Below are 288,358 nucleotides of genomic sequence, written 5' to 3'. Positions count from 1 at the left end.
TTGCTTAATGAGATTCCTTGTATTGCAATGATCACCTGACTATGATAGATAAACCTTTGTTGTCCCTTATAGTGCTTTTAGCCTTCCTTAATTCACATGTATCCACTTCTCATTGATACACTTGGATATGATACAAATGAGTTACCTATATATCAATCCAATTCATTACCTTCTAGAGTCTACTACAATACCAAATTCATCATAATTCACAAAGTTAGCCAAACTATTATAACTCGAGTTCTAAAGACAAACTCGATGGTGTTTTGATACACGAAAAATACTATCAATGCTCAAAAAACTCTAGCACTCAATTAAAATTGAAGTTCCATCCATACTAATCACTCTTCAAGTACCTCAAACTTGGTCAACACTATGTGACTTAGTGAACAATGAGAAGCTCAGTAGGGTTGAATCCCTTGGTTGACACCGCATGACTCGGTCAACACTAGATTCACTAAGTTAACACTGTGAGCTCGGTAGACACTATAAACCTTGGTTAACACTATAGAACTCAGTTAGTATTGGAGTCTCCATCACTTCCACTGGATAACATCATAGAAACTACTAGACTTGGGCTATACTACAAATTATCTTTGATGCTCGACAGATACTATGTAGCTCGGCATGAATTGCAAATTGTCGGTTTAGCTTGGTAGTAATTGAGACACTTAGTTAACACTGTTGGATGAATGATAAGCTTTGTAGCAATTGTAAAGCTTAGTAGCAATGTAACCATTTGACTAAGTGTTGAGTCATTGATAGACAAATTGACCTTAATGTCACCAATCTCCCCCTTTGGCATTAGTGACAAAAACACTTACCAAACCAAAAATATGAATACTCAAAAATACAAGTCAAAAATTTCTTTATCACCATACTATTTCTTCAACTTGATTTTTAATTCCAATTAATTTAGCTTGGTAAAATACTACATTTTTCTAATTTTTCAAAATTGCTTTTGTAAAGATATTTTCTATTTATCTGTACATGTATCTGCATAATACTATACTACTACCCCATACATATATCTCTCTTATACACATATAGTATTATCCTTCTTTATTAGAATATTCATACAGATAATCTTAACATATTTACTTCTCTCCCTTTTTGACATAAATGCCAAATGTGTATAATATCTACAAGTTAATACCAAGATGTGAAAAGAAATCATAATGTAACTTAAGAATTAGTACCATAGTCTTGTCCCAATGCTGTTGTAATACCATACTTGCATGCAAGGCTATCTGAGCTTTTGTTGATAATTCCATCATGTGGTTAGCTATGGAGAAGTTATTATCATGGATGAAAGTCTTTAAATGTGCAATGTGATTCTGCAGTGCATCCATGTTTGGAAGAATCATAGCCTAAATTTCTACAAGTGTGGCCCTGATTTTGACTTCTTCCTTTAATAATTATGCCTTTAGATTTGTCAAATATTTGATCCTTGTGTAAAGTGCAGAACTATAACTTGGATCAAGTGATAGCTGGTGTGCACTTGCCTTCATATCCTCATCTATCTTGGACAATTTATCCTTGATCTCCTTTGTGAATATAGATGTGTCACTTTGTTTAACAAACAATGAAAAAACATTACTGACAGATGTTTCTAGTGAAGCAAGTATGTTAGATAGTTTTACTTGATCTATTACAATCTTTAGTGTAACTTGATCCAACACTTTATTTTCAAACTTTCTTTTAGCTCTTTGCAACAATTTTTCATGTCCATTCAAATCTTCATTATACTTGTCGACAATTTCAGCTAATTGATCTAGAATAAGTTATTTTCTATCAACCTTAATCTCAAAGCATCAACAAATATGCTCTTTATGTCCTTCAGGACTTGATTTTTCTTCTTCTTCTTCTCTTCTCTAAGCTTATGTTGCTTAGCCCTTTTCTTCAATAATTCACCCAAAGTATCCATTTGATCAAGAGTGAGGATAGGGATATCACAATTTGGAATACGAATGTCCTCATCCAAATCCATTAATTCCTCTTGTTCTTTACCCTTAACCTTTAGAATAGTAGAAATAATTTATTTACCCTTATTAAGAACTTCAGTGATCAGTTGAGAGTGATTCTATTGTCATTGCACTAGCTATGGATATACTTGGAATAAAAACAATTATAGAAATAGATGGAATAAAAATAAATGTAGAAATAGCACAGACAATAGGAATACCTTGATATTGCTCAGTCAAGCCTAATGAGGGAGGAGCTTGTTGTTTAAAACATGAAGTGTTGGGGACTTCAGTCAATGAAATACTTGGTAGTATGGATCTAGAGATTAGTTAGGTGCTTGATGTAGTAGTGGTAATTGCAAAAAACTCGATAGGAGCCTTCTCTGAGCCTGATTGCACTAAGGCTTTTTTTGGACAGTGAGGAAATGAACTCATGACCAATGCTGCAATCTTCTCTGCATCGGTTTTCTCAATGCTCTGTATTTCTGGAAGACTTTCCTCAATGGCTTCTTGTCCTTCCTCCTCATCAAGATCAACATCATCTATTTCATCATCCTTTATTTCTACTTCTTCTTCAGCATCCTCATCTTTAGCATCCTTCAACATGCACTACAAAGTCACTGGGTTTGTGCAACCCATAGATATTCTTCCATGTGGTAGAAGTAGACTATGCCATAGATTCAATTTCCTTAAGCAATATCATACATGTATAGAATTTGAGAGTGAGCTTGTTCTCATTCTGCTTCAAGGATTCCTTAACCTCTTTTTCATTGAGACTCGGCATAAGCTATCTCAAAGTTTGTTCATAGATGTCCTTAGCAATCTTCATTACACTTTCCCATATAGGTTTAACTACATTCAAAAGTTCATCTGAAATTTGTTGTGAAAGCTCATAAGGTGAGCATTTCCATTTTCCCAATTTTGTTACAAGAGTATATTCTATCTACTTTTTCTCTTCTTCACTTCTAGTCTCATACTTAAGAGACTTAAAACATGTCATGCCAGATCCTTCTTCCATCTTCTTCAATTTTTCTTGAAGTGTAGGTATAGACCTTTTAAAGATGATATGTTTGGCTTCATCTTCACCTAACTTCAGATTCTTCTTGGATTTGGTTGTTCTTCTTATAAATATTGCAGGGGAGGACTTAGTAGGCTTGGTTATAATAACCTTCCCCTTCTTCTTGGGAGCCTCTTCCTTCTTAGATTCAGTTTCCTCTACTTCATCCTCTTCATCCTCTACATTATATCCTTTGCCCTTGGTAATCATAAGAGGGATGATTTTTCATTCTTGATTATCTTTTTTATCCTCTTTCTTCCTCTACTTATTGCTTGAGTTAGCTTGCTCTCAAGCTTAAGTCTTGCCTTGGCTTCATCATAGGTTCCAAAATAGGTAGCTTTAGGATCCATAGGCTCTTTTAGTATAGCTCCAATGATATCCTTAGTGTCATCAATGTTAACCTCATATTTCAAAGGCTTAACCCATCCCACTCTAGGTCTGACTACTTGAATATATACTTTGTCATAGTCAACCATGAAACATATTTTCTTGCTCATAGTCTTCTACAAGATTCTTGGATATCCTAAATCTACTTTGTATCTTTTCCTTCATGAATCAAAGTAATTATTCATAATACTACTAAAATTTTCACTCATTTTTGCTCTGTACTCATTGATTTGGTATAAAACTGGAACATCCTTTCTCTATAAAATAGATCCTTTGGAAGGGAAAAACTTTTGAACAAAGAAAAATAGACATGTCAAAAGAGAACCAAACTTACATAGGTTATACTTTGACACTCTGATGATCTCCATATTCTTGTTGAATTGTATCAGTAGTAGCTCAACAAGGTCAAAAGACAAGTTGTTCTTCACCACCTTGTATGCTAGATCAACAGTTTCACATGACATGTTGTTCAATCCACTAGAGTTGTATATCTTGTGATCAATCACATGGATTCCAAACCTCAACTCCATGTCTATCACACCACTAAGATTCATGCCTCTTCCATCCCACTCAACAAGAGCCCACTTTGTCAGTTCTGCCCAACCTAGGGTTTTAGTGGTCTTAGCTTTGTTCAAAATTGGCAATCAAGTGATTCTATGTATCATTTGTTTGTTATCAAGATATGGTGATCTAGCCATAACTACCCATTGTGAATTTTGCTCAAAATAAATTTGATCCATCTGACTTGAAAGTCCTTTGGCATATGAAGAATATGCGTTAAGCCCTTCATTTCCAAATAATTATGCTCGGGCTTGAGAATGCCATCCACACATAACTCATTGAATGCTTCATTAATTTCTAGGGTTCCAAGTTCTTGAATTGAACAATGATAGAATGAATGGATATCATGGAAAAGAAGTACCTTGGGCAGAATTTGCAATTGCGCACCAGCAGGGTCTAATGCCTCTACAATTACTGGACTCAGTTTTAATGCGGGAGCCTTGCAATCCATTCCATTAGCCAACATTTCTAGTCCTTTCTTCGCTTTTTTGCTCGAAGGTGCCATCACTCGATAGGGTTTCAAAAATGGGAAAATCTTCAATAACAATTGCTCAAATCACTCAAAAACTCTAAATTCTCTCTTCACTCTATGCTTTGAAAATTTGTGTTGAAACAATGCATTTGATTTCTTCCCTTTTAACAAATTTCCTCTTTTCAATCATTATCAATGCTTCATATGTATACTCTCTCAATGACAGGCTATACTCCACTTAGTTTAGTCTTTAATGCTTTGAAGACACATTCAACTTGGTAATGTCTCCTATCTCAGTAGGAACTACTAACTCAGAGAGATTCAAAACTTGGTAACATTACCATCATTCAGTCTGACCTTGGTATATAGTAGAGTCACCAATTCAGTATCTACATAATGAAATGATATGTAACCTGACCTTTTTTGGTAAGGTCTTGCAACCTAACCTTGCTCAGTGATCCTTGTGCATCTTGAATGTTGATATGGATCTTTCTACTTGCTAGCTAGAACTGATGTTAGATGGCTTCTTTTGAATCATAGTTCTAGTGATCTCCATAGGGAAATAGGTTGAAATGATTGTGCCACCCAACTCATTGACTTGGGTGTCAACCACTTCATGATTTTGGCTTGCATTCTCTAGAGATTTTGGTACTCATTGTTGCCTCATTTATTTTTTGATATTGTCAGCTTTGGCTTTCTTTTCATCTTCAATTCTTCCAGTGTTCATACAATTCTTGGAAAGATGTCCAAGTTATGTATAAATAAAACATCTCTTTGCAGTATCTATTTTCCTCATGTAATGTTTCACAGAGTTTGCTCGTATGTGTCCAAATTCACCATAGTAGTAACATCTACACCATGTGTTGTAATTCCATCCAAATATTGCTTTGACAATTTGTTCTTCTGGGTTCCACTTCTTGGTTTTGCACTATGAAGATTTGTGTCCTTGCTTCTTGCAATTATTACACTTTCCTTCAAAGTTAGGTTTCTCTATGCATTCACTTGCTCTATGAACATTCTTGTTTCAACTATAACAATTTCCATTGAATCTTTACCATTGCTCCAACATTTTTTTGATGTATGACCTATCTTACCTCAATGATTGCAAGTAGGCATTCTATTTTTTTGAGCTTCTTGTTGAGATGATTCACCTTCTTTTGTATATCTTAATCCAACTTTTCCTTTGTGTCTATACTGACTTTTCTCATTTAATTGATTCATGCTTTCCTAAGATTACATCACTCTTTCATTGGTTAGCTTTTCAATGTTGAGATCATTCTGCGATCTTTCAATCTCTGTCCTTAGATTGATAAGCTCTTGATTTTCATAATTGAGTTGATCAATAAATTCTGCTCATTGAAGGGACAGTTGTTTAATTTCATTATCTTTTTCTTCTATCACTTATTTGGCTTTGTCTTTTTCTTCTATGAATTCACATAATCTAACTGATTGGATTTCTTTCTCTCTTTTCACCTTTCTGACTTCTTATTGAAGATCGGAATTCTTCTCCAATAGGTCTTTGATTGATGCATCAGTTTCATCTGAATTTCTTTCTGGACATAAGTCTTCAATACTTCTTTTAGTGTAGAGATTTTCATCCATTTGTACTACAAGATCTTTCATTCTTTTCAATGATTGAGAGAGTTTCTCCTTTTCTTTCTTGAGTTGTCCAATGGCCAATTCCATATCCAACTTTTCATTCTCAATAGCCTCATCTAGCTTCTATACCTCCCTTTAATTTTATCTCAAGTTGTCAAACTTCTTTAGTGAGAACCAATATCTCTGATACCAATTTGTAAAAAGTCTGCATTACTAAGAGGGGAGGGGTGAATTAGGAACCAATAAAACTATATCTTACTATGCCGATTAATCCTTCATATATTATCCTGATCTAATTGCATGCATGAAAGAATGAAAGCAAATAAAAAATTCATAACACTTTGATATAAGATATGGTGACCCAAAAACTTTCCAATTAGAAAGTAAAACTGGGGTGGGGATGATACCCACAAGCTTTAGTATTGCAGTATAAATGTAACCTATTAAGGCTTACTATTGCCACTTCTAATGATCTTCCCTATTAGGAGCAATAAGGACTGTGAGCTCCACCTTGTTAAAGGACTTACAAACATACAATGAAGTATGCACTCAGTTAAGAAATTTTGCAAAAGACTGTTAATTCTATCATGTTAAAGGATTTGACTAATGCACCTGTTAGGATGAATCAGTGGCTGAACTATGATTTGCAACTCTAATTTTCTAAATGAGATTCCTTGTATTGCAATGATCACCTAACTATGATAGATAAATCTTTGTTGTCCCTTATACTGCTTGTAGCCTTCCTTAATTCACATTTATCTACTGCTCATTGATACACTTGGATATAATACAAATGAGTTACATATATATCAATCGAATTCATTACCTTCTAGAGTTGGCTACAATACCAAATTCATCATAATTCACAAAGTTGGCCCAACTATTGTAACTCAGGTTCTAAAGAAAAACTTGATAGTGTTCTGATACATGACAAACATTATCAATGCTCAAAAAACTCTGGTACTCAGTTGAAATTGAAGCTCGGTCCATAATAATCACTCTTCAAGTAGCTCAAACTTGGTCAACATTGTGTGACTTGGTGAACACTGAGAAATTCAGTAGTTGCTAAATCACTTGGTTGACATTGTATGACTCAGTCAACACTAGATTCAATGAGTTAACACTGTGAGCTCGGTAGATACTGTAGAGCTTGGTTAACACTACATAGCCTAGTTAACACTAAAATCTACATCACTTCCACTAGATAGCATGATAGACACTACTATGCTTAGGCTATACTATAAATTTTCTCTGATGCTTGGTAGATACTGTGTAGCTTGGCATAAACTACACATTGTCTATTTAGCTTGGTAGTGAATGAGACACTTGGTTAATACTATTGGATGAATGATAATCTTGGTAGTAACTATAGAGCTCAGTAGCAATGTAACCATTTGACTAAGTGTTGATTCATTGATAGATAAATTGACCTTAATGTCAACATGTATGTATATGTATGTATGTATGTATGTATGTATCATGTGCAAATCTAGTATTTTGTTGTCGTACCCTTGTGATCATTGTATTTCATTATCATGCCCTTGTGATCTCTGCATCTCATTGTCATGCCCTTGTGATCTCTACATCTTGTTCATTTTATTGTACCTAATATAATGACAGTTCTATAGGAATTTGTTGTCATGCCCTTGTGATCTCTACATCCCAAGTATGTACTATTGTTGTTAATTTGGGCATCACTATATGATCTAGAATGTTATGAAGTGTTGAAGCCGGTAGAAACTTCTCCCATGTCTCCAAAAAATGTAGCATAGGTTCAGGGTCCCTTGGCTCCCAAGAATTTGTAGCAGTTATTCTCACTACTAGAAGAATAACTTTAGTGAAGAGTTGAGTGTAAGGAGTTGAAGAAGAAAATTTTGCTTCTGTGTATAATCACGAGGCTCATTCCCTTCCAAAAGTCATAACCTAGTTAAATACATGTATATATCAATCCAACTAATCAACAAATAGACCCATTTAACTGGGTTATGGCTTGTTTCTTTCTAAAAATATCTATTATGATATGTTTTTGTAAAATTTCTAGTGAACTCTGCCCATTTTTCCTTGTCTACATTATTTTTGTGGAGGATCTTGAGGTAATTCACTTAGCACCTTAAAAAAAAAAAATTGTATACATGTATGCATGTATGTAGATATGTATGTATGTATGTATGTATGTACGTATGTATGTATATATATGTATGTATGTATATATATATATATATATATATATATATATATATATATATATATATATATGTATGTATGCATGCATGCATGTATGTATGTTCCCTTGTGATTGTTGTGTTACGTTGTTGTGCCCTTGTGATCTCTGCATCTCATTATTCTGTCCTTGTGATCTCTATATATGTATGTATGTATCCATGCATATACAAATATAAACATATGTATATGTATATATATACATATGTATATGTACATTTATGTGTATATGAATGCATTTATGTATGCATGTATCTATGTATGTATATAAACAAAGAGATCTTGCCACAACAAAATAATAATAAAACTCACTCAATGGTTAGTAGCTCAAACTCGATCAACGATGTGTGACTCGGTCAACACTGAGAAACTTAGTAGCTATTGAATACTTGGTTGACACTACATGACTCATTCAACACTAGATTCACTGAGTTAATACTATGAGCTCCGAAGACACTGCAAATCTTGGTTAACACTACATAGCTTTTTTAACACTAAAATCTCCATCAAGTCCATTGGATAACACGCTAGACACTGCTATGCTTAGACTATAATACAAACTATCTCTGATGCTTGGTAGATACTGTATAGCTCGGCATAAACTACAAAATTTCTATTTAGCTCGATAGCAAATGAGACACTTAGTTAACACTATTGGATGAATGATAATCTTGGTAGCAACTGTAGAGCTTGATAGCAATGTAACCATTTGACTAAGTGTTGAGTCATTGATAGAAAAATTGACCTTAATTCAACATGTATGTATATGTATGTATATGCATGTATGTATGTAGGTATCATGTGGAGATCTAGGATTTCATTGTCATACCCTTGTGATCATTGCATTTCATTATCATGCCCTTGTGATAAGTGCATCTCCTTGTTGTGCCCTTGTGATCTCTACATCCCAAGTATGTACTATTGTTGTTAATTTGTGCATCACTATATGATCTAGAATGTTATGAAGTGTTGAAGCTCATAGTAACTTTTCCCATGTCTTTGGAAAACATAGCATAGGTTCAAGGTCCCTTGGCTCCTAGGAATTTGTAGCAGCTATTCTCACTGTTGGGTTGAGTGTAAGGAGTTGAATAAGCAAGTTCTACTTTTGTGTAAATGCCATAATCACAAGGCTCATTCCCTTATAGAAGCTATAAACTAGTTAAATATATGTATATATCAACCCAACCAATCAACAACTAGACCTATTTAACTGGGTTATGGCTTGTTTCTTTCTAAAAATATCTCCTATGATATGTTTTTGTAAAATTTCTTGTGAACTTTGCCCATTTTTTCCGGTCTGCATTATTTATGTGGAGGATCTTGAGGTAATTCACTTAGCACCTTAAAAAGGATCTCTTTGTATACACATCAGGCAGAGCTAAAAAAACACAACATGAGGTTTGCATTTTTGTTAGAGGTCTTTAATTAGGTATTTTAAGTTATAGCCCATCACAAACATTGTTCGTGATGGTCTATAATTTTAAAAACTTAATAGACCTGTCAAATAAATGTAATCATGTTGTGTTTTATCAGCTCTTCCTGTTGTCCATGCATTCTCAATTCAGAGTGGCAAAATCTTATTTTGGATGTGATGGAAAAATGACATGCACCAAAAGATGGGAAAATGATGTCACTTTTGTAGGTAGGGAACCTTTTTTAGTACTTTAAACATTGATCCTTTTTAAAAGATTTTAGATGTTAATGGGGAATTTAGATGTTAGGGAGGCAGGTGGGGCCAAATGAGCTTCCACCTTTACATGGTTGGCCCTGATTAGTAGATAATATTAAACTATTCTCAAAACCAAGTAAAGCTCAATATTAACCTATGATTGCATGACAACTAACTATGTGAATCTACTGTGAGCTATGAGAGCATCATAGTTATTCAACATTTGCCACCAATTTTTATTTATTAATACAACATGTAATCATAATTGCAACGACCACTTTTGAAGGCTAGCCATCGGTCCCACAACATTTCTACCATATGACCGTCTCTATTGTGATGATCATTTTCAATGTCGTGCTATGGGACCCATAGCATTTTTGTCGCAATTGCAACGGTGTCTTTGACAACTTTCCATCACAATTGGGATGGTGAAAATAAACTCTTTGCCAATGACTTAGCTCAACTTATGATACTTATGTCCATCCTAATTGTGATGGTCGCCCCTTCCATCACAAATTGCAATGGTAAAATTTTGACGGAAGCCAATTTCTCATGATGTCGATTGGGCAATGACTGTCTATCGTAATTTGGGCCCAAATGTAGTAGTGAACTTAGAAGATTTGATATTCAAAGGGAGTTCAAAAAATTGTATGAGTGACTACATAATTTTAATAGACCTACCTTTTGTGTACATCATGAGAAAGTGACGACTTCCAAATGATTATCACTTGTATTTGTAGAAGTTATTGAAAGGTGGAAATATTTCAATAACTTAATCTTCTACTATGATGGACATCTTATGATGCCTAGAAAGATCATGATAGATTATAACTTGTGTGATGGATTAAGTTCCTTAAATAAACCATGGCCTTCTATTTTCATGGGCATCTTATGATGTCTAAGAAGATCATGATAGATGGTAACTTTCATGGTGGATTACATTCCTTAAATAGACCATGACCTTCTATTTTGATGGGCTTCTTATGATGTCCAAGAAGATCATGAAAAATGATAGTTTGCATGTGGATTAAGTTCCTTAAATAGACCATGGCCTTCTATTGTGATGGACATCTTATGATGTCTATGATAGATCATGTGATAGATTATCTCTTTCATGGTGGATTAAGTTCTTTAAATAGACCATGAATGCTTCTATGGTATGTATTATTAAGGGTATATTATCTATGAGCATTGTTGAGTACTTTTCAAATATCACACAACTTGATATTCTAAGGCCATTACTCTTGATATCATTAGATGATATCTAACAGTGGATATCTTGAGATTAAAGATATCTTTAAAAAAATTCATTCTTATTTTTTTACATTGAGGTAATATTGTCTTTATCCCCCCTAGCTAAGAGGGAGTGTTGATGTTTGGTAGCTTCAATTAGATGAATCGACGAGACTAAACTATTGACAAGAAATCAATATAATAATGAGTCATGAAAATTACACACACATACGTGTGTGTGAGAGAGAGAGGGGGGGAGGGAAGGGGAGAGAGAGAGAGAGAGAGAGAGAGAGAGAGAGAGAGAGAGAGAGAGAGAGAGAGAGAGAGAGAGATTGTTTTCTTTGGAAAACACATATGTACAAATAGTGCATTGGCAAAAATCCTCCTCTAATTTCTAATTTGAACAATAAGTTATATAGCTATTAGCTAAAAACTTAAACTATATCAAAATAAGTCTATATAATAACAAAATACAACTACAAGAAAAGTAAAACTATTATCTATAATTATAATTGATTATATACCTAGTATGAAGCATGTGACATTCTCTTAATAAATTATCCATAAGTTTAGCAAGGCTATTAGATAAATTGACAAATATTATTCAATTTTAGTCTAAGAAACTAATGTGATTAATTACTTAAGTTGAAATAGAAGAAAAGTAAAATTACAAATAATAATCATCTTACTCATTGGTATAATTGATTTTAAATTTTTGTATCTAATACATTTAGTAAAGGAGTTCCTATAATTTTTTAATATATAATAATTTAAAAATATATATAAAATAAATGACTCTACAATGGTCGAGAATGGGAGACGACAACTAGGGTTTGCAGCTAGGAGGAAGGATTATCTATCACAGGGATGGGATAATGGAAATAGGTAGTATGCACAGGTTTGGGACAACTGCTATGGAAAAACCTAGGTTTGATGGCCCTTTAGTCAAAGAAATATGCAAATATTTGACACAAGAGGTGGTTTTCAAAACCCTAGATTAAGAAATGTGCCTCCATCAAATCCAGATCGAGTGAGTAGGAATGGGTGGGGAAGGGGAAAATAAGAAGCAAATTGCTTCCAAGGATTTGATTCAATGACAACTAAGAATGGCTTCCACTTCAATCAAATCACTCATAAGTTTCGAACACTTAAAATGCAGATCTAGGAAATCATGACAACTGCTACAACTACAATAAGTGATAATGTTGTAGTTATGAAGGCATCATCATTATTGGTAAACAACAAAACCTAAGAAAAGTTATTTGGTAGTTTTTTTTATTAAAAGATTCATTTTATGAAGTGGAGATGGCTTTGGTCATGTGTGAGTAAAATATAGGCATGGTGTTCTCTTAACTAGGGAAGGGATTTTGAGTTTAAAACCCTTTCGAATGGTTTTTTTCTAGTTGTGTCCTACAAAAGAAGATAAATAGTGGATTTTGAATGGAGTGCCATATGTGATAGATGGTCAAGGTCTATATGTCAGGGATTGGCCGACTCATAATTTTGACCTAGAAAAAGAGAAAATAAAGGAGATTAGGGTGTACTTTTGATTGTGAAATATACCAATTGAATACCAGAATAAAGGTACTCTAAAGCTAATATGGGATTCTTTTGGACCCTTCATTAAATATGAAGAAATGGTGGATCCTATAGACTTCTCTATCTATTTGAGGATCCTTATTAAAGTTTAGGATTGCAATTGACTTCTTGATCATGTGGTGCTAGGTTCCACTAAGGGTGAATGGAGACAATCGATCATGGTTGACCTACCTACCTAGAAAGTTTTGTCTACAATAGTAGATTCTAAAGGAAAAGGCCTTGAATTAGATGTAGGGTTAGACTTTGTTAGGAGCTTAAATGAAACACATTATCAAAGGGATATTTTTTTAGTTCAAGATGAATATGGTATGATTTTGAATAGATCAAATGAAGGGTCTAATTTTGTAGAGGATTATGTAAGGGATTTCCAATTTTTTCCTCTAAAGTTTCAATCAGAAGAAGAAAGGTCCTTGTCCACACAGGTTGTGAAGGAGACACCTGCTGAGTTGTTTGAGATGCTACAACATGAGTCTAATCCACAAGACCAAAATAATTGTATTGATACAGGTGAAAATATGTTTCAAGATCATCTAGTGGATAATCTAGAGGGTCAACCCTTGATCATTCCTAATACTCTAGAGAATACAAAGATTAAGGGTAGCAACTATCTATAGGTAAGTAGAGGATGATGAGTCCTGATGGAGAAATGTGTAACCCTTTGGTTTCCTTTCCATAGTAATCTAGGTCATATTAGAGAAGGGGAGTTTGCATTTAAGGACATTCAAATCTCACCTATCAGAAATCTTGATTTTTCTATAGGATTTCGAGATAGTGGGGGTAATATTATGAAATCAAATTTAGAATTTTGCGTCACAGATGAAGATGGAGATCATGATCCTTTCATTTGTGGAGATTAAGTAGATGTGGTGGATCAAAGATCTATTTCTAAAACTCCTCTAGAAATATCAAAACCTAAGTTGGCGGAAAAGAAGAAGAGAGGTCATAATTCAACCAAGATGAAGCTAGAAATGACAAGTAGTGCAACAGACCAGACAACATTGTTGAGATCAGGACCTTTTCTTGAAAGCAATGAAGGCTATGTCTTTTCCTAAAAGTAATGAAGTCCCTTTCATGAAATGTCAGGGGTTGCAATACCCTTGATAAAGTTTTCCTCATCAAGAGATGTCTTTATCAAGCAAGGCCCAATATAGTTTTTTTTACAAGAAACAAATTTGGATGGTGTAAGTTGTGAGATTTTTGGTAGGTAATTCCCTAAATGGAAAGTCTCTTTGGTAGAGGTAGTAGGAGTGTCTGGTGGTTTAGTTGTGATTTGGATGGATTCAACGGTGAGTCTTAATGTGATTTCTCAAGGTGATAATTGCTAACTTTTTAAAGTTTTCTTTTTTCCATTAAGACATAACTTCTATGGTTTGAATGTGTATGACAAAAATAACCCTACCTAGAAATGGTTGTTATGGGAAACCCTATCGTATTTTTTGTCCCAATAATTTAATGACCTATTTATGCTAAGCGGATTCCAATGCTATCCTATCACCAAATGAGAAAAAAGATGAGAAAAAAGTGGTAAAGGATGGATGGGGTATAGCCAAAGGAATTCTTCAAATTTTGTTCAAATGAATGGTTTGGTGAACGTGGATTTTTATAATAGGAAATTTACTTGGACTAACAAAAGGAATGGATTCTTAAGCATTGCAAAAAAGTTAAATAGGTTCTTATTGTGCGGTGACTAGAGTAGAGTGAATTAGAAATGTCATGTTGAGATCTTACCAATTACGGGATCTGACCACTTCCCAATTTATTTTTTCATTAATAAGGATTCTTCTCCAGAAAGAGCCCCTTTCAGATTTGAACTAATGTGGATGAGGGTAGAAAATTTTTGGGATCTTGTTGAACAATGGTGGAAGAATGTTCCTACTTGGGAAGGTAATAAAGCTTTCATTTTCTTCAAGAAACTTCAATTCCTTAAAGACCAACTCAAGGGTTTGAATAGACTAGAATTCAAAAATATGTTTTCAAAAAAATTTAGGTTAGAAGTTGAGTTGAAAGATTTGAATAAGAAAGTAATCGCAGATGGAATGAGGGAGGAGGATTACTTTAAAGAATTGGATTTATAGGAATAATACAATTAGATCCTTGCTAGGGAGGAAGCTCTTTTGAGACAAAAGTCTAAAGAAATGTGGTTGTAGTTGGACGATTGAAACACTAAATTTTTCCATAAATCAGTCAAGGTCTAAAAAGCTAGGGATAAGATTTATGCTATGAAGGATGACTAGGGAAACCTACCTGGTAAGATGGAAAATGTCAATAAGGAAGGAGTTAATTTTATTTTTTCTATCTTTGCAAAATAATTTCCCACCAAGGGGCTTGATAGTGAAGTATTAGATGTTATCCCAAGATGTATAATGGAAGGTGAAAATTCTCTTTTGATGTGTCCAATATACAAATCAGAGATGAAAAATAATTTGTATAGCTAGGGGGGTGAAAAGGCACCAAGTCCAAATGGTTTTACTACTAGCTTCTATCAACAAGCCTGACATTTTTTGGGGGATGAGCTCTGGGAAGCGATGAAAGAAGCTAGAGTTGAGGGGTTTATTAACAAGGATTTTAATAAGATCTTCTTATCTCTTATTCCCAAGAAATATGCAATGGAATCATTTGATGATTATTGCCCAATTGCACTTTGCAATATAGTTCATAAAGTAATTTCTAGCTCAAACATGTACTTTCTTCCATTATTTCTGAGAAGCAGAGTGAATTTGCATTGAATAGATCTATCTTTGAAAGGGGAATTATGGTGCATGAGGCTATCCATACTATAAAGGCCTTAAGAATCAATAAAATGATGATAAAACTTGACATCGAAAAATGCTATGAAAATGTTGATAGAGTCTTTCTCTTAGCTATTTTAGAAAGGTTTGTTTTCTCTCAAAAGTGGATAAAATGGATTAATGGTTGCATCTCTACTCCTAGATTATCCATCCTTATAAATGGCAGCCCCCAAGGTTTTTTGAAACTACAACAGGGATTCGTCACGGGGACCCCTTATCCCCTTATCTTTTTATTATTTTGGCTAAAGTTGTGGGTAGATTAATAAAAAGGAGGGCCTAATAAGTTGAATTGAAAGGGATAAAGATCACAAATAATGTTGATTCAGCCACACATTTACAATTTTTTTATGACACATATATATTGGGCAAAGCCTCAACTTGTGAGGCTACAACTATCAAACATGTTCTGGATAAATATTTGGCACTTTTAGGACAACACATCAACTAGGAAAAGTATGAGATCTCTTTGTTTAATACTAATATGGTGATGTAGAGATGAATTCATCAAATACTAGGCATGAAGGCAGGCAAGTTGTCAGGAAAATATCTGGGCATGCCTTTATTTGTAGGGGCATATCTTTGGAAGGATCTAATTGATAAGTGCACTAAGAGGTTGGAAGGATGGAAAGGTAAGTGGCTAACCTTTGTAGGGAGTTTTTTACTTCTTCAATCTGTTATATCAGCAGTGTTTGTCTATTCTATGAGTTGTTTGAAGATTCCTTTGAAAGTTCTAAGATATATTGAAGGCATAATGAAAAAATTCCTTTGGAATGAAAATCATGAAGAAGATAAAATACCCTATGTGGCATGGAATCAATATGTAAACATAAGGTTGCAAGGGGTTCAGGCACTAGGAGCTGGCAGCTTATGAATCAAGATTTAGGAGTAAAATTAGTTTGGGTGATCTTCACACACCCATATAGGTTTTGGGTTATAATCGTAAAGGCTAAATATCTTGAATCCATGAATGGCTTAAGGATTTTCATGGTGCAAATTCATCTAAGAGGTCTAGTAATAAAGAATTTTATTCTTGAGTGTAGGTTGGTTATTACTGATCATCTCTCTTAGTGTGTGGGAAATGGATAGGATGTATCCTTTTGGAAAGACTCGTGGAATGAGCTTCCCAAGTTGGTTGATAATGAACTTTTAAATGTGGCAAGGGCTATTTAGGAAGTATAATGGGGAGAGAATTTGTTAGGTTATGTTGAGGATGTTCCATATCCACTTGGTTTTCTAAAAAAGATGGAAAGATCTAAGCTCTACAAGTTTAAATGTGGAGCAAAAAGAAGGCTTAGAACAAATTCTTAGAGACAGATGAATTTTGTTGTGCAACAAACTTGATAGATTGATTTGGCATGTCTTGAAGAGTGGGAAGTATTTTGTTAAAATGGGGTACTCCTTGTTAATCAATGAACAAAATATAACCTCTTGGCCTTGTCGTCTATGCTGGAATAGACACTACTTGCAAAAGGTAGGGGCCTTTGTTTGGTTGACTATTCAAGGTAGAATTTTGATAGGGGAAAGAAGGAAGAAATATGGTTTTATAGGCTTGACTATGTGTGTTCTTTGTAAGAAGGCTTGTGAAGATGTTGATCATCTATTAGTTAGATGTGAATTTGTACAAGATTGTTGAAACTAGGTCAATCAAAAATTGGGATGGTACAACCCCTTTCAAAATAAGGTTTCTAATTTGTTTAATGAATGACCCATCTTGGAAAAGGACTCTACCTTTGCAAAGTTATGGATACTTATTCCCTCAATTGTGATCTAGGAGATGTGGAAAGAGATAAACATGAGACTTTTCCAGGGAAAGGCAGATGAGTTAAGGTATGTTTGTTGGAGACTAGATAAGGCTATCATTGAGACTCAAATGTTGCAAATAAGGTGATAAATGCTAGAGTAAATAACTATTTATTAATTATTTATTCTTTTACTTAAGTTTACTTAGATAAATGTATTTAGATATTAGTTGTCATCTAGTTGTTGTTGATGAGTTGTTGACAACATGAGAGTTTGTTTCTATCTAAGTCATACTTATCCTCTCACCTTGATCGAGGATATCCCACCTTTTGTGGATGTATGCTTAGTTGTCACACTTATATCCTAATGCTTTCTAGCTTGCTCTAGAAGCTTCCTTGAGGCCTTTATTTTTGGGCTCTCACATTATACTTCATAACTCATTTTTTCAAGGCATATTGTATAGCAATACATTTTCATTATCGCAATATCTTCTCTCAGTCCATTTAGTGTTTTTCCAAGCTCCACCTCATCCTTCTGTAGTTTCCCTTTAGAAGGTTATTTGCATGTAGGTGATCTTGGAAAGCTATGAAGTTGGCTTTCATCAACTTCTACATCGTATCAGAGCCTCCCTGCTGCTTCCAAGCTAAATGATTTTTGAAGCCTCGATTCAAAGACACAAGCCCTAGTTTGTTTGTGATTTTTTTCTTCAATTGGGGGGAAGAGCATTTTTTTAGAGCACCTTGGGCTTAAAAAAATGCTGCCATTGAGTTTAGAAGGCTCATTAAAGTCAGGATCCATTTAAAATTTGTCCATTTTGGACATAGTCGATCTGGGAGGCAAATTTTTTTGGTTGGAGGTCATATGGACACACCTTTTTGCATTTATTGCAAAAAAATTAAAAATTCATAGGGCCACCCAATGGCCACTGCCATGCCATCGTGGCCCCACCAGCGCACTGTCACCGCCTATAGCGCAGCCATAGTGTGGCTGCCACTGCCGTGCCATCGGCCCTCAACCCTCCAAGTGGCACCACTAGTGACAGTCGCCCCTGCGACCACCACCGCCAATGGCGATCACCCTACCGCCGCCCACCTGTGGCTCGCTAGCATCAGTCCACATGGACTTTTTTCCAGAACACTTGCCATTGTTCTATGGGTGCCACGTTGGCACTTGCCACGTGGCCTGTGCCACGTTAGTACCCCGTAGCCATATTTCCATGTGGTAGTCTTTTTTTGCTACAATGACCCCTTGGCCATCAATTATAAACCAATGATATGCTGACATCAGCACTGCATCAACACCTTCCTGCAAGCACTCTAGGTCCTTTTTTGGCCTACTCACAATTTTTTGGCCATATCTTGAGCATATGGAGGTATTTTTCCAATCCAAAAGAAGTGTCAAAAAGTTGGTTCTAAGAAAGAGACATTGGTGTAGGTATTTTTAGGTTTTGATGTAGTTTTATTGCCCGTTTCTGTAGTTAAAGTTAGATATTCTATTTTTCACTCCGACGAACTTTTCTTGTGCATCCCATCTTTATTTTTTGTAAATGTTATATTTTTGGAAAGCTAGTTCTGTCATCTTTTCAGAAATGCTATCATTTCCTTTAGATTCTACCCCATGCTCTTTCTATCATATTTTTGACATTTTTTCTCTATGGTGGATATCTTGGGTGTTCCAGGTCCGAGGATCATTTTCATGACATGGAATTTTTTGTTTTGAATTATACTATCTTTTGTATCAACTTTTTTCCCTTTCTGATAATTGTTGATGTCATTTGTAAGCATCTTTATGCAAATGCACTGAGATAAAGTGCCACTCTTTCATTTTGAGTTCATGAACGTTGTTTGGAAAAATTTGTACTTGCACTATTTTATAAAGCACCATGGGGGGGTTAGTTGTTGCCATTTTTGTGCCCTCTTCCTTTGTCAAGTGAGTATCCCTTCCATGACATTAGCCCCATGAAAGTGTCAATGACACGTGCCTTTATAGGTGTTTTACCTCTTCCTATCTCTCATTGTTCTTGGTTCTTTCTGCATAGGATTTTGGCCCACTTTTTCAATTGCCTGTCATCTCACCCTATCTGCATTAAGGGGGGGTTATTCTATTGTTTCTAGTGCTTCCTTGATTTGATGGTTTGATAGTATGAGCTATTTATTTAGTATTTGATCCTATATACTAGGCAACTGTAGTGGCTGACTACCTATGCATTTCAGTGAGATGGATCATCTACCAGATAGACACACTCGGTTCGTACCTTCTATTTTCCATTGAGGTTCTTCAGATTAGCAATTTCTTTCTGAAAGATTTTGTGGCTACTTCATGATTCAGTGATGCTCTTCATGATCTTTACTTGTCTCTATTTTCTGGGACATTCCTCTAGTTAGAGGCTTCTTTAGTCCTTCACTGGATTTTCAGCTATCTCTTTTTGGAGAGGGGTTTTTCCCACTGGGTTTTCTCCTTTGTCTCCACTTTATAGAGATTTCCTTGTTCATGGGTACCTAACATGGCCTTGTTGTCGAGACCCATTTTGCATTTCATCTTAGCTATTGTGAGCTTAAGGCATTTCCCTAAGTTGCACTTAAGGGGGGGGTGTTAGAGTAAATAATTATTTATTCTTTTACTTAAGTTTACTTAGATAAATGCATTTAGATATTAGTTGTCATCTAGTTGTTGATGAGTTTTTGACAACATGGGAGTTTTTTCCTATCTAAGTCATACTTATCCTCTCACCTTGATCGAGGATGTCCCACCTTTTGTGGACATATGCTTAGTTGTCACACTTATCTCCTAGTGCTTTCTAGCTTGCTCCAGAAGTTTCCTTGAGGCCTTTATATTCAGGCTCTCACATTGTATTTCATAACTCATTTTTTCAAGGCATATTGTATATCAATACATTTTCATTGTTGTAATATCTTCTCTCAGTCTATTTAGTGTTTTTCCAAGCTCCACCTCTTCCTTCTTTGGTTTCCCTTCAGCAGGTTATTTGCATGTAGGTGATCTTGGTGAGCTATGAAATTGGATTTCATCAACTTCTACATTAAAACCATTGAAAACATTTTCATCTTGGGATAGGAAGGTGCAAAGATGATGACTAGAGTTAAGCTTCAAGCATAAGAAGATGGACACCACAAGTAATTAACAACAAGAGAGATCCATGGTGAAATGGTGCCCCTCAGAGAATGGATGGTTTAAAGTAAGCTTTGATGGGGCCACAAGTGGAAACTCAAGGCCTTCGAGAGATGGAGCTATAGAGAGAAATAGAGATGGGTTACAAAAGCCACAGTAAGAATAAAATTGCAGGATGAAACCAATAATTTGGATGAGGTAAAGGCTACTCTTATAGCAGTCAAATTATGCAGATCTTTAAATTTGAAGAAAGTTCATTTAGAAGGAGATTTAAAAATCTTGATCAATGGAATTATCTTGGGTGTGACACGGGCTTAGCATTTAAAACATTTCATTGATGATGTAAATGAGTTTTTAGATGGTTTTGTTTGTTCAAAGTCTCCCATATTTTTTGCGAAGATAATAGTGATGTTGATAGTTTAGCCAAGAATTCATTATCATTTGCTAATATTGGCGATATGGTTTATCATTTTAAAGATTAAAGTTGCATTTTTTGACTAATTTTTACATGAGATATGGAGACACAGATGCTAACATGGGAAACATATATGAGGTAGGTTTTTGTTTGACCCAACGAAAGTGGAAGATAGCTTGTTGCGATGGAGGAAACTTTTTTGTGGAAATCAGCATATCTGTAGGAGCAATTTGGTTTAGAATGGTAGTTGGAGATTTTTAGGCTTTAATGTTTCTTTAGTTTGTAATTGGCTTGTGAGTAGTGGCCATAGTAGTTTATAATGATTTAATGTTTTTACACCAGAAATGTTTTGATGATAGTAACTAATTGTAATGTATAGATAGGGATTAGCTAGGTACAAAAGTGATAATTTAGATGATTCAGATATTTAGCTTCAGCCCTACACTTTTTTATAATGTAAATCCTTTATATTATTAATAAAATATTCATATTTTTATTGATAATATATATATATATATATATATATATAATGTTTTTAATCATTTTTTTTGTTTGTTTTTTAAATCATTATATTATTCATTTTAGGGGAAAAAAAAGTTTACTATTTTTCAAAATTGTAATAGAAAGATGCACATAAACATTTAGGTCATATTCTTTGAATTTTGAGTTTTTTGCATCTTGTCATTAAAATTCTTTTCTACTTCAAGTAGTTATGGATATGGGCTATGTCTATAATTTACAATGATACATGTTGAATGTTTTAAAAAAATGTTATTTATTTATTTGTTAAAAATGGTAATTTAAACAATGAGCAAACAATTAATAATACAATAATACAAATTTTAATGTTATATTATTTTATTCTAAGATTTTTTAGTCCAATATTTAATATCTTAAAATACTAAAAGTGAAAAAAAATTCACAAGGCAAAGTAGACATGTCCCAAATCTAATTTCATACCTTTAGTTTATATTATTTCATTGTATACCTCTCATACTCCCAACCTATGCTAAAATAAAATGTATGTACAAGGTATGGACATTCTTCAAAGCAATGCAAATAAATCCAAACTAATAAATGACAAGTCATCTTCAAAAGATGGACATCAATCATGTCTATTGTAAATAATTGTGATTATAGAGTTTAATAGTTACTGTCTCAGGCATGGAAATTATGGAATGGTTGCAATTTTCTTTTTTGACTGGTATGGTCAACCGGTACTAATTTTCCTTCTACCAAAACATTATAGCTAGAATTTAACATTTATTTTCAATAATATATAAATATATTTTTTCTAATTTATCAAGGAAAAAATATTTTTTCAACTAAAATTATATAATTTTTAACATTACAGCTATTAAGAAAATTAGAAGATTTTCTAGAAGCTTCTCTAAAGCTCGACGATTTAGCTTTTGGTGCAAGGCATAAAGAAAGAGATGTTGTCTTGGAGTCCCCTATTTCGCTCTCCTTCAAATCTTCATCTAAGTGTTGGTCGCATGTGCAATTGACATCTCTCAACACTTTTTCTAGAAAAAGAGTTGTGTAAATGAGTGGCCTCCTTTGACCTATGTAGTGGAGATTGGGACATCATCAAGTTTACCATCTGCAATCAAAAAAATAATAATAAATAAAGAGAAATGCATATTGAATAATAGATACTTTCACATAAAAATATTTAGAATCAAGAACAATATGTACTATAGTTCTTCAAATTTTAATATCGTAGGAAAAAATTGAAACTAAAAAAGTTGAGTCTACTTCAATATTAAAAAAATACTATTTAACATACTCTAATTGTTTTTAGTATGACTCAAATAGTGATTTTTACATCTATAATACTCCTACATTCTCTATGAAAGCATACACATGCTTAAATGCCTCACCATGCATTATAGTGTTAAGAAGTCGCGCACCTCTAACAACAACACCAAAGCTTTCTTTGCGATGATTTTCTCCACAATTCATTAGTATCCCAAAAAGCGTATGCATTGGAATGACACCATCATTTTCAGTGGTAGTTGGAGCATAAAATCTTCAAACACCTATCCATAAATTTCTAGGAAACATTGGTCTCCTACAAAATTGGTTGTTCTTTGGCAATGACATTATTCAAGGGCTTGAACTAGCCCAAGAAAAGCATTTTCATGTAGGTCAAAGAAGTTGATTCCTTTTAACACATCGCATGCATAAAATCCTTGAGTTGAGAACTAAAGTCTTAGAATGTTAAGCCATGTCCCTAATTACATCATTAATTCACTATTTTCAGGTTTCCTCAAATAATGTTGGCATAGGATTTGACTTACACTTGCCAAATGCTTTTTCTTGAGAGTTTCTAAGTCTTATCAACAAATTGTTCTTTGCATATTCTGCATCATTGCATTCCATGGAATACCATCTATCTGAGGCATTATGTCAAACATTCTGCATGCCTTGTTTGTGCTTCTATGTTTTTATATCTACTAGATAAAAATCTACCCTCCACAATCCATATATACCAACTATCTATTGAAAGGCTAAGTTTAATCCAAAAGCAATATGACCTTCCCACTATAGAGGAGAGGGGTCAAGCTATTATCTTTCCTTGTTGGTTCAATATTACACTTGCCAATTGAATTTTCTTGGAAGTCCTTAAAGCTTTCTCAAAAATTTCATTGTAGCTTCAACATTATAGTTTATATCATGCATACACTATAAAGGGGATGCACTCTAATAAAAAATATATGAATCTCCACAATCATTCAATCTTACATTGATTTTCTAGAACATAAGGAATTGAGAAAAATAACTTATGCACTGTCAACAATATTTGATTTTTGTCGGAGTCTAGCCTCTTTGGAACACTAGCAAGTTCAAATATTTCAGTCCTAGGAGGTAGGGAAATAGTTCAAGTAAATAACTATCTAGAATTCCAACATAAATCCTAACTACACAATTCTATGGAATGACATCTCTTTGAGGTAGTATGTCGAATAGTCCACAAGCCTTGTCTATTCTTCCACATTTTGCAATCAAAGTATCAAAATTATTTATATTTTTAAAATTAGAATTAACTAAGGCAATCTCAAAACAAGAAGCTACACATAAATGTCTTTTTTCTACAGGGTTTATTATATTCTACCTTTTTAGTGCTAAGTGTTGTGCATGTCAATGGTTTGCAGTCGCAAAGAATGTAAACAATAGTCATTTTCATTGATTAACATTAAAATTATAAGACTGTCTTTTAGATCAAGTTAGGTTCTCTACAATGGAATGTGTGTTGCTAGCATTTTTTTTCTTTCCTTTTGGGATTGTTTTATGGCATTGTAGAAATTAGCTCTTTTAGATTTTTCCCAGTGAGGATACCATGCTTTAGGGGATTCAGATATCCGTGGTGGTTGGTGCCTTTGGCTTACATATGCAATCACTATGGCAAAATCAAGTGGGACCAACCCTAGACATTATGATAACTGATTAATGAGAAAATCATGTGTTGCTAATTGTGGTACGGGTTTCAAATTCAAGTTTGCCAGTATGGAAAAAGTAAGTAGGTATGAATGATAATATAGGCTAAAGGAATCTTTTTTAAAAAAATTAATTTATAATAAATCATTAGTGAGAAAATTTTGACAACATTTTATATTCATTTCCTTTACCATTAACATTCAAAATATCTTATATTCCTTTTATGTAAAATGTAAATAAAGTCATTAATTTTTTAGAAGTTATAAAAATAATTAATCTAATGTTTTCCCTCAATCACTAGTTTCTATATTTCCTATCTACACAAATATAATATTTTTAATTATCTATTAATTCTTATTCAAAATTTCTTAAAATTTCAATTTTAGTGATACTTCGAATTTTAGCGAATATTATTTTTGAACTTCTAACTTATATCTAGTTGGAGAATCTTTTTTTATTTTAAATTTATGGACTTTCAAATTTATTATATTGAAGATTATCCTACTATTTGTATAAAGATGAAGAGCACTATCAAGTAATAATTCCTTTCTATGAATATAGAAGGGGGTATACTATTATTCGTAAACAATGATGCAATGGATACATTGGCCTCCAAGAGAAAAATAAAAGAATTTATGAGATGTTACAAAGAAGGTATATGGCTTTGTAGAGATAAAATTAACTTAGAATTAGAATTCATATAATATAATTTAATGATTTTATAATTACTTAATTCAAAGGTTTACTATTAAAAATGATTTTATAAGATTATTCATTGATTAAAATTTAAAATAATTATAATATGTTTATAAATATTTTAATAAATAATATTATGATTCTATTTTAAAAAAATACAAGCTACAAAATTATTTCAATTACTTTAAAATGATATTTTTCATATTCCTCCTATTTCAAAATCATTATCTATTCCTCTCTCTTTTTAACTATTCAAATTTGAGGGAGGAACTTTGAGGCTTTGAATCTCTTGTTAGTATTTGTACTATTGTAATCACTATTTGGTAACTAGTGATTAACAATTCTCATTTCTACCAATCAAAATCAATTATTTTATAATTCTATTCTACAAATATCATTTTGTATAGTATAGATGCATATTTGTTAAATTTCTAAATTATAAAAAATAATTTAGAGTGCTCTTATTGACTAAAAGGATTGGGGCCTTATACACACATTTTCCGCAATCACTCCAATGCAACTTTTAGGAGCACAATAAGGAACATTTTTACATATTAAATTAATTGTCACAATATTTCACCCCTTTTTTCTTTTTCTTTTTTAAAAAGAAATATTTTTTATAGTAATAAAATACCATAGTATTTTACCCCTTTTTCTTTTTTCAAACTGAAATTAATGTTAATTTTAATATTACATTCAAATTAAAAAAATTAATGTTTGTGTATTTATGATTATTTCACATTAAAATTTTGAACTATCATTAAATTATATTATATTATTCTATTTGAAATATAGTATGATCTGTAGCACAAGTCAATTAGCACTAAACGATGATTTCTAGTTTAAAAAATTTGTTTTTAAAATAACAAACTAATTTACTCTATCAATGTTAGTAAACAGATTTGTCACTGTAGAATTTTCCCAACGGAGTGTGTGTGGCAAACCGTTCACAACAGTTGGATAGACCCTTGGTATGCGGCCTTCCTCTGCGTTTAGAGGGGCAGCTCCCTCGTATGATATAATTTTTAAAGGATTTTCAAATTAAGAATCTAAAAAAACTTCAAAGATCAGGAGAAAGTTGTTCAGGACGAATGCACCACGCGCCCTTACAACCTTCTTCGATAAACAAGATTGGTAACAAAAGTGATCAAGGACTACGCTTGAAAACAACCAATATTACCAAGCACATTCATTAACATTTATAAACATTCGCACAGTACCATGAGAATGTTTACTACAATAGATAACAATTTTGATTTTAGAATAAGAAACCCAAAGCATATCTCATTCCATTTCCTTGCACCAAGAAGATAAAAGAGATTTTCAATTTCAGAGATAAAAAGTGTACATACTTTCCAAAATTTATCTCTCAATCAAATTTTAGCATAGTGTTCCCTTATTTTAAAAATCAAAAAGTCCCCTTTACAAAGCCAAAAGATGTCCTTATATATACATAGAGGTTAATAACTACCTCTTCGTGGTTAATAACCACCTCCCAAATATGTGATTTGGGTGAGGTTAATTAACCTCAACAAAATTAACCCAAAATGATCCAAGTCATAATTTACAATGTATGACTTGGAATTTATATCTTCTGGGATCTAAGTTAGATAATTCATGTTGATGAAGAAACTAGAGAATCTTTTTGATCCCAATCAAAGTAGTCAGTCAATCCCTCTAAAAGTAAACTGAAGCCACTTTCAAATGCATTAGGAGATACAAACAAATGTGAGGAAAGCAAGGAAGCCTGTGTTTTTCAAACATATATAGAGATCACTCCTTGTCTAGCAATATAGGTGGCGAGGATATCCAATTCGTCGAGAATGATCCCAATTGGGTGTTCCTTGAGGGAAATCCAAAGCTCATTGGAAAAATCATAGTTCAACATCCTATCCTTTGTATATGCTAGCCCGATGCATGCCATTATGAATTCCCAAAATTTTCTCTGTATGTTTGAATGATGCATGTTGTGTGAAGCATTTGGTGTATTTCTTCTATAAATCATCACAAACCTTATTCTCCATGATATGTTTCACTTACAATTTGGCTCTCCAATCATTCCAAATGTTTCCTCAAGACAATATCGCTCTGAGGCATTTAGCAACGTAATTGGCGCTCCTTTGTATTACCATGCATACACCTTACCCATTTGCACCCATGCTTTCTTCATGACACAATGCAAATAATTTGCTGTAGTTGATTTGCCTTGCCCAAAAAAAGGCCTGGTAGGATATCTAAAACAGCACCATAATGGCTTGCAGATCTAGCAATCTCAAATTGTGGTCAAAAATCAATATCAACAATTAGCCTCTTTGACTTTCCCATCGGTCCCACTCCTTCCAGGATAACATTAATGTATTCATACTCTCTGGTAGGATACCCGCAGGCCATGTCCCATTTTGATTTGCACACAGTAGCATTGTATCCCATAGATCTGAGACGACTCATCACAATCCTCCTAAGGCAACCATTTGCGCATTCTTCCTTGTCCTTGCAGATGTTATTGGCATCCTAGTTCGTTGCTTCTAAATTCTTGAATGTATCTACCAAAATATTCCTCTCCCATGCACTAGAACATTGAACAAGACTCTCATTCATTTTCTTTGTCAGTTTGATCCATCATTAGTTGCTTTGTCAATTTGATAATCTTCCTCCGCTTGCTGGTTTGATCTATCTTCTGCAAGAAATTCATATACCACACCTGGCATACATGCTAATAAGAGAATTTCCCATGGAGACATTTCGTCAAATAGTTTACATGCATCCAAATCACTCCTACTTCTTATAATGTGAGCATGCAATTCCCTGCCATGTTTAAAAGCTGACAGGGCCATGCATGCCTTAACAATGCTACTTGCAGTAAAATGTGTTATTTTTATCATCTTCATCTGTATTAGAAGAAAGAGTTTTAGTGCCTCCTCTGCTTCTCCACATTGATCATAAACTCCAATCATAACATTCCATGTCACTACAATTTGCTGAGACATTTCATCAAATTTGTATCGCGCATCTCTAATATTTCCAGAGTTCCCGTACGTCTGAACCTATTTAGTTGTGAGAAGGACATTGGAGTGTTTCCCAATTTTGGATGAATTGGGTGTGAAGCTTCTTGGCGTCGTACTGCTCTATAGAAGATTATCGTGGCTTCCAACTTGAACTATCTCTCCATCCTGCATCACGATTTGTACTGCGGGTGTGAGGCTGGGTGGTATACTGCATATCATCAAGCTGGAGTGATGATAGCATAAGCATTAGCATATTGACCTTCATAGACACCACAACTCCACATGCTTACAAAATTTGAATTATTTCCCATTGTGTATGTAGCTGGCAAACAAGGAAAACTGCAGGTTGAGAATTATTTTAGTATGGCAAGCATTGGTATCAGGTAGATCTAATTTCTCATGGAGAAATTTCAAAGAGGTTAATAATAGTCTCAAAGAGGTTAATGAATACGCATTTTTGGAGAGGTTAATTAACCTACTCTAAAATGTGTGTTTTAAAGGTTATCATTAACCTTTTGAGAGGTTAAGAAAAATACACTTTTGGAGAGGTTAATTAACCTACTCCAAAATGCGCAATTTAACAGTTATCATTAACCCTTTGAGAGGTTAATGGTTAATGATGGACTTGAAAACATGTATTTTGGGTCTCAACATTAACCTGCAATATCTTGAGGCTCAAAAGTCAGATTTTAAAAATTCAAAGTGATGTGCGGAGCTAGTAATGAGCTGGAGACATGGAGATTTAGAAACTCACAAAATTTCAGAGATAAAATGGCCATTTTAAAGCTTAAAACTAGGAAAATTTCAAAATATTAACCATGGCTTATAGCATTGGAACAATTCTATAACCAGGCAACAGTTGGCTCTAACTGGGGACAAGGGCTAACAATGATGAAGGTACGCTCTAATACCACTTGGTGAAGTATTGCTCTGATACCACTGACAAAGGGCCTACTCTGATACCACTAATGGAGGTATGCACTGATACCATTGATGAAGGCCCACACCACCCTTACCAACTCACAATCAAGAATGCAACAATATGAAGACAACGATATAAAATGCTTCCCAAGTAACCTCCTTGTTTCTAAACTGCAGCCACTAGCTCTTCTCTAACCTTATCCAAGATCCAAGTGTAAACTGCCTCACATTCGGCGCTCTGTCCACAGACTCAGGAAAATTCACTCTTCACTTCCTCCTTCTCTTTCACACTTTCCAGCCTTCCAAGCTTTCCAAGCTTCACCTTCCACAACTTTCACCTTTCCAAGCTTTCCTTCCAAAGCTTCTACTTCCCAAGCTTCTCCTTCTCAAGCTTCCACTTCTCAAGCTTCTCCTTCTCAAGCTTTCACTTCTCAAGCTTCCACTTCTCAAGCTTCTACTCCTCAAGCTTTCACTTCTCAAGCTTCTCCTTGAGCTTGATTAGAAATGCTCATATGCCTTGCTTAAATAGGCACTTACCACCCAATGCATGACTTATCCACAACCTTCTAGAATTCCTCCACAACCTTCTACAACTTCCATAACCTTCATAACTTTCTAGAATTCTACCCATACCTCGATAAATGGAATGACAACCATTTATTTTTTATTTTTTTCTATTATGCCACTTATGCACCTTGAAAATAAAAATACCCTTTTCCTTTCTTTTATCCTTTTTTTCCCCCTTTTTATTTATTTTTTATTATTTCTCCTCTAATTTTCGTCACTTTCTCTCTCCTCTAGATTTTATTTTATTTTTTTACAATTTTTTTTTTCAATAATTTTCCCATGCAAGATGCTCTTGCATCAAACAAGGACATAGCTCAAATCAAGAATAATTAAAATAGTGCCTTATCCATTGGGGCTATAGAGTCACTTGAGGGATCACTTTGCGAAAGGGAGAAAACTAGCACCAAAAACTAGATAACTGAAAGCAAACCAGGCACAACAAAAACTCCTAACTAGAATATATACAAGGTAGGTTTCCCTACCTCCAGTGACTCAAGGTATAATCATGCAAATCCATTCACTGGTTGGGTAAAATAAATACCATGGCATGCTAACATGTGGAAACTGCTAGATTCTTGTGGTTTCAAATATAAGTTGGCTCCTGGAATTCCAATTCTAATATTCATATCATGTTCCACCTCTCTAGATAAAGGGACACATCCAAATAACCAAGATTCATCAAAAATCTCAGACTTCAAAATCAACTCTTCTTCGTGTTGCATGGAATTGATAACTTCATTTTCAAAGAGTTGAATTATAAAATTCTCCTTTTAAAGATCCTTCTGGTGATTAAGACTCAAAGATATCAAACCTCGTATTGGATTGCCTTCATATAATATGTGACGTGAAGCAACTTGTGGAGTTATGGCCATAAAACCTTGTCTTCAAATCCCAACTTGAGAATCATCAATAGAAATGCCTTTCTCTATGAATAAAGGATTTAAGTAAACATTTTATTCATAGAGAAATTTACCATCCAAATATTTTGAGCACAATCTTGGAGTAAATACATCATAAGAGTTTTCCTCACTGGATTCCTCCATGAGATCCCCTACTAACTCATTACTTTCTTCACCATGGTTATTCTTCTCATAGAAGTTCTTTGACATAGAATTTCCTATTTGTTGAGAAGACTCAAAAAGAGGATTTCTTTGAACTTTGAATGATCTATAGGAATTTAATTTCACTTCTATTGGAATAGAGGAAATTGTCTTCATATTCATATAGCTTTCATCTTCGATATGTTCAATGATATCTATCCCCTCTTGAATCATCATTTCTTCTCCAAGACAACTTACATGAAATGTGAAAGTTGGCATGCATGATAAAGAATTAAGGTTACATGGTTCATCTTCTTCTCCTAGAAACTGATTTTTAACATTTTCATCAACCGATCGTTTAATCACAAGTTCATTAATATCATCAAATGTAAAGGTCTCCATTTCCTCAGGAAAAGCAAATATTTGTTGAAGTTCATGACTACTTTTACCTCCATCAATGGTAGTGATTTCAGATTGTCCCATAACATCTAAAGTGTGGATGTCATCAATAGATTCATCATCTTGAATGATCATTGAAGTATGATTAGGAATATTTTCTCCACATAGGAAGTCATCATCTGAAGCATCCAGGCACCAAGTAGGAATAAAAGCAGTACAAAATTCACTTTGATCCACATTTTCTTCATCTTCAAAATTCACTTTTGATACTTCTTTTTCTTTCTCATTAGGATCGAGATGATTGAATAGTTTCTCTTGGGTTTGAAAATTTTCACAATGATACCTTGATACATTAATAGACTATTTTTCTTCTATAGGCACCATCTCTCGATCATCTCCTTGATTAAACATAGAACCTTTGTCTTCTTTCATGCAAGTAGATTTAGATGAAACCTTTTTGACATTTGGATTAGGTGATGTTCTTTTATCAAGAAAATAATTCTTGCATGGGTCTTCTTTCTCAAGTTCTCACAATGTTTGAAGTAAAGAAGGATGTACTTCATTAGGATCTAGGCATGCATTGCCATAGAAGCTTTTTAAAATTTCAACCTGATTGGGATCAATGGAAGTATGACTTTGATGAGTAATAGGTGCAAGCATTGGAACACCTTTTTGACCACCACTATCAATATTTGATTGACATGAATCACTTTTCTTATCAAGTTCTTCCTTATTGTTGCATGTGGAACTTCCTTCTGAAAATGATTTGGGTCTGTAAGAGAAAAATTGATTATCTTTACCATCTTCTTCATTTATCTTTTGCAAAGTTCGAAGCGAAGATGGATGAATACCTCCTAGATCTAGTTTTTGTCCACTATAGAAACTCGTCAAGAAGCTTGCTTACTTAGGATCAATCTGATTTTGTTGAGATACAGGTTCATGAGAGACATTTTTAATATTCTTCATTGCTGGTTTAGATGAAGCACATTCTTCAGCAAAGACTTATTTATCTTTATATGCTGAATCTTTTTCCAAAAAGAATTCTTGATCATGAAAAAGAAATCCATAATTCTTTCCATCCTCTTCTTCAATCCTTTGAAAAACTTGAAGTAAGTGGGGATGAACCATTTTAGGATCCAGCCTCCTGCCGCCATAGAAATTCTTCAAGAATTCAACTTGCAGAGGCTCATAAGAAATCTATTTCTTAGGATATGAAAGGTATTCATCATCACTATCACTATCACTGTCACTTTCAACTTTTCCCTTGTACCAAACCATGATTTTGAATTACCACCTTCAAATAGAGTCATCGATAATCAATCTTTAAAATAGAGTTGCCAACCTTCATTCCAGGGAAGGTACCTTTCATCAACCATGTTATTGATTATTGTTTACTTGGTTTTGGATCTGACCAAGATTTTTCCTGTTTCTTCTTGCGATAACTACTATTCTTTCAATGACCACAATGTTATGACCAATAGGAGCTCTCCGTAAGATTTCTCCAAACTCTTCTTCTTCTTCAAGAACTTGATTTACTTGATGATATTGTTGAGCACTTCGTCTACACCTCCAAGCTAGCGTGTTCAAATTAGAGATGATATCTTCCTGGGTGTCTTGGAAGCCAAGGTTCGGTTGGAGAACAGGAAAAATGTTCTCATGTGAAAGCACCATTGTACTTCATTACAGGCGACTGTCAATCTTTCTTGTTCAATCTCCCCAGCAGAGTTGCCAAAAATCTGTTAGTAAATAGATTTGTCACTGTAGAATTTGCCCAACGGAGTGTGTGTGGCAAACCATTCACAATAGTTGGATAGGCCCTTAGTATGCGGCCTTCCTCTGCGTTTAGAGGGGCAGCTCCCTCGTATGATATAATTTTTAAAGGATTTTCAAATAAATAATCTAAAAAAACTTCAAAGATCAAGAGAAAGTTGTTCAGGACGAATGCACCACGCGCCCTTACAACCTTCTTCGGTAAACAAGATTGATAACAAAAGTGATCAAGGACTACGCTTGAAAACAACTAGTATCACCAAGCACATTCATTAACATTTATAAACATTTGCACAGTACCATGAGAATGTTTACTACAACAGATAACAATTTTGATTTTAGAATAAGAAACCTAAAGCATATCTCATTCCATTTCCTTGCACCAAGAAGATAAAAGAGATTTTCAATTTCAGAGATAAAAAGTGTACATACTTTCCAAAATTTATCTCTCAATCAAAATTTCAGCATAGTGTTCCCTTATTTTAAAAACCAAAAAGTCCCTTTACAAAGCCAAAAGATGTCCTTATATAGACATAGAGGTTAATAACTACCTCTTCGTGGTTAATGACCACCTCCCAAATACGTGATTTGGGTGAGGTTAATTAACCTCAACAAAATTAACCCAAAATGATCCAAGTCATAATTTACAATGTATGACTTGGAATTTATATCTTCTGGGATCTAAGTAAGATAATTCGTCTTGATGAAGAAAATAGAGAATCTTTTTGATCCCAATCAAAGTAGTCAGTCAATCCCTCTAAAAGTAAACTGAAGCCACTTTCAAATGCATTAGGAGATACAAACAAATGTGAAGAAACCAAGGAAGTCTATTTTTTTCTAGCATATATAGAGATCACTCCTTGTATAGCAATATAGGTGGCGAGGATATCCAATGCACCGAGAATGATCCCAATTGGGTGTTCCTTGAGGGAAATACAAAGCTCATTGGGAAAAGCATAGTGCAACATCCTATCCTTTGTATATGCTACCTGATGCATGCCATTATGAATTCCCAAACTTTTCTCTATATGTTTGAATGATGCATGTTGTGTGAAGCATTTGGTGTATTTCTTCTATAAATCATCACAAACCTTATTCTCCATGATATGTTTCACTTACAATTTGGCTCTCCAATCATTCCAAATGTTTCCTCAAGACAATATCGCTCTGAGGCATTTAGCAACATAATTGGCACTCCTTTGTATTACCATGCATACACCTTACCCATTTTCACCCATGGTTTCTTCATGACACAATGCAAATAATTTGCTGTAGTCGATTTGCCTTGCCCACAAAAAGGGCTGGTAGGATACGTAAAATAGCACCATAATGGCTTGCGGATCTAGCAATCTCAAATTGTGGTCGAAAATCAATATCAACAATTAGCCTCTTTAACTTTCCCATCGGTCCCACTCCTTCCAAGATAACATTAATGTATTCATACTCTCTGGTAGGATACTCGTAGGCTGTGTCCCATTTTGATTTGCACACAATAGCATTGTATCCCATAGATCTGAGACGGCTCATCACAGTCCTCCTAAGGCAACCATTTGCGCATTCTTCCTTGTCCTTGCAGATGTTATTGGCATCCTGGTTCGCTGCTTCTAAATTCTTGAATGTATCTGCCAAAGATTCCTCTCCCACGCATTAGAACATTGAACAAGACTCTCATTCATTTTCTTTGTCAGTTTGATCCATCGTTAGTTGCTTTGTCAATTTGATAATCTTCCTCTGCTTGTTGGTTTGATCTATCTTCTGCAAGAAATTCATATACCACACTTGGCATACATGCTAATAAGAGAATTGCCCATGGAGACATTTCGTCAAATAGTTTACATGCATCCAGATCACTCCTACTTCTTATAATGCGAGCATGCAATTACCTACCATGTTTAAAAGCTGACAAGGCAATGCATGCCTTAACAATGCTGCTTGCAGTAAAATGTGTTATTTTTATCATCTTCATCTGCATTAGAAGAAAGAGTTTCAGTGCCTCCTCTGCTTCTCCACATTGATCATAAACTCCAATCATAACATTCCATGTCACTACAATTTTCTGAGACATTTCATCAAATTTGTATCGTGCATCTCTAATATTTCTAGAGTTCCCATACATCTGAACCTATTTAGTTGTTAGAAGGACATTGGAGTGTTTCCCAGTTTTGGATGAATTGGGTGTGAAGCTTCTTGGCATCGTACTGCTCTATAGAAGATTATTGTGGCTTCTAACTTGAACTATCTCTCCATCCTACATCATGATTTGTATTTTTGGTGTGAGGCTGGGTGGTATACTGCGTATCATCAAGCTAGAGTGATGACAGCATAAGCATTAGCATATTGACCTTCATAAATACCGCCGCTCCACATGCTTACAAAATTTGAATTATTTCCCATTGTGTATGTAGCTAGCAAACAAGGAAAACTACAGGTTGAGAATTATTTTAGTATGGCAAGCATCAGCATCAGGCAGATCTAATTTCTCATGGAGAAATTTCAAAGAGGTTAATAATAGTCTCAAAGAGGTTAATGAATATGCATTTTTGGAGAGGTTAATTAACCTACTCTAAAATGCGTGTTTTGAAGGTTATCATTAACCTTTTGAGAGGTTAAGAAAAATGCATTTTTGGAGAGGTTAATTAACCTACTCCAAAATGTGCAATTTAAAAGTTATCATTAACCCTTTGAGAGGTTAATGGTTAATGATGGACTTGAAAACATGTATTTTGGGTCTCAACATTAACCTGCAATATCTTGAGGCTCAGAAGTCGGATTTTAAAAATTCCAAGTGCTGTGCGGAGCTGGTAACAAGCCAGAGACATGGAGATTTAAAAACTCACAAAATTTCAGAGATAAAATGGCCATTTTAAAGCTTAAAACTAGGCAAATTTCAAAATATTAACCATGGCTTATAGCATTGGAACAATTCTATAACCAGGCAACAATCAATAACTAAGCCTAATCTTTACCAGTTTACTATTATCTTGTTATATTATATTTGTAACTTTACACATTCCAAATAATAATATATTACATATAATTTAATTATTCGTATTTAATTAATAAAATAAAATAAAATATATATTATAATTTAAAAGTATAGCAACTAAATTTATCTATATAATTAAATTATAATTAACTACTAGCTATATATATTTATATGTTATATAATATATATAGAGAAAGCCGAGAGATATCAAGGATTTAATTTTTAAATATGAAAGATTTTTTTAAGTAAATTAAAGCCTCGATATGTACTCTCTCTCTCTCTCTCTCTCGATATATATATATATATATATATATATATATATATATATATATATATATATATATATAGTAGCACTACTAGAATGGTTCAATCCCAATAATTTTTTTTAAAAAAAATGTATAGAATATAAGTTTATTATATTATATAACATCGATCTCTCAATCAATTAAAATCATAATGAGATTAGGTTTATAGTTAGGGTACAATATGATAGTTTTGATGTTATATTTGGGTTGATGGTTAGGGTTAGGTTATAATTTTCCTTAATATTCAATTATGAAAACAGTTAGACTTCATTTTTATTTATAGTTATGATTTTAAGTCTTCATGCAGAACTATGTTTCAAAATTATTTAATATTAGGGACTCTTATTGAATTTGGTGTAGTAATAATGTCAAGACTAATAATTTTTCTAGAGAGTTAGGATTTATATGTTTTATTAATAGGGTTTAGTTATGTTTTCTTTATGATTTTTTTTTGTTTTATTAGGGTTGGAATTCAATAGAGTCTAGAGAAACCTTTCATTTTAGTGCTTAAGAGTAATTTGATTTTTATATTTAAGAGTGCATTGGGTTCAATTTGATTCAATATTATGGTTAAAATTAGGCTTTAATTATTATATATATTTCCCCTCTTAAGGTTATGGTTCTATTTGGATCAAAAGCATGGTTTCAATAAGCCAACCATAGAAGTTATCATACCATCTCACCATCTATTCTCCCTTCCCCCCCCCCCCCACCCCCCCCCCTCTCTCTCTCTCTCTCTCTCTCTCTCTCTCTCTCTCTCTATATATATATATATATATATATATATATATATATATATGTCCCTCCATCCCTCCCTCCCTCTTACATCCCCCATTAATATTGTCACCTTAAATTACCTCATATCCCCCTACCTCTTGTCTTCCCCTCTCTTCCTTCCCAAATCACCATTCCTATCTATTCCAAGCCCTAATTACCAGCATTTTAAAGCTCTATATCATCTCTTTCCCCCTTTATCTTATCTCACTCCCTCTCCATTCTATGTTTGTCCCTTTGATCCTCCTCTCACTATCACTTCCCCCTACTAAATATCTATTAACATTTCTCCCCCTAATTACTCCCATCCTCTCTCTCTCTCTCTCTCTCTCTCACACACACACACACACACACACACACACACACACACACACACACACACACACACACACACTCACACTCACACAATATAAATAATATATTTTATTCCCTAATTACCCTCTTTCTCTCTTCACCTCATATCTTTCCTCATCATCCCTCTCACTCTCAATCTCATTTCTTGCCTTCTCATTCTCTCCTCATATATCCCTACCCCCTGTAATTCTCTCTCTCTCTCTCTCTCTCTCTCTCTCTCTCTCTCTCTCTCTCTCTCTCTCTCTCTCTCTCTCTCTCTCTCTCTCTCCTCTCTCTCTCTCTCATGCGTGCGCACACGCACACACACATCCTCCTTAAAAAAATTATCCCCTTTAATTACCTCATATCTCTACCTCATGTCCTCTCCTATCTTCCTTCCCCAATCATCATTCGTATCTATTCCAAGCCCTAATTAGGTCAGCATTTTAAAGCTCTATCTCATAGCTTTCCCACTTTTTCTTATTTTTGTCCCTCTCCGTTCTATATTTGTCCCTTTCATTCCCCTCTCACTATCACTTCCACCTACTAAATATCTATTAACATCTCTCTCATCCTAATTACTCTCATTCACTTTCCCTCCTTTCCCCTACTCTCTCTCTCTCTCTCTCTCTCTCTCTCTCTCTCTCTCTCTCTCTCTCTCTCTCTCTCTCCCCCCACCCCCCCCCCAACCTCCCTCTCTCCCCCTCCCTCCCTCCCTCTCTCTCTATCCTCCTCCTTTTCACATCACCATATGCATATATTCTATGACCTAATTATCCTATTTCTCTCTACATCTCTCTTTCAGTACAAATAATCTATTTTATGCTTTAATTACCCTCTTTCTCTCATCACCTCATATCTTTCTCGTTGTCCCTCTCAATCTCTACCTCATTTCTCCCCATCCCCTTCTCTCCTTCTCCTATAACATTTATTCCCTTACCTTTATCTCCTTCTCCTATCTCCCTACCCTCTAATTATTTCTTTCCACCTCTCTCTCTCTCTCTCTCTCTCTCTCTCTCTCTCTCTCTCTCCCCCCCCCCTAATTACCTCCTATATATATGCCTCTCCTCTCTTCCTTCCCCAATTTCCAGGCCAATCTATTTCAAGCCCTAAATACCCTCATTTTAAATATCTATCTCATCACATTCCCCCTTCCCTGTATCTCTCTTAGCCTCATCTTTCTCTCCCTCTCCCTTCTATATTTATCCATTTCATCCCCCTTCTCCTTCACCATCTCTTCCCTTTACTAACTAGCTATTAACATCCCTCTTCCCCTAATTACTCTCTTTGACTCTCTCTTCTTTCTCCTACTACCATGTATTACCCCTCTCTCTCTCTCTCACACACACACACACACACACTACAAATAATATATATTATGCCCTAATTACCATCTTTCTCTCTTCACCTCATATCTTTCCTGATCATCCCTCTGACTCTCAACCTCACTTCTTGCCTTCCCCTTCTCTCCTTCTCCTATATCCCTACCCCTACAATTCTCTCTCTCTCTCTCTCTCTCTCTCTCTCTCTCTCTCTCTCTCTCTCTCTCTCTCTCTCTCTCTCTCTCTCTCTCTCTCTCTCTCTCTCTCGCACGTGCACACACACACACACATCACCCTTTAAAAAATTATCCCCTTTAATTACCTCATATCTATACATCATGTGTACTCTCCTCTCTTCCTTCCCCAATCACCATTCCTATCTATTCCAAGCCCTAATTAGGTCGACATTTTAAAGCTCCATCTCATAGCTTTCCCATTTTCTTCTTATTTTTGTCCCTCTCTATTCTATATTTGTCCCTTTCATCCCCCTCTCACTATCACTTCCACCTACTAAATATCTATTAACATCTCTCTCATCCTTGTTACTCTCGTTCACTTTTCACTCCTTTCCCCTACCTCTCTCTCTCTCTCTCTCCTCTCTCTCTCTCTCTCTCTCTCTCTCTCTCTCTCTCTCTCTCTCTCTCCCTCTCTCTCTCTCTCTCCCTCCCTCCCTCTCTCCCTCTCCTAGTGCAAATAATCTATTTTATTACCCTCTTTCCCTCGTCACCTCATATCTTTCCTTATCATCCCTCTCAATCTCTACCTCATTTCTACCCTTCCCCTTCTCTCTTTCTCCTATAACATTTATCCCCTTCCCCCCCCCCCTCTCTCTCTCTCCCTCCCTCCCTCCCCCCCCCCCCCCACATTAACATTTGTCCCCTCTAGTTACCTCCTATATCTACTTTTTTGTCCTCCCCTCTCTTCCCCAATTTTCATGCCAATCTATTCCAATCCTTAATTACCCTCATTTTAAATATCTATCTCATCACATTCCCCCTTCCCTGTATCTCTCCCTCTCCCTTCTATATTTATCCATTTCACCCCCCTTCTCCTTCACCATCTCTTGCCCTAATTACTCTCTTTGACTCTGTCTCCTTTCTCCATTAACATATTTCACCTTTAATTATCTCCTTTCTCTACCTCATGTTCTTCCCTCTCTTCCTTCCCCAATCACTATTCATATCTATTCCAAGCCCTAATTACCCTCATTTTAAAGCTTTGTCTCATCTTTCCCCCTTCCCCTTATCTCTCTCCCTCCCCTTTCTAAATTTCTCCCTACTAAATATCTATTAACATATCTCTCCCCTTTATCCTTCTATCTGTTACCCCCCACCTCTCTCTCTCAGCACAAATAATCTAATTTATGCCCTAATTACCCTCTTTCTTTGTTCACCTCATATGTTTCCTCATCATCCCTCTCACTCTCTATATCATTCCTCTGATTCCCCTTCTCTCCTTCTCTTATCTCCCTACCCCTCCAATTATCTCTTTCCACTAATTACTATCTTTTACCCTCCCCTTATTCTTTCACCCTCTCTCTCTCTCTCTCTCTCACACACACACACACACACACACACACACACACACACACACACACACACACACACATTTCCCCCCTTTAATTATCTCTTTTCCTCCCCTCTCTTCCTTCTCCAATCACCATGTCTATCTATTCCAAGCCCTAATTATGCTCATTTTAAATTTATATATCACTTCTTTCCCCCTTCCCATTATCTCTCTCTTTCTCATCTCTCTCTCTCTCTCCCTCTACATTTCTCCCTTTCACCCCCCTTCACAATATCTTCCTCCTCCTAAATATCTTTTAATATCTCTCTTCCCATAATTAATCTCTTTCACTCTCTCTCGTTTTTTCTACTACCATCTTTTACCTCCCCACCCCACACCCTCTCTCTCTCTCACTACCCCCATTAACATTTGTCCCATTTATTTACCTCCTTTTTCTACCTCATGTCCTCCCCTCTCTTCCTTCCCCAATCACCACACCTATCTATTCCAAGCCCTATTTAACCTCATTTTAAAGCTCTGTCTCATCTTTCCCCCTTCCCCCTTCCTCCTTCCCCCTTCCCCTAATCTCTCTCTTTCTCACTTCTCTCCATTTCCTTTCTACATTAACATATCTCTCCCCCTAATTACTCTATTTCTCTCTCTCCCCTTTCTCCTACCATATGTTACCCCCCCTCTTTCTCTCTCCATGCTAACTCTCCTGGAATCCTACCCTTATTTGATAAAGTCTATTACAATATAATTATATAAGAATTAGGATCATATATGGTTTACTATAAAATCAACCCTAATTCTATAATTATATATATATATATATATATATATATATATATATATATATATATATATATATAGTTTAATAGTAAAATTAGTGTGTATAATTGTGTATAATATTTTATTTTATTTTAAAGGTAGATATAATCATATAAACTTTTGTTTGACTTTTTAATACATAATTCTACAAAATAAAATTATACAAATAAAACATATAATCTCTTAGGAAAGTTAACTAAGTTTTCTAAGTGATATTTTAATTGCATTATTTTAACTATATAACTAAGCATTTTTGCATCTTGTAATGATAGCAAAGATGAGGTGTAATTGTCTTAAGATCTACCAAAGTAAATGTAGATTTAAATATTTCAAATAATTATCTTTATTAAGCATAATCCCAACTAAATTTGATTTTAATACCATGTATGACCACAATCCTAATATTAAAAATGTCTTAGTATTTTTTTCTAAGTCAATAAATAGTTACGATATCCATTTTAAACAATTCAAACATAAATATTCTAATAATATGACCTTTTCATTATTTTAATTTAATAAATTTTTGCAATTAGATATTTATTTTAAAATAATCAGACTATTACAATATTAAAAATTAATAATCTTTTTTTTTTTTTTGGATCGATAAATGACTGGAACCTTGATTATATTAATTGAAAATAAATAACATACATCAGAGTACCTTCGTTCAAATGATCTATTTCTAATTTTTTAATCATAATGATTTTAGTTTCTAAATTATATTAACATGTTTTTACATTTTAAAATAGTTTATATATGACTTCTATTTTAAATATTTAACTCAATAATTTAATGAAAGATCACACTAATATAATTTTTATAAAAAAAATATTATGATGACATTTTTCACTTAGTAATTTTTTATTAAATTGTAAAATCAATTTTAAATAAATTGGACAAACACATCACAATAGAATTTTAATTTTCTTATAATTAATTACATAGACACAATATAATATATTTTTTAATCTAAAAAATTTCACCTCATAAATTTGAGCACTTCAACTAAAAAATTGACAATCCAAAGACCAGCTAAAAATAAATTCTTATATTAATGAGATACTATCAAATTTATGGTGATAACACTGATATGATGCAATTTGATATAAATGATATCATTAAAGGATTTGAGAATACAAATCCACAAAACCCGAAGAACATCTACATGCAAGAACTTGTTACAAAGAAGAAAAGACTGAGAAGAGGCAAGGGTTTTGCTCTGAGAATATGCAAATTCTATTATCAAACTAAAAGAATGAGAGATATTTACAAAAGATCAATCCTTATAGAAGAAGATCAAAAAACCTAAAAGGGAAACCCTAAGAGGTAAATGACATATAATAATTACTAATTAATTATTAAATGGAAATGCAAAGTGCATAAAATTAAATCTTTAGAAAACGTTAAAGATAATTTGATAAATTAAATTAAATTAATGTTTTACTCTAACAATCTCTATACAAACTCTACAAAACTTGACGTGAGAATGACGACAAATATTTTGCAACATATATTTACTATTTTAATCATAAGGAAAGACCTTTTATCACTATATTGATTAAAAAAGCCCTAGCAACAAAAGAGAATCAAATCATTCTAAAAAAAATTAAAACATATATTACCTATAGAGATTTCATGCACTCATCATCCTTGCACGTATTATTATTATTCACATAATAAGAGTCGTCCTCAAACAACAGAGTTAAAGAGAAGGAACAGAGACCCATTATCAGTTTCATTGCCAGTCTGATCATGCAACTTAGAGATAAAATAGTGCAAAGTTCCAAGGTCTGTCATCTCAAACTGCTCTCTCAAGGCTTGTTGAACACTTCGTATCATGGAGGATGAGCTACTTGTAATGATGAGATCATCTAAATAAAGTACAAGTATCAATAAGTCAACCTCATGAGATTGAATGTAAACTGTAGGCTCAGAATGACACCGAGTGAACTGTGAAGCAAGCAAGAAGGAATTCATCTTCTAGTACCAAGCTTGAGGGGCTTGTTTGAGACCGTATAAAGGCCTCTGAAGCCTGCATACTAATGAAGAGTCCTGCACAAAACCATGAGGTTGCTCCATAAAGATCTCCTCATGAAGGTCTCCATGAAAAAGGCACTCTTCATGTCCATTTGAAAAACTGTCCATCCTTGTGAAGCTGCAAGGGATAGTACAAGGCAAATAGAATTCATCTTTCCAATAGGAGCAAAGGTCTCAAAGTAATCAATACCCTCAACTAGTGAAAATCCCTTTGCAACAAGACATGCCTTGTACTTGTCAATAGAACTATCTGCAACATACTTGGTATGGTACACCCACCAACACCAAACCAACTTTCTTCCTTTCAGAAGAGGACAAAGGTCCCATGTATGGTTCTTCATCAAAGAAGAGTACTCCTCATCTGTAACTCTATCCCACTCTAATTGTCCTATTGCTTGTGAAAAACTCTGTGGATCATCTCAAATGAAATGACTCAAGAGTCCAGTATCGAAAGTCTGAGCATGAGGGTGACGAGAATCTGAAGGATCACTTGCCATAGGTCCTGCTACATCAATAGTAGTACGAGCCCACTTGGGAACTCGCTAAAAAACTAGTGGAGGTGGTGAAAGGGGATCAATATCAAGATCTTCCTTAGAGGATGCATAATCCTGTGGAGGAGTAGAGAAAGTATTGGGTAGTGAGGGAGAAGCTTGTGATGAAGGCTCCATCTAAGGATAACACTCATCAAACTAAACATCTCACTGAAACAAGACATCTCTAGAATTAGGATCAAACAACCTGTATGCCTTCACTTCCTCATAGTATCCAACAAAGATGAGTGGTCAAATCTTCCTCTCCATGGCTTTCCATTAAGCATCTGGAATAAATGCCCAAGCCTCACTACCAAAAATGTAGAAAGTAGAAACATCAAACTTGACATGAGTCCAAGCCTCCTCAGGAGTCAAGTTTCGTAATGCCTTGTGAGGCATTTGATTCTAAATAATAATTGCCATAGTTGATAGCCTCAGCCCAAAATGAAGAACTCATAGCTCGAGATTGTATCATACACTTGGCCATCTCCCATAATGTCTTGTTCTTTCTCTCTGCAACCCCATTTTGTTGAGGGGTATGGGGAACTATGAATTGATGTTGTCAACCATGCTTAGTGCAAAAATATCTGAAAGAATGATTCACATATTACCCCCATTTTCAGTGTGTATATGCTTGACAAAAAGACCAGACTACTTCTCCACAAATGTCTTAAAGATTCTAAATGAATCAAAGACATCAAACTTGTACTTCAAAAAGTACACCCATGTGCATCTAGAGAAGTCATCTATGAAGGTAAACACATATCGAGCACCTAAAAAAGATGGAGTGGGGAATGACATAAGATCATTGTGTATCAACTCCAATGATGCCTTAGTATGTGTGGATCTATCTAACAAAAATGAATCTATGTGATGTTTTCCAAGGGCACAACCTTGACAAACACCATCAGTACAAGAGATTTAAGGTAGCCCAATCATTAGCTCCTGTGTACTCATTTGTTGTAGATATATGTAGTTGACATGGCCAAAATGCTCATGCTTAAGCTTGCTCATTGTGTCTGCATGAGCAATAAGAGAAACACTAGTAGAATCAAAGCTCCCAAGGCCATCAAACTTAAATAAGTAAGATTGAAGATCAACACTCCCAGTAGCAAAAACTAAGTTAGGCTCATGGAGGTCTTGAATAACCACATCATGTGGTGAGAACTCAACTATCTTACTAGAGCCAAAATGACAAATCTGAAAGACAAACATGAGGTTCATAGAAATGACCGAAACCAAGAGAACATCCTGTAGTGAACTACCCTCTAAAGAGATAGTTCCTGAACTTGTGACTGAAAGTTGTTTAGAGTCACCAACTACAATTTGTGTAATAAAACTCTAAGCAAGTGAAGTAACCAAATCAAGTTAGTGTGTCACATGGTGGGAAGCACCTGAACCAAGAATCCAAGTAGTCGTAGAAGATAATGCTCGTACAAAAAGAACATGTCCTTTCCCTAAAGGAGGAGGTGGTGGCTTCAATGAAGCAATACTATGCTGTTGCATGGCCTCCTCTAAAAACTCAAGATGTTTCCAACACCTAGAAACTGGATGTCCTTCCTTGCCACAAAAATTGCAAGGATCATCTGTGTACTTCTTAGTCTTAGAGGAAGACTCGCCAGACTTGGAAGATTTACCCTTCAAAGTGGGTTTCTGAGCATCTAATTTAGGAGTAAGCTGGGAGGAACTCTCACTTCCTGCTAGATTTGTCTTAGGGTTCGGTTTTTACTTTGACTTCCCTATAGATATCTACGCAACCAATGCCTATGTCTTTGAACTTGTGACAGTATCCAATTGTGTAAGCTTGGGCTACTCTCTAGTCAATCGATCACAAAAGACCTCAAAAGTGGGCATGGTAAATATGGAACCCAAGGCATCCATAGTAGAATGGAAGGTAGAAGAGAAAATATGAAAGTTTCCTCAAAGCTTTGATAGAATCATATAGATGCACTCCTTATTTGTCTTCTCTTTCCCACATCCTTGTAACAAAGTTTTCTGCTATTTAAACCTCATGAGAAATTCCTCAATAGAGGGAAAATCATCTGGCACAAGAGAAACTTTGCCTCAATCTGAAGTGCTCTAAACTCATTGATGGTACCAAACAAGTCCTTGAACTTGTCCCACATTTCTCGAGTAGAACACTCATCAAGATGAAACTGTAAGCTGTTCAAAACACTCAAAGAAATCAGACCCATGGTTTCATCCATCTTATTCCTGTGCTACAAATGCTAATATTGACTTTGAAATACTAGTTGCATTGTATCTAAACAAGACCACAAACCCTTTGAATAGAGAAGCCATTGCATATGACATTTCCATGTGTGATAGTTATGTGAGTTTAGAAGTACTAGACGAAAAGAGGTCCTAGCCATTGTTTTAAGAAAGTGTTTTGAATTTTTCTGACATATTGATACTGTAACATAAAATAATGAAAACATATCCCCCACAATGCAACGAAAATGAACCCAACTTGTAGAAGGAATGTGTATACAATAATAGAGAAAAAAGACTTTAGTTGTGTATCTAGTATAAAGTACTGGTGAAATGATAGAGAATTTGGAAAGTGCTTGAGAAGAGCTTTCTGGCGCTTCTTTCAAATAAAAATGGAGCTATAATGAGCAAGTTACACCCCCTAGAATATAGAAGATATCATATGACTTCAAATGAAAAATAGGTACTAAACTAATTAAAAAAAAAAAAAAACCTTCACCATCATCTCTGTCTCTAAATCATCTTTCCAACGCTTCTTTCATATCGAAAAAACACCTTTGTATGCTCAAGTTAGAGCAAAAATATTGTCAGGGCCTCCAGATGGCTAATTTTTAATTTTTAATTTTTTTCTAAATAAAAAAATTGAGTGGAGCTTAGGCAATGTAGCTAGTGGTGGTGGCTTGCAAGATGAGTGGAGGTGTGGTGGTGGACATCAATGGCAGTGGTGGCACAATGACACAAAGCTAGTGGTGATGGGGTTGCGACGACACGTTTGAGCTGCGGTGAGCAGACTGACCCCTAGCGGTGCTCGTTGCGGTTAGTTGACCGCAACAGTGTTAAAGAACCATTTTATTTATTTTTTTATAGTAAAAGTCGTACTCGCTTGCATCAGTTTACGTGCCAAAGGTCATATGACCTCAGTATACAAAAACAATTTGCCTCCCTAGTCAATGTTGTCTAAAATTGATAAATTTTATATGAAAAATGAGGGTTTTGATGCCATTTGAATCCAATCTGTGAGGTCTATTTGGCCTCAAAATGCTCCAAAAATTAGAGACCCAAAAAAAGTCATGTATGTTCTATCAAACCCCCGTTCTTCTTTTTCTCCAGATAAGAACAAACTACAAGAAGTTAGGTTTTGATACCATGAAGGATTTGAGCAATACAAATCCATAAAACTTGAAGAACACCTGCATGCAAGAACCTGTTACAGAGAAGAAAATACAAAAAAGAGGCAAGGTTTCACTTTGAGAATATGCAAATTATATTATCAGACTTAAAAGATGAGAGATGTTTAGAAAAGATCAATCCTTATAGAAGGAGATCAAAAAAGCTAAAAAGGAAACCCTTAAGAGGTAAATGACATTTAATAATTACTAATTAATTATTAGATAAAAATGCAAAGTGCATAAAGTGAAATCTTAACAAGAGAGTAAAGTTAATTTAATAAATAAAATAAAATTAATGCTTTACTCTAACAATAACTATACAAAATCTACAAAACTTGATGCTAGAATGGTAACAAATATTTTGCAATATATATTCAATATTTAAATCATAAGGAAGGCCTTCTTTTATCACTATATTGATAAGGAAAGCACTCGTAACAAAAGAGAATAAAATCATTCTAAGAAAAATTAAAACATATATCACCAATGGAGATTTCATGCACTCATCATCCTTGCACGTATTATTATTATTCACATAATAAGAGTCATCCTCAAATATAGAGTTGAAGAGAACGAACAGAGACCCATTGTCAGTCTCATTGCCAATCCGGTCATGCAACATAGAGATAAAATAAATGATGTAAATTAAGATAGGGAGAGGAAGAGAGATAAACCCTTCCATTATGCATACCACCAATGAATAATAACTAAGAAATTTTAAGCACAAAGTTAACATCTCCTCCAAAAAACTCCTGCTAACAAATTTCTCCAGATAAACTCTCATATCTCATACATCTGTTGCAAGCCATTATGTTATAAAAGTAGATCTTTTGATTCCTAATTCCTAATACATTTTCCTATTAGTTTTGTTGTGAAGCAAAACAAAGAGCTTGAGGGTCGTTATAAATTTTCAATTACCAACAACAATGCCACTGATTTAAGGGCCCAACGACTAAATTAGAGTTGTGGTTGATTATGCCTTAATGTTTTTACTTGTGAGTTAAATTTTAAATTTGAATAGTTTGGCTAAAATTTAAAGTGTAAATCACAAGATTCATAGTGTCTTTTCCTCTGTCCATAATAAACACCTTTTGCAATGACTGTTTTGGCCATATTTGGATTACCTTCGTTTCTAAATTTTAATATTTTTCTATGTACATAGACATAATACAATATAAATTTTAATCTAAAAAATTTCAGCTCATAAATTTGAACACTTTAACTAAAAAATTGTCAATCCAAAGACTAGTTGAAAAAAAACATCTTATATTGATGAGAAACTATCAAATTTATCAAAATTTATTGACAAATACTTTGCAACATATATTCAATATTTAAATGCTTAAATGAAGTTGCTATTTCTGCAATTAAATTTTATTGACTTTTTTTGGGTTAAATGCAATTTCACAACGAATTTTAAATCAACCATTTACAATCAAAAAGGGATTTTGAATGAATGTGTTTTTATTCATATAATGCAAATAAAATGGTATTAAAAAGTGGCCATCAACAATTGTGAAGAACATTAAAAGTAAAGGACATCAAAACATCACATATAAGAACTTCAACGATTATGTAAACTAAACTTTAACAAATTTATTTAGAATAGAATCTTGTACATTTGATTAGATCGATTGATAATATTATGAGAATAACTACATATAGCTCTACAAAAAATTGAGATTGCTTAAAATGAAGTTGAAAATTGGACTTTAGATTCACCTAAAAATAAAACTGTTAAATAATGAATACAATAGAAAAGGTAGCATGCTACCAAAAAACATTATCTTCACAAATGCCAAAAGTGACTTTATCCAACAAATGTCATATGGAATATTTTTTTTTCAACAACTATTCCAACTTTAGGTCTCGTGGCATTGCCATCTATATATAAGAACAAATATTTCTCACCATTGTGATGTCACGAATTTTCACATTAGACAACTTACAAAATTGCAAATCTTCAAGAAATAAAAGACCGGATTTAGGAGAGACAATTTTCTAGACTTCAACATGCTTCTGCAGTGTTTAGTTCCTTTAAACGACCCATTCCATCATACAAAAAGATGTGTTGATTTAAAAATTTTGCTAGATGCAAATTTGGGAAACAACAATATTTTTTATAATGTAACCTTCAATAGTCAAATTTTAATAATCTCTTATGCTATCTCTAAAATTAAACCCAAAAATCAATTAGCTAGCCACACATTTTAGTTAGCATTTGTTTTAAAATGAAAATCTCATAGGAGCATTCATGACAAATAACTTACCTATCTTCCTCCAAAAAAAAAGCACCCAATCAAACCCTTTAAAGAGACAATCTTCAACATTGGTTGAGTCCTCCGAACATTAGAACTTATTGAGAGCGATTGTTTCTACTTCAAATTCGTCAAAAATGATCTTTCTATTTCATTCAAATATCTCAGTGCAAAGGTGAAGAAACAATGTCAATGGCTCAAGAGAATATATTAAAAACAGTCAGGAAATAATTTCGTTGCAATTGACGCTCAAAAACTTTGCAACAGAATCCCTGTCTAGAACATTGCATAAACTACGGCCACAACAATGAAGGGCTTTATGTAGGTGCTGCAAGATTGCTTGAACTCGACAGTAAAACTCAATGACTTTAAGAGCAACCAGTTCAATATGCCCGTGCCATCGCAGTCCATCTTTTCTGCCGACCACAACGTATAAAAATGCGGTACTGTAGAGGACAATTTGGTTTTGTTTTTAACTTTATACTGCACCACTAACTGAGCTATGTACATATCTGCTATTATACCCTTCAACGTGCTGCAAGTATATTACCCAACTTTATTATGTTAATCACCCCAAATTGTTTAATAGCTTTGTTACAAAGACAGTATGTTTTTAAAACTCATGCCAAATGAGCCTACAATTGAGCTCTGGTGGGTGCTCATGTTATCCTCAAAGCATTTAATTTACCCCTTCCAGTAGTACAAGTCTACATGATTACAGGAATAATTTTAGTGGTTTGTTATCGCTTTTGGTATTTGATTTGCCTTTCCATGAATTTGAGGCGTGGTTCTGCAGGTAGCGGTTTTCACATTGTTTGTTGGAATTTTTTTGTATGATATTGAAGCAGGCACTGGAAATCTGCACAGTAGCCGTTGGAAAAATGTGGCAGAAAATTTCAAGAAGAGTGTATTCATCTACATTGCAATTACTTTGTTTTTCAAGAAAACACATTTATTTACCTTTCAAATCATTGATGTAATTATTTTTCTTCGACAATTTATTTTATTGATTATAATGTATTTTCATCTATAAAACTAATGTTTTTATTAAATCTTATTTACAATTTTTTTTTAACATTCTAAAGTCGTATTACTTCATACTAATTTTTACAATTAATTGATTTTTAAAATTATATTTAATAGAATAATATCTAATTTCCTATTACTTTATATTATTGGTTAGTCCCCACAAAAATTAACAAAAATGCATTAGAAAATTTGTTTAGAATTTACTTGAACAAGCTATTAATTATTTATTAATATTTTTCTTTACATTAAATAATTTTTTATGATATCTTATTTTTTTAATTTCGTAAGCTATTTTAAATAATTTATAAAACTTTGCAATGAGAAAGTATGTTTGAATATTATTTAAAATCATATTTATGTATTTTAATTTTTTTTAAAAATTGATTATAAATTTATAATAATTGCAATAATTATGATATTGTAAATTTAGATTTACAATAACATTAGAGTTATATATTGTTATATTTAATAATATAAATTATTAAGACAATTTATAGATAAATATTTATTTCATTGATTATAACATTTATTTATAATTTACAATCTTCACTTCCAATATATTAGAATTTACTTATTCTTTTAGCAATTACTTTTAAGATTTAATAGGTATATTTGTTGTTTTGATTTTAGTAATTTTACTATTTCACTTTTACTCTATTTTAATTTTTAGAACTAATTAATATGAAGGAATTTTTAATTTCAATTAATTAAAAGACAACTTAATTATAAATACTCATATATTTAAACTATTTAATTTATTTTCACAAATTCTTTGAAAAAGTCCTAGTGAAAATTTTATAAATATTTCAAAATCACATATTAGAAATAGCATAATTTCTTGTTTAAGAAAGGAAATTTAGGTTATTAAAGATGCTAAAGATGCAAAGAAACTGTGTCATATAAAGTTTTTATTACATTTTAATCTTGACAATTTAACTATTGCAAAGAATTATTATGATTCCACATTTATGCTTCTAGTGTTTATTTACCATATCATGTAATATGTCTTGTCTAGCTCCTTTTGAAAAAGACAGGGACTACAGCTCACCAAGAGCTCTTGTTTTAAGTGAATTTGAAAATAAATTTATCGTGATCTAATTAATCAATGTTTTGAGAAGTAAATATCAAACAAATTTAGTTCGCTCGTCGCAATGAAACTTTCCACGGTACAGATGCTGATAGTATTGACGTAGGCTGCATGCGATCATGTGCAAAGATGGGAGAAAATCCGTATCTAACGTTCATCTATTCCCAAGCTCACAAGGGAAGGTATTCCAGGTCGGGAGTATTGGTGCTATTTTATTCAGCACTCTTGAGGCGTTAGCGGATCCCAAGCGACTTGTGAAAGGATGGAAGAGCGCATCACAGTCTGCGATGCAGTTGATGGGTTTCGAACGCAGACCGGTGAATCTCACCGTCTCAAATTGGAAACCTGTACAGGGAGAGACCTTGGCGATCGTGGTTTCAATTCCTCATGCAGAAAATTTTATCGATAGCATAAATTTGGCTTTCAGGTAGATACGGTTTCAAAATAATTAAGAAAACATTCTTTTAATCTTTTGCAATCCTCAACCTGAAATTTATTGTGGCACGTGCATCTCGGTTTGGGTTCTTTGTGCGTGTGTGTGTCTGTGTTTTGCGTTTTTTTATATTTGTGACATTTGAATTTCACGCGATGGCATTCAGGATGAGCTTTTGCAAGAATTCACTAGTTGAGGTTACTTGCGGAGAAGAAAGATTTTCTGCATTTTCAACTTCATTTTCCCCAAGAACATGGAGAACCCTAATTCCATTGAGCCCTTTTGACACAGCTGGACAGCGCTCGCTAATTGTAAGTCATTTATAATATCATTCGATGATCATTTCGTTGGGCTCTAAGGCTATTACTTTTATCAGCCTAATATAGAAACATAAAATATAACGCATCGATGTTTTTTGAGTAGCTGGAGTCTAGACTAATGGTAAAGCACTTCCCGCTTAGGTCAGGATTAATGAACAAGACAGAATGGTGGAAACTTTAGTCATAAAAAAATGAAGATTACAGCCATGAAACAGTTGAACTGGCAAATCAGAAAACTATCAAAACTTTGAAAACAAACTAGAATGTGTTACCTAGAAGATTAGCACATTAACATCCCCCACTTAATATGATGGGGTCATGGTTAAACCAATCATTTTTTGGAACCTCTCGAACTCCTCTCTTTCAAGTGCTTTTGTAAGAATATCTGCTGGCTGATCTGCAGTGGAACAACAGTCAAGTTTTACACTACCATCTTTTGCATGGTGTTGAATCAAATAAAACATTGCAATGATGTGTTTGGTTTGTTTGTGAAAGATTGGATTTTTGGCCAGTTTGATTGTAAATTGATTGTCAGCTAGGAGAGGTGTGCATAAATCCTGATGTTCCTACATATATTCAAGAAACCTTCAGAGCCATAATATTTTCGTATTTGCCTCAAAAGCTGCCGTATATGCTGCTTTTGCAAAGGATAGAGGTGACACTGATTGTCTCTAAGATTTCCAAGATACGTCTGCAGACCATAGATGCTTTGGGAAAATTGAAGCAAAATTGTTAGCAAGAAAAAGGGGGAACACAGACCAACGTACAAGCGTCAAGTAATTTCTGTATGTTGTATTTATACCACAGATCCAGTAAACTAAGGTAAATTGTGAATATTAATTGCCATATACTGAACACATATCAAATGTAATTCCAGATGTGTTTATATTAGTTCTCATACATCATGTATGTATGCTAGTGGATTTTCCTTTTACTTTGCTACTTCTACTACAAATACCTCTGCTGTATTTCGTCTATTATTCCCACTACTCCTCTATTGCTACTTTGTTACATTGTATCTGCTTTATGCAAACATCCAAAGGATAGGACACATCCCTTATATTCTGGAGGGTACATCTTCAGCCAGGAGCTTCACGATCTCTTTGCAGTAGGGATTTCATTGCTGCTTTGGCTCTGGCTGACCCCCTTCTAACATCATCTCCCCTTCCAAAACTTTGAGCTTGTTTTCAAGACAACTAGCTCTATTATGGTTTTGTATGATAGTGCCTGAGTTTGACTTCATTGTAATATTGTATGGTCCAATCTTCTTAAACTGATTGCCCAAAGACTAGGATGTCAACAAATTGGTAGAGGCCTAGCCACCGGACCTTGAGTTTCCATTGTTTCTTAAATATTCTATCATATAGTAAAACTGCGCCATATTTCTCAAAGTGTTCAAATTTAATTTTTTGGACATGCCATGCTTTTTGTCTCCTTTCTGTAAGCTTATGATGTGCTTCAAGTTGTTTGTCTTCATCTAATTTCTTCGGATCTTTCAACCTCTGTTTTAGTGAATCTTCATTTGTTAGCCTTTGGTGAGTGTTGTATGTATAGTGCATAGTAACGTGAATCGGAATCGGCACGGCCGAATCGAATCGTGAATCAGGGGTGAATCACCGGTGAATTGGCAAATTTGAAAAAACCCTTTAAATGTAAAGATTTTAACAATTTAAGACTTATTTCATGCACCCTTTATTGAATATAACTTAAAAACACTATAACATCATCAAATAGAATCTAACATACATAAACATGAAACATAAAATCCATCACATACGTAACTATGTTATCATTATGTACTAAAATGTAAACTGTATGCTAGCTGAAGTAAATAAAAATCAAATGATCATAATGATTCAAATCATAGAATCAGTAAGATGAAATCATGAAGATCTATAAGACATCAAATCATAAATGTATGTATAAATCTAAGATGAAGATCCATGAAAGTTTGAAACATATGTCTATCAGTGATTCAGTATCACTATCAATATCTATACAGTGTAAACAAAATATAAAAACAAGGCTCCAGCTCAAGCCTCATCATCCTCATCATCATCCTCTAGCTCTGCTGCAGCCTCAACCTCAACCTCTGAGTATCCAGTTTGCCTATGAGAAAGGCGTGTAAGGTAGGTCCTAGAGGACCGCCGAGCCATGTCCCCTGCATGGGCAATGGGCTCACGAATAACGTCGCTAGGGCCTGCGTCTATGTGTCTACCAATGCCTGAATGTGCTCTAGCTGCCTCCTCTGCCCTGGCCACAGCCTCAGCATCTACATCCACCTGGTCAACCCACGCGTGGTCTTCCTTAGTGAACACTGGGTCCACGGTCTCTATGATCCACTCTGATTCTGGATCAATCTCCTCCAGAATGATCGGAGAGGAGTCAGCGCCCAAAATCTGTCTGATCCTAAGATGAAGGTTGTAATGAACAAAGACAAGATCATTCAACCTCTGCACTGTCACCGTGTTTCTCCTCTTCGAGTGGATGTGCTCGAACATGGACCAACTGCGCTCACATCCAGAAGCGTTGCTCGGCTGACTCAAAACGCGGATGGCAATTTTTTGAAGGTTTGGGGTTGTGGCCCCAAACATTTGCCACCATCTATCTGAAATAAGGAAAAAACAAAAACAATTAGTCTCATTTACAAATTACAACTCTAAAATTAATGCATTATATAACCATTTTTAAGTTTAGAATCTAGATTCATGAACATTGAATATATTATTTAATTTTTACTTGGCTGTAGTGTTGTCTGAGCATTTATGGCCATCCTGCCAAAGACAAGTGGCCCCTCCTTATTGTTGAACTGGTCTAGCTCAACAATCGCAGCAACACTATTTTCATCGCTACTCAATCTCTGAATCACTGTGTATAAGCCAATGAGAACCTCTGCAATCCGCCTTGAACTCAGGATGGAAACAAAATGCCGGATTCTGATAGTAAGCTGCTGCGTGGATGGGTCGATGGAGCTGATTCTACCATCTCCTATCGATGATGTCCCAAATAGGGCCATACCTGTCCTGCACTCCTGCATATTGGGCTCTGATGGCCTCCTTGGCCCTATCCATGCCCTCATAAATGTAGCCCATAGAGGGCTTCTCCCCATCAGTAGTTCGTAGCAAAGCTACAAGGGGCTCAGTGACCTACATATAAAGTAAAACGAAAAATTTGAGTCAAAACTTACATATAAAATAATATAACTTAAAGTAAAAGCAAAATATTAAATGTTAAATTGCAATAAATTTATCTTAAGGATTTCTCTAGCTGGTTTCCAAAAACCATCCTCATCAAATATGCAATCCGCCACATCTAACCCTACAGTGGTCGTAGCATAGGAAGAGCAAATCCACTCCTGCCCAACAAACATGCTCCTCAATCCATCCCTTGATGTCAACAAGGACTGCAAGGTGATGAAATTTGAGGCAAACCTCCTGATACTTGGGCGAGCTAACTCCTTGCCTTCTGTGTACTTCCTCATTGTGCTAAGGACAAATGCATGATTATGAATGAATATGCTTATGTTTTTTGCCCTTTCCACACATGACTTGACAAACTCAAGTTTGCCAATTTCCTCCAACATGAGGTCAATGTAGTGTGCCGCACAAGGGGACCAAAATATGGTGGGGTACCTCTCCATCGAAAGTTTACCTACAACAATTTTAAGTCAATTAGAAACTCAAATTTCAAAATTCAAATAAATTTATTTTCAAAACTTGAAAAGTTAAAAGTTTACCTACTGCAACATAATTTGCTGCATTATCCGTCACCACTTGGATCACATTTTGTTTCCCCACCTCTGCTATAACTTCCTCAATAGCCTCACATAAATATGTGGCATTTTTCACATGTGCGGAAGCATCAATGGATTTTATGAACATGGTATATTCTACAAGTAACAAAACAACGAATTATAATATTAAATGGATCATTAACGAATTAGCATTCAACAAATCAAAATTTACAATTATGTATGTAGGAAAGTAAAATGATCAATCACCTCCACAGGATATAAGAAAATTGAGGAGTGTTCTATTCCTCCTATCGGTCCAACCATTAGTCATGATGGTGCAACCCTTTGCAATCCATTCCTTTCGGTTCTCCTCGAGGTCAACCCTCATGTCCTCTACCATCTCATCCACGAGGTATCCGCTCAACTCAGCCTCAGTTGGGGCTTTAAACTCCGGACCACAAATAGCAACCGCATCTATCATATTCTACCAAAAAGGAGCCCTGTCACAAATAAAAGTTTAGATGTCAAAGACGCAAATTATGAAACAAGTAGATATAATTAAAGTTTTACTTTTACTTTTAATTTTAACTTTAAAGAAAACAAGAAAAAAGAATCAATTACCTGGCTGCAATAAATGGAATGTTGCAAAAGTACCAAAATTTGCATATCTCCTTTCTGGCAGCATCGTGAATCTCCTTATTCAAACCCATGCCCTCAAGCGTAGGTTGGGAACCAGGAGTAGTGCGGGGCACAAAGTAACTATCCATTCTGTTTTTCCGCACTCTAGGCTACAATAGGTTGGTGTAGGACTTTGTCTCAGTATGTGACCCACTAGCACTAGCACTAGCACTAGCACGAGCACGAGCAGAAGAACTAGGATAAAAAGGAGGCCTAAAAGAACCCTCTCCAACACAACCTATGGATGCGGAAGTTGATGCAGATGCAGATGTGGATGTGGCTGCGGATGCGGGAACATGGGAGCTAGTACCCCTTAACCCTTCAACTTGCATTTTCCTATTTGCTTTGTCTTTTTCAATTTTTTCTAATGCCATTAAGCAAGTGCGTTTTGCCTCAGGAGTTTGGTGAGTGCAAACTGTAACATCGTGTCCAGGTATAGCAGCAATGTGGAATTTCAATCTATAAATACCCCCGGAAGTAATTTTTTCTTTACAAAACATGCATTTTGTTTGATATTTGGTTCTTCCAGGAAACTCTTCATTATATTTCCAACATTCGTCTTTTTTACCCATTGGAATTTGCGAAAAATGAGAGCAAAGGCTGCTGCAATAAATTTTTTTATGTAAAATATCAAAGTTTGAAGCTAATAAAAGTTAGAAAACAACAAACCCTAGCTTGCAACTTAGTAAAAATAAAAAACATTCAAGATTTACACTAAAATTCTTGAAAACTATAGAAATTTAACAAAAAATGCATAATACACTAAAAATTTAACAAAAAATGCATAATACACTAACATGCAAGAAAAAAATAAGCACTTACCTCTTGCAAATGAGTTGAGGAGTGTTGATATTGGCTCCTTAATGCTCCCAAAGCAATTGATGGGCTCCCCAAATGGCCTACTAATCTCTTTGGTGCTCTTCCTTCTTGCTAGTTGGAAACCTATGGCTTTTGTTTTCTATTCTTCTCTCACTTTTCCTCTCTTCTACTCATGCTTAACAAATAGAAGGCCCTTTAGGGTTATAACAAAGAGAATAGGTCAAAAACAAAGTAAAAAAAACAAGTGATTTAAAAAATAATTTCAACTTCCCTTTTTACATGCTGCAGGCGATTTATACCCTATTTTTAAAGGCGATTTTGGCGATTTTTCCATGAATCACCTGAATCGGCGATTCAGGCAATTCATGACCCAGAAATTGGCAATACTGATATACGATGCAAAAAAAATCGCACAGCATGAATCTGGTCGCGGAATCGCCGATTCAGGCGATTTTTGGGCGATTCTCATTACTATACTATAGTGTGAACAATGAAGTTTATGGGTACACTTATGTCCATTAGACTATTTTGAGAGGGGTAATCTGATAGATCTTTTGTATGTCATTCTGTATGCCTAGAGTGCTGGTAGTATCCTGATATCCCAATCTGTTCTGTTCGTGTTACATGTCTTTTGTTAGGATGGTTCCTATAATCTTATTCAGCACTTCACTTGCTCCAGTAGCTTGCGGGTGATATGGTGTGCTCCTATTATGGGTATCAGTGAATCATAATTTTTTGAATAAGCTTGTGATAGACTTATTTACAAAAATGTTTCTCTTAATTGCCAACGATTGCTTAGTGGATACCCAAATCTTGTGATAATATGTTGATCTTTAAAATTTGCAATAGTTTGAGCAGTATAGTCTTGGTTTTGTTTCAACCCATTTTGTCTAGTAATCTATCGTATTGTCTCTAAAACTTAACCAACATTCCCGAGTCAACATCCTTATACATCTCCCACAGAATCTTAAGGGGAAGATAAAATGATTAAATGTTATTGTCGAATAAGACAAACCTCATTAGCCACACTAGAAAACGAAGAATTATAAGGGATACACATTTTATTAAAGAGAGAAAATATCGATTGGTTTTGAAGGGGCAGAGTATTACTTAAGAGTTTTACTTTTATTACACTGATTAATGAAGGGATTTCCAAGGAAGCAATTATTTGTGAAGAGGTGTGTGTATCCCTTGCAAAACAGTAGTGTTAATAAAGCTTGTGATCCTTTATCACTTGATGATATAAGAGGGAAACAAATGCTTTGGGAAAGGACATGGAATAATCAAGTGGGAAATCAAACAAGAAATTTGACTGAGTTTAAATTCATAAAAACTGCAGTCACTTATAAAATTTTGAAGAGCAATTGGTATGCAATATGGCTGTATTTATTTATGTATAAATCTGTTAAGTAGCTGTAATTTATTTATTAAATTAAATAATGGATCAATCCCATAGAGATTCTGAGATCTGAATTGAATCCAAAAAGGGCTGCAATTTGACATTTTGAAAGTAATTGGTATGCAATTTGGTTAAGTCTATTATTTACTGTGAATCCTTTTATTAATTTTGTTTTATGTAATTTGCCAATCCATTAAGGATTCAGTATTCTTAATTATAAATTGATTTTAATAAATCAATCTCTTTAGAAACTGTCAAGGTAGCCCAATAGGTAGAGGTGGGAGTATGACTCCCCCTAATTAAGTGGATATACATCGTGTTGGTTGCTTGTAGGGCAAGGGATCAAATTGACTTTGTTGGTTGTTAGATGCTCTTCGACTTAATTGCAGAGGATAGTCTCCTGGCATCCCTATGGAGCTTTCCTCTAAAGCTTCTAATACGGTTGATGCTATAGCATGCATGTTTACAGTACAAAACTTCATAATTATTTGTTTGATTATTGATATCAAATTAATTTTTCCTAAATTCAATTACTATTGTGTAAGCTTGTGAAAGATAATCTTAAAATATATTGTATATTTTGGTTTTTATGATATCAAAATCCCACAATCCGTAGGATATTGCACAATGAGATTTTCAGGATATATTGTGTGAGAATCTTTTTCATCAACTTTTGGAATCACACTCAGGGATCCATCCAAGTTTCTCCTCTTGCTTTCATATCATCTTGATGATGGACCATAGAGCGTGATTCAAAACGCTGATGAAAAAAAATCTCACACAATCTACCCTGCAAATCTCATGGTGCAATAATTTGGGATTTTCACTTATGGGCAAAATTAGGCGTATCCAAATGTGGAGAGTGCAATTGGTATGAGAGCATTGATCTTTCCAGCCTGCAAGACAAACCTATAGCTGCCATCCAATTAGGATTAAATACTGAGTCCTCTCTTTAAGTAAAGAAAAACTAAAATTAAGTAGGGCAACCTTGCACCTCTATATGTGTGTGCCTTTTACCTGTATTTATGCTTCATGTGTTACGTGTATTGCTTCATGCCTTACCTATCTTATGTGGCTGCTTCATGCCTTGCATGTTTTTATGTGTATTTCTTCATGCCTTATGTGCATTGCTTCATGACATCCATGCCTTTCATGCATATTCCATATTTTACGTGTATCTATGTATGCTTCACATGGATTTATGGATATGCTTATAACTTATTCCTATTTATGTGCTTGCTTGATGTCTGATGTGTTTTCAGCATGTATGTGTACCTTTCTTATACACGCATTGTGTCTTTTGCACATATGCTTCATATCTCATGTGTATTTATCATATCTCATGTGTATTTATGTGTTTGATCCATGTCTATCACAATGTCACCATGATTACTTTATGCATGTGTGCCTTCCTAATGCATGCCTTATGTCTTGAGTATGCTTTGCATCATGTTGGATGTGTTTTAAGCAAGTTTATTCCTAGCGTGTTTTATGAGTGCTTAAACTGTGTCTCTTCACTTGCTAATTGATCTCCTTAGTAACCACTGTTCCAATTGTTTTAAGTAATCACATGGATTAGCAATTCTTAGCTCTGTTCGATTTATTTGGTTAACTAGCCAAACTTGATGGCCTCTGCACTCTTATTCAGTACAAGTCTGTGACCATATGATTGTATTATTTTTCCACTATACTAGCATAATTGCTGCTGATAGTTATGATTTGTGATGCTGTTAAGAATAAGGCTCAATTAGGGTGTTAGGTGTGTTGTGATCCATATGTGGGTGCTTCAGTCTCCAACTCACAGGATAGGAATGGTATGGGAATGGAAAAACCTCCAATGACCAACACTATGATCTGTGTAACAAGAGTGGGAGATGTCCGCCTACTGTTTGATACCACCAATATTGATAAGTGTTACCAATTACATGAAACATCAACATGATGAAATAAGGGATATCAAACATGAGTGCTGGAGGTAATACGCGCTCTAATCATTTCACCCAATTTATTCAGTATTGGTTTAATGTATCACGGTTGTATTGGCCCACTGTTGACTAGAAAGGACTTGCTAATTCATACAGTCTACCGTCGTCAAGAACTTTGGAGTATTTGATTTTGTTCTGAAAGTAGCCAATGATCTTCACTAAGGTGTGATGCAAGACTGTACTCTGCTGGTTTTAAAGATAGCTAAAAACCTCTTCCTTCCTTTATTGTATATGCTTATATTAATAAATTTCAATATTCAATTAAAACTTATAAATCGATTTTTAGGTTCTGAATTGGGGATATTAGAAACATCTGCTCTAATAAAATTTAATAGTTATCATATCTAGTCTCAATTAGGGAGGGATGGCCTGCCTAATTATGTTCCGACTTACGAGACTACCTGGGGGATGGATATGGAGAATCATTTCTTTGAATAGGACCAGAATAGTGCAAGTGATGTGTAATGGTTACATACAAACATTTGTATGTCTCTAGCCTCTACCAGTGTTACCTTCACCCAATATATTTTGCCAATGTCTTTCAAAGCATGTACACTACATGGATTCTAAAAAATATGTTTATAAGCTCTCTCAATCATTGAATTGGCTAACTTGCAAACACGAGTTGAATCTATCACATCTTGCACAACATCAAAAGGCCCAACCTCCTCTAAGACCTCCTTCAAAATGGCGATTTGGAAGTCAACATCCTTAAGGTTGACATAACAATTAATAGCTCTAAGAAAGTATGCATTGACAGGGCATGTAACAATAACATCAATGAGTGGTCTATGTTGAATATCTATCCACCCATCCATGACAATGGAATAGCCAATCTTAATTCATGTTTGCCTTATCTCTTCCCCCATCATTGTCATGTTTGAATAATCTTTGTCAAGGAGGCAGGTACACAATCTATGTTCTTCGGGGGGGAGGGTTACCTAATGATATAGAAGAGCATCTGCACACAAAATATGGCAACTGAATCAGTTGTCTTCTCACATTTTTGCATATTCATCAACTCTTTCAGTGAATTTATTCCACCTATAGTGGCCTTCCTCTTGCCTCTGTTACCACTCTCTCCAAATGATACATTGAAAGAGGCATGCAAATCGGTATATGACAATTTCTTATCTTGATTTGTGCAAATGATTTTATCCTCACTCGCTCCAATCATCTTTGCCATTTTAACCTGCTATTCCAACATTACTGACTCACAAACTCTAACACCATGTTGGCTCTCACCCACGAGATGGTTAGTAACCTTAGTCTAGGTCCCGTGGTAACAAGTATGGCAAACATGACAAAGCCACTTCTTGCTGCCTCCTATATTTTTGCCCTTGTTTAGCGGTCACACTTGTGGCGACCTGAAGCAATGGTTTCTTGAGGTTGAAATGGCCTTTTGCAAATTTTGAAGAGAGCATGGCGGGCATGCACAATGGCATAAATATTAGCTGAGGTTGGATTCTAGAACTTGAAGATGGGTCTACAAGTACAAATATTGTGTTCCCTTCATTTTCACTTTCACTACCCTTGTGACTGTCACTACTTCTGCTGCTCTTATCTGGTGTTTTTGCTTATTGCTGAAACTTGAAAATCTGAAACCAAATCAATGAAATTATTTTTCAATTTACAAACTTACTAACAAGCTTACGAAACTGAAAAAATTGATAATAACTTGACACGCAACAGATAGGTTGTTTCAGACTTGAAGCAAAAGAAAAATCAGCCCAATATATCCTCTACTTAGTCAAATCTCTCCTCCAAGAATGAAACCCGCAGAGCAAAGAGTAAATTTCAAGTCCACAAACCAAAACTTAGTGTTGAAAAATGAAACAATAAAGTTTTGGTTTGCTCAGTTACTGTTTTTAACTTTTTGTTTTTACCTTTTAGGTTGATTTAGGGTTTTAGAATGGCTTTGGAGGGCTTATGGAACCCCCACAACTTATAGGAATGGGTTTTTATCAATATTTTTTATTTTATTAATAGACTTGACATGCTCAGCTGTGGGGTATGCTTAGCTGTTCCCACGTGGTCTGGGGTTGTTTCCTATGTTTCCAAGCATTTTGTAGGCAAAGGGATGTCCCTGTACTGTCCTACCATCCCTGAAGCAGGAGTGGGAACAGGAACACCTGTTTGAGGGGTGGGGATGCATTTTTTTGGCCTAGTATATACTAATGTGATCAATCTATACTGTTTATGTGATCAAAGTAGCTTCTATTTGATGCAATTATAGTGTCCTTAAATTTTATTTATTAAAGGGTGCACAAAACAAGTTTTAAATCTTTAAAAATCTTGACTTCTTTGGTTTTTCAATTTTTTGACTCTTTGCCGAGTCTAGGTGCCAATGTTAAGACATGATAGCGCTGGTCAGAATTTAAGGACAAATCAACTGGCACATTGTATGCGTATGTGTGTGCATGTATGTATACCAGTTGAACTGATACACACACACACACACACACATACATAGACATTAAATTATCCTGCCATAAACTTCTTTTGAGATCATCCTTGTATTAACTTGATCAAGCCAAGTATGAAAATCTGATTATATCTTTCTCTTAGATCGAGCTCCTTATCCCTGATCATTATCGATCTTGTTTGCTCCAGTATGGATTGAGTGAATGATCCACTTCACATAACAGATTGGAGGCTTATTATAAATTCAGTTGGTGTCTAATCACACCCGATAAACACTCGGGTCTTTTGATTAATTAAGTAAAGTCGTCGTGCCTCTTCAATGAGACTTATAACAGAACATACACGTCTGCCCTTAACACGCCTCTTGGTTACCATACTTATAATGACCGATCACAAGAGAAAAGACATTGAAATCTATGAATGTTCTGCCTTGTTGGGGATCGAATAAACATTGGTTGAGATTCAGACCTGTGAAGTCTATATTCAGTATTTGTAAATACTAAACTTGGATCATTTAACTTGGTATCAGAGCAGTTTGGTCCTAGTAAGGCCTAATGAATAAAGAAAGTGGAATCTACAGTCAGCACATGCTCCCTCAACAGACCCAGATGACTGATTAAAATATCCATGATCTTGGATGGAGCCGCGATCGATCTCCATTGAAGGGTTAAGGCAGCTACTGGAAAATGAGCAGATTTGGTCAAGCATAGAGTAGGGTGGCCACAAAAAGAAGGGGTTGCTGGTCAATGAAATGAAATGAGTTTTACTAACGTCCACGAGACCAAAGGTCTATGGGACCAAAAAGGGGGATCCACTAAATATGATGCAGGAGCACCCTGGGTGTAAGAGCAATCTTGCGTCACCTAAAAATATTTTTCATTTCAGTCTTTTCTATTTTAATAAGGACTAGTAGATAGGGTGGTTACTATTTATGGGAACTTGCTCAGCTTGGAATGTTCTCATTTTCTACATGAAGGTTCATTTTAGAGTTGTAAGCCTACCATAAAAATCTCATTGCTCTAGCTTAAGTTTCAGAGAAGCTATTGCGGATTTTCGATGGAAAAATTTGCAGAAAAATCTTTAGGGTCACCGTTGGAGGCCTTAGAGTGCTCGGATGAGGTTTGAAAACTCGATAGAAGGGTGCATGCGCTATTTTAAGCCTGTAGATCAAGAGTTGATGTTTTCGAAAAATGGTTATAATAGTCAATCAGAGCAACGGTTTGAGAGTTATGGCCTTGCGAAGTTGGGCTACCCGAAATATCTAAAATAATTGTCAAAGATGTATTTGGCTAACTCTATATGTATTGTTAGGGTCTGTCGGCCCTAGGTATTAAGTTTCATTGTCTAGCACCTTCCCGGGCAGCATGAATTGCCTATTTAAGGAAGACCTGAACATTGTCTAGGGCAACTCTGGGTGCTAGTTCGCAGCTTGTCTTGTAGATTACGGTAATGAAGGCACCCATGTGGGTTAGCATTTTGTACTTGTGAATTTTGTAATTCCACATTTGTGGCGCAAATAAGAAGTCCATATTTTGTTCTTGCATTTGTTGTTGTTTTTTTGTTTCTGTTATGTGTTTATGGTATTAAGGGGAGCACCCTTCATCAAAATATCCACTAAATATCCTGCTGGGATTTTTCCAAGTTGTCCTTTCTTTTGTGGAGCTGCATTAGCAAGGTGGCCACCTTGTGAAGTCTTGGTCCCTCAAAAAACTTTTTTATACTGTTTACTTGTATTGTGTTCATAAATTGGACCCGGATGTCTTCATATGCCGTACACTCCTTGATGGCCTTGTTACAAAACCTACAAATTCTCTCCTCCCACCTTTCTTTAGGGATCTTCCATCTGCCGGTTTCGCACCTCAAGTGATGTGAACCGGACCTCAGTTGAGCTATCAAGATTCTTGCCTTTCCTTTGATGTCAGCTCCTAGGTACTCTGTCACCGTGCTCGCAAGTGTGGTTAAATTTGTTGACATGGTAAGCCTTTTTCCTACCTATCTGATTTGTCCACATGGCAGTCCTAACTTTTTCTAATACCCACTTTTTTATCTTTGTGTTGGTTTTCGGGCACTCTTGATAATCAATGTTTCATTTGTTGAGCCATTTATTATTTTGTTTCCTCCATGTCTTCTTTCAATGGTCTAGCTTCTCCCCAACCATTAACTTAGGCCAGCGGTATGCATTCATCTTTTCTACTTTTTTAGATAGCCGAGCAAGCGAATAACTGTATAGGCTTCCATCGGGAACATGTTTGCTTTAGCCAAAAGAATCTCATAGGGAACTGTTGATTTGACTTTGAGGTTGGTGGTGATGAAATGTTTTTGAATTCTTTCAATGACATCTCACTGGATTGTTTGCCCTGCGTTGAGGAAGAAGCCATCGTGCACTGTGAATGTGCCAAACAATAGATCACAAAAGAATATGCAGGGCCCTGCATGTGCTGTGTGTACTTGAGCAACAAACTTTGGAGATTGCTTGAATTCCAATATGTGTGAGCAGATGTGGTTGATGGCTTTGGAATTTCTTGCAAGGAGCTGCTGATGTGGAAACTCTATTTGCAATCGATGGGATTGGATATCTTTGCTTAAGATTTGGGATTGAGCTGTGATTTGCACTGTGTTGGGGAGGTAGCGGATATGATATGTGGTGCGGTGAACCGAAGCTACAATGTTTGATAGGAACCACATTGAATGTCAGAGGTCAAGGGTATGCCGTGGAGGACAGATCTTTTGCTGATCGGAGCTGGGATCAACGTCGTTTTTTGTGGGCTGACCTCGTCAACTCTTCAATTGCCTGTGGATTGGGTGTTGAGGCAACATTTCTTTGGTCAACAATGATTCTACGTATTGCAGAATATGTCTTCATTAATATGTCCTCGAGTTAGCGTCGTGAGCGACCAAGGATGAAACTGTTGTACAGTATCACAATAATAAGAAAAGAAGACATTAAACATTAAAGGGCAACTTATCAAATGTTGTAGAAGAGACTTAGAGACTATTTGGCGGAACAAATAACTAGTCAGCACCGAAATTGAGACATATGATTGGCATCCAAAGGCACTGAGATGTAGATATTAGGAGGAACACTCGATTGCACAAACTTACCCACCGAGGAGTCATCTACCTCTAGTGTTTATAGAGAGGAGTATTGGCTATCGATGTGCTACTAATAAAATTCAAAGATTTGTGCTATGATTAGCACAAAGGGCGCTTTTTAGGGAAGAATATGGATCTTGAGAATATGCCTACAACACAAGTTACAAATGCAACTTTCAGATGGAAAGTGCTTATACACAATGTCAAATAATGTTATATGTTTGTATACCCAGTAATGCAGAGATTGAGGTAGAAATTATAATTTGAAATAAAACCACTGCATCCAGCATGCTTCGTCACTGTAGATGTTTCTTGCATTTCTTTTAGTATGGCTTCATTGGTGCTTCCATCAGAAAAGACAATCATTGATGACACCGGTCCATAATAGTTTTGAACTTCCGAAGCACAGTAAATACATTAAAGTTTCCTCAGTGCAAACATAACAAGTGCCACTCAAATATCATTGACAATTAACATAATCAGATTTCCACAATCCATTAGTATGTGAGAAATGTTTCTGGATTAGATTGTGTGAGTTTTTTTAGCATCAACGTTTCGGATCATACTACATGATCCATCATCAGGACAAGAGAACATCAGAATATGGAATGAGCAGACCAGGACATCATAAGCAGTCCTAAAAGGAGAGGGGGGGGGGGAAGGGCACACAAACCAAGGGGACCCAACAAATAAAGACATAACCACCAAGAGAACTGGTACAGAATAACCACTCATATGAAAAAATGCAGAGAATGAGCATATGTGCAAAGGAATTTTGAATATGCATTAAGAAATGATAAAAATAAAAAACTCAATAAAACTTAAAAAATAAAAAATAAGAAGATAAATAAAAAATTAAAAAATTAAGGATCAGCGTGAGAAAGGGAGGAAGCACACGATTGCGAAAAAAATAAAAAACTATAAGAGGTTGAAAATACAAAGATTAGGACTTACAAAAAATTAAGAATTAAATAAATAAAAAAGAAGGCTCAAACCCTAGCTTGAATAAATAAAAGGACAAAAATTAATAAATAAAAGCAAGCGCAAAAAATTAAGAACTTATATACAACTAAATCTAAAAAATCGAACAAGCCAAAAAATATTTGTAACCCCCAAGAGAAAGAACAAGAGGAGAAATATAAGAAAGGCCCTGATGCCAAAATAAAGAAGCTATACACACGATAAAAAACTCAGGAGCAAAAGACTAAGTAAGTAGATCGAACCTAAAAACCACACATGCTACTGAAAGAAATTGCGTAAATAAGCCAAGTGTGAAACAACCATAACACTGGAACCAACCCAGATTAAAGAAGATAAGTACAAGGAGATAAAAAGTAAAACATGAACGAATAAATGAGGAAAATAATAAGAAACAAAACATCAAGATGGCAGACCCAAGGCTGAAACCACCGGCACGGGGAAGAGCTCTAGGGTTAGAGCGACACAGACGACTAAGACGGAATGCAAAAAGAGAGACAACAGGAAGCAACCTGAGAAAAGAACACAGAGAATATGAGGAGCTCGGAGACCACAAGGTGGGGGCAGGAGACTGGAGACGTAAGGAGGGGGGGGGGGGGGGGGGGGGCTCCCCCACAAACCGGACGGGCCAAAATGAGGGAGTGACAGGGGAAGGCTAGGGGACAAACCCGGGGGGGCAGGATAGCTCGAGAAGCATCAGGGGTGATGCTGAGTCTTAAGCGAGCCTAGGAGAGGTTGCCACGACAAGCTGATGGACCATCCATCATCTCGATTGAGGTTGATGGGATGATAGTTAATTTCAATAGCTTCCTTAAGTTTTCTTTTGAAGAAGTTATCCTCCTTGGAAAGAATTTTGGCAGCCTCCAGACAAATGTGATGCTTGGTGGCCGCAGAATGTTCAGCCAGGGCAGATTTATGGGTTCTATCATGTCTGATATCTGCACCATGCTCCCGAATTCTGGTACGAAAAGAACGGCCTGTTTCCCCTATGTAAGGGGCCCCACAAGAGCACTCAATCTTGTAGACTCCCGAGTCGAGGAAAGAGTCTTTGGTGTCCTTGAGGGGAGGAATCCGATGACGTAACTGCGAAAGGGGTTTGAAAGCAGTATGAAGACCCTTTTTAGATAAGATCTTGGCCAACTTCTGAGAGATGCCATCAACAAAAGGAAGGGTGGCAAACCGGGGAGGCTGGTTGGGCGGAGGACTGAGGGTACACCTAGAAAGAAAGAAGGACTTGGCTCGGTTGATAGCCTTAGAGATCTGCCTGTGAGAATATCCATTTAACATGAATACTTGACGAAGATGAGTGAGCTCTTCATGCAAGTTGTCATCATCACAAATTCTGAAAGCTCTGAGGGCGAGGGTCTTAAGGATGCCAACCTTCTGGCTGGGGTGATGGTGGGAGGATGCGTGCAAGTACAAGTCAGTGTGGGTGGTTTTTCGGTGAACCTTGCGACCGAATGACCCATCTGCCTTTCGGATAAGAAGGACATCTAGGAAAGGCAACTGATGGTCCGATTCGAGCTCTTTGGTGAAGGAAATGTTGGTGACCAAACTGTTGATGTGAGAGTGAAATAGTTCCAGGTTCTCAAGCCCATGCGGCCAACAAACATTAGTGTCATCAACGTATCGTTTCCACCATTTGGGTTTGAGGGGGAAGGACTGGATAGCCATCTCCTCAAAATACTCCATGAAGAGGTTGGCGATGACTGGGGAGAGGGGCGAGCCCATGGCTACTCCATCGACTTGTTCATAGAAGACATTTTGGAAAGAGAAGAAGGTGGATCTTAGACAAAGCTCAACCAACTCTGCGATCTCATCCCCGACCTTGCGTTTGACAAGATTGATGGAGTCAAGAATGGGGACCTTGGTGAAGAGGGAAACCACATCAAAACTAACCAAGATATCGCTAGGTTCCAACTTGGTGTCCTGAATGAATTGGACAAAATGGTTGGAGTCTTTGATGAAAGAGTCAGACTTTCCTAGCAGAGGCGAGATGATCTTGGCAAGGTGGGAGGCCAACAAGTATGTGGGAGAGCCAATGGTATCCACAATTGGTCTTAAAGGGATGCCACGTTTGTGAATTTTCGGAACCCCATAGATGCGAGGGGTCACCTCTTTAGAAGGCAGCAGTTTTTTCTTTGTTGACTCATCAAACGAGGACTTGGCCAAACTGGACTTGACTCTCGAAAGGATCAAAGAGCAAGGGTTGCGAGAAAGGATCTTGTAGCTATTCGGATCTGAGAGTAAGTCCAGAACTTTAGACACGTAGTCCTGCCTGTTCATCACAACAGTGGCATTACCTTTGTCCGCTTTGGTAATAACAATGTTATTACTGCGAATTAAGTCAAGGAAGGCGCGCATCTCAGAATTGGGGATATTGCGCTTAGGAAGCTTGGCATGCCTCAGGGCCACCGCACAGTCTTGCCTTATTTCTTCGGCGACATCCGTAGGTAGGCCACTAATGGCATGCTCAATCTCAATCAAAAAATTGACATGAGGGATGGCTATAGGGGTGCAAGCAAAATTAAGACCACGCTTAAGAAAGTTAAAGGACAGCGGGTCAATGTTGGCACTAGATAAATTGACCACGATTTTATTCTCCCAATCGTGAACCAAAGAGGTGGAAAGAGGAGAGCTCGGGGGTGCCGACAGAGTAGGGGGAGTGTCCAACGAGACCGAGGAGGGCGAGACATCCCGAAAGGTGGAAAGAGAGGAGGTCTCACCGGGAAGGGAAGGCACGGAGGACAAGGGGATAGGATGAGATGATGCAGGCAAGGACGAACTAAGGCCTAAGGTAGTGGCTGCGGGGGCTATGGACAAAAGGTCGGCACACCTTTGGTTGACATGACCTGAACCAAAAAGTGGAGGTGGTAGGTGCGAGGGGCATCTCAATTCAACAAAGCTACGTTCTGTAAAATTAATGCAAGACTTATCAAGCACGAAAGAGGAGGACGCGTGAACAGGAGGCGTACCTGTGATAGAACCCATAAATCTGCCTTGGCTGAACATTCTGCGGCCACCAAGCATCACATTTGTCTGGAGGCTGCCAAAATTCTTTCCAAGGAGGATAACTTCTTCAAAAGAAAACTTAAGGAAGCTATTGAAATTAACTATCATCCCATCAACCTCAATCGAGATGATGGATGGTCCATCAGCTTGTCGTGGCAACCTCTCCTAGGCTCGCTTAAGACTCAGCATCACCCCTGATGCTTCTCGAGCTATCCTGCCCCCCCGGGTTTGTCCCCTAGCCTTCCCCTGTCACTCCCTCATTTTGGCCCGTCCGGTTTGTGGGGGAGCCCCCCCCCCCCCCCCCCCCCCTCCCCTCCTTACGTCTCCAGTCTCCTGCCCCCACCTTGTGGTCTCCGAGCTCCTCATATTCTCTGTGTTCTTTTCTCAGGTTGCTTCCTGTTGTCTCTCTTTTTGCATTCCGTCTTAGTCGTCTGTGTCGCTCTAACCCTAGAGCTCTTCCCCGTGCCGGTGGTTTCAGCCTTGGGTCTGCCATCTTGATGTTTTGTTTCTTATTATTTTCCTCATTTATTCGTTCATGTTTTACTTTTTATCTCCTTGTACATATCTTCTTTAATCTGGGTTGGTTCCAGTGTTATGGTTGTTTCACACTTGGCTTATTTACGCAATTTCTTTCAGTAGCATGTGTGGTTTTTAGGTTCGATCTACTTACTTAGTCTTTTGCTCCTGAGTTTTTTATCGTGTGTATAGCTTCTTTATTTTGGCATCAGGGCCTTTCTTATATTTCTCCTCTTGTTCTTTCTCTTGGGGGTTACAAATATTTTTTGGCTTGTTCGATTTTTTAGATTTAGTTGTATATAAGTTCTTAATTTTTTGCGCTTGCTTTTATTTATTAATTTTTGTCCTTTTATTTATTCAAGCTAGGGTTTGAGCCTTCTTTTTTATTTATTTAATTCTTAATTTTTTGTAAGTCCTAATCTTTGTATTTTCAACCTCTTATAGTTTTTTATTTTTTTCGCAATCGTGTGCTTCCTCCCTTTCTCACGCTGATCCTTAATTTTTTAATTTTTTATTTATCTTCTTATTTTTTATTTTTTAAGTTTTATTGAGTTTTTTATTTTTATCATTTCTTAATGCATATTCAAAATTCCTTTGCACATATGCTCATTCTCTGCATTTTTTCATATGAGTGGTTATTCTGTACCAGTTCTCTTGGTGGTTATGTCTTTATTTGTTGGGTCCCCTTGGTTTGTGTGCCCTTCCCCCCCCCCCCTCTCCTTTTAGGACTGCTTATGATGTCCTGGTCTGCTCATTCCATATTCTGATGTTCTCTTGTCCTGATGATGGATCATGTAGTATGATCCGAAACGTTGATGCTAAAAAAACTCACACAATCTAATCCAGAAACATTTCTCACATACTAATGGATTGTGGAAATCTGATTATGTTAATTGATACCCTTCATGGGAGGGAAATGTGTTTCAAATCCAAGCAGCTAGAGATACTCAGAATCAAGCTGATGAAGAAAATTGCAGACCTGGCCTTCCTCAAGCGTTGCAGAGACTCGAATGTTCTTCCTTGTTTCGTCAAAGTCACGCACCATCTTTGGAGCGTATTCAATCAACATATCTTCCATCGTGCTGGTCTCTCCCTCCTCAAATCGGTCATTCAATCAACAAGGCGGGACATCCACCACCTCAATGCCAAGTTATTTCACCTTCACCTTGAACTGGCTGCAGCTCTCCGTCCAGACCTATGGATCAGGCTAGACACCGCTTCCTATGCCAGAGCAGTGGGGCGGCAGGCACAAAGTAGCATCAGACAAAAAGCCAAGTTTTGGCGCCTGCTCCAACGTTCACGCAACTGCTTTGCTTCCGCTTCGCTCAACACTTCTCGGCTCTCTCCTGCCTGTGCCTCCTCTCTTCGTTCAGCCTCCTCTTTGGCTGATGCCCCCAATGCAGTGGTTGACCACGCTGGCGGGTCTACTCCTGGGATTGACAATCCCGTGGCACCTCTTGCACCTGCGGGTCCTCTTCACTCGCATGATCCAGTCCGGTTATCTTCAACCCGGCGCGCTCCTTCCTCGCGAGTCTTGCATTATCCCTCACTGATGGCTTCTTCACCCAGACGCTTGGCTCCAGATCCGCAGAGCTTCACTCCAGCGCCTGCTCCCGTCTTGAACCCGTGTGTCTCTCCTAGGTGCGCTTCCAGCCCGGATTCTCTCCACTCGTTGGCAGGAAACATACGCAGGCAGCACAGTGACCCCTTGGTCATTCCTAACGCGATGTCCTCCAGTAATCGGTTGCAGCAGTCTCCCATCCTTGGCGCGCTCGACCAGAGGTCCTCCCCTTCTCAACGGTCATCTTTGCTCAACGGATCTCTTCCAGCTTGCACAGGTACGCCTCCTGTTCACGCGTCCTCCTCTTTCGTGCTTGATAAGTCTTGCATTAATTTTACAGAACGTAGCTTTGTTGAATTGAGATGCCCCTCGCACCTACCACCTCCACTTTTTGGTTCAGGTCATGTCAACCAAAGGTGTGCCGACCTTTTGTCCATAGCCCCCGCAGCCACTACCTTAGGCCTTAGTTCGTCCTTGCCTGCGTCATCTCATCCTATCCCCTTGTCCTCCGTGCCTTCCCTTCCCGGTGAGACCTCCTCTCTTTCCACCTTTCGGGATGTCTCGCCCTCCTCGGTCTCGTTGGACACTCCCCCTACTCTGCCGGCACCCCCGAGCTCTCCTCTTTCCACCTCTTTGGTTCACGATTGGGAGAATAAAATCGTGGTCAATTTATCTAGTGCCAACATTGACCCGCTGTCCTTTAACTTTCTTAAGCGTGGTCTTAATTTTGCTCGCACCCCTATGGCCATCCCTCATGTCAATTTTTTGATTGAGATTGAGCATGCCATTAGTGGCCTACCTACGGATGTCGCCGAAGAAATAAGGCAAGACTGTGCGGTGGCCCTGAGGCATGCCAAGCTTCCTAAGCGCAATATCCCCAATTCTGAGATGCGCGCCTTCCTTGACTTAATTCGCAGTAATAACATTGTTATTACCAAAGCGGACAAAGGTAATGCCACTGTTGTGATGAACAGGCAGGACTACGTGTCTAAAGTTCTGGACTTACTCTCAGATCCGAATAGCTACAAGATCCTTTCTCGCAACCCTTGCTCTTTGATCCTTTCGAGAGTCAAGTCCAGTTTGGCCAAGTCCTCGTTTGATGAGTCAACAAAGAAAAAACTGCTGCCTTCTAAAGAGGTGACCCCTCGCATCTATGGGGTTCCGAAAATTCACAAACGTGGCATCCCTTTAAGACCAATTGTGGATACCATTGGCTCTCCCACATACTTGTTGGCCTCCCACCTTGCCAAGATCATCTCGCCTCTGCTAGGAAAGTCTGACTCTTTCATCAAAGACTCCAACCATTTTGTCCAATTCATTCAGGACACCAAGTTGGAACCTAGCGATATCTTGGTTAGTTTTGATGTGGTTTCCCTCTTCACCAAGGTCCCCATTCTTGACTCCATCAATCTTGTCAAACGCAAGGTCGGGGATGAGATCGCAGAGTTGGTTGAGCTTTGTCTAAGATCCACCTTCTTCTCTTTCCAAAATGTCTTCTATGAACAAGTCGATGGAGTAGCCATGGGCTCGCCCCTCTCCCCAGTCATCGCCAACCTCTTCATGGAGTATTTTGAGGAGATGGCTATCCAGTCCTTCCCCCTCAAACCCAAATGGTGGAAACGATACGTTGATGACACTAATGTTTGTTGGCCGCATGGGCTTGAGAACCTGGAACTATTTCACTCTCACATCAACAGTTTGGTCACCAACATTTCCTTCACCAAAGAGCTCGAATCGGACCATCAGTTGCCTTTCCTAGATGTCCTTCTTATCCGAAAGGCAGATGGGTCATTCGGTCGCAAGGTTCACCGAAAAACCACCCACACTGACTTGTACTTGCACGCATCCTCCCACCATCACCCCAGCCAGAAGGTTGGCATCCTTAAGACCCTCGCCCTCAGAGCTTTCAGAATTTGTGATGATGACAACTTGCATGAAGAGCTCACTCATCTTCGTCAAGTATTCATGTTAAATGGATATTCTCACAGGCAGATCTCTAAGGCTATCAACCGAGCCAAGTCCTTCTTTCTTTCTAGGTGTACCCTCAGTCCTCCGCCCAACCAGCCTCCCCGATTTGCCACCCTTCCTTTTGTTGATGGCATCTCTCAGAAGTTGGCCAAGATCTTATCTAAAAAGGGTCTTCATACTGCTTTCAAACCCCTTTCGCAGTTACGTCATCGGATTCCTCCCCTCAAGGACACCAAAGACTCTTTCCTCGACTCGGGAGTCTACAAGATTGAGTGCTCTTGTGGGGCCCCTTACATAGGGGAAACAGGCCGTTCTTTTCGTACCAGAATTCGGGAGCATGGTGCAGATATCAGACATGATAGAACCCATAAATCTGCCCTGGCTGAACATTCTGCGGCCACCAAGCATCACATTTGTCTGGAGGCTGCCAAAATTCTTTCCAAGGAGGATAACTTCTTCAAAAGAAAACTTAAGGAAGCTATTGAAATTAACTATCATCCCATCAACCTCAATCGAGATGATGGATGGTCCATTAGCTTGTCGTGGCAACCTCTCCTAGGCTCGCTTAAGACTCAGCATCACCCCTGATGCTTCTCGAGCTATCCTGCCCCCCCGGGTTTGTCCCCTAGCCTTCCCCTGTCACTCCCTCATTTTGGCCCGTCCGGTTTGTGGGGGAGCCCCCCCCCCCCTCCTTACGTCTCCAGTCTCCTGCCCCCACCTTGTGGTCTCCGAGCTCCTCATATTCTCTGTGTTCTTTTCTCAGGTTGCTTCCTGTTGTCTCTCTTTTTGCATTCCGTCTTAGTCGTCTGTGTCGCTCTAACCCTAGAGCTCTTCCCCGTGCCGGTGGTTTCAGCCTTGGGTCTGCCATCTTGATGTTTTGTTTCTTATTATTTTCCTCATTTATTCGTTCATGTTTTACTTTTTATCTCCTTGTACTTATCTTCTTTAATCTGGGTTGGTTCCAGTGTTATGGTTGTTTCACACTTGGCTTATTTACGCAATTTCTTTCAGTAGCATGTGTGGTTTTTAGGTTCGATCTACTTACTTAGTCTTTTGCTCCTGAGTTTTTTATCGTGTGTATAGCTTCTTTATTTTGGCATCAGGGCCTTTCTTATATTTCTCCTCTTGTTCTTTCTCTTGGGGGTTACAAATATTTTTTGGCTTGTTCGATTTTTTAGATTTAGTTGTATATAAGTTCTTAATTTTTTGCGCTTGCTTTTATTTATTAATTTTTGTCCTTTTATTTATTCAAGCTAGGGTTTGAGCCTTCTTTTTTATTTATTTAATTCTTAATTTTTTGTAAGTCCTAATCTTTGTATTTTCAACCTCTTATAGTTTTTTATTTTTTTCGCAATCGTGTGCTTCCTCCCTTTCTCACGCTGATCCTTAATTTTTTAATTTTTTATTTATCTTCTTATTTTTTATTTTTTAAGTTTTATTGAGTTTTTTATTTTTATCATTTCTTAATGCATATTCAAAATTCCTTTGCACATATGCTCATTCTCTGCATTTTTTCATATGAGTGGTTATTCTGTACCAGTTCTCTTGGTGGTTATGTCTTTATTTGTTGGGTCCCCTTGGTTTGTGTGCCCTTCCCCCCCCCCCTCTCCTTTTAGGACTGCTTATGATGTCCTGGTCTGCTCATTCCATATTCTGATGTTCTCTTGTCCTGATGATGGATCATGTAGTATGATCCGAAACGTTGATGCTAAAAAAACTCACACAATCTAATCCAGAAACATTTCTCACATATCATTGACAATGTTTATATGGAAATCAAATATAGTTTTAGCACTTAAATATTAGCTGGAGATGTCCAAATGTTTGGTATTTGATGCAAATAGCCCAAAAAGCCCAAAAATATTACCATCCGTTGGTGAAGTGACAAATATTCAAAAGGGCATCAGTTTCTACCCAAGTCAACATCAATTCTGAAATCTCAGCCTGTGAACATTTGCGCAACCATCAATGTATTAAAATGACGGTGTTTGAATTATACATGGGTGAATGCAAGAGCATCTAGGGTTGAAATGATGACTCATCATTTACGTGGAGGAGTATCAAGCTCAGCAACATTCACTTCCATACATAATGAAACTCCTATGCCAGTGTCGCGGGGTAGCATATGTTTGACATAGCATACAATGGTTCTCATTATAACAGTCTGCAACTACAGTAGAACCATGGGAACTTTTGTCTGCAATAAGCAACTGTTTTAAAGGAATGACAAAATCTGTCCTGGAGTCTGATGCCTGATACTGTTACCTTATTTGTGAAGTTTGTTGGGAAATGTTACCTAAATTTTTGCCTCTGGCTAAATTTAGGTAGAACTATTGTTATGGCAATCAAAGGTGCATTTTTCTGTCCAACAGCTTTGATTTTATGTAAAACAATAAGTTGAGACATTACATTTGATGAAGAAAAAACATCACATAAAACTGATTTTTTTTATGCTCTTCTGAAAATGTAATGCTTTATTGATCAATATGTTCAAATGTTACACAAAAGCTGTGAAACTAGCTAAAGAGCAAATCATAGCTTGAATTTCAAAGCATGAACATGTGTGAAAAGAAGAACAAGGTATAAGAGTCATGGGGGCTAGTCATTGCCTGCTTGAACGACTAGCAATGTTGTTCTTCTCTTTAACCATATATGCCCTCATTCTCCGTTGTTCCCGCATCCTTACGTCCTCACTGCCTTGTACCTTGGAGAGAGTGAAAAACAAGAATGGGGTTAGATCCAATGGATCCAAGCAATGCCTAGCCTATCTCATCATTATACCCCACACATGCATCCACATTGCCAAACCCAAACCTTGATTTGCTCTCTAACTAGTTTATCTCATATGCTGTAACAGATGTCTCAGCTTGTTAACAAGAGACAAAAATACATTTTGAAATGATCAAGTATGCCAACTTAAATCAGCAAGTAAGCATCTTTGTGTTACATCAGTATTCAACAGTATTCAGTGATGCCTTGAAAACATCATATATGGATAAAATTGTTACAATCAATAGTGATAACCGGATCAACATGTAATCAACAGCATAAGTGAATTTTAGAAAAAGAAAGCAAGCAGCTATGGAAGCCTTCCACAAACAATGAGGAGATAGGGAGCGTCTACCGATATCAAAAGAAAAGTGTTTTCAGTTTTCAAAGCAGCAATGTGTCCTCGAAATAGAGCAATAGTTTCAAGTGCAAAGGCACATAGCATGATCAAGGTTACAATACTATGTTGCTAAAAGGTACAAAAGCTAGAGGGTCAGAATCAACTATTCTGCTATGAAAAAGAGCACAAGGACAAGTGCATCAGCATACACATACAAAGATATCAACGTCATCAATATGTTTCCAAAAGTCATGTACACGTTTATAGGCATCAAACCTAGATGGAAGAACATCATGACCAATACAAGTCTGAAGTAACCAAGGTATTGAAATCTGATAACAAATTGAAATATAGAGAAAATGTAACAGCCAAATCCATTTGAAGGCATTTGCAATTTATCAAGTTGTTTATGATCATGCACAAATATTAAGGTTAATCCAAAAAAGTCAAGTATGAAGTGTGCTACAGAAGCTCTAACAGTGCTGATGCAAATAAACATTCAATGTCATCAAAGGTATGATTCATTATTTAAAGCATGAAGTGCAACATTTTGTCAGTAATAGAGATATCTTTTCCAAAGCAAAACTTTTGCTGCTTGTCCTGCATTTTGTCACCACAAAATGTTGGTAATAGCACGAAACTTTTTCAAGTTAGTTTTGCGTATCTCTAAGTTTGAATTTGATATTCAATTGCTTAGTGTTGATCGATCGACCAATTTCAATTTGTATATCAAATCATTTTACTAAAGACTTTCGTCAAGTCTTTTTCGTTTTGCTTTCTGTCGAGCCTTTGCTTGATTTTTGAAGCCTTCATCGTCCTTTTCTTTGCTTTTGAGTTTGTGTTTGTTGGTTTTTAGTCCTTTGGTTTTGCTCATGTCATGGCTTTCAGTTTCCCCTTTGTTTTGGTCTAACCTAAAGCTCAATCGAAGTTGTTAGTCAAGAGATATGCCCGCTTTAGTGCCTCAAAAGTTGACCTTTTTGGTGCAACAACACAAATTAAAAATATCATGTTTTATTTTCAATTTGACATTCACTTTTTGAAAAATATAACTTAAATTTACTTTATGTTATGTTTTTAAGTTACTTTATCATTTAAATTTTTACTTAAAGTAACTATAGTGCACTTTATGTTATAATTTTAAGTTGAGTTACTTTTTGATTTTTCACTTAAAGTGACTGTATGTATTATGAACCATGGTTTAAAAACTTGATATTGGCAATATCGCGGCCAACCCAAAAATTTTGAAAAACTTAGAATTGGCAAAAACTCGGCGAAAAATTCAGCAATAAATTGGCACTTTTATCGAACATTTGAAAATATAAAATTTCTTAAAATATGCTTTAAAACGCATACAAACACCAAATTTGTAGAATATATAATAATTTGAAAATTGAGATATCCACCATATATCATTCAAAGTTTTAAGTTAAACCGTAATTTATACTTATAGCAAGAGGAACTTAGTCGATTAACCATTAACATACTACTAGAATCGTATACCAAAAAACAAGTAGAACATTTGAATATAAATAAGTTCAATACATAGAAGTCAAACTCTACAAAACTACTATTTCTGAATACGTATTAAGTTCAAGTCTCGGTATCAATGAAAATTGAAAGCAGCAATCATAAATTGCGTCTACGAGTAAATCTCAAAAGAGATCCTTGCTGTTGGGTGGGTGGTGTTGAAGTAGTTGTTGTGGCAACATCCTCAACAGGTGCCCTAATAGGTCCCTCATGCTCGACAGAAGCCTCTGATGGATGACCAAGCTCATGTTCCTCCTCATGTGCTGCCACATCTGCATCCCACTCATCTGCTTCTCTCTCAAACTCAGCTAGTTGCTCATTTGTCAGTAAAGGTTCACCAACATCTGCATCCTCACCATCAGGAGGAGCAATCCAATCGGCTGAGTAGGGATCAATGTCATCCAAGTCTAGTGCTTCATATGAAGCTTGCCCTTTCACCTTATTCTCGAGCAAGAGAAGGTTGTACTTCACATAAACCAAGTCATTTAGGCGCTTTTGAGTCAACCTATTACGTTTCTTTGTGTGTATGTTTTGAAAAGTACTCCAATTTCTCTTGTAGCTAGAAGCACCGCAAGGTTGCGATAAAATTCAGATGGCAAGCTTTTGAAGATTAAGCATTGTGGCACCATATTGTTCCCACCACAAATTTGCAAGGATTAAAAAAACCATTTATGATGTGGTAAAACTTCCAATAAACTTCACGAGCGAAATGAACGGTATGATAAAACTAAACACGTTCTTTTTTACCTGGCTGTAAGGTGTATCTCTTACGTTTGCAATCAGGAGAAGAAAACAATGGCCCCTCTTCCCTCTTGTAGCTCTGCAGCTCATCAAGTATGAGGTCTCGGAGGTTTGTATCAGCAACCAATCTTTGAATACATGTGTCCAAGCCAATTTGAACTGCATCTGCTTTAAAAGTGTTGGAAAAATAGTACTTGGGGTTCGAGAAGTAGGCAGCTGCATGAATGTGTTGGTGGAGTTGTCGGTTCCACCTGCGATCAATGATGTTCCATACGGGTCTATATTTGGTCTCATTTGACCTATAGAAGTGTTGAATGGCCTCTTTTGCACTAACCATGGCCTCATATAGAAACCCCATGGGGTTTTTATCCCCATCCACAATTCGTAGAACCTTCACCAATGGTTTTGATACCTAGACATAATAAAACATACAAAAATCAGCCAAGGAAAATATTTCAAAATTGAATATTAAATCATCAATGAATACTTGAAAACTTACTTTGAGGGTCTCTGCCATCAGCTTTTCAAAGCTACGATCAAACACAATCCTCACAATCTTCTCTGCTTCAGGCTTCTTGGCATAAGGGCTCTCTAACCATTTCTTATCAAGAAACATCCGCCTATGCTTTGCAAGTTTAGAAATTAGTAGCAAAGTGTGTGACCCCTGCTCGTACAAGATCCTTACCACTAGTGTGCTCTCTCATAAGACTCAAGACCCATGTATGATTGTAGATGTACTTAGCAATATTCCTTCCATCTTCAACCACCTTCTCCACCAAGCTTAGTTTCCCTAGATCCTCAAGAAGCAAGTCAAGACAATGGGCAACACAAGGGCTCCAAAATAATGTAGGATGTCTCTCCATGAGAAGTCTACCAACAGCTACATATGTAGTTGCATTATCAGTCACAATCTGGATGACATTAGCCACTTCCACTTCTATCACCACCTCATCCAGCATGTTACACAAATTTTCTGCATTTTCTACTTGATTAGAGGCATCAACTGATTTTAGAAATACCAACTGCCCCCCTGAAGCAACTATAAAGTTGATGAGCGTCCTGTTCCTACCATCTGTCCACCCATCAAATATAATAGTGCAACCTTTCTATTCCCAAACTTTTCTTTGCTCTTCTACAAGCTGATGAATATTTCTTACCTCATTCTGTAACAATGGCCCACTCACTTCATAGGGAGTTGGGGTCTTGAACCCCTTACCAAACAAAGAAATGAAAGTTACCACTTGATCCCAATACGGACTGCATAAAGAATTGAAGGGAATATAATTGCAGATCCAAAATCTTGTAATCGCCACCTGTCTTCTCATGCATCTCTTTGTTTCATGTAGTGCCTAGCAAGCCGAGTTGAGCACCAGGAGTGTTACATGGAACCCAAAAGTCTACAAGAGACCCACTCGTACTTCCCGATCGTCGTATTCGAGGCCCAATATAAGAAGAACCCTCTCCACCCGTTTCTGATCCTGTAGAACTAAAAGTCCCCATTGGGGCTGCCATGGCCTTAAATGTCCTCTTTTTTCTGCCTTTGTGCATATTTTTGTAGGCTTGTCAAAGCCTCTCTTGTAACCTCTCCTGGACATTCTTCACACGGTGTAATATCATTGCATGGAATCTTTGCAAGATGGTATTTCAATCGACTTATCCCTGAAGTCATTTTCTTATGGCAATGGATACATTCGACATGTCCATTGATTACCCCCAGGATCCCATGTTTCCATAAAGGATCCTTAGCTCTGCCACCACCAGTCATCCTGTATCTATAGGTATGTCACTGACACTCGAAGTTTGTACTCTGCAAGTATAAGAATGAACAATCAAATATAAAATAAGATTGATATCAAACATAATTTGCAACAATATGAATATATAGAATTTAATGATTTGTAATCCAACTTTTATCAAAAGGAGGGTGAGATCTACTATCCAACTATTCGGGTTTAAAATAAATTGGAATTAGTCTATAAGCAAAATTAAATAGAATGAGTATCCAACTATTATTTACTAATATTAAAAGTTTAAAACTATCCAACTGTTATTTACCTTTCTGATAATTAAGAGACATTTATATTAACATTAATAGTTCTTTCTAATTTTGTTATACTGTTATTTACTGATATTAAATTTAAAACTATCCTAACTGTGTTTAAAATTGGAATCATACTAAATTACTAATAGTAATTTACTAATTAGTATTACATTATAAATAATAATATTATATATATCTCTCTCTCTCTCTATATATATATATACTAATAGTATTACATTATAAATAAAAATAATATAATATAAATATATATATAAAAAATGCTAATAGTATACTGTATTACAAAAAGTTAAGAAATTAAAATACAGTTTTATACACAAATGATTAACGAGTTACAATATATAATAATATATAGTTTTATACACAATATATATAGTTTTATATAGTTACAAATACAATATATATAGTTTTATATAGTTTTATACACAAATGATTAACAAGTTACAATATATATTAATTTTTTTTTTTAAATTAAAAAATATTTCACATACCTGAGATTCGCCAAGAGTGAAGTCTGCAAGAAGTCTCGACTCTCTAAATTTGCAAGCACAGGTCAAATGCAATTGGAGGAGGTCGAATGCAATTGCAATTGTAGAAAGGCTGCCGCTGGAGGAGGTTGTGGCCGTTGATTATCAAACGCTGTTGGAGGAAGTCGTTTTCGTGTGAATATGAAACGCTGCTGGGAGTGAAGCTATAAAATGATGTAAACCTAAATTTTTTGACCTAAAATCCCGACGACCAGTCAACATGATTTTCAACGGGTTTTTTGCCAATTTTTGGGTTTATCACATGATTTATTTCGTTTTTATCGCCGCGGGTTTTTGTCATTTATCGATGCCGATATATGCAGCGATATATTCGGCCACTGGAAAGTCCCACGATATACCACGGTTTTGGCGACATAACGCCGATTTTTTAAACTATGATATGAACTATATAGTTTTAGTTTAATTGTTGATTTTTAAATCAAATGCTCATTTTAATTTTACTTTTAAAATGATATTTATGTGTTGTATTTTTAAATATGATTTATAAATGTTGTTTATGTCCCACTAAGTAACATTTTTATGAAATTAAGTTGATTAAATGATTTTAAGTTATCAAAAGTGGACCTTTTATATGCAATTACATGTAAAATCCATCAAAAGTGGACATTTTACATGTCACTACATATAAAGTTCAACTTGAAATGATAAGTGGACTTTTTTGATGTCATTACAAGGTAAATTTTTATGTCTTTGCATCCAAAATGTGAGATACAACTTAAAACATGCATGTCCCTCCAAAAGGTGTGATTTTGATCACTTGCATATTTTAAAACATGTCATTGCATCCAAAAGGTCCAATTTGCCTTGTTGCAAGTTTTTAAAATGTGCTTATCACCCCAAAAGGTGCGATTTTAACCAAAGGCATGTTTTAAAATGTGTATTGCCCTCCAAAAGGTCCGATTTTGAAAGAATGCATGTATTTGCCCTCCAAGAACCCGATTTTGCTCATTATGAGAGATTTCCTTGGTGGATTTGCATAAGATCTTCTCCATTTAAAGTGTTTTTGCTTGGCAATGAGTTTTCTTGCATCAAGAATGGATTTACTATGCTGAAAATCGTTTTTGGAAGCTCTATCATAGGGCACATTTTTGGAAATAACTTCAAATGAATCCATTTTTTATCAATGTTTTTGCTCCAATATGAATCGATTTGGTCTTATTTGGTGATTACATTGCATGTTGGTGCATGTTTTAGTGTTTAAACATCAAATCAATTTGATTACACATTTTTCACTAAAAACATCCCATAACACATGCATGCAAAAACGTTGGATCATGGAACATTGATAGGGCATGTTTTGGCATCTTCTAACAAATACTCCTTGTTTTCTGCCCTCTCCCATTCAAATTTGCAAAGTTGAAAAAAGTTTAAGTGTTTTTGAAGACATTTTCAAAATTGGAGCATCTTTTTCCTTCATTTTTGGCACTTAATCTTCATGTAAGTGGACTTATTCTTTCTTGCTAATTAATTTGTGCTTATCTTGCTCATTTTATGCACATTATTGCTTGATGATTGCCACTTGTTGAAATCAATGACATGGAAAGTGCATTTTTCTTTTAAAAATGAAGAAATTGTTCATTTTCTTATTTATGGTTTTTCCCCAATTTCCAAATTCGAATTTGTGTGTTGAAGTGCATTGCATCTTGACATGTTTGACGCACTCTCCAAAGGTAAGTTTTTTTTTTGATTTTTGTGCTCTGTGCTTGCTTGCCGATTTTCTCCACTTTGGAGAAGTCCCAAGTTTTTTCCCAAGAACTTGTTGTTTCACTTTATGCGAAAGCATCATCATGTTTCACTTCCATCTTCCATGTCACAACACTTCGCATCTCATTCCGACAAATGTGATTACATGTTTTCCATCTCATTCACCATCCACACATGCATGTAATTCTATTTTCCGCTTCCATTTGCACTCATCTCACTTTTCGCATCCACTCACACAACACAATTACACGAAAAGCCTTACGTGTAATTGCATCCAAAAGGTCCGATATTGATTAAAAGTCACTTTTTGAAAAGTCAAAAAGATGTCATTTTCATTTTTCATGTACTTTGACTTCATCTTTTCACCAAAGGTGACTATAAAAATCATTATCCCTCTTCCATTTTCCATTTCCATCTCTTCATATGCATTTGCGCCTTTGTGAGAAAATGCATATTTCTACATCTTTTCATGCTTCACATCTCATCCTCCATTCGCATTTGCATCTCATCTCACCTTTCATCTCCCGTTACATGTTGTACTTACATCTACTTATTTTTCACGCAATAATGCTTTGAAAGCCCTAAGTCACATTCGAAATCAATAATCTTCATTCGCATACATTCCCATGTGTTCCACCTTCACACATTTCCATTTCATTCCATCTTCCATTTTCCGCCTTCATAACACTTCATTTTGCTTTCTGTTAATTTCATTTTCATTCACTGCATATGCATGATGATTTCTTTTTGAGATCATTTCATTGGATCAACAAAGTCTCCAATCTGTTTTCGACCTGTTGTTGTTGATCGGAAATCAATTTGTATGGCGATTCCTTTTGATGATGTGTTTATGTTTTGGGATTTTTGTGTTGCAGCGCAAACGCAAGAGATGCCTTCATTATCAAAATCCAAAGGAAAGATGAAATATCAATACGATAAAGAGTTGGCTCATGCAACTCCATCATTAGTTGCATTTGTTCTTGACAATGTAATGGACACGATGATTAGTCATGTGGACATGGCTGATTTTCTACGAAGAGTTGAAAATCTTGTTGGTCATGAGATGAAGCACATCAAAAGAAGTAACATTCACTTGGCGTCTGCATTTCCTATGGCAGCCATGAAACCTAATTTTGTTCTTGGATGTGCACAGCATTTTATTCCAAAGATGAAGACTATCAAGGACATTGACGGTAAGGTTATCATTAGCCTTGATCCAGAGGTCATTGAGAAGATCTTTAAAGTGCCACATAAAGCAGAATGTGCAGATTTAACCAAGGAATAATCTTTGGCATGTTGGAATGGGCAAAAGAGTGATTATCAGAAGTTTGTCAACCTATACTGGTTAGACAATAAAAGGAACAACTTCTCCAGATGGCCAAAGACCGTTCATTGGTCTAACTTCAAACAAGAATATAAGGATCTCATCATCCTTCTCAGCAGAATTTGCGGTCTCAAAGTAAGTTCATCTTTCAAATCATGGAAAACAAAGAACACATCTTTTGAGGAGAGCTCATCACTACACTTTGCTAGCAGATAGGCAATGTGGGAACTTCAACGCCCTTCTACATGAACTCTTATCTTGTTTACATTGCTGCTGCCGTGGGATCTTTCTCTGTTCTCTCAACCAAGAGAGGTTGTCTTCAAGTTCCTATTTGGGATTACTATGACCAAATCACTTTGGCAAATAGTAAATTTAATTAGAGAAGAGTCCAAGATGGCTTTTTTGGGCATTTCTAGTGCTTGTTCGATAGACAGTTATCTGTCAAAAGAGTATCTGATGCAGCATGGGAAAAGGTGAATCAATATGGCTGTATTTTCATTCAAGTTGGATATTTCAAAGTCGAGTTGTATATCTTACCTAGGTATGTTACAGATCAAATCATCTTGATAGAGCTAGCTAGACAACTCATGGATGTGTAGAGTGATCAACATGCTATGCATAGGTCTGGTTTTGGTATTACCTTAGCTAAACCCTTGACTATTGGCAACTATTCCAATCAATTCTGTGCCCAAAGAAAAGAACATGAAAGCAAAGACCAAGTCAAAGATCTTGAAAGTCTTGTTTTGCGCTTTTCTATCAAACCAACATTTTACTACCCCTTGATGTTTTGCAAATTTCTCTAGGGCTTCATCTCTTTTTTCGTCTAATTGCATGAGTTGAGCCAACCTAACTTGGACTCTGTCTTCGTTTTTATCATAGTATTTCTGTATGAACCTTAAAGTTGGGATTTTCAATTGAATCGGGAATATAGGGTCTTGTCCATAAACCAAACGATAAGGAGTGATTCCTATGGACTCTTTAGCTCTTGTTCTATCGGCCCACAAAGCGTATCTCAACTGTGTGTGCCAATCTCTTAGTTTCCTATCTAGAAGTTTTCTGATTACAGTCAAAAGGTTCTTGTTTGTGGATTCTGCTAGGCCATTCCCCTGGGGATAGTAACCTAATGAAAATTTTAAAATGATCCCATGGTCGAATGCCCATGTATGAAATTTCAAAGAAATGAAAGCAGAACCATAATCACATACAAAAACAGAAGGACACCCAAACCTGGTAGTGATTCTTTTCTCTAAAAATTTGATGACAATCTCAGCAGTGCAATTCTTGAAAGCTTGAGCTTCTGACCATCGAGTATAGTAGTCAGTTGTGGTTAGAATATCCCTGTGTTGTGCCGAGGAAGGTGGATTGATAGGACCAATGAAGTCAAATCCCCACATCGCGAAAGGTCTCACCTCAATAATCAATCGCAAAGGCATTACTAGATTCCTTTCTCTCTTTGCTGATGTCTGGCAAACATGACAAGTCTTTACATGCTCGTGAGTGCCTTTGAACAAGGTTGGCCAATAGTATCGGACCCTTAGTATCCAATTTGCCATCCAATTTGCCATAGCCAAATTTGATCCATGTCCTGTTCCCCATTTATCATGAAAATGTTCCAAAATATTTCTAGCTTCTTTTCCGACACATCTCAAATATATCCCTGCATGATTCTGCTTGTATAACACTGCTCCTTGCAACATGTATCTTTTTCTCTTGAATCTCAACGCTTGCTTCTGTACTGGATTCAAATGTGAAGGGCACCGGTGATTTAACAAGTAATTGATTATGTCCTGATACCATTTGTTGGGGTGCATGTCCTCCAATTCGTAAACTTGTTGCACAAGTCTAGGACCTTCTGATGCCAATTGTTGCCCTTTGACCAATTTCATCAGTTGAATTTCTATGTCATATTCTTGGATAGTGGCGACCCACTGTCCTCTTCTTTCTCTAGGTTCGTTTTGCATTAAAAGAGTCTTCACTGCTATGTCAGGCACAATCGCATGTATTTTGCTTCTTAAGATATAATGCCTGAACTTCTTCTTCACCTTCACCAAGGCATAAGCTTGTTTCTCCGCATTTGGATAATTCAATTCGGCCTCCCTAAAAGGTGCACTCATGAATGCTATCGGGTGTTCTTCATCTACCTCATTCTTTTGTGTTAAAATGGCCGCACATGCATGATCAGAGGTGAAAGAGTATATATTGAATGGCCTCTCATAATTTGGGCTTACTAGAACAGGTGCGTTAACGATAGCATGCTTTATTTCTTCAAATGCATTCTTCGCTGCCGGAGTCCAATCCATCATTGTGTCTTTCTTTAACATGTCATTCATTGGCTTTACAATCTTAGCAAATGTGGATATGAGCTTTCTCATGAAGTTGATCTCCCCAAAGAATGATTTGAGCTCTTTCTTGCTAGCTGGCATGCCAAGTTTGGAAATTGCTTCCACTCTCTCTGGATCTATCATGATACCCTTTTCTGAAATTACATGTCCCAAAAGTTTTCCCTCGGTGACTCCAAACATACATTTCTTCGGATTCAAAGAAACTCTGAACCTTCTACATCTCGTGAAAACTTTTTTCAAATCCAGAATGTGATCTTCTCTATTCTTTGAAAACACTGTTATGTCATCCATGTAAATGATAATGCACTTGTCTTTTAAGTCCTTGAAAGCATAATCCATGGCTCTTTGAAATGTTGCACCTGCGTTGATCAGGCCAAAAAACATCCTTCTGAATGCGAATGTTCCCCACTTCGTGGTGAAAGTTGTCTTCAATCTATCTTCTTCTTCAACAATCACTTGATTGTACCCCGAATATCCATCCATAAATGACATCATCTGTGCTCCATTTACAATTTGCCATCTAGTGATGGCAATGGATAATTATCCTTTTCTGATGCTCTGTTCAAATTTCTGAAATTGACACATAACCTTATTTCTCCATTTTTCTTCCTAACTAGGACGAGATTGGTGACCCACATTGAACGCCTTACTAGGAAGATGATCTGTGCATTCAGCAGCTTCTTTACTTCTTGGAATATCAATGGTTCTAAGAAAGGATTGATTGGCCTTTGTTGCTGCCAGAATGGCTTACTTCCTTCCTTCAGTGGAATTGTATGTGTGATGATGGAAGGATCATATGTTTTCAAATCTTCATATCCCCAAGCAATTACATCTGGGAATTCCCTCATCAAACTTAGTATATCCACCTTTTCTTTAGGTGTGCAAACTTTCCCAATATGAACTATTTTGGGACAATCCTCTATTCCCAAATTTACCTTTTCGCATTCATCACTCCCTGTGGGTTGATATGGCACTTTGTTGAATTGGTCCATATCGAATATTCTTTCTAACTCAATCATTCCCTTTGGAATAGTATTTGTCTTCAAACTCATAATTCCTTCTAGATCAATCTTTGTGTCTTCATCCACTTCACCATCGATGATTTGTGCTGTGAAGACATCTGAATTGGTCAAGAATTTGAGGATATGTCTATCATCTTCAAACACCTGGAAGTTCTTGACATTATCTGGTACTGATGGGACCGATGCTAACTCAACTCTAAATTTCTTCAAGCCGTCCAACTTAATTTTTGTTAGTGAGCTTGCAGCTTGTGCAAGGGCATTGGCCACATGATTGTTTGCTCTATAGCTAAACTTGATATTGAAGGCATCAAAGTCCTCTACCAAATCCCAAATTCTGTTTCTCTATCTCTTCAATATCTTGTCATGGCAAGCGAACTTCTGCTTTACCTTCTCAATTACTAAATATGAATATCCAAGTACGTGAAGTATCTTGGCACCTGTCTTGATAGCACACAACAAGCCTAAAATCAAAGCTTCATATTCTGCCATATTGTTGGTGCATGAGAATTGCAATCTATGTGCCTCCAAATATGTTGCCCCTATCGGGCTGACTAACTCAAATCCTGCTCCGGCTCCTTGCTTAGTCTTGGAACCATCGAACCTTAGAGTCCATACTCTGTCACTTTCTTGATACTCCTCTTGGGAACCTTCGGACTTGTCTGTTACAACACTTTTCTTCATTTCCAAGTTAGGGGGTGTAGTTTGGTTCTTCATTTCACCCATCATGCTACTTTCTGCTTCATCAACTTGTAAAGTTTCAACCCTCTGTTTGCCATGTTGATCATCTTGTTTTAGTGCTCCTAGGATTCTCTTCTCAACTTTTTCTAAGGCAATTGTACATAAGGAGCAAGATAATTTCGAATAGAAAGCATTGTGGATTTTGCACCAGTTGGGCAATAATAAGTCTCTTACTAATGTTCGGTTACCCAACTCTACTCCTTCCTATACCGTTCTAATCACAAAGTTCTTAAAATTCTCGAACATGCCTTCACCATCGTCAGATGAAGTGTCTGGATCCAACTCAGTTAAGATCTCAATGGAATCCCTTCCTTCACTTATGATATTCATCGTCAACACTTTTGTTTTCTTAGGTCTATAGGTGTTCATATTTGTTTCCGCAAACAATATTTCATTTGATTCCCCATACTCAGTATTTGTTAATCTCAACCTTGGGGTGCTATCGATTCTGATTTGGTTGGCCAGTCCTCTCCATGGGAGCCACATGTCAGAAAAGTCCGTTGCCATGTATCCATTCAACCTTCTGGCCCAATCCCTACCTAGGATCAATCCATAGGTATTGGCCACATCCACCACTGAAATATTTGCCATGTGTTCCATCCTTGGATCAAATGCCAACTGCATGTGTATGTTGTGTAGCTCACCTACCACCGGCACATCCGTCTTATCCAATTGGGTAACCTTTCTGTTTGATCCCAAAGGTGTGATTCCCAAACTTCTACAAATATTCAAAGGCATGACATTACTCGATGCTCCTGAATCTATCAATCAATTATGAAGAAGCTTCCCAAATATCCTCACTGAGAGCAGGAATGGGGTTGGTGCATCTTTCCCTTGATAATATACCACTGGCGTCTTATGTACTTGCTTCGGCTTTACTTCGAAATCTGTCGGTTGAACTACCTCTTCTTTTTTCACAGTTTCCTCATCATTTATCGGGTCTTGACTCCTTTGAGTCTATTGTTCCACCGGCGTTGATCCTTGAGCCACATAAATTGGTTGAGGCCCTGGTTGTCTGTTGAAACTGTTAATGTCGCCATATGAAATCTCTTGTGTAGAGTTCTCTATCTCTCCGTATGAAATCTCTTGAGATGAATTCGTCATGTTCCCTCCTGGAATGTCTTGGATCACATGCATTGAGTTAGGAGGAGGCCTCCCTTGAGTTTGCGTCATTGCACTTCGATTGTGAGATCCTTGTGATTTGTTATCCTTCAAACTATTAAGGAATGTATCTCTAATCTCTGTTATCTTCAATAATTCAAACAAAGGGAGATTGATTTTGATCTTCTTCATCTCCTCTATTACACTCTGTCCTAATCTTTTCAGCTCATCATTATTCATGGCATTGTTTCCTGTTCTTCCTTTATTTGCTTCTTGTGTTGACTGGACACTGTGATCCTTGAACATCTTGATTGTTTTGTTGCATACTTTGTTGAGAACTTTGTGTTCCAACTCCATTGTTATGGTTACCATGTCTGTACTCGGGTGCATCCCTTGAAGAATTTGGTACGTTACTTGCATTGGGGTGTGGAGGTGTATTGAAATTGTTCAAGGGTATGGAGGATGTGAAGGGTCCATCATTCTTATTGTTTCTCTGATAAAACCTTGCATTGCTAGCCGGTTGTTGAAGTGTTTGGTTCCTACTTGTGCCTTGAACTAGAACAATGTCGCTCAAAGGTGGGAAAGAAAAATCTGACCCATTGCTATACCCATTTTGATCTATTACCTTGCTAATTGGCCTGTTGGCTGATTCGGGAGGAAATCTCCCTTGGTGTTCTTCATATGCTTCAAATTCTAGTGGAAATGAAATCTCAAAAGTCAAGCATCGATCATATCCCGAGGATGGGAGGATTCCATACCCTGTAACCTTAATATCTTCTTGGTTGTTTGACTCATCTATTATGTTTTGAAACAGGTTAGATTCCCTCTTGAACTCAGCACATCCTAACTCCGAATGTTGATCAGTCTCATGGAATTTGCAATATTTAGACATGGCGGACTCAACTAGAAATATTCTGTCCACTGGCCTACCATCCGTTGAGGCTTGATTATCTAGTGGTGACACCACATTTCCATTGTTTGGGCCTGTGTTCCATGTCCTTGTTTGGTTAGACTGATGGTTATAGCCTTGATCTTGTGACTGGCTGCTACCTTGATTGTTGTTATTTTGATAGTTCCTTTGATAACCACCAACTTGGTTGTTTCTTTGGTATTCTCTGTCTTGATACTTTCTTTGGTATCCACCTTCTTGATGATTTCTCTGATACTCTCCTTGATAACTTCCACCTTGATTGTTTCTATGGGAACTTTGGAGTTGATTGTTTTGATTTCTCAGATAAGTAACTTCTGTAAACAACTTCTTGACTTGCTCGATCAATTCCTTCATTTCATCCTTTTCTTCTTGCATTCTTGTGGATGAACTTGCATTTTGCAGATAAACTGGCATCGGCGGTGGTCCCTAAGACAACGGAGGTCTTGGATGTACCACCAACTAATTTGTAGGTGCCTGGTATGTAAGTTGTGGAACTGGATTGTTCGGATACCTAGCACTTGGGGGTTCCATTCCTTGTTGGCCCAATTGCTTCTCTATCTCAATTGCTTTAGTGTAAGCCTCATTCAATTTTGTGGGAGCAGGGTTTGCCATCCTTGTAAACATAGTTGTCTGACTATCTAAAGCACTGAAATATGCTTCTAAAGCGCCTGCCTCCGTCATTGTGTAAGGGGCTTGGAATCTCGTGTAGGCCTTATGGAAATGATTGTTGAAGGAACCTATTGACTCTTTATCGTGTATCCTAATGTCCACAAACATCTTATGCAACTCCAATGGTGTGGTGGGCATGCTAAATTTTGCAATAAAAGCTTCTCTGACTTGAACCCATCCTGTTATAGATGACACTTGCAGATTGACGACCTAGTAATAAGGATCTTCCCCCAACGAGTAAGGGAAAAGCTTGTACACTACATCCTCGAGTTGAACCCTTTTGTTGCACAATGCATCTTCAAATACTTTGATATGATCCTTTGCTGTACGATTGGGGTCATTACCAAAAAACTTGGAGCAGAATCTCGCCGGATTCTTCAATAAGTCATGATATTGTTGAAACGAAATGGGTGAGGCATTGTTTTGAATCCATGGTGGTTGGGCCATCGGTGCTTGATTGACTTGAGCTTGAATTGGCTGACTTGAGGAGCTAGCCAAACTTGTAGTCTCAACTACCCAACGATTCCTTGATTTCTTATGAAATTCTAACACAACTAAATCCTTTTCCTAGTGTGGGGTAGATCTTAGTATCCTTTGCCTCCTATTAGATTGCAATTTCTCAAACCTTTCGGAGGAGAAAGACCCAATTCTTCTATCCAGCTTGACTATAGTTCAGACCCAATTGATTTTCCTAGTTTGAATTTTCCCCAAGAGTAGCCTGAGCTTGTCTCCGTGCTTTCCTTTCTCTTTCAAACTTCTTTTCTAGTTCTCTTTGATGTTCCAACCTTTTCTGAATTCTCCTTTCAATAGCTCATGATAGCTCGTGCTTTCTCTTCTTCTTGATTCAATACGTCAATGCTGTCCAGATACTCTCTAGTATTCTCACTTTCCTCCCAAGCAGTTGAGCACAAACTAGCTACAATAAGGTCTTGGAGTGTTCCCCAAGTTGCTCTAGGTTGATTTGATCTAGGAAGCACCATTCTTCTTCATAATTGAATATCAACAAGCTCTCAAACAAAACACTTGGAGGCCCTCCTAGCGCCAGATAATGTTGATTGCGCGAGGAGGCAATAATGCTTCTAATGTCAATAGGTGTTCCCAGAATGAATCCCAATTCAAGTCCTTTACAATTCAGAATTTCAATTCAACCTTCCAATGAACTTCAATTCAGCCCTCCTCCTAGTGCCAGATAATGTTGATGTCAATTTGTACCACTACATAACATGTCAATTTGTACCAAATATTTGAAAGATAAGATGCCTTGGTCTCATGTGACATTTTTTCGTCATGTGAAATGTTCTTCAAATTTCAAGGACTTATTGGTTACAAAGAGGAAACATTGAGGAAGTTGATCACAAAGTTGCAGGCGGCACTTGGAGATTGTCAGGCAGTTGAAATAGGTGTTACTTGTGATTTGGAACATATGGGATGCCATGTTATCGATGATTTCGGTAATCTCATTGTAGTTGAAAGGGTAAGCTCAGAATATACAATCAGGATCAATGCTGATGTAGATTTTGAAGACTTTGGTTTGCACATAATGAACAAGTTTGTCTCGTATAAATCCTCGACAAAACACTTGTTAGATACTATGGCAACAAATTCTAAAGTTGTGCAATCAACATATGCAAATGCAGTTAGGATCGAAGCCATATCAAAGACCACAACAATTGCTGATCTTCCCACAGTGCGTGATATCATTGTCAAATTCAAGGCACTGAGAAACAATCTTTAAGATTGTTGTTTTTGTTTTTATTTCATGTTTGTAGGTTGAAGAGGATGCATTACATGAAAAGTGTAATTACATGTAATGTGAGTTACATATTATGTAAAAGGATGTAATGTGAGTTGCATGTGCAATTGCATTTAACCCTATATTTCCTCTTGTAGTTATAGACTAGGTCAAACTTGTTTGAGTTGCTTCCACTTTTTCCTGTATCTTTTTCTCAACTCTTGTGCCTATATAAACTGATCTTCCTACAGTGCGTGATATCATTGTCAAATTCAAGGCACTGAGAAACAATCTTTAAGATTGTTGTTTTTGTTTTTATTTCATGTTTGTAGGTTGAAGAGGTTGCATTACATGAAAAGTGTAATTACATGTAATGTGAGTTACATATTATATAAAAAGATGTAATGTAAGTTGCATGTGCAATTGCATATAACCCTATATTTTCTCTTGTAGTTATAGACTAGGTCAAAGTTGTTTGAGTTGCTTCCACTTTTTTCTCTATCTTTTTCTCAACTCCTGTGCCTATATAAAAGATTGCCCCCTCATTGTAAAATCCTTATTATATTTATGCAAGAGAGCTCTGGAGAAATTGTGCCAGCAAAACTTTGTTTGTGTAACACTATTTTGAGAGAAAAGTGAATACAAAAGAGCATTTGAGACTTAACTTTGATTAAGTGAGGTTGTTACTTGTGTAAGTTGTAAGCTTTGTCTATAATTCCTTTATCTTTGATTCATGTTATCTTATGTTTTGGGTAATTGTATCTTGTGTTTTGGGCAATTGGAGCCAAAGCTTTGATTAGGAGCAATTGTGGAAGTGTATAGCTAGAAGCTTTATCTGTAGCTTATACTTCTTTCTTGATTTGCAAATTAGTTAAGTTATTCTTACTTTTAGGAATCTTTGTGCCTTAATTGTAAAACTTTTCGTATAGAAGTATGACCGGACCTAGAGCCAAACTGGTACATTTTCAGCTAGCCTTTGAGTTAGTGAAGGTTTACTGGTATCACTGTTTCCAGCTCTTGATAGAAGTGTAGTTAGAGATTCACCCTGCCCATTACTCACTCTATGAGTAAGTGGCTATGGCTGGTCATCCTATTTTGCAACTGGATTTTTACCCAAAACTGTTGGTTGTAAAATATCCACCCAACATTGCTAAAAGAGCAAAACAATGAGTTCACATATATCATATTTTTCTTTGATATTTATGCTTTCAAACAGTCACATATCTGATCAAATATGCCAAAAAATCTAGATGGCAGCAAGAGGGGTTTTCATTTTATATATAACATGACCTGAAGAGTTGCATTCTCTAAATCTAGATCTTCAGGGGTAAAGAGCAGAAGCCATGAGATTTATCTCAAATTTTGTGAGAAAGAGGTGGTTTTTTCTTGAGAAAATAATCCAGATTTGAGAGAATGAAATGAAAAAAATGGTTGCAGCTAAAAGGAAAAAAAAAAATTGTTCTCTACCATTTTTTTTAATGCAAGAGTTTCCAGTTTGTACAGAGATAAAAAAAAAAAATCAGATCCTTTCCTTTTTTATGCATAGAAAAGACCATAAGAGGAAATCATATCATACCATGGCAAATCTAACTCCATTTTCTCCAAGCTAAAACTGCATTTCTTTATATCCAAGAAATGGAGGCCAAATGATGTAAGTTGCAGCCAAAAATCAGCAGATCTGTGTTTTTTCCAACAGGAAAAATCCCCAAAAAACGTCCAAAAATGATTCATTTCGAGCCCGGAATTCTAGAAAAGAATCCATGGCAGCATATCAAGAATGGCACTCGACATGTCATGATCTTTAGCAAGTAAATCGCAGAAAATATCTGCTATTCGAGCTGCAAAAAGTGACCAGAAAAACCAAGGTCGAGCTCTAGAAAATGCACAGCAAGGTCTTTTTTTTCTTCAGCAAACTCCTCTTTTTTCCTCTCATAGTGACATCCCATTAATGGCAGCTAGTCTAGCAAAAAATGCAGTAGAGCTCCATTTTTTTTCCAGCTCAAACCCTCATTCCTATCCATGGCGGCTGCTCAACAGTGAAGTCAAAACAAATGAAAGATGGAGTCTTTCTAGGGTTCAAAATACCTCAAGACCCTCACGCAAGGTGGAAGGCTTTTTGCCTTTGTTTAAAAAAGAAACATCTCTTGCCCATGGTCCACGCAAATGCCAAATGTGGCTTTAGAAATATTGCCAAAGTTTTATAAAGTAAAATATCCTTGCCTAGTTTTTAGGGTAGAATAAATGTTTGATTTCCATGACTTAATTATATTTGTTATAATATTGTTTATTATGTTAATAAATATTGATTATTTAATGATACTATTAAGTGATGACTTAAAAGTCACTTTAACAATATTATTAATATAATCAATATTTATTAAAGTAATAACAACAAATATTAGAATAAATATTTTCAATTTTAAATACTTATATCACTTATTAATATTTAATATGTAATCTATAATTTATTTATTTTTATATATTTTTAATTGGATTACCAATATTATTAAGTGATTTAACTTATCGCTTAATAATATCATTAATACAATTAATAATATATATTAAAAATAACGAAATATGAATTACGTATTATGTATTATTATCAATTTGATATAAGTATCAAATGCTTTTAGCGATTCATTTATCTAATTAATGTTTTAATATTGACTAGATAAATGAATTACTAATCATTTGTGATTGGAAAAATAAGATAGTTACTTTACCTTTAAAAGTCCAAGCTGGATATTTTGCAGAGTTATTGCACTTGTCCAAGGCCAAGTTGATGGGGTGAAAAGTCAGATAGAGTTATTGCATATAAGAGACTTTTGAGTGCTTATTTTAGAGATAAGACTGCATGTATGTGGGGTCTTTATGATGATATTATCAGGCCATGACTTTTGGGCCGCTTGTCCCCCTTTTGAAGTCTTTTTAGGTGCTCAAAAAGTGCCTTATAGACTGAGCTCGCCCAAGGAGTTGGTGTTTGCATTTATGATGTAGATGGATGTAAAAATGCATAAGTACGAGCTTGAGGCTCATTTGTAAGGGTTCCTAGTTTTTTGTAAGAGAGCTATTGTTGTGATTTCTTCTTGAATCCTTCATAGTTTGCATACAGATTGCTTTGTAACAATTATGGGAATGCTATTGTCTCAGCCTTTGAAACTTAGAATAGAAGAGTTGTTTGAAGACCTTTTCTAAGTTTCATCTTGTTGTATGAAAGGTACTGATTTTGTTGTCATTATTGCGATTTATCTTGAGTCCTAAGTGAGAATCCTTCAATTTTTTAGCGTCTGCAAAATGAGTAATTTGTTATCAGAATTGTGTCATGTTTGAACTGTTTCAAGAAGGTTTCATTGTGTTAAGAATATCAATCTCATTTCAAGTTTGGTGCATCACCTTAGTCTTAAGTTTTAATTTTGTTATCCTTCTATCTCTATCCCTCCCAAGTTTTAAGTTATGTTTGAAGAGAAAATAGGTGAAAGCATCTCATAGGAGCCGGCCTAGAACCCAGAGATTTACTCCAATTTTGGGTAACCCATAGAACCAGAAGTATTTACATGTTTCTCGAAGTGACTGGGTTTTAGGACTTGGACAGGGTGCAACTTTTAGAGATAACAGGAACCAATGGTCAGAGATAAATATATATCTCCAGTACAATTTCACAAGTGATATTTTGACATGTATAACAATATTTCATACAATCACTGCACAATTGCAAGTGAAAGAGCTTCCTAGTAAGAAATGAACAACATAATGATACTCTCTGTTGAAGCTAAAATAGTCTACAACATTTGAGATGAATACTAAGTGTTTGTAAAATTCATGGGTTATCTTTAATGTTACCCTACTTCTGATCATGTGTATTGAGTCACTTCTACTTTAGTATAGATTCTTCAAATTTGGAAGGCTAATTGTTTCATAGTATTGGATGCATTATTCATTGCTGAGAGAATAGAATTCATACTTGCAAAACCTTGGACAAAGAGAGGGAGCAGTTAGAGGATCTGATTCAATTGATCTTCGAGGATAGATGGATACTTAAATGTTTAGAGTCATGGGACTAAGTTAATGGCTGAAACATTTTCGAAGAAGAGGAAAATTGCATTTAGAGGGACTTTGACATTATATTAGAAGCAACCTTGGACGAGGAGGTTAGGAGGTTGACAAATATACCTAGAGCTTTAGAAGGAAACCCAGTTAGCATGAATGGTTGATCTGGGGATAAATCCATAGTTTATTACATTCAATCATGTTACTATGGAATTAGACAAGTACATTTGTGTATGAGAAGTTGCTCTTGTGAACAATGTTGTGATTATGTGCCTAATAACGAATCCCTTGGAACAAGACATTTTACATGATTGGAGTATATGAATAGGACATGTTTTCGTGATAGAGGGAGCAGCTTAAGGATCTACATCTATTGACAACCAATGATATTGATTCAGAAGGAGTAGGCCATGTCGAGATGGTTTCTCTAACTTTCAGTTGAGGTATATTGTCATTGAAGAAGAGACAGCCGACATTCTCACCAAGCCTCATGTTAGAGAGAAATTTACTTCTAGGACAAGCTTGATACGTTGGAGAATGAAGCCTTAGTTGAACAAGAACTTCAGCATCAATGATCTATTATTTGCATCCTTGCATATTCTTTTCTTTGACAGAGAATTTTGAGGCGAAAGCCATTATTTTCACCCTTTGATATGGATGATGTCATGTGTGTGACGCCATGACAACACCACGTGAGAGAATCCGTGGTGACTCTCTGTAAATTCTTTTATTGTCTTGTGTGTGACTCCATGATTTTATGAGCCCCATGTACATTATTGAAAGTTGATGATCTTTCAAATAATATACACTTGTATCTAACATTTTAAGGTGACGACTCTACAATGTTCACTATCATGACGAATACCATGGTGACTTGATATTTATGGAAATGTCTTGATAGTTAATATCTCTTGAACTTATTGAAAGATATCATGCTGACTTGATACCAGTTGTGCATTAATATGCTCTTAATGAGATAATCATGGTGGATATTATGTGACGTAATATCCGTGGACATGCCATAATAGGTTATGGTAGACATCATGTGACGTGATGGCAGTAGACATACCATAACTAGGATATACGAATGTCATGTGACTTGATGTTTTGTATACTCCTTGATATCACGAGTTAGGTGATGTCTAAATGAGTTTATACTTGGTTATCTTCCCTAGATAAGAGGGAGTGTTAAGACATGATAGCGTCAGTCAGAAATCAAAGACAAATCAACTGGCACATTGTATGCATATGTGTGTGCATGTATGTATACCTGTTCACCATGTGACCTGATATACATACACACACACACACACATATACATAGACATTAAATTATCCTACCATAAACTTCTTTTGAGATCATACCAAGTATGAATATCTGATTATATCTTTCTCTTAGATTGGGCTGCTTATCCCCAATCATTATCGATCTTGCTTGCTTCAGTATGGATTGAGTGAATGATCCACTTCATATAACAGATCAGAGGCTTATTATAAATTCATTTGGTGTCTAATCACACCTGATAAACACTCAGGTCTTTTGATTAATTAAGTAAAGTTTTCATGCCTCTTCAACGACACTTATAAATGAATAGACATGTCTGCCCTTAACATGCCTCTTGGTTACCATACATATAATTACCGATCACAAGAGCAAAGACATTGAAATCAATAAATGTTCTGCATTGTTTGGGATCAAATAAACACTAATTCGGATTCAGACCTGCGAATCTATATTCAGTATTTGTAAAAATCTTTTCACTTCTTTGTTTTGTTAATTTGTTGACTGTTTGCCGAGTCTAGGTGCCAAGTTTGAGTCCAAGTCAAAAATCAGCTTGTCGAGTTTAATGCAAGTCAGAGTGCTGTAACATTGCTACTAATGATGATTAACTGTAGCAATTCAGTTCTGATCCTCAAAGCATATTAGATTTGTGTTGGTAAACAGATTTGTTCTTCTTAATTATAACTCTCAAATGCCCAAACTTGGAACAATATCTGGTTACAAACAGTTGAAAAACTACTTATGAATGAATTGGCTTTTCTCTGAAATGGTAGGTACAGCTCCCTAAAATAGGTTTGCAATGAATTATGTTTTTCTCCTAAACTAATTCGGGGTATGTTCTTAACCTGAGAACAGAAGAGGTAAAACCAAGTTAGACCTAAATAGAATCTAACTCAGGCAGATAAAATTTTCTGAGTATCTAAACAAGTTTATGAATCCACACATCTTATGAGTTCACAAAGCTTAACTGAGTAATAACTAGTATGGAGCTAAATTAATTTGAATCTGAACTATGATTAACAAATGGAAAATGTTGAAGGGATTTCTCTTTGAATGAACAATGACACTACCTATCTCATTCATTCGTTGCTTCGAAACAAGGAAGTGAAACTCTGTTCTTTCCTCATTTCAACTCAAACAAAAGAGAAAACATAAGACTGAATCTAACCAAAATTGGAACAAAAAATAATTGATATCAAATACCATTCAATTGTCTCTGCAACAAAAAGTACTTCACACCAAAAATATGTTGACCTTTCATTAATCTTTTAATCTCATACATATACAATTTCGAGATGCCCGTTACAATGGAAGTTTAATCGGTTCATCTTCTCAAATTGACAAATGGGAAGGCACCAAATTGTCGTATTACAATAATTACATAATAAAACAAAAAAGGAGGTAAAATGTTAATCACTTCGACTTCTTCCCCTTTTCTGCTTTTGCTCCATAGGCCTTGGCGGCACCGATGATTGGGATGAGCTCCTCATGCCTAGGCACGTGTATGTTGGTATACCTTAAGAGCCATTTGGAATGCTCTCTAGCCAATTCCTTCACAACATTCGGTTGATTTGGTAGTTCCTTTGTGGCCACGTGTATGTATCCGTTGAGTGCTTGGAGTTCAGTAACCCTATTTTGGCTACTAGAAACATCAGATAGACTATTCAGAAACTTGGAAAAGTTCTCCTTCATGACATTGTTTCCAATGAGTGCTTTTCCTTGGCTGCTAGTCCGTGAGTCTGTATGTAATCCCCTCATAAGTTCAAATCCTTTGTCTTGTGTCTTCTTCACCTTATCCTCTATTTCTCTAAGCCCTTTCTCTGCGGACTGGATCATATCAGTCTTAAATTGCATGCTTTGGAACCACTCAAACAAAGGTTCATCTCCCTTTGGCAAGATTTTTGCTTCAATTGCTTCTTTGGCCTTCATCTGGATGAGCATCTTCAAGAGGGAGATGCAATCATCACACTTGACCCTTTCTCCAGCCAGAGTATTGCTATTTGATATGATGTTATCTTTTTCTGTTTCCAACCTTAAGATAACATTACCAATTTGCTCTACGATAGTGGCTCCTTCTGATTTGAGCTTCTCAATCCATTCTTTACCAATCTGACCAAAATGTCTATCTTCTTGGAGTTGAGAGATGAGGGCTTGAACCTCGGCAGCAGTAGGATTTTGAGTCACTGATACCCCAGAGATAGCTGCCAATGGAGTGACTAATTGTCTTATGAACCTATTCAATTCTTCTATCTCAGGCTTCATTTTGGTCTTGGACAACTTCAGACTTTCTAATTGTCCCTCAATCACCTCATACCCTAGAGATAGCTGCCAATGGAGTGACTAATTGTCTTATGAACCTATTCAATTCTTCTATCTCAGCCTTCATTTTGGTCTTGGACAACTTCAGACTTTCTAATTGTCCCTCAATCACCTTGTTGGTCAACTTCCACAAGTCAACTTTGATGTCATGCCTATCTTCTCCAAGGTCCATTAAGTGCAGAGTAAAATCATCAGCAATCATGTCTTTGATCCTTCCTCCCTTGTTAAGCTTGGCTATCTCCATTGTCAGGTGCCCTATTTTTGGATCTTGCCCAAGTATAGACAAGGTTTTCTGCTTCTTTACTTTTACCAATGCAGATCCAGAACGGACCGCGAGAGATACAGTATCTTTGGTGGAAATACTTTCATCCTTTCTTTTCCTCTTCCTTCCAGAGTGTCTTGCAAGTACGAGTCTGTACCTATCACCTTGGAGGCCATGCCAAGTGATTCTACACTAGACATCTTCTTAATTGGAGTTATTGTCACAACAGTTGAAGAGAAGGGATTCTTCAGGTCTTGAGAGATGAGCTTAGAAGAAATCTAGCCTTTTTCTACTTCTGAAGTTTTCTTCGCTGCCTTGTCCGACTTAGTAGACTCACTACTGCTACTTTTTCCATCCCCTAAGTCCACTATCTGTATTGAAGAGCCACTTGGCTATAGAAGTGTAGCACTTGCTGGCAGAACGGAACTATGATGAGGAGAGGGAACTGGAGTAGTATGGGGAGAAGGAATTGGAGAAACATGAGGTGATGGAATTGGTGTGACATGGGGAGATGGAATTGAGGCAGCTGTGCTATCCTTTGGTTCCTCCATCTTCTTTTCCTCAGCACCAGTATGTGTTCCAATGACTGGGAGGGAACCATCATGACAGGTCTTGGCTATGGGGACATTCTTATCCGGAGGTTGATCACCTCCACCTGAAGGTTGAGCTGGCCCTTGAGTGGAAGATATGGTCATGCCTGGTGTAGCACTCTGAGATGAAGTAGGCGTTGCAGCTGCTGGAGAAGCTTGAATGGCTGCACCTTTACTTCGTCTTCTTTTGGTTGTCTATTCAACGCATTTCCCCATTCTCTTAATGATCCTGGCCATCATGATATCAAAATTCTCCTCAACATCTACATAAGGCTCTGAACTGATAGGAATGCCCCTTAACTTAGTTAAATATGTATTGGTATACATATTTTGTCCATCATCCTCCAAGCCTTCTACATCAAAGTTGATACCATATGTTTTAATTTATTCCACTGTGAGTCTAGCGAAAGCACGATCTTTGCTTTCGAGCTCGTCTCTACAGTTCGCCCAATAGTCTTCGATAGTGGTAACATGTTTGATCACACTTCCGATCTGCAACACCTCTCTTGCGTACCCATTCAGGTCGAACATAGGTCTCGTGACCTCATACTCTTCCAACTTGTACTTAGTCTCAAATGCTTTGAGCATGTTTTTCGCATTAGAACGAGACTCACAACTGTAAGCTCCAACCTTCATAGGGAATTCATACCCTTTCTTCTTCAAGCTTGCGCTCAGCACATTCACCTAGATCGCTTGCCTCACAATCTCTATCAACACAATCATATCACTTGGATACCTGGGCAGCTTCAAAGGAAATCCATCGAAAGCTGCAAGACACAAATATGAGAAGGATGAGAACTGGATAAAGTAGCTACCAAACTGACTAATAGCTGCCATTGCCTCCGGGCTGAACCTCTTTTCTGGGCATCCTTGGAGTTCTCTGCAAATCCTCATTGTAAACGCGTCATTAACCTTGACATATTCTGCATAACTATACTGTAACAGTAAACATGGGTAGAACTCTTTTCACATCATCATGAAAGTTCTCTGTTCTGGGAAGACCTTGCCACAATTGTAGAGAAGCTAGCATATAAATGAGGAAAGAAGACATGTAAAAGGTTTTGTAAAATTTCGCTGCACTAAGGGCTCTGGATAGATGCTCATTGACCTCATGGGCTCAATCAACATACTGTGTATCTGAACAGATAATTTGTACCAGAAAGAAATATTGTTCAACAAAATTAAGTGTTTTAACCTCACATTTCAATCTGTGTAAGAGAACCAGAATATCTACGATCTCGGGCTTGAGATCAGTGCCGAATAAAGTTTTAGGAACCTTACTCTTGGTGCCCCGTGGCTTTTGAAACTAGGATCTCATAATTTCTTTTCTCCACACCATTTTCTTCAAAGAGAACTCAGACATTGCTTCTCCTATTGTCAATTCAAAGAACTCTTCCCAATCTGGAACTCGGAGGCAATTTACCACAGTTTGCCTATCAATAGAGATTAGAACTGTATGATCAGGCAATAGAATTTGTCTGGTATTCGGGTTGTAGTGATTTATGCATTCAACAGTCAACTCGGGAGCTTGAACCGCCATTGGAAACCCAGCTGCCTCTACTAGCCCACTCCCTTGGAGCTTCTCGGTTATAGGATGAATTGGCTCCAACCTCAGCCTGCTTTGAAACTCTTGCATGTCATAGAAATGGAGCAAGGTGCCTGTGCAACTTTGCAATGTAGACTTGATTCCATTTAACCCATTGAACTCGGCGAATCTAGTTGCCATTCTATCAGAGTATAAAATAAATTGAAAATTCGAATCTGGATTAGGCACAAGGAATTGAATTTTCAACACAGGAGATTTGAAAATGTTGCACAATTTTAACATGATAACAGTTCAAGAAAAAGCGGTAATTTGTAAAACAATTATGTTTCCCTCTATATAGGAATTCCAATCCATCCGTTAATTTTGAGGATCCACACCACACGAATGAATTAAAAGATAAATCTATTAGATTAGTAAATGCGAGAGTTTCTAACGGACATTTCCATGTCTTTTCACTGTTTCCGTTGGCCTAACGTTAAATTTTATTCATTTCATATTTACCTTCCCATTTTTCACCTAGTTATGGAGTACTTTGTAAGGAAATATACGCCCAACCAGATTTTGCGCCCAACCAGATTTTGCTCAGTACACTTTTCGAACTGTGACTGGCTTGTTTCCATTATCATCTTAAGGTATCTTACGTGCAATTTGTGAATCCAATCTATTCAAAAAGTTGATTTCTCTGTGAATGCGGAAAATCGTCCTTATGGGTTGAAAACCTGCCGAGGAGAAGGCGATCTTTAGTTTTCCGCGTTAGCTTTATTTACCTTCGGACTCTTGAGTTAACCCTTTCTTTGGATTCGGAAAATCACAAAAGGACTGCGTAAGTCGAGAGGGGGCTCACTTCTTCGTTTCTTTCCTTCACAATTGCTTCCAGCGAATAACAGACTTCATGGGTCGCAAACCCGCCGAGGAGAAGTCATCATCAGGTTTTCCGCTTAAAGTGATTTCAAGCATCACGATGAATTCCAAGTGTTTCTCAAAGTACAATACTACAATGAAAACAAAGATCTTTCATGAAATAACCCGTTATCTTCTTATTTTGATCCATGATCTTCATTCGTTAACCCTTGTGGGAAATCGCCTTCATGGGTCACAAACTTGTTGAGGAGAAGGCCATATCCAATTTTCCGCGAGTGTCATTCTTTCATGGGAAAAAGTAAGACAAGTCGTGAACAAGTCTGATTTTGTAAACAACTTCATGAAATGTAAGAATCTCCATCGAATTAGGTACTAAGCTACCCATACGACATCAAGGAGAAAACCCACCCGGCCATGAAATATGAAAGAAGAAAAAGATGGGAAATTCGATGGAGAATCTCTTCACCTAAGAGGAAAAGACTAGACCTGGACATACCTAGACCAAACTAAGACATAAACTTCTCTGCTTTTGCAAAAGTGGGTACAGGGTCAAAAGTGGGGCAACAACTGACTCTGACTAGGAACTTGGGTAGAGTATACCCAAGCAAGGAACTCACAGTCTCTGGTTTCGCAAAAAAAATAAAAGGTGGCAACACAACAAAACAAAAACAGGAAAAACAAAGCAAGGAAAGGAGACTTAACTAGGAAAACACGGAAAGAAACTAAACCATAATACAATATAGGGGTTACCTGTTCTCAATTTGCAATTTGATAAAGCTTCAAATCCTAACCATTATAGGTTAGGGGTAGCACTTCGCCATCTTGATAAGCCAATTTGAATGAATTATTCTTAAATGCTTGATGAATTCTGAATGGACCTTTCCACAAGGTGTCAAACTTTTTATGCATACCTTTTGGAGCACTTCGCTTATCCCAGAGTAACACACTGTCTCCTACCATGAATTTCCGTGGTCTTGCCTTCTTATCGAACAGATCTTTAACTCGCATCTAATGTTGTGTGATGTGGTCCACGATTTCTTCTCTCTCCTCCTCAAGCTTGCTTAAGTACAAAATTCTCTTCTTTAAACCATCTTTATAAATATCATCTTCAATCACTGTTCTGAGTTTGCTTGTGGCTAATTCCAAAGGTAATGTGAAGTTAGCTTTAGTTCCATATACTTATTCAAAGGGAGATATGCCGATTGCTCTTTTATGTGTCATCCTATCTACCCATAGTGCCTCATGAATTTTCTTGTGCCAAGTCTTTTGATTGTCTGAGACCAGCTTCTTCACAATATTTATCAAATTCTTATTACTAGACTTGGCTTGACCATTTCCTTGTGGGAAATAATCAGATGAGTGACTAACAGTAATTCCATACTCAAAGCAAAAATTAGTAATCTCAATTGAAGAAAAGTTGGTTGCATTATCCATTACTAATTTGATAGAAATGCCAAACCTGACCAATATGTTCTCTTTGATGAATTCACATACTACTTCAGAAGTAGTTTTCCTGGTTGCTTTGGCTTCCACCCACTTAGTGAAATAATCAGTTGCAGTTATCACGTACTGATGACTAGTACTGGATGTTGGACTAATCAGACCAATAAAATCAAGACCCCATTGTTGAAAGGTCCTTCAATGATGACAGGCATTAATGGTAGGGCAGCTAATTGAGGATGCCCGGTGAACATCTTGCATTTTTTCACACTTTTCCACCTAGGAATAGGCATCTTTGAACATTCCAGTTCAGTAATAGCACTGTCTCAATATCTTGATAGTTGTAATCGAGGATGAAAAATGCCCTCCACAAGCTTCATCATGAAAAGTTTTCAATAGTTTTTGTTGTTGTTGTTTGTCCACACATCTGAGAAAAGTGCCATCAATAGCCTTTTAAAAAAATTTTCCATCCCAAATGACATACTTAGTTGCTTTCCATTTAAGATCCCTTCTTTGTTTTGCATTTAGGCCCTCTGGACATTCTCCATATGTTAATAGGTAAGAAATATTTTCAAACCAAGAATCATGAAGACCTACCGTTAATACTAGCTACTTTCCACTTAATTCTTCTGATTCTCTAGTGATCTTGTTTTCTGCAATTGCTTTACACAAAACATTACCCCTAACTAGCTTGGTAGGCTTGATTTCTATATCATATTCTTGTGTCTTTGCTATCCGTGCTCCTTTAGCATTACAACCTACATCCTATTGTGTCAACACACTTTTCACTACTACATCTGGGACAAAAATGACAAAGTGTGAATGCAAGATATAGAATCGAAAATTTTTGAGTGCTTTGACTATTGCATAAGCGTGCTTCTCAATCTGTGAATACTTCAATTCATGATTTTTCAAAGGTATGCTCATGAAAGCTATTGGGGCTTGTATCTCTTCATCATTGTCTTGCATAAGTATCGCTGATAAAGTATGTTCAGAAGCATAACAGTAAATGAAGAAATCTCGCTTATAATTTGGGTGACTCAAAACTAGGGCATGAGCAATAGCAGTTTTTATATTTTGAAAGGCCTGCTTTCCTGCCTCATTCCATTTGAAATTTGAATTTCCCTTCATCATATCCACAATATGCTTAGTGGTTTTTGTGAAATCCAATAAAAACCTGAGGAAATTCACTTGCCCAAAGAATGACTTAACTCCTGTTTTATTTGAAGGCAAACTTAACCTTCGGATGGCCTCTACTCGTTTGGGATCAATTCTGATGCCTTCTTGAGACACTATATGACCAAGGAGCTTTCCTTCCGTCACATAGAAAACTGATTTCTTCGGATTGAGTGAGATCCCATGTTCTTGGCATCATTGTAAGACTTTCCTTAAATCTTCCATGTGGTCTTTCGTTTTTTTGAAAACACAGTGAGGTCATCCAGGTATATAACTATAATCTGGTCCTTCAGATCAACGAACGTCTTTCTCATACATCTCTGGAATGTGGCACCATCATTGATGAGCCCAAAGGGCATTCTGTGATATGCAAACGTACCCCAAGGAGTGGTAAATGCTGTCTTATGCTGGTCTTTCTCATCTACCTCAACTTGATTGTAACCTGAAAACCCGTCAAGCATGGACATCATTTCAGATCCAACCACTGTTTGCAGTAAGTAATCCATATTGGGGAGAGTGAAATAATCCTTTAGGGATGCCTGGTTCAAATTACGGAAATCGACGCAGATCCTTATTTCTTCGTTCTTCTTTCTAACTAGTACTATGTTAGCTGCCCAGGTAGAGTGATGGATGGGGTAAATGATTCTTGCTTTCAACATTTGATCTACCTCCCGAAAAATGGCATTTGCGACCTTAGGATTATAATTCCTTTGTTTTTGCCGAAAAAGAACTGCATCAGGTTTGAGTGGAATTTGATGTTTTACCTCCCCACCTCGATAGCTTTTTAAATCTTCATAACTCCAAGCAAAAATATCCCTATATTCCATGAAGAGTTGTTGTGCAGCTTCCTTTTCTTCAGGCGAACAACATTTTCCAATGTTGATCATTTTAGGATCATGAGTGTCTCCGATATTTACCCCCTCATACTCTCCGGTGGTAGGTCCCTTTTCTGACCTCTTCTGCTTTATGTAGGCATCATCTCTATTAAACAATTTTTCTAAGGCTACAAAGTATGGGGGAATGCTATTACCTTGCAATTGAACTTTACCATTTTGATTCTTCTCGACATTAGAACTTTCATGATTATCATCCTTGGATTTGTGTGCAGAATTGGATTTGTCATTTTCTAGGAACAGTTGCAAACTCTTGTCATCTTCAAAAACTTGCCAAGATTCCAAATTGTCTGTAACAGAAGCTCGATACACAATTTCAATCTAGTATTTCTTATCCTTGAATTTTGGATGAGGTAGTAGCAAAGAAACATAAACTACTAGAGAATCAGCTTTGGTGTTCATCTCCCTTGGCACCGCTTCAATAGAAAACGTGTCTAAACCTTCTATCTCATCCCAAACTCTGTTTCTATAGTTATTTAACTTGTGATTTTTCATAGAGTACTGTCCTTTAATTTGTCTGACTATGAGTTTTGCATCACCCCGAGCTCTCAGGATCTTTACTCCTCTTTCTTTTGTTGATATCATCCCCAATAACAAAGCCTCATATTTTGCAGTATTATTCGTATTTCCAAATTCTAATTTGAAAGCCAAGGGCTCAGGTTCTCCCTTAGGGGATATCAACACTACACCTGTGCCAGACCCTGAGGAGGCACAACTTCCATCAAATTCAAGTGTCCATATGCTTGTTACATCTTTGTCCCCATTCAAAATTCCTTTGCTTTGATCTTCATCTCTTTGTTCATCTAAAGCCTCTTCAGTAAATAACATGTAGTTGCCAAATTTTAGCTCTTGATAGAGGATCTGGGCTTTAGGATCATCTGATTTTAGAACCGTGAATTTTGCCTTTTCTTCGAGTTCTAACTTAACTTTCTTATTCCCGATAGGTATAACTGCTTGGGACCAATCCAGCTTAATTTCTTCTCCTAAGTCTCGGCAAAAACTCCTGCTTAAAAGAAGTCCATAACTCGCTGGAATATTTGCTACTAGGATAGTCAATAAGTGTTTCTTCTCTGGATGTGAGGCCAAGGCTACTTGAGCATCTTTGATTTGCCCAAGCAAAGGGAGTTGTTTGGCATCCATAGAATAACACCTCCCATGAACTTTAGTAAGATTGAGACCCAGGGCTTTAGCTACGGAATATGGCATAACATTATCTGATGCACTTGAATCTATTATGCAATTGCTTAATTTGCACCCATTGATATATAGTGAAATATAGAGCGGGTCGGGTTTCTACAAGGGGAGGTTGCTAAAACAGTAGAATCCTCTTGGCTAAACAGATTAGATGTCAAGGTTTCATCCTCTTTTTCAATAATTACATTATGATTCAAATCTAAGGTATTCCCTTTACATCTATTTACTAATCTTTTTAATTCAGAGGGATGAGACTTCAAATAGTCTATAGGGGAAATTTGAATCTTTGATTCTTCACAAAATTGGATGAAATCAAAAGACATTTTGTCCTTACCCGTTTGTGAAGTGAATACTCCTTGATCAATATGAACATTACTTGCTGAAGTGTTAGGATCATTCTTGTGAGCATGACTAGGGGATTGATTCTTTTTCCTTTGACCTTGAGTCAACACTGCGTAAGAAGTCCCATCAATAGTCGCATAGCATTCACCTTTTGATTTAGAATCTGACTCATATTCTAAAAATAAATTTCCAAAGTCGCCATTTGAGTATGAATTCGATTCTGGGCCAAGGGTCGCAATGTTCAGCTCATTGGTGGATAATAACTGCATCATACGAGCTGTTTCCGGACAGCTCTCACTATCATGTTCTGTTGTCAAATGAAAGACACACATGTTTCCTTTCTTTGGTGCTGCCTCAATCTGCAACCTGGGTTGTGAGCCTGTAAGCTGTGGATATTTTCCATCATTATTCCTTCTTGTCAATTTTTGATAATTCCACTAATAGGAATTATTGAATTTGGGTAATTGTCTTTTTACTACTATCAATTCATTCGACAATTTTTGGATCATTTCATTAGATGATGTGGTATTACTGGAACTTCCTTTAGTTTGAAGCTCTCGCTTCCATTTTTCCGCCAAAATCAAATCATCTTCAAATTCGATTGCCTTCTTTTGTGCATTTGCTAAATCCGTGGGATGTGCTCTTCTCAAATCATAATTGACATTTGGGGGCATCGCACTTATAAAGAAGGTTTTCAAATTACCGGTTGTAGATCTATCAACAGTTGAAATTCCACTAATGATCTTATTGAACTTGGCAACAAAATCTCTCATACTCATGGTGGATTGCTTTTTAATTGAATTCAACTATGTTAACAAGGCATGTTCATCTTCTGCAGTTTTAAACCTTGCCTCAAATTCTGTTCTCATTGTATCCCAATCAGTAATTGAACCATCATCTAAATGATAGAACTAGTCTGCTGCACCTTCTATTAAGGTTTCCACAAATAATCCTATAGCAACATCTTCATGTCCAACTCCTAATATGTGTGTAGCTGCAAAGAAGGCTTTAATGTGTTCATTTGTAGTAACTTTCCCATCTCCTGAAAATTTTCCCGAAATTCTTCCTTGAACTAGCTAGGAGGGTATGGTAAGCCGTTAGTGCTAATGGTCTTGTTGTTGCGGCCCACGGAGCAGCCATGATTGTTCTAGCAGTGTATGGCGGGAAATTAACAATTGGAGGAGCAATAATTTCGTGCAGGGCCAATACCTGACAAGTAGTATGCGAAGTACTAGTGTCTTGATTCCTAATAGGGGAAGGTGGTCTACTCCAACTTTTCTTTTCACCTTTCCACTTTGGAACGTCTAAGATGGGAAAACCAAGCTTTGTAAGTTTATCAAAAATAGGGTCTTGCCCACCATGTTCCTTGGTGCTTCTGAGGAACCTTGTTTGTTCCAGGGTGCTAAGTCAATTTTGTATTTGAGCTGCTTGTCTCAACTGTCTTTCTGCTCTCCAGATGTCCCTCCTTCGAACAACTCTTTCCAAAGCTTCAGGTCTTCTTTCTTCTTCTTCCAATATTTGACTAGCATTCCTGTAATGTTCAGCGTTCCTCCTGTGTCTCCAAACAAATGTATTAAGGGATGAAATTATGTCTTCTTGATCGTCTTGAAAACCAAGGTCAGGTTGGAGCACTGGAATAATGTTTTCATGAGGTAGTACCATTTTTCCTCATGACATAGGCTTTTTGGTCAAGTGACTATTCGTTCTCCCAGCACAGTCACCAAAAATCTGTTGGTAAACAGATTTGTTCTTCTTAATTATAACTCTCAAATGCCCAAACTTGGAACAATATCTGGTTACAAACAGTTAAAAAACCACTTATGAATGAATTGGCTTTTCTTTGAATTGGTAAGTACAGCTCCCTAAAATAGGTTTGCAATGAATTATGTTTTTCTCCTAAACTAATTTAGGGTATGTTTTTAACCTGAGAACAGAAGAGGTAAAACCAAGCTAGACCTAAATAGAATCTAACTCAGGCAAATAAAAATTTCTGAGTATCTAAACAAGTTTATGAATCCACACATCTTATGAGTTCACAAAGCTTAACTGAGTAATAAATAGTATGGAGCTAAATTAATCTGAATTTGAACTATGATTAACAAACAAAAAATGCTGATTTCTCTTTGATTGAACAATGACACTACCTATCTCATTCATTTGTTGCTTCGAAACAGGGAAGTGAAACTCTGTTCTTTCCTCATTTCAACTCAAACAAAAGAGAAAACATAAGATTGAATCTAACCGAAATTGGAACAGAAAATAATTGATATCAAATACCATTCAATTGTCTCTGCAACAAAAAGTACTTCACACCAAAAATTCGCCGACCTTTCATTAATCTTTTAATCTCATACATATACAATTTCGAGATGACCGTTACAATGGAAGTTTAATCAGTTCATCTTCTCAAAATGACAAATGGCAAGGCACCAAAGTTTTGTATTACAATAATTACATAATAAAACAAAAACGGAGGCAAAATGTGAATCACTTTGACTTCTTTCCCTTTTCTGCTTTTGCTCTATAGGCCTTGGCAGCAACTATGATTGGGATGAGCTCCTCATGCCCAGGCACGTGTATGTTGGTATACCTTAAGAGCCATTTGGAATGCTCTCTAGCCAACTCCTTCACAACATTCAGTTGATTTGGTAGTTCCTCTGTGGCCTCTTGTATGTATCCCCTGAGTGCCTAGAGTTCAGTAACCCTATTTTGGCTACTAGAAGATACATCAGACAAACTATTTAGAAACTTGGAAAAGTTCTCCTTCATGACATTGATTCCAATGAGTGCTTTTCCTTGGCCACTAGTTTGTGAGTCTGTATGTAATCCCCTCATAAGTTCAAATCCTTTGTCTTGTGTCTTCTTCACCTTATCCTTTGTTTGTCTAAGCCCTTTCTTTGCGGACTGGATCATATCAGTCTAAACTGCATGCTTTGAAGCCACTCGAAAAGAGGTTCATCTCCCTTTGGCAAGATTTTTGCTTCAATCGCTTCTTTGGCCTTCATCTGGATGAGCATCTTCAAGAGGGAGATGCAATCATCACACTTGACCCTTTCTCCAGCCAGAGTATTGCTATTTGATATGATGTTATTTTTTTTTGTTTCCAACCTTAAGATAACATTACCAATTTGCTCTACGATAGTGGCTCCTTTTAATTTGAGCTTCTCAATCCATTCTTTACCAATCTGACCAAAATGTCTATCTTCTTGGAGTTGAGAAATGAGGGCTTGAACCTTAGTAGCAGTAGGATTTTGAGTCACTGATACCCAAGAGATAGCTGCCAATGGAGTGACTAATTGTCTTATGAACCTATTCAATTCTTCTATCTCAGCCTTCATTTTGGTCTTGGACAACTTTAGACTTTCTAATTGTCCCTCAATCACCTTGTTGGTCGACTTCCACAAGCCAACTTTGGTGTCATGCCTAGCTTCTCCAAGGTCCACTAAGTGCAGAGTAAAATCATCAACAATCATGTCTTCGATCCTTCCTCCGTTGTTAGGCTTAGCTATCTCCATTGTCAGGTGCCTTGTTTCCGGATCTTGCCCAAGTATAGACAAGGTTTTCTGCTTCTTTACTTTTGCCAATGCAGATTCGGAACGGACTGTGAAAAATACAGTATCTTTGGCAGAAATACTTTTATCCTTTCTTTTCCTCTTCCTTTCCAGAGTGTCTTCCAATCAGGAGTCTGTACCTATCACCTTGGAGGTCGTCTCAAGTGATTCTACACTAAACATCTTCTTAACTGGAGTTATTGTCACAACAGTTGAAGAGAAGGGATTCTTCGGATCTCGAGAGATGAGCTGAGAAGAAGTCTGGCCTTTTTCTACTTCTGAAGTTTTCTTCGCTGCCTCATTAGACTCAGTAGACTCAGTATTGCTACTCTTTCCATCCCCTAAGTCTGCTATCTGTAATGAAGAGCCACTTGGCTGCAGAAGTGTAGCACTTGCTGGTGGAACGAGACTATGATGAGGAGAGGGAACTGGAGTAGTACGGGGAGAAGGAATTGGAGAAACATGAGGTGATGGAACTGGTGTGATATGGGGAGATGGAATTGAGGCGGCTGTGCTATCCTTTGGTTCCTCCATCTTCTTTTCCTCAACACTAGTCTAGGTTCCAATGACTAGGAGGGAACCATCATGATAGGTCTTGGCTATGGGGACATTCTTATCCGGAGGTTGATCACCTCCACCTGAAGGTTGAGCTGGCCCTTGAGTGGAAGATTTGGTCACGCCTGGTGTAGCACTTTGAGATGAAGTAGGCGTTGCAGCTGCTGGAGAAGCTTGAGTGGTTGTACCTTTACTCCAGCTTCTTTTGGTTGTCCATTCAACCCATTTCTCTGTTCTCTTGATGATCCTGGCCATCATGATATCAAAATTCTCCTCAACATCTACATAAGGCTCTGAACTAATAGGAATGGCCCTTAACTTAATTAAATATGTATTGCCTTACATATTTTGTCCATCATCCTCCAAGCCTTCTACATCAAAGTTGATACCATATGTTTTAATTTGTTCCACTGTGAGTCTAGAAAAAGCACGATCTCTGCTTTCGAGGTCGTCTCTACAATCTGCCCAATAGTCTTCGATAGTGGTAACATGTTTGATCATGCTCCCGATCTACAACACCTCTCTTGCGTACCCATTTGGGTCGAACATAGGTCTCACGACCTCATACTTTTCCAACTTGTACTTAGTCTCAAATGCTTTGAGCATGTTTTTCGCATCAGAACGAGACTCACAATTGTAAGCTCCAACCTTCATAGGGAATTCATCCCCTTTCTTCTTCAAGCTTGTGCTCAGCACGTTCATCTGGATCGCTTGTCTCACGATCTCTATCAACACAATCATATCACTTGGATACTTGGGCAGCTTCAAAGGAAATCCATTGAAAGCTACAAGATGCAAATATGAGAAGGATGAGAACTGGATAAAGTAGCTACCAAATTGACTAATAGCTGCCATTGCCTCCACGCTGAACCTCCTCTCCAGGCATCCTTGGAGTTCCCTGCAAATCCTCATTGTAAATGCGTCATTAACCTTGACATATTCTACATAACTATTCTGTAACTGTAAACATGGGTAGAACTCATAGCTTTTCACATCATCATGAAAGTTCTCCATTCTGGGAAGGCCTTGCCACAATTGTAGAGAAGCTAGCATATAAATCAGGAAAGAAGACATGGAAAAGGTGTTGTAAAATTTCATGGCACTAAGGGCTCTGGATAGATGCTCACTTACCTCATGGGCCCAATCAACATATTGTGTATTCAAACAGATAATTTGTACTAGAAAGAAATACTGTGCAACAAAATTAAGTGAATCTACCTCACCTTTCAATCTGTGCAAGGGAACCAGTATATCTACGATCTCGAGCTTGAGATCAGTGCCGAATAGAGTTTTAGGAACCTTACTCTTGGTGCCCTGCGACTTTTGAAACTAGGATCTCATAATTTCTTTTCTCGACACCATTTTCTTCAAGGGGAACTCAAACATTGCTCCTCCTATTGTCAATTCAGAAAACTCTTCCTGTTTTAGAATTCGGAGGCAATTTACCACAGTTTGCCTATCAATAGAGATTAGAACTGTATGATCAGGCAACAAAATTTGTATGGTATTCGGGTTGTAGTGATTTATGCATTCAACAATCGAGTCGGGAGCTTGAACTGCCACCAAAAACCCAGCTACCTCTACTAACCCACTCCCTCGGAGCTTCTCGGTTATAGGATGAATTGGCTCCGACCTCAACCTCCTTTGAAACTTGCATGTCATAGAAATGGAGCGAGGTGTTTGTGCAACTTTGCAATGTAGACTTGATTCCATTTAATCCATCGAACTCTGCGAATCTAGTTGCCATTCTGTCAGAGTATAAGATAAATTGAAAATTCGAATCTGGATTAGGCACAAGGATTTAATTTTCAACATAGGAGATTTGAGAATGTTGCACAATTTTAACAGTATAACAGTTCAAGAAAAAGCGGTAATTTGTAAAACCGTTATGTTTCCCTCTATTTAGGAATTCCAATCCATCCGTTAATTTTCAAGATCTGCGGCACACGAATGAATTAAAAGATAAATGCGGGAGTTTCTAATGGACATTTCCATGTCTTTTCACCGTTTTCATTGGCCTAACGGTAACTTTTATTTATTTCATACTTACCTTCCCGTTTTTCACCTAGTTCCAGAGAATTGAGAACGGAGTACTCTATAAGGAAATATACGCCCAGCCAGATTCTGCTCACTACACTTTTCCAACTGCGACTGGCTTTTTTCCATTATCATCTTAAGGTATCTTATGTGCAATTTGTGAATCCAATCTATTCAAAAAGTTGATTTCTCTGTGAATGCGAAAAATCGCCCTCATGGGTTGAAAACCCGCCAAGGAGAAGGCGATCTTTAGTTTTCAGCCTTAGCTTTATTTACCTTTTGACTCTTGAGTTAACCTTTTCTTTGGATTCGGAAAATCACAAAAGGACTGCGTAAGTCGAGAGGGGGCCCACTTCTTTGCTTCTTTCCTTCACAGTTGCTTCCAGCGGAAAACAAACTTCATGGGTCGCAAACCCGCTGAGGAGAAGTCATCATCAGGTTTTCTGCTTAAAGTGATTTCGAGCATCACGATGAATTCCAAGTGTTTCTCAAAGTACAATACTGCAATGAGAACAATATTCTTATTTTGATCCATGATCTTCATTCTTTAACCACTGTGGGAAATTGCTTTCGTGGGTCGCAAACCTGCCGAGGAGAGGGCCATATCCAATTTTCCACGAGCGTCATTCTTTCATGGGAAAAAGTAAGACAAGTCGTGAACAGGTCCGACTTTGCAAACAACTTCATGAAATGCAAGAATCTGCATCGAATAAGGTACTAAGCTACCCATACAACATCAAGGAGAAAACCCACCCAGCCATGAAATATGAAAGAAGGAAAAGATGGGAAATCTGATGGAGAATCTCTTCACCTAAGGGGAAAAGACTAGACCTGGACATACCTAGACCAAACTAAGACATAAACTTCTCCGCTTCTGCAAAAATGGGTACAGGGTCCAAAGTGGGGCAACAAGTTGGGAGTCATAGTTTTGTACAATGCAAAATTGGCATGTTCTTGTGATCCTTGTGCAGGGGGAATGGACGATCAAAGGAGTTGCCAGTGATATGCATTTACTTCAGAGCTCTGCCATTCATATATGTATTTGTAATGGGATTTAGTTGTGAATAATGCTTCAAGGATTGTTCATCTTAAAATGGTAAGGTAAGCATAGTATAATTACCTGAGCTCATGGCTTGGTCTATTTGCCTGGATAATTTCATTAGCAAAAAGGCTTGATAAATGCACAGATATGTATGTACCTGTGATTGATATTTCAAGATGATGCCATTCATTTAAAAATCATTTTATCCTGTGACTTGTTTTTTCCTGAGTGGCATGGTGAGTTTTTTATTTGATTGCCAATAGAAACAACCAAGGAAAATTTCATTCTCTCTGGGAAATTAATCTCAATTTTCTTTCTTAAGGACGTTTTCTTTACCTTGCACCAATTGAAATGATCTTTCTGAAATAGCTCATGCAGCATCTTTATTACTTTTTTATTTGATGCTTTTTCCTTTACTAATTTTATAGAATTAATACTTTCTAATATTTGATTGTCTTTATCAGCTTTTAGTAAAGAAAAACAAGTTCTTAAAGCAATATTAATGGCAGGTGGATGTTAATGATGGTAAGCATGAATCCTTCCATGGAGTTATAGAAGTTCTGGAGAAAGAATATCCTATAGAGACCATATGGTTAAGTGGGAACAAGTCTGGATTACATGGTAGGTTTTCTACTTCATTATCTGAATATGAAAGAAAAAAATATAAAGAATTTATTATTCTGTATGGTGACATGCAGTTGATAGGACTAAGTATCTTATTTGAAAATAATGAATTATTTATTTAGTATAAGATATATATGAACTGTAAGTATATGATGATAGACCCAAACAAAGCAGTAAACTGCAATATTAAATAACCAAGCAATATGCTCTGTCAGAACTGAGGATCAGGAATTACTCTCTGGCTAAAGAGTGCATGTTGTATGGATGCACACTTAGAGAATACATGTCACCAACGGTCCAACCATATCAGGTGTCATCAATTTCTTATTGGTAATTTGAGCTTTTGTTTCTGTGCATACACTTTCTTCTTTACATGAATCTCTATTTTTCTGTTACCATGTATACAGATGCATGCTCTGCCAGTCTCTTCTCAATGCTTTTCTGGTTGAACATCAACAAACATGAGTGTAAGGCCATTCTGGCTATGAAAGGGTCTCTTAATTAAAGACAGTTAATACAATTTTATATCTTATCTACATAAATAGTGACTGCAGGTGCATAGAACATAATTCTGAACACATTTTATTTTTGTGGTATTCAATACCATAAAGATAATAGGTATCTCCCCTTTTTTGTCAAAAAATTTCCTCTGATTGAGACTTGATAAAAGTTGTCATGCAAGCTGATAAACCCTTCTTTGCTATTCTCCTATAATTGTGCATTACTGCCAGAGTAAGCAGAGTAAGTTCTTTCAAGATAAGCTTTCTTTTTCCTTGCATTTCCTCTCATTTTCAAGTGGACTTGTGGATGGATTTTGCATTAGCCTCTTACTTAACGCATGAGCATTTTAGAGATTAAAAATACTGATTGTGTTAATCATCATATATTTTGAGCCTCTATTTCATATTTGCTAAGTTACCGATTCGGATGCGGATACATGATGCAGGGGATTTTTTTTTTTTGGATGCGGATGTGGGAGGAAACGTATACACACACACACACACACACACACAAGTTATAATATTAACATATGCAAAGAAATGCAAGAAATATACAAAAACAAATCATTTGATAAATCATAATATGACTATGAATCTATGATACTTAACAGTTAACTGGAACCCTTAAACAAAATTCAAAATATTTCAAAATTCATATGATATTTATATATCAATATCAATATGTGCTTGTCCAACATTAGCGTTTAGTCTTGACTCTTAAACAATAAGTTCAAATAGGTCATGTTCAAGATTCCAACAAAATAAAATTTAAAAACATGGTAAATGATTGAAGTTTGAAGATTCAATCAATCAGAGTCTGACTCTGAATCATAGGGATTCGCAAGAAAATCCACATTCTCATTGTCATCTCCAACTGCTGAAAAATCATTTGAACCAAGCATGGTTCCACTTATGCTAGATGCAACACGTGCCACAGTAACATCATCACCGTCTCCAACTGTAACAAGATCACGAAGTGTTGCATCCAAATCTGCACACTCAGGGGCTACATCCCAAAGCTTTGTTGCCCCTTCCTTGTAATGATCATTCTTACGTGACAAAAGACGCAAGTTGGTGTGGACAAAGACCAAGTCCTCAGCTTTCTTGGAGCCTAACCAGTTGCGCTTCACCGAATGGATAAAGGAGTATGTACTCCAATTCCTTTCAGGAGCAGAAGAACTAGCAACCTATATAGTTGTCACAAAACATACAAATGAAAAGCAAATTAATTTTATAGAATTTGTGAAACACTAAATTCTACAATGCAAGTGTAAACATAAAATTTTAAAACAAATTTATAAAACAAAATAAAAAACTTGTGATAGGACTTTGATTGCAAGAGGTTGAAGATGCTTGAAAGGTTGACCATACATGTACCACCATGTGATAGCTCCCATTTTAGTTTGTCCTTTAGTGCAAATGGAGAATGCTTTAGCCTCAAAGCAAACAACCCAAATTCTTCCCTAACTTTTTCATGCATTTCTTCCAGTGGGAAGAGTCGTGAAAGGGCTTTGTGGCACCCCTCAGCAACCTCCTCATCCGGAAATGGTGCAACTCTACCCGGCATACCAGCTATCTCCTCACTATAGTACCTAGGAGATAAGGCATATGCAAGGAGGTGCAATGGGGTAGTCATCTTATTCCAGCGATGGTTGATAATTGCTTGCACTTGTTTGCATAAGGCTTCACATTGTGTGGGGTCACTCTCATGTGCTTGTATAGAATGTTTTACCTTCTCAACCATGGTGTCCATGTCATCATAAACATCCCCTAAGCAAGGTGTATCTGTATCAGCAAAACGGAGCATAGTCATGATTGGCTCGCTGAAATCCAATACATATGCCACACGAGCCCACCAACTCTCATTCAAGATCAAATCATTGATCCTTTGTGCTCTTTCTGAATTTGAGATCTTCCATACACCCCATTGATGACCGATGACCATTTGACTTAATGCATCTTTTACCTTGAGGAGTCGTCTCATAACGATTGTATGAGATGCAAAATGGGTCTCAACAACCTAAGCAAGTTAACAATATGTCAATTGACAATATAATTATAATTTTTAATTTTTAACTAAATTACAAAACCATGAAACTTAGTAATTTAAAAAAATTAATTTACCTTCAGCAACTCCAATTTGGAGTATGTTCTAAAAATGGATTGTGACATGTGGTGGTTGGTCACAAACATCTGTATGTCCTCCCCCTCTTCATATATTTTCTTCACCCAATCTGCTTCAGTGCCAATCCTCCGCATGATCAAGTTAAGGGAGTGAATAGTGCATGGAGTCCAAAAAATATGGTCATACTGACTCTCAACTAAAACACCCGCACCCCTGCAATTTTTGGCATTGTCAGTGACCACCTGTACCACATTCTCACTACCCACCATCTCGATGGCCTCAATGAGAACTCTAGAAATGAATTCTAAATCCTTCACTTGCCCTTTACAATCAATGGCCTTCAAAAACATTGCCCCTTTGGGGGAAATTGCAATCACATTAATCAGTGGCCGGTTTCTTGTATCCTTCCAACCATCTGACACAATAGTTAGACCCAAAGTTTTCCAAGATTTTTTGATTGGTTGAAAGTCTTTCTCTATATGTGCCCTCTCTTGTTGCAATAAAGTTGTACGCACCTTTTCATAGCCCGGGCTTGTGTAGTTAGCTGGTGATTCTTTGATTGTTGCCACCATTTCCTTCCAATATGGTGATCTCACCAAGTTGAAAGAAAGCCCATTCGCATAGAGGCAACGTACAATAGCTTCATCAGCGCGGTCTTTTGCCCCCATTTTAAATGTGGTGTCCAATGGGCCTCTTTTGCAAGTTGAAATTTTCACTTCTTCCTCATCCTCTCCTGGCATAGGTACTTGCAAGAATGGGTGTTGGGAGGATGCAATTGGTTTAGTGGGTGTTTGTGGCTTGCTCTTTGAGGAAGGACCTTGATAGTAGCTTTTTTTTTGATCTATTGATTAATGCATCAGCAGCTTCTTGTTCTCATACAAATAAAAGTATTTCTGCGCTAGTCATCCCAGTACCATTTTTGTCTTTGCACATTCCAAATCCTTTGCCAGTAGGGCCCATAAAATGAAGTTTCACTTGGGAATATGAGCTATTGAAAGGTTTTTCTTTGTTACTTTGACAATAATTGCACTTCCAATAGTATGAGCCACCTCCTGAAATCTGTGATATCCGTGTTGTATGTCTCCACAAAGGAGAACCTACATCAATTTTGAAATTATTAGTCCCTTCCCCTCCTTGGCCCCCCACTGAACTTTGACTAGCACTACCACCGGTATCCATTCTTGCCTAGTTTTTTGCAACCTATTTTATAAGAAAATAAATAAATTTTAATTAGTTCCTAACAACTATGAACATCAATGATCATGCATACAAGTGGAAAGAAGTGAGAAAAACTACTAAAATAGATACCCAAAGTTGCTTCTACATATCTTTCAAAAAAAAAAAATTTGAAAAAAAACTTTAAGAAAACCTTCAAGAACTTGAAAAAAATCATCAAAAACTCAAAAAAATTCATCTAAGTACTCAAGAAAAGGATTGACCACTTACCTTGAATGGTTTAAACTTCTTTGAGAAAGCTATCTCTCCCTCTTCGATCGATCCTCTTTGAAAATGTTGAACTTAGCTTCACAATGAAGGAGTGGCTGTAGGTGCAAACAAAATTCTAAAATGACTTGTGAATGCTTCTATGTTGACTTCTAGGGTCGTTTTAGAGTTTTATTGTGAAAAAACACTTTAAAAATGCTTTTAATCACATGTTGTTATGGAAGTTTAAGTTAAAATAAATGATATTTTATTACTTTTTAGGGCTTAGCCGGCACTGGGCCCACGGATGCGCCCGAATGGCTTCTGGCCAGCACTCGTAGGGCATCCGGGTGCTCCACGCATCCGTCCGCATCAGATGCGGAAGCCAAGCCAAAATGGGACGAATCGGTATCTGAGCATATTTGGCTTTATGTAGGTTTACAATCTCAAACATGAATTGGCTCATCAACTTGTTGTATGCATAGATTGCGATTAACAAGCAGTAGACAACATCAATTGTTCTATAGTTTTTGATGCAGAGCCACACCTTGGAAAACTCAGGAGGAATCAGTCACTCAACTGAGTTGCTTCAAGGGGCATCTACAACCTTCAGGATCACACACTAAAATCACATTCAATAAACAAAACTTTGAAAATAAAATCCCCCAAAATATCTTCTTGCTGCCTTCGGATAGACCTGCACTCAGACATGAATAACTTTCGAACCATAAAAGATATACTCAATCCAACCATTGATATTTGGCGTAACTAGGTTTCAAACAACATATAAAAATTTGAGAGAAATCCAACGGTTCAAACTTGAGATATTGACCCCGCATCAGAGTACATTTTTCTGCAAAACATTTCTTCTTGCTGTCTCTAGATAGGCCCGTGAATAGACATGTATAACTTTTGAACCCGACAATATTTTCTCAATCCAACCGTTGATATTTTGCGTAACTAGGTTTCAAACAACATATAAAAATTTGAGAGAAATCCAACGGTTCAAACTTGAGATATTGACCCCGCATCAGAGTACATTTTTTTGCAAAACATTGCTTCTTGCTGTCTCTAGATAGGCCTGCACTCAGACATGAATAACTCTTGAACCAGATCAAAACTCTTCAATCACTCTGGTGAAGATGGGTGTAATTAGGCCTATAATAACATATCCAAAGTTCATGAAAATCCAACGGTGCATTTGGGAGATATTACCCATGCACTGAGACTAATTTTCTGCAAACATACCGAATTCGACCCAAAACTAAAACTTTTTAATCTTCTGCAAACTATCAACTTGTTTCCAGTGAGAAGATAAGAAAAATCCGTTCAAAACTCAGACCATCGAAAACTTGCACAAAAACAAAATAAAAAAACATTCCATATCTCTCCAAATTCGATTCGTGTGTTACATAGCCGACTGGCTCACCCTTAAAACTGACTTTCTTTTTCCTATTAAAGGATGTGAAACGTTTTCTTCTTATTTTAGAAAAGAAGAATGTCTTCTATCCAAAAAAAGGATAAGAATCTGAAACGTTTTTTTCTACCAATATTAGACAGTCGTTTTCTAAGTCAGGAATATTCCAAAAACTGCCTACTACTTATTATTGGATTCTAAAAATCATTAAACACTCCACCTACAAACTAAAAAAAACTATTCTAATTTAAGATCCACACACCTGGTCCTAGGTGGCTATATTTGGAGAGCTTATCGAACTGCTACTCTAGGTATGCCACATGTAGGACGTTATTACAAACTACAAAAACTAAAAGCATTTAAAATATAACATTAAATTCCCTATTACATTTTCAACAATGTTGCCTCCTATAGCGTTTCTCTTCTCTGCCACTGCAACAGTTTTTATTTTTAGTTTTGGATTTTGGTTTAACTCAGCCCAACTGGTGGGACCACATGTGGGGGACCAACCAAACATTCACTACAGGACTTGAACAAAGGATCTCTAGTAAATTATCAATTTAGAAGCATTGAATTTTGTATGTGAACAATGGGATGCTAAGAATACGTTCTCCTCTTTTATGGAAACTTTTGAAGGATCTCCATGAAAACTCAGATAAAAGCAAATCATTCTTACTCAAGAACCAGCTGTTTTTAATCACGATGGATAAGAAGGTGTCCGTGCAAGTGCTTCTGTTGAAGATCAAGGATATTCATGACCAGCTAGAGGCTGTTGGTCACGCAATGGAAGGAGGACATGGTAGTCATACATTGAAGAGTTTGCCTGCAGTATCCTTTTCCAAATATTTTTTCCAAAAAACCCTTGATATTAAAGTGCAGATTTAAAAACGAACAGAAAACCAATACTTGATATAAATTCCAGAATTTTAATGGATTTATAGCCAGCCGATTTGGATACAAGAAAACTCAGAAAAGTTCGTTTTATTCCTCCAATATTCAAAAGTACAAATATGAACCAGGAATTAACACAAATAACCACCAAATATATTGTTGTAATATATAATAGCAATACAATAATATGCAACAATCCAAATAATCCAATCTTATAAATAGAAATAACAGTCAGATTGACAAATCTAGATAAAACCTCTAAGAAGGCTAGGTTTGCGTCCAACCTTCAAATGTTCCTTAAGGGTTTGTGTCCTCGAAGAGATAACCAGTAACTGTTTCCAGCTTCTAGATTAATATTTGTTTTAAATGTTATATTTTTCATAACTCCCCATGTTGAGCCTATTGTACCTTTATCACTTTTCCCAATGTGATGCTCGCCCTTTTAGGCAATGTGGGATAAAGCACCCATTTTGTCCTTTAGTCACTTAAGTGAACATAGTACCTTTTTAAATAAAGTGACAAGTTAAATGAACTTTAAAAGTCGCTTAGTAAACCATATAATCATTAGGCATCAAACTAACTGACCAAATGAACTCGGATAAGCTCGTGCAATAACTTGTTGGAAAGCTCTCGGCGAGATGCTTCCAAACCGACATTGAGATACCAAGAATCCTGAGCTTTGTTTACTTACTAAAAATAGTAAGCATCTAGACAACCTGTCAAAACTGCTCTGATGGGTCTGAAACTAGAAATGTTTAGGCCAAATCTCGAACTAAACCCCATAAAGAACTTTTTCGCCCCTAAAACCTAGGCGAAATGAGCTGGCAACACAAAATTATAATGTCCCAGAAAAAGGGGACATTACAAAGCCTCCCTTCTCAAAGATTGCTTGCCCTCAAGCAATCCACTCATACTTGTAGAAACCAAATGCCAGGATCCCATACTCGCCTCAAGAAAGAGGTTCTACTCCTTCGTCTATGTACCCCGGTATGCATCATCCTGAACTCGGAATGATGAAACAACATGATAGGAATCAATGTGCCAAATAACCGAATGCCAAGATCCCGAGTCTCACCATAAAGGGACACCAATTGCCATATGCTGCTGCTCCATGTGCCAATACCCTCAGTAAGAATGAATGCCTCACTCCATGAGTGACCCTGCAAGTCTCTACTGTCAAGTGAAGATGGGAGCTCATCAATGTACCAATATCCACCCCAAGATGATAACAACCAAACTCTCCACCTAGCTCCCCAATAAAAGGCAATACACAGGGATGCTCCACTTGGATCCTAAGTGAGAACTCGTGCACTGTCTGAGATACCACTAACCAACTCCTGTAATATCTGTACCACTTTACCACCGTACCACTCCTGCAATATCTGTACCGATGACAATGACAGATCTGGCCAATCTGACTCCACCACTATATCACCTTAGTGAAAACAGAGTAATTCTAATCTTTGGAACTCTGATGTGTCAGAAGGCTGAAACACACAGATCATAATCCTGTGACTGTGTAACAACATAACATAATCCACTAGATGTAAGATACTATTAACACCCAGATCCCCGATCACCCGATCAATATGATCTTGGATAAGGGAAAGAGTGGTTGGTGAATCACCAACATCATGAATGCTGACACTATTTTCAATACATTGTTGGATAAAAATGTAGACACCTCATGTGGAACGTACAGTAGTGTATGTTCTCCCCACTCATCTGCAAATAACTCATTGACCCTTGAAAGCCAAATAGAATCAACGAATATACTACTAACATACACCGGTAAATCACTGATAGCTGGAATATACCAACAAGGAAAATCACCAATCAACAAGTAGGCCGTGGCCATCTCATAAGAGCTGGGTGATAAATCTCTGGGAAGCTGAAAAGTCCCTCAGAGCATGCTAAGGATAAATCTGAACTTCCAACTCCACCATAAGTATCCTCGGTTCACCATTAATTGAAATCTCTAAATTATCCTCACTTGTTGTATCACTAACCAAGTGCTCATGTGAAGATGTACAACTGCTGTCATAAAAATCAGAATTTCTAGACTCATCAATTTGCTGATCCATGGAATTTTTCTCATCATAGAAAGTCTCAAACGAGGAACACGTGATTGAATTACATTGTTTGCTTTCACATCTATCCAATTTATGAATTTTTTCAATGATTTGCGTGATTTCGTGTGCCCTTGAACCACGTTTATCTTCTTCATGAGTGGCTGCCCCACTCGTTTGATTTTCAGCTTTGTGGATGGAGTAACGTGTTAAGCTCAATTGAAGGTATAGCTCATCTACCTCACTCTCATTGTCCTTCCCAAATTTTATTGCTAGATCTCTATCCATTAATAGTTGCAAGTACTCATGTTTTGTCATTTTCAAAGTTTCAAAAATAGTACGTAAAAGAGGGCTTGTGAAACCACATGCATTCCCATGTCTCTCTTCTATCACAATCTTCCACATGAGATCCTCAATCAATTTGGAAGAATCATCCATCCTTGTCAACACTTGGACAAGCTTGTCCTCTTTGACCAAAAACATATCCAATAAGTCAAGGATTGATAATGGTTTTTGACCATCTCCTTTGAACACAAGCGGGCTGTTCTCCATAGAATCTTTTGATTTTTTGATCACCTAGGGAGACAACATTTTCAAATGTCCTTTGCTCCTCAAAATCTGACATAATTTGCAGTCTAGTATCACCATAAAATTTATGCAAGTTAATTTCCATGTCACCCAATAAGACGCTGGTGTTTTCCATGTCTAAATAAGATGGGGAGTTGCCAACGTTGGCGGTTTGGTCAACTCTTCTACATGGGCCAGCAACATGCTCATCAGAAGGACTAGTGTAAATAGTTCCATAAGATACTTCTGTCTCTCAATTGCCTATTAGTATACTTGTCCATTATTAGAATTTTGCATATTATCATGCGAAGGTTGCTCTTCATTTTTATACTATGTTGATCAATGTCTTATGCAAATTTCTGTACCTGTCCTCTGCAAGGAGATCTCGAGCCAATTCATAATATTTGTTTTTTGTCAAATTCGTCTTGTTTTGCAGCTCTAGTTGAGAGTCCCCATAATTGATAAAAGGAAATTCTTTTCGAAGCTTTGACGGAAATTTGTTACAATTATCGTACAGTTTCCTTACTTTGGTTTTAATATCGAATTTGAAGTCTCGTCCCACTTCCTCTGCCATGTAGCTTTTCATCTGCCTAAGATGGACCCAATCCTGTTTCATAAGTTCTACCTGTACGATTATTTTTGCAAACTTCACCTTGAAGCTGAATACATACTTTCAGAATGTTACATTACCACTGTAATAAACTCTACTAATTCTAACCATGGAGTTCTGGTTTAAAACTGGGGTATTTCGTTAAATAGTTATCATGAAAACCAAGTCTTGAACACATAGTACTGATATGTTACTGTATTAAAGGATTTTAGAATGAATATGTGGATAACATACAGTCCTAAGTTGTAGTTTGTATCACTGAGAGACTGGTGCAACTCCAGAATGGCCTCCAAAGCTCCCGTTTGGTCCCAAATTGTAATAATCTCAATGCCAAACTGACCATTGTAATAATTTTAGTCCCAAACTGACCAGAAGACTTAAAGGTTTGTTTAAGTCTATATTCTCAAACACTTGGTGTACGTTCCCTGTTGTGTATGCTATGAAATCACACCATTGTAATAATCTTCGCTGATTTAACCATTAATATTTCAAAATCCATCAAAAGAGTTCAAACTGAACATTAACATTTGATATTCATAACAACCCGATAACAGTAAATCAGTAAACCTCCAATCGTAACTGGTGTGTTGATTGAGGTGGCGTTTGACTGCAAAATGTACAAACTTTCACCAATGCCGGAAACTCCACTGCATCTCGTCTATTCTACTCACGACTACCACCTTGATTGCTGGTTGGTGTTAAAATTTTGAAACTTAAAAGTGACAGGGATTTCGTCAAACAGATATTATGAAAGCTTTCCTCACACAATTTATTACAATCATACTAGTGATTCCAAAATAATAAGAAGGCTTATCATAAACTTATGAAAACAAACATACATGTATTCATTAAGCTCTAGACGGCATCCTCAAGGTTCAACATGACAACTAGGCACTACACTATTTTCCATAACAACAACCAATTACAGAATGCTAAAGGCACGATTCTGAGTCTGATTTAAATATATTTGCAGAGTACAATAGAGAACCTAGTATAAACCAATGCATCTAGGTGGAATATAAGTCCAGTGAATGCCCTCCCATTTAGCTATGAACAACGTACATGCTTAGGAGTGTTCAACCCCTATATGAAAACCCACTATAGAAAAACTGGTGAATGGTAACTACGAGTCTTCCTACACAAACTGGGATACCCTCGGCCATCTCCACCAAACTGTCTAGTGTGTATATGTATGGGGTGCTAGCTTGATACTGGGAACACGTCAAACTGTCCCTCTAACGTTCAACTCAATCACCGTTCTTTTACTTGGAACTGGTCTTAATCCTACCTGTCAATCTGCCAAGAGGAGTCACTTCGTGCTAAGGGACGAAATGTAATACCAGTGTTGGCACTAACACTCGAGGCGTGCAATATTCAGGGGTCCTTCTATAACTATTTCATAGCATCATGTCGTGACCTCATAGCTGCCCACCATATGTATTTAACCTATGCCATGATTACCTCCAGGGAATGCCGTCGTTCATGCAATGATATCTGCCATCCAACCTAGAGATTGCTATACATGTGCAGTGTGATAATGAAGTAGCAGCCTACGTGGAAGATATATCAGTCTGCTTCCAACTTTGAACTGATGAATAACTATCTCCTAGAGACCTGACTCTCTTCAAGCCAACAACCTGTAGATTTTACCATTCACCGACCAATTTTCCTTCTATTGTTGTTATTCGAAAATGCCAACTTCTTGCACAGACTCACTCTAGTTGCTTCTTAATACCGTCCTTTGAATTCTTCTTTACACAGCATATGTTCCTTTTCACTCTTCAATCATCACGGGGCCTTAGAATAATGTGTGATACAATGGCTCTGGTCATCATGAATAGATGATAGTCTTCAATATTTCAGTACCGTCCATAGTATATGTCTTACCGACCTCCACTTCTAAGTCTGTGACAATATATTGATGTATAATCTGCTGTGTGCATAACTTTGTGTTTGTTTGGTCAAACTGGATATTGCCCAACGTTCTCTTCTTGTTTTTGTGAATTACTTGATAATGTAAAGTACTTACGTTGGAGACTCCTGTTGAACCTGATGGTTAAAAAATTGTTGCATGCGTTGGTTAGTTGATATGAAGAGGTGCGATTTTAAAAAAAGGCGACCAACACCTTTTGGCATCTTATAAATATAAGATGTAAAATCAGACAAGGGCAATAATTTTCATTTTTACTATCAAAACTGTTTTTAAAAAAGAAGCCCTGTATATCCAAAGCATGCATGTCATTGAATTTCTTTAAAGGGAGAATTTTGAAGTTTTGAACAAAGCAAGTGGAAGATTAAAAAATCGTTGAGCGTAAATACTGAAATTGTCTGAGAGTGAGCTGTGTTGAGTAGAGCATCAGCAATCTGAGTGTCTTCGACACAATCTTTTCAACAATAAAATCAGTAAGAGTTTTATTTGTTTTAGAGTTAGAATTCATTTGAGTTGTCCTTTATGATCGTTTCATTATTTATTTGTTTATAGTTCATTGTTAAAGTAGGCAGATCAAATTGTTTGCTCCTATTTAAATCTGATAAATACGAATATTGCAGATATTGTTGTTCTCTTTATTCGTATCTATTTTGTCCATTAAATGGTTAAAGCATTATAGACTGATTTAAATATGTGGAAAAGCGAAACAATTTGAGGCATTGTAATGACAGAATAATTTGCAAATATTATATAATCGACATCATAAAGTTGTATGAGATAATAATGTATTTGACTCTATTACCCATTAAAATTTGGCACTGATCATTAATCTGGTCATGATTTTTAATCCATATGCTAGCAACACTTTAACGTTTTTCCCTTTAAGAGTTTGATCTTATTTGTTGTAATAATTCATTTTATAATTTTCCTTTCAGCAGCATACAATTCTAACAAAGTAATCAAAGTTTGAAGAATAATAATCGTTAATCATTATCCAGAAGTTTCCTTGAACACTTGCCAGTTGAGGAATTTGTTTTTATGTTAAAATCCGTTGTAAATCATCTTGAATCCGAGTTTTTGTTATCTAGGATTTGGGTGAGCAGGCCTTGGTTTGACGAAGCCAGAAGTGCAAAGGATTTGAATCTATTAGATTAATCTTGTCAAGTTGGCCAAAATCAGTTAGATACCCAGCATTGAGTAGGCAAGGCTTGTAGGTATCTGACCAGCAATTTTGATAACCAACAAAACCCACAAGATGGTAGGACTTAAGGCTCTGATACCATTGTAGTATCCCTTTCCGGATATTTTTTCCAAAAAAACCCTTGATATTAAAGTGCAGATTTAAAACCGAACAGAAAACCAATACTTGATATAAATTCCAGAACTTTAATCGATTTATAGCCAACAAATTTGAATACAAGAAAACTCAAAAAAGTTTGTTTTATTCCTCCAATATTTAGAAGTACATATATGAATCAGAAATTAACACAAATAACCACCAAATATGTTACTGTATTATATAACAACAATACAATAACATGCAACAATCCAAATAATCCAATCTTATAAATAGAAATAACAGTTAGATTGGCAAATGTAGATAAAACCTGTAAGAAGGCTAGGTTTGCGCCCAACCTTCAAATGTTCCTTCAAGGGTTTGCATCCTCAAAGAGATAACCAATAATTGTTTCCAGCTCCTAGATTAATATTTGTTTTAAATATTATATTCTTCATAACTTCCCATGTTGAGCTTGTTGTACTTTAATCACTTTTCCCAATGTGATGCATACCTTTTTAGGCAATGTGGGATAATGCACCCTTTTTGTGCTTTAGTCACTTAAGTGAACATAGTACTTTTTAAAATAAAGTGACAAGTTAAATGAATTTTAAAAGTCATTTAGTCAGTAAACCATATAATCATCAGGCATTAAAATAACTGACCAAATGAACTCGGATAAGCACGTGCAATAACTCGTTGGAAAGCTCTCGACGAGATGCTTCCAAACCAACATTGAGATACCAAGAATTCTGAGCTCTGTTTACTTACTAAAAATAGTAAGCATCCGGACAACCTGCCAAAACTGCTCTGATGGGTCTGAAACTAGAAATGTTTAGGTCAAATCTCGAACTGAACCCTGTAAAGAACCTTTTCGCCCCTGAAACCTAGGTGAAATGAGCCGGCAGCAAAAAATTATAATGTCCCAGAAAAAGGGGACATTACATTGCCACATTCATATGACCAGTTCATTGCGACACTCAATATCACTTTTACCAGTGTTGATCTCAAATTTCTTGATCTCTACAACAAGCTTCTATAGTAGGATTGGTGGAAACATCAATTTAGGACAAGCACCAACACTTCGTATACCAGGCAATCTTTCACGACAAAAGCCATAGATAAGGACAAAGGTAAAGGGAAGTCCTCCTTGCAATAGAAGGGACAACGTAAATATCAGGAGATCCTAAGAAGAATATTTAGTTATCATAAGCTGGCCTTTTGAAGAAATATTGCAAGAAACGATTGGTGTGTGAGAAATCTTGACAGGGAGGGTCTAGGAGAGGCCCATTGTGCCACACATTTTGAATAGGAGTCTGTCTTCTATGTGTTTATGGTCAAATGTCCTTTTGATCATGTGAAATCATCTGCCTAGTACACTAACTTTAGTACCTCTTCAGTCTTCATACATTCTTGGGATTGATTTACAAAATACTAGCCTTTCATTGATTCAATGATATTTGGAGGGGGCAAGGAGTGTACTATTGTCAAAAAGGGCAACGTTTAGATCACATCTAGTGGAAGAAATTTGATATTGCTCAATACATACTTTGTGCTAGATATGGAGCTCAATCTATTATTAGTTAGTTAGATATCTGTCATTCTCCACAACTAGATGGTATGTGCACCTAATTGCTGACTATCCCTCTTAGCTAGTTTGGGAGGCTCTGGTTGTCGGGTTTTCCGAGATTCAAACCCAGAGTCATGGATTTTGTGAACCTTGTCAGGCTGTAAAACAACATTAGACTTTGTTCTCAGATGGTGACACTTGGAGAGAATCCAAAGTCTTGCAGTCAGGTTCATATAGATGTCTGTGGACAAATAAACACTCAATCAGTCATTAGATCCATGTATTTTCTCTTATTTGTTGATGATTTTAGTAGAAGAATGTGGAGGTTGTGATGTCCCCCTTTAAGCAAGTTTCAGGAACTTGTTTATGTTAGCTCATCATTGCGACCCTTGTGAGCTAACAATCTGTCTTGAGGGTCTCTGGTAGTTGAAGTGCTATTTATAGTAAGTTAGTTGGGCTAGTTTCCATTTTTTAGCAGTGCATTTTGGGAGATGCTTTGGTCAAGCTATTACTGCATCTATACTTGACAATATCTTGTGCTTGGAATATAATGAAAAGTATTAAGTTTTACTTAAGTTATAAGCCTAATTCAAGTTTAATTACTTAAAAAGGTACATTAGTTATTATACTTCAAGATTGAATATGCAACCAAAAGCAAAGTTCATTCAAGTGAAAAGTGTGTTAATGAAGCTACTAGCCATTGGTGTGAGGGAGAAGCTTTCTTGGCTTCATTAATTATAAATGCAAACCTCTAGAGAAGGATCGACTCATTCTATGTCTTTGTGTTTTTTATGAGGAAGGTCGTCAAGAGTTTCTCTGAAAAGAACTGTGAATTCTTTTCAGATTTCTGCACTTTGAGTTGGTTAACCATGACAATGAATTGTGTGAATATTATTTCTGTGATTTGGGACTGAGACTTGGATCGATTCAAGCTCGAGATTGAACTTTATCTGCTGAAAGTGGTTGGTATTGAGGTTCTCAAGTGGAATGATCTGTATGTTAGTGTTTTCCTTAGAAGATCTGCAATTCTATCACTGCTGAGTGTTACATATTGCAGGTTGTAGTGTATTAAATTGGTTGTGAAAGAAGTTTTGGGATAACCAAGTGTGTATGACGGCTAGTGCTAGTGCTGGAAAGACTGTGATCAAGATTACAGAGGCAGCGTTTGAACAGTCCAAAAGTACAAATGCATACTAGGGTCGTTGGGGTTGGTAGGGGGCCTGTGTAACATCTGAGATTCATTCAAGCTGACATGCATTATCTGAAGACAGCAGCATTGCCATTTTGCCTTACCAGGTTCACTAAATTTTGAAATAAAGGTGTGAGCATTGTACATATTTGCATGTGTTTGCATAATAAATTAAGGGAGTTTAAAAATTGCAATTTACTTTATATGCATTGTTGTTATCTTCCAAATTTTGTGAAAAATCCAAAAATACATTTATTTTAAAAAACCAAAAAATTTTGCAAACAATATATATCAAAATTCATATCACAGTTCTACAACATAAGAGCCAGGCTCTTTACAGAGGTGTTAAAAACAAAACAGAGATGTTCATCATGTTTTGGAAGTATAAGGCCTTAGTGGAAAAAGAGACAGGCTGCCAGATAGTCACTCATAGTTCAGACATCAGGTGGGAATTTTGTTCTTCTAATTTCTCCAACTTTTGTGTGACACATGGAATTACATATCAACTTACCACACCTCATACCCCACTACAAAATTTTGTTGTTGAGTAGAGAAATTGCACAACCACTGAGATCGCCCGATCTATGTTGGAGCACAGAAATATTCCAAAGAAATTTTGGGCAGAAGCATTCTACACTACAATTTATCTTTTGAGCAAGTCTCCCACACAAGTTTTTAAGATGGCCCCAGAGGAAGCTTGGTCTCTAAGGAAGTCCAAAATGAGTCATTTGAATGTCTTTGGCTTTACTGTACATGTTTGGATTCTACTTGCCAAGCACACAAAATTGGATTACAAAACTCAAAAATTGATGACACAGGCTATAATGATAACCATGAAGTTTATCAACTCATTGATATAGACACTTATTGTCTCATATTCAGTCCTTATGTTGTATTGATGAAGAACGTAGGGGCCCTTTCAACTCTCTTCTCTTATTTTGAGCTACGAGGATCAACCTCAGAAGGCTAAGGATTTGGGTGTCTGTCTTCCCTTAGGTACACCTGATAGGAGGGATAACTCTAAGGTTGTGGTGGTTTCCATGCATGATATTGCATCCCCAGACTTTCCTCATGAAAATTTTGATCCACGTTTAAATGACTTTGTTCCAAGTACCTAAGGTCATGTTTATACTCCTATCTTGGATGTAGGTTCTGTTAGCATGAATGCTGATGGTATACCTATAGGGGAGTATCCTAGCAGTGTTGGAGACATGATTCAATGGTTGTGTGTTGCATTCATGACAACGTTTGTCATTGATGTTAACATGTTGATTATTCTATCAAGATTGGCAGAGCAACATATAGAGTGTGGCTTTGCGCGGTCGAGGATTTAAGATCAGCTTATGCACACATGGTATTATGTTTAGAGTATGACTAGATGCTTCAGTTAGAAGTTTACAAAAATATGAAAACTGGACGAATATATGAAGAATTTAGTGAAGGCATCTTTCAGACAACATTTCTGGAAAGTGGATACTGTTGTTTGGATTGTATCTCCTAATAGAGATGGAATCTGGTTGAGCGAACATAGACAGAAGACATGCTGAAGATGCTTTGGTTAACCATGCACATTCAGATGATTAATGAATATGAAGCAGTGAAGACTGTGAGCTAATAGATTACTTGTAATTGTGAAAAAGACGTAATATTGTAATGTAAGATCTTAAGTTGGTCCTATATTATCATTGTAAATTGGGAAACCGACTCAATAATTTGTTTTAGGACTTGGTATAAAGGAAAGGTCATTTCCTTGTGGATTAGTATCCAGTGCAGATTATATGATGTTATGTATTGTGCGAACTTACATGCGAATATCTATTGGATCAGAGAAGGAATTGGTTAGTTGAGACACAATGAGCTTACAAGGAATTGTATTTGGCAAAAGAAGTTATTGTTGGACAATTGTTGATGTACACTTGCATTATTCAATGGAGATAGTATTGAAGTTGTTTGGATAGTGGGTCCATCTGTCTTCCCTCAACTCCTAACAAGGTTGGCATAACTCCTAACAGGATTGGAATCTTCTAACAGGGATTCAAAGTCTCCTAACAGGCACTCATATGTATTGAATGTATATCATTGACTCCTAATAGGGTCCATCCTTTCACAAGGAATTTTTATATTAGTACATCATTTTGTGGATACCATCCCCACTGAGGTTTTCCCTCTGATCAAGGGTTTCCCTAGTTAACAGATCTAGTGTTATTGTGTATGGTTATCCTTCTATGGTTGTTGCATCTACTGTTTGAACCTTTCATAATTAATAAGGATATTGAGGGTTGATTTAATTGCATAACTGATTCACCCCCCACTCAATTATTTTGGTGGACTTTACTTTTTAACAATTGGTATCAGAGCATTAGGTCCTTGAAGGAAAACTTTAACAACTTAAGGGGATCTATGGCGCATTTCAGGAAAGAAAGTTTGAAGTTTGATGGAGTCAACAATGATAGTTGAAAGGAGAAGATGAAGAGACATTTGCTATGCATGTGTCCGGGTTATTGGTTGATTACTACAGGCAAAAATGATGTGATTGAAGAAGACAAGCTTGAAGGTTGTAATGAAACTGGGATAGACACATTCATGTTCAATATGCTGGCTAGAGAAGCACTTTTATCAGCTCTTCCTAAAAATGAATTTGCTTAGGTAAAATCTTTAAGACTTGCTTATGAAATCTGGAAAGCTTTGCAAAGTACATTTGAAGGTGATAAACATGCTCAGAAGGTTAGATTACAAAATTGGATATGCTTATTTCAAGATGCTAAAATGATGCATGAATTTGTAAGAAGTTACTCTAGTAGAATAGCAGAGATTGTTACAGGTATTAAGACTTGTGGTGGAGAGAAATCTAAAGATTAACTTGTATGGAAGATATTGAAGACTTCGATGCTTGCATACAAACATACAACACAAATGATTGAACAAGCTATTCCCTACACATCTGATTTTACAAGAAAAACTCTTCTTGAGAGATTGTAGTTAGTAGAAATGTGGATGAGACAGAGTGGAGAATTGCGTAGAGCTGAAACTACTTTTAGCGCATTAAGTGTTCAACCTATGTTGACAAGGAGTGCTAGTACAAGTGGAGATTATGCCAGTAGTAGCCGAACAAGAGTTGAAGAAGAAAAGAAGATTAAAGGACTTGCCCTGCTTATGAAGAGAGAACCTAAAGGACAAATTTTTTAAGTGTTGGATTTGTAATGAATATGGTCATTATTCTTCTAAATTTCCTAAAGTAAGAAAGACTAGAAAGCCCTAGAAATCAAGAATACCCAAGGATTGACTTTTTGCTGATGAGGATGAATTAAATGCTAAAGTGGGGGAAATCTCGAGTGAAAGTGATGATGAAATAGGATTTGTTGCTATTAAGGAAGAAAGACCTTAAAAATAAGAAGTTAAAAAAGAAAAAACATTAGTATCACAAGTTGAAAAGAAGAAATCTGATTAGATTATTGATAGTGGTTGTTCCCATCATGTGATTGGAGATATAAGTTTGTTGAATTCAATAGCTATGATGGAGGAGTAGTTAGAGTTGGAAATAATGCAACCTATCATATAAAAGGAAAAAGACCTATTACACTTGATGAAAAGACTAACATTGATGATGCTTATTTTGTGGATGATTTCAAACATAATCTTTTGAGCGTTGGCCAGCTAGTGGACAAGGGATATTAGTTGCAGTTCACGGAGAAGACTTGTACTATCAAAGATAAAGATGGTACATTGATTGGTACTGGTACAAGGATAAGAGGTAATGTAATTCAATTGAATCCTACGAAGATGACATGTTTAGTTACTAAGGTGGATGATAGTTGGTTATGGCATAAGAGATTTTGTCATATCAACTTTGATAACATTGTGAAGGTTAGTACTAGATTGGCAGTTAGAGATTTGCCTAAGATTGTGAAACCTACTAACATGGTATGTAAGGAATGTGTAATGACAAAATAGAAGGAAAAATCATTTACAAGCAAGAAATTGGAGATTGTACACATAGACTTGAGTGATCCTACAAAGACAAGAGCTTTCTATGGTGAAAGGAATTTTATAATTCTTGTTGATGATCTCACTAAAATGATGTGGGTAGCATTTCTTAGAGAGAAATTTGAAGCTTTTGAGAAGTTCAAGATATGTAAGAGTAGAGTTGAGAATGAATCTGGTTTGTAGATTAGATGTTTGAGATTTGATAGAGGAGGAGAATTTACTAGAAATGAGTTTTAACAATTTTTGTGAAGATAATGGTTTAAAGAGGCAACTTTCAGCTTCTAAGACACCTAAACAAAATGGGATAGCAGAAAGGAGAAACAAAACAATAACAGAGGCAACAAGAGCAATGATGCTTGAAAACAATGTATCTAAAATCTTTTGGAAAGAAGTAGTAAATACAATAGTATACACAATGAATAGAGTACAAATCAAACAAGGCATTGGTAAGACACCTTATGAACTTCGGTTTAAACATACGCCTTCTGTAAAGTATTTTAGAATCTTTGAAAATAAACATTATGTTAAAAGAGATGATGATTTGGAAAGTTTGATTCAAGAAGTATGAAGGTATGTTCATTGGATATTCATTGAAAAGTAAGTCATCAATGTTTTAATCAAAGAACTAAGACTATGAGAGCGCAAATGTGAGAGTTGATGAAAAGTTTAGAATTTAGGAAAGAATACCTGATTATAATTTTGATGAAAAGACTAATCCAAGGCCTAACAAAGAGGTTGTTGAGCAGGAATTATTTTATGAGACTGACACTAATTTGCAAAATGAAATTCAGAGAGAAGAACAAAGAGAAGAACCTAGAGCATAAATTAGAGTTAGAGAGTGACACCTAATAGAAATTTGATAAAGAACCACCTCGCTGAAGAGATCATTGGAAGTAAAGACAAAGGAATGATGACAAGAAACAAGGTACAAGAAGAACTATGCTTAATTTCTCAAATTGAACTAAAGCAGATTGAGAAAAAAAAAAAACATGGGAATTGGTTCCTAGACCTAAGGATAAGAATGTTATTGGCACTAAATGGGTATTCAGAAACAAGATGAATGAACAGGGTGAAGTTGTAAGAAACAAAACAAGATTGGTATGTAAAGATTATTCGCAACAGACGGAATTGACTTTGAAGAAACTTTTGCACCTCTTGCAAGATTAGAAGCAGTAAGAATGTTTTGGGCATATGTAGCTAACAAGAACTTTTAAGTTTATCAAATGTATGTCAAATCAACTTTTCTAAATGGAGAACTTGAAGAAGAGGTATACATTGAGCAACTTGATGGTTTTCCTTTGACAGATGAAGATGATATGGTTTGCAAATTGAAGAAGTCATTGTATGGACTGAAACAAGCACCTAGAGCTTGGTATGCAAGATTGGACAAACACTTGACAAATTTGGGATTTGTGAAAGGTAATGTTGATAGTAACTTGTACCTGAGGAAAGATGATAAATGATTATTGATTGTTGTAGTATTTGTGGTATGTTAGCACAAATACTAGATCAGAAAGGAGTATGTTAGCACAAATGAGCAGATAGCAGACACATTTACAAAACGTTTGGCAGACACATTTGAGTACTTAAGAGGTATGCTTGGGGTCATGCCCTGACCTACTTTTGAGTAGTTGATGTAGAGATTGCATCAGTCCAGTGTAACAAAACACTATTTCTTTTATTTGGATTGGATGCTTGTTGCTTCCTTTATGGGGGAGTATCTGTGTTCGAGCTGAGTCATGAAGGACTCTTGTTAACGAGTATTTAAGAACGTCTTTGGACACTTGAGCTTATTGCAAATCATACTTAGAGAATTGACATAATGAAACCTTTGTCATTGATGTCAACGGGGGAGAATAGCACATGAAAAACATCTTTTGATATTTATGTTTGGGGAGAGTAACACGTGGAAGATTATCGTTTGGGGAAGAGATGTTCCTAAGAGATTCATGTTTATTTGATGAAGAGGATTTGAAAAGATGCTGATGTATAAGGGAGATTAACACCTTCCTTGTGCATGATGGTCATGGACAACATGAATGGGGGAGTAGATGCAGTAGAGATACACTTGGTATTCATAGAACTTAGATGTTTTTCATCTATGTTGCCATTCAATGCCAAAGGGGGAGATTGTTAGCATGAATGCTAATGGTATTTCTATGGGGGAGTATCCTAGCAGTGTTGGAGACATGATTTAGTGGTTGTGTGTTGCATTCATGATAGAGTTTGTCATTGATGTCAACATATTGCTTATTCAGTGAAAAGTGGCAGAGCAACAAACATAGTGTGGCTTCGTGCAATTCAAGGATTGAAGATCAGCTTATGCGCATGTGGTATTATGTTGCAGAGTATGTCTAGATGCTATAGTTAAGAATGCACACGAAAATATGAAGATTGGACATAGATATGAAGGATTTAGTGAAGGCAACTTTTAGATAGTGTTTCTGGAAAGCGGATATTGTTGTTTGGATTGTATCTCCTAATAGAGATGGAATCTGGTTGAGTGAACTTAGATAGAGGTTGAAGACATGCTGAAGATGCTTTGGTTAATCACGCACATTCAAATGATTAGTGAATATGAAGTATTGAAGATTGCGAGCCGACAGATTACTTGTAATTGTGAAAAAGATGTAATATTGTAATTTAACGTGTAATGTAATAACTAAAGTTGGTCCTATATTATTATTGTAAATTAGGAAATCCTTAAGGCCGCCTCAATAATTTGTTTTAGGACTTGGTATAAAGGAAAGGTCATTTCCTTGTGGATTAGTATTCAGTGCAGAATATATGATGTTATGTATTGTGCGTACTTACATGTGAACATTTGTTGGATCAAAGAAGGAATTGGTGAAGTTGAAGCACAATGAGCTTACAAGGTTATTGCATTTGACAAAAAAAGTTGTTGTTGGACAATTGTTGATGTACACTTGTATTATTTAGTGAGGATAGTACTAAAGCTGTTTGGACAATGCGTCCATCTGTCTTCTTCAACTCCTAACAAGGTTGGCACAACTCCTAACAGTTTTGGAATCTCTTAACAAGGATTCAAAGTCTCCTAACAGGGACTCATATGTATTGGATATATTTCATTGACTCCTAACAGGGTCCATCCTTTCAAAAGGAACTTTTTTGTTAGTACATCATTTTGTGATTACCATACTCATCGAGGTTTTCTCTTTGATCAAGGGTTATCCTTCTATAGTTGTTGCATCTATTGTTTACATGTTTAAGAACTAATAAGGATATTGAGAGTTGTTTTAATTGCATAATTGATTCAACCCCCCTCTCAGTTTCTTGGTGGACTTTACTTTCTAGTAGGTTCTTCTACTCTCCAGCCTAAATGTGGGCCAAGATCATTGGTGGTCTTTATGACGATGAACTTATCAAGGGTAGATCCACTAAACGCAAGAGCAAGTAGTAGAACTTAGTTAACTTTGCTCTTATGACCAACATTGATAGTGTTTATGAACCTTAGACATATTTAGAAGCTAAAGGAATACCTAAGTGGGAACATGCTATGAACCCTAAATGGGTTTGTTTAATCTTCTACTTGGGAAGGAACCCATTGGCTGCAAATGGGTGTATAAAGTCAAGTATAAGGTTGTTGGAACTCTTGATAAGCACAAGGTTCGGTCGGTAGCCAAAGGGTTCCTCACAAAAAGAGGGCATTGAACATGAGAAGACATTTTCTCCACAACCAAAGTAAGCATCATTCATCTTGTCCTCGCTATTTCAACCCAATTTGGATGTAAAGTCCATCAAATGGATGTCAAAAGTACATTCCTTAAAGGTGACTTGTAGGAATGCATCAATATCATCCAACCATCTTGTTTTAAGGTTGTTGGTAAAGAACACTAGGTATGCAGACTAGTGAAAGCACTCTATGGCTTCAAATAGACTCCTCATTGGTATATAAAAATTGATAAGTACTTCTGATCCCAGTTTGTATGTTAAGAATATTGTGTAATTTCCCCAATTTTGTCGGCATCAGAGTTTCAGGGATTGGCCTATTATTGCGATTCTCGTAGGCTAGTTATTGTGGATAGAGGGTCTTCTGTGGCAGTGGCTTGGCTTGGGAGGGTCTTATCTTCTCCACATTTCAGTAAGCTACAAGTTGGTCTTCATTTGACTCAGATTGGACTTCGTTTGGGCATAGTTGTGTACTTACTATTTGTGGTAAGTTGGTGTTGATCAAGATGGACCCTTTCTATTTTTGGAAAGTACATTTGGTCACATGGAGAAATAATAGGTATGACTCCTATTTTAGACGACATATTTAAATGATAGAGTATTTTGGGAATTATTATATTCTTAGTGGCCAAATTATTATTAAATAATTAAATGGCTATTTATAAAGTTATAATTTCACTTAAGTTGAAGGTTGAGTTAACATTGGAAAGAGCTATTTATTAATTAGTTAAGCCAAGTCAAGTGATAGAATCTAATGGAAGCTTCTAATTAATGTTGTGTGGTGAAGCTTCTTGAGTGAAGTTACATTTTGGCAACAAAAGGGCATATGGAGGTTATAAATACAAGCCCATTTGTTGAGAAAAGCATGCTTGGATAATTTATTTGCTGTTTTTGCCTTTGTGGCTTTTACTGAGTTCGATTTTCATGCCCTTGCTGAAGTATTGTAGACTCAAAACTGAGATTTAATTATGGGATTGCTTTGCAAATAGTTGCTGAGGTAGAACTATTTGCCAATTTCTCCTACTGTTCTAACTGTGTGTAAGGAAATCTGTGTTGTTGAAGGTTATTGTTTGCATTTGTGAGAAGATCCATTAGAGTCTTCTACACCAGCTTGCATCTGCATATTGGAGGGTCAATCTGGGCATATTTCAGATTGTCATTTTTCATTTGGAGGCCACGTTTGGGTATTGCTAACATCAACAGCCATTGCCAAAGCTGAGATATTAATCTTGGAGGAAGGATGCTATTTCTCTAGTGCCTGCGATTCAGATTCAGGAGGCTGCAAATTAGGGCTGGAAATGCACAACACAAGGCCTGAGTTCCATGTTTCTTGGCATTGCGAACTGTTATGACAGGTCTGCATTTTCAGTTTGAGGGTCTTGGTCTACATTATAAGCTCGTGATCTGATGTTTTGGAGCCAGCAATTTGCCGAAGGCTGCCATTACCATATTATTGAGCAGCAATCAGTGAAAGAGAAGAGTTCATATGCTATAAAAATCAGGTGCCATTAGTTGCATTTGTAAATTTCAGTTTTTCAGAAGTTTAAAATGGCATGGTGGAATTTCAGTATCAATTGTCCAATTGGATATTTCCTTCAATTGTATTTTCACATTTCATCAAATAAATGTGAAATTTACTATTTCATTGGTGCATCATAAATATTTTCAAAATAACTATCTTTGCAAGGAATTGGTGTTTAACTGTATATTCAAATTACTAGCAACAAGAAGGCAAGGGGTGCATATAAATCTGAAAATTTATAACATAGACAAGGAATTAGCAGAAACAAAGATAAGATTTCATGCATATTGCTAGTTTGATAGTTGAGTCAGGTGAGGGATATTACATATTGGTTGTTACATCCTTGTACTTGTAATCTATGTTGACGACATCATCATCTCTAGTAGTGCAATGCATTTGATTGAGCAGATTGAACATAATTTGTGCCAGTCATTTGATATGACAAACTTGGGACTTTTGCTTGTCTCAATGTAGAGGTTTAGCAGACATATGGCCACTTTAATTTTATTTTTTAGTCAAAGTATGCCAAGAGTTTGCTGGACAAGTTTCCTATGCATGATTCCAAGCCTCTATCCACACCTATGGAGAAAGGGCTGAAACTATCAGCGAAATAGGATTCACTTGTGGTGAACGAATCAATGTTCAGGCAACTAGTTGATTACCTCATCACCACTAGACTTGACCTCAATTATGTTGTGAGCTACGTCTCTTGCTTTATGATAACCCCAAAAGCTGAATATTGGACCACAACAGAGTGCGTGCTGAGATATGTGAAGAGCATTGCCGACTTTGTCATTCTATACAACATAAGCAAAGATTCTAGGCTTATTAGTTTTATTGACTTAGTTTGTGTAAGATTTGTTGATGACATAGAGTCTACTTTTGGGTATGCCTTTAGTTTGAGAACAGATGTAGTCACATGGTCCAATAAGAAGTGGCACGCTCTTTCCTTGATTGAATCAGAATGTTGGGAAACTGTTTAGGCAACTTGTGAAGCAGTGTAGCTTCAAAGGATGATTTATGACATATATGCATCTCAAGCCGGTCCTTCTCCCTTGTTGTAGGGGTTCAAGGGGTGCTGGGAATTGCCAAGAATCTAGTCTTCTACGAGTGCACCAAGCATGTTGAGCTTCATTGTCATTTCATCCATAAGCTGATAGAAGATGGACCAGTACAGTTGCAATATGTTCCAATTGACGATCAAACTATAGACATCCTCACCAAGTCTTTGAGCTCAGACAAGCTTGTATGATCTAGGGGGCAACTTAGTGTAGTTGATAAAATGCCCATTAAGGGAGGGTATTAGAGTATTTTTTTATCATTTAATGGTCATCTACGCTGTATTTTAGTTTTGTTTAGTTGTTTTAGATAGTTTCTATTTTTGGCCTCCGTTTACAATTTTTTCTTATGGAAACATCATCTTGTAATTGGCTATTTTTTGTAAATTTGTTTTCTTAGTTCATCAAGCAATTATCTTAACAATACATAGCGTAGCATGTTTATTCTTTTGTTTGTTTAAGTAATGTAATCTTGAGATGAAACTGATTGCTGAAATTTCAAATTTTCCTTTGAATATACCCTTCTGTGTCATATATTATTTTTGTAGTCCATTTGATACTTTAATTTCTTGGTGGATTTGAAATACACGTCAAAATGGAGTCTTTTAAGAAAACGAGATAAGACAGCAGCACTCTTAGCATGGTAATAACTCTGAAAAACAAATGGATGTCACTGTGGGCAATATTGAATGGATTACAAAGTAAAATGCATTCATTGACTTTCATTGTTGTCAATTTCTCAGCCTAGGGAAGTTGCCAATGAATTGTTTTCAGTTGGCACTAGTAACTTTTTTGAAAAAAAAAAGTCACTAAATGAAATGTTTTATTGCTATGATTCCAGGAACCCAAAAAGAGTTTGATGCAGTCAAGGTGCTGGTATCAAATAGGACAGCTAAACAGTATTGGGATGGTTCGTTTAGGTTGCCAATACAGGGAGAGGTAACTGCCGAATATGGCCTTAAGCGATGCTACAATGGAGTGTTTGCTTCTGGGTAATGTTCAATTTACTTGTTTACCTTAAAACCAAGTTTTCTGGCTTTTTATTTTTGCAAAGTGACATACATAAATTTGAAATTGTAGAGTGGCTATTAAACACTAGCCTCTTGTTTGATGTTCCTTGAAATTTCAATCCGTGCATGCAACAGGGATTACAAGATTGCATCTTGTGCCATATTAATTACATAATAGTTCCGGAAACTGGTGGATGGGGTGTGACTATGCTGAGAAATGTATTAGAATGATGTTAATCATGTAATGTAAATTTCATTTGTAAATGATATGGTCCTTGCAATTTGTGCCATGGGAGAGGGATTTGATAGGATGCCTCACGATGAGAAGTGATAGATCAAGGGCCGCTGAACAAGAGTTGGGTGCAAAGTATCCTTCAATGTAGTAGGCTGCATGGATGAGTAATGCCTTAGCAATTTGTGTGCATCTATATGTGAATCAACTGTATCTGAAGGGTACTTAATGCCTCCAACACTTGTGTCAGTAGGAAAGCAGAAATCAGTCAATTTGGAAGATCTAGAAGCACCATAGAAAGTTCTACGTTTGAACAAATCAGCTGATTTTTTAGCCAGGGTAACCATAAGCAAGTGTGTTTTGTCTTCTCAATCTAGAGTAAATGAGAAAAATGCAGAGTTACCGGAAACACCCCCCCTACCCCTGACACGTGTATTGTCATACTTGATACAGATAGAGATACAAGACAACACAAATACGGAGGGAAAACTGTTTCCACCCATTTTTTGAGAGATGCCATATTTAGAATAGTGCTAGAAACATTGAATGCAAATTGCTAAAAAAAATTGGAACCGAATTTAGAAAAATATCTTCAGTCTTTGGGAAAAAGAAATAGTTAACTATAGTTTTAAAAGGGAATAAAGAATAGAATGTCATTTTTTGCAGAAAAAACTTTAGCTAGCTATTGATTTAAAAGAAAATAAAAAACATTACTATCGTTTTTGCACTAAGATGAGTCCATGAAAACAATTTCTAAAAATAGATGGAGTCGGAATTAGCAAAACCCTAAGTTAAGTAAAGATATAATGGGAAAAGTAAAAACTAATTTGTTTTAAATAAATTCCTAGAGTGATACAACTTTTTATTGGCATTCATGTTTGGTGTGTTCTGCATCGATTCTAAATCTGCGAGGATTTCTTTTGGGTTTCCTGGTCAGTGTTGGGCGTTTTCCACAGTTGTCTGATTCTTGCATTGATTTCTCTGATGTATACTTGCCTTTGTAGGAGTTTCATCCTTCATTTTTCATCGCCGCAACGCACAGGTAAATGTTAAGTAAATCTATTTGGTTTGATTTTAGTTGTCTGCATTTTCATAGTTTCTTTAAGTTTTATTCTTTCAAATTTTTTTTTTATATGATTTCATTTTTACATAGTTCAAATAAATATTAATTTTTAACCTTATTGAAAAATCAATAGTATTAAATTTAAGCAAATAAAAGTTTAAAGTATACCAAACAACTATTACGCTTTATAAACTATTAACTATTATTACTATAATGAATAATACTATTTAATGATTTTTATAAAGTTCAATTTTTTTAAAAATTAAATAAAAATATAAAGATAAATTGTAATTTTAATTTTAAAATAAACTTATTTTAAAAACTAAATGATATTAAAATTAAACTACTAAATTTTATATTTCTTTAGTCAATTTTCTAGTAGTTTAATTTTCTAGTACTTAGTTTAGAAAATTGAATAAAGAAATATAAAATTTAGTAGTTTAATTTTAATATTATTTAGTTTTTAAAATAAGTTTATTTTAAAATTAAAATTATAATTTATCTTTATATTTTTATTTGGTTTTAAAAAAAATTGAACTTTATAAAAATCATTAAATAGTATTATTCATTATAGTAATAATAGTTAATAGTTTATAAAGCAGAATAGTTGTTTGGTATACTTTAAACTTTTATTTGCTTAAATTTAATACTATTGATTTTTCAAAAATGAGTTTATATTGAAATTAAAACTATTATAAATTTTAACTTTATATTTTTATTTTTATTTAATTATTTTACCTTATAACATATAATTATTTAAATTTATAAAATTGTTTGACTAGTTACCATTGGAATATTAAATATATATTTTGGTGAAATTAATTAATATTGCAAGTATATTTAATTTATTTAAATTAATAAATAATTTAGATTTAAATTTTGAAGTTATATTCTTGTTAAATTAAGTTTGAAATAAGAATTATTGAACATATATTTAGTTTAATCATTTTATGATTTATAATTATAATTTTAAATTTGTGCTTTATAAACTCAATGTAAATTTGTTATTATTTCATAAATTATTTTTTTCCAGGAATCTAGTCATGGCATCATCATCAACAGATGTTAGAGCATTAGAAAATGACAAGTGGATCAAACCAAATGCTAAATATCTTTATGTAAAGTTATATTCTTGTAAAATTAAATTTGAAATAAGAATTATTGAACATATATTTAGTTTAATCATTTTATGATTTATAATTATAATTTTAAATTTGTGCTTTATAAACTCAATGTAAATTTGTTATTATTTCATAATTTTTTTTTCTAGGAACCTAGTCATGGGATCATCATCAGCAGATGTTAGAGCATCGGAAAATGACAAGTGGATCAAACCAAATGCTAAATATCTTTATGAAAACATGTAACCATCATTGAAAAATTTCAAGCTAGTGGAGGTTTTAAATGGAGGTGTCATGAGTGTCTAATTGATTATAACGGTTCTTATTCTAGTGTTCGTGGACACCTTTGACACATAAAAGGTACAGGATGTGAAGTGTGCCCTAGTCCAAAGGTTGATGGTCAACTAGGGAAGGGATTTAATGGTTGATGGTACAAGAGGCACAATTTAAGACCTCTTGAAAAGGCATTTAATTTGCAAAGTCAAGAGGATACAAACCAAAGTATTGTTAGAATATAAAGTCCACCGATATAGCTAAGAAGGGGGGGTGGGAGGCCGGAGGGGGGTGAATCAGTTATACAACTATTATCACAATTATCAATGTTATTAATCCTTAACCATATGAGCAATACAATCAACAATCATAACAAGATACTCATACACAATAACACCAGAGGGAAACACTTGATCAAAGGGAAATCCCTAGTGGCGATGTTACCTACAAGATGATGTACTAATACAATTATTCCTTGTTAGAGGATGGACCTTGTTAGGAGTCTATGAAATACGTTCAGTACATATCAGTCCCTGTTAGGGGACTTTGAATCCCTATTAGGAGTTGTAGAAGGTAGATGGATCCACTATCCAAACATCTTTAGGGGCAAGAACAATTAACCCACTGTCCAAACAGCTTTAGGGGCAAGAACAATTAACCCACTGTTCAAATGATCTCTGGATTATTCCTCGTAGAATAATAGAAATGAATTGTACTTGTACTTTCTCTTCCTCTGTCCTATCAATCGACCTGCTCTACTGCTTCTAATCTCGATACCAGATCACCAACTTCTCATCCAATAATCCGTTGGATCGCTTGCTCACATTTACCAAACACTCTGCTCTTGTTCGCACTCTATTGCCCCTTCATATTTCAATCCAGGAAAACATCTTTCTTTTATACCATGTCCTTAAAACAATTCCTTGAGTTGACCTTGAGGCTTTCCCAATTAATTATAATAAAGATCACATTATGATAATTAATTATTTCGCAACCATACAACACTGTCAGCTCACAGTCTTTACAGCTTCTCACACGTGCGACTCTGGACTTTGCACACTCGCTAATGTCACCATCAGGCTGTCTTCTGTCACTGTATAACTTCACATGTCATGATTCTATCTTTGTTAGGAGATACAATCAAATAATCTCAAACTGCTTATTAGGTACTTTATACTGCTCTTTGTAAATTACACATCTTTTGCGTATCTTCAATTTACTTGATGCACACTTAACCTTGTCATCAGGACATAGTGTAGAACACGTCCTTAACCACGCGTCACCTAAACATCAAACCTCTGTTCATATGACCACGATCTCTGTCTACTCCTCTGTCAGTCTTCATAGAAACCATACTATGTTGTCATCAATGACAAACACATTCATGAATGCAACATGTCAATTATGCCACATGCTCACCAATGCTTAGGATACTCCCCCAAAGGAATATCATCAACATTCATGCTATCAATCTCCCCCTTTGGCATTGATGGCAACATAGATAAACATCTAAGTTCCAAGAATACCAAACAACACTCTGCTGCAACTACTGCTGTTCTCTTTTTTTCAAATCCTCTTCATCAATCAAATCTGAAATCCTCTAGAACACTGCTCTGTTTTGCATCTTTTAGGATTGGCATCGGTTGTTCACACACTAAATAACTCTCAGCTTCTCCCCAATTCAATGTTACTCCCATTGATATCAACAATACTTTCTCTTATACATAGGAGATTCCAATCTCTCCCCCATACATTGATCTTCCCCATTAGGGAATCTTCTCCCTAAGACATACTTAGGAGATGTTTTTCCACGCATGCTTCTCACACTTCTATTCTCCCCCATTCATTTAGGAGATGTTTTTCATGCACGCTTCTCTCACCCATTGACATCAATGACAAAAGCCTCATTATGTCAATCATCTTCTCAAGTCTTCAACCAGCTCAAGTGTCAATAGGAAGCATCAACATTCAGTCCAGTCAAACAATAGTTCTCTGCACCACTAGACTGATGAATTCTCTGCATCATCTACTCAGAATTAGGTAGGGGCGTAACCCCAAGCATACCTCTCAAGTACTCAAATGTATCTTTAGGCAAGGGTTTCGTAAAGATATCCACAACCTGATCTTTAGTACTGATGTACTCCAATCTGATTTCTTTTTCTGCAACTTTCTCTCTCAGAACATGATACTTAATAAATATATGTTTAGTCTTAAAATGCAATACAAGATTCTTAGACATACTCACTATACTTGTGTTATCACAATGTATGATAACAAGATCTGAAAATTCCATCCCAATGTCCTTCAACATATGTTTCATCCATATGACTTGATTACAATTGTTTGTTGCTGCTACATACTCTGCTTCAGCTGTAGTTTGTGAAATGCAATCTTGTTTCTTGCTTAGCCAAGAAACCAGTCTTCTTCCTAAGGAAAATGCTCCACCATTGGTGATATTTCTATCATCCATACTGCCTGCCTAATCCACATCAGTATAAGCAAATAAAGTTAATTCACTTGATCTGTCATACCATAAACCATAATCAGGTATACCCTTCAAATATCTAAATATCCTTTTTACTGTGGCATATGATACTCCTTAGGATCAACTTGAAATCTAGCTACAATCCCAATTGCATTTGCTATATCAAGTCTGGTGTTAGTCAGATATTGCAAACCTCCAATTATTGATTTGTACTTCTTCTGCTCAACTATAGGTGTCTCATCTTTGCTAGATAACTTATAACTTGTTGTCATTAGTCTGCCAACATGCTTAACTTTCTAAGACAAATCGTTTCAAGAAGTCTTTCAAATCCTTAGCTTGTGTTATGAAAATTCCATCATTGTTTTGCACAATCTACAAACCTAGAAAGAACTTCATCTCACCAATCATGCTCATCTCAAACACATTCTTCATTTTTTCAACAAACTTATCACTTACTTAATCATCGACTCCAAAGATTATGTCATCAACAAATATCACTATTATGATATTATCAACAAACCATTCTCAATTTCATTCAAATTAAAGTTACTATCTATTGTACCTTTAGCAAATCTAAGTCTTTCCAAATACTTGTCCAACCTTGCATACTAGGTTCTAGGTGCTTGCTTTAGACCATATAGAGCTTTCTTCAATCTGCATACCATATCTTTGTCTTTTGTCAAAGGAAATCCTTCAGGTTGCTCAATCTAAACCTCTTCTTCAAGTTCTCCATTCAGAAAGGCTGATTTGACATCCATCTGATACACTTTGAACTTCTTATTTGCTGCATAAGCCAAAAACATTCTTACTGCTTCCTTTCTGGCTACAGGGGCATATGTTTCTTCATAATCTATACCTTCTTGTTGTGACTAACCTTTTCATACTAGTCTAGCTTTATTTCTCACAACTTCACCTTGTTCATTCATCTTGTTTCTAAATACCAATTTAGTTCCTATAACATTTTTGTCTTTAGGCCTAAGAACCAATTCCCATTGCCATTCTTCACAATCTGATCTAGTTCTTCCTTTATTGCTTGAATCTAATGAGCATCTTTACATGCCTCATCTGCACTCTTGGGTTCAACTTTAGAAATCAAACATAGTTCCTCATTTACTTTGTTTCTTGTCATCACTCTTTTGTCTTTACTTCCAATCATCTATTTTGCAGAGTGATTCTTTATCAGGTTCTTGTGAAGTGTAGGAGTTGCTATCTCAACTCTCATCTCTTCTCTCGGTTCTGATCTTTGTTCTCTTCTTTGCTCAACAATTTGTACATCATTCTGCAAGTCATTGTTAGTCTCAAAGAAAAACTTCTACATTTTCTCTAACAATTCTAGGATTTTCTTCTTCTTCATTAAAGTTATAATCCATCATCCTCTACTTAACTCCAAACTTTTCATCAACTTTTACATTTGCATGCTTGACAATTGTCTTAAATCTATGATTAAAACATCTGTAAGCTTTGCTTTTCAATGAATAACCAATGAATAACCAAGGAACATACCTTCATCATTCCTTGGATCAAACTTACCAACATTATCATCTCTCTTTATGTAACACTTGCTTCCAAAAATTCTGAAATACTTTATTGAAGGTCTATGACCAAACCACAATTTTTAAGGAGTCTTATACGTACCTTTTCTGATTTGTATATGTTCATGGTGTACACTGTTGTATTGACTATTTCTCTCCAAAAGTCTTGGATACATCATTCTCGAACATCATTGCTCTTGCTGCCTCTGATACTGATCTGTTTCTTCTTTCTGCTATCCCATTCTACTCAAGGGCCTTGGGGGATGATAATTGTCTCTTAATCCCATTCTCTCCACAAAACATGTTAAACACTCTAAATTCTCCACCTCTATCTGATCTCAAACAATAAATCTTATCACCAGATTCATTCTCAACTCTATTCTTGAATATCTTGAACTTTTCAAATGCTTCAGATTTCTCTTTAAGAAATGCTACCCACATCATTCTAGTGAAATCATCAACAAAAATCATAAAGTACCTTTAAAGTACCTTTCTCCATAAAATCCTATTGTTTTAGTAGGGCCACTCAAATCTGTATGAACAATCTCCAACTTCTCTGTAGGAGTGAACTTCTTGATGGGAAATGATACCTTCTTCTGCTTAGCCATGATACATTCTTTGCAAACAACATTAGTAGGCTTCATGATCTTAGGTAAATCTTTGGCTGCAAATGTACTACTAGGCTTCAAATTTATATGACAAAACCTTCTATGCCATGACCAAATGTTATCCACTTTTGCAACCAAACATGTCATCTTAGTAGGATTCAATTAAAACTCATTACCTCTGGATCTTGTACCTATTCCAATCAGCTTACCATCCTTATCTTTGATAATACAGGTCTTCTCTACGAACTGCAACTGATACCTTTATCCACCAACTGTCCAACACTCAACAAGTTATGTTTTAAACCATCAACAAAGTAAACATCATCAATGTTAGTCTTTCTATCAAGAGTAATAGATCCTATCTCTATGATGTGATATGCCGCACTGTTACCAACTCTACCAATACCTCCATTATGATTTTTGAATTTAACAAACTCGTTCATATCACCAGTTATACAATGTGAACATACACTATCTATTATCCAATTAGATTTCTTTTCAACTTGGGAAACTAGAGCCTTTTCTTCTCTAATTTCTTTATCAAGCTCATCTTCTTTTATGGCTACAAATCCTAGCTCATCATCACTTTCACTCTGAATTCTTTCCTCAAACTCATCATCTTCATTTGCATACAATCAATCTCTAGGTCTTTTAGGCTTAAATTTTCTCTTTTACTTTTTCTCTCTTTTAAGACACCTAGATGCATAATGACCAAATTCATTGCTAGTCCAACATTTAAAGATTTTCTTACCATCAGGTTCTTTCCTTACAAGTAGGGCTATACCTTCTTTAATCTTTCTATCCTCTTCAGATCTAGTTCCGCTGTTGCTAGCATAGTCTCCATGGGTGCTTGCATTTCTCTATAAGCATGGACAATCACTTAAAGCACTAAAAGCATGGACCAATTGTTAGAAATAAAGTCCACCAATATAATTGAGAGTTGGGCGGGGGGGTGTGGGGTGGGGGGGGGGCGGGCGCGGGCGGGGGGGGCATAAATCAGTTATCCAACTATTATCACAATTATCAACCTTATTAATCCTTAACCATATGAGCAATATAATTAGCAACCATAACAAGATAATCATACACAATAACACCAGATATGTTAATTAGGGAAACCCTTGATTAGAGTGAAAACTCCAGTGGGGATGGTACCCACAAGATGATGTACTAATATAAATATTCCTTGTTAGAGGATGTACCTTGTTAGGAGTCTATGAAATACATGCAGTACATAGCCACCCCTAGTAGGAGACTTTGAATCCCTATTAGGAGATTCCAACCTTGTTAGGAGTTGTGCCAACTTTTTTAGGAGTTGTGCCAACCCTGTTAGGAGTTGTAGAAGGTAGATGGACCCACTGTCCAAATAGCTTTAGGGGCAAAATCAATGAACCCATTGTCCAAATGATCTCTGTATTATTATTTGTAGAATAATAGAAATGAACTATACTTGTACTTCCTCTTCCTCTGTCCTGTCAATCGGAGTGCTTTGCTGCTTATGATCTCGATACCAAATCACCAACTTCGCATCCAATAACCCCTTGGATCGCTTACTCGCATTTACTAAATACTCTACTCTTGTTCGCACTCTATTGCCTCTTCATCCATATTTCAAACAAGGATAACATATTTCCTTTATACCATGTCCTTAAAACAATTCCTTGAGTTGGCCTTGAGGCTTTCCCAATTAATTATAATCGGACCACATTAAAATAATTAATTATTTCGCAACCATACAACATTGTTGGCTCATAGTCTTTACAACTTCTCACGTGTGACTCCAGACTTTGCGCACTTGCTGACGTCATTATCAGGCTGTCTTTTGCCACTGTATAATTTCGCATATCACAATTCTATCTCTATTAGGAGATACAATCAAATCATCACAAACTGCTTATTAGGTACTCTATCTTTGTACTACTCTCTGTAAATCACACATATCTTTGACTTGCGTGATGTACACTTACTCTCATCATCAGGATACAGTGTAGAACATGTCCTTCACTTCACATCACTTGAACATCAAACCTTTGTCCGTATGACCACTATCTCTATTAGTCTTCATAGAAACCATGCTATGTTGTCATCAATGACAAACACCATCATGAATGCAACATGTCAATCATGCCACATGCTCACCAATGCTTAGGATACTCCACCAAAGGAATATCATCAGCATTCATGCTAACAAGTATTGCACGTTGTCTATATGCGAGTGACATTTCATTTAATGTGGTTTGCTCCCCATATTGGCAAGAGATGGTTAGGTCTATTAACGAAGCTCCAAAAGGATACAAAAGCCCAGGGTACAAGAAGGTTTGTGCTACTCTTTTGATTAAAGAAAAAGATATTATTGATAAACAGTTGCAAGTGATTTGAGATTCGTGGAAAATTTCAGGGTTTCCATCATTTTTAATGGATGGAAGGATGCTAGAAACATACCACTAATCAATGTATTTTTAATGAGCCCAAAGGGGGCAATGTTTTTCAGAGCAATGGAATGCAAAGCTGAGAGAAAGATACACTATTTATTGCCAACATTCTAATTGAAGCAATTGAATCTGTGGGGCCAGAAAGCGTTGTTCAAGTGATCAGAAATAATGCAAAATCATGCAAAGCAGCCAGGTTCGTCGTGGAAGCAAGATATCCAAAAGAAATTGGGGACTTATTGTGTAGTTCATTCTTAAATTTGATACTACAAAAAATTGGTAAAATTCAATGGATACAAAAGATTTATGAAGCCAAAGAATTTCAGATGTTTATTTGTAATCGTCACATGTCACATGCCATTTATAGACAATTTGCCAATCTGGAGTTGTTAAAGGTAAATTTCTTATCTTAAAATATTCAATTTTTTTATATTGAAATATATTTAAGATTTATATGTTTTTAAAAATTATTATTTTTTGATTGAAGGTGGTTGAGACACTCTTTTGCCACACACTACATTGTTCTCAAAATGCTTGTTGATGTCAAACAAGCTTTGAAAAGCACGGTGATTAGTGACATTTGGGTAGTATGGAAACAATCACAAACAGATAGAGCAAATAATGTCAGGACATTAATTCTTGATGATGATTTGTGGGCTCAAATAGAGTATTTACTATCTTTCGCTGAGCTAGTATACACCCTCATTCATTCGTGTGATACTGATAAGCCAATATTAGGTGACATCTGTGATTGCATATATACAATGGTGGAGCAAGTTAGAGATATTATTATAGCAAAAGAGCAAGATCCATGTGAATTTTTTTAGAAGCAAATATATGTGGTAATAAAAAAAAAGATGGGATAAAATGACAACTCCTTTGCAACTTTTGGCATATGCTTTAAAGTTTGAACCCTAAGTACTACCATGCTGACATGTTAGCATTGCCAAATAGGAGAGCACCAAATAGGGGTGTTGAGGTTATTGAAGGATATAAAAAAGCTTTCAAGAAAATGTTTATAGATCCTAGAGTTGGTGTGGAGATTCGAGATGAGTTTGGGACATTTGCTTCCTCTAATGGAACTTATGCAGATGTTGATGCAATGGCAGATAAAAAAGAAATGGATCCTATAAAGTGGTGGAACTTATATGGTGCTAGGACTACACATTTGCAAAAGCTAGCCATCAAACTTCTATTACAGGTTTGATTATATACTAATTAGTCTAATAAGAATTATTCTTATATCAATTTTATTTGATTGTTTGTCTTTGTAACTTATAATATAAACTCTTTTATTGCAGGTTTCTAGTTCTTCTGCATCTTAGAGGAATTGGAGTACATATGGCTTTATCCATTCTGTGAAACGAAACAGGTTGGCAGCCAGCACAGCAGAGGTTCTTGTATATGGGCATTCCAATCTTCGTCTATTGTCACATTCCTCCACAGACTACATCAAAGGACGTAATAGACATTGGGATGTACAACTAGAGATAAGTGACATTGATGTATCCATAAATGCATTGACACATGTCAACCTCAATGTTGAGAATTTGACATGGTGGGAGGATCCTTTGGTGAATCGTCAATGGATTCTGAGAGTCTAGGTGGTGGTCGCAAGCAATGCAACTATCCTAACTCTTTAGAGAATCTTGATGATCTAGATCTCAAATTTCAAGAGATCAGTGTTGAAATTTTTTATAGCATATGATTCTACCAAATTATTGTTCTATTTGAATTTCGTTTTAATAATAAAATTATATCTAACTATAGTATTTTGGAATATGTTGCAATTATGTGTTCATATTGCTTTCATTATAATGAAAATCTTCTTTAATGACTTAGAAAATTTGTTTATATTTACAGAAGTGCTTTATGAATGCTGTATCCTGCTGTTCGCAAGTGAGATGTCTCAAAAAATGTACGCGTATCAGATACAGTACCCGTGTCCATGCAACTTTGGAAAAATGTCTTAAACTAACCAATATTTTTTGAATGAGAGACCAACTGATGTAGAAAGACAAAACTTAGCCTTGTAGGACAAGCTTTTTTATGCTTTTGTTATTTAGTAAGCCTATTTAGCTCTTCAAAATGCATCTTTCTTAGCAAAAGAGAAGACAAACATAAAGAAATTTGCCTTTTAAAGTTGGGTCACCATTTTAAAAATCGTTGGATTCCTATATTAGTAATGGCTAAGCTGAATGGAACCAAGGCAATGAGAAAATTATTTTTGATGGTTCATTCAATCAAGAAGTTTCTCTCAACAGTGGACAATTTAGACTTCAATTGACTAAGGAATCCTTAAAGAGAAGCACCATGTGCAGGGAGAAAGAATTAACAGAGCCATTCAAGCATTCCTAACTCTTTCGTAGTGACATCTTTGTTGGACTCTAAACACTGGTGTAGAGTAGGCATCTCCCTATTCAATAAGGCCTTTGATGCAGGAAGAGAAGAATCTAAGGGCTTACCTTTGCATCACCACTTCATATCAAAATTGGATTCATGGACAAATCATTTTTTGCATGAAATCTAGATAGAGTTCTTATGTATGTGTTTTTGTTTCAGATTCTACTATATATAACTTGGTTAATAATTAAATTCATAAAATTGCTGTTTTTTTTCTGAGTTTCAGAGCTTAGATCATCAATAGGAATATGTTTTGATTTTTGGGGAATTGGTATAATTCTCACCTATCTCAAAAGATGATACTACTTTTTTTATTTCCTAAGTTACATGTGAGTGCTAGACAAGTTTAATTTAAGCAGAGTTTCAGAAAACCATTCATCTCTCTTACTACTTTTTGGCAAACAGGTATTATCATAAAGGTATTGATTATGGAGCTCCTCGTGGAGAGCCTGTTTGGTCACCTGCTGCTGCTTGTGTATCTCTGGTGGGTAGGGAGGAAGAAGGTTTTGCAGTACATGGCAATTGTGTTGGTCTTGACCATGGACATGGTGTGACAAGCATCTTAATGCATCTTGATACGATTCTGGTTGAGTAGGTCGCTTCAACCTTCATAAATAAATATTTCTTCCTCGCAGAATAAAAAATGCCTTCTGTGATAAAATCTGACAATTGTGGTTTGTTAACATGCCTATTTCATGTCAAACATATGCTCTCGGATTTAAGAATATTGGAAGATCTATTTTGGGTAATGAATGTTTGCCAAATTTTTTTATCAATCAATGTGCTTCTTTCTGAATTTTTGAATTTGGCATGATTAATGACTGAAACATCACTGTATATTGATTTCAAAAGACAAATACCTATTCTATTATTTTATCTTGTGATCCATCTCTCTAACTTTTATCCTCTGGCAGTCTTTAGTATTTTTCAGAATTTGGTGCCATCAGAAATTTTAAAGTTAATTTCACTTGACACTATGATAAAAGAAAATTATGAGTCACTTTATGAGCAAATGGAATTTTAATATTAAAAAGTTATAATCCAGAAATTTCCATGGGAAGTTATAAATGGGGCCTAAGGAGACAAAAAGATTTATTGAGTTGTTTATTTCTTTTCTTTGGAAATTTGAACTCATGGCCAAATATCTCAGCGAAGGGACAAAAACCCATAGTAACACAGGGGTGCGCCCCCCCTCTTTTTGCCCCACGTCCTGGAGACGGGGACGCACCGGGGACTTGGGGACTTCGTTCCCCCATCCCCAATGGCACCACCAGATTTCGCCACCTCTGCTGAGGATGGGGGATATCTCAGTGTTGACTATTTGCTGATTTGGCAATCCATGTTCAATGTTTGATGTTCCAATATAATTCAATGTTCAAGTATTTACTCTTTTACATCTTTATATCCTATATTGCAATACATCTTTTCATAACAAGCATTTTAAGTACCATGTGTAGTATACACAACCCCCTCCCAGTCCCTCGCCACCATCCCCTCACCATCCCCCAACCATCCCCAAATAAAGGCCCCTCTGTCCCTCCATCCTGAAAACTTGTCGCGCTGTTCCATTGTTCCCTCGTCCCCCAGGGCAGTGTAACTATGCAAAAACCCCAGTGATATTCTTGGTAGATGAAAACATGGAAGGCAGTGTGGTGTTAACCATAGATTGATAGTATGCAATGATTTGGGATTTGGATGTGAAAGCCATCAGATACTGTAATGTCCCCATTCCTGCACCTTTAGAAGAATCAGTTATTTTAAGAGGTTAGCCTATTGTTAGTGGTCCCCATAGGCTAATGTGGTGATTAGGGGCTCTTTGAAGGTGATTCAAGGTTATTAAGCTGACCCTTTGGGTGTCTATTTTAGTACTCTCCATCTTAGTACATTAGCTCATTTGCGGTTTTCCTTTGATAGGTCTTTCAGGATCCATTTATACACACTATTTTCAATAAGTCACTTGGATGTTTGGGTCCGTACTATTTATGGTATCACATCTGTATGGTCTGAGGGCACCATGGTTGTGGTGTCCTAAATTTGCACCCTAGTATTTATGACACTTCAGATTCTAATGTTTCTTTTGACATGTGTCCCTTCTCACAAGCTTGAATGCAACGGCTAAACTCAACCTCTGTGACTATAAAAAGCCCATTTTTCTCATTTGAAGGACTTTTCAACTTTAGCTCTTGGCCCTCACATATTCTCTCTTCTCACATGCTCATAGAATTGGAAATGGCTAAGCTGGTTGACACTGACAGGGATATTACTAATTAGGACAGAAATTGCCAAAATGCAACTTGCTAATCAAAAGGCAAAAGCTCAACCCAGAGAGGCAGTACAAATGATTAAAGCTTCTTGGAAGAGGGAACTATTGGCAACTTACTATTTGGAGCAAGTAATAGAAGAAGTCTCTGTGAACAGCTGCTTCTCAATACTTGACTCCTTTCTTTCTAGTGTCTACACTACCAGGGACATCTTCAACTGTAGCCCCATGGTGATAATTTTTGTCATTTTGAGAACATAGTTTTTGAAGATATATATATATGTTAGTCTTTTACTTATTAGTTTTTTGTAATTTCAATTAGTCAAAGTCAATGGTTATGTCTTGTTGGCTGATTGAAGTTTTTTCTGTGTAGTTGCCAACAGTTGGAATTCCTTGGCAACCAATGATAACTTTATATTCGTTATTTGGAGTCTAGGAAAATTATTCCCTTCCCCGTTTTTGCATAAGAGCATTGAAGCATTGAATGAATAAAGAAACTGTTGCTATATGTTCTGAAATATGTTGTCAGTAAATGTATAATGTAGCCGACGGGTAGAATAGTATCCGAACGGGCGCGTGACGCTTGAGTCACCCCTTCAGAAAGGTATATGTATACGTCCGAGATGGACTTTGGAATCATCATAGATGGATAAACCAGTTTAGTACGCTTCAGTATTTCTATGTCTAGAGCAGAATGTGAACAATTGATCCAATTTAGAATGTAAAGAAGAGAGTATCTAAAGTAATTTTTAGAAGATCTAAATTCCAATAAATTGTAATACTGGCCAATATTCTATTGGTATGTAACATTCCAGCAGACACTCTTGCTCCTGAGTTTTGGAGGCTTCTGTTGTAAGAGTGTTATGTGTATGAAATACTAATTTCATGTCAATTCTCTTATGAACTTTCTTTTTGTGAAATCTGTCTCCGTTATGTCCTCATTTAGTGATGTTTCTATTTTGTCTTTGGGCTGGATGAGTAGATGGTGTTTAATTAGAGCTCTCTTTGCATGACTGAAGCAGGCTGCAGAACACAGGAAACTTTTGCTTCTTGATGGCTAGTTTGGACTGGATGTTTTATTTCTTATATCAGGTTGAAGACGCCAAGATGTGAATGTTTCTAGATGTAAGAATGCTAGAGGACTTCATTTTTCTTTTTAATTGCTGTTTTTCCAGTTACCCCTATTAAGATTAGATTCAAAAATTACTAGTTGGAGGAGATTATGTGTTTTCTCATCCAAATTGTGAAATAAATGAAATTTGGTTCCCACCAATGATACTTTAAACAAGTTTGCATGTATTTCAGGAGTAATTTTGGGTGTGAATTCTTAATAGCTTGGCATGAGTAACTTTATAGTGTCATCATTACCTACATATTGCAAAATTGGCAAAATTGGCAAATATGGCAAATATGGCCCCAATTTTGATATTCTTTCTCATGTCTGCACAAGCCACAAATATGTAACAAATGTTTGCATCAGAATATATTGCAACTTTAAGCTCAAGATATTGCAACAAAGTTAGTAATTTGAACGAGGATTATTCTTTGGCCTTCAATAATCAGGTCCCTATTTTAAAACATTTTGCAAATTTGAAGTAAATGCAACAAAGCGAACATTATATATAAGATTTGAATGCTCTTATGTTGAACTAGTTCAGCCTAACTAAGTTATATATGAGCTTATTCTGGTTAGAGTCGCTCATAATTTCAGTAAAAGTCTTTCATATATTTTGGTTTTAACATTACGTGTAGTACCAAATACTGGTTCTAACATCATCCCTCTTTTTTTGGGTAATCCACTGTGTAGAAATGGAATGGTTGTTCAAGCTGGAGATCTTCTGGGGACAGTTGGTGACTCGGGTTTAGCTACAGGTCCACATCTACATTGGTACGTCTGTTATACATGTTTTTACATTGTTTGAGATTTTGAATGATATCTCAAAAGAATTCACGACATGGTTAGCTTGTGTTTTTCTTCAAATTTTCTGATAAATCCTATGTTGATTCTTAGCTAACCTAATCAAAATCCTTTCTACAAAGATGTTAACTTTTCCTCATATCCCATGCTGGCTTGAAAATCACTATAGAATGACAGGATCTTAAAACAATGTAAACAAATACAAAGTATAATTACACATTGTATTAAAGGCACGATGATCAAAAGGCCACATGACAACAATTTATAACCATCATATGCTACAAGCAAGGTTGACATGCTGTGCTAAGTCCTTGGTACAGGAATGCCATAGTAGACTGTGCCTAGAATGGATTAACTTCTTCTTTTGAGAGTATGTATTAGCAGCAGGACATGGCTAACGGCTAGGCTTTTATGTTAACTTGAAACACTATTGAGATTGTCTGCTAACGCAAGTATGTCATTATATAAGTTTGATGCATTTCTTGGGCCAGTTATATCAGCTTCAAGTAACACAAAAGCATCAATCATTAAAATGGAGATTCTTGTAATTGACATGCCCTTAGAATGTGATGATTAGTAATTCGGTACTTATATATCATGAGTTTTGGGCCTTCAATAGTTTATCAATAAGTATCTCTATTACAAAGCAAGTATTTATTTATTTGTGATGTCCCCAGAGTGGGCCCCTAACGGAAGGTGACGTAGGTCTGTCCGTGCGGTTTGTCGCTACCACGTGTCCGAGGTCCTTGCTAGCGAGGCTATCCTGGGGTTGCCCCCTTAATGCGGGGAGGTGCCGTTTACTAACAGTCCGGGCTTTTGGTACAACGGTTACTAACTTGGTATCAGAGCTATAAGTCCTGCCATCCTGTGGAGGTCTTATAGGGAATTTGGAACAGCTAGATAGAAGGGAAAGTGTTTGACGAAATGTCAAAACACTAAAATCAGAACATTTATGTTTGAGCATGCGACAGAGGCTTTATAATTTCCGCAATACCAAAGCAAGACAAGATAGGATTTCAGACCTGCAGAGCGAACAGTCTAGCTCATCTGTACAGGTGGACATAGAATCCAGTCATACAGACACAGGGGAGGTATTCTTTGATCAAGACTACGACTACAATATGGATAGAGGCGGGAATGCCGGTCCAGATCAGCGAGAGGAAAGATTTTTACAGTTATTCGACACCTTGGCACAGGGACAGCGATTAGCCGAACAAAGAGCGCAGGAACAGAATCAGAGAATGGAGCTTATGATGCAGATGATGGCTCGTTAAATGGGGTTGAACGCTAACATAGGTGGAGGAAATAATCAGAATGGTAACAATCAGAATGGGAATAATCAGGATGGGATACATAATGGAGGCGAACAAATTGGGAACAATTTCGGTCATGCACCCCAGCAAGCTAGGACAGTGAGTTCGAGACCTATGATTCCCACGTTCCTTCCTAGAGCTCCAGAGCAGCCAGTACCAGAACCCCAGATCACTGACATACAAGATCAGCTGAGGAGAGATTGGAAAGCAGGAGGTCCAGATTTTACAGCTGCAATCACCTTTAGAGAGTATATGGATGTGCGGATGAAGCATATGCCTCGTGGACATGACAGGACTCAGAGCTATGAGCTACGAAAGAAAGTAGGGAAACTTCAGTTACCATATTATGATGGCTCGGGGAAGTCTACAGCAAGAGCTTGGGTTCAAAAACTTGACACATACTTTCAATTGAACCCTATGTCTGAGGAAGAAGCTATTAAGTATGCAGCAATTCACCTGGATGGGTTAGCACACAAGTGGTGGCATCATGGTATGATCACTATGGGTCATGCACACATTACCTCATATGTGGAGTTTATAGAGAGACTGATTGAACGTTTTGATAAGAAGGATCCACAACTCCATTTCAAGGAGTTAGCTCAGCTTAAACAATGGGGATCATTGGAAACATACATTTCAAAATTTCAGAAACTTGCAGTGTTAGTAACAGATGTATCTGAACGGAGGCTATTGGTTTTATTTATGGATGGGCTAGTTGATCCGTTGAGAGGGTGGATTAAAGCTCTCAACCCTCCCACTTTGCAGGAAGCCATTAAGAAAGCTCGTGACATGGATTCCTCTTCAACTTCTAAAAATAAATTCCAGGCAAAGAGTTTCCCTTCAGGAAAAGATAGGGACAGGAAACCCTTTCATAGAGAGGCACAACTACCTAAGGAGGAAAGTAAGAGGTTGGACAAGGAGACACTTAATGACTTGCGTAGGAAGAAGCTATGCTTCTATTGCAAAGGCCCGTATGAGTATGGCCATGACTGTCCTATGAGGCCAAAAGGGAAGGCCAACCGAGCAATGTGGGCTTATTACGAAGGCTCAGATTCAGATAGTTCAGAACATCATGATGAGGATCCTGATGAAGCAGAGGGAGAGCAGGAGATAGATAGTGCAGGGCAACAGCAGGGAACAGAGCTACATTTACAGGAAGCACGACTGTCTAGTATCTAGAGAAAGGGATCTTTCAGACTTCGGGGAGTTTTGGCTGGGCAGAAGGTTATTACATTATTGGACACATGTGCCACACATAATTTCATTGATGCACGATTCGTGGAGAAGCGTGGAATCATTACTGAGGAGTTCGTGGGACTAAGAGTCAAGGTAGCTGATGGATACACTCTTCGTTGTGACAGGATGGTACGAGACCTACCTTTGCGCCTGAACAACTATGAGTTTAAGGCGAACTATCATGTGGTCAACATGGGTGACATGGATATAGTACTTGGAATGCAGTGGCTACATTCATTGAAGGTGGTTACCCTAAGACTAGAGGATATGGAGATACAATTCGAAGTGAATGGTAGGACTCATGTGCTTAAGGCTATCCGTAATGGAGACATCAGGACTATCTCATTTAGGCGGCTGGAGAGATTAACTAGGCATAATGATATAGAGTGGGCAGCAGTTTGTACTTTGACACCTACACAGGAGGAGCAACATAAGACGGAATATCATCCTGATATTCAGAAATTGAGGATTAAGTACGAAAAGGCATTCAGTGAGATTCCACCAGGCAGGCCACCGGACAGAGGCATTGAGCATGTTATTGAGCTGGAGGAAGGTGCTAAGCCTATCATGATCACACCATATCGACACCCAAAGCGACTCAAGGATGAGATCGAAAGGACCATCGAGGAGTTGCTAGCTATGGGGCACATCCAACCAAGTAAGTCACCTTTTGCATCTTCTGTTGTTTTGGTAAAAAAGAAGGATGGAACTCTTCGGATGTGTGTTGATTACAGGGAATTAAATAAGAGAACCATTAAGAACAGGTATCCCATTCCTCGCATTGATGAGTTGATAGATGAATTGCATGGGGCTTGTTATTTCACGAAAATTGATTTGAGAACAGGATATCACCAGATCAGAGTCCGTGAACAGGATATTGAGAAAACTGCTTTCAGATGTCATTGTGGGCACTTTGAGTTTGTAGTCATGCCTTTCGGTCTGACCAATGCACCTGCCACTTTCCAGTCCACTATGAACAGAGTTTTCCACCATTAGTTGAGGAAATTCGTGCTGGTGTTTTTTGATGACATTTTGATCTATAGCCGATCATGGTAGGAGCATCTAGAGCATTTGGAGACAGTGTTGAGCATTTTACAGAAGGAGTCCTTGTATGCAAAAGAGTCCAAATGTGACTTAGGGATGACCGAGCTGTTATATTTGGGACACATTATTAGTGCAGATGGAGTGCGGATGGATCCTGAAAAGATTCGCGCTATTGTTGATTGGCCTCCACCAGAGAACCTTACACAGTTGAGGGGGTTCCTTGGTTTATGTGGTTTCTATCGCAGGTTTGTCAGTGGCTACTCACGACATGCAGCTCCCATGACAGATCTACTGAAAAAAGGGGAATTTGTGTGGACTCAGAGGACTGTTTTATGAGATTTAAGGGGATAATGACTACGTGCCTAGTTCTAGCATTACCTGATTTCACGAAGCCATTTGAGCTTCAATGTGATGCATCTGGAGAGGGAGTAGGTGCTGTACTTATGCAGAATAAGCACCCCATAGCTTATGAGAGCAAGAAGCTCAGAGGCCCCGAGCATTCATTCAGTATATATGATAAGGAGATGTTGGCCATCATGCATGCTTTGGCCAAATTCAGACAATATCTTGTGGGTAGCAAGTTTTGTATTAAAACTGATCATAACAGTTTGAGGCATTTCTTGGGACAGCGGGACCTGAATGACCGCCAGCAAAGGTGGGTAAGTAAGTTGCAGGCATATGATTTTGACATCTCATATGTCAAGGGAACTCAGAATGTTGTTGCAGATGCTCTTTCTCGAAGGCCACACCTCACTCTTATGGTTCAAATATCAGAGGATTGGCGACACTTGATTATAGCAGAGTATGCCAGGGATACATGGGCCTCCGATATAGTGGAGGGAACAGTGATTGATACCAGATACACACTTGTAGATGATTTAATCATTTACAAGAACAGGATTTACCTAGTCCCAGGATCGAAGGTTAAGCAACTGATTTTGAGAGCATTTCACGACTCACCGACAGCAGGCCATCTCGGGTACTTCAAGACTTACAGGTCAGTTCGAGAGCGGTTCACTTGGAAGGGGCTGAAAGCTGATGTTTTGCAGTACGTTCGAGAGTGTCTTGTTTGCCAGCAAAACAAACAAGAACACACCTATCCGGCAGGGTTCCTACAGCCACTTCCGATCCCTGACAGGAAGTGGGAGTGCATCTCCATGGACTTTATCACAGGTTTGCCCAAGGTACAAGGACGGGATTGTATTTATGTGGTGGTAGATAGATTAACAAAATATGCTCATTTCTTTCCTATCACCACTACCCACTCAGCAGCTCAGGTGGCAGAGGTTTTCTTTCGGGAGGTTTTCAGATTACATGGATTGCCTCGGAACATTGTGAGTGACAGGGATAGCCGTTTCATGAGTCATTTTTGGCAGGAGGTATTCCAGTTATGTGGCACGGAGCTTACACCCAGGACTAGCTATCACCCACAAACCGATGGTCAGACGGAGATTGTGAACAAATGGGTGGAAGGGTATTTAAGGAATTATGTGGCAGCTCAGCAGCGAGCTTGGGTCAGATGGATATATCTCTGCGAGTATTGTTACAATACTACATATCACATCACTATATAGATGACACCCTTCATGGCACTTTATGGTTATGAAGCACCTAGTTTCTTGGATTTGTTGTTGGGCGACAACCGGGTACCCAGTGCAGGAGAATTATTACAGGAGAGTAAGGATATAGTTGCTACTCTCAAAGATAATATTGCGAGAGCTCAGAACCAGCAGAAGCAGTATGCAGACCAGAAGAGGACTGAGTGTAGTTTTGAGGTGGATGATATGGTTTGCCTCATGTTGCAGCCATACAGGCAATCTACTCTTAAGAAGAGTGGTGCAGAGAAACTCAAGCCACGCTATTATAGACCATTCAGGGTTATCAGGCGAATTGGTGAGGTGGCTTATGAGTTGGAGCTTCCGGCAGATAGCAGGGTGCACAACGTGTTTCATGTGTCCCGCCTCAAGAAGGCGTTGGGTCAGAATGTGGTGCCTTCCGCAGTATTACCTCCTTTAGACGATGAGGGAAAATTGATTTTAGTGCCAGAATCCATCCTGGAGAGCAGAGAAAAGCAGCTTCGCAGAAGAGTGATCAGAGAATACTTGGTTAAGTGGAAAGATCTACCTGTTGAGGATGCTACTTGGGAGGGGGAAGCTATTTTGCAGCACCCGGCGTTGAGATTGCTTGAGGCCAAGCAATTTCAGGAGGGGCGGACTGTAATGTCCCCTCTTTAGTTCGACATGACATTGATCATGGATTTTGCCTATTCCAGACTCTCGTAGGCAAATGGTGTGGAGAGAGAGTCAATTTTGCGGATCAGATGGTCATATCTTGCTCTTGAAGAAGTGTTAAGAGGTTATATTTTATTATTATGTGTTATTGGGGCTTACATGTTATAATTTTAAGTTGAGTTGCACTTTTTATTTTATAAAATTACTTTATTATAAAAAGTGCATTATAATGAGATTTTATAAAGGATGTTTCTAGAAGTTCTAGAAAAAGTGCATTATAATGAGATTTTATAAAGGATGTTTCTAGAAGTTCTAGCAACTTCTTAGAAAAGTGAATAAATAGAGGGCTGGGCCTCTCATTTTGGACATGCTTGGATTTGAGATTTCTTCTACTTCTTCCATTGTGGAGCAAATTTGTAGTCTCTTGGGTCTGCAAATTATTATTTGATCTTTGGGAACGAATCACTCCCTTGGATTGGCGACTTTGAGGGTGTGAAATATCACCTGAATTGTTGCATTTGAGGAGTTGGTAATTCAGCCATCTCATTTGGACTTCATTGAGATTCAGTTATAAGGGTTTACTTTGGTTGGAATAAGGGTTTTAGTTGTGCCCTAGCATTTGTGGATTGATTAACAGGGTTTGAAGACACAGTTGTGCATTATTTTCAGACTGCCAGTCCAGGGTTTGGACCCACGTTTTTGCTCATAACTCCTAATTGGCTTGACGGATGAATTTCATATTTTAGGGGGTTATTCAGCAACCCTAGGCGCCCAGATTTATTGCTTTTGAAGTGACAAAAAAATGCTGCAGTATTTTTATCTAGCAGCCGTACCAGGCCGTACCTGTACGGCCTTGTCAGTTGGGCAGCAGCAGCAATTTTGTGAGTCGGTTTGGGGTAGATGGTGAGGTCTTCGTGTGGCATTAATTCAGCATTCATATCCGGCAAAATTGGAGCTATTTCAGGTGCACAAATTGAAGTTTTGATTGCCAAAATATTGCATGTTATGGATTAGAACAGTCAGCACTGTCATTGCATAAATAGTTATTTCCAGTCATTAATAACTATTGTAAAAGTTTCGTCATTTGCATTCCAAATCTGAACTGGGTTATTGTTCATGTCATAACATTGCATTGTCAAGAGCTTGATGTATTAGAAGTGCATAGTTGTGACAGTCTCTCATTGTAATCAGTTCTATTTGCTGTCATAAAATCATAATTGCATTGGACTTCATATTTGAGTTTCATATTGTCATCTATCTCTTAGATTGGTAGTGTTATAATCTGGAATTGTTGTTCATACATTATTGGCATCATATATTGAGGTTTCGTTGTACAACAATTAGTAATATTGCAGCCTTATTCGGTTACATGCCAACTGTTTGACAAAATTCCTAAGTCCAGTTTGAGGGTTTTAGTGGCCTTTATAGTAAGGGTCTTTACATTATTGGCCTCGAGTCTGTTGGTTCCCAAAACTGCAGATTGTGTTGATGTTTTGGTAGCTTTAGTAGGATAAACCTGTGAGATCAGAGAAAAGTTTATGTATATATATATATAGCTTTGATTAAGTTACTAATATATTAATTGTATTAATAGACATGTCACATGAAGGGAAATGTCTCTTATCGGTTTATTCCTCATACAAATAGAGATGAGTACATTTGGAAAACACATACTAATAAGGCAATGCAATTACATTTGTAGCAGATCCTAAGAAACTCAACATGGTATCAGAGCCTAGTTTGCAAATGAAAGAAAATTAGAGAACATTTTGATATAAAGAGAGAGTGAGCACCAACGAACACATCCACTAAAAGCAAAGCAATGGCCCATGGGCATTGAACCTTTGTGGATTCGGAAAGACTTCAAGAGTATAGTTTATAAGCTTCCTTCCAATTCAGAATGATATATTGGGAATTTTATGAAGAGCATGTGAATCTTGAGTTTGAAAACTATAGGTAGTTGTAGTTAATCTACATATATAGTTTAAGAGGTTGCAGCGGCAGTGTACTTTAGAATTTTCGTGAGACGATTGAGAAGTGTGCTTTAAGGGGAGACAACCATCGCAGATGCTCATTTCTTGCCGGAAACCTTCGTGGGCTATAACAAAGGATTGTCGATCCTTGACACTGCCACCAACACTTCAGTAGACGTTTTTACAACGGGAGAAGGACATGTGAATCCAGGAAAAGCAACCAACCCGGGCCTTGTATACAACATCGCACACATCAGCATGGTGATATGAAAATTTGTACTTTGAAAAATAAAATAAAATAAAATGATGCGAGGGACGTTGACTAGCAAGGGAAACAGATCATCCAATATATTCGAATTGAGTGTGACTTCTACAAAAGCAATCATTCATGACATTTTGCACTAGCTGGGCACATTCAATCGTGGAGAGGAAGCAAGGAAGAATTCATTAGGAGATGCAGAGTGTGAGATTTCAGGTTGTGAGCATAAGGGTGTGTTCAGATCAGGGTACCCAACCTAAGCTGTTGGATATTCACTCTGGTGCATGTTTGTGTTGATGCTCTAAATAAAAACATCGATGGAATATATGTCTATGTGGCATCCGTGGGAAGAATGTATGTGGAAACATACATATGTATGTTAAGTAGGCACTAAATATGTTTTAAAATATACATTATGTTCAGATAGTGGGTGCGCCACGTGGGAAAGGAGGGCCCACGACAAAGACTCAACAATATGCATTGTCATTTAGAAATACAAGGAGGGAGCAATTTGGTATTGACTATTAAGAATATTAAAGAGAAATGAGATTTTATATCAACTTAGATATAAGTGCACTATCATTCCATTGGAGTGGACATCCTAGGAAGGATTTATCATCCTAAATATGAGTAATTGAAGTGCTTCATGAAAAGAAGCCATTTCTAGAGATACTGCTTCCAAAGGATATTTATTGAGATAAGTATTTTTTATTATTATATCATGAGTACTATATTTATTTATTTTTAAAATTTCTTATTTGTATTCCTATGTATACTATATGAGTTATTTGCCTTGATCTTTTCCTTTTAGAATGTTATTGTAGGAAAAGGGAGAATGAGATTCAAAGGGAGTCTGACATTTCATTAGAGGAAATCTTGAAAAAGAGAGAGCAGATAGAGGATATGACTAAGTCAACCTTTGGTGATCTCGAACATATCGACTTAGAGGGAGTAAACCATGTTGTGATGGCTTCTCCGGTGATCAATAAATTGTAGCAGTGAAGAGGACTGTGATTCATAAATAAACATTGTGACTATGTGATTTAATGGGCCTACCTCCTATGTACATCATGAGGAAGTGACGACTTCCAAATGATTATCACTTGTATTTGTAAAAGTTATTGAAAGGTGACGATCTTACAATAACTTAATTTTTCTATTATGATGGATGTCTTATGATGTCTATGAAGATCATGATAGATTATACCTTGCATGATGGATGTTTATATGGTAGCATTATGAGAATGCGTGTGCACATACCTTATAAACATTTTGACTATATGGTGACTGTTATGCGAATTTGATGTTCTAGAGGCCATTACATAGAGTACGTGGTGAATATCATACAACTTGATATTCTAGAGGCCATTACTCTTAGTACTTGGTGAATATCTTGCATCTCATTCTGGAGACCACTATTCAAATAGTATTTCGTGAATATCATACGTTGATATTCTGTAGACCAATACTCAAATATGATATCAAAATGGTGAATATCATATGCTGATATTTTATAGACCATTACCTTGTTGAGTACATGGCGAGTTTCAAGTTTTGATACTCTGAAGACCATTACTCAAAGTATTTGGTGAATATCATACGTTGATATTCTGTAGACCAATATTCAAATATGATATTATAGTGGTGAATAACATATGTAGATGTTATACAGACCATTACCTTATTGAATACATGGTGAATATCAAGTGTTGATATTCTAGAGAGCATTACTTAGAGTATTTGGTGATTATCATATGTTGATATTCTGAAGGCCAATACTTATGATATTAAATGTCGTACCAAATGATGAAAATCTTTTGAGATATCCTTAAAATTGTTATTTACTCTTGTGTTTATCCTCCCTAGCTAAGAGGGAGTGTTGATGTTTTGGTAGCTTTAGTAGGATAAACCTGTGAGATCAGAGAAAAGTTTATATATATATATATATATGTATGACTCTGATTAAGTTACTAATATATTAATTATATTAATAGACATGTCCCATGAAGGGACATGTCTCTTATTGGTTTATTCCTCATACAAATAGAGATGAATGCATTTGGAAAACATATACCAATAAGGCAATGCAATTACATTTGCAGCAGATCTTGAGAAACTCAATAGATTGGAATCCTACGAGCCTTGCTTGCTCGATGCTAGGATATCCAACTAGTTAAGGCCAACTTGACGGGATTGATCCTGAACAAGGTAGGTGTACCTGATCCTGAACAACACACTTAAGCCCAGGATGCTTATAGAAGATCGATTTGAAGGCAAATATATTGAAAGTTTCCCAAATGACAAGAATTATAGAAAACTTCAAACTTGTAGATTGTGAATTGAGAACAAAAATAAATGATTGTATAAATGTGATAATGTTTTAAATAAAAAATAATTATAGATTAATGCAATAAATGAATATATTAACTCTTCAAAGGAAAGATGAAAAAATTGCCAGCATATGAATCATGAATCAAGAGCAATATAAAGACCAGTGCTTAATTAAATGGGCAATCAGAGTCAATAATATAAGTTGAAACGTACAACTTTATAAAGTTAAATGTATTTAAACTATAAACAATTTCAAGAATTCAGACGTGATGGATCAATTATATAAACGCAATTCTAAACTAGTCTAGGATGCACTTTAACTCTTGAGATATGGAGAAAAACTAGACATAAATATGGAAATAATTAAATATTTCACAATATTTATATTTATCAAGTTTAAAATGCAATAATGACCTAGTCCACTTGTCCAAACATTAAAATATTTATAGAGAATAAATAAAAATATTTATGAAGGACACAACTTAATAATAATTTAAAATTCGGAAATTTAAAATAAATAATTATGCCAGGAATAAAATCACAATAAAGACACTCCTTACAGATGATCAATCTATTGTGAATTTATTTGGATCGCACACAACTCACCCAATGATTCAACCCACGGGCTTTTATCAAGAATTCGTTTCTTCGCCAATCAGAGAATATGATACATCATAAGTGCATCAGAATATATAATTTTTTTGAATATATCAATATGAATTGTCTCGTTTTTCCAATGGCCTATATTTATACACTTTGAAGGGTGTTGGTTGCCTTTCCAAACTTTGCACCTCTTCATAATTAAAAACTAACCAATATTCAATACTTAATAGGACTTTAATTATATCAAAATATAACTGATGGCCTAATGATTCTGGTGCCTTATATCCTCCATTGACATTAAATCCATGACTTTTGCATCCAATGCTTGAGCATGTATTCATCAGTTCACGATATGTGTATTTTAATTTCCTTAAAAACTTCCACGTTCACGCATATCCCTCAAGACCTGCATCCAAGATTTGTTTTCTCTATTGCTTTTCCATCACATCCACTGGCTTTTGTTTTTCACGGGTTGAGCATCATCCGGGAGAATGTCCTTGCCGCACATAGTCTAGACCTGCAGAACACATGAAGCATCATTAGATGTATATCATTAAACAATTACCAGCGGCTTTGTGAAAGATGAGTGCTGAAGTCTCCATGATAGAGAATACTGTATCGTGATCTCCCAGATTTCACTCACACTTCACTCGGATACTTCCTTGTGTCAGACTGGACCAATATATTATCGCTGTAGATGCTTGCCTAGATTATGCCCTTGTTAACATGAATGAAAGTCAACAAATGTTTCTCCATAGCCTTTCTTGATTTTGCTGGCTACCTTCTGTATGCTCTCTGTCGTCGGTAGAAATTGTGTATCGGCCGACGGGTTCCTTCGGGAAAGTTCTTTGTATCGGCCGACGGGTTCCTTCGGGAAAGTTCTTGTTATGTAGCCGACGGTGAACAGTTTGTAACGGGTATAATGTACTTAGCCGACGGATACCTTCGGGAAGGTTCGTCGGAAAGTATTTATAATCCCTTCGGGAAGCATTGTATTCATCTGATGATTACCATATCATATGAGAAAAAGCATAATGTACTGTGGGCATATGCGAATAATAATAAGAGTTCTGCTGGTTGCTGTTCATGTTCGTATTCTTTGTTTGTGTGCGCTGCTTAATTAATCCATACGGTAAACATTTGGCGCCGTTGCCCGATGGATCTGGCACGCAGGCAGGCGGCGATGAATTAAATGCCGAATCAGTTGAACAAAGACAAGAGTAAGCTAAAGGAAAAAGATGACATACGCGTTGCGCAGGAAAATTTAATTTTGACTCAGTAGATAGAGCGTCGAAGGAGGTTTCAGAAGATTTCCGACAGAAGCAAAAGTGCGGAAGGATTGTTGAAAGAGACTCGACAACGGCTTGATTTGGTGGAAGAAGCGAGGGAGGAGTTTCTGAACCTGCATACGCCACGGGAAGAGAATCTTGACGGAAGCAGATCGACTCGCACGGCTCGGAGTGCAGAAGGAGCACGAGCGTGGAGTGACCTCTTCGTCCGAGATATACTTCCGGAACGGACAGCTACGGTTGACAAACCCTCTTCTTCACCAAACAGCGCGGAAGCAGAAAACAGCGCGGGTGTTGAAAACAGCGCGGAAACAGAAAACAACGCGGACGCAGAAAACAGCTCGGGTGTGCAAAACAGCGCGGGTGTCCAGAACAGCGCGGGTAAAAAAAAAAAAAAAAAAAAAAGCACCGTACAGTTTTTGCACCGTACGGATTTCTTAAAGGCAGTACGGTTTTTTTAAAAAAGGATACCGTACGGATTTCTGACCGTACGGCTTTCTGACGGGTTTAAAGCCACCGTACGGTTTTGCATCGTACGGATTTTTCAAAGGAACACAAGTGTGAAAGGTGCCGTACGGTTTTTAAGTACGGAAGTTGGGGAATGGTACGGTTTTAAAGAGACCGTACGGATTTCCTAAAGTGAAGTACGGTTCACAAAACACCTTAATTCTCACCGTACGGACTTCTCTTGCACTGTACGGTTTATAACTTTTGTATGCACGGAAATTTCCACAATTTGTACAATTTTCAGGCAGTGCAGATTCCATCCGAAATACAGTCTGTGGTGTACGGATTTCAGGAAGAGAGGAACTGAAGGGATTTGGCATTTTTCACAGGCGGGTACTAAAAACAACCACCGTACGGACTTGAGGAGGGAAACTTTGGTACGAATTTGGGAGGTACGGCTTCTTATTTTATTTTTCTTCCAACTTCTACCTTGAGCAGATTTTTATCTCTTCCTGCGTGTACGGATGGGGATTTTCCATACATATTTTTGAAAGAACTCTTCACCGTACGGACTCATTTCTCACTGTACGGATTTGGGGAGACCATTACAAAGAGATAATGGAGTCTGCAGGTAAACGGCAGTGGAAAAAACAATTAGTGCAGGCCAAACTTGAGGAAGCCAGGAGGAGCATGGCAGGTATAGGCAAATTGAATGTGGGTTCGAGTAGCAACAAGGAGAAGCGTAAGCCGGTAGCACCTCCAGCAGCAGAAGTCACACCACAGACTATACAATTTGAGGGATTAAATGGCACAGATTGCCGGAAATGGTGGCAAGAAACCCCTGAGGACCATCCAGTTAAAGCAAGCATCAGAAAAGCGCAGGTGGAATGGGCCATTCAAATGCCTGTTTTTTGCATTCGAGATTATGAAGGGTATCTGCGTACCATGCTTGAAACATATGACAGAACCTCTTGCAGAAGCACATTTCAGTATCTGGGACGGAACTTAGTGGTATCATTCAAAGCAACAGATTTCACACGGGTTTTTGGCATTCCAGGGCAGCAGGGCAGAAAGATTCAGCCGAAAAAAATTCCAAAGGATGGGAAGCTATTTTTAATCAGGTTAGTTTGTGGGGATTTGACTGAAGCAGAACAGGCGGCATTAGCCGAGACATCCAAGGGAAGGGGTTTAAAGAAAATTGACATTCAAGAAGGGCCATGGCGGTGTTTAATGGACTTGGTTAAAAGCAGGCTTACGGGATCCTCTAGGGCATCGGATATCACATTTCCGCAAGTATCTATGATGAACGGCATAATGACTGGAAAAGTGTATAATTGGGCGTCTGTACTAGCTGAGCGGATGCATGAATTCATGACTCTCCAGCACAAGACATTCTATATGCCTCATTACGCCATTGGTCTAGTTTTGGATGCTATAGCACGGGTGATTCCATCAGAAGAGTTAGAGGCGAAGTCTGGACCATTAGCTCCAGGAGAACCTCCTATCATGCAATGGAAGCACTTGGACACAATCCCTGGGCAGAAGGGTTCAGCAGGTCAAAAGAGGCCACGGGTAGACAGGGCAGGAGATAGTGATAGTGGCCGACAGGAGACATCTTCTGAGCAAGACAGTATGGAAGAAGACGAGGGGGAGGGCGAGGATGATGAAGAGGTTCAGATCGTCACGTCTACTCCCTTGCTTTTTCCGCGTACTACAGTCCCTATGACTTCCGCATTGACACCTCGGGGTCTGCACATGGCTCCCATTCCAGGGTTTGGACAAACTCGGCAACCGATATTGATGACTGGAGGATCCCACCAGGCAGCTACACTAGCCGTACCGTGGCAACATGGGGTACGGCCTTCTCCTGTCCGACCAGGGGCAGGATTTGTGGTCGGCTTCGCCCACCTGGCCGCACCTGTGGACCGTGAGACTTCGTCAGCTCCTGAAGCTCTTCCAGTAGCACCACCCGGGGCGTCTTCCCTAAGTCAGCCAGCAGCAGTTGTTACAGTAGCACCGTCAGCAGAAACCCAGATACCCCCAGTAGAGAACGTATCAGACGGAGGAGCACAGGAGTGTCCGGATCCAGCACAGCCAGAGGTTATGGATAGAGCCAGTATTTTTCTGAGGCAGCAGTTCCAACTCGTCCCTGACAAGCGTGGCCCATCCATTCAGTCCCCCAGCTATTCTGAAGTAACACCTATTTCACAGCCCCAGTCTCAGGAGGAGGGAACGCCACATGCCGGGATTGCACCAACAGCAGCGGAGGTGGCACCAGATGTGGGCGTGACTCCCGCCGATAAGGAGGACAATAGTGACTCCGAATGGTCATTCGAGGACTTCGCCAAGGAGGATTATGGGTCGGATGAGGACAGGTGCAGGGACTACCTCAGGACCATGAAGTCTGCATTGAAGAAGGGGCATGATGTGGCCATTCAGGCTCTCACTCGACGAAGGGAGTGGCATTTGATTCGAACGTATATTCGTAGGATTTGTCCTGAACGATTTCAAACTTGTTTTGGAGATAGAGGGTGGCCGACCATTGAGACACCAGAGATGTTGGCAGACTGGGCCATTGAACCAGAGCTGGGACTGCATGACACTCCAATGATGAAGCTGGCACTTGAGATCGTGGGACTGTACAAAGAAGTTTACTATGCATGGCAGCGTGCGGAGGCGGATAGGGCTGCAGACAGTGTTGCAGCTCAGAGATCCCTAGCAGTTGAAAAAGAGGCCAGAGAAAAGTTAGCCACTGATTTTGCCGACCAGCAGGCAGCATGGGTAGCAGAGCGGGCAAAACTCTTGAAGGATATGGCTGCAGTGGTACAGGAGAAGGACGCAGCTATCCGGGATAAAGATGCAGCAGAGCATGAATTACAGTTGGCCAAGAGACAAGTTATGGATGCTGCGCTTCTCCTGAAGGAGGCCGTAGAAGTTAATTCACAGATTCAGACAGATCTGCGCCTCCGGACTGACCAGGTGTATGAGTTGCGTCGTCAACTACACTCTTCTGGGACTCCTCCTTCTCTCTAGTATTTCTTCTCTTCTTCAGTATGGATTGTCTCGTAATTTTGCTAGTCGTCAGGAGACGACTTTTCTTTTTGGGGGGGATGATGTCGTCGGTAGAAATTGTGTATCGGCCGACGGGTTCCTTCGGGAAAGTTCTTTGTATCGGCCGACGGGTTCCTTCGGGAAAGTTCTTGTTATGTAGCCGACGGTGAACAGTTTGTAACGGGTATAATGTACTTAGCCGACGGATACCTTCGGGAAGGTTCGTCGGAAAGTATTTATAATCCCTTCGGGAAGCATTGTATTCATCTGATGATTACCATATCATATGAGAAAAAGCATAATGTACTGTGGGCATATGCGAATAATAATAAGAGTTCTGCTGGTTGCTGTTCATGTTCGTATTCTTTGTTTGTGTGCGCTGCTTAATTAATCCATACGGTAAACACTCTCAAAATCTGATTATTCTTTCATTCTACAGGGGCTTCTCCATTACGATTCCTTCATGGGTGTATTTGCTTTTGTTATTCTGTGCACTTGTTGATTTCCTCTCTATACAAATACTGGAATCGGAAGAAATTAGAGTCTGCAGGTGCCATATCCATTGCTAGTTATCACTGCATATAACTGTTGCTGCTCCTGTATGTGTGTAAATTTCTCACTGGCTGATGCTAGTCATATGTTCATACAGTCTTGTGTATTCATGGCCAATAGCAGAAAAAAAATCTCTTTGTTTTAGGCTAATGGAAATGGAACAGCCCCATAGTATTTAACACCAACATAAATTCCAATAATTGCTTTTGCATCCTTTTTACTGTAAGAGTGCTCAGAAATCTTGAAGCCAATTCAGAATACTGAAGCATGTGGTCCACAAATAAGCACATTGCAGGAAGTGGAATACAAAGTCTGTTGAGAATCCTCTATAATTGTTGGATTTAAAACCATTTCCTCATAAGTTTCCTGAATTAAATTATAACACCATCAGTAGTTTGATTCAATGAAGAATATCAACTATCACATATTTTCAGAAAGTCTGCAGGTGTTTAACAGCCCATTAAATTGCTGTCAAATTAAGATATCACATGATCCAATCATCAAGGAGAACACTTAGAATCACCACGTTCTAGTCTTGGCATCATAGAAATCATATCATACCCTATCAAGACATTAATAATTGATTTCCTTATTTTATATAATCTTTGTATTTTAGTCCTGAATCATCAGTATCTGTTGTGATTCTATACGATTTTTCAAATGGTTTGGACGTCCATCGAGAAGTCTGTCTGATTTGTGCCAAGGACATGTAAAGCCACATGACCTTGAAAATAGCTTGTGCTTCATATTTGTGCAAAGTATGTTCCTCTGCGAACAGATCAGAAATATGAAAGAAAACAGAAAAAGTTCAGCTTCTCAGCAAAGGCAATCATATGTTGAAGATCAAGACCAGATTGAATATTGAGATGTCCAGTATTTAGCATGTTGGGTGAAAATTCTTGATGATGAATTGCCCAAAAATGGGCTCCATCAGATTCATCTAGACTATTGATGAAAAGCTTTGGCATAGCCAAATAATTCTCCTGAATTTGCCAATCATGTGGAGGAAACACAAGAATGTGAAAATGGACATGTAGAATTACCCTCAAAACTAAGTTTGATATGTGAGTAGGAAATTAGGAATATGAGGGCAATAATTGACTTCAACAGAATATGGTGTAAAGCTATTGAGCTTTTGCTAAAAGATATCCTGATATTTCTCCTGGCCAATGAAACCTGTTTAGGTTGCTTGGAATCTTGATAATTAAATTCTATATGATATTTGGTAAGAGTAAAGGTTTTAGTAACACAATATATCCAATAGGCCGTACAAATATTTGGGAAGTATGAGAATGATCCAATGATTGTAGTTATTAGATATTGCTATTATTTCTTGGTAAAGGGCATCTATTGGAAGAAAAAGGCTGCCAGGGACCAGTTATTGGCCTGCTTTAAGTTTGGATTTTAATTCCCAGTGAATAGTTTCAATCTTTGACTCAAGTGATGTTTTTTTTGGTTTCCAGCCATTGCAGTCATTGATACAGATTGTTGGGTTTGTATTAGTTTTTTATGGCAACTACATTCACTACACTTGGCCATATTTCGGTTGTGCTAGTTTACTGAAGGTTTGGATGCGTAAAATTGACAAATACCGGAAGTAAAGTAGTACACAGTTGGATAGAACAGCTTGGTATGAACAGATGACAGAGAGGAAGAAGTTGTGATTATAGAGCTTGATAGTAAACATCCTAATATGTCTCTTCCAATCTTCGCAAATTCTGGAATTTCGATATGCATGAGATATTCACTGATGAATATTGGTTTGGCTATTTTTGGGTTAGAACAGAGCAGTTCGGTATGATCATTCGGTATACTTGGTTAATCAGTTTAGAGTTTTGGTTTAATGATTGATAATGGTAGAGTCACTATTAGAGGATATTACATTTTCTTAGCAAGCTTTGATTTGATGTTTTGATCAAGATTTCATGCGAAGGTTGTACACATTTCATTTTCTTGTTTTGAGCTGACAAACTTAAATTTTTGAGCTTATGATTTCATATATATGATCAAGTTTTGATTGCAACGATGCATGTTGTGAATGGAAGGATCAAAGGTTATGATTGATGCATAGGTAATTGCTTGGAAATTCATTAGAATTGTTTTGGCATAGCTGATGCTACTAGTCAGTTCACCATTGGAATGCGTTACATCCCAAATTTTTGATGTTTTAAAAATAATGTCATAGCCATTGTAATGGTTAGATACTATTGATGTCATGATCTTGTGAAATGGAAGTTATGATTACTGAATTGATTCATTGAAAAATGACTGGTTAGTTGATTTCTGTTATTTTTGCAAAATGTATACTTTTATTTTAATATGAAGATTTGTAGTGGATTGCCGTTGTGACAGTTATCAGTTATTTTATTTTATTGATATTTCGATTTAAATGAAGGAACATGTTATTATTGTGGAAAAATGCATTTTGATTATAGGTTTAGACGAAGGGGGGGAAGCATTGCTAAACGGGATTCAAGGAGTGGGGCACCAATTTAGTCCATCTTCACACTATTAGGTATGGGCTCTAACTACCTTGATGAAGGATTTAATGACTAGGCAACATAGTACACCTTGGACAGTCATGAGCTACTTGGTCAACTTTATAACAAGATAAATAATAAACCTTTAATACAATGAAAGAATGATTACCTCTTTTCATTTTTGACACTATGATTGAGCTCGCCATTATAGATTTATCATATATATATATATATATATATATATATATATGATGCCATCATGATAATCTAATATCTATGAATTGCACTTTGATGCAGGAGCATCTTGGGTTCGCTTGCAATCCTGCATGTTTGAGAGGGATTTTGGTTAATGGTTATGGAGCTTGGTGAATCTTGGGAGCTCGGCATGGTCTATGGTTGTTCAGCATGGTCTTTTGCTGCTCGGCATGGTCTGGAAATTTGGTGCCTGTTGCAAGTCGTGTAACTAATTTTCTATAATGAGTTAGAGGATGAAAATTTCAGGAATTGAAGAGAGCCTAGATTTCTATCTACGGTTTGAAGCACGAGTTCTAATTCATCTGAAGCTAGGAGATATTGCAATTTTACTAAGACATCGATTTTTGGGAATTTAATTGTTGTAGGAGGCCGACTTTGGCATTTAATTTATGTATTTGTATTTAATTTGTGTTCTGGGCTGACCTGTGGCTTAGATTGGTATAAGTAGGGGTTGTGGGGAAGTCTTTAGGCATGATCATTCAGCAAGGAGAAGTAGAGGAGCTTGGAAGAGCGAATTTTGAGAAGGGCTAGTAGCCGGGGTTTGGGATTGGATCCTAAGGGATCTTGCAGAACTATTACTTGCTTTGTATTTGGCCGTAACCGGGAAGGCCTTACAGCCCGGCACATTGCATGTAATCAGTTATATTTTATGAATATATTATTATGATTTGGTATCAGATCTTGCATTATTGCTCCTTGTCCTTGCATTGTTGCTTCTTGTTATTATCTTTTTGCTGCATGGTTGTATAGCTGGGGGCTAGGACATCTCCTTTGGGGATTCTCCTGCCTTGCACTGCGTCACACTTACATGTATATATAAGTATATACATATGTGACTAGAGAGAATATAATGATAAAAATAAATTATATGTACTCTCAAAATTACATATGCATATAGATATATATAGGTAGGTATGAACCTTGACAAATTATCAAAGGCATGATGACATAATATTATATATGTGTATGTATATTTATATATAGAAACATTATATTGTGCAAAGACTATGGAGAACAATATATATATCTTTATGTTCCAACATGAGCGTTGCCACCCTTAGCAGCATATTCTTTTTTAAAATTTGAATTCAAATATTCTTGTAATTGCAAGTCGAGCACTTTTCTTGTAATCGCAGCAGGGAGACTATATTTCCATCCCCGTTGTAGGGAGAGCTCTCTCTCCCTCATGTGTTCTTTCTCTCCATTCACACGATTCTCTTAAGCTCTTCTTGTTCCCTGTTTACTTTAGAGCATATCACAGAAATTCAATACCAAGCCGTTCATGTGGCGCTGTATATCTCATAGTGGTTGTTCCGCACCAACACCTGGTCTTATATCTTCTATATCCAAGTCACGTATTTTTCCTCATGTCATTCGCATATTGAGTAATGCATTTTTGATTGGTCACGTATTTTCCATCATGTTATTCACATTGTGAGTAATGCATTTTTTATTGAAGAAAACTTCATTTTCTTTTCAAATGCAGTGTTAGCATTAAGTATTGAGCACAATTAGCATTTGAGAGGCTATAGTCTGCACCCTATTTCGCACTCTCTTTTTTTATCATTTTTTTACGTAAGCATCGACTACTATAAATTTGGGAAAGGAATGCCCAACCAATGAAATTATATAATGCTCTATGATGTGCAAAATCTACCTTGCAATAACCTCTAAATTTTTTTTTGCTACTTGATATGTACCAGTTGTGTATGATTTAGACATAGTTCCACAAACAATCTTCTGATTTAATGGAATCACATGACTATTAGCAGTCTCCTAGGAAGCACCCAAGGCCGAAGAGAGGCAAGTATAAATGGGTGAAGAGGAGAGGAATCTTGCAAGGGAAAGGAAAATAAAACTATTAATCAGTATCTTAAATATTTGTTCAATTTAAGAAAGAGAATTGCATAAGTCCAAGTCAGCTCATGTTTGTTCAAGATGTAATCGATTGTCAAGTCGAGCGGTGGTGATCAGGTTGTCTAATACCCACCTAAATCCTTGGCCAAGGTACTATAGAGGCATGATTGCCATAAATGATCACTAGAGGTTGAGAGTGCTAGCTGACAGAGGAAAGGTTGACGAAGGTATCCCTCAATCTTGTTTTTTTCGTAGTTGACACTCTTAACAATGGTATGCTCAGGATGGCAGAACTATGGTGCCCCTGTCTATCCCGGGTTAGGGAGGGCCTTTCTCGTAAGAAATTGTGTGGGCATATGTCAAGGTCTACAGCTGGGAGGTTAAGCCTATGTCAATGCTTCTCCTCTTTGCCAAATGTCGAGGCTTTTACAACACATAGTCAATTAATTCAATTAGCTTAGTATGTATCCTAAATCTTTTACTTGCACGTACCTTTATATTACTTGAAATGTATAGTTGTAGATGTGGTTGAAATGATTTGTATCTTTTAAATTGAAATCATAAAAATCAGTTAAGAAGGTTAATTTAGTAATCTTTCATATGAAATGGATATAATTGTTGTTTAATTTTGGATTATAGTTATGATGTATTGTTTCTCAACTACTTCATGTCATTTCGTTATGATATTCAATTATAATCCTAGAATGTGTACTTATTTCCAGCTTAGTAAAAATGCTATGTTACAGATTGTACGTGTAATATCCCTTTCCGGATATTTTACTAAAAACCCTTGATATGAACTTGCAAATTTAAAACTGAACAGAAAACCAATATCTGATATAAATTCCAGAACTTTAATCAATTTGTAACTAATAGGTTTGCATACAAGAAAACTTAGAAAAGATTGTTTTATTCCTCCATTATTTAGAAGTTCAATATAAACCAATAATTAGTCACCAATGGTTGCCTAATAACGTTATTGTATTACACAATAGTAATACAATAACACGCAACGAATCCAAAAAGTCCAATCTTATAAACATAAATAACAGTCAGATTGGAAATGTAGATAAAACCTGTGAGAAGGCTAGGTTTGCATCCAACCTCCAAAGGCTCCTTCAAGGGTTTGCGTCCTCGAAGAGATAACCAGTCACTGTTTCCAGCTCCCAGATTAATATTTGTTTTAAATATTATAATCTTCATAGCTTCCCATGTGAAGCCTGTTGTACCTTTATCACTTTTCCCAATGTGATGCACGCTCTTTTAAGCAATGTGGGATAAAACACCTTTTTGTCCTTTAGTCACTTAACATAGTACCTTTTTAAATAAAGTGACAAGTTAAATGAACTTTAATATTCACTTAGTCGGTAAACCATATAGTCATCAGGCATTAAAATAACTGAACAAATGAATTCAGATGAGCATGTGTGATAGCTCGTTGGAAAGCTCTCGGCAAGACGCTTCCAAACCAACATTGAGGTACCGAAAATACTGAGCTCTGTTTACTTACAAAAAATAGTAAGCATCCAGACAACCTGCCAAAACTGCTCTGATGGGTCTGGAACTGGAAATGTCTTGGCCAAATCTCGAACTGAACCCCGTAAAGAACCTTTTCGCCCCCGAAAAATAGGTGAAGTGAGTCAACAAACAGAATTATAATGTCCTAGAAAAAGGTGACATTACAAAGCCTCCCTTCTCAAAGATTGCTTGCCCTCAAGCAATCTGATCATACCTGCAGGGACCAAATGCCAGGATCCCATACTCACCTTCAGAATGGGGTTCTACTTCTCAGTTGATGTAACCCGATATGCATCTTCCCAAATCCAGGATGGCAAAACAGTACAATACGAATCAACGTGCCAAATAACTGAATGCCAGGATCCCAAGTCTCACCATAAAAGGGGCACCAACTACCATGTGCTATTGCCCGGTTTGCCACTACCCTTAGTCAGAATGAATGCCCCACTCCAAGAGTGACCCTACGAATCCCTACTGTCAAGGGAGAATGGGTGCTCAACAATATACCAACATCCACCCCAAAATGATGGCAACCAAATTCTCCACCTAGCTCCCCAGTAAAAGGCAAAACATAGGGATGCTCCACTTGGATCCCAAGTGAGAACTCGTGCACTGTCTGAGATACCATTGACCAGCTCCTGTAATATTTGTACCATTGTACCACTGTACCACACCTATAATATCTGTACCGATGACAATGAGAGGTCCGGCCAATCTGACACCACCACCATATCCCTTGGTGAAAAAGGAGTAATCCTAACCTCTGGAACTCTGAGTGTCAGTAGGCTAAAACACAAAGCATAATCTCATGATTGTATAACAACGTAGCACAATCCACCAGACGTAAGATACTATTAACACTTGGATTCCCGACCACCCAATCAACAAGATCCTGGGTAAAGGAAAGAATGGTTGGTGAATCACCCACATCATGAATGCTAACATTGTCTTCAATATCTTGTTGAATAAAAAATATAGACATCTCACATGGAACATAGGATAATGTATGTTCTCCCCTCTCATCAGCAAATAACTCATTGATCCCTGAAGGCCAAATGGAATCAACAAATATACTACTAACATACACATGCAAATCACTGATAGCTAGAATATACCAACAAGAAAAATCACCAATCAACAAGTAGGCCATGGCCATCTCATAAGGGTTGGGTGATAAATCTCTGGGTAAGCTAAAAAATCTCTCAGAGCATGCTAAGGATAAATCTGAATTTCCTACTCCACCATAAGTATCCTCGCTTATTGTATCACTAACCATGTGGTCATGTGAAAATGTAAAGGTGCTGTCATAAAAATCAGAATTTCCAGACTCATCAACTTGCTGATCCATAGAATTTTTCTCATCATTGTAAGGACCCTCTGATCCTATAAATAAATTAAGAAGTATTAAGAACGATAACTCATTATGATAACCCATTTCATTAGTTGAGTTTTAGGTTTTTTTTTTTGTTTTGCTCAAGAGAAGTTTTATCTCAGTAAGATAGACCTTTAATCATTGTAAGCGACCATCTATGGTCATACCTCTACTCATATGAGTAGGTTATCAGATAAGTGACCATGATGCCGTACCTACATCCAGTCGAGATGGGTTATTATATAGGCAGAGATAAATATTGCTCTGATCAGAGTCTTTCCCTCTTCGGGACCAGTCCGGGTGGCTTACAGGAAGTTACACAGACTACCTATGTCTGAGCCAAGGTTCCTTGCAAGGTTTAGTGTTACCAAAAGACCTACACCTTTCCTTGGATTTCGGGCCTTTTGCCAAGTGTGTGGCCACCGAGTAAATTACTAAGTCCTATAGCCCTTCTCAGGTTTTCGGGCATCCGGTCGGATATAGATACCTTCCTGAGAATCTTAAGTTATATTTTCTTTTGTTTTCAAGTTTTCTATTACCTAAGCTTTTGAAATAAATTATAAATTGTTGTGAATCACGAATCTACCACACCTATGTCCAGAGTATCTGTGCACAGGAGGTATTCTTCACCATCCAGGCTGCCTACATACCCGTATCCACGGGATCAAGATATCAATGGAACATGCACTCACTACCGATATGTAGTTTTGTTTGTTCTAAGTTCGATGTAGCTACTGTGGAGACGACCCTTGTGGGGTTTTCTTGTTTCCGAGTAACTCTTCACCGTTGTACACCTACTAAGGCGAGTCAGGCTTCAATTATAGTTTCCATCATATTATGCATAAAGTTAGTTTCCAGAGAACTTAGTTGGTTCATATAATATTCACCTATGCGTATGAGCCTAAGTCTCCCACTTGGTTAGTTATTGTAAGAAGGAACTTTCCAATAGTTGAAACATACTATGCTGAAGATAACGTACTATGCCTATACTGCCAGTAGGCTCTGAGTCTTAAGTTTGCACAAAAGAATAAGGTTTGTCTACCTAAGTTTCTTTGTCTTTCTTTTTCAAGATCTATAATAACTGATAATTTAATTTGCAGAGATAAAGTTTATCACAGGCTATCATGCTATTAGTAAAGCCAACAGAGAGAGATTTTCCAGTTAAGACTCTTAAACTTGACTGCAGCAAACATACTAGTTCTCCATTCTATGTCTTTTCTTATTGGAACCTTAGTAGAATTTTGATTGCAGGATGTTTTGTAAGAAACTAATATTTATACAGATAATAAAACTTAGAAAATATGCATGATATTTCCTAGCAATTCATCTAGTTTTCCAGACTTCATCAAACATCAGTAAATTACTTGCTTTTAGTGTTGAGATTAAATAAATAAATAAATTAAAACACTTTTAGCTATCTTGCTGTTTATACTGGAGATTAAGTACAGCAGGTCACTCCAACTGTAATGTAAATTAAAAATGAACTGTCTAAGTCCATCACAGTATATGTGTACGTATATCTTCAACACAATTAAGACTTTCCTAACATTATATTCAGCTGTAATACCACTATAAGATTTCCCTTCCAAATAGCAAACATAACATAATTAATTACGTTTTCTACTCTTATTCTCATCAATCACCTAGATAACTTTGAAAGAACAAGTTTTTTTTTTTCAAATAAGATTTTGCATACCTGATGAAACTGAATGAGTTTGAAATGAGAAAAGGGAAGAGCTTGCAATTTTCTGTACTATGCTATCAAACAGCTACTTCTTTACCCTTCACGTTTTTCTTCTCTTTACTGCAAATTCTGTCTATGGCTGAGATGTTAGATTAGAAATATAAACATGATTCCAGATTTTCCTGTTTATCTCAGATTTCTGATAAGTATTCTCCTCCCCCTGTCAAGAGAACGACTTGCTTCTTTTATCCCCATTTGTGGCAGCAAAACCTCCACTCTTTCCATACTCGCGCTGCCCTTTTGTGGTCGACCTAGGTCTGATTTACGTCTTTCCCAGGCGTCCACGTTGCTAGTTTCCGGAGAGGCCACACTTGTAGCATCCACGTGCTCCCTTTTCTTCCTGGGTTGACACATCTTTGCTCCAGCTTCCATGTATCCAGCGTTTTCTTTGCCAGACGTAAATGCCCATTCCCGTGGTCGTTTAAAAAAAAAACTCAGTTGACCAAGTGTTAAATACATTATATTCATATTTCATAACTTTTGTGCATTACTTTAGATGTCTCACATTATGTGCCCCCCGCCCCCCCCCCCCCCCCCCCCCCCCCCCCCCCAATATTTTAATTAAAAACTTAGTTCTATATTTTGGAAGTATTTTATAACAGCTTTGTTGTTTTTTTAAAAATTGATTTTAAATTCGACTATGCAATTTTCGTGGTTGACACGGTATTTAAACAAATAAAACAATATTAAATGTTTTTAAACCTAATACCACCTTATTTAATTAACATATCAATAATAACAAAACAAAATAAAAATAACATTTCCTTATATATATATGTAAACTACAAAAACGTACACAATGACTTTCGCACTTTTGAATAAAACACAACAAGATAAAAAGAAATAATAATAATAATAATAATTAATTTTATTTAATCACGACAATTATTTCAACCAAGTACCTTCATCGAGATCCCATTATACATTCATTAAATAATCGCAAAATTTATTTATTTTAAATTAAATTAAAACAAAACACTTGAAATATATTTAAATAATGCTTGATAAATAAAACACAAGGAATTATAAAAGACAAATTTATTTATCGGAATTACAACAAATAACAGTATAGGGGTTGTGACAACAAATAACAGTATAGGGGTTGTGACAATCATAGAAAGTCTCAAACGGGTAACACGTGATTGAATCACATTGTTTGCCTTCAACCTACCCACTTTATGAATTCTTTCAATGATTTGCATGATTTCATGTGCCCTTGAACCCCAGTTATCTTCTTCATGAGTGGCTGCCCCACTCATTTGATTTTCAGCTTTGTGGATGGAGTAATGCGTTAAGCTGAATGGAAGGTATAGCTCATCTACCTCACTCTTCTTGTCCTTTCCAAATTTTATGGCTAGATCTCTATCCATTAATAATTGCAAATAATCATATTTTATCATTTTCGAAGTTTCAAAAATAGTATGTAAGAGAGGACTTGTGACACCACATACACTATGTCTCTCTTCTATCATAATCTTCCATATGAGATTCTCAACCAATTTCGAAGAATCATCCATCCTTATCAACACTTGGACAATCTTGTCCTCTTTGACCAAAAGCATATCCAATAAGTGAAGGAGCGATAATGCTTTTTGACCATCTCCTTTGAACACAAGTGGGCTGCTCTCCATAGAATTTTCTGATTTTTCATCACCTAGGGGAATAACATTTTCAGATATGTCCTCTAGCTCAACGCATGCAATAACATCTATCCTGCCAACATTGCGGTCCATTTGCTCCTCCTCAAAATTTGACATAATTTCCAGCCTAATATCATCATAAAATTTATCCAAGTTAATTTCCATGTCACCAAATAAGATGCTGGTGTTTTCCATGTCTGAACAAGATGGGGAGTTGCCAACGTTGGCGGTTGGGTCAACTCTTCTACCAGGGCGAACAATATGCTCATTAGGAGGACTAGTGTAAACAACTTCATAAGTTACTTCTGTCTCCCAATTGCCCATTAGTATACTTGTGCCATCATTAGTATTTTGCATATTACCATGCGAAGGTTGCTCTTCTTTTTTAGCACTACTATCAAGTTGATTAATATCTTCTCTATGTAATTTTTTGCAGCTGTCCTTTGCAAGGAGATCTCGAGCCAAATCATAGCATTTGTTTCTTATCATATCCGTCTTGTTATTCCACATAATCAATGAAAGGAAATTCTTTTTGAATATATGGATGGAATTTGTTGTACTCATCATATATGCTCACTATTTCAGTCCTCATACCGGATTGGAAATTTTGGGCTAACTGCCTATGTACTTTGATAGGATCTTTTCCTAGACTGTGCATCTTTCCCATAGCTACTCTCTTAAAATTCTGAAGTCTGATGTGTTGGGACCTTTGACTTCTTATTAAGACCAATGCTTGGTCTTAGCAGTCTTAGACTTCCTAAATTTCTGATTTGCTACAAATTTCTGCTGTCTTCCTTCTAAGGCTGTAAATTTGCATGAACTATTCCTAGAGCAATGCTAACTAGGCCTCTTGTCCGTACAATCTTGCAATAGAATCAAAGGGTCTCTTGGCATTTCCACAAGGAATCCTCCTTCATGAACGCATGCAACGATCTCATTTTTTCAAAATCTCTGGAAAAGTCTTTGAAAATCCAAATCTGTATCCTTTAAAGACGTTAGACTTATTTGGCACAGAACTATTTAGATTTTGAACTACAATGCAAACAGATTCTGATTGATTTGAAAGCTTTATCTCATCAATCTTTTCTTGTAAAAGAGGTTTCTGCCCAGACAAATTTTTAGATTGGAAACTTGATTCCAAAGAGGCCTTCTTTGCATTAAGAAACTCATTATTGCATGCTTCCCATGATTCATTTTCAAGAGGATGTATCTTCTCACTAAAAACAAAACAAGATTTGGAGTTGTCCAAGGGAGCTATACAGTTTTGCTCTTGAGAACTCAAATTAGAACTAGCTAATTTTGGTCTTTTATGAGATTTGACATCCCTTTGAATCTACCAGCATTATACTCCAACCACAAGATGATATGATTCAGTGTGCCATGATGTAGACCAAAATATTGAACTCTGTCTGATAGACTATTCACTGGAACAGTCACCCATTGACCAATTCCTTGCTATGAACACCTGATTACATCTCCAACATTCTAGAATAGACCTATGACATCCAAATATACTATACGCAATTGCCTCCAATAGTCTATATGCATTGTTCTATTTCTTGGTTGTAATCTGGCTTTTTGGTAAGGAAGTTTTTGGCTTCACATTTGATAAATTTTGATAACTACAAGAAACAACATCCTGATTCAATGTTGCACCCTTCAAATGTTGGGCTGACTGAAAAGAGACCAATCTTATCGTAACCCCTTTGTTGGGTGTGTTTGGACGTCTATCACCGCTAGAGGTTGAACTCGTGCTCTGAAGAAATCCCGTGGCTCTCAAAATGGTACCCGACTGCATGAATGGCAACCTGTGAGGAGAGAGATGTCAAGACATATCCAACCTAGCTTCGAGATATGGTAAATGTCCTTCCCAAAAGGTGCCTGAAGTCGAGCTTACTGGTTTGCGTGTTCTGATACCCAACCATGTGGCGACCATCTGTTGAAACTACTCCTCGAATGTTGGCTGAATGGTGCGGTCTGTGCTGGAGACAAGGTTCTTCCTTCAATGACCAAACTGTTTAACATCACTGCCTTACCTGTGCAACAGTCCCGTCCAGTTACAAGAGAGTGATACCATGAATGGCTCCTGGTTCCCACACGATATCATTGGTAATAACGTGAAACAAACAATCTCGACCTGTTACTGCGATATCTGCCTTCCTTTACCCGTCTGAAAGCCTTCTCTAGCCACGGTTAACGTGCTTCTGTTGCCCAGATGTATTAACATCCATGCCCAAATGACCAGCTTTCTCAATCTTTGCATTTACCTTGGGACGTTCAACATTCTGACTCCCAACTGAACAACTACCCCTACGCTTGATAATGCTTAAGATCCCTGTTGCTGCGGAAAACGAAACCCGTGATCTCTAAAGTTGTCGCGGCTCTCCAATGACACTTCACTATTGTTTGTGGAACCCGCAATCCTCCACAACCAATGAAGTATACAACAGTATCTCGCTCGAGTATAACCTCTTTCTGCAATTGTGTAAATGGAAGGTAACCAAGACCATGTTCAACAACCAAACGAATCAGCCTATGCAAATCATGTTCACCAAGCTTTGTTTGAATATGTTGCACTATCAAATCAATAGCAACATGGTTATCTCCTCCATGAGGAATGATAATATTTGCATACTTCTTCGATGGCAATATAAAGTCATCATATGTTGGCTTCACAAATTTGGAATACTGCTCAAGGACTGATCCTACATCACAATTTCTCTTAACTGTATCACGCCTTATTCTCCTTGGAAGACGTGTACCAGCATCTACACTGTAACTCTTTCAAACAATGAACCCTCGCTTCCTTCGGACACTGAGGTCTCTATATTGAAGATCTGCTCAAACAATGAGTGTTGAATTCTGAATCAAACCAGCTCCTTACAAATTTATCTGTTTGATGAAATTTTACCAAACTTGGAGCTTCTATATTTATTTCATTAACACATAGGTTGGCAGGTTCAAAGCTCTGATACCACTGTAATATCCCTTTCCGGATATTTTACTAACAACCCTTGATATAAACTTGCAAATTTAAAACCGAATAGAAAACCAATATCCGATATAAATTCCAGAACTTTAATCGATTTGTAACCAATAGGTTTGCATTCAAGAAAACCCAGAAAATATTGTTTTATTCCTCCATTATTCAGAAGTACAATATAAACCAGTAATTAGTCACCAATGGTTGCCTAATAACGTTACTGTATTATACAACAACAATACAATAACACGCAACAAATCCAAAAAGTCCAATCTTATAAACAAAAATAACAATCAGATTGGCAATGTAGATAAAACCTGTGAGAAGGCTAGGTTTGCGTCCAACCTCCAAAGGCTCCTTCAAGGGTTTGCGTCCTCGAAGAGATAACCAGTCACTGTTTTTATCTCCCAAATTAATATTTATTTTAAATATTATAATCTTCATAACTTCCCATGTGGGGCCTGTTGTACCTTTATCACTTTTCCCAATGTGATGCACGCTCTTTTAAGCAATGTGGGATAAAGCACCTTTTTGTCCTTTAGTCACTTAAGTGAACAAAGTACCTTTTTAAATAAAGTGACAAGTTAAATGAACTTTAATATTCACTTAGTCGGTAAACCATATAGTCATTAGACATTAAAATAACAGACCAAATGAATTCAAATGAGCATGTGTGATAGCTCATTGGAAAGTTCTTGGCGAGACGCTTCTAAACCAACACTGAGGTACCGAATATACTAAGCTCTATTTACTTACTAAAAATATTAAGCATCCGAACAACTTGCCAAAATTGCTCTGATGGGTCTGGAACTGGAAATGTCTTGGCCAAATCTCGAATTGAACCTCGTAAAGAACCTTTTTGCCCCCGAAAACTAGGCAAAGTGAGCCAGCAAAACAGAATTATAATGTCCCTGAGAAAGGGGACATTACAGTACATCCTTTTTTAAAAGTAAATTGATTGTAAGCCTTGATGTATTTTGGTTTATGTAATTGAACAATGTGCTCTAGGCTGTAAGCCTAAATGCAAGTGCATTCCCCATATATGTTACTTATACCTTTGAGAGGGTACTAGTTACTGCAATAGTGAGATTATTTATGGGTATCATCCCCACCGAGGTTTCTCCCTTAATTGGGTTTTCCTCGACAAAAAATCATGGTGTTATGGTGTTGATACTATTTGTTTTTTTCAGTTTACTTTCAGTTATTTGTGGATTTAAGTTGTGGTTTTGGTTTAAGGAAGTAAAGAATACTACTGCACCAATTCAACCCTCCTCTCGGCAGTACCTAATCGTAACAATTGGTATTAGAGCTTAATTCCTTGGAAGAAGTTTATCAGGTTAAGGAATATCCTAATGGCAGCACCTATCAGCTCTTGAATACTCTTAATGATATTGACAAATGCAATGCTTGCAATCTTGAATTGGAGGACAAATTGAGAGAGGCAGATAAGTTAATTGAAAATTTGAAAGAACAACTGAGGCAATTCAGAGATAAGAGAAAGGACCTTGTTGATCAGCTATCATGTAAAGGCAATGACTTTGCACCCTCTAATGATGGAAAATCTAAGGATTACATGCGGGTTGTGAAAGAAAGAGATAACCTGAAGAATGAAATTGAAGTTGTGGAAATCAAAATAACTGAGGAAATTGAAGCAAAAAGAACTCTTGAGACAACTTTACAATCTAAAATTGAAGAACATTACAAATTGAACAGTGAAGTTGGACAATTACAAATTTTCCTTGAAGAATCTGAACATAATTAGCAGTAATTGGAAAGAGCTAATGAAAAACTGAGAAGAGAGCTAGTTGATGCTAGGGAAATTCAAGAAAAGTTCAGATATAGCATTGCAAAGCTTGATGAACAAATTGCAAGTCAAAGAGCACCTGATGGAAAACACGGCTTGGGATATGAGTAGGGAGAATGTTCTAAAACAGCTGAAGAAAAATATCAGGTTGAGAAACCTAAGGAGACACCCTTGAGGCAAATAAATGGACAGAGATTCAGTGGCAGATGTTTCACATGCAACAAGTTTGAGCATAAGGAAAAGGAATGCTGGAGAATACATCTTCTACACCTTTTTCTGGATACTATTTCACATGTTGGCAGTATGCGCACAGATCTAAAGAGTGCAGATCCAGAACTAGACCTATTGCAAATGGAGGTAACCCTACATGCTGTAAATCAACATTGAAAGGAATTGCACGCCAAGGACTAATTAGAGGTATGTGAATCAAAATATTACTCGTTATAGATGCAATAATAAAGGACATATCGCTAAAAATTGCAGATATAATGATTCTAGAATGAAAATGAATAATTCAGTTGAGAAGAATCAGTTTCTAGAATGGATCCTTCATCATCAGCGAATTAGGTCGCAAGACCTAAGGGGGAGATTTTATTAGAAAATTCATTGACACCTCAGAAATTGGAGCAGTAATGACTGCGAACAGAGTTTCAGTTAGAGATTGGTTTGGAAAGGCTTTGTTCAGAATTGCAAAGAATTTCTTGATCATATTGAGGATCACATGCAAATTTATAGCTCATTGGTTATAGCAACAGTTGAGAAACTAGGGTACAAATACATTAAATGAGGAAATCAGATTGAATTTGGAGGATAAAGAAGGTTACATCAGCTGGATGTGAAGTTTGCATCAAGGATTCTTGGTTACAAGATATATGACAGAAACAAAATCAATTCAATCTCAGCTACAATCATTCACATTGCATATAGAATGCTTAAAGAAGATGTGAAGTTTGACATATGTGAGATCTTGAGGAAGCAATTGTTGGAGAACCTGAAGAAGATAAAGAAAGACAAGTAACAGATTTTCAGATATGTTTCTTTAGTTATTAATATGCTCTTTTACACAGCGAATTTCTTATCTAGAGTTTCAAATACCACTTGGAAGAAAGATACCCTTGCAGCTATACAAATTATCAAGTTCTATCAAATGTAGAAGAAAGATGTCATCGATCCACAAATTTTTGGTTATCTTAAACTATTTCAAAAGCTAGTGCAGAAAAGAGAAAGGATTCCTAGAAGTTCAGTTGAGAAATATGGTGATACAATATGCTTTATGGTGGAAATTGATCAATATTGTATGGAAGCAGTGAAACTTAGGACAATGTGGATTCAACCAATGGGTTATGAGGTTAATCTTGATATTGTTGTGAAGTATGTGGATGAAATGTTGAGTAAGCCAATTGATATAACAACAAAAAAGGTTTGATACATAAACTGAGAAGTATGAGAATGTTTGGACTCAACAAACAAAAAAGGCAAGAAACAAGAAATCAAGAAACAAGTGGACACTATTGTAGAGAAGGAAGGAATTACCAAAGAACAGATTACAGATTCGAGGAAGAAGCAAGAAGAGAAGGCGGCATAATCAACACCTATTGATGTGGAAAAGGAGGCAGTTTCCCCTCTACCTATCTATATGGCTAGGGCAACTGAGTTCTACTAGAGCATCATCTACACCTCTTGTGAAGAAGACCACTTCTTCACCAAAGGTATCTAGACTGAAGGTTGAGAAAGTGCAGTAAGAACCAGTGAAGAGAAGGACAAAACAAAAGAGTATTGACATGAAGAAGAAAACGGGAAGGATGACAATGATGATTCTTCCATTGAATCACATCAGTCAAAGAAGAAGATGCAAACTGAAGGCACTACTACAGCAAGGATTTCGAAGGAAAATCCTATGGGCATTGGTGCAGCTGAGAATGCAGTGGACAAAATTCTTGATAAAGTTAAACATGGTATCTTAGTTGACTTGAAAAAGTATCATCCTTTTTTTGATGAAATTGAGACAACTAAATTCGAACAAGGTGTAATAACTTATTTAAACAAATTTAGTAGAACATTGGTTGAGATAGAGGTTCAAATACCTGAATATTCATATGCTAAATTGGAAGAGAGGAGATTACTAGCTTTAGAGAAGATAATAGAATAAGGTAAGCATCCATATCTAAGATATTTCTTATAGTAGTAAATGAGGAGATGAAAGGAATACTTGAGGAAGTTGAGAAGAGATTATGGACCATGCAAAGAGTTAATATGATAATGGTGTTGGCAGTGGACTAGCGTCCCTCTTGAGGTATACGACATGGCTTAACCACATCCTATGGTTCTATAAGGCCATTGGTTGTATTGGGCATTGACAAGTCAATCTTCTGGTCCAACAGCAACCTTGACCATTCTAACAAGTGGTCTCAGAGCTTGCTCATAGGCTCAAATGAGGCAGGCCATGGCGAGTGATGCTGGGAGGGTGGTTGTTGGTAGTGGGCAAGCATCCCTAGTGGGATTTGTGACATGGCTTAACTGCCTCTTATGGTTCTATAAAACTATTGGTTGTATCAAGTGTAGACAGATAGACTTTTGGTGCTGTAATGTCCCCGTTGGTTGCCAGCATTAGTATTTCAGGGATTGGCCTAATATTGGATCCTCGTAGGCTAATGAGAATGGTTAGAGGGTCTTTTGAGGATTGGTTCATCTCCAACATTCAGCAATTTATGGATTTGGCCTTTGTTCGATGTCATTTGGACTCCATTTGCTATACTTACTATGTATAGTAAGTCAGGGGTAATTGAGATGGACCCTTTCTATTTTTAGAAAGTGTATTAGTTCACATGGGTAATTATGAGGAGAGATTCCTATTCCAGACGGCATGGCAATCAAACAAGTATTTCAAGAGATATTAAAGTTTAAGTGAATTAAGTGATTTATTTAAATATTTTAATGTTATAAAGTTATAAAGTCACTTAAGTGACTAAAAGACAAAATTGGCTTTTAATCTCACATTGCCTAGTTGTTTGTGTCTTCTCTCATATTGAGGTTATAAAAGCGTGGAGCTACATTGGGATTAAAACAACGAATATATGTTATTATTCAAATCCTAAGTGGTTGCTTAAATGTGATTGGATATTTCCTAAGGACGAAATCCCTTAAGGAAAATAGTGAATTTGGACACAAACTTGGTACTCACATTTGCACTTTCAGAACTAAGGACTAGATTGATACATTGATTTCGGGAGATTATAGTTCCATGGGAGAATGGTCAGTTTAACACACAGGCTATTGCTTAACAGTGGAAGTTTGGATGGCAAGGAATAAGATCTTTTACCCTACGGCAAGAATTTACGGACATAAGTATCATTCTCCAAATTCCAGTTAATGATGATGGCATTGTTCAGTGATAAACTACTGTAGAGAATGCGTAGTAGCTGGGAGTTATCAGACAACACTCAGTTTTCCTCCTGAGTAAACCTAGCATGTGATTACCTCCATTCCGTAACCACAGGTCAGGGTTTATAGCAACCAGAGCACATTAAGTTTGGAGGTCCCGTAAACATAAATCATCTGCAGGTCGGCATTACTTCAGTTATGACGCACAAGGGTGGAAGCAGTTGTAGGAACGTAAAGATCCTTGGCATTGACTTGGAAACAGCAGCTCGGTGTTGGGGAATCCTTTTCTCCCAAATTCTGCACGGTCACACAACATCATACATAGAAAGAGGCGAATCTGGAGATAGGTAGTGAATATGCTCACAGTGGGGTTTATCATGTACAGGTGACTTTGGTACATAAGACCAGCAAACTGGAGTGGACGCTGTAGAACATACAGAGCAGAGTCGGACATTATATGGAGCATTCACATTAGTAATGAGGTTGTATGGGCCACTTGTCAATCTGCAATTAATTTCGGGTATGTTCATTTTAGTTTGAAGTTGGAAGTTTGCCGTTAGGCATTTTGTACATCTGTTGTTGGTCTATTATCATGGTCAAAAAATCAGTATTGTAACTTTGTGTTTTTCGAATCATCATCTTAGGTGCTTGTTGAAAGGCATGATTTTCTTAGTGTAATGCAATTATTTCATAGTCTCCATGCTATGATCAGTACAGTGGGATGACTGTAATAAATTCAGCATAAGACATGGGTTGCTTTCCAACTGTTTGGCGAAATACCATCAGCATAAGTATTGATTTTCTGATTAGATTAGGCAAGGAATACTACAGTGGTATCAGAGCTTGAATTCTGCCAGCCTGTGGCATGTCGAGAATGATTACAAACATGGAAGAAAGAGAAAATGAAATTGCAGTCTCTATAATTGCTGATTGATATAATAGGTATCAGAAGTTTAAGAATCTTCTAACATTTCAAGAATATCTAAAGCTGACAAGGAATTCTATACCACTAAATGAGAAGATTATCAGATTGTTTGATGAGTATGTAAGCGAGCTTGATGATGCCAAAGTCACTGAGTCTTTTGACAAGTACTACATAAGAAAAAAGAAACAAGAAAAACGAACATGTTTTGTAGGGAATACTTTCATTATTGTCAAAACGAATGAGATTATAATAGATGTTATTAATGAACATGGCATGAGAATTGTACCCAAAAATGATGTGCTTCAGAAACAATCTGGTAAAAAATTTGAATGTAAGATAAACAGTTCAGTTCATAACATTCCGATGAACTACAACTTGAAATCTGAGAATTTGGTCAAAAATCAAGAACATATATGTGATCAGAAAAATATTTCATGTCACAACCTTGTGGAAAAAGTTGGTACTTTCCTTGATGTTGGAGGAAAGGCTAGGAGTACACTAGAAAGGAGGGAAAAGAAAATGAATAGTTACACTGGTCCTCCAGATTTAATGTGTGAGCAAGCAAAGACAAAAAAACATCAATTTTATGGTCAATCAGGAATCAGAAACTAGGGTGCATAATGTGGAATATGAAATGGGTATTCTAGCATCTGATACATCTAGACTCTCTTATAAGGATACAAATGCATCAATAATCGTTGTTCATCCTTCCTTGCAATCCATTGATAAATATTCAGATTGCTCAAAGACCGATGATCAATGTGAAATTGACATGGATAGTGATAAATTGGATTGTAAGGGCAATGATATTAATGCAGGTACTAGTGTGAACATTGTTTCTTGTAGTGGCACCACTCCTACACGTCTTGAAAATTCAGAAGTTGGCTTACAAGTCTGCAAGCAAAATCTGTTGGTTTGGAAAGATTGGCATGTTCATTGGGTAATGTTTAATGAATTCAAAGAAAGCATCGAAGAGAAGCCCAAAATTATGAATTTGGACAGCTGTAGTTTCTTCCCTCACTTCCGTGAGTCTGTAGTATTAACACGTGGATCTAGCAAGAAAGAGGTGACAACAAGCATTGGCACTCTAGGTACACTGATTGAGCATGAAGTTTACAATGAAACAATGTTTGTGTCACTTGAAGGTTTGACACAATGGTATGACAGTGCTTCTGAGTCTGATAACAGTAGTCATGCAGCCCACCTTTCTCAAGATATTGCAGCCATTGGCCAAGATGAAATCAATGATATGCAACCTGCAATTGATGGTGCAGGCTTTGGTTATGATAAGTCACACGGCTTATCTCACTTTAGGACTGGATTTAAACACTTTGGAGCAGCTGATATAACTCAATCCCAAAAGATGAATGCTATTTGGCTAGAGAGGGCAAGGCAAGCCAAGTTATTGGCCCGTCAAACCAAGCTCTATCTTTAACATATTTGGGACAGCCACCACTCAGTGCGGGGTGCTGATCATATAATGGTCAACTTAGATAATAAAGTTGTTTGCCACTTTCTTGAGGATAAGGCTGATTTTATTGACCACCCTCCTAGTGGGCCAGCCACTCATGAATTGTTTATGATGGGTGTTGAGGATATACATGGCTCATCTTTGGTTGTATCACTTGTTTCCCTGGGTAGGACAGCAATATTTTTATTTATTGGTGTCTTCATGTTCCGAGACCCCATTCAGACTAGTGGTTGCCCTAGTCAAAATTGTATGGCATTCCTTGAGTTGGTAGTGACTACTTTAGTGATTCAGCAGTATGGGAGCACTGAGAGATTTATCTTATGGATAGAACTGGAGTTTGGGGTGTTTCCTTAGGGTTCGTACTGGTTGGATGACATGTTTGATACCATGTCGGTTGCTGGTCTGACTCATGACAGCAAGGTATGGAGGCTGTCGAAGTTGATTTCTTCGCATATGGGAGTGCATTTTCATATTGTTTAGATGCTCTACATACGCGGATGGTTACCTTGTGTTGATGTGATATACTTCTTTGGCATTTCATATAGAAAGGCCTATATTTTGAGCCTATATTTTGATTTGGGATCTAGGTGTTGATTTGTTTCACTTAGTATTTCACAAGAATTCCAGTATGTTTTTAAGTGTGAGTTTATATGGTGTTTATATCAAAGTGAGAGCATCAGTAGAGAGGGGCTCTCATAGTGATTTGCTTCCTTCTACTGGAAGTGAATCTATTTCTTCTTTTCATACAGTTGGTAGCATGGGACAGTTCGAATTGTCACATTTTCAGAGAGATCAGTTGTGGATTGTGGAGGAGCAGATTGATGCTTCCACATATAATTTCTATTGTACTTAGTCATTCCTGGAATATTTTCTTGAGAGTTCAGATTTGCGAGGCATTTCTTATGAGACACTGCATGAGTTGGGCACACTTGAGGTGGAATGTGATGAGGATTTATGTCAAGTCAAATGATGCAGTTGTTGGCATGAGTTCCCCAGATCATGTATTTGATGGCGATGCAGTGATAGTGGGAGTAGGAGCATGTGATGATACTATCATATCAGCAGCCACTTCTGTGTTGGTTGAGCCATCCATTGAGGAGTTTAGCAATATGCATGTGGTTGTATATGTGTGCTCCGATGATAGTACACTTGTTATTGTTGATGAGGTGAGCAATGCAGTGATTGAAAGATCCCTGATGGATCTCTGCTGCAAATCTGCTGTAGATTTATTTTATTTTTGTTTTTTCCTGTTTATTAATGTTTTCTTGTAGAACTAGACGGAAATGTTTTCTTGTAGAACTAGACGGAAATGTAGAAGAGTTTGTTTGTTTTTGTGTGTTTGATGATTATTCTACATAGAAATGAGAAGTAACAAATGGCAAAAAAAGAGTCTGAAAATAAATAACAATATGCAGTAAAGTCAGAGTTGATACAAATCGTACCAGGCAGATCTCTGAATTAAAGAGCCAAATAAAAGATCCAGTACATTTCCTCTAACAATGACGCCACAACTGGCTGATGAAAACGGCTGATAAGATGCAAGATTTTGCTGCTGAGTAACCGATTTTTCTATGTATCCAAGTGCTGCAAATGACAAAGTACGGCTGCAAGAAATGGCAGTGTACGACTGCTAGAATTCACCTCCCATACGCCAAAGGACATGCCCAACAAAACAAACTGTAGACCCAAGTTGAAGTGGCGTCTACCTTCCTCCTGAATACTGTTGAAACTACTGACAAACCAATACCCAATGCTGCTGAGGGTTACGTCCCAGCCAGCAATTACCCTGGGGTTTGCGTCCCAGAATGCAAATCGCTCAAGCAGAGCAAATCTGAAAAGAAGTGTTTGAAAAATATGCATAATCATGAGAAATGGCGCCCATCTCCTTATAACCCCTTGCAAAGCAATTCGAACCCTAAAGTGACCCCCAATTGGCGTTGGCTATAAAAATGAATTAAATCTTATTTTAAAGTGACCATGTCACTAGAAAATGACCTTTTCCACCATAGTAATAAATTCGCTCACCGAATTGCCCTAAGACCAAAGAGGAAGATTTAGAGAATTTCAAGACCTTTCCAACGAGCTATCATAACATGGGATACGCATCCAGATGAGGCCAAAATTCCCTTATTACTCCAAAATGGCTATTAACTTAGCCTTATTTAAATATTAAACACTAACTTAGGAAATATTAAAAATATAACCCAAATAGCCATAAACTGCCAAACTAACATCACAAACCATAAAATCATCCTGTCACCTGTCTGTGACTGAAGTCGGAAATCAAGGATCCACCGGCAGTCTCATCCCTAAAATCTAGGGATGCTCCTAAAATTTAGGAAACAAGCCCTATCCCTTTGAAACTGAACCCAAAGGGTCATCTCATGGAAACCTAGCCCTGGGCATGATCATACCTCCTAAAAAGTAGGAATGAACACCATAAATGTAGGAACTGCCTCCTAAAAACAAGGAACGTCACCCAACTGATCAATACCCACCAGAAAATCAAGTCCCCAACATTGAATAACCATACTGGGTCTCTATCCAACCCTGTCAGCCTACAAGACCCCATAATAAGATGACTCACATGTCTCTGTTAGACTGAGCTAGAGTGGGGACACGACAGTCCTCCCCTCTCGGAGATGCTTGCCCACAAGCAACTATAATGCAGGATGCTGTAAAATGCTCTCACCCTCCCAGCTGGCATCCTCTATGGGAAGATCTCTCCATCGAACCAAATGCTCTCAAATCACCCGACTTCTCAGCCGCCGTTCCCTCACCTCAAGAATCTCATCAGAGACCAAAATCAATTTACCTTCCTCATCCATAGGAGGTAATTCAGGTGAAACTATAATATGCTGTCCAAGGGCCTTTTTCAGGCAAGATACATGAAATACATTATGAACTTTGCTGCCATGTGGTAACTCAACCTCATATGCAACCTCTCCCACTCGCTTGAGTATCCTGTATGGACCATAAAAACGTGGTTTGAGCTTCTCAACTCCCCCCCTTTTTAGGGTGCTCTGTCGATATGGTTGTAAACGCAAAAAGACCATATCATCCACCTCAAATGCCCTCTCAATCCTGTGCCTGTCAGCGTACATCTTTTGCTGATTTTGGGCTTGCTGCAAATTCTCCCTAAGAGATCTCATGACATCCTGGTTCTCTTGTAACCAATCCTGAGCCAAGGGAACTCTACTGTCACCAAATGCCAAATCAGTGAAAGATAATGTCTCATATCCATAGAGAGCTTTGAAAGGCGTCATGCCAATGAACATATGATGTGTAGTATTATAACAATACTCGCCCAAATGCAGCCAACGCACCCATGCTTTTTGCTGCCCTGACACATAGTTACGCAAATATCCCTCAACCCATTTGTTAACTATTTTTGTCTGCCCATCCGTTTGAGGGTGGTAACTAGTACAAGGTGTTAACAAAGTACCAGCTAGTGTAAAAAGTTCCTGCCAGAAGGAACTCATGAATCTACTGTCCCTATTACTCACAATGGTCTTGGGAAGACCATGAAGTCTAAACACCTCCCTGAAGAACAACTCAGCCACCTGCGATGCTGTAAAATCTAATGCAATGGGAAAGAAGTGGGCATACTTCGTTAGCCTATCCACAACAACATAGATGCAATCTTTCCCCTGAACCCAAGGAAGACCTGTAATGAAATCCATGGAGATCCCTGTCCACTTCTGTTTCGGTATAGGCAAGGGCTGCAATAATCCCGCTGGGTAGGTATGCTCCGACTTGTTTTGCTGACAAGTCATACACTCACGAACATGGTGTAAAACATCATCTTTGAGACCCTTCTAAGAGAATCTCTCACGTACCGCCCTGTAAGTCTTACCATATCTTGGGCGTCCGGCTATAGGAATATCATGGAGAGCATGCAAAATTTGTTCCTTCAACTAAGAACCCAGAACAAGGTAAACCCTGTCTTTATAGTAGATAATATCATCTACCACACTGTATCTGTCATCCACTATCAATCCCTCCATAATCTCACACATCCGTAGAGTCCCATCCTTCTTCTTAACAACCACTATAGAAGAAACAAAGGGGCTGGAACTAGGTCGAATGAAACCCATGTCCAATAGCTCATGAATAGTCTTCTCAATTTCATCCTTATAGGGTCTAGGATGACGGTATGGGGTAGTAATCACTGGCTTCGCTCCATCCTCCAACTCTATACCATGCTCAAACCCTCTATCTGGTGGCACTCTAGGAGGTATATCACCAAACACTCTACTGTGATGATCCATCACTGACTGAATGTCCACATGAAATACACGGCCATCCTAAGATATGGGTGTTTTGGATTTAACCAAACAGTGTGTAGCCCAAAGCACATCATTATGCCTAAGGATGGTCTCCATCCTGCGAGAAGTCACCTCCCTGGGTCCACCATCTGACGCTGCCCTCAAAATCACCTTCTGCCCGCCAGAAAGAAACTCTAACTGCATACGGTGGTGATCAATAATGTAACGCCCAATACCTTGTAACCACTGCATGCCCAAAACCACATCATAATCTTCTATGGGAAGCACATAGAAGTCATCAATCAAAGTATAATCTCCCATCTGAATACTAAGCTGTGGAATCCGCTTGGTACAACCCAAAATGGCACCATCAGCCACCTTCACTCCAAAACCACCAAACTCCTCGTACTGTAAGCCACGCCTCTCAACTAATTTTTGATCAATAAAGTTATGCGTAGCACCTGTGTCTACCAAACTGGTGATCCGCTTACCCTTAAGTGTACCTTTCAACCGGAAGGCATGAAACTTAGGATAACTGGAGAGGGTAGCCATAGCTACTTTAGCTGATGCCACAGGCTCAGCGGTGTCTAACTCCAACTGTGTCGGAAAATGCTCAACATCCTCTGTATTATCCTCAATATCAGTGTCAGGAACCTCCTCATCTCCTAACTTAGAAGTCACCTCAATCAAATGAACCTTTCCTTTACCCATGCAACGGTGTCCTGGTTCCCATGGTTCTTTGCAGGAAAAACACAACTTTTTCCTCCTCAATTCATTCCTTGTCTCCTGATTCATCCAAGGAGTTTTAGATGAGGTCCCTCCTTTGTTCTGTGTCGTATTGGCCTTCTGTGCAGGCCGTGAATCTCTAAATGATTTCTTATCTGCCTGATAAGAATTGGAAACAGTATCCAATCTCAATGTCACATCAATAGCCTCCTTAAGAGTAGCCGGTTGGAAAGCACGTACCAATCCTTTTAGTCTATCTTGCAAACCCTCAATGAACAACATCACACTACATTTCTGGGGCATATCCGGTACCATAACTGCAATATGCTGGAACTCATTAATATAGGCTTCTGCATGACCAGTTTGTTTAAGGTGAGCCAATTCCCTGTAATAAAGTTCTATATCCTTACGGTCAAATCGTGCAATGAGTCGCTCGGTGAACTCAGCATAGGAGTGAACTAAGGCGTGATCCTGGGTGACCAATCCATGGTGCCACCAATCATAGGCAATCCCCTCTAAATGCAACACAACAAACTGAATAGCCTCACGCTCAGGCATGGGCCTCAATGAAAGGTATATGTCCAGCTTGTGGACCCAAGCTCGTGCACTAGTGTCTCCTGAGCCATTATATGGGGCCAATGTAATCTTCCCAGTAGCTCTATTGAGGTCATAATTTTGCTGCTGTTGTGGTAGTCTATTACCACGATCTCCCCTGAACCTGGTTGTATCTCTACGCTGTGCACAATACTGGGGAAGAGGGAAGACGTCCCTAACCTCAGGAGGTAGAGCTCTCCACTTAGCTGTGGCCGTCAAAACTGACTCCTGAAACTGCACTTCTGGTGGTTCCACCTGCGCTGGCTGTTCACCTGGTATGAATTGGGGAAGCAATGGCCTATTCATAGTAGGTGTACAATGGCGATGCCTCCTACTGGAATGAAGGGAGCTCCCAACTGAAGAATGGGACTGATGTCTACGCTGACTACCAGCCACTAAAACTGATCTACTTTGCTTGCCTCTATGTCCACCCATCTCCAAACGCTCCAAGGTATCCTGTAACCTGTCTAGAGCCTGAGCGATCCTGGGCTGAGTAGTGAATAGGGTCCGCACCATCTCTCTTTCTTCTGCCTCTGTAGGCATGCCGTCGCTAGCAGCACCCTGTGCCTCACCCATAGCTGGTATCTGTGCGTCTCTGGCGGCCTCTGCTTGCCACTGGTTTCTCCTGCGCTCGTAGAATCTGTGTATTTCTCCACCAGGATGCATAGATTTGTATTCAATCCACCAACTAGTGACTACCCAGATGCTGAAATGATTTATCAAAAACTTTTATCCAATACCCAGATGTCAAAATCTGTTGTGACAATTTCTCACAAACCCTACAGGTTGGCAGGATGTAAGCTCTGATACCACTGAAAGATCCTTGATGGATCTCTGCTGCAAATCTGCTGTAGATTTATTTTATTTTTGTTTTTTCCTGTTTATTAATGTTTTCTTGTAGAACTAGACGGAAATGCAGAAGAGTTTGTTTGTTTTTGTGTTTTTGATGATTATTCCACATAGAAATGAGAAGCAACAGATGGCAAGCAAAGAGTCTGAAAATAAATAACAATATGCAGTAAAGTCAGAGTTGATACAAATCGTACCAGGCAGATCTCTGAATTAAAGAGCCAAATAAAAGATCTAGTACATTTCCTCTAACAATGACGCCACAACTGATTGATGAAAACGGTTGATAAGATGCAAGATTCTGCTGCTGAGTAATCGATTTTTCTATGTATCCAAGTGCTGCAAATGACAAAGTACGGCTGCAAGAAATGGCAGTGTACGGCTGCTAGAATTCACCTCCCATACGCCAAAGAACATGCCCAACAAAACAAACTGTAGGCCCAAGCTGAAGTGGCGTCTACCTTCCTCTTGAATACTGTTGAAACTACTGACAAACCAATACCCAATGTTGCTGAGGGTTATGTCCCAGCCAGCAATTACCCTGGGGTTTGCATCCCAGAATGCAAATTGCTCAAGCAGAGCAAATCTGAAAAGAAGTGTTTGAAAAATATGCATAATCATGAGAAATGGCGCCCATCTCCTTATAACCCCTTGCAAAGCAATTCGAACCCTAAAGTGACCCCCAATTGGCGTTGGCTATAAAAATGAATTAAATCTTATTTTAAAGTGACCATGTCACTAGAAAATGACCTTTTCCACCATAGTAATAAATCCGCTCACCGAATTGCCCTAAGACCAAAGAGGAAGATTTAGAGAATTTAAAGACCTTTCCAACGAGCTATCATAATATGGGATACGCATCCAGATGAGGCCAAAATTACCTTATTACTCTAAAATGGCTATTAACTTAGCCTTATTTAAATATTAAATGCTAACTTAGAAAATATTAAAAATATAACCCAAATAGCCATAAACTGCCAAACTGACATCACAAACCATAAAATCATCCTGTCACCTGTCTGTGACTGAAGTCGGAAATCAAGGATCCACTGGCAGTCTCATCCCTAAAATCTAGGGTGCTCCTAAAATTTAGGAAACAATCCCTATCCCTCTGAAACTGAACCCAAAGGGTCATCTCATGGAAACCTAGCCCTGGGCATGATCATACCTCCTAAAAAGTAGGAATGAACCCCATAAATGTAGGAACTGCCTCCTAAAAACAAGGAACGTCACCCAACTGATCAATACCCACTAGAAAACCAAGTCCCCAACACAGAATAACCATACTGGATCTCTATCCAACCCTGTTAGCCTACAAGACCCCATAATAAGCTGACTCACATGTCTCTGTTAGACTGAGCTAGAGTGGGGACATGACAGTAATAGATCATGTTACACTATCGATCAACAAAGTGTTGATGTTCACTTCATGGATAATCCTACGTTTAACATTGATGCAACATTGTCTTATGACAATCTGTTGTTTGATTTTGAGGTTGATCACTCACCTGAGTGGAGTGAGGCTCAGTTTTCACCATCTGTAAAGATTCAGTTTTGTGTTGCGGTAGTTAGTAACGTTCCTGTGTCTACAGATTTTGACGTGGCTACACCTATGGTTGATACAGTTAGCATAAGTGCATATGGTTCTCCTGTAGCTATGTCTCTTCAAGTGATTGTTGGTTTGAATTCCCATCCAATTTATATTATACAGGTGAGAACTAGGATGAAGATATTTCTTGTGGGGGATTCTTATGGTGATATTCTAACTCCTACATCATTCGCACAAGTTTTGAGTGCTATACTGCAAGTTATGTTGTTGGTCCTGATGATGTTAGTGGTATGCAGTTGGTTTAGTGTTAACAAGGGTGTCACATACTACTTCATTTGGGATCTAGGTGGAGGTTGGAGTTCATTGTTATTGTTGGATTGCTTGGGGGCAAGCAATCTTGGAAAGGGAGTGTTACATCCCAAATTTTGACCTAATTTGAAATATAGTTGTTGAGGTTCACATGAAGTCAATTGGCAGTTTAATTTGTTATAATCTAGCGAAATGGTAAGATAGTCAGTCATTATGATTTCAAGTGAAGATAACATGTTAGTTGATCGTTAATCACGAACTCGTGGAATTGAGAAGATGGTTAACCGTTGTGATTAATTAAGATTAAATAATTCATTATGATAATATAATTTAACTGCGGGGAATTTCCTTGCAGGAAACATGTCGATGGGGGTGGAAGCATTGTCAGAAAAGAATTAGGCAGGAGCATCACCATCACTAGGCAGATGGGTAGAAGATCTAGCAACTTGAAACAAGATACATCTCTAGAACCGCATGAGTTATTTAAATAACTAATTTAATTTAAAAAAATTGAGTTAAAATATAAAACATATCTCAAAGGATTTTAATTTATTTTTCATCATATTATTTTGATAAATATTTATAAACGTGCATATAATATAAAACAATTTGGCACCATTAAAATTAAATAATTTAATAAAATGATGTTTATAAGTACATATTAGATTTTAATAATATTCAAATTATAATAACATTAGAATAATTATAATTTTCAAATTACAACCTTCCAACTCTATCCTTTTGAATTTAATATTCTTTTCTTTTAAATGATAACACTTGGAATAATTAATCGATTTAATATTTGGCAATTTGAGTTGTCTTTTAATCTTTCCAACTTCTCTTCCAACTCTAATCTTTTCGTTTTAATATTCTTTTCCTTTTACCGATTGTCACCTGGGAATTCAAATAGTTTATAATCTTGAACCGGTGGAAGCCCAGAGGTCACGCCTTCTCATATTTTTGTAAGTCATGAGTGAGAGGGGAGAAGGGTTTTTTGGCTGTTAAATTTATCTTTGATGTGTATTTTGAGAGGCTGCGTTTACACCTGTAGCAGCATTCTGGTGTTTATACATACCTGCGTTCATTTTTTGGTGGCACATGAATGACTTCAGAAGGCATGCGTTTCATTTATAGAGGCCTGTGAATTGTCCATGAGCCTTGCATTTGAGTTTTTGACCCTTGTGATCAAGGTAGGAGGCCCTGCATTCAAGTTGGAATGTGCTGGAGTGAATTGGGAAGGTTGTTGTAGCTGCACGTGGAGTGGAGAGATTCAGTTGGGCAGAATTCTGCACTTCTTGTGATATTGTCACAAGATTTTGAATAGGTGCAATCCTTGTAATTAAATAAAGATGCACTACCTTCCCCAATATTTTGTAGCAACAAATACAAATTCGATAAATAAAATTGTTATACATCTGTTGTTTATCATTATCAGTCTGGCTTTGCTTCTTTCAAGTTTGCATGTATATACATATTTCAAAATTCAAAATGCAACAAATACATCATATACAGTAATAACAGAATTGTGCACCAAGTATTCAACAAAATGTCAAACTATTGGTTGTGAAGAAAATTGAGGTTTGATTAAACTATTTTCATTAGAGGGGTATTACAAAGACAAAGAACTTAAATAAAAACCAGTCAGATGAGAGTCATAGGTTTCAACAGTCTGAACTAACTTCATTATCTGAGACTGCTAAATCTAATCCAATCTTGGCAGCATGTTCACTCTGATAGAATCACAGACTTCAAAAAAAGAAATTCAAGCCAAGGTTACGTTGGGGGTAATATTTGAACATTAATGAGCTCTCTACATAACAAGGTATACGTTGACCCAGCCATTAATCATAGTATGTATGAGCATTTATCGCTTACGTTGATGTATTGTTGATTTGTTTCTCTTTCTAATTTCGCCTTGATCATGGCAAGTGAAAGTCAAGAAAAACTTAGTATGGATCCATAATCATAATGTCAATGGATGTTAGATTTATGCAATCAATTTTGAAATCTTTAAAGATCATAATTAAGTAATCACAGATTGTGAGATGCTGGATGCATGTAATCCTCTTGAATAATTGACAGAGTTGTCTGCTCTGAGAATTCCGAATACTTGGGACTCACCTGGCTGTGTAGTCAAAGGAATGGGTGATGAGGTGAGAGAAAGGAATCTACAATAACATGAAGCAGTAGTCAGTTGTGACATATCAATGTTATCATTTTAATATGAATTATTTAATAGCTCATGCATGATTCCGTACAATGTAATCTCCTGCTGTCAAGTCGAGGGGTATGGTTAGATACCAAGTTGCTCAGTTAATGACAAGATGGTCCTTGTCAATTCTAGGTAGGGAGGGCCTTTCTCGTTATAGATCATGTGGGGATAAGATTTGGTCCGAGGTTGGGTGGTTAAGCCCCTGACAATGTTTCACCTCTCCATAAGTAACTGGATGTGCAACGGACAAAGATAAGTCATACATTCAATTGGTTGTCGGAAACAGGTATTACCACTTTTATGATTAATATGCAAGAAGGTAAGATTAATTGAGTTATCTCATCGTTACACCTAGATGCAAAAGATAGATTCATGGATTGTTTTTCATTTATATGAATATCGAATATAAGTATATTTCTAATCTTGAGATATTGTCACAGTTAAGTAAATTGGAAGGAAAGGAATCTGAAGCCCTAATTGATTGAGTGATATCTGGAACCCTAAATGATATAGCGGTATGATAAGCCTTATTTGAATCAGTGGTATCGGAAGCCCTAATTGATTCAGTAGTATTGGAAGCCCTAAGTGATATAGTGGTATCAGAAGCCCTAAATGAACTAATGGTAAACGATGCCCTAATTGATACAGTGGTATGTGGTGCCCTAATTTTAAATATAGTGGTATTTAATTGTAATCATCATTTGATTTTAAGATAGTGGTTTTTAGATGATAGTCGTCATGTGATATTGTTATAGTGGTATTTGTGGACTAACCCGGTTGGTTTTAGAAGCATCCCTAGTTTCGATTTTGATCTCACTTTCCGAGGTATGTGGTTTTTCAATTTCTATAGTAATTTCATTTGATGGTGTTTCAAGTTCTTAGTTAAGAAATTTTGTCTAACTGATTTTAACGGTAAATCTTATTCACATGAACAAAAATGATATAACTGTCTTCCTATGAAACGAAGTGATAACTGTATTTTCTTTGAGTATGTTAGTTGTTAATTAAGACCTGAGAAAACTAGATGTTACAGACAGGACTATAATGTCCACATTGATTGCCAGCATCAGTATTTTAGGGATTAGCCTAATATTGGATCCTCGTAGGCTAATGAGGATGGTTAGAGGGTCTTCTGAGGATTGGTTCATCTCCAACATTCAACGATTTATGGATTTGGCCTTCATTCGATGTCATTTGGACTCCATTTGCCATACTTTCTATGTATAATAAGTTAGGGGTAATTGAGATGGACTCTTCCTATTTTTAGAAAATGTATTTGGTCATATGGGGAATTATGAGGAGAGATTCCTATTCTAGACGGCATGGCAATCAGACAAGTATTTCAAGAGATATTTAAGTGACTTAAGTGATTTATTTAAATATTTTAATGTTATAAAGTTATGAAGTCACTTAATTGACTAAAAGACAAAATTGGCTTTCAATCCCACATTCCCTAGTTGTTTGTGTCTTCCCTCATATCGAGGTTATAAAAGCTTGGAGCTACATTGGGATTAAAACAACGAATATATGTTATTATTCAAATCCTAAGCGGTTGCTTAAATGTGACTGGATATTTCCTAAGGATGAAATCCCTTAAGGCCGGTTTGGTTGCAAGAATTGTCGAATGCAACATTCATCTATGTTGGAATAAGCTCTCTTCTGGTATTCATGCATTCTTAAAATAAGTTTTGGAATATCGTTTGGACTTGTTTGGTTGACTTGGAAGAGGAGTCGAAAGATGCATATTCTATGTTTGGTTGCAACAATTGAAACATGAATTGGAATTTGTTTTGTTTTAAAATTTTAATAATTAAATTTTTTTTTAGTTTGGTAATATTTTAAATAAACAAGATTTTTTATCTATAAAAACTACTGATTTATAAATTTTTTAAAAGCCATATTACTTTAATTAGCCTTTATTTTATTTTTTAAATTGACTTTATAAGTGAAAGATATACACAACCTTTGAAATTCATCAAAATTCAAAGGATATATTATATTGTATATTATAAATATAATTCTAAATTAATTCAAATTATTTTAACAAGTATAAGATCAAAGCTAAATCATTTTATTTTTAAATATATTAAAGAAAATAAAAATGCAAATAAGTCAAGATCATTAATATGATATTTCAACATAGTATTAATTATAAGACTTAACACAAAATTTATTTGTAAAGATAATTTTATAAAAGTTTAGAAAAGATATCAAATATGATATTAATCTTTTTTGTCATTTAAAAAAAACACATATTAACATTAAATAATGTTGACCTAGTTTATATCTTATGATGAACGGAAAAAATAGTCCAAGAATTCATTTGAGTGGCACAATAAAATCAAATGGCAAAGTCATGGACCCGACAACCTATCAAATTGGGTTTATTAAAAATTGGAATAAGAATAAGCTATTCTTATTCCACCTTTTTTAAGGAATTCCGCTATGCTCTTTTTGGGGTCAAATTGAGATAGGTGAATTCTAATTCCAATTTTGTATTTTGCAAACAAACGTCAAATTGGCGAATGCGAGTATTTAGATTTTCCTATTCCCACCCAATTCCTGCAACCAAATGAGGCCTTAGGGAAAATAGTGAGTTTGGATGCAAACCTGGTAATCACATTTGCACTTTTAGAACTAACGACTGGATTGATACAATGATTTTAGGAGATTACAGTTCCATGGCAGAATGGTCAGTTTAACACACAGGCTATTATTTGACAGTGGAAGTTTGGACGGCAAGGAATAAGATCTTTTACCCCACGGCAAGAAGTTACGGACGTAAGTATCATTCTCCAAATTCTAGTTAATGGTGATGGCACTGTTCAGTGATAAACTATGTAGAGAATGCGTAGTAGCTGGGAGTAATCAAACGATACTCAGTTTTCCTCCTGAGTACCTGGCACGTGATTACCTCCATTCCATAACCACAGGTCAGGGTTTATAGCAACTAGAACACATTAAGTTTGGAGGTCCTATAAACATAAATCATCTGCAGGTCGGCATTACTTTAGTTATAACACACAGGGGTGCAAGAAGTTTGTAAGAACATAAAGATCCTTGGCACTGACTTGGAAATAGCAGCTCGGTGTTGAGGAATCCCTTTCTCCCAAATTTTGCAAGGTCACACAACGTCATACACAGAAAGAGGCGAATTTGGAGATAGGTAGTGAATATTAATGCAATCAGATTTCCACAATCCATAATTTATAATGCTCAGTTTCTGGATTAGATTGTGTAGAGATTTTTCATCAATGTTTCGAATCACACTACATGATCCATCATCAGGATGAGAGAACAAGAGGTGTCAAACAATGTAAACAATGTAAGATGCAGATTTGGCACAAGGTCACTTAATAAAGGAGACCAAGAAGAGAGGGACTGCACACGCCCCAACACAAGACAAATGAAGTAAAATAAAATAAAGACAAAAAAAACAAACAAACAAGGGGGAGAGACTAAACCAACCAAGACACAAAGTGAAAGCACCAAGAAAGATAACAAAGATAATAATTAGGACATGACAATAAACTATAAAAATGCATGTATATGGTATGTGCTTGTATATATATCTAATACATATATGTGTAAGCGGTGCTATAAAAATACGATATATATATATATATATAGTAAAAGAATATATATTACCTATATAAGAACAAAACTAAAACCTATATATAGTATCAGTCGGGTTTATCATTTACAAGTGACGTTGGTACATAAGACCAGCAAACTAGAGTGGACGTTGTAGCACATACAGAGTAGAGTCGGATATTATATGGAGCATTCACATTAGTAACGAGGTTGTATGGGCCACTTGTCAATCTGCAATTAATTTCGGGTATGTTCATTTTAGTTTGAAGTTGGAAGTCTACCATTAGGTGTTACATCTCAATTTTTGAACTTATTTAAAATATAGCCATTTAGTTTCAAATGAAGTCAGTTGATAGTTAAATTGGTTATAATCCTGTGAAATGATAAGATGGTTAGTCGTTATAATTATTTATCACGAATTCATGAAATTGAATGGATAGTTAGCCATTATGATTATTTATAACTTGTTATGATAATAGGATTTAATTACGAAGAATCTCCTTGTAGGAAACACATCGAAACGGTGGAAGCATTGTCAAAAAAGAATTAGGCACAGGAGCATCACCATCACTAGGCAGATGGGTTGAGGACCTAGCAACTCGAAAACAGGATATATCTGTGAGACCCGCATGAGCTATTTAAATAAATAATTTAATCAAAATAATTGAATTATAAAACGTACCTCAAAAGAAGTTAAATAATATGTCATCATGTTATATGTCTATATATGTGCATATAGATATAAAAATGATTTGGCACAATTATATTTTAATAATTTAATATTAGGTGATGTTTGCATGTACATATATAAATATAAGATCATAATAATATTTGAATTATAATAACATTTGAATTATTATAATATTTGAACTGTAATCTTCCAATTCTATTCTTTCCATTTTAATATTCTTTCTTTTAATCGATTAACACTTGGCATGATAAATCAATTTAATATTTGGCAATTCGAATTGTCTTGTGATCTTCCAACTTTATCTTCCAACCATTTAAATTTTCTTTGTTTTACTCGATTTTTTATTTGGAATTTTGAATCGGTTATAATCTTTTGAAACCGATGGAAGCCAAAGAGTCTTTTTAAGACCTTTTTATATCTTGAGTCGAATGGAGATTAGAAGATGCAAGAAACTCTCATATCCGACTTCTATTGTTTCCTGACACCCAATTTATATATTTTCAGATATCTGAGTTTTATATTTTTACATGGCATATGACATTTAGTATTTCTTGATGGACGACCTTCCATTTGTATCGCCAAGTCTTGGTTTTATTGTGACCCCCAAGCATTATTCTGATTCGAGAGAGGGAGCCATCGTTTAAATCTTTTCCATTTACTCGACTTCCTGCCTGCAGTGATTTACAACCTTGCCAATCGATACTTCAGCCTTCAGCACATTGATTTCATAGATTTATTTGTGACGACTTCCTGTAATAACATTTGTAAAGATTTGATAAAGCAAACTGCCGTACAGGTATAGTTGCTGGGGATAAAGTTCCTATTCACTGTGGTGACATCTTTAGGTGAATGGAGGAGAATTGAATCCATTCAATTGGCAAATTCTTAGGAAACTCCGAATTCCTAACAAGTCATGGGATTATCATTCCATTATATTTATTTATTTCTATAGCAGCCGGCTAGGCTCAGGATTATCTTTCTTGCCCATGATTACGTTATAAGCTTGCTGAATAATCCATGATATGATTAATGAATCTTCTTCTTACTTCATAGTTTCCTAATTTATCATAAAAGGAGTTGAATAGTATCTCTCATGGGAGAGTTAAATTACAAACATTGAATTTCTTAGCAGCAATTCTCAACATTTAATGTGATGATATCTTGTTTTGAATTTACAGATTGACCTTTTTTTAAAATTTAACCTCGTTCTTGGCAAGTGAAAGCCAAGTATCTATAGTATGGATCCATAAAAAAATTTCAATCACTAGATATTAGAATTAAACAACCAATTCTGATAGAACATAATCATGTAATCACAGATTGCGATATGTTGGAATATATGTTAATTATGAAATAGTTGGGAATCAACCAAAAGAGCAGGTTGTTCTAAGAATTCCGAACACCTAGGACTCACCCGGCTGTGTAGCCAAGGAAATGGGTGATGAGGTGAGAGAAAGGAATTTGCAATAATATGAATCGGTATCAGTTATGACATAACAAGATTTAATATTTTTAAAAGGAAACATTTAATAGCTCATGCAAGATCCTATTTAATGTATCTCCTGCTATCAATTCGAGAGGTGTGGTTAATACCACGATGCTCAGAGGATGATTAGATGATCCCTGTCTATTTCGGGTAGGAAGGGTCTTTCTTGTTAGAGACTGTGTGGGGATAAAGTTATGGGTCTAGGTTGGGTGGTTAAGCCCCTGACAATGTTTCACCTTTCCCCAAATTGTCAGATGTACAATAGACAAAGATAAGTTATACATTCAATTGATTGTCAATACGGTATTAACTCTTTTATGATATATATGCAAGTTAAGATTGATTGAGTTATATTTTGTGTAGTTATTTTTACACCTAGATGTGAGAGACAGATTTATGGATTGTTTTCATGAATGAGCATATTTTCTAATCTTGAGTTATTGCCATAGTTAAGCTGTAACGACCCGTATCAGTATTGTAATAAACCCAACCAGCACTGTATTGTCTTGAATCCAGTTTTTTCCGTTTACCCCTTAAATGTAAATCTTAGAGTACGAACCCATTTAACAAATAACCAACAATATGAATAATCAATGATATTCCAGCTAGGTATTTACTCAAACTCAATCTTAAATAACACACTCAGAAATACATCCACATGCAAATGAAATATGAACAGCAAATAAACCCGAATCCTCTCCAGTAAATCTGTCTTTTCAAAATGATATATTAAGACTCAAGCATATGAAAATGTAGTACAAATCAAAAGCACTAAACCAGCAACCTTTCAACAAATCCAGAAGCGTGTTATTGACTTATACATCAGCAAAATAATAACCAGCAACATCCAAACGCCTTCTAAGACATTATTGTATTAGACAACAACAATACAATAACCATCCAACCACAATCCAATCTTATACACAGATTCTACAGTCAGATTGGAAAAAAAGAGAAGAACCTGTAAGCTCAATGAGACACCTGTGATGATATCTCCACGGACAATGGGTTTGCGTCCACCGCCTGCCTGCACGAGGGGCTACGTCCTCACATGAGTTGAAAGCTGAAGCTTTCTGAATGACTCTCACAAGAGAGAACTAAAAATCAGAATAATAAATCAAGCATATCCAATAATGAGCCTCCTCCTTTTAATACACACCAAGACTCTTCGGCTCCTCTCTGGTTTTGTCTTATTCTCTTGTGGCTCTTCAACTTCCCTAAAGCATTTCATCTTGTTCCTCCTTGCCCCTTTGTCCTTAATATAACATTAAATCTACCTTTTTAATATTTTGAGCCTAAGTCTTAGAGTCAATTTAATATTGCATAAAATAAGACTTCAATATTTCTAATGTTCCAAAAGGAAACATTACAAATCTCCCCTCCTTAAAATTGCTCGTCCTCAAGCAATTCGTACCAGGATCCCATACGAGTCTGCAGGCAGCCCTGTAATTCAAACTGAAAACAATTTTGGCCATACTGCAAGGCCAGATGTCTCTTTGCAATCTATGCCTCAACCAGAACCTTGGATCCCATATAACTCTCTGAAGAAACTCAGCACTTGCACCTGTAAACTGCTCAACACTAATCAACACCATGATCACAATAAAATCCTCGCCCAACCATAGATACCACCTGCCAACACCTGGATCCCAAACTCGATTACGCTGCCCCGCTGCTATGATGAGATAGAAATATATCCAGGGTCCATGTATAATCCAGTAGAATGTGAAAACCTGACCTAAGTGGACGATGTAAGAAATGAACTACTCAAAAGCTCAAAGTAGCACTCTGGGTGCATCAAATACCATACTGTCATCATCAATCTGGATACATAGGTACTATGAATAAGAATGAAGCTGAAAGAGCATTACCTATGATCAACACATAACTCTCCTCAAAACTATACCAAAATCTGTCCAAAGGCTGATGTAACTAATCCAATGAACTTCGGTATGGTGTGAAATCAGGAACCCAAAGTGGACTGGTCATGTGATGCATAACTGTAGTCAATTCGCCACTTCCATCTTGTGACCCATATTCATTGCTAAGAATCGTACCAGGATTCCATATCCTGAAATCAGAATCATCTTCATCATGATATTCAAAAGGAGACTCTTCATTTATTTCAAATAGAGGATTATTGGAAATCCAATCAGCATCAACTTCAAACACGGGGTTATCGATAAGCTGAAAGTGATCTGAAACTTGGGTACTTGATCGCTTGGGACAATTGCCCAAGGCATACGTTTGCTGAATACTATCAAGTTCATCAATCACTTCTAGAAAAAACTCCTGCCTCTCTTTATCCTCCTGCTCTTGAGAGTGATTCATGGTCCTAATCTGATTTTTTGCTTCGTGAAGAGAAAATTGGGCCTCATCCAGTGCCTCATGAGTATCCTTAAGCTCCCTTTTGAGCTCCATAATCTCATTCCTTTCTTTATCCAGCTGATCAATATGAATTTCTGCAACCTTAAGAATGTTATCCTTGTCAGAAAGAAAGTACAAATATTCTGATTTCATGGATTCAAGAGCTGTTTTGACCACCTGCAGATCAGCAACAAGCCAATCTTCTTTTCCTTCCCTTCGCGCCTTCATGTAGAGCTCCTCAACCAACTCGTGGATACTGTCAAACTACACCAAGGATGCCATGACTTTACTAACATTCAATTGATCCTGTAAGGCATGTATTTCATTCTCCCTACTGAATTTGTTCATTGTCTTGTAGTGTCATCCTAGGTTGTTCTTCTACATTCACATTTTGAGTATTATGAATATAAGGTTCATGATGCCAAGGTCCCAAACTGTTATTACCTTGTGTGCAATCTACTTCATTATTCTGCTTGGCAAAGCTCACCTCCAAGTCACCAACGAAGAAACCTGTACCTCATGTAATAACTTTTATGTGATTGCAAGAAGGCTACTCATTTCTGGTAGTTATTTGCTCTTCTATTTCAAGATCATCCAAATGATAATTCTAGTCTATCTGAAATTCTTTGTACACCCCTGTGTGTTGTTCGTTTGTAAAGAGAACTTGGGCCAACTCCAGATACTTTTGCTTTGCCATATCAGTCATATTTAGTTGTCCTAGATAAAAATCCAAGTAGTCATTGAATGATAAATCATTCTGGATTTAGGTAGGAAGTCCTTTGTACTCTCCATAAATGTCGAGTATTTTAGATTTTATAACAAAGTTTGAATTATGGACTAATTGCTCTTGTGGCTTCATAGTAGTTTTCTTGATATTACCCCAAATCCTATAATTTTCCAATTTACCAAAATGGATACTCTTCACGATGTAGGATCCGATGCATAGAGATTCTATCAATGCTGTTCAAGGCTGACCTCTTTTGGCTACAATATCAGACCTTCTAGCATCCAACCCTTCCAATGTCACTTTGTTGAATAATCTTTAGGAATAGATGTTGATTGTCATTAATTCCAACCATGTGTCTTAATTAAATACCAGAAACAATTCCATTCCATTTGAGCTCATCAATCTGCCTCCCTCCATTTTAGAAGTCAATTATCAATTTGCACATATAACTTAGAGTGTCCCATTAATCCCATCCGCCCTGGTACCAGATTTTACAAGGTACAAAGTAATAAATGTCGAACATTACGCAATGTATTATTCGCCTTTTTTTTTCCAGCACTGTTATTCGGTTTGCGGGCATGAGACCAATTTTTAGGCCAATTGTGGACCTATACTCACACTAACTAACCTATAGGCTAATTAGAATAATCTGATAAAGACTTACATTTAAGATTACCACACATCTCTTACATGAGACAAAAAATTTCGCTACAGATCTTTGCCAACTCCTTAGTAACAGATCGATTTGTACCAGCCTTCTAAACTCTCCCACTTCTAGAATAGATGAAGCTTCTATTAGCTATTCTTTGAACCATACTAAGACTCAATCTTAATACCAATTTGCCATTGGTAAGCACTTGCAAGACATAACTTCTCAGATAGATCAGTAGCAGAATTACTTTTTTGTGAACCTTGAGTGTTAAAATCGACTAAACTCTAAAGTCCTCTTCTGAAATTGTATATTTCTCCACGTCAAATCTGCGACAGGAGTAGTAATGTGAAGCTTCTGGCAAATCGGCAATCACCAAAAATTACTTAGTCAAACTGAAGATACTCTTCTGTGGTGCTTTACTATTTCCTTCTTGGCTATGGTTACCTTTCTTACTATGCATTGTTCGTTCAGAGATTGTCTGCCAATGTTCTGCTATAAACATCGACTTTCCCCTAATTGATTTCTCGTGACTTGTAGTGGCAGATGGTGGGTATTAGATCAAGTTTCAATTGTTACATTTCATGATTACGAAAGTGCACTATATTTGTGGTAATGTCCAGACGAGACCCAACACCTCACCGGTTACAGTTCTAAGGATCCCCACGCGGCAAATAAATGCTTTGTAACGGTGGCTAATAGTTACTACCTTCTATGTTATACCGTCTATTATTACTGACAGAAAACCTGCTCCTCCCTCAGTTATGCACTTGGTTATCAAGAGTCCAACTACTAATCCTCCAATCGTCGTGCGTTGAAGACCAACACTGTTGCTTCCATATCCCCAAGTGGACAGTTGTCACTTTTTCCCGACTGCAAACCGTTTTAACCCTAGCGCTCTCCTTGCAGTGGAGTATTCAGAAAATCAAGAGTATTTATCTTGTCTGATATCTCATGCATTATTTGTAACTCCCATTGCTCTCCACGCATCTTAGAAAATCAAGAGTATTAAAAAAAACTCAGCTCCCTTCCACATACTTCTCGTACACTGAGAGGAATTCACCAAATATCTGTTCCTTGAACTTTCCAAAATTCCTTCATGGCGGTTACTGTCCTCCAACACTATTAGATGCTTATGGATTCGCAGGTCAATCTGCTATTCTATACCACTAACCATCATCCTCGAGCTTGAAATATGAGTTGATTCTTGTGAATGGAAATATCTACGATAGAAAAAATATTATTTGTTTCATGTGTATGAGTCTTTGTTTAGGCAACACAGGTCATGAATCTGCTCAAGGTTGTGTTGGGCCAGGAAATTCCACCTTTGTCCCCAGTGATACTTCCAAGATCATTTAAGCATTAAGCTTGAACTTCAAATATTATTCACGGCACTACCTGCACCATTAACTCCTCAACCAAAAATCTCTCACGGTAATAACAAGCAGTTCCTTACTCTGAGCAATGGTGAATGAAGACAACACAAATTGCATAATGGGTATGTCGTCTACTTGGAGTCACATCGCTATTCCTTTCTCCTTTTGTGTCAAATACCTCTTGGCAACGGTTTCTTGAATTTTCGGCAATGATTATAAAATACTTCAGTTATCTGCATATATGGCCTCAACTTATCCAGCATACAAAATGTCGATCACTACAACCTAATAATGCTTTACCCAATGAAGATGGCTTCTGTTTGAAGAACTCTGTCAAGGACACACAAAAGCAGTTGCAAACTTCGTTAAATTGTTCCCAACGTTGCACCTTCAAGAAAAACTTTGAACCATATATGAATTTCCCAATATAACTGCTCCATTAATATATGGGCTCCGACTTAATAAAGTATCCATAGTGTTTTTTATTAATATCGCAAAAGATAAGAAGTCACCACTAGATCACAGGAACTAATAGAAATGCGAAATTTCACCCAAATTTGCTTTGAGACTAGTCTTGTGAATATTTTTTTCTACTTGCACCTGCTCTTGATTCTTCCCTCCGGATAGCAGATACCAATCAACATTGCTCCATTTTGCTAGAATATTCAGCATTATAACATACTTCCAGAGTACCCAAAATTTTCTCCAGTCATAATAAAGCTTGCAGAGGCAAAGACTTCAAAACTGAGAACAAGTTGTGCTCGTCAAACCCATATAAGAACTGTAAAACCTTTGTGTTGTTACTTTGAAACTCGCAAGCAATCACCATATAAGAACTGTAAAACCTTTGTGTTGTTACTTTGAAACTCGTAGGCAATCAAACTTGTTCTAATAAGCCTTTCTAGAAATCTACCACTGCTAAAACTCTGGTATGCTAATCTGATCCTTCAGGAAGGCAGCATACACGACTCTATTATAATGTCACAGGCTGGCAGGAAGACCAGCTCTGATACCACTATAACAACCCGTATCAGTATAGTAATAAACCCAACCAGCACTATACTATCCTGAATCTAGTTTTTTCTATTTTCCCCTTAAATGTAAATCTTAGAGTACGAACCCATTTAATAGATAACCAATAATATGAATAATCAATGATATTCTAGCTAGGTATTTACTCAAACTCAATCTTAAATAACACACTTAGAAATACATCCACATGCAGATGAAATATGAACAACAAATAAACCTGAATCCTCTCCAGTAAATTTGTCTTTTCAAAATGATATATTAAGACTCAAGCATATGAAAATGTAGTACAAATCCAAAGCACTAAACCAGCAACCTTTCAACAAATTCGGAAGTGTGTTATTGACTTATACATCAGCAGAATAATAACCAGCAACATCCAAATAACTTCTAAGACATTATTGTATTATACAACAGCAACACAATAACCACCCAACCACAATCCAATCTTATACACAGATTGGAAAACAAGAGAAGAACCTCTAAGCTCAACAAGACACCTATGATGATATCTCCACGGATGATGGGTTTGTGTCCATTGCCTGCCTGCATGAGGGGCTACGTCCTCACACGGGCTGAAAACTGAAGCTTTCTGAATGACTCTCACAAGAGAGAACTAAAAATCAGAATAATAAATCAAACATATCCAACAATGAGCCTACTTCTCCTTTTAATACACACCAAGACTCTTCGGCTCCTCTTTGGTTTCATCTTATTCCCTTGTGGCTCTTCAACTTCCCTAAAGCATTTCATCTTGTTCCTCCTTGCCCCTTTGTCCTTAATATAACATTAAATTGACCTTTTTAATATTTTGAGCCTAAGTCTCAGAGTCAATTTAATATTGCATAAAATAAGACTTCAATATTTCTAATGTTCCAAAAGGGAACATTACATAAGCAATCGGATGGAAAGAAATGATACAGTGGTATCTAAAGCCCTTATTGATTCAGTGGTATCCGATGCCCTAAATGATCCAATGATAATCGATGCCCTAATTAATACCAGGGTATGTGATGCCCTAATTTCTATATAGTGGTATTTAATGATAATTGTCATTTGATTTTGATTTAGTAGTATTGGATGGAAGTCGTTATATGATATTGTTATAGTGGTATTTGTGGACTAATCTAGGTGATTGCAGAAGCAACCTTACAATGTTTTTGGGTTCAAATTCTGAGGTATCTGGTTTTTAATTTCTATAGTAAATTCATTGATGGTGTTTTAAGTTCTTAGTTAAGAAATTATTTTTGACTATTTTTAACCGTCAAACCCTCTTCAGATGAACATGACTGATATAACTGTCTTCCTATGAAATGAAGTAATAACTGTATTTTCTCAAGTATGTTAGTTGTTAATTAAGACCCAGGAAAATGGGATGTTGCATCAGGCATTTTGTACATCTGCTGTTGGTCTATTATCATGGTCAAGAAATCAGTATTGTAACTTTGTGTTTTTTGAATCATCTTAGCTGCTTGCTGAAAGGCATGATTTTCTTAGTGTAATGTAATTATTTCATAGCCTTCATGTTATGATCAGTACAGTGGGATGACTAATAAATTCAGCATAAGACACGGGTTACCTTCCAACTGTTTGACGAAATACCATCAGCATAAGTATTGATTTTCTGATTAGATTAGGCAAGGAATACTATAGGTGCAACGACAGCCCTGACCATTCTAACAAATGGATGGTAAGATTGTTAAAGTCATAATGGAAACTGATGATATAATTAGTAAAATGCTTTTAGAAGTCAGACCTGATATACCAAAGAGAAAAGAGCCCAGAACTAAGAGGAAAAAGGGAAAACAGTTTAATGATCAATTCATTTCTACAATCAAGGAACTTGATGTATTCATTGCAGGATTGCCTATTACTTTTGATGCGCATGGTGGTGTAGACTTTCAAAGAGAAGAAAATGAGAAAGATCCTTTCACTGATCCTACTAATGTGATGGAAGAACTGAAGGAAATTATGTTTGAAAAGGGACATAGTGTAGATAAACCAATTGAAGTTGGAGTTGAACCTGAAAGAGATGAACATATTGATAATGTTCGTGATGCAGATTTAATGGGTACAGAGATCACCAAAGGAGATGAAGTGATAGTAGGTGACATACCTGATAATCAAGCAGCTGAGGAAGGACTAGGGACAGAGGAGGGAATAGGAGAACATGAAGAGAGATGGGAGAAGCCAGATGAGATAGAGCAAGTTCATACCGAATCCATAAGTCAAGAACATTGTTGTCAAGAGATTCACTTGAATCCCTTGATATGTTAGAGTTACAAGGTCCAATAGATTTGGAGGCTATGGGTGAGAAGATCTGATGAAAGTTGCAGTTTTGGCACAAGCCAAAGCTCATGTCAAATCTATAAGAAAAAGGGAGAAAGGCAGACAACTGCTATGTAGAGCAGTTGATGTTCTTGGAAAAGTGATGCTTAATGTACAAGTAAATCAAGCTAATTCTATACCTGATCAGCTAGAGGAGCTACTCAATAATTTTGATGTTCAATTTGAATCTTTGGAGAGGATTTGAGAAGACAAAGTGGAAAAGGAATTTGGGAGAAAAAGATTTAAATATCTATGTTCACTGATTGCTAAGGATAAACCATCTTTAGATGTTGGTATTGTTTAAATAAAGACAGATATTGAAGAAGAAAGTAGAATCCTTGAAATATGTTTTGATTCATTTTCAAAAGTTGAGGACATTGACAAGATAATCAAGGATAGCAATAAATTACTAGCAGAAAAAGCAATGGGATTTTCTGCTGATTATATGTCTGAAGTGGTTAAGTTGAATGATAAGATTTGTACCTTGGAGGTTTTGAGGAGAAGAGTACTTGGACAATTTACTGACTTGAGGAACATTATTATTCCTAAGTTGGATATCTTACAGAGGGGTCTTGAAGAAACAGAGATACTGAGTATATCTCCACCCCCACTGGATCTTATTCATGCGGAACATACAACTTATGTTTTGTGTGGGCAGATTCAAATCTTGGACAGTGTGAGAAAAACTTAGTATGCAGATATTGTTGCTTTAAAGGACTGTTTTCTGATGTCTTTTAGCTTATGTGAGTATGTTTGTATCACTTGTATATATGTATATGTGGATAGTATAGGATTATGGTAGAGAGTTTTTCTTTTTGGCCCCAGCTTTACTATTCATGTCAGAGGGGAAGAAGAATTGTGTGAAAAATGAAATGCTTATCATAAGGGGAGTTTAGTGTTTGAAGGAATTTTGGACTTGGCATTCTGGGATGGACACTAAGCCATTTTTCACTAAGTGTTGCCATCAATACCAAAGGAGGAGATTGTTGGCAAGAATTAACTTGGAATGCATGGTATGTTGTCATTGATGGCAACTAATTCAGTACTCTTGGCCATATTTCAGTTGTGTCTGTTTAATAAAGGTTTGGATGTGGAAAATTGACTAAGTACCAGAAGTAGAGCAGTACACAGTCGGATAGAACTGCTTGTTATGGACAAATGGCAGAGTTAGAAGCTGCAATTATAGAGCTTGACAGTAGACATCCTAATATGTCTAATCCAATCTTCACAGATTCTAGAATTTTCGCATGCATGAGATATTCTGTGTTCACTGATGAGTATCAGTTGGCAGTTTTTGGGCTAGAACAGAGCAGTTCTGTATACTTGATTAATCGGTTTTGGGTTTTGGTTTAATGATTGATTATGATAGAGACAACATTAGAGGATATTACATTTGCCTAGCAAGCTTTGATTTGATGTTTGATCAAGATTTAGTGCAAAGGTTGTACACGTTTCGTTTTCTTGTTTTGGGCTGACAAAGTTATGTTTTTGAGCTTATGATCTCATATATAAGATTGGGTTTTGATTGCAAAGGTGCATGTTGCCAATGGAAGGATCAGAGCTTATGATTAGTTTGCAGATAATTATTTGGAGCTTCGTCCGAACTATTTTGGCATAGCTAATGCTACTATGCAGTACAATATTTGACTGTAAGTCCTTTTTGTTATGTAAATTGGCTGTAAGTCTTGATGTATTTTGGTTTATCCGTTTATGTAATTGAGCAGTGTGCTCTAGGCTGTAAGCCTGAATATAGGTGCATTTCTCATATATTATACTCATAACTTTAACAGGATACTTATCACTGTAGTAGTGAGATATTTGTGGGTATCATCCCCACTAGGTTTTCCTCGATACCAAATCATGGTGTTATGATGTTGAACATGACACTTTGTTTTGTTCAGTTTATTTTCAGTTATTTCTGGATTTAAGTTGTGCCCTCCCATTCGCCCCCCCCCTCCCCGATGCTCCCTAATCCTAACAAGTTTGGGCTTTGAAATTCCTCTGAAAACTATATTACTTTCAATTGAAGGATCAAGCTTTCAAAGCTACTTTCTTATAAAGATACTTCGTACAAATGTTGGTAATTGGCATTTTTGTAGGCCATCTACATGGGGATTGCTTGTTTATAGGGAGAAATCAAATCCTATCTTGTTCACATGTCTCAATTTTTTTCTCAGCTAATGCTGCCATATTTATCATAGTCTGCCTGTCATACATCTACAAGGTTATAATACAGGTTAGAAGGGGTAATCTCCATACAAGGAGATCCAATTTCACATCATTCTGAAAAATTTTAAGTAATAAAATAAAAACGAATGCCCAGTAGGAACGAAGGAGCATAACTGGCCTAGGCAGGAAAGAAAATTCAGAAGCATTTTCATTGTGTGTTGGGCTAGAGCTACACATCCTCTTCTCTCTTCCACCTGTTAGATTCCCTCCCCTCACAAGTATGAAGGAATGGTCATCAACAATGAAGAGTTTCAAACAGAAGATTGACAGAATATGCTTTGTTTTATGTTGGATGCAAATCATGTTAAGTCGATTGGAAAATAGTCAAGGATCTAAAACTGATAGTCTATTTTTGGCTTCAGTGAGGTTGCCAATTCTGCTTGTTCCAAGTCCAAAGAAACTGAATGTATCTGTTGGGGTCTCATGTTGAAGTGATTATCTCTATATATCTAATCGACATTATTAGTAATAAACAAGGGTTGCTTCATAGAGGCAGGACAGATTTATGCATCCTTCATCTGTATTTTATATCAACTTGCCTTCCACCCTGTTCACAAGCTGTTTAGAATATTTTATACTATTCTTCTATTTAATATGCAAATATTTGAAGCCTTTCTTCTCCTGTATTATTATTCAGTACATATCAGGTCATTGTAAGAGTCAGAGGAGATAGGTAAAAAGGAACAGAGGAGACAATTGAGGTAAATTCTGTACTGGCAGATTATAGAAATTGTTTAAAAGTTATGCTCATAATTGTATCATAAACATAGTTTTAGAAGGAAAAACATTTGACTCGGATTTATTATGCCACGTATTCTGCCCCAACAGCATTTTTCTGTTTAAATTATTTGCATCTTTTGAGTTGATGCATTCGTTTCTCTTCTTTGTTCAGTGGTTATTGTAGTTACAAAGCAAAAGGGAAACAAAAAGTTCCTAAGACCAAGTTTTATATTGTAAATCTTGCAATAGAGTACAACCTTTATAGAAATTTCTGTCTTTTAATCTAATTGTAAATGATGTCTTTAAATGAGCATTTTGAATCTTAAATATCAATGTGAATTTGACATTCCCAAAACTGGGTGAATTTCTGTTATTGGATACTGAAATGCCAGCAAATCTGCACCAAATTATCAGAAAGTTATTGGGCATGTTGACTTTATGGAACAATTGCCCTAATAATGTTATGATAGTGACAACGTAGTTATCTTCTAACAACTATTACAGCATGCTAAACATTCAAATAAGCATTAACTTTTGAGCAATTTACATTGCAGGGGCCTCTATGTTCATGGTAAAGCAGTGGACCAAAATCAGTGGATAAGAGAACAGAGTTGGTTGCAATGAGTTAAATTGGTATCATCTCCTTTTCCAGAGTTCTGGGAACTGCAAGATGAGAAATTCGTGCGTAATTTGCGGAAGTTGAGAGTAATTCTTGAAGCAAGCAGTTTTTTAGTCCAACTCAGGAATCTTTCTGTGCAGTTTTGATTCGGTATAATAATTTAAATTGTTGAAAACTTTATTTTCTTTGGTGTTGTCAAAGATTCAGTATTTTCTACCAGATTTAATTAGTGGAATGGTATTAGAATTTAGAGGGCTGGAGCCAAGTATGTTGTGCACCAACACAATACCAAGAACCGATGATTAAGGGCTTTAGGTTTCTTATAAAAATAACACCATGGATCATGTCACATTCCCTTTTTATATAAATCATGTGATGTACTAAGATGCATTTTCATTGCCTCTTTTATTCAATTTTGTGTATATGTTTTACACCACCATCCCTCGTGCTTTGCCTAAGACCCCAAAATTTTTTAGCATGGAGGACTAGAAAATCTCTCATTCTCATGTAAGTTGTTTGAGTTGTACAATCCCCCTTCTCAATACGCCTCTCTTCCCAAGTATACTTTCTCTTTTTTTTTTCCTTGCCTCTATCCTCTCTTCCATCAGGGCTTTTGAGTTTACCATACCACTGTACCTATCTACCAAAACATTGCCCCTTCACAAACCTTTCTTGAGGAATTGGACTTCTCTACACTAGCACGCCTAGCCTTTGGACTCCAACACCGAAACTCTAACTTTGTGACATCTTTTCATTGTCATCTTCACCTACCTTGTTATATGTTTGGAGCCTTATTGATGCCTAGAGTGATGTCGTCTTATAGAAGGGCACTAGCAAACACATACATGGTATTCAAGTTTGTAGATGTAGATCCCTGTGTATCTTTATTTGTGCAATGAGTGAAGATGGTTCAATAACCATTAATTCGGTAACTAGGATTTTAAACCCTAAGGACTTTCGAATATTTTTTAGGATTTTTGTAGCTCACAAGAGACATCACACCATGCCTCCCAAGGACATTTTTTTCATGTATGCATGATCCATACACAATTCAAGGGAAAATATGCTCAATAGGCATGAGTAACCTTGTTGCATACCAATCTCAAGTAGGCAGCGATTGATGTAGATTTTGGTGCCTTTTTTGGGTGCACTAAGGATTTTGAAGCTTCACGAATAAATTATTTTGGAAAAAAAAAAGCCATAACAATAATGCATTGTGAACCCTCATAGTTGTTGTTAGTAACTTTGAATTTGCAAAATTAAGACAACAATACAAACTTTTTGAAAATATTGTAGTTTTTAACCTCTACGATGGGTGTTTTAAATGTGTTTCTTGAAGGCATTGAATCACACCTTCCTTTGGCCTTTGTTTTTTATCCCTTGGAAGTCATTTTTCAAGTTTTCTGTCATGTTTTTTTGGGTTTTGTTTTTGTGATTGCAAGTGCTCAATTTGCTAAAATTTAGAGATTGTGGTCTTTTTTTCTTGTATTTTACTTTAGGGTCCGTTTGGTTCCTGGAAGTTGACAGGAATTGACTTTTTCAAAATTTGGATTTGAATTTTTTTGCATTTGTTTCAAAATTGGCAAAATGGAATTAGAATACCAGAGTTCTAATTTTGTCTCAAAACTAGGTTTTTAGACTTCCTACTAGCAAGTAGGAATTGAAAATCAAAACTTGGTTACGCTTTCTTAGGAGTGTAAAAATAATAGATTTGACTACTTTTTGGAGTCTTCCTGCAACTCCAAGATTGCGCATAAAAATGTGTCTTCCCACTCATCTTTCGAGTGAAACAAACGGTTCAAGTAAAATCCCAAAAATAAGAATGAAGATTTCCAAGACCCTGATTTGGTTAAACCGAGATTTGTAGAAATCTCAATTTCTACAATTATACAAACCAAACGGACCCTTAGGGAAAGCATAACTAATAAAACTTGGAATTGGATTTCTATTTGAAGATTGCAAGTGATAATCTTTTCCCTTATGATACTTGTAATCAAGATTTTATTTTCTAATTGCAAGTCTTAGTTGAGTTTGTATAAACATGTTACTTGTATTATAAATTCCAAAATATAATTATACTTTGGTTGTGATTTGAGTGGCATTACAAGTTGACAATATTTCAATCCAGTTTTTATTTTCCATTTACAAGTTTATAACACCTACAATCAAGTTTGTACTTCTCAATTACAAGTTAAGAACACTTGCAATCAAATTTTTATTTCCAAATTATAAGTAAATGACATTTGCAATTAGGTTTATATTTCCCAATTTGCAAGTATTATTTTCTTTAGAAAAAGGCATGTAACCTATAATTATGTTACAAAACATGACAATGGATTTATTGGCATTCCAAAATATGAGTATTTTTTACATTTGAAATGCTTTACAAACCTCGAATAAGTTATGTTAGGGATTTTTTTCCATATACAAGAAGTTTTTATAATGTTTATCTAAATCTTGATTCTTCTATTATTGAAGTTTTTCATCCCTTGAAAGTCATTTTTCAAGTTTTCTGTAATATTTTCTTGGTTTATTTTTGGTAGGTTTGGGTTTTGTTTTTGTGATTGCAAGTGCTTGATTTGAAAATCTTGAGATTGTGATCAATTTTTCTTGTTTTTTACTTAAGGGAAAGCATAACTAAAAAACTTAGAATGGGGTTTTTATTTAATGATTGCAAGTGATAATCTTTTCCCTTATGATACTTGTAATCATGATTTTATTTCCTAATTGCAAATATTACTTGAGTTTGAAAAATCATGTTACTTGTATTATAAATCCCAAAGTCTTATATCCTTTGTTTGCGATTTGAGTTGCATTACAAGTTAACAACACTTGCAATCCAAATTTTATTTTCCTTTTACAAGTTAATAAGGCCTCAATTCGAGTTTTTATTTCTCAATTACAAGTGACAGACACTTGCAATCAGGTTTTTATTTCCAAATTATAAGTAAATGACATTTGCAATTAGGTCTAGATTTCCCCATTTGCAAGTAATTTTTTCTATAGAAAATGGCATGTAACTTATAAATATGTTACAAAATTTGACAATGGCTTTGTTGTTGATCAAAATATGAGTGCTTTTTACTTGTGAAATGCTTTACAAACCTCAAATACACTATCTTGTGGATTATTTTTCCATATACAACAAGTTTATAACAACTTGTTAATGTTTTTCTAAATCTGGATTCTTCTATTATTGAACTTTTTCATTCCTTGGAAGTCATTTTTGTTGGAGTTGAGGAAAGCCAACTCCGAAGACGCCAAGATCACCTGCATGCGAAACCTGTCAAAGAGAAGCCATAGAAGGGAAGAGCATGGAGCACGGGCAAAAAACCCTAAATGGACATGAGAGCCATCATAATGCAAACACAAGAAGAAATGTATTTACAATAAGAAATGATGTTATGATTTTATGAAAAATACAAAGAGGGAGCCCGAATATAAAGAGCTCATGGAAGCTTGTAGAACAAGCTGGAAGGTGGTAGAAGATAAGTGTGACAACTAGAAGGGAACAAACTCCCGTGTTGTCAACAACTAACCACTACATGCATTAAATACTAAATATTAAATAAATGCATGACCTAAGTAAGCTTAAGCAATAGAATAAATAATTAGATATTAATTATTTACTCTAACACCCCCCCTTAAGTGCAACTTAGGGAAATGCCTTAAGCTCACAAAGCTAAGATGAATGCATAATGGGTCCCGACAACGAGGCCATGTTAGGTACCCAAGTACAATGCAAGAAAATGCAACCTCTGTAAGCAGGGAAAGAGAGAAAACCACATGGGAAAAACCCTCCCCCAAAAAGAGGTAAGAACCTAGTGAAGAACGGAAGAAGTCTCCAACTAGGGAAATTGTCCCCTAAAACAGGAACAAGAAGTGATCATGAAGAAGCAGCATCACTGAAGCATGAAGAAGTCGCAAATCTGCCAAACTGCTGATCTGAAGAAACCTCCATGGAAGAAGAAGGCACGAACTGAGCATGTCTATATGGTAGATGATCCATCTCACCGAAATGCATAGGTAGCCAGCCACTGCAATCGCCTTGTATATAGGATCAACCACTGAATACATAGGTCACACTATCGAACCATCGAACCATGGATGCATTAGAACACAGCGTAACCCCCCCTTAATGCAGACGGGGTGTGATGACAGGCAACTGAGAAGGTGAGCCAAATCTCCTGCAAACGAACCAAGAACGAGGAGAGAGAAAAAGAGGTACAGACACCGATAAAGACACGGTCTAACTGACTCTGCATGGGCTAATGTCGTGGAAGGGACACTCACTTGACAAAGGGAGAATGCCTAAAACAGCAAACAAATAATCCCCCCCATGGTGCTTTATGAAATAGTGCATGCACAACTGACTCAAAACAACGTTCAGGACTCCCGGAATGCAAAAGTGACATTTTATCTCAGCGCGATACAAAGAAGTGCTTCAAAATGATAGCTACAATGATCAAAACTGAAAAAGAGCTAAACCAAAAGAAAGTACAGCCGAAAAGAAAGCAAACCATGCCGGGAAAAGATCCTCAGGCCTAAAACACTCAAAATATCCACCATAGAGCAAAAACGCCAAAACTATGATAGAAAGAGAAGAGGCCAAAAACGAAGAAAAAGGACTATATTTCTGAAAAGAACACAGACCCAGCTTTCCAGAAATATAAAGTTTTCAAAAAACTGACATGGGATGCAAAAGATATGCATGCCGGAGTCAAAAACAAGACTTCGGACTTCAACAGAAAAAACGAGCAATAAAAAAGCATCAAAACCAAAAAATACCTACACCAAAATCTCCGTCTCGGAACCAGCTTTTCGGCGCTTCTTTCAGATCAGAAAAATACCTCCGTATGCAAAAGTTATGGCCAAAAAACCAAAGGTAGGTCCAAAATGACACTAGGAGAGGTGCAAGGATGGATGATGCAGCGATGATGTCATGCTGATGTCAGCAGATCCCGAGCTTAAAATTGACGGTTTGGTGGCCATCGCGGCAAAAAGGATGCCACGTGGCATAGCCACGTGGCAATACGGATGATGACGTGGCAGGGGCCACGTGCCAATGTGCCACGTGGCACGCCTGCCACGTGTCAGTCACAAGCCGCGGCAGAAGACGCCACGTGTCGCTGACTGTGCAATAAACGCTGCAGAGCTGGCGCTGACTGGAGGCGGAGCTGTCGGAGCGGCGCTGGCGGAGGAGGTGGCCGCAGGGCGGCGAACACGGAGGAGCCGCCGACGGATGGGCGGCGGCTGGGAGGAGGTCGGGCCGCGGCGGAGCGTGGGCTGCGCTGCCTGCTGCGGCCGCTGTGGGCTGCGCGCAGGTGGCGCGGCGGTGGTGCGCCCCAAAAAGATTTTTTTTGTTTTTTTTCAAGCCGTGCGTCCGTACGATCCGTACAACAGCGACCCCGGAGGCCTCAAAAATTCACCAAAATTGCCCTGTCTCCAAAAATGACAAGTTTTATATGAATCCTGACTGCAAACGGCCTCCCGGATCCAATGGTGATGTCTGTTTGGTCCCAAAGTGCTCCGAAAAATCGCTGATCCCCTGATTTGAAGAAAAATTGCACAAACAAACTAGGGTTTGTGACTTCAAATCACGGCTTCAAAATTTCTTCAACGAAGCTACAGCAGGAAGGCTCTGATACCATGTTGGAGTTGAGGAAAGCCAACTCCGAAGACGCCAAGATCACCTGCATGCGAAACCTGTCAAAGAGAAGCCATAGAAGGGAAGAGCATGGAGCACGGGCAAAAACCCCTAAATGGACATGAGAGCCATCATAATGCAAACACAAGAAGAAATGTATTTACAATAAGAAATGATGTTATGATTTTATGAAAAATACAAAGAGGGAGCCCGAATATAAAGAGCTCATGGAAGCTTGTAGAACAAGCTGGAAGGTGGTAGAAGATAAGTGTGACAACTAGAAGGGAACAAACTCCCGTGTTGTCAACAACTAACCACTACATGCATTAAATACTAAATATTAAATAAATGCATGACCTAAGTAAGCTTAAGCAATAGAATAAATAATTAGATATTAATTATTTACTCTAACAATTTTTTTAGATTTTCATCATGTTTTCTTGGTCTTTAGGGAAGGTTTGGGTTTTGTTTTTGTGATTGCAAGTGCCCATTTGCCAAAATCTTGAGATTGTGATATTTTCTTGTTTGTTTTGATTATTTTTAACTTAAGGGAAAACATAGCTAATAAAACTTGCAATTGGGTTTTTATATAACAATAGCAAGGGATAATATTTTCCCTCATGATACTTGTAATTAGGAATTTATTTCCTAATTACAAGTAAGTATTACTTGAGTGTGTAAAAACATCTTACTTTTATAAATCCAAAAATCTAACTTATCATTTGGTCGTGATTAGAGTTGCATTACAAGTTAATAGCACTAGCAGTCAAGTTTTTACTTCTCAATTACTAGTTAAGAACACACACAATCAAGTTTTTATTTCTAGATTATAAGTAAATGACATTTGCAGTTAGGTTTATATCTCCCCATTTGCAAGTAATATTTTCTTTAGAAAATGGCATGTAACTTATAAATATGTTACAAAACCTGACAATGGTTTTATTGGCATTCAAAATATGAGTACTTTTTACTTGTGAAATGCTTTACAAACCTTGAATACACTATGCTGCGGATTTTTTTCCATATACAAGTAGTTTATAAAAACTTGTTAATGTTTTTCTAAATTTTGATTCTTCGATTATCGAAGCTTTTTAGCCCTTGGAAGTCATTTTTCAAGTCTTTTGTCATGTTTTCGCGGTTTTCTTGGGGTAGGTTTGGGTATGGGTTTTGATATAGAGAGCATAGCAAGAAAAGTGGTTTTCCCAATCTTCCTCACCCACTTCTCCAAAAGAGGACTCAATTCCCCTCCTTCTAATGATGGCTTCTAGGGTCTCTAAACTATCTCCTCAAACACCTTTCAACCCCTCCAAGGCTTTCCAACAATCTAAGTTTCAATTCCTAACTCGGTGCAATATTGGTTTTAGGACACTACTCCTAAACTTGGGCATTTGATGGAACTTCAACCTACACCCCTTACCAACTCCCCCAACTTATAGGGATGGTGGCTTAGATACACAAATAAGGCAAATCAACTATTGGTTTTGTCCCCAAAGGCTCACAATGTCTTGGACCCAACTTAGGCTAGTAGACCATTTAGGCCTCCTATTTCAATTTTTCCTACTTATTTCTCCAAACTCTCAAATGACCCACCAAAAAAAATATAGTTTCAACTACCTTTTTCGACTTTATATAAGACCCTAAGAGATCAAGATGTGATCTTACTCCAACACTCTAAAACCTTACTTTGTACGTAGACCTAATATGCCTAATTAGGCTTGATTTACAAAGCAAGTGTATGACAATGGGTTCATAAGATAATCTCAACCACTAGGAAGTGTTCCTCTACACTAAATTACTCTAAATACCAAGTTTCATGGATCACTAATCAAGTTTGGGCATTCAATTATACACTACAACACTTCACTGGGTCAAATACATAGAGATATTTGACCTAGGGCTAATTAGGAAAAATAGAAAACTATTGAGTTCTACCTCCAAACTTTGGAATCCATTAGTATACACCCCCAACTTGCTTTCCCCAAGTGGCTGTGAAATTCCACTAGTGGAAAGACAAGTTAGGGCTCCATCTTGTCTACACACCATAGTTAGTGAGGGTTTCAATGTTGCATGCACAAGAATTGTTATCACTCTTGATAGAAAGATCAAATCAACACCAAACCAAATGTAATGGAAAGCTAATTCATCTATCTATCCAACCATGTGCTTTGATCTAGTCTGTCAATCCGTACACAGCCTTACAATCATAGGAAACAACATAAATGAAGGTAAAACTCATAATTTTATTGTCACAATGTTGCAAATCATCACACTTCCTATCTCTCTCTTTTGAGAGATGTCTAATACATTCAAATAGGCCTATTTCAACGGTCACAACTAACCAAGGCCAATTATAGCCAAATTTTTGAAAGGTTGCTTCCCAAAATTCAACTTTAAATTATGGCAATTTGACAACTTTTGTTATTTTAAATGTATTAACCCACCAAGACCTTGGTATCAGTTTAGACAAGTGTAAAATGACTTAATAGGACCCTAACACCTTTATTTTAACAAAACAAATAAGAAATGCTTGAAATCTTGTAGTAACTCAAGGTGATCCAAGGTTTATAGTGCATCAATGGATACCTTAGCCTTACAATTTTGGACTTTTCAAGGCATGTGATATGCTACCTAGTAATTTCTACTCTCCTATGACCTTACAAAGGAGTTTATATGCATTGTATGTTTGGGTGCTCTGCACCAAGTGGCTTTTTTTTTATTTTTCTTTTTTGTGATTGCAAGTGCTCGATTTACTAAAATCTTGAGATTGTGATCAATTTTTCTTGTTTGTTTTGATTGTTTTTTACTTAAGGGAAAACATAACTATTAAAACCTGTAATTTTTATTTAATGATTGCAAGGGATAATCTTTTTCCTTATGATACTTGTAATCAGGATTTTATTTCTTAATTGCAAGTATTACTTGACTTTGTAAAAACATGTTACTTGTATTATATTTCCCAAAATATAACTTATCCTTCGGTCATGATTTGAGTGATGGACATATTGTCATTTATGTCAAAGTATTTAATGTGCACAAATGAAACTACAAGTATCAGGACCATCACTGTCAAAGGATATAGAATTAGTTAAAAACATCATTATACACAAATGATCATAAGAATTGAGCGTGCAAAAATATTCAAATTTAGATGGCATTATCTATTCTTATTCATAGTAAAAGTGTGAACATTGCAATAGATTTATACTATGACTCCATAATACTGAAGGACTCCAGAATTTGCATATTTTGGAGGCATTTATAATATATAAAAATATAAATATTGTACAACAAATAGTGCAAGAATGAAAAGATGTATTTTGGCAATCATGATAAAGTTGAAGTTTTGATAGTAACACTTCAGACCTCATAAAATACAAAATAGAAGTTAGTAAAGTTGAAATTTGTCATACTTGGGGTAGTCATGATGGACATAGTTGAGCATAGCTGTGGAGGAAACATCATTTCAGTTTAGTCATAAAACATGAAGCCTTTATAGCACACGACGATAACAATTATAAAGTGTCAAAACAATAATAAGAAGAGCTGGAGCAACATGATTTGTGGTCAGAGTATGGAAGTTTGTAGACAATCGATAGCAGACCAGATGTTGATGTCAATTCCAGTAATTCAAAAGGCAAAACACGACAACAAGCCAATTTAGTCAAACGTCAAATTCAATGGAATGAACGCTGACCAACATATATATATGATAATATTTCCCCTTATGATACTTGTAATTGGGATTTTATTTCCTGATTACAAGTATTACTCGAGTTTGTAAAAACATGTTACTTGTATTATAAATGCCAAAATCTAACTTATCATTTGGTTAGAGTTGCATTACAAGTCAATATCACTAGTAGTCAGGTTTTTATTTCTCGGTTACTAGATTATAAGTAAATGGCATTTGCAATTAGGTTTATATTTCCCCATTTGCAAGTATTATTTTCTTTAGAAAATGGCATGTAACTTATAAATATGTTACAAAACTTGACAATGGTTTTATTGGCATTCAAAATATGAGTATTTTTTACTTGTGGAATGCTTTACAAACCTTGAATACACTATGCTGGGGATTTTTTTCCATATACAAGTAGTTTATAAAAACTTGTTAATGTTTTTCTAAATTTTGATTCTTCGATTATTGAGTTTGCATCCCTTGGAAGTCATTTTTCAAGTCTTTCGTCATGTTTTTGTGGTTTTCTTGGGGTAGTTTTGGGTTTGGGTTTTGATGCAGAGAGCACAGCAAGAAAAGTGGTTTTCCCAATCTTCCTCACCCACTTCTCCAAAAGAGGACTCAATTCCCTTCCTACTGATGGCTTCTAGGGTCTCTAAACTATGACTCCGTAATACTAAAGGATGCCATAATTTGCATATTTTGGAGGCATCTATAATGTATAAAAATATAAATATTAAACAACAAATAGTGCAAGAATGAAAAGATGTATTTGGCAATCATGATAAAGTTGAAGTTCTGATAGTAACACTTCAGACCTCATAAAATACAGAATAGAAGTTAGTAAAGTTGAAATTTGTCATACTTGGGGCAGTCGCGATGGACATAGCTGAGCATAGGTGTGGAGAAAACATCGTTTCAGTTTAGTCATAAAACATGCAGCCTTTACAACACACGACAATAACAATTATAAAGTGTTAAAACAGTAATAATAAGAACTGGAGCAACATGATTTGTGGTCAAAGTATGGAAGTCTGTAGACAATCGATAGACCAGATGTTGATGTCAATTCCAATAATTCAAAGACAAAACACGACAACAAGCCAATTTAGTCAAACGTCAAATTCAATGGAATGAACTCTGACCAACATATATATATATATAGAATTTATTTATTTCCCTTATGATACTTGTAATTGGGATTTTATTTCCTAATTACAAGTATTACTCGAGTGTTTAAAAACATGTTACTTGTATTATAAATGCCAAAATCTAACTTATCATTTGGTCGTGATTAGAGTTCCATTACAAGTTAATATCACTAGCAGTTCAGTTTTTATTTCTCGGTTACTGGTTAAGAATGCTCGCAATCAGGTTTTTATTTCTAGATTATAAGTAAATGGCATTTGAAATTAGGTTTATATTTCCCCATTTGCAAGTATTATTTTCTTTAGAAAATGGCATGTAACTTATAAATATGTTACAAAACCTGACAATGGTTTTATTGGTGTTCAAAATATGAGTATTTTTTACTTGTGGAATGCTTTACAAACCTTGAATACACTATGCTGGGGATTTTTTTTTCCATATACAAGTAGTTTATAAAAACTTGTTAATGTTTTTCCAAATTTTAATTCTTCGATTATTGAAGTTTTTCATCCCTTGGAAGTCATTTTTCAAGTCTTTTGTCATGTTTTCGTGGTTTTCTTGGGTTTGGGTTTTGATGTAGAGAGATGGTTTTCCCAATCTTCCTCGCCCACTTCTCCAAAAGAGGACTCAATTCCTCTCCTACTAATGGCTTCTAGGGTCTCTAAACTATCTCCTCAAACACCTTTCAACCCCTCCAAGGCTTTCCAACAATCTAAGTTTCAATTCCTGACTTGGTGCAATATTGGTTTTAGGACTCTAGTCCTAAACTTGGGCATTTGGTGGAACTTCAACCTACACCCCTTACCAACTCCCCCAACTTATAGGGATGGTGGCTTAGATACACAAATAAGGAAAATCAACTATTGGTTTTGTCCCCAAAGGCTCATAATGTCTTGGACCCAACTTAGGCTAGTAGACCAAATAGGCCTCCTATTTCAGTTTTTCCTACTTATTTCTCCCAACTCTCAAATGACCCACCAAACAAAATACAATTTCAACTACCCTTTGGATTTTATATAAGACCCTAAGAGATCAAGATGTGATCTTACTCCAACACTCCAAAACCTTACTTTGTACACAGACCTAATAGGCCTAATTAGGCTTGGTTTACAAAGCAAGTGTATGACAATGGGTTCATAAGATAATCTCAACCATTGGGAAGTGTTCCTCTACACTAAATTACTCTAGATACCAAGTTTCATGGGTCATTTATCAAGTTTGGGCATTCAACTATATGCTACAGCACTTAACTAGGTCAAATACATAGAGATATTTGACCTAGGGCTGACTAGGAAAAATAGCAAACTGTTTAGTTCTACCTCCAAACTTTGGAATCAATTAGTGTACACCCCCAAATTGTTTACCCTGAGTGGTTGTGAAATTCCACTAGTGGAAAGACAAGTTAGGCCTCCATCTTATCTACACACCCTAGTTAGGGAGGGTTTCAATGTTTTCTACACAAGAATTGTTATAAATCTTAGTAGAAAGATCAAATGAACACCAAACCAAATGTAATGGAAAGCTAATTCATCCATCTATCCAACCATGTTCTCTGATCTAGTTTGTCAATCCATACACAACTGTACAATCACAAGAAACAACACAAATGAAGGTAAAACTCATAATTTTATTGCTCACAATGCTGCAAATCATCACACTTCCTATCTCTCTCTTTTGAGAGATGTCTAATACATTCAAATAGGCCTCTTTCAATGGTCACAACTAACCAAGGCCAATTATAACCAAATTTTTGAAAGGTTGCTTCCCAAAATTCAACTTTAAATTATGGCAGTTTGACAACTTTTTTTTATTTTAAATGTATTAACCCACCAAGACCTTGGTATTGGTTTAGACAAGTGTAAAATGACTTAATAGGACCTAACACCTTTATTTTAACAAAACAAATAAGAAATGCTTGAAATCTCGTAGTGACTCAAGGTGATTTAAGATTTATAGTGCACCAATGGATGTCTTAGCCTTATAATTTTGGATTTTTCAAGACATGTGATATGCTACCTAGTAATTTCTACTCTCATATGACCTTACAAAGGAGTTTATATGCATTGTATGTTTGGGTGCTCTGCACCAAGTTTTTTTTTTGTGATTGCAAGTGCTCAATTTACTAAAATCTTGAGAATGTGATCAATTTTTCTTGTTTTTTTTATTGTTTTTAAATTAAGGGAAAGCATAACTATTAAAACATGTAAGTGGGTTTTTATTTAATGATTGCAAGGGATAATATTTTTCCTTATGATACTTGTAATCAGGATTTTATTTCCTAATTGCAAGTATTACTTGAGTTTGTAAAAACATGTTACTTGTATTATATATCCCAAAATTGAACATATCCTTCAGTCATGATTTGAGTGATGGACATATTGTCATTGATGTCAAAGTATTTAATGTGCACAAATGAAACTACAAGTATCAAGATCATCGATGTCAAAGGGTATACAATTAGTTGAAAGCATCATTATACACAAATGATCATAAGAATTGAGGATGCAAAAATATTCAAATTCAGATGGCATTATCTATTCATATTCATAGTAGAAGTGTGAAAATTACAATAGATTTAACCATGACTCCATAATACTAAAGGACGCCAGAATTTGCATATTTTGGAGATATCTATAATATATAAAAATATATATATTGAACAACAAATAGTGCAAGAATGAAAAGATGTATTTTGGCAATCATGATAAAGTTGAAGTCTCGATAATAACACTTCAGACCTCATAAAACATAGAATAGAAGTCAGTAAAGTTGAAATTTGTCATACTCAGGGCAGTCACAATGGACATAGCTGAGCATAGTTGTGGAGACAACACCATTTCAGTTTAGTCATAAAACATGAAGCCTTTACAACACATGACAATAACAATTATAAAGTGTTAAAACAGTAATAATAAGAGCAAGAGCAACATGATTTGTGGTCAAAGTATAGAAATCTGTAGGCAATTGATAGCAGACCAAATGTTGATGTCAATTCTAGTAATTCAAAGACAAAACATGACAACATGCAAATTCAATCAAATGTCAAATTCAATGGAATGAACTCTGACCAACATGTGTGTGTGTGTGTGTGTGTGTGTGTACACACACACACACACACACACACACACACACACATGTATGTATACATGTACATGTACGTGTATATATATGTGTGTGTGTGTGTGTGTGTGTGTGTGTGTGTGTGTGTGTGTGTGCGCACACACACACACACACACACATATGAGTCGACATCATGTATAACATGTGCAAATGATCTTTAGAAGGCCCAATAAAATAGGAAAAGTGGGGCAAAATAAATTAAAGTCAAAGAATGATATAATTTGAAGTTTATTATAAATTTAGTTGATTACAAGCAATAAATGACTTTTCACTTTCAAAAGTCACTTCTATTGGAATGAAAGGCTATATAAAAAAATAGTGAAATAAAAATAAGTCAGCAGCTTGAGAAGCTTGGTAGAAAGGAGCAGAAATAAATATATTCAAATATTTCTAATCTGATAAATATTTAATGAAAGTTAGTAAAGAAGAGTGAGGAGTACAAAATTATATATCAATAGAAATTATTAAAACAACTGTTTGGATTAAAAAAAAGGGCAAAAATTGTTAATATCAGTATATTCAAGTGTTCTTCATTGAGTTACATTACAAAATAACAACATTAAAGTAAAAAATTCACAATATTGCACAAGAATCAATGAGAAGGAACTACTGAATCTCTTTAACCAATGCTGAAAAAACCTCTACTACAAATTTTTTCTTACAATCAACTCAAAATTTGCAATGCGCAAAAATCTAAATTCAAAAGAAGATCCTCCTAATGAGGTGAATGTACAATATATAGAACTCATAACCCTAATTCAGATTCCAAGATCATGCCTAGAAAAAATAAGTAAAAAATGATAGAAACTATGAAGAAGTCTCTGAAAACTACCATCAACCACCTACTCAACTGATAGATAACTGGAAAATTGCCTCTAGTTTCTCAAAATTAATCATAAAACCCTAACTCGGATCCCTTAAGTAACCCAAAAATATAGCATATAAAACTCCTCATAATTATGCAAAATATGCATAAAACAGGCTCTCATCATGAACTACATGCAAAATTGGCCTTAACTGCTCCATAATTCACTAAAAATAGCAGTAAAGTGCTCCATCACTGTATGAGAAAATCAACATATCCTTAGCCTCCAAAAATAGCTCTATACTTTACATGAAAGTGTTAACTGAATGTCCCCTTGGAGTTCAAAAATAGCCACTAAAGACTCCCCTTGCATTTAGGCATTTAAAATTGCTAACTCCACTTAATTCCCTTTATCTAATTAATAAAATCAAAGGTTTTATAATTATAACCATTTGATATATTAATTTTGCAATCATAACTTCTTTTTCTTATATTTATTAATATTAATGTGTTTATCGTTATATTTATCAATTTTAAACACATTAGTATTAATAAGTATAAGAAAGGGAGTATTTAAAATATATTTTATAAGTGTTATATTTATTAAATGATTAATATTATAAAACTCATTTTATATATATATATATATATATATATATATATATAACCCTTAGATAAAATATTTTATTTATTTTTAAGTTTTATATGCATTTGGCATTATAAAACTTAATGCATATTAAACTTAAGTAAATGAATAATGGACTTTTCAAAAACACCTAAGTCCCACTATGGACCCGAAAACTATATCAAATAGAGTTTTAAAAATGTTTTTGAAAGGCAAAAAGGCCAGAACTTGTTTAGTTTTCAATAGATCATTCATGCCAAGAAGAGGATGAGCATTTTTTTAAACCCTAACTGCGGCCATGAATTTCACCTGTGATTTTTGCTTTTCCATGGATGTTGGACATTTATTTTTGTTGGTTACGAATTTCTCCCTTGTTTGGACACCTTTATCTGTTGCTTTTGGGCATGAGTTTCTTATTGTATGGACGCCATTTCGTGTTGGATGGCTTCTTTTTACTGGTACTGTGGTTGTATTTCTCTACGCAAGTTTCATTTTGGGCGTGAATGTTGGATGGCATACTTTATGCTATTTGAATGAGCTCCTTTCACGGCTGAGATTTTTTGATTTAATGGTTTTCTCCATACTTTGTTGAGTGTCATATGTTTTTTGTGAGACGCCATTCTTTGGTGGGTGTCATTTTTTGTTGTTGAAATTGGTGTAACCCTTGGCATGAGCTTGTTGTTTCTTCCATGGCCGAATCTTGGTTATGCAAGGGTTTCATTCTTTGTATGTGGTTGTTATCCACTATTTGGGTTCCTTCATTCAAGGACTTCATCTTCAGAACTGTTGGTGTGAACTCTATTTTGTGAGTTGATCTTCACTTCTTTCTCTTCATAATATTTTGTTGAAAGATGTGACACCATAGCTGGTATTTTCATCATTTGATGAGTGTTATAAATATGAGAATGTTGTAGCTTTATCCCTATTTCATGGTTTTACCTTTTATCTTCTGTTGGCATCTTGACTCCATTCTACTCTAATATTTATCATTATTTGCATGTGGAATATAGCTTTGTTGGATGCCATTATAACTGAATCTGTTCTATGCTGGTTCTTCCATGAATTAATCTATTGTCTATGAACATCATGAGGATTTTTTTGCTTGTTATATATTACCATCTTTATGACTACAGGTTACTACTGTTCAAGTTTTGATATAACTATGAGGCTTTTAGTTCCTTGTTGTTTGGATTTTGATATAACTATAAAGCTTTACTCTTTTCAAAAAAAATTATCAGCTCTTGGTATAAAATATTTATTGTAGCTATCATATTTCTTCAATCCAATAACAATAATCTTCATATCTAATAGTATAAGAATACTCGATTCCATTTCATTTAATTAGCAAATAGGAAAGTTGTGCACTATAGTTCATAAAAAAAAATCCTCCCAAATTGTTGACTTACTTGTACGTAGAGATAGTGTCAACTTTCTAGTTCTTTAATAATTCCAAAAGTTCAACCTTTTTTCAATTTGTAAAATCCTGTCATCTCATTTGTTCTAGCAATCTTCCACAACTCTTTTGCTGTCAGGGTACTTGGATCCCCCTGTTGAATATTGAATGAGCCAATTTGTAATGCATTTTCATTCATAAGAGATTCATTCTCTCCAACCTTGACAACAGTAATACTTGAAGTATCAATCACATGTGAAGCATCATGTTACACAACTGATTTAAGTTGCTTCTCATCATCATATCCTACATTAAGAGAATCATCTGCAAACCCATTGTTCTCTGGCTGGAAGCCTATCATAGCTACCTATTCCTGTTGCCTGACTACTGGTGCAGTATTGGAAGATGTCTTCTTCTCTTTGTGTTTTTTGTGATGGAGACTTCTGCAATACTTTGAATATAGCATCAATTGAATTCTTATCATTTAGGTTATCAGAATCTTTGGGCTTTGAATTTCTCTATCTTGCCATGAATTTTGCATAGGATGTCTTGTAAGGTAGCTTACCATTTGAACCTTGTGCATAAGATGTATCATAAGGTGGATTACCATTTGAAGATTTTACTTTTGAAACTACATCTAATTTGCATTCATTACAACACATTCAGTTCTGCCATTTCTTTTATTCCATGCAATGAAAAACTCACACCTTGATGAGAATACTCATTTCTTTTACTCATTATGTATTGATCAGCACACTTGTTACAGACTGTTGTATTTTAGTAAAACAATGCCTTTGAGTTGCTTATTTGCTTCCTTTTCTTCGATATTTGAACTTGCTGAAGCATATATTGCAGCATTTATCATAGTCTGTTGTATTTAGTCGTCTGATTGGTGAAGATCTACTTGCTGTAACTATAATTACTATCATGAACTCCTCCATTTAGTCTTTAAATTGTTCCATAGCAGCAACCAAATCTTGCAATTTTATCATTACATAGTTTGTCTGATCTTGATAATTGTTATTCTTTATCTCGTACCATGTTCTGCCTGTATACTTGTAAGCTCTAATCCCTCTATCTTGTAGACTAAGAATTTCATATGCCCTCCATGATTAGACCGAAAGGTTTCATACTTGTAACACATGTACGTCCCTTTAACAATCTCCTCATGTCTTCAATTTCTTGCTATGGTTCAACTAGAAGGTCCCATAATTGTAATTTACTTATTCCCCCTTGACAGTATCCCCATATCTTTAGTCTTTACCTCTGCATGATTCAACCAGAAGGTTTCAGGCTTGTAATTTATGTGTGTCCCTTCGATAGCCTCCTCAATCCTTCAATCTTGGCATCTACATGATTCAGTCGAAAAGCTTCAAGTGTGTAATTTATGCAAGATCCTTCAAAAACCTCAAACTTCATACCTGTATCTACACATGAAACAAACTCATTAGCATAAACATGTTTTATTTTCATATTTCTCTCTTGCCTTCTTGTCTTTTAATATTGTTATTTGAATAACCATTTTGTAAGAACAATAGAGTATAGATGACTGGAAAGATTTCCATTGCTCAATTCAAATGAATTGACCCTCCTCTTCTTTCATTTTTTGCAAGGCTATTCCCAAACAGAGATGTGGGCTCAACCCTTCAACATTCAAGACAACAAATCTTTCGTTTAGGAAATGGATGTCTTTCCTCTTATCTTCTTCAGTACTTTTATATTTATACAATGTCTTTATTCAGATATTATGTTAGGAGCTGACAATGCTTGTGTGGTATCTAAATGCATTGTATTTAAGTATTGTGCAAAACTTGATCACTTTGTACCTTATCAAAACAGTTTTGAATACTTCAATAAAAAATGTACTATTTTGATACTTGTATTTTGAATAAAAGTGATCAATTTTCCTGTTTACTGATTCCTATACTTTACTTTATGCATTATTTTCATTCTATAATATGTATTCTCAACAACTAAAACACATTTAGCTCAATATATAACATAGCAATTTAAGAGGTATGTTAAATTGGTAACATTTTTTGGCAACCTCTCAGGGTTGTTTTCCTACTAAACAGTAATAGACTAGCTACTTTGTAAGTCCATTGGTTACAAAGTCATCTTTAGCATTTAGAAAACTAAACCTTCTCAAAATTTTAGGAAAAAATCAAACTAAAAACATTGCTGAAATAAACACACCCCACCACACCAATTTGAAACTTAAATTGGAAACTGAAAGCTGAAAACTAAAAACAAATTTGTTAGTTTCCATAGGATCCCATAGCTATTCATTTTGATAACCAGGATAGAGTTGTATCACAGTAAAGAGATAAATATGTTTTCTTATTATGATCTCTTTTCTATGGCATAACAATTGTATCATGGTTGTGAGGACTAATCGCTACTGGCTATTATGACACCTTGCAAATTTGGCTGAAAAAATTATTGAAAACAACTACAAAACTTCAACTGCTAAGCTTGAATCTATACCTTGCGTCATAACAGCAATATGGTGTGTTATTTATGATTGTACTAGGGTGGTATGCCAGCTGTTTTGGAGTGACCATACCTCATATTTTTCAATATTTTCATGTTTTTATACAGCGGTATATCAGTCTACTATGATGGTGGATAATACATCATATTACTATTGTGCAGCAAGATGCTTATTCAAGTCAACTATAATTCAAAATCAGAATTTATACTTGTTTTTTTCAAAATATTTCAAAAGAGTTTGTACCAGCAATATGCTTGAATATTCTCTGATTTCCTTATAGCTGAATGGCTAAAAACTACACCATGTCATCATGAACCTATTATGAACCCAAAGAGTATGTATGATTCAATGCATTGGAATTCATTCCATTCTTTGTGTGATATGTACCTCATGTATTGATGGTAGATTGATAATGATGTGTTGTGGTTTTCAGTTTTATTACTAACAACTAACATGCTGAAACTTGAATCTGAATGTGCTGAAACAACACTTATTGAAATTTGAAAACTAAATAACATCTCTACTCTACTATGCCAAAGCACTTATTGTAATTTGAAAAAATACCTCAAAAGCACCGCTTGAGGTGAATCCCATTAACCGAGATTTTTAACTCCTCTCCTTCAAGTGTAGACAGATGAAAAGTACTATGTGGTGTGCTACCCACTATGATATACGGACCAGCCCACATGGCATCAAATTTCATATGCTTTCCAGGTCTACTTTTCAATTCATCCAATTTTAATACTACGTCTCCTAGCCGAAATTTTTGTGGAGATGTTTTTTTTATCAAACATCCTCTTCATTTGAGTTTGATGATGCTCAATTGTTTCTAAAACACCTCTTCTTTTCTCTTCTAATTCGGTGATAGGTAATCTAGCTTCTTTACCATAAACCAAAATATAAAGAGACATACCAGTTGATCTTTTAGGAGTTATTCTATCAGCCCATAGTGTTGATTTCAACTTTTTGTGCCAAGAATGTTGATTCCCTTCTAATGTCCTTTTTATAATACAAATCAAATTCTTGTTAGTGGATTTAGCTTGCCCATTATCCTATGTGTAGTAATTTGATGAAGTATTCAGATACATGCATTTCTTAACAGCCCATTCTACAATCTTGTTTCCTATGAATGCAAGTGCATTATCTGAAATAATTGAATCTGGTACACCAAATCTACAAACTAAATCTTCATAGAAATTCAAAACAACAGTTTCATTTGCATCTTTAAGAGCTACCGCTTCAGTCCACTTAGTAAAGTAATCAGTGGCTGTCAATACCCACTTATGACCTGCACTTGATGGTGGGTTAATGATGCCAATAAAGTCTAGACCCCATTTCATAAATGGTTGGTCCACCTGAATAGGTTGTAAAAGCAGGCCTACTAACTTTTTTTTACCTGCAAAAATTGAACATTGTCTGCATTTTCTTACCCAAAGATGTGTGTCCTTAAACACACTTGGCCAATAAGAGTTTGCCTTCATCACCTTAAGAGCTATAGCTCTTGGTGAGAAGTGACCTCTAGCTGGCCCTTCATGAAATTGATGAAAAAAATGTTCAATCTGATCTGGTTTAATACATCTTAGCAACACACCTTGCAAATCTTTCTTGAATAAAATACCATTCATTAAATAGTAAGGAATGACCTGCAATCTATAATACTTTTGTTTTGACCTTTCCAAACCTTCAAGACAACGTCCTATTTGCAATAATTTTATCATATCTTCCACCCAATCATTTTGAATATTGTGGACAATAGGTTGTTCCTCATCTAATAGGGTCAAAACAACATTACCATCATGATTTAAATCATTATTTCCATTTCTAGCAAGCTGTTCACATAAACCCTTGTCTCTTATCAGCTTGGTTACATTGATATCAATGTCATATTCCATGGCCTTTGTGACCCAACTTGCTCTTTTAGTATTCAGATTTTTGTTGAGTAGGAAACCCTTAACAGAAGGGTGAGAAACCATTAGTTTGATCTTATTATTTGAAAGCATGTGTCTAAATTTTTTCAAGCTTTTGATAATGGCAAGAACGTGCTTCTCAACAAAAGTATAATGCAGTTCGTAATCCTTAAGCCCTTGGCTAAAAAATGCTAATGGTTGTTCAAAACCTTCATCATTCTGTTGTACTAACATGGCAACAACGGAATCAATGTTTCCATAGGCATATAATATGAAATCTTTTGAAAATTTTGGATTTAACAATGTAGGAGCAGTAGCTAATGCTTCTTTTATCAGCTCAAAACTACATTTACCTTCTTTTGTCTAGTTGAGAACCATACCTTTTCTTAGCATAGTTGTCAATGGCATTAATAATTCAGAAATATTTGAGATAAATCTCCTTACAAAGTTAATTCTACCTAAGAAATATTGAAGTCTCCTTTTATGTGTTGGAAGTGGTAGAGCAAGAATTGCACTTACTCTTTTAGGTTTAATAGTAATACCCTCTTTAGATACAATGAATCCTAATAGATTGCCTTCATGAACATAAAAAATGCTCTTCTTTGGATTCAAAGATATACCATATTCCCTGCATCGCTTGAATATTACCCTTAAGTGTTGAAAATGATCTATTGCATTCTTTGAAAAAACAGTAATGTCATCAAGATAAACCAGCACAAACCTGTACATTAAGTTCAAGAAATCTTTATCCATTGCTATCTGAAAGTTGCACCTGCATATGACAAACCAAATGACATCTTTTGATAAGCCATAGTTCCCCATTTGGTAGTAAGTGTTGTTTTAATTTGTCCTCTTCCTTGACCAAAATCCAATTATAACCAGAGAAACCATCCAACAATGAGAACTGTTGTGAACCTAAAACAACTTGTAAGATTTGTTCTATTGAAGGAAAAGGATGTCTATCTTTTAATGAAGCTCTATTTAAATCACAAAAATCAACACACAATCTGATTTCTCTATTTTTCTTCCTAACTGGAACCAAATTTGAAACCCAAGAAATATGCTTGATAGGAAATATAATATTGCTCTCAATTAATTTATTCAACTCTTTGATCATAAGAGGTTCTAATTTGGGATTTATTGGCCTCTATTATTGTTTAACTAGTTTTGCACTAGGTTCTAATTCAATGGTGTGTTGAGCAATATTAGGATCAAACCCCTTCAAATTTGAATAACTCGTTGCACAAATTAACAAAAGTTTGACACTCTTCAAGTGTATATACATTTCCAAGTTTGAGCTTCTTATCCTTTGCAACTTCAATTTCTTCATAGTGTTTCTCTTTGATCTGCAAGCTGGATTTATCCTTTTTAAACTGATCATTAGTATTAAAAATGGATTCTAAAGTTACCAAACCTTTAGGCATCTTATTTGTCCTTAATTGAATAATTTGGTCCTCATATTGTTCATGTAGTTTATGTTGGTTGGGCTGAGAAAACTCAGCTTCTTTTTTTTTTAAATTAACAATATGCTGATCAGATTCAAAAATTTGCCAACTTTCAACATTATTTGGTACAACAGGCCTAACAGTCACTTATACATGATTATTTCTTTTATTTTTATTGATCTTAGATGGTATATCATATTGTACACCAATTGTAGCAAGTCTATCAGCATGCTTATTCTGATTTATAGGTACAAATTGCAAATTAAATGCTTCAAAACCTTTAATTAAATTCCACACAATATGTTTATAACTTTTCAACAGATCATTTTTAGTAGCATGGATGCCTCTAACTTGGTTAACAATCAGTTCAGAATCACCAAAAACTTGTAGACAATAGATACCTCGCTTTATGGCTCATTTAAATCCGTTTACAAGCACTTCATATTCAACAACATTATCGGTACAGCTGAAAGTAAATCTGAAAGAAGCATAATACCTCTCATTTGCTGGTGAAATTAGCATACAACCTCCTCCCGCACCTATTTTGCTACATGAACCATCAAGAAATAACTTTCACACCTTATTAGCTTGCTGTTCCGAACTTAAATTTGCACTTTTTATGAGATTCAACAAAAAATCAGTAGTTTCATGAATGACATAATTGCCCAGACTTGGTTCTTCAACCTATTTTTCTAAAATTTCAGCATTCTCAGAAGCCCATTGATCTAATAATATATCAAGAACATTATCTATCTATGCTTTGGACTCATGAACAACATTAATTTCCTCTTTGTCAAATAAAATAGTCAATGTCTCATTTTCAGCAGCAACAATATTGCGTTCAAGGCAATCCTTAGCAATAGGTTCAGATGGAATTGTGATCTTAGTACCATACCTAGTGCGGCAAAGCATGTGAGACTAATCTGCAAATACATAACCTCCTATTTTGGCAGTGAAATCACCTGATAAACATATGGAAAATGGGGAGGTAAATCAATGATGTATATATCCATAGGGACTGAGAAACTAGGACAAGCATGCAAGGTCAAATCCATGTTCCTTATAACTCCAATTGTCTTAATAGTCATCCCATCTAGCTGAAATACCCCCTTTTCAATTGGTTCATATTTAAGGCCTAGCTAGTCAACAATCTTCTTTGGCATAACTGAGCTAGTGGCACCTGAATCTATCATGCAATTATGAACAAGGTACTTGCCTATTATGACTGTAACATAAAAAGGTGGTGGTTTTACTATTTTGGATGGTTGTTTTGACTTATTAGCATTTGCAACCATTAGAACTGTAGGAGTTTGTTGTGCTAAAGTGTCATCAAATAATGTAAGTGACTATAATGCTTCCTGAAGCATATCCTTTTGACCTAGGAGTGCTAAAACGTCCCACATGGAAACAAGAACATGAGTCTTCTTCAAATACTCAACAATATTAAAATTTTGCGTACTAACCTTAAACTAGTTTTTGGGTACAGCAGGCTCCTTTTGATGTTGTGATGGCTATAAACTTGCCTTTTGTGCTTGCACTATTTTCCTTTTGGAACATATTACATCATTTGCTCATTTGATGTTCTTTTTTGAGTATTATTAGCATTAACTTGCTGCTATTTTTCCTTATCAACCTATTGTTGTACACTTGTAGCTTGGGTTTTTGACCTTATCCCCGCTGATACAGGTCTCCAAACTTGATTTTGATCAAAATTTGCTGCTATAATAGCCTAATCTTCACTAAAATTTATTAGAATAGTATTTGGGTTACCGTTTTGTTGCACTTGATCATGATGAACTTCTCCTTGAGTAGTTATTTGCTACCCTTTAAGAACATCTTGTTTTCTTGCCTCAAGTGCATGCACACAATCAAGCCAATAATGACCTACATTATAAGTATTGCACCACTCCTAATCATGTGCATAGTTTTTTTGGGGAAGAACTACCAAAGCTTTAGAATTGCTATGAGTTGCATAATTGTAAGGTTGCTTAGTTCTTTGACCATAATTTCTTTGTTGTCCTTAAGGTTGCCTTTGTTGATTTGATCTTGAAACTTGATTGAATTACCTATTTTCCTGATAGGAAGCTTCATTAGGCCTATTGTATTGACCTTGTTGCCTCTTCAAATTCATTATTTCATTTCCATAAGTCTACAAAGTTTGCATCATACTATCACTTTTTATAATTAAGTCCAAATTTTGCTATTTTAGCTCTTTGATAGGAGTTGTAGCAATGTGTTCTTCTGTTGCAACTTGCACATTAAATGTCGATAATGCTGGCATACGTGGAATTATAGTTAATGATGGTACAACTGCTGGTACAATTTGTTGTATTTCTATAGAATAAGGCATTGGAGGCTTAGGAGGTAGCTTGCCAGCTTGTATTAAGTTGTTTTCATCTCTTACAGCAATATCAAATGCATCAAGCAAAGTACATCCTCCCATAGATTGTATCATAACTGAAATATCAATGTTAAAAGTCTTTAAATAAAATAAGAATGCATAATCATTAGAAGGCTTAACAGATGCTAGAATTCTATCCCAAGTTTGCTAAAAACAAAAATTAAAATGAGAAATATGTTCATTAGGATGCCTTTTGATGGTAGTCAACTATTCAACCAAGGAAATATTATTAGACTTATCTTCAAACTTGTTGATTAACAAGCTTCCCAATGCATCCCATGAGGCAATTGAATTTACTGCTAGACTTCTGAACCAAATTAATGCTTTTCCTCTGAAAGAAGCTGCTAATAACTTTAAGGCCACATCTTCATGTTGAACTTGATGTAATCCGCAAAGGGTAGCTATATCCTTGATATGTTCCACTGCTAAAACATGATTTTTACCAATAAAATATGGCACACTTTTCAATGTTGCTGGTGGAATAGCATGATGAACAACAATTTGTAAAGGGTTGGCAGCATTAAAAGCTACAAATGGAAAATTTTGGGCCATTTGATGAACTGGTGGTACTTGTTGTTGTACTATAAATGGCAATAAAGGTCGGATAGGCTGATTTACCTTTCGCTTATATGTTTTTAGACTCTTAATAGCAGCTATAGTATCACTTGTGGATGCTAAAAAAACAAATTGATCTTTTGGTAATTCTTTAAAAATGGGCACTTTAGATTTACAATGGTCACGAACACTTAAATCTTTAGGAAAACCAATATCTTCAATAACTATCTCAGATTCTTCAGAATTCACTAGCTGATCTTCAATTATAGGATATTCAAATGCTAAAAAATCTGATCCAAATGGTGAAATAGACCTTCCTCTTGTAACAAGTGGTGTTCTTCTTCCTTTTATTGACCTTCTGAGAGTTCTTTTCATTAAGAAAATCACCAAAACTGCAACTGTATCTGCGATAAACCTTCAAATTAGAGTTGCCAAGTGTTAATAAAATACCTTCAAAAAGGCTAAAATATTGTTGTTCACACCAAAATAGTAGTAAGATCTTGTAATTCAGAGAACTGTGAAGCAGTTCATTGTCCCACCGGGCATGCCAAAAAACTGTTGTCAATCGGGATTGTGCCTATAGCAAGATGCAGAATCTAGTCATCCTATTGAAACATGGAAACTCTCTCGAGTAGTGGGTTGTCCTAAAATGAGAGACGAATCTTCGAAAGCTAGGTCAGTTCCTAAATAGTGATCACCTAATCCTAAATTATACGCTAGATAAGGGGTGAGAAGTGAATGACAAATAATGAATACTAACCTAAATGAGTTGATACATCGATGGTTTTGAATGTAGCTTTAATCAAATCAACACGGATTATGAAAGACACAATTGATTCACAATATTCAGAAAAACATGCAATCACAAAAGTATTTCTATGCAAGGACCGAGATGTTCTGCTTTGAAAGAAAAACCTAGGTTTTACCATTTTTTTGAAAAAAGAACAATGATCACAAACAAAGACCTATAATCACACGTATCAAGATTCAAATCTACAATAAGGAATATAACTTAAATGAAAGAAAACACAACATTAAAGTAAAAAATTCACAATATTGCACGAGAATCAATGAGAAGGAACCACTGAATCTCTTTAACCAATGCTGAAAAAATATCTACTACAAATGTTTTCTTACAATCAACTCAAAATTTGCAATGCGCAAAAATCTGAATCCGAAAGAAGATCCTCCTAATGAGGTGAATGTACAATATATAGAACTCATAACCCTAATTTGGATTCCAAGATCATGCCTAGAAAAAATAAGTCAAAAATGATAGAAACTATGAAGAAGTCTCTGAAAACTAACCCAAAAATATAGCATGTAAAACTCCTCAAGTAACCCTATATATTAGCATGTAAAACTCCTCATAATTATGTAAAATATGCATAAAATAGGCTCTCATCATGAACTGCATGCAAAACTGGTCTTAACTGCTCCATAAATCACTAAAAATAGCACTAAAGTGCTCCATCATCGCATAAGAAAATCAACCTATCCTTAGCCTCCAAAATTAGCTTCATACTTTACATGAAAGTGTTAACTGAATGTCCCCTTGGAGTTCAAAAAAAGCCACTAAAGACTCCCCTTGCATTTAGGCATTTAAAATTGCTAACTCACTTAATTCCCTTTAGCTAATTAATAAAATCAAAGGTTTTATAATTATAGCCATTTGATATATTAATTTTACAATCATAGCTTCTTTTTCTTATATTTATTAATATTAATTTGTTTATCCTTATATTTATCAATTTTAAACACATTAGAATTAATAAGTATAAGAAAGGGAATATATAAAATATATTTTATAAGTGTTATATTTATTAAATGATTAATATTATAAAACTCATTTAATATATATAACACTTAGATAAGATATCTTTATTTATTTTTAAGTTTTATATGCATTTGGCATTATAAAACTTAATGCATATGAAACTTAAGTAAATGAATAATGGACCTTTTAAAAATGCCTAAGTCCCACCATGGACCGAAATCTATATCAAATGGAGTTTTTAAAATGTTTATGAAAGGCAAAAAGGGCAGAACTTGTTTAGTTTTCAATAGATCATTCATGCTAAGAAAAGGATGAGAGTTTTTTTAAACCCTAGTCGCAGCCATGAATTTCACCTGTGATTTTTGCTTTGCCATGGATGTTGGATATTTATTTCTGCTGGTTACGAATTTCTCCCTTGTTTGGATGCCTTATCTACTGCTTTTGGGCACGAGTTTCTTGCTATATAGACGCCATTTCATGTTGGATGGCTCCTTTTTACTAGTACTGTGGTCGTATTTCTCCACATGGGTTTCATTCTGGGCATGAATGTTTGACGCCATACTTTATACTCTTGGCATGAGCTCCTTTATGGCTGAGATTTGTTGATTTAATGGTTTCCTCCATACTTTGTTGAGTGCCATACCTCTATTGTGAGATGCCATTCTTTGGTGGGTGTCATTTTTTGTTGTTGAAATTGGTGTAACCTTTGGCATGAGCTTGTTGTTTCTTCCATGGCCTAATCTTGGTGATGCAAGGGTTTCATTATTTTTATGTGGTTGTTATACTTGTTGGAATATCTAGCTTTATCCACTATTTAGGTTCCTTCATTCAAGGAGTTCATCTTCAGAACTACTAGTGTGAACTCTATTTTGTGAGTTGATCTTCACTTCTTTCTCTTCATAATATTCTATTGAAAGATGTGATGCCATGGCTAGTATTTTCTTCATTTGATGAGTGTTATAAATATGAGAATGTTGTAGCTTTATTCCTATTTCATGGTTTTAAATTTTATCTGTTGTTGGCATCTTGACTCCATTCTGCTATAAGATTTATCATTATTTGCATGTGGAATATAGCTTTGTTGGATGCCATTATAACTGGATCTATTCGATGTTGGTTCTTCCATGAATTAATCTATTGTATATGAACATCATGAGGATGCTTCTGCTTGTTATATATTACCATCTTTATGACTATAGGTTAATGTTGTTCAGATTTTGATATAACTATGACGCTTTTCATTCCTTGTTGTTCAGATTTTGGTATAACTATAAAGCTTTACTCTTTTCAAATTTCTTTATTAGCTCTTGGTATAAAATATTTATTGTAGCTATCATATTTCTTCAATCTAGTAACAATAATCTTCGTATTTGATAGTCTGATAATACTTGGATCCCTTTCATTTAATTAGCAAATAGGAAAGTTGTGCACTATAGTTCATAAAAAAAATCCTCCCAAATTGCTGATGTACTTGTACATAGAGATTGTGTCAACTTTTTGGTTCTTTAATAATTCCAAAAGTTCAACCGTTTTTCAATTTGTAAAATCTTGTCAACTGATTAGTTCTAGCAACCTTCCACAACTCTTTTACTGTTAGGGTGCTTGGATCCCCCTGTTGAATATCGAATGAGTCAATTTGTAATGCATTTCATTCATAAGAGATTCATTCTCTCCAACCTTGACAACAATAATACTTGAAGTATCAATCACATGTGAAGCATCATGTTGCACACTTGATTTAAGTTGCTTCTCATCGTCATGTCCTACATTAAGAGAATCATCTGCAAACCCATTATTCTCTAGTTGGAAGCTTACCGTAGCTACCTGTTCCTGCTGCTTGACTACTGGTGCAGTATTGAAAGATGTCTTCTTCTCTTCATGTTTTTTGTGATTTTTGGAATTGTAACAAGTAGAGTTTTTTTTCATTATAGAGGTAGAGTAGAGTTGCAGAATTTTTTTTAATGAAGAGATATGGTATTCTGAAACATTTGTCTTGTGTCAAATTCTAATTTATTCTTTAATGACATTGCGGTTACATCATGCGGGCTCAACTCTTCAATATTCAGGACAACAAATCTTATGTTCAGGAAATGGATGTCTTTCCTCTTATCTTCTTCAGTATTTTTCTATTTATACAATGTGTTTATTTAGATATTATGTTAGGAGCTGAGAATGCTTGTGTGGTATCTGAATGCATTGTATTTAGGTACTGTGCAAAACTTGAACACTTTGTACCTTATCAAAATAAATTTGAATATTTCAATAAAAAAATGTATTATTTTGATATTTGTATTTTGAATAAAAGTGATCAATTTTCTTGTTTACTAATTCTTGTGCTTTACTTTCTACATTCTTTTCATTTTGTAATATGTGTTCTCAACAACTAAAACACACTTAGCTCAGTATATAACATAGAAATTTAGGAGGTATGTTAAATTGGTAACAATAATATTTAAAACTCTTAAAGGGAAACCTAGTGGCATTTGCAATATGAAAAAAAAAGTTTCAAAGGCCTTAAAACTTTTAATCTTGACTTAACCCGATTACAAGTAAATCTATTAGAATATTATATAATTACCATTCAATGGTCATTTATGTATAATATGTAAATTAAGTACACTGAATAATTTCTACAATCTTCTTTAGTTTTATTTGAAACTTTCTACTTTTGTATTCTTGTAGATTCTTAAGAATGATCCTTCCATTCATTTGTTAATAAAACATAAAATATTCAGTATCAAAGTCTTGAAGATTAAGGATCATTTTTCTAAAAAATAGTCAATTTTTAAAATCTTTTAAAGATTTTGGAGAAACATTTGTAGGGTTGGTTTTTATAGGAACTAATTTTATAATCCAAATTTGGTTTTTTTGCATATCCATTAGTGTCATTCCTACAAACTTTCATTTCTAAGACATGGCTTGATGTTGGTTGCATCTAGTGCTTGGACCATTTTATTGGTTTCCTTCCTACATTGCCTAACTCCCATTCTGGTCTAAAACAACATTTTTTTTTCCTTCTCATAACTTTTGGGCATTGGTTTTTGTGCAATCATTGCCATTTCCTAGGCTTGAATGACTCTTTCTACAAATCTTTTTTCATGAGGTCAAGATGGTTGTCATGTTGACTAGGGTTTATTGTTCTCTTTGTCTATGCGGTCAGGATTTCATCCTTTTTTTATAGCCATTTTTTTAAGGTTTTTACAGCTAGTTAATGTTTCTTTTCAAATTCTCTGTTCTTTTTCTAGATTAAAAATCTAATTGCACAATCTTGATGGGTTTTTTAAAACCTTAATGAAGCCGTCATCAGAATTTTATGGGTGTCTCAATTTCATGCAACACTTGTTCAAGTTCATGACCATGAAATAAAGATAAATAATATTCACTATGGTTGGGTCCTTCATGTGTGTCTATTATTGGAAACTATAATTGGAACAATTGTTAGGTTGTCATTGATGTCAAACTTACTGGTGAGACATTGTCAAACCTATTAGAGAGACATTTACTAATAGTGTAGAGTGCCATATCTATTGATTGATGAAGAGGATTTGAAAAGAGGAGATAACAAAGTGAGCTAGTGATAGCTATTGCCAAGCAAGTTGATGAAGGAAATGTTAGTAGTAACTGAGTGTAGTAATGGTTGAGCGAGCCACAAAATGTCGAATGAGACAAAACAATTTATGTTGAGCTACACAATGATGACCAAGCAGAAGAAGCTTAGTGATTGCCAAGTGACAACAAAAGTTACAATTTTTGAAAGAATCAATTTTGAGGTTGAGACAATTAAATTTTTGGATTAGTCAAAGTGCTTGGATGATAAGGATTGATGAGATGACGTACTTAATACATGAAGAGAGTTTATTATGCGATCAAGGGCAAGGATTTGATCAGAAGTTTCAAGAAGAGAGAAGGAGAACAAAATGTTAGAATGATTCGATGAATCTAACCTAACCCTAAGATCTATAGTGATGTTTAAGTAGAAAAATATTATAATTACCTATTTAAGGAGGCATAATATATGTTTTCTAAGGTTGGTTTGTTGTTGATTGGAAATCTTAAGGAGAACTTGTGAAGAACAAAGTAGCAGAAGAGAAGTGAAGAGAATAGTGAAGTGCAATTGCTTGAAGGGATGTCAAGAAAATCATGATGAGGATGTTAATGGAGTCCAGTCAATGAACCAACATATGAGTGAGTGGAGATCTAAATTTGCAAAGTGAGTTGTGTTTTATAGATCAAACCTAGTTTAAACATTCTAACCATTGTGGTGGTTAAAATCCTTTAATCAAGGTTGACCTAACAATCATTTTGTAAATCCTTTAATCAAGGTGACATTATAATGGAATGATCCAAAGTCCTCTAACAAGGTCACTCCTAACACAGTGATTAAATTCTTTGAAAAAGGTCACGTTTAATAGTATTTTTTGTAACCTTTAGCAGAGATCACTTCAAAAGAGTGAAACTATGGTAGCATGTTACTAGGTGGTTTTTCCAAATTGGATTTCCATGTTAAATCTTGGTGTCATTTACTTGCATGAATGTTACTTTATGCATGTTATTTTTACAATTTTTTATTTTACTATTTGTCAGTAGACATACAGAATAGAGAGTTAAAGAATGTTAAATTATTGATAAGTTGCAATATTGACTGAGTTGTTTAATGAAATTGATTGAAGTTGTTTAATGAAATTGCTTGAAGTTGTTAAAAGTCAAATTCATACATCTGGACCTGAGGATAACTTATTCACCCCATGCCCCACATATATTATAATAATTATAATAGTTGGTATCAAAGCATTGGCGCTTGTAAGGAAAGTTGGAAGGGACCTATAGCTAAAGATCAAGATGTACAAGAGAAAGATACCCAAGATGAACAAGGAGAACTTCATAGAATGAAAATACTTGATCAAATTGTACTTATCTGGTATTGGAGATTCTATATCATACTACCTAGATAATGAGTACATTGAGATACCTAGACCCATAACTATTGAAAAAATGAAAGAGAGGCAGGAGTGCAACCAAATGATGATTGAACTTGTAGTTGCCTTAAGTCATGCTGAATTTGATGATGTAAAGGAATGCACTATTGCAAAGGAAATGTAGGATAAGTAGGTGCAAATCCATGAAGGAGACAAAAATTTATTAAGGCCTAATGTAGAAAGCTTGAGAGGCAAATTTGATAATATGAGAATGAAAGAAGGTGAAATCATTGCACTATATTGTGGTTGAATCAAAGAGGTGGCGAATGCTATCAAAGGAGCTGGAGGAGACATATATGATGAGACTATGATAAGTAAGGTATTGAGGGATTTTCTTCCTATCTATGCAATTAGAGTATCTGCAATTCAAGAACTGAGATGTGCACCTAGTAATGATCTAACCTTGGATAGACTAGTTGGTAGACTCATCGCATTTGAATTTGAACTGTCAAATTTTGATAATTATTCCCCTACTAGTGTTGAATCTATTTCTATGGCTCAACTAACCCTTGATGGATCTAGAAGAAAGAAAAAGAGTAAACATATGGAAGGTGACAGTGAATCAAATGATGACCTTGATGAACTTGAAGCATTATTTTCCAAAAGGCTAACAATAGGAAAAGGAAAATACAATGGTAAAAACCCTATTATCTATTTTACATGTAAAAAAGTTGGGCATATTGCTGCAAGATGTCCTAATAGAGATGGGAAGGATGAAAGGAAAGACTTCAAATATAGAGGAAGGAGAGACAATAGATATGGTCGAGGTAACAAAGTATAAAGGTAAGAAATCTTGATACATTGTTGAAGAAGATGGTTCTAATAATGATTTTGGTGATCATGATGAAGAAGTTGTTTATGTTGTAATGAAATATGATGTTGATGAAGATGAGAAAACTTCATTGATTTCACATGAAAGTAAGAATGATAAGTGGATAATTGATAGTGGTTACTCACATAATATGACTTGGTGATATAAATAAGTTTGAGAAGTTAGAACATTATAATGGAAGTAGTGTTATGTTTGGAAATGATGCACTATGTTATGTGAAAGATACATGATTAATTATACTAAATGATAAGATCACATGTGGCAATGCATATTGGGTTGAGGGACTAAAGTATAATTTTTTGAGTGTGGCACAGTTGAATAGTGCAGGCTACCAAGTTAAATTCCAAAACAATAAGGCAAAGATCTATGATGCTACTGGTGAACTAATTGGATGTGGAGAACAAACAAGAGGTAACTTGTTCCATCTAGACCTATATGAAGATACATATTTATTTACACAAGTTGAGTATGTTTGGTTATGGCATAAGAGCCTATGGCATGTGAACTTTGATAATTTGGCAAGCATTAGTAAGATAAAAAGAGTCAGAGCATTACCAAGACTAAGAAAACCTAATAAGGTGATGTGAAAACAATGTCAAATGGGTAAAATGAAAAACTGTAGTTTCAAGAGCAAGACTTATTGTTCAGATGATAATTTGGAATTGGTTTATACTGATTTATGTGGTCCTGTTGGAGTGCAAAGCTATTGCGATGACAAATATTTCATTCTATTTGCTGATGACTTTTCTAGAAGGATGACTATGATGTTTCTTAAAGAAAATCTAATGCATTTAAGTGGTATTTGGCTAGAGTTGAAAAAGAAACAAGACAGAGTCTGAACCTCTCGAGATCAAATAGAGGAGGTGAATTCATATCAAATGAGTTCAACATATTCTGCAATGGAAAAGGAATCAAGAGACAAATGAGTGAATCTAAGACTCCACTAGATAATGATATAATTAAGAGACGGAATAGATCAATCATGGATTGTTCAAGGACATCAACGATGGAGAAGAGTGTTTCACAGAAGTCTTGGAGATAAGTTGTAAGTACTACAGTCTATACTCTAAACCGAGTTCAAGTGAAGGAAGGTATAAACAAACCACCTTTTGAACTTTGGTATGACTATGCACCTAATGTGAATTATTTCAAAGTTTTTGGAAGCAAGTGTTACGTATTGAAAGATGCAAAAAAGTGCTGAAGGTATATTTCTAGGATATTCCACTAAAAGCAAGGCTTATAAGTGTTTGAATTCTAACATTAACAAAATTATGGAAAGTACAAATGTTAGAGTTGATAAATTTTTAGAAAAAAATGAAGAAGAATGCAAGAAATATTTGAAGACTACATGAATATTGTCTATGTCTATGAATGTGAACCTAACACCTTATGTGAACTAGAAAAGGTGGCTGTTAAGCACCAACAACTAGGCACTACCAAGTTTTAGTAGAAGAGCTATGCCAAGCATCAACAAACTTCTGAGCATTAGGCTATAGGGGTTGAGTTACAGACAAAGATTGTTGACCATCAAATAGAGGAAGCCAAGTTGCAAGATAACACACCAAATACAAATGAACAAGTAGAACCCTGTGAGCCGCAACAAGAAGAAAGAAGACCTAAATTTTCTTGGAAAAGTATGTGAGAAGACATCATACACCATATCAAATCATTGGAGACAAAGATTAGAGTGTCATGACAAGTAGAAGACTGAAGAATGATACATGTTTATTATGTGAGTTTAATTCAAAGTCAGTTAAAGATGCTTTTAAGAATGAATGTTAAATAGAAGCAGTAAATGAAGAAATCGAGCAAATAGAGAAGAGCAAGACATGGACATTAGTACCTAGACCTAAGGATAAGAATTTGATTGGAACTAAGTGGGTATTCATAAAGAAATTGAATGAGAAAGGTGAAGTCACAATGGACAAGGCAAGACAAGTTTGTAAGGGATATGCACAAGAAGAACGAGTTGACTATGGTGAGACTTTTGCCCCAGTTGCAAGGTTGGAAGAAGTGAGAACTTTTCTTGCATGTGTTGCTTACAAAGGATTCAAAGTATATTAAATGGATGTCAAGTCTGCAATTTTGAATGAAATCAAGAAGTCTACATTAAACAACCTAAAGGATTCATTGATCCAAGAAAGAGGAATATGGTATGTAAGTTACACAAAGCATTATATAGTTTGAAACAAGCCCCTAATGTATGGTATGAAAGGTTACACAATTATTTGGTGAAAATTAGTTTTGAAAAAAGTAATGACAATAGCAATCTGTACCTGAAAAGTGAACCTAAAAGTAAGATATTGGTTGCTAAATTTTTTGTTGATGATATCATATTTCGAGGAAAAGATTCAATCTGTAATTCATTTGCCAATGAAATGAAGAAATAATTTGAGATGTCAATGTTTGTAGATAAAATTATCAAATGAAAGGTGGTGTATACATCACCAAATCAAAGTATATCATAGAGATATTGAAGAATTTTGGAATGGAAGACTAAAGACCATTTGGAACACCTATGGTTACTGGTCATAAATTTTCAAAGAATGATGATTCTACTAAGGTGAATCAAATATTATACATGTCAATGATTGGAAAGTTGCAATATGATGTACATTGCAGACTTGATATTGCATTTGTAGTTGGAATTGTTGCTATATTCCCTACTAATACTAGCAAAAATCATATGATGGTAGTGGAAGGGATACTAAGATATCTGAAAGGAACATAAGACTATGGATTATGGTACCAGAAAAATGACAAGTTTGAGTTGAAGGTTTTTGCTAATTCAGTTTGGGTTGGAAATGTTGATGATAGAAAGAGCACAAGTGGAGGCACTTTCTTTCTAGGCAAGAGATTGAATTCATAGACAAGCAAGAAGCAAATTTGTATTTCACAATACATAGTATGTTGTTGTAGTAGCCAATTATTCAAACATTGTGTAGATCAAGCAATTGTTGAAAAGTATGAAGGAATCAATTATTATGATAATAGAAGTGCTATAATCATATCAAAGAACCCTATGATGCACACAAAGACTAAACATAGTGAGATCAAGTATCATTACTTGAGAGAGTTGGTACAAGACAAAGAAGTGAGATTGAAATATGTAAAAGAATAGATAGCTGACATATTCACAAAGGCACTACCTAAGGATAATTTTAGGTATCTAAGAGGTAAGTTAGGGCTCATTCCCCTACTTGAAGCAAACTAAGAAGAGATTGCATCAATTGTTATGATCAGAATATGTTACAAATTGATGTAGGAGGTATGACTTTAGGATTTTCCTAATGAATGTGAAAATATTAACTGAAGCATGAGTAAATGAGACTATAGGGAGTCAAGGTAAAGAACTCGAAGTGATATTTCTATATCAGTTAGAGCAGTGACATGAAGATGTATGCTAGAGAAAAGAGAAGAGATGTATGTGAATGGTTGATGTCTTTGGCATTGTTGTCAAAGAGGGAGAATTTTTTGTAGTTACCATACATGCTACATATAAAGAGGGAGAAGTTATGAAGTTACCATGATTTTCTATCATGAGTTGAGAGAGACACGGGTTTCTAGAGGTGTTGTCATCCAAATATCAAAAGAAGAAGCTGTTCACAAAAGGGAGTAGTATACCTTTGAGAAGTTTGAAACATATAGTGATACTACTACAATTGATGACATAGGGAGCATCTAGGGATTGTATTGAATGAGAATCAGAATGAAATAGAGAGAGAGAGAGAGAGAGAGAGAGAGAGAGAGAGAGAGAGAGAGAGCAAACACGGAGGGAGCTCAGAGAGAAAACATAGAGGGAGATGATAGTACAAGTTTAAAGAAAACTACAGTTGGAATGATTGTTATATTGGCATTGATGTCAAACCTAGTGGTGAGACATTGTTAAACCTACTAGAGATACATTTACTAATAGTGTAGAGTTCTATATCTTTTGATTGATGAAGAGGATTTGAAAAGAGGAGATAACAAGGTTAGCTAGTGATAGATATTTTTGAGAAAGTTGATGAAGGAAATATTAGTAATGGCCGAGCGAGCTAGTAAATGTTGAGTTACATAGTGATGACCAAGTAGAAGGAATTTAGTGATTGCCAAGTGACAAAAAAAGTTATAGTTTATGAAAGAATCAAGTTTGAGGCCAACACAGTTGAATTTTTGGATTAGTCAAAGTGCATGGATGATAAGGATTGATGAGATGGCATATTTAATGCATGAAGATATGTAATCAAAAGAAAGGATTTTGATCAAACATTTTTAGAGGTTTGAAGAAGAGAGAAAAAAAATAAAATGATGGAAATATTCAATGAATATGACCTAACCCTAAGATCTAAGGTGATCTTTAAGCGGAAAAATATCATAATTACCTATTTAAGGAAGCATAAGAGATGCTTTCTAGGGTTGGTTCATTGTTGATTAACAATCTTAACTAGAAGCTATGAAGAATAGAGTACTAGAGGAGAAGTGTAGAGATTAGTGAAGTGTGATTTCTTCAAGGGATGCCAAATAGATCAAAGATGGAGATGTTAATGGAGTCTAGTCAATGAACCAACAGATGAGCAAATAGAGAATCAAGCCTAGTTGTGATATTGTAACCATTATGGCAATCAAAATCCTTTAGTTGAGGTTGACCTAACAATTATTTTGTAAATCCTTTAATCAAGGTGACATTCTAATGGAATGATCCAAAGTCCTCCAACAAGCCCACTCCTAATAGGGTGATTAAATCCTTTAACAGGGTTGCATTTAATATTGTGTTGTGTAAACTTTAATAGGGTTGGCTCTTAATTGAACTCATTTCAGAAGAGTGAAAAAGTGGTAGTATGTTACTTGGTGTTTTTTTTCAAACTGGGTTTCCACGTTAAATCCTGGTGTCATTTACTTGTGTGAATGTTACTTTATGCATGTTATTTTTTCAATTGTCTATTTTACTATTAGTTGGGACACATATACAAAACAGAGAGTTAAAGAATGTTGAATTGTTGATAAGTGAATATATTGATCAAGTTGTTTAATGAGATTTTTTGAAGCTATTAAAAGTCAAATTGGTACATCTAGACTTGAGGATAATTGATTCTCCCCCATCCCCCACCCACTCTGTGTTATTCTAATCATTCTAACATCTATATTTTCATGTTCGATAACATGATTATCTTCATTTTCTTGAGGATTAGAAGGGTGATTTTCATCTTATTGTTTCTCATCAAAAAAATCTAATAATGCAAAAACTAGAATCGAGAATCACCAACTATGTCTACTTCCTTTCTTGGAAGAGAATAAAAAGATCACATGCTTTAAATTTAGGATACTTCACTGCATCCTTTGTCATTGGTGCCTCAATAGCAAGCTTCGTTGGTCATGAAACTAACTTATGTTGATTCAACTTATAAAACTAATGTATGCCTCAATAGAAAGCCTCATTTTCACATCCTCTCTAGGAGCAAGAGCATACCTTGAGCTACTATTCTTTTGAGATCAATTATATCATTTTATAACCTTTGCACCATTTGATCCATCCTTGTGATGAAATAAAATGAATTCAAAGAAAAAGAACATTCTTCAGATCCACTTGATTCTATTCTTACCTACTTGGCAAGAATGATATTATCCTCAATTTTAATTTCCAAACTATGTGATATTACAAGAGTAGTGGAGGCTTCTCTTCCTAACAAAAAACTAACTTCCAAAATTTGAGAATTGACAAGGAAACATTTCAAACTTGCACTTGTAGGATGAGTAGTAGTTAGGAATATTTTTGTTTACTTTTTTAAATGATTAACAAATGCACACATAGGTACATGATATGCCTTCAATTGGGTGAGTTGGGCCAACAACGCATGAGCATCTTTAGGAGTCTTGAACGTTTCTTTAGAATCCACTATGAGAGTAATCCAAATTGTGATAGTTTGTGGTGCAACATGGAAAAATAAATCAATAGCCACACCTTGGAGAGTTTTCATGAACAACCTATAGATGCACCCTCATATTCAACATCATGAACACCTCACACAATATAAAAAGCAACAATGTGTTCATCAAGATATTGTTTTTCATCACCAAAGAACTTCAAAATATTCTTTATGTTGGAAACTAAAATTGGAATAACTTTTTTTGTTGGCATTGATGTCAAACCTACTGTAGAGACATTTACTAGCAATTTAGAGTGGCATACCAGTTGATTGATGAAGAGGTTTTGAAAAGAGAGATGACTTGATGAACTAGTGAAGTTATTAAGAGAAGAGGAGCAATTAAGATGGAATTGCAATGGGCACTCGATCCATTAGTCTTTGACAAAATGATGTATTGTTTAATAAGTATATGAAGTGTAGAAGTGTTGAGTGAAACATTAGAAAAGCCTGGTAAAATGTAGTCAATCAATGAAGGAGTTGAAATAGAAGATTAAGAAACTTAAAAGCTAGTCAAGTAAATAGTATTAGCCAAGTGCTAGTTATGGTAGAGCAAGATGAAAAAGAAAAGTGTGTAGTAGAAGCCAAGTGTCGTGAAGACTAAGTGAGCTAGTGTAAGTCAAGCAAGATAGAACAATAGAGACCAATCTACATAGTGATGGTTGAATGTCAGCAAAGTTACAATTTGTGAAAGAATCAAGTTTGAGGCTAACATAGTTGAATTTTTGGATTAGTCAAAATTCATGGATGACAAGGATTGATGAGCTGGCCTATTAAATGAGTGAATTGAGTTTGTTATGTGATAAAAGGAAACTATTTGATGAGAAGTTTCTAGAAGTATGAAGAGAGGACTAGAAGGACAAAATGATGTTTAGATTCATTGAATCTTACCTAACCCTAAGATTTATGGTGATGTTCAAGCGGAAAAAGATCAAAGCTACCTATTTAAGGAGGCATAAGAGATGTTTTCTAAGGTTGATTCATTGTTGATTGGAGATTTTTTTTTACAAATCAAATCCATTGCTACTTTCTAAAAATTATGGCAGTCAAAATCCTTTAATCAAGGTTGACTTGACAATCATTTTGTAAATCCTTTAATCAAGGTGACATTATAATGGAATGATCCAAAGTCCTTTAACCAAGCCACTCCTATTAGGGTGATTAAATCCTTTAACAATGTTGTCTGTTAACCAGTCTCACTTGAGAAGTGTGAAAAGTGGTAGTATGTTACTTGGTGGTTTTTTGCAAATTGGGTTCCAAGTTAAATCCTAGTGTCATATATGTGTGATTCATGTTATTTACAGTTGTTTTATTATTTTTGGTCAACATATACTAAATAAAGAGTCAAGTAAAGAACATATTGTTAAAAATACTCATGATAGGTTATATGTCCAAGTAGTTTAATAAGATTTTTTAAGTTGTTTAAAGTTAGTACAAGTTGAATTGGTACATCTGGACCTAAGGATAACTGATTTAACCACCCCCACTCCTATCTCAGTTATTCTAAATATTCTAACAATTGGTATTAGATATTTTGGTGCTTGTAGGGAAAGTTTGAAGGACTTAAGCTAAAGATAAAGATATATAAGAGAGAGGTACCTACGTTGAATAAGGAGAATTTCCCAACATGGCAATGATTAATGAAATTGCATCTATATGGAGTTGGAGACTCTGCAACATACCACCTAGAGAATGAATACATTGAAGTTCCTAAACCTATGAATATTGAACAAATGAAGGAGAAATATGCATAATCAAATGATGATAGATCTAGCATCTTCTCTAAGTTATGTTGAATTTGATGTTGTAAAGGAATGTACTACTACAAAGAAAATGTGGGAGAAGTTCACACGAATCCATGAAGGAGACAAAAATGTGTTTAGAGCTAAAGTTGAATGTTTGAGAGGCAAATTTGATGACATGAGAATGAAAGAAGGTGAAACTATTGCTTAGTATTGCGGCCAAATCAAGAAGGTTGTGAATATTATTAGAGGAGATGGAGGCGTCATATCTGATGAGACTGTGATAATTAAGGTTTTGAAGAATTTACTTCTTATCTATGTAATTAGAGTATCTACAATTCAAGTATTGAGATGTACATATAGTAATGATATGTCCCTGGATAGTCTAATTGGTAGACTCATTGTATTTGAGTTGTCAAATTTTGATAATTATTCACCTACTAATGTTGAATGTGCTTTCAAGTCTCAACTAACCCTTGGTGGGTCTAAGAGAAAGAAGAAGAGAAGACATGTAGACAATAATAGTGAATCAGATGATGATCTTGATGATCTTCAAGAATTATTGGCAAGAAGACTACCAAGAGGAAAAGGCAAATACAAAGGTAAACTCCCTATTATATGTTTTACATGAAACAAATTTGGTCATATTGTTGCAATATGTCTTGAAAAAGATGAGAAGAAATCATACAACCAAATCATTGGAAGCAAAGATTTAGGAGTCATGACAAGAAGGAAGTTGAAGAATGATACATATTTACTATGTGGGGTTGAACCTAAATCAATTTAAAATGTTTTGGAGAATGAAGATTAGATTAACTTGATGAATGAAGAAATTGATCAAATAGATAAGAAAAAGACATGAAAAAGGATGAGAATGTGATTGGAACCAAGTGGGTACTTAGAAACAAGTTGAATGAGAAAGGTGAAGTCACAAGAAACAAGGTAAGACTAGTTCGTAGGAGATATGCACAAGCGTAAGGAATTGACTATGGTGAGACATTTTGCCCAATTAAAAGTTTGGAAGGAGTGAGAAATTTGGTTGCATATGTTGCTTGCAAAGAATTCAAGGTATACCAAATTGATGTCAAATCTGTGTTTCTAAATGAAATCTTAGAAGAAGAAGTCTACATTGATCAACCTAAAGGATTTGTTGATTCTAGCAAGAGGATTATGGTATGCAAACTATATAAAATACTATATGGTTTTAAGTAAGCCCCTAGAACTTGGTATGAATGGTTACACAATTATTTGGTGAAAATTGGTTTTGCAAGAACTAATGATAATAGCAATTTGTACTTGAAAAGTGAATCTAAGATCAAGATCTTACTAGCTGAAATCTTTGTTGATGATATCATATTTGGATGACATGATTTTTGATGTAATTCATTTTCTAATGAGATGATGAAATAATATGAGATGTTGATGTTTGGAGAGATCAAGTTCTTTGTTGGTTTTCAAGTTTATCAGATGAAGAAGGGTATTTATATTACAAAATCAAAGTATATCAAGGAGATATTGAAGACTTTTGGAATGGAGGACTCAAGACTAGTTGGAACACCTATGGTTACTAGTCATAAACTTTGAAAGAGTGATGATTCTATTGAGGTGAATCAAACTTTATACAGGTCAATGATTGGAAAATTGCAATATGTTGTACATATAAAACCTAGCATTGTATTAGTAGTTCGTATTGTTGATATATTTTTGCTAATCCTAGAGAAAATCTCATGATGGTTGTAAAAAAGATAGTGAGATATCTGAAAGGAACAAAAGATTATGGATTATGGTATAATAGGAGTAACAAGTTTGAACTGATAGTCTACACAAATGTTGATTGCGTTGGAAACATTAAAGACCAAAAGAATACAAGTGGAAGTGCTTTATTTCTAGGTAGGAGATTGATCTCATGGAAAAGAAAGAAGAAAAAATGTATTTCTCAATCCATAGAAGAGGTTGAATATGTTGTTCCACTAGAAATTTTTATAATATTATGTGAATCAAGCAATTGTTGAAAGGTATGAAGGAAGATATTACTAAACCTGTTGTGATATATTGTGATAATACAAGTGGTATCATTACTTAAGAGAGTTGGTAAAAGACAAAGAGGTGGGACTAGAGTATGCGAATGCAAAGGAGTAGATTGCTAATATATTCACTAAGACATTACCTAAGGATGCTTTTGAGTATCTAAGAGGTAAGCTAGGGGTGATTCCCCTATCTGAAGAAAGCTAAGAAGAAATACTACATTGCATCAAATGTTATGATCATGAGAATTTCTTACACATTGATGCAAAGAGGTCACACTTTAGGAGCGACCTAAAGATTATGAAAAGATGCACTAAAGCATGAGCATATGAGACTACAAAGAGTCAAAGTAAACATGAGAAAGTGATCTTTAAATAGCAGTCAGATAGTGACTTGAGGATGTTGTGTATGTGAATAGTTGATGTCCTTGGTATTGTTGTTAAAGAGGAAGAAGTTATCCAATTGGCATTCATATCATGAGGGAGAGTATCTAATCAAATAACCATCATATATATGAATGAAAGAGGGAGAATCTATATGAAGTTATTGTTGTTAGATAAAGTAGAGGGAGACATATGTAGTTGGAGATAAATATGATTAGAGGTGTTTCCAATACAGTTGGTAATACAATTGGTGTTAGCATTGAAGAATATACAATCGTTATCATAGAGGGAGAAGTGTAAGTCAATGTAAGATGAGAATCCGAATGAAACTAAGGATATTAATGAATATTTGTATCAAATCATAGACAGAGTTGCTACTAATAAATGATGAGAAGGTCTTGCATTTGTATGTTAACTAGAGGTGTTGTCATTAATACTAAAGAGGGAGATTGTTGGAAACTACAATTGCAACAATTTTTATGTTGTCATTGATGTCAAACCTTCTGGAGAGACATTTAATAATAGCATAGAGTGTCATATCAGTTAATTGATGAAGAGGATTTGAAGAGAGAGACGGCTAGATGAACTAGTGAACTTTTTGAGAGAAGAGGAGCAAGTATGATGGAATTACAATGGGTACCTGATCAGTTAGTCTTTGACAAGATGATGTATTGTTTAATCAATATATGATGTATAGAAGTGTTGAGCGAAATACTAGAAAAGCCTAGTAAAACATGGTTAGTCAATGAAGGAGCTAAAACAAAAGATTAAGAAACTTAAGAGTTAGTTGACTAAACAGTATTAGTTGAGTGCTAGTTATGGTCAAGCAAGATGAAGAAGCAAAGTATAGTAGCAACTAAGTGTAGTGAAGATCAAGCAAGGTAGTGTAAGTTGATTGAGATAGAATAGTAGAGACTGAACTAAATAGTGATGGTTGAGTGTTAGCAAAGTTATAATTTATGAAAGAATAAAGTTTGAGGCCAACATAGTTGAATTTGTTGATTGGTCAAAATGTGTGGATGATAAGGATTAATGAGTTGGCATATTAAATGTGCAAATTGAGTTTGTTATGTGATCAAAGACAAGGATTTGATGAGAATTTTCCAGAAGTATCAAGAGAGGAGTAGAAGGAAAAAATGAAGGATAGATTCATTGAATCTAACCTAACCCTATGATCACAGTGATATTTAAGAGGCAAAAGATCAAAGCTACTTATTTAAGGGAGGCATAAGAGATGTTTTCTAAGGTTGGTTCATTGTTGATTGGAGATTTTATGGAGAACCTATAAAGAATAGAGTAGCAGAGGAAGAGTGAGAAGATTGGTGAAGTGTATTTTGTTGAAACATTGCCAAGCATACCAATGAAGGAGATGATAATGAAGTCCACTTAATGAATCAATAGATGAGTTGAATGGAGATCTAAATTTGATAAAGTGAGTTGTGTTTTACAAATTAAACCTATTGTTACTTTCTAACCATTGTGACAGTCAAAATCCTTTAATCAAGGTTGACCTAACAATCATTTTGTAAATCCTTTAATCAAAGTGACATTCTAATGGAATGATCCAAATTCCTCTAACTAGGCCACTCTTAATAGGGGGATTAAATCTGTTGGTGTAAATAAGTATTTACTTATTACACTTACTTAAGTTTACTTAGGTTAATGCATTATTTTATTATTTATTTTATGTGAGACATTTAAGAGTTTGTGTACTCTCATTGAGTTATGCAGCTCTAATTATGCACATGGTGTCTACAACACAGGAGTTTGCATCATTCACTGAGTTGTCATGATGACAACACAATTATCCACACTCCTCATTAAGTACATGTGTCTACACCACTAATTTTCATGGTACACCATTGTAGGCTTATCCTCACATCATTGCACTTAATTCCGTGCTCAATGGAGGATAACCCATATCTGGTGGACATATGCCTGGCTGTATGACATATCATGATGCTAACTTCTATGCATTCTAGAAGCTCTCCTAAGGCCTTTATATACAAGCACTCCTAGTGTACTCTAAAGTTGGCTAAGCTAGCATATTGAATGAATATCGTCATTCTGATCATACTCTGTCTATTTTGGTTTACTGTGTGCTTGTGTTGAGTTCTTTAGTTCTTAGTGAATTCTGGCCTAAGCCAAATTCTTACATGGTATCAAAGCTGGAGGAGATTCTCATCACATAGTCGTTCTAGACAATTCATGCTTCAGCACCTCGACATGAATCTGGAGGATCCATAGAAATTGGGAGTGTCTTGAGCCAGATCTGACCTCACCATTGCCTCCAGAGTGTCAATTCAATGAAGATCAACTATAAATTTGCTTATATTTGGTGAAAGTTGATCGTGAGGCAAATTTTTTTGCAAATCGAAACTCGAAGGCCCCGAATTGTAGATCGGGTATGGTCATTTTATTGATCTGATTATTTTATTTTTGGATCTACAATCAATTTCTTCTCTGCAATTTTTTTTCGAATTTTTTATTTTCAAAATTTTTTAACTCACCTAGGTAGAGAAAAAAAATTTCTGAAACGGGCAGTGACACCCTGGCTCAGCTCTGTATTTTTTTTTGGCGAAATATTTTATTATTATTTCGCAAGGTACCATATTTATTAGTGGGCTCATTTTATTATTCTGTGCAAATTATTATTGCGGGCCATAGCCAAATAACAGTCACCATATAGTACCTGAATTTGGAGATATCATATAATTTCACCGGCCCATAACATATCAGCAACAAACCCAATGACCATCTCCACTTCCAACGGACTGTATTTTCTTAATGTTAGCGCCAATTTATATTTATAGAGCACTTTCACCGCTCATCTCACGAATGTGGGATTAACCACAACACTCCGACACGCAAAGAATTTAATTTTTGGTGATCTGAATAATACTCCAACATCAGTGCTCTATCCAATCAAATAGAACCATGTGGTGATCATTAAGCCACATACTTGTTCACTTCGACCCTTCCACGTGGCATCTTATGAATCGCTCCCGCAGCCAAGTTAACAACAGCCACGTTGGATAGTTACAGTCAGCATCCTACTCGATGACACCTCAGCAGATTGTATAGTGATTGGACCCACCACCTCATCTACTAAATTAGTTGCCACATGATTTTTCACACTAGACTGTATAGTACGGATCCACGTCATCTGCTAGCATCATCACTGGCCCTGTTTTTGCTGATGTCATCAATTTCATGTGTTTAAATTTGACACCGATCTGGATGTAATTTCAGGGCAAATTACAACTACTAAGATGGCCATATGATCGTCAAATTTAACCCCATCATTCGTTGATGCAAACCCTCTCCAGATTGATTTTGGTTTTTGCAGTCTGACTTTGGGAGGCCATAACTCGAACATCTGAACTCCAAATTAGGTGCAATTTTTTTTGAAATTGGGTAGAATTTACTAAATTTTTCAGTGGTGCAGCTATTTTATAGTTTTGGTGCAAGGATTGTTCAAAAATTGCATTTTTTGGTGACCATACCAAGATAATCCTAAATTTTGCAACTTCAAACGCTCCATACGGGCACATCTAGAGTCGAAAATAGGTTCTATTTTTTTTGAAAGTGCGTTACTTTTTATCTTATTTTTAGATCTAGTATCGGATTGTAGGGTTTTGTGGAGAAAAGTGTCACTTTCAGAAATAAGACCTTTCTTTTCTTTGTAATGCTTCAAAATTGTAGCACATTGTAAAGTTTCAGATTTGTACTCCATTAAGAGGTTGTAACAAGAAAAATCAAAAGTCCATGAAGGCCAAAATTGGAAAGTGGTCCATTTTAATTGCACTACTGATAAAGTTCCCAAAGCATCTATTTTGGGGGGGTTTCTTAATTTAGTGAAAAGAGGGGGTGTTCTTGGTGTTGTGTTCTCTCTTTTCTACACTTTTCTTTCATTTTTTGCATTACGGGCAACTTTAAGTTTCCTAAATTAACTCCTCATAACTATGCTTTTTGGTCAATCAAAATATGTAGATGGTACTCTTTCTAAACCTGCAGGTGATAATGTATCAGCAAGTGAAATTTTTGATTGGGTAGCAATGGTTAGGAAAGCCCTAGGTGATATCTTTTTGGGGGTAGATGATAAAATCATGTATCAAATCAAGAAATGTACTACATCCAAGGAAGCTTGGGATACCCTCGAAAGCCTATATGGTAAAGTGTCTGAAGAGGATGTGTTTAAAATTGAAGATGAGCTTGTTTCCTTAGATCCTAAGTCATATGACTCCATCCAGGATTTCATCATCAAGGTGAATGAACTAAGGACAAAGATTACTGATTTTGGGAGTTCTATAAAAGATGACAAACTGATCTATCTCATACATAACAAGCTACCATAAGAATATTCCACATTTGTATCTTCTTTTAACACCTCAAAGACTACCTTAGGGTCTGCCTACAAGAAAGTCACTTTTGATGAATATGCTAAAATGTTGGATGATGAAGAAAAGAAGATGAAATCAATGGGGATTCTCAAATCACCTCAGTCCAAAGCATTGGTGGCCAATAATGAGGATTCTCAAAATTCAGCTGGACAGTCTTCAAATAAAGGAAAGGGTAAGAAGAACTGAAAGAAAGACAAATTAGAGGATGCAGAAAAGACAACACCACAATCCAATCAACAAAGAAAGTCCTCAAATTCCAACAAGAAAAGGGACAACAATAAGGAGAAGAATAAGTGCACTTATTGCAAAAAATTGGGTCATGAAGAGCATGAGTGTTATCTAAAGAAGATTGATGAGTTGACCAACATCATGAAGAAACATAATGTTCCATTGCCTAATGCTTACAAGGATAAAGGACCATCTTCATATTCAAAGGGCAAAGGGCAAGCACTCATGGCTAATTCAAACTCTTTAAAGGAATGGATATTTGACTCAAGTGCCTCATATCATATGGGTTCTTCAAAGGAGGATTTTTCTTCATTGAATCACTCAAAGGTACCACACATCTTCATGGAAAATGATAGCAAAATGGAAGTTGAAGGAAATGAAAATGTGGAGATGGAAAATGGAGAGTTTCAAGAGGTTCTCTATGTTCCAAACCTAAGTTTGAATCTCCTTTCAATCTACCAAATCACTCACCTCGAAGATGGACATAGAGTTGAATTCCTTCCAGACTCAGTGAAAGTGCACAGTCTTAAAGACAATTCCTTAGTTGCAGTGGGGAAAGTGAATCACAACAAGAGGTTGTAATCTTTCTCTCATTTTCTACCCAATTCTTCTTCAAAGGCCTTGTTATCACAATCAAATTAAAACATGCAATGATGGCATGAGTGGTATGGTCATCTTGACTACCGCTATCTTCAGCAACTTTGCACAAACTGAATGGTGAAAGGTTTACCTCAAATCAACTTTTCTAAGGGTGAGTGTTCAACAGATTTAGTGGATATGCATCCAGAAGGGAAGTTACAGAGAAAGAAGTCTTCGAGAGCAACAGGTGTTCTACAGATGGTTCACATGGTATTAGCAGGTCCTTTTGCATTCAACCAGGGTCGCTACATACTCACCTTTGTTGATGACTTTTCAAGGTTCACTTGGGTCTACTTTCTTCATAACAAGAATGAAGTGTTGGACACATTTCTAGCCTTCAAGGCTCATGTAGAATGAAAATCCAAAAAGGTCATCAAAGTACTCCAAATGGACAATGGAAACATGGATGTGAATAGAAGACATAAGGACTTTTGCAGACATGAGGGAATTGATCTTCAGACTCCTTCAGCATTCAGTCCACATAAGATAGATGTTACAGCATTGAGGATCCAAACTCTTAAGTCCATGGCAAGTTGCATGATTCATGGCAAGTCTGTAGATCCATCATTAGAAGTTGAAGCAATCTCAAGTGCCACTCACATTCTTAATCATTCTCCTCATCCAACCTTAGATGGAAAAACTCCTTTTGAGGCATGGTGCGGTAAAACCTATTTTGACACACTTCAGAGTCTTTGGTTGTCCTGCATGGGCAAAGAGATATTCCAGAGGTTGCAAGGCACAGTCATCTCAACCTTGTACTTTCATTGGTTATGAAGATAGTGTGAAGGCATACAGACTTCTAGATCCTAAGACACATCAGATATTTGTGAAAAAGGATGTACATTTTGAGGAAAGTTCACCCAGCTTGTCCTCTACTCCTCTCTGCACATCATACAGTGTGGATACTGATAGTGATTTCAGTGATAGTGCTTCAAGAAATTCAAACACATGGGGTTCTATCGACAGTTGCAATGAGAGGTCACTCCATTAGTTCAGTCCACATGCATGCATCGCCATAGTGATAGGTCCAAAATAGCAGGGTACATCCAGTCTTCCAGATATAGGTTCAGTGATAGATTTGGGAGATAGTATTGATGATCTACCTCTTCTTCTTGATGCAGAATTATCTTCTTCAGTTGTCATGAGGGATCCATTTGACTCTCTTGTTCATTCTCTATATGATCGATCCTCACAAGTTGAAGTGATTGTAGATACTTATGATTACCAGTTGCAACAGGGTTCTTCATTAGTTGTAGAGATAGAAAGTTCTTTGGGATAGGTTCTTCAGCTAGATGAGTAGGTTTCAGAGGCATCACTTTTCCATGGGATTCTTTCCACACACAATGGAAGTGTCTCATTTGTACCCTCGGCATTGTTTCTTCCTAAGGGGAGGAACACCATTCTGCAGTCTTGGATCAGCTTCTTCATCGGAGCAGTCACTATTCAGCATTCTTCTTTGGGGGGGGAGCCCATTCTGTCTCTCTTCCTCTTCTCATCATTCTTTTATGTATATACTGGATGTATGTTGTAATGAGGGGGGGTCCTGATTACTCCATCCATCCATGCATCCCTATTTATCTCTCTTTTTGGGGGAGGGTTTTTCCCATGAGGTTTTCCCTCTTTCCCCGATTTATGGGAGATTGCATATCATTATTTACATGGGTACCTAACATGGCCTAGTAGTCGGGACCCATATTGCATTGCATCCTAGATTGCATAAGCTTAAGGGCATTCCCCTAAGTTTCACTTAAGGGGGAGTGTTGGTGTAAATAAGTATTTACTTATTACACTTACTTAAGTTTACTTAGGTTAATGCATTATTTTATTATTTATTTTAGGTGATACACTTAGGAGTTTGTGTACTCTCATTAAGTTATGCAACTCTAATTATGCACATGGTGTCTACAACACAGGAGTATGCATCATTCACTGAGTTGTCATGATAACAACACAGTTATCCACACTCCTCATTAAGCACATATTGTCTACACCATTGATTTATGTGCTACACCATTGTAGGCTTACCCTCACATCATCGCACTTAATCCTATGCTCAATTGAGGATAACCCATATCTGGTGGACATGTGCCTGGTTGTATTACATATCATGATGCTGAATTCTATGCATTCTAGAAGCTCTCCTGAATCCTTTATATACATGCACTCCTAGTGTACTCTAAAGTTGGCTAAGCTGGCATATTGAATAAATATCGTCATTCTGATCATACTCTATCTATTTTGGTCTATTGTGTGCTTGTTTTGAGTTCTTTAGTTCTTGGGTGAATTCTGGCCTAAGCCAAATTCTTACAAAATCCTTTAATAGGGTTGACTCTTAGCTCACTTCATAATAGTGAAAAGTGGTAGCATGTTACTTGGTGGTTTTTTCCAAATTGGGTTTCCAAGATAAATCTCAATATCATATATGGTTGAATTTTATATGTGTGATGCATGTTAATTACAATTTTTTTATTTACTATTGGTTAGCATATACTAAATAGAGAGTTAAGTAAAGAACATATTGTTAAATTATTGATGATATGCTATATGGACCGAGTAGTTTAATGAGATTGTTTAAGTTGTTTGAAGTTGGTACAAGATGAATTGGTACATCTAGACCTGAGGATAATTGACTCACCCCCCCCCATCTCATTTATTCTAAATATTATAACATCTTTCATGAACCATTAGGAAGAAACAAGTATAATTAGAGTCAAATTGAACGAGCCAAAAACATTTCCCTAAGCACATTGGAAAACCATTTATTTGTCTTTAGCAAAAGCTTGTAAAATTTCAATAAATAAAAATAAAATAAACAATTACAATGAATACTATATGGGTATAATTCATACCAAAGTGTGAGGCTTTCAAATGCATATTGCAATCTCTTGTAGAGTTGCCAAAAACTGGTCGGTGATTATTTTGTAAATGTCCATTTTAAGAATAAGTTACAAAACAATGGTTTCAACCTCAACATGTGAGACACAACTTGTCATAATTAAGGGAAGGCTTTGTTGACCCTTTCGTTATGATATTTGTTAGTGAACTCAATGATGATTTGGCTGATGATATTCTATAGATTCAATTGTACTTATAATCATGTGATGTAGTCTACATAATGATGATCCATTTGTAGCTACATGTTGGAGAACTTCATGTTATATGAGAGACATTAACAACAACTTCACAAAAATAGAATAGAACACTCTTTGTCAATAGAATAAAATATACCAAACCACATAATCAATTGCAATATATAAGAATATTTGTTTGCATAAATAATCATCTATTTTTAATCTCTCTTAAACAAACCATTACAAAATTTATTGAAAATATAAGTATATTGGTTTGCATAAATAATCATCTATTTTGTATCTCTCTTAAACAAAACATTACAAAATTGATTGAAAACTATCAAAGTTTTTGGTCTTTCATAGAACCAATTTATTCCAAAACATATCAATGTTCATAAAGGGAAAATTGTATCAATCTAAAGTGCCAATCAGTTGTTGATCTCAAAGAGGAGATGTTTCTATTTAAAAAAGGAAAACAACATTATCAAAAACATCATATCGATTTTCTTGCTGAAATAAATGGCATTAAAATATGATAATCAACTTATATTTTTAATCAATATTGACTTCTAGTAAACTTAAAAATAATGGGTTGAAGGTGTTAGGTGTGTTGAAGAACATATGGTGAGGCCACCATATGTGTGTCCACCATATACTAAGACATCATATAGTGTATGAATAACCCAATGGTAAAGCATGCCAACACTAGAGCATATGAGCATGTCAGTTGCTTAGATGGGGACTCAATCTTGTGTATGGTGAAGAAGTACAGAGAATTTCATACACTGAAGCAAGCATGATGTTAGTACCGAGTATAGTGAAATATATCAAAGGATGAAAGGAGTATCTAAGGCAAAAGGTAGTGTTTGAGGCGGAAGGGGGTGACTTGAGGTAGAAGAGAGTGCTTGATGCTAAAGGGAGTGTCCCAATGCCTAAGAGACCTAAGGTTGAAGGGAGTGATTAGAGGCTAGAGTGACCATCAATTGGAGACTATCAAATGGATGAGAGACTATTGGGAATGTCAAATGGAGGAGTACCAAGGCTGCCAGAAACTATTTTGTTATGTGACAGTTAATGTACCAGATTCTATAATTAATTGTAGAGTGTATAAATGTTTGCAAGATTCATTAGGAATGGTGAAAGTCAAGTTGATTGTAACATAATCTAAGCCTATCCAAAAAGCTAGAGTTTGTTGTATGAATTTTTTTTACTACAATACAAAGTTTCTTGGGGGTTTTTGGGTGGTGGGTTTTTCCTGAAAGGGTTTCCCATGTTAAATTTGATCTCCTTCATGTTTATCTTTTGTGCGTCATATTTTCTATGTTCATGTTTCTCTTGTGTATCTCAATGTTTTGAAGTAGAGTTGAAATATTTCTTATTTCCCTTGTAACCTGGCATTAGGAAGGCATTTTTGCACGTAGCTTTCCTAATAGGAGGTATCAAATCTAGACCATTTATTTTTATCCTTGTTGGGTAGGGTTTTGTAGTTTGTGCCAATTTGGTTTCAGTGGGATTTTTTTAATTCTTCGTTTGAAAATTGAGATGGTGGGTACAAGGAGAATAGACATTAAAAAGTTCAATGGCACAAGCTTTGAGTTGTGGAAACTTAAAGTTGTAGATATATTGGTTGACTGGGATCTATGGATTGTTATTTATAGAAAAAAGCCTTTAGGCATGAAGCAAGAAGGTTGGAATCTAACTAATCAAAAGGATAGAGGACTAATAAGGCCATGTCTTGCAGATGGTGCTTTGTTGAATATTCATGAGAAGAAAATTACACTCTTTATGGAAGAGGTTGGGAGATATTTATCAAGGAAAATCCTTGGTAGAAAGCTCTTTCTAAGAAGTAAGGTGTACTCTCAGAAGATGGATGGAGGAATGACTGAGGAAAATCATTTACACACATTCAATATAGTGATTGCAAAACTGACATCTATTGGTGTGTCTATTAGTGAAGAAGAGTGTTGCATATTGTGACCTTGTTAGTGTTGAAAATATAAGAGGAGTAACTAAGAAGGGAGAGGTGAATTAGTTACCACAAAAAAATCTCAGTCCCTTAAGATGTCAGTACAAAACAAAACCAAAATCTATTGAAACTGTTGTAACTCAGTTAGCACAGTAACTTGGTCTACACTAAGAATGATTCTCACTCGGTAAACACTCAATTAATTTTGAATATATGCATTGTTACTTTGTTAATGCTGAACATGCATATCTTAATATATTAGGTGTGATTAACTGTAATTAACTTAGTTGTAGAAACATAAAGAAAATAACATGAACACATGAGACACTACAATTTAATGTTGAAACCCAATTTGGGAAAACCATCAATTGCAACTAGTTACTATTTTTCACTCTTTTGAAGTGAGCCCTATTAGGAGCCAACCCTACTAAAGGTTACAAAACACATTGTTAGGTGTGACCCTGTTAAAGGATTTAGATCACCCTATTAGGAATGGCCTTGTTAGAGGTTTTTAGACACTTCAATTTAGAAATGCCACCTTGTTAGAGGATTTAGCAAATAGTTGTTAGGCTAACTCTATTAAGATATTTGATTCACTACTACAATTATTAGAGAGTAACAATGACTTGACCTAATTGTCGATGCAACTATCTTGCTGATTTCATATCTCTATTATATCTTGTTTACTTAATCCTCCTTGATCTAAATATTCTTTGCAGCTCAATTAACTAGGATACTCTTCTATCCTTCTAATTCCCTTCCTTTATTCATCTTCTTCTATTCCACACATTCTCTCATTCAATCCTCAACTTGACCTTATACGTATATGAATTACCTTATCAAATCAAGTTGAATACACTTATAAACATTCAATAATCAACCCTTGATTGACTAGAATAGACAGATTAATCCAACAAACTCAATATGTTGATACAAAGAAATCCTTCATTAGCTAAGCCAACTTGGTCAACACTGACATAGAAAATACTTTCCTTTGTTAACCAAGTGAACTCAGTTAATACTACATCTTGAATTGAATCTCCTTTGGTAACTGAGTGAGCTTGGTTAACATTGGTTCCATGCCAATTTTCCTTTTTTATCCAAGTGAGCTCGATTAATAGTGAACTTTTTCCAACTTTTGTTTGGTAATCAAGTGAGCTCAGTTAACACTAGTTCTATGTCAACTTTCTTTTGATGCCCTAGTGAGCTCGGTAGAAACTAACTCTAAACTTGGTTATCTTTGGAATGCTCAGCATGCACTAGAAATTGTTTTCATCACCTGAATGAGCTTAATAAACACTGACTGGTAAAGACTTGATATTTTGTGCAACATCAAAAACAAAATACAATTAAACAATTGATTTTGACAATCTCCCTCTTTGGCATTAATGACAACACAACATGCCATAAAATAATGAAATTTTAGAGCAAAATAAAAGTAAGGATAATATCTTTAGTTTGATTATGATTTTCATCCATGAGAACTCCCTCTATCAATGTGAGCTCTCTCTAATATCAATCTCTCCCTCTAGAATGATTCTCTGATTACTCTTATTGTAGTTTTTCCCTTTGTCAGCAAGCTCTCCCTCTTTGCTCTTCATCTGATTTGACAAAAAACTCTTCCTCTTTGACATCTCATGCCAAAAGCATAAACAATTACAAAATTTCTTGATATTGACAACAAACTCTCCCTCTTTGACATTTCACTCCAAATATAGCATTCAATGGACTTCCCATGTACGTAATGTACTAATTCATATGCAATTTTCTCTTAGAATACTGCATCAACCCTTATGGGTCTTCAAATGCTCATTTGATGCATCACTAAAAAAAAATTTAGTGAGCTTCAGATAGGGGAATAACCCCTAGCTTACCTCTTAGATACAAAAATGCATCCTTAGGCAATGGCTTGGTGAATATATCTGCAATTTGTTCCTTTGTATTCACATATTCCAGTCTCACCTCTTTGTCTTGCACTAATTCTCTCAAAAAATCATATTTTATTACAATATGTTTAGTCTTGGTATGCATCATAGGATTCTTGGAAATTTTAATTAAACTGATGTTATCACAAAAAATAATGATTGGATCCTTGATTTCTTCCTTCATACCTATCAACAGTTGTTTGAACCAAACAATTTTGGAACAATTACTATTGCTACAACATATTTTCTTTCAATTGTAGATTGAGAGATGTAATTTTGATTCTTGCTTGTCCAAGACACTAGCCTCTTTCCAAGACAGAATGCTCCACCACTAGTGTTCTTCCTATCATTAATGCTTCCTTCCCAATCAGCATCAATAAAGGCTTTCAATTCAAAGTTGCCTCATTTCTTATACCACAAACCATAATCTTTAGTACCCTTTAGATACCTCATGATTCTTTTAATTGCCATCATATGATTTTCTTTTGGATTAGCACAAAATTTTTCCACCATACCAATTGCTAGTGCAATATCAAGTCTTGTATGCACTACATACTAAAGTGTTCTAATCATAGATCTATATGTAGTCTGTTCTACCTCTTTGGAATCATCATTTTTGGAAATCTTATGTCCAGTAGACATAGGTGTTCTAAGTGGTCTAAAATCCTCCATTCCAAACTTCTTTAGTATCCCCTTCATGTAATTTGATTGAGTGATATAGATATCATCTTTCTTCTATTGAATTTGCAGGCCAACAAAGAATTTGATCTCTCCAAACATTGAAATTTCAAATTCCTTACTCATTTCATCAAAAAAATATTTGCACAAAGTTATCATGACTAGTAAATAATATATCATCTACAAAAATTTCTACTAGCAATATCTTCTTTTTTGATCTTTCCTTGATGTATAGGTTGTTTTTTTCATTTGTTCTTTAAAAACCAATCTTTATCAAATAACTATGCAACCTCTCATACCAAGCTCTCGGACTTGTTTAAGACCATACAAAGATTTATGTAATCTACAAACCATATTCCTTTTGCTAGGATCAATAAAACCTTTAGGTTGCTCAATGTAGACTTCTTCTTGGATTCCATTTAAGAAAGTTGGCTTTATATCCATCAGATATACTTTGAATCCTTTAAATGCAGCATAAGAAAGTAGTGTTTTAACACCTTCTAGTCTAGCAATAGAAGCAAAAGTTTCTCCATAATCAATACCTTCCTCTTGAGCATAACCCTTGCATACAAGCCTTGCCTTATTCCTTGATACTTCTCCATTTTCATTCAACTTATTTTTGAATACCCATTTTGTGCCAATTACATTTTTTTCCTTGGGTCTAGGAACAAGAGACCAAGTCTTATTCCTTTCAATTTTTTCTATCTCTTCATTCATAGCTTCAATCCAACTTTCATTATCTAATTCATCTTTAACAATTCTAGGTTCAAATTTAGTAAGAAAACATGTACCTTTCAGTTTGTTTCTTTTCATTGTGCCTTTTGACTCATCTCCAATGATTTTCTCATGTGCATGATGCCTTCTGACATATCTAGCAAGAACAAGTATCTTCTCCTTGAATTTAGGACTTGAATTACTTGGTTCCCCATGCTCAAAATGTTCTTCTAAATCATGCTCGAGTCCACTATCTATGACTCAAGTCCTTCAGACTATGACTCATTTTCTATTAGCTAGAACTTGGGTTCTTCTAATAATGACTTGGGTCCTTCTGACTATGACTCAGGTTGCACTAGCTACAATGCGGGTTGAACTGGAGATATTGGGGACTTGGGTGGTGAAGACTGTTGATTCCCAATTGCATTAGGTAAAGTATTAGGTTCATAGTAAATAAAGTTCTATAATTTTCAGGTTCCTTGTTACTTTGCTCTTCACTCTTTTCTGCAAACTCATCAATCTTTACACATGCACTCTTTATAACCTTGTGAGTAGATAGATTCAAACACTTATATGCTTTTATTTTGTTGGAGTTTCCTAGAAATATGCCTTCATCACTTTTCACATCAAATTTTCCTTTCCTTGTCTCTTTTAAGATATAACATTAGCTTTCAAATACTTTGAAGTAACAAACATTAAGTTTATAGCCATACCATAATTCATAAGGTGTTTTCTCTTAATCTTTCTTTAGCTGAACTCGATTCAAGGTATGAAATGTTGTGTTGATTGCTTCCTTCCAGTATTTGATTGCAACATTTTTCTCTATCAGCAGGGTCCTTGCACAATCCATGATGGATATGTTTATTCTCTTTGTTATGTCATTCTATAAGGTATACCAGATGTTGATACCTATCTTTTGATTCCTCTTTCATTGTAGAATTCGTTGAATTTATTTGAGGTGAATTCTCCTCCTTTGTCTAACCTTAAACATTTAAGTTCCTTTCGTATTTCTTTCTCTGCTCTAGCCAAATACCACTTTAATTTTTTTTATACTTCTAATTTATCCTTTAAGTACATTAATTTTATCATTCTAGAATAATCATCAAAAAATAAAATAAAGTACTTATCTCCACAGTAGCTTTCTATGCCAAGAGGTTCACAAAGGTTTGTATGGACCAGCTCCAGAACTTCTTCAAAATGATAGTTTTTGCTCTTGAAACTTGTATTTCCCATCTTACCAATTTGACAATTCTTGCACATGCACATGTTAGGTTTCTTGAGATTTGGAATACCTCTCACTCTTATGTTATTTCTTATGTTGACTAGGTTATCAAAATTCACATGACACAACCTCTTATGCCATAACCAACATTCTTCTACTTGAGCTAGGAAACATGAAGTTTTAGTTAAATCAAGATAGAATAAATTACTTTTTGTTTGATTACTTATCCCAACTAGATTTCATTTCCCATCCATGCAGCTTGGCCTTACCATTCATGAATTCTACCTTCAATCTAATGTTGTTCAATTGTGCCACACTAAGTATATTATGTTTAAGTCCTTCAACCCAATAAGCATTATCACATCTGAGTTATAGCAATGTGACCAACTTCTTCACAATAAAAATAGATTATAGGTATTTTACCTTTATACTTTCCTTTTGCTTCAGGAAATCTTCTTGCAAGCAGTGCTTCAATAGTTTCAAGATCATCATTAGAATCTTCTTCATCTTCACTGTCAGATTGCTTTTTAGATTTTTTAGCTTTCTTTCTAAGTGATAGCTTATCTTGAAATGCAAACTCAATGTTACCAGAGTTAGGAACATAATTATCAAAGTTATCTAACTCAAAGGTTGCCAACCTTCCCACTAGTGCATCCAAATTTATATCATTTTTGGGATCACATCTCATCTCTTGAATTGTTGAAACTCTAACTACATAAATATGAAGAAGAGTTTTTTGTACCTTGCTTACTATATCATCTTTAAATGGAAGCACTTCCATGTTAAGAGTGGTTATTTCTTTGATTAAGTGGTTTGGGGTCATGTCAAGTGCCTTGAATAGGTCTTTGTATGGATAAGGTTGTTTCCCCCTATTATGCTTCTCTCCCTCCATTTCCAGCCTCCTCCTAAAAAATTTCTCTATGAATTTGAGGACTTTGACTTTTTGGGTCAAGGTTGACCTTGACCTTTACCTAGGTCAAGGATGACCTCAACCCTGACCTATGGCAGGGTAGACCTCGTCGCTAACCCCAGGTCCTGCAAATAAAAATTTTAGGTTCTAGGAGTTTCAGAATATCAGGCTTTGGAAAGTTTCATTTTCCCACTTTTGGGTCAGTTGTTTCAGGTTTTGGACTCTTAAATTGCATTTAATATAAGTCCATTTCTAGGGGTTAAGGTTAATTGGGATTTAATGCTCCAATGTCAACCTTCTCTAGGAGTTTGTGCCCTTGATCTCTATATAAGGAAGCCCTCTTCTCTCATTTTATTTAACTAGGCATCTACTATCTACTTTATTATCAAGCATCCACTTTCTATGAATAAAATCTATGATCCACCTACATGAAGTGAAGATACACTATCCATAAAGCATTCAAGCATTCAAGATCCAATTCAAGGAGGTCCATTGTTACCCATTGAAGGATTCAATCTCTATGAAGCCCACTTGTGGAAGATTTCTCCATCCACATTCATCCAAGCTTATTCCTATGAAAATATTTATTTAAGATTAGTGTTGAATAACTAATGTCATTGATTTGAGCCATCCTACATACATTTATACATTCATTTGGAGCATCTATACTTGTGGGTTTAAGGATTCAAATCCTCCACAAGGATTTCAATATAAGTAAGGTGAATAGTTTCATTTACTTTGTTTATACATATTACAATTTCAATTACATTTCAAAGCTAATTCCAAATTGGGGTTTGACAAAGGCAAACCCCCCATCCAAACAAACAAACCATTTTTCTTGTAGATACAGGTGTGGAACAATGAATTAAAGTGCAGATTTGGATACCTTTTTTGTCAAACTTGCAAGATCTGCAAACAAAAATTTCATCACAGTAGTAGAGGTAAAGGTCAACTTTTTGGGGATACAATTGTGCCCCAAGGTAAGATTTTGTCCCTCTATCTGGGTCAAGGTCGACCTACCTTCAAAAGGACAAAATTTTTTTGGGTTTTCTCTATCTTAACATTTCCAGTCTGGAGTAGGTTGCAAAATTCCTCGAAACTTTACACAAACATCCAAAATCAACATTTTCTAGATTTATCCTACTTTAAGGTGAGTATTTTTCTTGTATTTATTCAATATTTCAAGTACTTATCTTCCATAGAAAGATTATAGGATCTACTCTTTTCTTCATATTCTCCATTGCTTGATACATTTTTGTATTGATCACTTCCTTATCGTTAATCAATTTGGATAATTCCTTTTGGGAATTTGGGTTGAGGGTAGGTCATATTTTCTTTTTATTTATTTTGGTGAACCCTACACACTTATCCTCTTTTCTTTTGTGAAATTAGATGCCTTATTATGTTTTACGGTGTTAAATTTTATTTTATATTTGTTAGGTATTTTAAATTTTATTTTATATTTGTTAGGTATTTTCTTGCATTAAGATTAAATTTAGTTTATGCTCTTGCATTTTAAAATACAAAAATACAAAAAAAAAAAAATGCAAAATCTCTTTCAAAATACAAAAACATTGTTGCTTTATGTTTTCTTAGTTTAGTTCATTTTCATTGCATTAGTTTATGAGCTTTATTACTTCTAGTCCCACTTCTAATCTTCGGGTTAGACATCGTCATAGACTTATGGGTACCTTTGAGCTTGATTCTTCTTCTCCTTGCCTTAGGATCCCATATGAGAATCTGATTCTTTCTTATTCTACTCCTCTTATGGATCAAAACTCTTCTCACTCATCTCATGATGAGGATGATGCTTTAAGAGTTCCTCCTGAACAAGTGCAAAAAAATTAAATTGAACTTGATAAAATGGGTAATTGGCTTATTCAAGAAAACCATAATCAAGATTCTATTCAAGATATAGAGGCTCTTAAGAAAGTTCTCCATGGTAGTGATCAAGGTATTAATCACTTGCGTGCTATTACTCATCTTGTACATTTCAATGTTAAACATTTAGCTCAAGAAGCTTGAGATTTAGGGTTGATTCCTCCTGTCACTGGCACAGAACCTTCTTATGTCCCTTTCCCTACTATTCCTACCTATCCTTCTTCTTTTGTGACTACAACAGTTCCCTCTATTTCTATGAGTGTTCCTCCTGTGTCCCTTCCTATATCACAACCTTCTTATCATAATGTTCCTTTTACTTATTCTACACCTTTCCCAACTATAGTTCCTAGTGTTCCTCTAGTTGTGTCTTGCATTCCCGAAGCTTCATACACTTTACTTAGTATTCCTAATGTTTCTATTCCTTCTATTTCCTCTAATGATTCCACACTTATCAGTTTGGCTCAAAATGTATCATCTTTACAACAAAAACTTGCATCCTTGACTCAAAATAAGTTTAGTATTCCTACGTGTGACATGGGAAGTCCTTTGTCCTAAGATATTATTCATACTCTCATTCCTTAGCAAGCCAATATGCCTCATCTAGAGAATTACAATAGTAAGGGAGACCCTGTTCATCATGTTAAAACATTTCAAATCCTTTGTAGTGATTATGCTCATGATCATAGGATTTTAGCTAAGTTGTTTGCTTGAACATTTCATGACAAGGCTTTACAATGGTTTTTTTCTTTGACTCCTTATTCTATTGATTCATTTTCACCACTTGCCAATTATTCTATTTAACAATTTTAAAACAACATTAGCCCACAAGTGTCTTTGACTGATTTGGTACATTGTAAACAAAGTTATAAGGAAAATTTGGCTGAATTTATTGTTAGATTTAAGCATTTTCATGCTTAGATTTCCTATCCTATTCTTTATATTGATATTCAATGTATGTTTATTTCAAATTTGCAAAAGGATATTAGAGATAAGATTATGCTTACTGAATTTACTTCTTCTCAACAACTTTGTGCAGTGCTTCATCATTATTAATTACAAGTGAGTCAATTTGAGAGCACCACTCCAATGGCACCTGTTCTTATTGATAAAATTGATGTTGCTCCTAATCCAAATAAATTTCAAATTCAACAACTATGTCAAGATAAATAAATAATCAAATGCAGTTGTTGATCAAGTTGTTGTTGCATTTCACAATACCACTTTTGCATCCACTTCTTTTCATTTAAATCGTGTGTTTACTCCTCTTTCTAAATTTTTACATTCTATTATGAATAGATTGTTAACTACTAATATGATTACTTTACCTCCTATTCAACCTCTTTTGTACCTACTACGATGG

At 36.2% G+C, this 288,358-nt stretch overlaps 1 protein-coding gene across 2 annotated transcripts; it reads left to right on the top strand.

Moving 5' to 3' along the window:
* Positions 1 to 51,049: 51,049 nt before the first annotated feature.
* LOC149575845 (uncharacterized) lies at positions 51,050 to 226,902 on the top strand. 2 transcript variants are annotated; one of them, XM_089815767.1, is made up of 8 exons: positions 51,050 to 51,472; positions 51,645 to 51,789; positions 117,157 to 117,268; positions 143,933 to 144,083; positions 156,653 to 156,838; positions 160,315 to 160,395; positions 179,190 to 179,269; positions 226,442 to 226,902. In XM_089815767.1, exons 1-7 carry the CDS (start codon positions 51,165 to 51,167, stop codon positions 179,248 to 179,250), a joined length of 1,044 nt encoding a protein of 347 aa, XP_089671893.1. In that variant the 5' UTR covers positions 51,050 to 51,164; the 3' UTR covers positions 179,251 to 179,269; positions 226,442 to 226,902. The 2 variants fall into 2 exon arrangements, with proteins under 2 accessions (XP_089671893.1, XP_089671890.1); XM_089815764.1 differs by lacking the exon at positions 179,190 to 179,269.
* The last annotated feature ends 61,456 nt before the right edge of the window (positions 226,903 to 288,358 follow it).

This window comes from Cupressus sempervirens, chromosome 1 (genome assembly GCF_028749045.1).
Source record: "Cupressus sempervirens isolate cs-2001-9-10 chromosome 1, ASM2874904v1, whole genome shotgun sequence".
In the NCBI taxonomy this organism is placed as follows: domain Eukaryota; kingdom Viridiplantae; phylum Streptophyta; class Pinopsida; order Cupressales; family Cupressaceae; genus Cupressus; species Cupressus sempervirens.
This window is presented reverse-complemented; position numbering and strand designations above follow the sequence as displayed.

Coding starts and splice junctions, on each gene's coding strand:
- LOC149575845 (XM_089815764.1), top strand. CDS start 51,165: ATGTGCAAAGATGGGAGAAAATCCGTATCTAACGTTCATCTATTCCCA. Junction 51,473..51,644: donor AGCATAAATTTGGCTTTCAG/GTAGATACGGTT, acceptor GATGGCATTCAG/GATGAGCTTTTGCAAGAATT. Junction 51,790..117,156: donor CTGGACAGCGCTCGCTAATT/GTAAGTCATTTA, acceptor TATTAATGGCAG/GTGGATGTTAATGATGGTAA.